The sequence below is a fragment of the Desmodus rotundus genome, chromosome 3 (assembly GCF_022682495.2).
Source record: "Desmodus rotundus isolate HL8 chromosome 3, HLdesRot8A.1, whole genome shotgun sequence".
NCBI lineage: Eukaryota > Metazoa > Chordata > Mammalia > Chiroptera > Phyllostomidae > Desmodus > Desmodus rotundus.
This window is the reverse complement of record NC_071389.1, coordinates 170,185,794-170,442,087: the sequence shown is the minus strand read 5'-3', so window position 1 is coordinate 170,442,087 and position 256,294 is coordinate 170,185,794. Positions and strand designations below refer to the sequence as shown.

General features: G+C 36.3%; 2 protein-coding genes, 1 non-coding gene and 2 pseudogenes across 16 annotated transcripts; 2 read left to right on the top strand and 3 right to left on the bottom strand.

Moving 5' to 3' along the window:
• Window positions 1–33,002: 33,002 nt before the first annotated feature.
• Window positions 33,003–120,862, bottom strand: C2CD5 (C2 calcium dependent domain containing 5). Of its 14 annotated transcripts, none has more exons than XM_045184165.3 (28): window positions 120,683–120,862; window positions 120,431–120,549; window positions 111,447–111,533; window positions 107,968–108,139; window positions 105,529–105,624; window positions 101,408–101,563; window positions 99,750–99,948; window positions 95,608–95,732; window positions 89,417–89,502; window positions 88,771–88,803; window positions 82,608–82,716; window positions 70,885–70,999; window positions 68,259–68,354; window positions 64,799–64,990; window positions 61,193–61,379; window positions 56,868–57,032; window positions 53,094–53,234; window positions 50,942–51,005; window positions 50,488–50,549; window positions 50,176–50,274; window positions 49,583–49,672; window positions 48,987–49,074; window positions 48,017–48,103; window positions 38,609–38,659; window positions 37,624–37,725; window positions 36,108–36,298; window positions 35,008–35,154; window positions 33,003–34,311 (listed from the first exon to the last, which is right to left on the bottom strand). In XM_045184165.3, exons 2-28 carry the CDS (start codon window positions 120,518–120,520, stop codon window positions 34,180–34,182), a joined length of 3,162 nt encoding a protein of 1,053 aa, XP_045040100.2. In that variant the 5' UTR covers window positions 120,521–120,549; window positions 120,683–120,862; the 3' UTR covers window positions 33,003–34,179. The 14 variants fall into 14 exon arrangements, with proteins under 14 accessions (XP_045040100.2, XP_045040107.2, XP_045040099.2 ...); XM_045184172.3 differs by lacking the exons at window positions 88,771–88,803; window positions 95,608–95,732 and adding exons at window positions 91,112–91,303; window positions 94,466–94,617; XM_045184164.3 differs by lacking the exon at window positions 95,608–95,732 and adding an exon at window positions 94,466–94,617.
• LOC139440822 (leucine-rich repeat-containing protein 34-like) lies at window positions 104,635–105,258 on the bottom strand (annotated as a pseudogene).
• Window positions 120,863–121,002: 140 nt separating the features above from the next.
• On the top strand, window positions 121,003–224,631 carry ETNK1 (ethanolamine kinase 1). Its single transcript, XM_024575895.3, has 12 exons — window positions 121,003–121,151; window positions 138,890–138,989; window positions 168,759–168,831; window positions 175,201–175,254; window positions 176,015–176,629; window positions 185,514–185,773; window positions 196,701–196,841; window positions 200,305–200,447; window positions 209,921–210,004; window positions 211,761–211,921; window positions 218,488–218,561; window positions 219,091–224,631. Exons 5-12 carry the CDS (start codon window positions 176,474–176,476, stop codon window positions 219,161–219,163), a joined length of 1,092 nt encoding a protein of 363 aa, XP_024431663.1. The 5' UTR covers window positions 121,003–121,151; window positions 138,890–138,989; window positions 168,759–168,831; window positions 175,201–175,254; window positions 176,015–176,473; the 3' UTR covers window positions 219,164–224,631.
• LOC112318720 (U6 spliceosomal RNA) lies at window positions 145,482–145,595 on the top strand (annotated as a pseudogene).
• LOC112318713 (U6 spliceosomal RNA) lies at window positions 181,469–181,570 on the bottom strand. Its single transcript, XR_002976241.2, has one exon. It is a non-coding gene; the product is annotated as a U6 spliceosomal RNA (small nuclear RNA).
• Window positions 224,632–256,294: the final 31,663 nt, after the last annotated feature.

Here is a 256,294-nt window from a genome sequence, read left to right as displayed (position 1 = left end):
GAGAGAGAAAGAGGCACCCCCCCACTGAAACGTTGAGAGAGAACAAAATGTGGAAAGACGACCGGAGGGAATGGGCCACACACAACTTATCAGCCAGCTGGAATGTTAATGGGTGTGAAGACAAACATTAATAGTTACATAGAAATGTCTTATTAAAAGATTAAATAAAATTGTTGATGATTTCAGATAAAAAAAATTAATATCACCCTTTCTTCAGTCTCCTCTCAAATTCCTGTCAGAACAGCTTGGAATGGAAAGAAAAAAAACATAAAAACATGTCTTTTTCACAACGAGTTACAACACCAAAGCAAATAGCATTGTAGAATGAATATAGTTTCTCTACATAAATGTATTTGCTTATCTCTATTTCCTCTGGTGACCCCACTAAAAGAACAGTAAAGGAATAACAGAGACATAAACTCAAAAGAACAAGAGAAAAAGAAGGAATATAAAGGCAGATGAACATGTCAAAATGTTCATAAGCAGGTAAGCAATTGAACAATAATAACTAATTTATCGAAGTGGAGAAAGCTCTGGACCTTCAAGTGATAATGTGTGTGTTGGGGGTGGGGGCGAGTAGACTAGACAGGAGCCAATCACAAGAGAAAAATTCTGAGTTGTTCTGAATTAAATTACAGCTGTGGAGAGTGAAAGAAAGAGATGGGAATAATCAACCAGTTAATGTCTCTGGACCAGTAAACAAAAGACTGCTCACATTTCTCAGTGAATGTGGGAGCTTTCAGTCAACCACCAGGAGTCTATTAGCTGACCACTGCATCCTGAATATGCATGAACTTTCAGGACTGTTGCCTGTAACCAATCAAAAGTAGTAAATATTTCTTCTTTACAGACTGTGCTTCTATCACAGAACTGCCCCTGCTTCGCTTTTTCCTATCCCTCCCCATATCTACAGCCAATATAAATTCTTTCAAAAACAACGTATATCTTTCTTCCCCAAAACATGATGCAGAAACTCCAGGATGGTGGACACATTTCCTTCTCCACCTAGTGCTGCTGGTGGTGGTTTACACTTCATGGTCCAGGACTGAGTCTTTTTCTGGCAAGCACATGGCTCAATAAACGCTTTCTTTTAAAAAGGCTTTCAGCTGTGGAAGTTGTGTTTTTATATTTAACACCAAAAAGAATAAGGCTAATTTGCACTACAGAGCTCTGGAAAGGCTTCACAAGTTAGAGGCACCTGGTACTTCTGGAGGTAGAGTGATGGATAAAACAAAATAAGAGTTTGTTTGAAAGTCTCTAAAAGGAACAATGAAGACTTTAGATCTCATCCTCCAGCCTGGCTTAAAACAGGAGATTGCTTCTCTAAAGAAATTGACCAGCACAAAGGAGAAGACCTATAGGTTCTGATATGTGCAGGAGGTCTCCAATCAAACAGTCGTATCCCTCCCTGCCTAATACCCTATAGTGAAGCCCACCAGTAGGTAAGCTCTACTTACACAGACCCGCTAGCCTCTTTGTTAGGCCTCATTCTTAAATAAGAGTAGAGAGTCAAGAACCACAGGTATTTGAAGAGTGTCCAGCATAAGCCATCAAAATTCTTAGGGGAAATTTTTTCCAGCTTGAAATTCTTTGCCCAACCAAAATATAATTCAAACGTGAAGGAGAATAGACCCTTTCAAATGCAAAATCTTAAAAACTTTATACTCATGCATTTTTTCCTGAGAATATATTGGTGATACTCTACTAAAATAAGAGGTTTACCAAGAAAGAAGGAGCTAAGGATCCAAAAATTCAGGCCTTTCATTCAGGAGAAAGGGACAAAGGACATTGCTAGGGAAACAGGTGTGCCTCAGATCAAAAGAACAATCAATAACTTCTGGTTTCAGCTCAGAAATAGCTTGGAAGTGGTAACTCCCAATCTTATAAGAGAACTGAACAAGCCAAAAATCAACAACTGAGGTTAAAAAGCAAATAACCACCCCCAATCTGGAGAAATAAGCATATCCAGAGCCAGAGTTGATATGTTTCCCTGGAGCAGACAGTTTGGAACGGATAAAAATGGAATTGGTGGAATCTGAGAGTGCACTAGCACAAGAGTCAAACACTTCTGGAAATCACACTCAGGTGGGCCACCAACTTTTGTGAGTTTTACCTCCAGGAATCTTACCAGATTATCAGGGTGAAAAACTGAGAAATATCCTCTCGGGGCCCTGGAAGGGTAGAGAAAGAGTAACCATTATTAAATACAATGACTGGAGTCTCCATAACATAGTCGACTATCTGTGGGAAAACACCATATAATAGCCTTGTCCCTTCTGGATGAAGGGCATTTATCCCACTTCAATCCCCAGTAGTCTTCCTGTCTCACCTAATCTGGGGAAATAAAAGCATGAAACACTTCTCAAGTTTACAGCCCAAGGACTAAGGCCCACTAAAAGACTAAAATTTAATCTTAATATCATTGAACACTTCCCTCTCCCACAACTTACCACCACACTAATAGAGATCCAATATTAATTGTATCGGTGCATTACAGCTAAAAAAACAAGCAACAAGATGCAAATTCTCTGAGGAAAAATACTTAGGAAAGCCTAAAGTCAATAGATGAGTCAACACCAATGACACTAGAGAAATTTGAAGCCTCTGGCATTTTTAACTAGTGCAAACATTAAACACAGACAAACTACCAACCAAATTAACATAAAACTTCACACTATTTACCTCTGTTCCTATTACCTAGTACATCATGGCTGGCTTTCAACAAAAAGTTGTAAGGCATACTATGAGGAAAAAACAGCCTGAAGAGACAAAGAAAACATCAGAACCAGGCACAGTGTAAAACGTATGACCCAGGTGTTGAAATTATCCAACAGAGAATTTAAAGTCACTATGATTAAGATGCTAAAGGCTCTAGTGAAAAAAACAGTCAACATGCAATAACAGATAGCCAATGTAAGCAGAGAGATAGAAACTCTAAGAAAGAATAAAACGGAAATGCTAGAAAACAAACGCACTAAAATGGAAATGAAGAATGCTTTTGATGAGCTCATCACATGGCTGAGGAGAGAATTAGCAAGCTAGAAGGCAGGTTAGTGGGAACTTTCCAAACTAAAATATGGGTGAATTAACCATTAATTTGAAATTAGTTAAATATATAATCAAAATATCAGAAAGAAAATTGAGAAATAGAGGAAATATTAGAAGTAACTAGTAATAGTTGAGAAATTTCCAGAAGCTATGAGGGATTTCAAACCACAGATCCAGGGATCTCAGAGAATACCCAGTAGGATGAATACAAAAAAAAGCCTTACACGTGGTCTTATATTCAAACTACAGAAGCCAAAGAGAAAGAGAAAACCTTAAAATAAGCCAGTAGGGGTGAAATAAATCACCTTATTTTAGAAGGAAAATAAATTACAAACAACTTATCATCACAAACCATACATGCAAGAAGCCAATAGAGTGAAATATTTAAAGTGTTAAGAGAAAAAATACCACCAGTCTAGGATTGTATAGCCAGTGAAAGTGTCCTTCAAAGTGCAAGATAAATAAAAAGACTTTCCCAAACCAAAAAAAAAAGGAGGGAATTCATCATCAGCACATCTACCCTGTAAAAAAATGTTTTAAAAAGTTCTTCAAGAGAAGGAAATAGTATAGGACAGAAACTCAGACCTACGTAAAGAAAGGAAGAACATCAGAGAATGAATAAATAAAGGCATGAGGAAAATTTTTTTCTTATTTTTAACTTACATAAAAGATAATTGCTTAAAGTATTAGTAGTAATAATATATAGAGTGATTATAGCTTAAGGCTAAGTGAAATAAAGGACAGCAATGTCAGAAACACAGGGCAAGAGGGAGGCACTGGAACTACTCTGCTATAAAGTACTTGCACTACACAGGAAGCAATAGAGCATTATTGAAGGTGGACTTGGACCTACTGAAAATGTATATTGCCCCCTATTTTCTATTGTGATGGCAAGGCTCCAAAAGAGCTATCTCCACCTGTCTTCAGATATCAAGTCCAACTCCCAAGACCCACTAGTCAATCTTAGTATATTGTAGCCAATATTGGCTAAGGCACAAGTGTGGCCACTGTGTATTTGTGGTTTGAATGAAATGCAAGATATGTACGAGTTGAGCCTATGCAACTCCTAGGCTCAGTTCATTTTGAGCCAGCCTTAAAACTTCCAATAAGTGTTCTTTTTTGAAGTTCCAGGGATGAATTATCAGTAATATATGATAATCATATCAAGCAAGTATTCACCCTCTGAGGCACCATCCCGATTCCATGAAGATGAGCTGTATAGCACTCTATCCACATTGGCATCTGGTAGTGTCAAAACCATAAAGTAGACATACATACAAGGCAGGCAGCAATGCAGCAGATCATCTCCCATTATACACAGTTGCTTTACCAGGGCTATCCTCTTGATTCACAGCAAGGCACAATATCAGCTACAGATGCCAAACCTGCAATCCATCCTCTAATTCCAAGATAGGTTTCCTCTTGATACTGCAAAATAATCAATAGGATAAACACAACCAACATTACCAATTACTCAAATGGCAATTTCTACCTGCTTTTATCATGTTAAGCAAGTCATCATGGAATACTGATTAATATCCTTTCTCTATGTTTCCAAGTACAGTCTTCAGATGAATCTGGTAGTATGACATCAATCCAGTTCTTCTCAGGGGAAACCAAACCTGGGGGCTTTGCCTAGCATTGACCATGACTTACCACCCCATCTGAACAGCTGAAAGTAGGATTCTCTTGCTCTGAGATGTTCTCTCAAGAAAAAAACTGATGTTAGCATCATCACCCAGTTGCTGCCATCTGATTTCCCACAGTTTCCACTTGTCTCCATTTATTACTTTGTTTCAACCTTCCTGGGTGGGAATCTCTGCCCGACAAGGGACAGGCAGCAGCAGAGCTTTGCCAGAGTTTCCTGTTCTGTCCCTTCCCAGGAAAAGGGCTAGAGTTAGAAGGGTTACGGATGATGAAACTATCTACTGCTGGGCAATGAGACAGCACTCACAGTCAGGCCTAGTTTACCCATGTGGCATGCTCTCCAGTTTACTGTTCCCTTAAAAATACACTAGGTCAAATTCAGAGGAATTAAAAGAGTGTCCTGTTCAATCATCCGTGGGATATAAAACAAAAAATAACAAGTGAATTAATGAAACAGACAAAAACAAACTCATAGACACAGACTATAGAATGGTGATTACCAGAGGGAAAGGAATGTGGGGAGCCAAGTGTATAGTGATGGAGGGAAACTAGACTTTGGGTGGTGAGCATGCAACAGAGTACACAGACATCAAATGTAATCTTGTATATCTGAAAAGTATATAATGTTATTAGCCAATGTTACCCCGATACATTTAATTTAAATAATAATAAAATACAAATGTCCTAAATCCTATCTCCCTCTTCCAGACACAAAAGGGTAGTCCCAGATCGAGGACATCTGGATACAGAAAAACAAAGAAAAATTGTGTGAGATAGAAAGAATACAGAATTGCTGTAAAACCCTACTTCTTTCTTCTCAACTCCACATTCCAGAAATCTGTTCAAAAGTGTCTTCCTTTTACTACCCACCGAATCAGATGAAACAAACAGTAACTCCACTGAGTCAGCCATCTTTTCCTGCATTATCTCCCAGATTAACAGATGTTTTAGTTTCTCATGCTAGTGCTCAACCAAACTTTATTCTGAGTGTGGTGAAGGATATCTGTCTATACGTTATTTCTCTTTTCAAACCACTTTTGTACATTGCCAACAGTTAAGTGTATACATTGGTCCAATGAAATCTGGTCTTGGGGGCCAATTAATGTACAACCTGATGCTCATACCTTAAGTGGTATCCTCAGCTATCGCCTAGGTCATGGCTGAACACAGACCAAAGTAAATTACATGTCCACTGCAGGCAGGACCCATTTGAAGCCAGCTGGGGCCACCAGTGAGAGCTCTATGTGTCTACTCATCAACTAAATGCTGTCTCACTCAGAAACTATTATCCAAAGCCATCTTCAGGAGATTCTTCTCTTTTTGATATTTTGTACCGCCTCTTACCTCATCAGCAACTTTAGGAGGCAAAGGAATCTGTCATTTTCTCACCCAACATCTTATAACGTGAGCATTTCCTGCTACTCAGTTTATGTACCTAAGTAGCTGTTTCCACGGGCTAGACTAGGACAGCCTCTACATTCCAGTTCCTTTCTGAGCCAACCAACTGGGCTTTTCTGCTTGGCATCTACATAACCCACTTCAATTTATCCTTGGAATACCTCCAGGGATTTCCATTATTGGATTCACTACAAAGCACTGGCTTGACTGCACATCAAAATCTTGGCAAGGTAAGGTTCTTGCTGTACTATGATACACTGCCCTCAATTTCTACTATTGTTCAGACCTTCAGAAGGAACAGAACAAAACCTTGCTTCTTCAGCCAAGGTTTTACAAACAAACCACTAATCAAATGGGGCAAACTACTGGACTGCATTGCATTCTCCAGTTGGAAACTTCTATCAGTAAACCAGGAAATTCACTCTGTTTTAACAAGGAGAGAAACCTATGATTCAAACTATTCATCTCTAAGTGCTGCCAGTTTATGGGACACTTGTTGTTGGTCTTAATGGCAGGTTGGCAGTAGAGTTATGGATACTATATGCATCCTCAGAGCCACAGCCAGTAGGGTGCACCTATACATACTATTTCAACTTTAACAAACCTCTTCTGAGCTACTCCTACTTATGGAATTAATCCAATATTACCCAAGACATAAAGGTATTTTGGATATCAGAATTATTTTGGAAAGTTTTAAGTGTGGTTTCTTTAGATATTTTTCGTTAGTAATTGCATCTCCTCTTCTTTTATGATGTCAATGATATGAATATTTGACCATTTAATATTGTCTCACATTTCCAGTCAAGACAAAGGCATAGGTAGACACACTTTGCCTCATTGCACAACCATAAGAAGGAACACAAATAACCTCAAAACAAAAGCCACCCAGAACTGCCAGAATATCAAACTCTGTGGAAGTCTGACAACTAAGGATTTAAAGAAGCCATATTCATCCGGACAGGTAGGAGGGGCAGAACTGGGGAGCCAGGGCAGAGGGGACTTGGTGTGGCAGTGGCAAGGAGGCAGCAGTGAGGTGGCCAACAGAACAGTTGGTCCCACATTCATGTATAGTAGATAAAATCGGAAGGAACACCTTGGAGGCTAGCAATCCTAGCCCCTGGCCAGATTGCATAGCCCAGGGTTCTAATGCCAGGAAAATAAAGCTTCATAACTTCTGGCTGTAAAAACCAGTGGGGTTAGTGCAGCAGAAGAAACTGCCAGTCTCTTAGGAGAGGCCATTTAAAGGGCCCACAAAGTCCTAGAACAATTGCAAACCCACCCACTCTGGGAACCACCACCAGGGCAGCAGCTACAGGGGTGCCAGTCACATATGGGAAGGCAGTGAAGTGACTGAAAATGAGGTGAGTGCTGAGCAAGACTCAGTAGCATTGTCCCTCTCCTGCCCCTTCCCCACATACAGAGCCACAAATCAGTGAAGCAGGTTGCCCCACCCTGGCAAATACCTAAGGCTCCACCCCATACACTTAACAGATGCACTAAGACAGGAAGTCAAAGCAGCTCTACCTAATACACAGAAACAAATACACAGGGAGGCTGCCAAATCAAGGAGACAAAGAAATACGGGTCAAATGAAGGAATAGAACAAAACCGAAGAGAAAGAACTATGCAAAATGGATTTAGTCAACATATCAGATGCAGAGTTCAAAACACCAGTGATAAGGATGCTCAAAAAACTCACTAAATATAGATAAAGCAGAAAGGAAGAAACGAAGTCTACACTAAGTTAAATAAAGAAAAATACACAGGGAACCAACAGTGAAGGGAAGGAAGCCAGGGTCCAAGTCAGTGATTTGGAACATAAGGAAGAAATAAACACTCAAACAGAAAAGAATGAAGAAACAAGAATTCAAAAAACTGAGGAGAGATAAGAAAACTAGGACATTTCCAAAAGTGCCAACATCTGAATCATAGGGATGCCATAAGGAGAAGAGAATGATCAAGAAATTAAAAATTATTTGAAAAAATAATGAAAGAAAACTTCCCCAATTTGGTAAAGGAAATAGACATGCAAGTCCAGGAAGCACAGAGAGTCCCAAACAAGATGGATGCACAGAGGCCCACACAAACACACATCATAATTAAAATGCCAAAGGTTAAAAATAAGGAGAGAATCTTAAAAGCAAGAGAAAAGGAGACAGTTACTTACAAAGGAGCTCCCATAAGACTACCGGCTGATTTCTCAAAAGAAACCTTGCAGGCAAGAAGGGGCTGGAAAGAAGTCATAAAGGGCAAGGACCTACATCCAAGATTACTCTATCCAGCACAGCTATCATTTAGAATGGAAGGGCAGATAAAGTACTTCCCAAACAAGGTAAAGCTAAAAGAGTTCATCATCACCAAGCCATTATTATATGAAATCTTAAAGGGGCCTGTTTAAGAAAAAGAAGAAGAACGAAACTATGAACATTAAAATGACAACAAACAACTGTCAACAACTGAATCTAAAAAACAAAAACAGAAACAATAACAAACTAAGCAAACAACTAGAACAGGAACAGAATCATATATATGGAGATCATTTGGAGAGTTATCAGTGGAGAGAGAGGAGGGAGAGAATGGGAGAAAAGGTACAGGGATTAAGAAGCATAATTGGTAGGTACAAAGTAGACACAGGGATGTTAAGAAAAATATAGGAAGTGGAGAAGCCAAAGAACTTATATGCACAACCCATGGACATGAACCAAGGGGGGGATTGCTGGAGGGAATGTGTGGGGGTGTGGATGGAGGGGAGTAAAGGGGGAATAATTGAGGCAATTGCAATAACATAATCAATAAAATACACTTCAAAAAATAAAAAATTTTAGCAAAATTTATAAAAAATAATATTGTACCACAAGTCCTTATGTCTCTGTTAATTTAAATTCTATCTATTTTTCTTCTGTTTTTCATATTGGATAATTTTGCTTAATCTATCTTCTAATTCATTCTTCCCACTTTTTTCCATTGTACTATTGAGCCCATTCACTGATATTTTTTATTTTGAATATTTTATATTTTGGTTCTAAAAATTTGATTTAGTTTATTATTATAGTTTCTATTTCTCTGCTAAAATAGAGTGAATTTTGCAAGACCCTTTAGGCAGGTTGGTCACCTATACTGAAGTAATTTCTCTTCCTCCCAGCTGACAATAATGTGGCAACATGCAAAGCTGACATTCCAAAATTTGAAGAAAGGCTAAGTCTCTATACTTAAGTAGTTAAACAAATGACACTTAGGTAAACTCAAAGAAAACTAAGTCCAAACACATCATAAGAAAATTTCTGAAAACCAAAAAGTAAGAAAAGCTTTGAAAGGAACCATTTTTAAAAAATGACACATTGCATATAAAGAACAACAATTTGAATGGCTGGATTTCTCAAAAAACTAGGGGGCCAGAAGACAGTGAATCAACATCTTTAAAATACTGAAAGTAAAGAACTGTCAACCCACAATTCTATGTCCCTAAAAATACCTTTAGGAATGATGGCAAAATAAATATATTCTCAAAGGAAGGAAAACTAAAAGAACTATTGCCAGCAGATTTGCTCTAAAATAAATGGTAGAAGATGATATTATGGTGAAGGAAAATGCTACCATAGAAATACCTGAAACTTCAGGAATAAAGAAAAGCAACATAAATTTGTATATAGCTAGATAAATATTTTTAAAAATTATTTTCTCCTCCTGAGTTCTTTAGGTATATGTAACCATTCAACACAAAAATTATAACATTTTTCTGGTGTGAGTTTTCAGTTATTTATATTAAACAAGTGACAACTATAACAAAAGGAAGAGGCTAAAGAGAGGATTTCTACACTTTGAAGTGGCAAAACACTAACTCTTAGTAGACTGTGAAAGGTTAGGTAAGTATATTGTAATCCTTCGAGTATGCACTCACACAAAATACATGATATATATCCAATAGTAATATAAAATGAATGAAATATTAAAAAGTCAAGCAATCCAAAAGAGTGCAGAAAATGAAAAATAGGAAAACATAATAAAATGATAGGTTGAACCCCAAGCATGTTAATATTTATATCAAATGTAGATAATCTAAGCCCTCAGTAAAGGCAAAGAATTTGGATTGATAAAACAATGAGGCTTAACTATATGCTATCTACAAGAAATGCACTTTAACTATACTGATATAGATATGTTAAAAGTAAAGGATAGAAAAAGATATATCATGCAATTACTTTTTTATCCTCAACCTGAGGACATTTAAGGGGGAGAGAGGATGAGAGAGTCAGAAAGAAACATTGATGTGAGAGAAAAACATCAATTGGTTGTCTCCTGTACGCTCCTCCATGCAGGATAGAACCCACAACCTAGGTAAGTGCCTTGACCTGGAATCGAACCACAACTTTTCAGTGTGCAGAATGACACTCCAGCCAACCGAGCTACACTGGCCAGTACTATCCTACAATTATTAACCAGCAGAAAACTTGAGTTACATTAATATGGGACAGAGTATATCTTATGATAAAGATAAAGAGGATCCTTACATAATGATGAAAAGTTAGTTCTCCAAAAGTATATAGCGATCCTAAATTTGTACCTAACAAAAGAGCTTCAAAATATATTAGTCAAACATATGGACTAAAAGAAGAAATAAACAAATTCACAATTATACTTGGAGATTTTAAAAGTCCTCTTTTAGTAACTCCTAGATTGTTCCAAAAAGAGAGTCAAACTGCAAGGATGAAAAAGACTTGAACATTACTAACCAACTTGACCTAGCTGACATATATAGACCCTTACAGACTACAGAAGAATCTACCTAATGAAAGTAGAGTATACTTTTGTTTCAACTTAACATGAACGTTCACCAAGACAAACCATATATTTGGCAGTGAGACAAACCTTAACACACTTGGAAGAAGTTATATTATACAAAGCATGTTCTCTGACTAAAACAGAATTACATTATGTCAATAATACAAATAAAATAAATGAATTCAATAAATAAATAAATAAATAATCTCCAGATAATGGAAATTAAACAGCTAGCCTCTAAATGCCACATGGATTAAACAGGAAGTTGTGGGAAAATTACAAAGTTATTTAAACTGAGTAAAAATGAAGATACGTCAAAATTTGTCCTAGGCAACTAAATTAGTGATTATGAGGAATATATATATTGACATATATATATATGTATATATAATTAACAGATTGAATTAGGAAAGAAGAAAGGTATCAGATCAATTATTTAACATCTCGTTTTAAGAAATGAGAAAAAGGAGAGTTAATTGAAACCAAAGCAAGTGGAAGAAAGGTAATAACAAAAATAACAGAAGAAATCAATCACATAGAAATTTTTTTAAATAGATAAAATAAATAAAACCAAAAGGCAATTATTTGAATAGATTAATTTAGCTCTCACTAGTTTAATCAGGAAAGAAAGAGGGAAGAGAAATTACTAATATCAGGGAGGAAGAAGATATAGCACTATAGACCATATAGACATCGAAAAGAAGACAATGCCACCATAAAATTTCTCAACAAAATATTAGCAAATAGAATGCTGTAGTATGTTCAAAGAATAATATTGTTGTAGGAATTCAAGGCTGTTTTAATGTTAGAATGTCAACATCACCTGGGAACTGGTTAGGAATGCAAACCGGGGATAGGGTCCAGCAATTTGTGTTTTACTAATCCCTTCCAGGGGACTCTAAGGCACACTAATGTTGGAGGAACGCTACCCTAACTCACCTCAAGCAAATAAAATCAGAATTTGGAGGAGGAACCTGGACATCAGATTAAGAATTACTGTATTAAAGAAGCCCTAAATCTACACTGAAGTGAGATTCATCTGGCTGAGATTAAGCAGAGAAGAGACTGAGAAATTAGAATGGGGGTGGGGGGTTAATTTAAGTATTTTGGATTATAATTTCTTTGGACTTTCAAAAGATCAAGAAAATTTAATTAGGATTTAATTTTTTTTGTGGAATTATAACTCACAAAAGCAAAATAATTTGGTTTCAGATTTTAAATCCTTTGGGATTTTAGCTAATTTTCAATAAATGTTTTAAAAACTTGTTAAAATAAAAGTTGTCAAGCATTCACAAAAGGACAGAGAATAGTATAACCAACCTGCATATTTCTCAGGTTAAACGATCATCAATAGTTTTCCATTTTTGTTTCAGTTACTTTTTTTCTTGTTTTGTCTTGTTAGGGGAGGGGCTATGCTATTTTTGAGAAAATCCCTGGTATTGTTTTATTTAAAATAATAAGTCTTCTATAAGTTTCACTGAAAAATAGGGGAATTTTCACACATAGCCACAATCTTATTTTCTTTTTTAAAAAAATCATAAATACTTCTTTACTACCACTTAAAATCTACCACTTTGTTTGTAATATCTCCAGAATTGTCTTAAAAAATCTACTGCAGACTCCTTTGAAATAGGAAACAAACAAGGTCACATGTGGCATTTGATGGTCATGTTACATTTCTTAAGTTTCTGTTCATTTAGAACAGCCACCTCTCCCTTTCATATTCCACATGTCATTGACGTGTGGATGAAGCAAAATCGTTCCGCTGCAGAATGTCCCCAATGGATGTGCCTGATTGCTTCTCCCTGACGCTGTTTATCTTTTTTCCTTCTCCATCATTCCATTAAACTGGAAGTTAGATCTATAACCTTGCTGAGGTTCAGTCTATTTTGCAAGAATATTTCACATGTTGTGCTGTGTACTTCATTAGGTCTCATTGTTCAGCTGTGTTAATGTTAAGGCTGACAAGTTCAAACCGTGTGGTCTGATCTTTCTGTTATAATCGTCAATTTTCCTCTTGATGATTTCAGCATCCATTAATGATCTCTGTTTAAGTCAATTATTACTTTAGAAGTTGCAAAACGGTGCATGTATAATGCTACTGTCCTCCCTATATTTTCATCTTAAGTCTTCTGTAAAACCAACTCACTCTCGTTATCTAAGGCTCTTTAGTTAGCCTGAAACAGTGTACAGGACAAGATGAATACATACTTAGCTCTTTGTCTCCCTAATAGCATTTATCAAAAAATTGAAGGAACACATCCTACTACTGAGCAATTATGTTTCTAGAAATCTTCCTACACACATACTTACAAAAATGTGGAACATATACTTACAAAAATGTGGAAAGAAATATACACAAAGATGTTTAGCATTTTTGTAATAGAAAAAAATAAAATTCTGAAAATAACTAAAGATATTTCTCAATAGAAGGTCAATAGAAGATTGCTTAAATAACTATGATGTATTTGTACAAGAGAATATTATGCAGTCATTCAAAAAATGTGCTTCTCTTAGATAACTAAGGAACTTTCTTAATTTAATAGAAGCTACCTATTGCAATCATCTGATTTCCTGAAGAAACTTTAGACACATTCTGTTTAAAATTGTGACAAAGCCCTGTCCACTGTGGCTTAGTTGGTTGGGCATCATTCCACTCGGCAAAATGTTGCAGGTTCGATTCCCAGTCAGGGCACAGGCCTGGGTTTGGTCCTTGGTCAGGGTGTGTGCAAGAGGCAACCAATCGATGTTTCTTTCTCACATCAATGTTTCTCTCCCTCTCTTTCCCCTTTCCTTCCCTATCTCTAAAAATAAGTAAATAAATAAAATCTTTTTAAAAATTGTGGCGAGGACACCATCTATTATCCCATTTATTCTTTGAAATATTATTAGAAATCCTGGCCAACAAAATAAGAAAGAAAAAGAAACAATAAACATAACAATTTAAAGGAAAGAAACAAAACAACCAATATCAGTACAGAGAATCTTATTAGAATAAAGCAGTTAGGTAAGTTCGTTCAATATAAGAACAACATAAAAAATCAACAGCATTCCTCTACAGCTAGAAAATGTATGAGGAAATACACCATGAAAATCACAATAAACTTATAAAATGTCTAGGAACTAACCTAATGAAGATTATACAGAATTTTATGAAAAACAATTTTAAATTCTATTAAGGATTTAAAAAAGGAACTTAATCAATGGAGAGATAACAGTGTTTGTCGCTGAAAAAAAATAAGATCTTTATACAAAGATATTTTTTCACACACACACAAATAAATAATTTAGAAATTTTTTGTGGTCCCAATCAAAATCCAGATAGACTAAAAGAGAATGTGGCCGATTCTCAAATATAGATGAAGGAATAAATTTCTAAGGATATTTGACACAGTTTTGAGAAAAGAAGAGTAAAGAGAATATAACTGACATGATTGCCTACACAACAGCCATTTCCCTGTTCTTCCTTATTAGTAGAGCTCCAATTATATTTACCTCCTTCTCTGTGACTGCAAGAAGACCCCATTCCCATACGTATCATCCTTAAGGCACATTCTAACTGACCTTAGGCAGACATTGTGGCCCTATTCTTTTTGCCAGTCATTGGGTTAGATATGGGCATAAGAAGATCTTATTTATTTATTTTTAGAGAGAGGGCAAAAGAGAGAGAAAGAGAGGGTGAGAAACATCGATGTGAGAGAGAAATATCAATTGGTTGCCTCTCATATGTGCCCAGACTAGGAACCAAACCTGCAACCAAGGCATGTGCCCTGACCAGGAATCGAATCGGCAACCTTTCACCTTGAGGGATGATGCCCAACCAACTGAGCCACACTGGGCAGGGATAGATATGGGCATTTGGAATGATCTGGCCAATGATGTGTGAGGGGAAAACCTTCCAGAGGCCATGTGGGGAAGATTCCTTCACTCATAAGGGGACAAGAAGGGACAGCCCTGCCAATACTGTGCTTTGGCATGTCGGAATATGATCCCTCCTACTACCACACCCATTTTGTAACCAGGAGGACAAAGCCAATAACAGCTGAGCAGAGACTGGGAGCTTTCTTATCCCAGGACTGTCTGTTCAATACGTAATTAATGTCCCTCACTGTATAACAAATGGGATGAGATTATACATGCTCATTTGAGAAGATGTTGAAACATATTTCCAACAGGAAAAAATTCAAAATAGTAGTATAGTTGGATTGCCTTTGTGTAAAACAAATATGTATATGTATTATTTATACTGTAATATGCACAGAAAATTTATCCAAAGAAACAAAAGAACTTATTAACAATGTTTTCTTTTTTGCATATCAGACTTTTGGTTTTAATACTTTTCTATTTTTGGAATGCTTGTATCATGAGCACATATTACTTCTGAAAAAAAAAGGGGGGGATGGAAAGAAGAAAATGGTGATTTTTCAGGTCAAGAAAGAGATGCAAGGGAGCACAGAGTACTGAGTAGAGGAAACAGCTGTGAAGGAAGAACAAGAAAACAAAGGTACCGGCAAATAATGAAGTCTGACGTCCGCATCTGGATGACGACATAGGTTTGGGCGAGGCTCACACTAGTGCTGACTGCAGCTTTGGTGTCAGTCACAGCCAAAGCCTAGATGCTGTCCTATGCTCTGGGACAATGAGTGAGGAAGAAGACACATTCCAGGTGCCAGGGGCTTGTCATAGGTTTGCACAGGTTTTCAGAGGAAGCCTATGTGCTCAGAATCTTGGCTCCTCTCACTGAATGCCCATCTGCATGGGCTGCCATGCAATGGGTTTTGTGCTGCAAGAGGCTAGTATGACAGGTCATTAATTATAGCAGATGGTGGTGGAAGACAATAGGCAACATAAATCTTCTGTGAAAACAAACATCAACAAATCACTTCAGGAGACAGCATCCATCCATACATCAAGCAGTCACTACTTTCGCCACTGAAGAAATCAGTCACTGAGGTTGGTAGGATGTCCATAAATTAAGCCATCCAGAAATCCCGGTAGGCAGTTTCTAGTTTTATAAAAATGTAAAATCCCAGAGTGGCCAATTCTAGGAAAAAAGAACAGATTACTCCTCTATAACTCAATGTGATGCAGTCGGAGTGCAGCTTGCATGGAACCCTGTGAAAGCAGGAACCTCATTAAGAACATACTTGCTACAGTGGCAAAGAACAGGTTCGCTTCTGCTTACTCTGGAAGTGTGAGGTGGAGAGCAGGGTGACCTCTAGTGGAGGGAGCTTAGGGGGAGGGGGTGAGCAAAAAGGAAAAAGGACTCATGGACATGGACACCAGTGTGTGGATTGCTGGGGGGAGGGGGACATAAGGGGACTAAATGGTAATGAAAAAAAATGTAATAAAGATTAGAGAAAAAAAGCGTGAATTTTCCAACCTCAGCAATTGTTTCCTGTAATGTAACCGCTGCATCTGTTATGTGTCCTGTGGTGCCCGAATATATCTTGGACAGCAAAGAGAAAATAGATACAAACCCATATGAAGCTCTGGCTATCACTTTTGCCATGAATAATAAAGTCCTTTGTCTCTGGGTCAGAGATTCGTGTCTTCTGCCAGGATCCAGGAAACAGTAACAGGTTAACTTGTTATCTTGTGAGTAGAGTAAAATCCTAGACCCTTCACAATTCTTGACAGGTGAAGGTTGGGGCTCTCTTTCACACAAGAACATTCCCTCTGGGACTCTCGCAACAAAGAGTCCTTGCCAAGATCTTCAGCTCCTAGTTGACAGGTGAGGGAAGGACCAACAGGAACTGTATAGGGGGTTTTAGAGGCCGAGCCTGGGAGTAGCATCTATTTGTCCACCCATAGTCCATTAACAAGAATATAGTCATATGATCCTACCTTACTACCGTGGAGATGGAGATGTAACTTAACAGTAATTTAACTGAGTGCCCAGGAAAAAGAGAAAATAGGGGTTGGGAGCATGCAGTGATGTCCATCATGATATGTGAAATACAAAATAATTTCTGGAACTAGAATTTACTCAATGGGAGCTAGTACCCAGACCAAATAAGATTAACAGATACTTCTAGAGATTTATGCTTTTGTGGAGGAGTCAGCTTTTCAATAATATTGTCAGACAAGGAAAATAATAAGAAAGAAAGTGGAGCATTCTCCATTTTTCTTGAAAGTAAAGACGGCTTTCTCATCTTGATTGGAGGTCCCTCTCCGGTAAAGGCTTGAATGAAGCAAAAGGGAAATTAAACTCTCCAATTAAAGGTAACTTAGGCTCCCTTGTCTTTTAAAGGTCTGTTTAGGTTTACCTTTGTTTATTTCCGATAATTGTTCAGTCATTCAGAGTGTGTCTCCTGTCAGAGGGTGTCGGGCTGTGGAGGAAAGCAGAAAAGGAGGCTGGGGTTGGGGCTCTGGGTATGAGTTCTGCACTGTGCCCCTGGCCCTCCCAGCCCTCTGTGAGGCTCTTTCTAATCCTGCCTGGACACTGGGCACTTTCCTGGCATCTGCCACTGAAGTCCACAGGAAGGGAAACTGGTAGTCTTTTCTCTCTGCTGATCAGAGCCCTCTGGTGGTCCCTCCATGATGACTGAACATGGTCTTGGTTGGAGAGAAGACCAGCTGACTCTTCCTCTCCTCTCTCGAGAATTGCCCCTGCCCTCAACCATTCTACCCTTTTGCCTGGCATACACCTGACTGGTTGCTCTCCTTCTCTCAGGGGGCTTGAAATACCAGCATGTGCCCAGGAAATGAGGAGAAAGCCCCTTTTGTCTCAGAATGTTTTGTTTTTAAGACCTCTCCCCCCAGGGCTTTCCTCTTCTGCACTTGCCCAAACTCTCTCATTCTTTCTTACACAAACAGCAGCCTTCCTATATCACAGCCTCTATTCCTCCTCTTCCTGTGATCCCTAGTATAATATACATTTCAGAGCTTCCTCCTTAAGGAGTTGGAAAATGTAGAAATCCTTTTCTCTCTCACCAAACCTTGCCTCTCAAGAGACTGTTTTTATAAGAGCCCTAAATGTGTCTGTGCAATAAATAGCCTATTCTGTCGCTCCTTTGAAGAACTGAAACCCCCTGATTCATAAGGTGGAAAGTCCCCAGGGCATCATTATTTAAATAAAAGGGACATGCATCACTTCACTCTTTCTAGTACATATCTGTTTCACTCTTGATGGAAACTGCTAAAAATACTGATAATGTTTCCACCTCACCCATATTCTTCCGGTACCACTTGTAACAAATATTACCTGTGGTATTTGGGGACATCGTAACTTTCCTCTCTAGGACAACGCTAACATCTTGGATGACTTTCAAATCCAATATTACAAAATCAACTTCCAGTAATGACTTACTTCTCTGGCCCGTTTTCCAGGACGAGTGTTGAGTAGTGTCTATTGTCTTGGAGCCACACTCAGAACATCACTGTGTCTATTTTCTATTTTAAACAAAGAGACCCCTTGTATTATTAGAATTTTAGCTTGTTTATGTTAATATTACAATTAAAAGGTCAAGTTTTCTTGTTTACCAGTATGATTTCATAATGGGATTTCTGAAACAAGCCTGTGTTTTGTGCTAGAAGTCTGAAAAACTAAAAATCACCCCCCATATATTTGACCCCCATTACCCATTTGCCCTCTTCCCACACCACTTCCCCTCTGGTAACCTCCGATCTGTTGTCTGTATCTATGAATTCGTTTTTGTGCACCAGAAACTTATGTAATGTTATTAACCAATGCTACCTTAATTAGAACATTAGGAAGTATAATTGTAGCAGTTTGCTATTCTGAACATTCTACACGAAGAACTGGTCTATGCCTCAACCAGGCAGGGTGGTGTCACTGGGGACATGACTGCATCAAAGCGTGTCCTTAGATGCCAGTCCCTGCCTTCGGTGAGCAGGAGTGTTTGGGCAACCAGGGGACCAGTTGCTGGGTGTAAGGAGGGAGGCAGAAAATGAGAGTCCTTTAAGCTGGTAGTGAGAGATGCTGAACAGCATCCTGACTATACCTCTATCAGATAAACATTTGCTTAGGCACGAACCGTGATGAATGTTTTGTACTTATATATCATGAAAATATTTTCTGACGCTTACCTAATATCAATGTTCTGATACTTTGAGTTGTATTTTTAAAAATAGAATAAGCTGCCTCTGAATAGTAAGTTTCTTTTCACAGGAAGTATTCAAACAGAGGCTGTGCAGGCTTATTATTGAAATATGAAAATAGATTTCTTGTTAATTTACATTTTATAAGATCTATAGTCCTGTGGGATCTCAGTCCAAAAGAACAAAAAGACAAAATAAGACATTTGGATGTAAAAAAAAGAAAATTAGGGCATTCAAAAAAAGGTTTTGCTCTTAAGAGTGAAAATACATTCAATAATTAGGAAGTGTTCTTGTTGATTCACTTATGACACTTTCCACTGCTTAATTTTTATAACCCAACAACACAAATACCAAAGCATTGTGGCCTCCACAAAGAGTATCGACAAGACATTATTTTCTATGCAGCTAGTAAAAGGCCATCAGAAGATTTTTTCCACATCTGCTGAACATTAGCAGTAATTTGTCTTCACAGCTTCCAATAACCTAAAGTGCAATACAAGCCAATGTGCATCTTTCTTTTGAAAGAATTAGAGATATCTGAAATGCCAATGATTCAGGAGAACTGCAGATGCCTGTCCACTCTCCCACGCTGCTCCCCCAGGCCGGCCACCCACTTCTTCCCTTACCTCCTTCATATCCCTGGAGTGACATCAGTAACTTCTTGTTCAATTGCCTTCTGGGAATAGAGTCGGTATCCCAGATACCCCGTGTTCTACAGTATCACTTGCCCATTTTGTCCTTTCCTTGTGGCCAAAGAAAAAGCAATAAAAGAATATTAAAATAAAAACAGAGGTGGCTGTGGTCACTCACATTGGTGAAATGGAGCCATAGAGCTTTGTCCAGCTTTTACTGCAATGACCGACTCGGAGAGTTTAAATGGAAATGATATGTTTGCCATTATTAGCTGTGTGACTTCAGGAAAAATAATTCACTTCCCTGCGTTTCATGGAGTATATGAAATAAAAAGTGAGAAGAGTAAAATTCCTCCCTCGTAGAATTGTTGGGAGGATTAAAAAGTTAGTGAATGTGGAGAATTCAGAGTAGTGTCTGTATGTATAATAAAACGCATGATGTAAGTGTCAGCTATTTTTGCTGTGGACAACAAACATGAAGCTGGCGTCCTACTTTCTATAATGATTTAAGTGTATTTCTACTTATCTGATCTTCCAGAAAACTACTGACTCACTCTGTCACCTCCAGGCATTCACATCCCCCTTTTCATTGATTGTGCTTTCTTTATAGCTACCCATCAGCCAGTCGAGGTGATTATTGTACAGCCCCGTAGCTCTCCCTGCTCTACACTTGATAATTTCACGTCCCTAAAACACATCACATAGATTTTCACAGCAGACGGTAGATTATACAATTTATACCCTAAGGTTACAGCCCACAAATTTAACACTAATAATACTGCATAAGCCAGGAACTGCCCAAATGACAGAGTCAGTACATAATAAACAAGGGAATTGATACTAATAGAATTAGCTTGACCACACCCCCAAAATATAAAAAAATATACATTTATATGTCTACACTACATGAAGTGGCTATATATTGACAAATATTTATATTTTTGTGTAATTAAAAAGTAAGTTCTATGTAACACGTAATAATGCTCAGTTAGGCAGGATTTTTTTTAATTGGCCATTTAAAATTCTTAACTTCTCTTCTCTCCAGGTGAATCCAGTTTTTCAGCTTGGTCGGCATTTTTATTGTTGCTCAAGGCTCCACATCTCCCAGGTTTTCCACCGTAATGCTGAGTGGAGCAACAGACGTAACAGCAACTGAAAAACGAGTCTCCCAATGAATTTTTCCGAGTTGCCAGTTTTTTCTTCACCTGGCACTTGGACACAGGACGGGCCTTTTTGGACTAAATAAGCCTTAGTTCTCACACATGTAATTGGTGGATAAGAGAGAAATGTGTGAAGTCCTGCTGATTTGAACAAACGGGTGACTGAGAAATTACTCTGATCATCAAAGGAGATACGTGTTATGAGAAGGCAGTGCCACGAAGATAAGAGAAGAGAGAGGTTAAAGCAGAGCATAGTGGTCAACCGTGTCCAGAGCTAGTGAGACTTGGACGAGGTCGCTCAAGATGCTTTTCAGCCACCTCTTGGGTCTATGGCTTAAGTTATCAACCTTGTAAGCACAGTTTCAGTTGGAAGGTTGAGGTAGAAGTCATATTGCAATGAATATAAGAGTTAATGGAAAGAGGAAGTAAAGAAAGCAAAATATACTATTTTTTCAAGATGTTTGTTTGACAGAAGAGCACCCTGTAGCTGAAGACTGACAAAGGGAAGAGCAGGAGCACATTTATATGCTGAGATTAAGAATAAGTAGACAGGAAAGTTCGAAACTAAAAGAAATAGGCTAGAATTTGGAGGAATATTAGGAGAAAACTGCATGGATGACTTTAATCAGCGTTGAAAAAACAGATACTAGCTTGAGAAAAGAGGACAATTCCCCTTCCTGACAGAGCAGAGAGGAATAGGTAAGGCTTGAAATCACTACCAGGAGGAAGAGGGGAGGGAGGAGACCAGAGACAAGATGAGGTCTCCTATGAACTGCTCACCATCCAGCTGAAATTGCTCCAGCACCAGTTTGCAAGAAAAGTGTGGACAGCTAGAATGGCCCCGGGTTGGGATCTTGGCAGCTGGTATGGCAAGAAAACAGATTTTAGACGTGTGTTGCCAAACCATACACTTAGGTAATTCCTTGAAATAATCGTGAGTGTGTGTGTGTGTGTGTAGATAGATAGATATAGAGACAGACAAAGGCATGGACATATAGACACAGATACATATCCTAGTGGTTTTATTTCTCTGGTAGGACTCTGACCGATACAGACTTTAAGGAGCTTACTCAAGGGTACACTGCTGGCAAGTGGAAGAGCCACTATCCTGACCTGGGTGGTCTGGGCCATAAACCAGTGCTCTTAACCCGCCATCCCTCACTGCCCCTCCTATAGGCAAATTTCAGTCAAACTGAGTATTCAGGACTTGGTCTTGTGTGGGAAAAAGCAAAGAGAAAGAAAAACAAATTATGCATGAATGAGAATACAGTATAAAGGAATTCATTGTCCACAGGGATATGCAGAATAAAGAGAATAGCATCAGTCCTTATAGGAGAGATTTTGAACTATGTTTGGGAATAAAAATAAAGAACGTGTATTTGCAGAGAAGAAGAGGAGAAGAGTGTTCCAGGTGGAGGGCGTGACATGGAGCAAGCGATGCAGAACTTACTACGGCAAGCTTCCAAAGTGAAAGTTAGGAGCAAAGAGCATGCAACCTGTTCTAGTTACCATTGCTGCATAACAAACTGAGAGCTGAATCAAATCTCACGTCTGGGAGTTCTGCTGGCTCTCTGGGTTGAGGGCCTCTTTTTGTGGCATCTTTGCACGGGCCATGTGAGCATCTTCAAACCATGGCGGCTTGATTCCAAGGCTGAGTGTTAACAGAAAGAGTTGGGTGGAGGGCAGGAACTCACTATACCACATTTTTATGATCTATTTTTAGAAGTTGGGCAGTATCTCCTCTACTTTCTTTATTCCTTTGATTCTAATTTCAAGTGGAAAAAAATACTCCACTCCTCGGTGGGGAAAAGTGAGGTTCTGAAAAACACGTGGAACTGGGAGCATCATAGCATCAGTTCTGGAAAGTACAATCTGCCGCACAATAATTCATGGCTGATTAGTCCTGTTATGAGCCAGGCAAATACCTTTTTTAAAAACTTGCTGGGAGAGTGAGAAGGGTATATCACCTCCTCCCCTGTTTGCTTATAGTCCCTTCACTGAACATTCTTCACACAGTGATCCGGCTTTTAAACCAAACCATTTAATTTCACACCTCAACTTCAGAGATATGTAAAATACACTTAAGTACTGTCTCGTGATGTTTTGTCCTATCACCAGTGAGGAAGGGAAAAGCTCGGGGCTGAGCAAGTGAGTACCAGGCTCACAGAGCAGGCTGGAGCTAGGATGAAGCAGGTAAGGTTATTTTCATTCGACCTAGAAAATGCCATCCATTCATGGCAGAAGCAGAAACAAAACCTGGACACACAGGTTAATTATTCTTCCTGCTGAAAGCACACCAGCCTGAGTTTTCTAATCTCATTAAGTGGTGAGTGATAGGATGTGCTTTCGGCACCTTTCTACAAGTGAGGCTTCGAGACACCACAGGTTTTCCAAACCAAGGCTATGTGAGGTTGTGCTCTGGTTTGAGGATGTTACTTACCTCTGGTCCAGGAGGTTTCCCCTAGCTGTAGCTTCTTTACCTGGCACTAGCTGATTCTTGGCCAGCTGAGTCCCTCCGTCCTGCTTCTGTGCAATGTGTTTCCTTGATTTCAGAAGGACTGTGCTAAAACTCTCACCTCCAGTCTAACTGGAGCCACTGGCTTTTTTATCTTTTCTGACAGCAATAAACACACTTTCCCCATCTATTTCTGTACTAATGTATTTCTTCAATGCCCCCAACAGGCCACATTGATTGACTTGTCTATTTTATCAATGACTTCCACCAACTACTTATGTCCCAATAATTTAATACCAAGAATATGAGAGTGTTTAGAAAACTGATAGAAACCTATGGGAAATTTCTGGAAACAATATAAAAATCAAAGAAAAAAATAAAGGCACTTTTAAAACTATAAAGCATCCCTATTTAAATAATAACATAAACATATGTGCATGCAAGCATATTTTTATATATACACATATAAAACTTTTCCATTTTTGTAGAGTTGTATAAATATTTATTAAATAGCTATTATGTGAGGGACCTTTGGTAGCTGAAGCAGAGGAAGCTGGGAATAATGGGGGGAAGTGGTAGGAGCTGATATCAGAGTGTCAGGCGAAAATTCTTGTAGACTTTAATTGCATTCTAAATACAATGAGACATCAATGCAGAGACATCAATGCAAGCTCTAATGGAGGGAGCTTGACCAGGGCAGCTCTGTGTTCTAGATGTTGCTATTACAATTGTATCCATTTTTTTGTTGTGGTTTAACTTTTTTCTATATTTGTTCTGTATATGATCATATTTTAGGACTTACCACGGTTTTGAACACTTATATTCAAGACTAGTTTTGACCATCTTTCCTTAAAACCTGTAGCAAAGGATAAATGTAACAGAAGACTAGTCTGGGTGACCCAGGAGCTGCCTCCAGGCATATAATTCCTGCATATTTGGGCAACATCCACATACGGGGAGCAGGGTACCTGGCAGAATCATCCCATTGAATCCTCTCTACGATGTCACCTGCTCTGCAATTGACAAGTGCTGTGTTTTATGTCTCATTCAGGAGATACAGCTCCTATCACCTCCATTGCAAGCCTAACATCCCTACAGAATTATATGCAATAAAGACTGACGTTTTAATAGTGTATCCAGCACCTGAATCTTGTACCCATCTTCCAATTTAATTATTTATCATGCATCTAAGAATGAATTGTGTCCATTTCTTAGTCAAATTTCCGTAATTTGATTTTTTTTGTTTAAAGCTTTGCCAAAAAATACTCAGTGCCTTTACTATTAAAAAAAAACAAAGTTGACCATGAATGAAAGATTGTTCCAAATGCTCCTCATATAAAATAGCATACATGTGGTTTAAACTGTGACAGGCAATTAGTTGCCCATAATGTTGGATTTTAGTTTACGACGACTAATAAGACCATGACTGCCAGTCTGAAGCTCTGCACTGTGCTATTTCAAAGGAGAAAATATATTCTGGCCTTTTCAGTGGCTGCAAAAATACCAATAACTAAGTACATTTGATTATCATATTAACAAAAAAATCATCAGGGCACTGAGCAATTTTTAGTAAATGTAAGGCATTCATAATTGTCAGGATATGGTGGTCTTCACATCTTGAAATGGACTTCTTTCTGATTCTTCCATGATTCTGACCCAGACGTAGAAACTGAAGTTATGCCAAGGAGAGAAGATTCCCACACCAGGGCAAAACATTAGCATCATGCCAAGTTCAGGCAGGAGTCTGTGACGGAAGTTTAAGACAGCTTCCCTCTGTGTTGTGTAACCAAACAGGATGTTTCCTGGGGTATCAAACTGTGATGACTTATCTGAGCCAGGATGGTTTTTAAAAAAGGAATGTGATGGTTTGGGTTAGGAATGTACTCCATTGTTCTTCCTCAATTTTCTGGGGAAATATAACTGAAGCGAAGAAACTGGCAGGAAGCAACTCATTACAATAAAGTCAGATACTTTCATTAATAGAAGAAACAAAGTAGAAATCAACCCCAATTTTTCTTATTCTAGTTCAGACCTTTCACTGATGTCCAGGAGGTCACTGTATCCAAGGCAAGACCTCTGTAAACACAGTGAGATGTATAACAAGTTTCAGGCCATAGAGATGAACTGGTACAAGTAGCCGTCTTGGGCAAGGCCTACAGCCATTTTTAGCTGGATGATGTGCATATATATATGAGTTATCTGGTGGATCTGGTGGCTCCCCAAATTTGTAGGTACTGACATATTTACAAAGTAGCAGTTCAGTCACATCTGGAGATACAGGATCCTGAGGGCTATGCATAGATAAATCTTACTTGACAACCAAGAATTTTTCACTTTTGTGCATAGGGTCACCTGCAGCCAGGCCAGATGTTCTCATGTTGGCTAGAGAGGCCCCCGTGGCTGCTGGCAGGGATATGGTCCCTGCTTGGTGCCTCCAATACTTTCTAACTTTGGCAAAGGGTCCAGAGGTCATTCCTTCCCTACCTCCCAGGAACTGAACCATATAAAGGCTAAGCATACATTCCTGTTTGTAAGTCCTCTTGTTGATTAGGTTTTCTCTCTCTTCTCCATGTGATGTATACTAATCAGCTACGACCAGAGAGAGAGAAAAGGGCCAGCTAAGTGGGGCTAAAACCCCCACATTTCACATAAATTCTATCTTCTGAGCTGAGCTCTTGCACCTCTCATCAATCATGTGAAAGAACAGCTGGGTGGGATTCTTACTGTTTGACTTGCAGCTTTGAATCCTTGAAAGGTCGACTGGACAGAGTATTTTTTTAATAGTTCACTAAAATTACAGTGCCTTACATTTCTACCACTTCAACCACTTATAAAGGACCTATGGTTTTTTCCTTTTAGCCAAACAAGATTTTAGAGGGCTTCTAGTCTAACATCTTAATTTTCCAAATGAGAAAAATAAGGCTCAAGGAGTAAACTGGCTTGCCCAAGGATGCAGAGAATTGACAATGGTAATTTATTCAAGCATTCAAAAATTATTTATTGACTGAGTACCTACAACCCTACTTTTGATTTTAAGATGTATACTTTTTCACATTTTGATATCTCTGAAATCAGGGTGAGTCTTAGCTTAGAGTTGCTGCCTCCCAGATATTGACCTCTCATGCACATCAAAACCTGCAGATAGAAATGATACCATTTGGGAGAAAGAAAAACCCTCCAAGACAATAACGGAGCACTATCTTTTAGGGAATATCGCTCCGCCAACACTCCTGATGGAACAGACAATGATAATGTGTGGAAAACAGTGTTTGCTGTCAACTTGTCATTGAAAATCGATGGTGAAGAGTTGGACTCTAGGTGAAAAGTTGTTTAGGGAATTGTTTACCCAACTTATTTTGCTTATATTCTCATTTTTAGAGTGCACAGTAATATATATGATAAATCTATGTTCTTTCTGAAGGAATCTCAAAGAGTTTTTTCCATAAATTAAAATAACAGTCTAAAGTAACAAGAAGTCATTGTCCCATAGTTTAAATGGTGACAAGCTTTTCCGCAATGAAAAAGGATGGATAAAATCTCTGAAGCTTAAATTCTAGGAGGGTAATCAAAAGAAACAAACAAAGAGAATATCAAGTAGTAAGTAATAAGTACTGTGTAGAGAATGAGAATTAGGTAATGTGAAAGTGAGTGACTGAGTGGCTTCTTTACTCGGTCAGGTTTCTCACCTCATGCAGGTGGCTTTAAGCTGAAAGAGTAACAATACTAGATGGCGTAAGAGCCAGGCCTGGAGAAGCCTCCTGAATACCAGCTCTGGCCAGCACACCTCAGCAGGCTGGTGATATCATTATTGTGCCAAAGTCTATTTACAGTTCTTTATTGCATGCTAGTGGCATAATTTTTATTTCAAAGTGAATGTGGCCTTTAGAGCAAACTAACTGGTCATTTTACGTGGAAATATAACTATCTTCAATAAGTGGTATTTTATGCAACAAAACACATTCAACTTTTGATGCAGTAAGTGATATTGGGAGAATGAATCTTAAAAATCCCTGTGAAGTGCAAAGAAGGAGGAGGAGGAGGAAGAGGATGACAATGGGGAAAAGAAGAAGAAGGAGAAGGAGAAGAAGGAGAAAGAGGAGGGGGAGGAGGAAGGGAGAGGAAGGGAAGAAGGGAGGAAGGGAAGAAGGGAGGAAGGGAAGAAGAGAGGAAGGCAGACTTACCGACTTTCTTACTCACCAAAATTATTGCCCAAGCTTTAAATAATTAGAATCAACATCAGAACTGAAGGTATCAATTTTGAGTTTGAGTAAAGGGATAATTGACCTAATTGGCTTTTTATTCTTTTTCTGATTGATTGCTGTTTGGATAGCAGGGTTTAAAGCCAGGATGTTTATAAAAGAATTAACTGAAAGGTTCTTGGCCAATGACCTCAGTTTTAAAATATCAGCTTGAGATTCCAAAAACAAGCCCACAAAAGAAGTAGTAAAGTTTAAAAACCATCCTAAAATGTTGGAATCGAAGAATAGTAAAATGTTAATAAAAAAGACAGGCGCCGTAACTCCTGGATAGCTTAAAACTTATGACACTAACATGGTAACAAGCTACTAAAGACACATAGGCACGAAGAGAATTAACTGTGTTTTAGCTTAAACAGCTTTATGCCTAAAAGCTTATTTTGGACACTAGACAATAGCATTTTTATTTTTTTAAAGAAGAAGTAAAAGCTTTTATTCATTTTACATGTAATAAGTACTGGGCCCTTACTCTGTACCAGCCACTTTGCTGCCGGTGGTGGGACCCGCTCCGATCAGCTGGAGCAACGCAAAAGCAATGGGAACGGGACAGTCCTAGCTTAAGACCTAAAATGTGATGGGTAGGGCAGCGCCTGTGTTCATCCCATTGAGCATCAGAGAAAAATTGGTCTCTAATTGAGACCATTAAGTGGCAATCCCGTCGGTGCATATGTCTGGGACATGGGAGGGAGAAACAGGAAGGCCTCCCTGGAAGATGCCCAAGAGGACGAACAGCAATCAGTCTGCTGAACCGAGCTGCTTCCCACCTCCTTCCACCCACTATGAATCGTGCTTCAGCTCTTGTTTCCACCATTATCACCACTTTGGTAAATGAGGTGTCTGTGCTAATGTGTGGAGGAAAACCTTACAGACCAATAAGTATTATATTTCATATATATACTGGGAACCAATAATAGCTGAGTACTTTGTTTCAAAATAGAGAACTAGGAGACTGATCAATTTAAATTCTGAGGTGGCCTGTCAAATATAATTGAGTATGGCCAAGCAAAAATAAAATAATTTTTCCTCAATTGCAGAGAGTGAGAAAGTTATAGGAAGGACACCTGTAAATAGACCAGCTTCTCTAGATAAGCCTAGCAAATACCACCCAAGGCAGACAAGAATAATTTAACTCGATACCTCTGCTATTAACACATATATGTGTGTGTGTGTGTATCTTGTAGAATATGGAAAAATAATCTATCTGGTTCCCTCAACCTGATCGCTAGTAGTTTCTCTGAATATCTTATACATGAGAATAAAATGTTTCCTGTGACTGACTGCAATGCAAAGGAGAAAAACTTTTGTAAGCATTTTAGATTCAGGGTCATTATTCATTTTAGCTCCATCTTTCATCTTCTCTACAGATCTAATCAATTCCCTTAAACAATCTCAAATAAGTAATCTCCTGTCAAGATAATATTACTGCTAGGAATATCAAGTTTTCCAATTAACCATTTATAGTTAAAGGTACTCCATACTCCAAAAAACATCAGGAGAAAGCACCATATTAATATATTGCAGTCTTCAAATGTGTAATAGCTATTTTTGCCACAGCAGGATACATTTTACTAATTGATATAATGAAATTCTATAGGCAAGAGTTACATCTGTGAAACATAATAAAAAAATTCTATTGTTTAGCAATGAGAAACAAACCTTTATCAAGTATTCTGAATTGGAAAGACACACGATCAAACTCAGTAAGTGAATGTGGATTTAAATCACTGCTTTGAAAATGTATATCAATTAATATTAATTCTTTTATAACAATTAATTGATCATTCAGAAATTATATAATTTTATATTAAAGAATTTTCAAATTCATCGTTTCTTTTCATTTTTATTGTGAATCTCACAAAGATGTTGTAAATTAGGATACAGAGTGAAGGAGATGCTGTCTTAAGAGTACACATGTGCAGACAGTAGGTAAGTTTGAAGGAGCTAATGCGCAGCATAGTGAGTACAGTCGGCAATATTGTGTTATAAACTGCAAAGCTGCTGAGAAACTAGAACATAATTGTTCTCACCACAAAAAATGTATTTGGAAAACCCCTAAATATTTGAAAATTAAAAAACATTCTTTTAAGTAATCCATTAATCAAAGAGGAAGATAACAAGAAAATTATACAATATTTTGAATTTAATGAAAAGGAAAACAACATACCATAATGTGGGTATCTCATTAAAGGACCCTCTCAATGTACGGAGGGAACTGCACCGCATTAAATGCTTGTATTAGAAAAGAAGGATGGCCGCAAGTCAATGATCGCAGCTTCAACCTTAAGAAACTAGAAAAATGAGAGTAAATTAAACCAGAAGGCCATATAAAGAAGGCAATAAAGAGAGAAGAGCAGGATCAAATGATATTGAAAACGAAAGAAAAAACTAAAAAAAAAAATCAATGAAATCAAAAGCTGGTTATTTGAAAAGATCAATAAATGAGATGAACTTCTATCTAAATTGATCAAAACAGGATGAGAAGCCACAAATCACCAATATCAGGAGTGAAGGCAGATACATCACTAGAGAGCCCACAGATGTTATTAATATTATTAATATTAATATTAATTAATATTAATATTAATAACTTTATAGTGATACATTTGACAATTTTGAAAAAATAAATAAACTCTTTAGACACAAACTACCAAAGCTTACACAAGAATAAAAACTCAACCTGAAGAACTCTGTATCTATTAATGAAACCAATGTATAGTTAGAGACATGCCAACAAAGAAAACTCAAGGCTTAGACACATTTACTGGCAGATCCTACCGCACATGTTTGGAATAAAGAGAATCAGTTACAGATAAACTCTTCTGGAAGATAGAAGAGGGGGCATGTTTGGTTTAATTCACCATATCAACAAACTGAAGATGAAAATTTATATTATGACCTCAACAGGTGGAGAATAAGCATTTGACAAAATTCAAAGAGCTTCTTTGACAAACCCACAAATAACATCATACTTAACAGTGACAGACTGAATGCCTTCCCCTTGAAATCCTGAACAAAGCTAGGCCGTACATTCCTACTACTCTGTATTATACTTAATAATTTAATAAGGCAAATTTGGTAAGAAAAAAAGCCATTCCCATTGCAAAGTAAGAAATAAAACCATTGTTTTATGCACAATCATGACAATAATTGTCTGCATAAGCCCCACCCAAATCAAAGAAAACCCCCTGGAACAGTGTGTGGCTGCAGGACACAGATTGTTGTAAAAATTCAATTATACGTGTAGGCACTGAAATTAGTAACTACTGGAAATGAAAGTTAAAACAGTTCCCATTCATAATAGAACCAAAAAAGAGAGAAGTACTTAGACATAAAGCAACCCCCCCAAAATATTCAAGATTCATGTATGGGAAACCACAAGACACTGATGAGGTAAACAAGACATAGAGAAGCATATTCATGGATTGGAAGACTCAATATTAAGCTGTGAATGCTCCCTAAAGTGATCTACAGATTCAATATAACCTCAATTTAAAAAATATCAGCAGGTTTTCAAATAAAAATTAACGAGGTATTCTAAAATCTCTATTAAAAAAAAGACTTATTTTTGGGGGGTCGCAACTCAATTTTAACAGCTGGGTTGAGCACCAGTACCTGAAACTTGTCAGGCTTCCTTAGATGGAATAGGCACAAAGTAAATAAGACTAGCTGCTAAAGAATCCCAGAAACCTGGGTAGGAGTCTCCTCCCAGGTTTTGCTTCAACTCCACTGAAGACCTGCACCTGGGGCTCTGCAGTGCTGAACCCATTCCAACAGTGACACCATGTGGCAGTGGGAAGCAAATGCAACAGTGTACCAAAGAGGTTCCTGTATTGTCACACAGCATAGTTGTGGAAGCTGAACTTAACCTTCTGGGGACTGCATTGATCTCCTAGAGTTCTTGGGCACTTCTAAGTGGAGATAACCTCAAAGGCGGGAGATTCTGGATTTCTGCTAATTAGTCGGGTGGATATTGAAAAAATAAAAATAAAAAGTACTCCGAGTTTGGGAAGCATTTCATATTAGCTGTTATCATAAATAGCATTAACTATATGGTAACCTTATATATCCCTATGTTTATAAGAATATTTAGTTTTCTATTACTACCATAATAAATTACCACAAACTTAGTTGCTTAAACAAGTTTATTATCTTACAATAATAGGCCGGAGTCAGATATGGTCCTCACAAGACTAAAATCCAGCCATTGGCAGGGACCTGTTCCTTTCTGGAGGCGGTAGGGAAGAACCCACTTTTTTGCCCATTTGAGTTGTTAGCAAAATTCAGTGCCTTGTGTCTGTAGAACTGAGAACCCCGTTTCCTTGCTGGCTGTCAGCTGGGGGCCATACCTCGCACGTAGATAGAGGCCACTCACTTCCCTCGGTTTGGAGCTCCATCTTCCTCCTTTAAAGCCAGCAATGGCAGCTGGAATCCACCTCTCATTGAATTTCTCTAACCTTCTTTTCTGTCCCACTCTTTCACTTTTTGTGAATGTGAAAGATTCGTGTGATTAGTTTCTAGACCCCAAACAGGTAACCACAGATAACCTTCATCTCACAGTCTTCCACTTTGACCACATCTGCAAAGCCACTTTTGCCATGAAAGGTAATATACCCACAGGTTCTGGGGGTTAGGCTGTGGACTTCCAGGGTCGGGGGCATTATTCTGCCTACCCCAGCTATAATGAATTTTTTAACATTTAAAAATCTAATCTGCAAAAATATGCCTTGACTTTTCTATTAGGGAAAGGCTCAATTTTTTAGGGCAGCATTTACCCACATTCCTTTTTTAAAAACTTTATTGAATTTACTGGGTTAATAAAATTAGATTTCAAGTGTACAATTCTATAATATATCATCTGTATATTGTACTGTTTACCACCCAAAGCCAATTTCAGTAAACTCCCTCTTTCTCCAGACTGAGCTTAACTATTCTTATTTCCTTTGGGACGCTACCAAGCTACCTTCATCCCAAGCTACAAATATTGTCCCACTGCACAGTGTAGGCATCAGAGCCAGACTGCCAGTGCCTGAATCTTGGTGCCACTACTTCCTGTGTCTTTGGGTGAATCCAATAAACTCTCAGCTGCCTCGGCTATAAAATGGGGCTTAACAATGCCTACCTCAGAGGAATTCTGTAAAGGGTTAATATAAAACTATATTTATTAGGCTGTCTGGCATATAGTAAGCATTCAGTAAACATTAGCAATTGTTACAGTGCTACATGCCACATTTTACAAATTATTTTCTTGTGCAGCTCATGGAAATAAGCTCCACAAGTGCCAGAACTGAGGTGTGCTCCTTTAACTACCTGAAACTATGCCCTGGGATCTAGTAGACATTCACTAAATAGTTTTTGAATGAGTACCTACTTACTAAAGACAGAAAGTGCCACAATTACAATTATTCTTTCCCTCCAAATTAAAAACAGGGCCTTGCACATAGCAGATGCACAATAAGTGTTTGTCGACCGAAGGAATGAATGGAGATGATCAAATGTGAAGCGATTCCAGACTACTGACAGTACGGTATCGAAGAGGCCAAAAAGAGATTAAGGAATATTCCAGTTTGTCTTTAAAAACTTTTTATTTAAAAAATAAAATTATAAACAAAATACAGAAAAATATTGACACCTGTGATAACAAGAAAATGACTCCTAATCTCTAGGGCAGTTTGTTATCCTGGAAGAGCAAAATCATGAGTTTTATAAAGAAATTTCATTGTGCAAAGGAGGAATGTACTTTTTTAAGGTTCATTTATAATAGGTATTTGGCATTGACAGAAAAAGTATTCCTATTATACATTCAATGTTTTGCAGCGTATTTACATTCAAGTTACAATTCCAAATTCTATGCCAAATACAGCCTAACTCAACATCAAAAGTCCCTAAAATAGTACTAAAATTCTATTTGGTAGAAGTGCATTATAGTTTCATTAGAAAATAATTTTATTTTCCTATTAGATCAATTATTTTAACCATTTCAGAAAAATTCACTGACCTCTTCTTCCCTGTTGAAGCCAAGCCTCTTCCACACAAATTAAGCACCAACTGAAATTTGGCCACGTAAGTTATAACGTTTTTCCTCCCTCCTTAGAGATATCATTAAAATTTTCAATGAAAGAACACTGGCACTGATACATTTGTCTTCGTTTACAATAGCTAAGACATACTATGGATGTAGGCTGCAGAATTGTAACTTCTTTTTAAAAAATGAAGCACAGTTCCCTTTCATTGTGACCAAATTCCTTATCAAAATAAAACACACTAAGAAACCCACATAGTTTTCTGGAAACTTTTCTCCATTTTCCCGCACATCCCTCAAATCAAAAATTTCTTCATTAACCATTTGCGAATTTGTCGCTTAGCTTTTCTAAGTCATACTAGGGCGGCTATCCTAGTTTCCTGATGATTTTCCCATTTCATTTTGTAAATTATGATTTTATTAAAATCAACATAAATTCCAAGTATCTTCCACCTTTGCTACAGTTGTCTGAGAACTTAATTTACTGAAGAGTCAAGATTCCTTGGGACCTACCTGGGCCTGGCAAACAAAATGTCAAGATTAGAAAATTCTCATGCCTCCAAGAGATTCTAGACTAATCAACTCCATTCATAATGTATCAATTCTTTTTTAATTACCTCAAATTAAGTTTAGTTTTTCAGAAGTCTAGGAAGAAAATTAATGACAAAACAATGGAGACAGGTACATTCCATTTAGCTGAGCTCTTTCTCTCTGATCAACTTCAGGCTGTAACTTCTCCTGCAGGACATGATGACTGGGAGTTGGCAGTAGGTTGCTGAGTTGATACCACTTCTAGTTCAGATTCCCGAACAAAAACCACCGCATCGCCACTTACATTTATAAGACACTGCGCCTGTAAGAACGACAGGGCAAATTTGGTCACAGGTTCACCAACACAGTCATACTCTTCTATCACAGTAGGGGCACTGCTGTCATCAGAGAAAAGATAGCCCAATAGAAAAGCAAGCAAAGGATAAGAAGGCAATTCACAGGAAAGAAAACTCAAAAAAGACACTATTGTAGTCATTTATTTTTTAAAGGAAACTTTAAAAATTTTAAGTGGGTTATCTTAACAAAACTGATAAATTTATTCTAAAATTTAACCTAAGCAATACTCCTTGGCCGCCATAGACAGGATTATGTTACTTACTAAAACTAAAAACCCAGTATGGCCTCGTTACGACGTACTCTTCACCAGCGTGGCAATGAGAACCTGACAGCATCATAGTCCAAACTAGAGGCATTTTCCACTGTCCCCAGTCAGCCACCATTGCATTTCAAAGACCCACCAGGAAGATGACAGGAAGAGTAGTAAATTAGGAGCAAAACTTCCAGAAGTATTTGGGAATACTAACTAGTCACCTGGGATGTGAAAACAGCATCTGACCTACGCATGACCATGGTTAATAATAGATGCTTTTGAACATGTTCTAAGAATCGAGAATCAAAGGGCTCTATAAAGAATAAATCTCTTTTGCAGGGGAGGGTGGCAGGTGGGAAGGCTATGAGGGAAATCACAGGTTCCCGTTCAGAGATAACTAGGTCTCACCTGGTTCTTATTTGGGTTCTCCATGAAGACACACTGCTTCATTATGTAGGAGACGACAGCATTCCCTCCTAATGCAGCAACATGAGCTCTCACCATTGCGAACACTTCAGCGATAAAAGCGTGGAGAAAACCACTGACTCCTCCTTCCTACAAGATAATTCATAGGAAAATCAAACTATATACACATACACATGAATGTATATAAAATGTCAAAGAATAGACATTAAATCATCTTAAATTATCTTAATATAATGGATAATTTTAAACTCCTTCATGAGGATTTGTTGCATGAAAGAACAACCTTTATTCCTTTATTCAACACATGTCCATGATAGGGATTATTATCCTTACTTTTACAAATGATGAAACTGAAGCCCAAAGAATTTGTAATATGCCCATGACTAGCTATGATCACATGACCAGTAAGTAAATGGCAGAGCAAGAATTCAAATTGTTCCTCCATCTTCAACATCTCCCTCCATCAAATGGTTCCCATCCTCATTCAAATGAGTCGATGATAAACATAAACAATAAAACCTCCCTGCTGAACCACGTTCCAGTCATGCTTGCCTTCTGTCAATTTCTCAAAGGTGTCAAGTACTTTTCCTGCCTCAGGGTCTTTGCATACGCTGTTCCTGAAGGCTCCAGGATTGTCACCCAATTTCCTACCAGCATACCAATTCTTCGGGTCCTGGCTTAGGAACGTCTTCAGAGACATCTACCCTGACTGTCAAATCTAAACGCAAGTTCCCCGTTATATTTTCTGATGGCCTCTGTTTTATTTCTTTCATTACTTACTATTACTAATAGTGACCTAATTATTTATTTAATGTCCCTCATGCCCAGTTCCACTGGATCGTATATTCCATCAGGTCAGGGACTCCATCGGTTTTGTTCAGAAGCTTATGATAATACTAGCTACTACATGAAATTCGGTAAGTCTAACCTAGAATTAATCCAGACAGGTAACAGGGGAAAAACAGTTGTGGCAAAAAACAACACAAAACAAAACAAAAAAACACACTTGTTTGGGCTTTGTCATTAATATCTTCCATCAGAGAAAATTCACAAAAATAACGAAATAACATCTATAAAATTACCTCACGGAGAGAAGTGGTTTCCCGAATAAAAAACATGTTAATTATCCCAAGATACTTAGTTATTTTTGCTCCAGGAATGAAAGAAAGAGGTGTCATCTTAACAACCCCAACTGTAGAATTTGTACAAGGTGGAGCAGAACGATTCCGGAAGTTTCCTTCACTCACTGGACTTGCTTTTTCAACTGTCACAGCTAAAATCGGAGAGAGAAGAGAAAGCCCCAAGGTCAGATGCCAGTAATTCAATCATTCCCCAGGGTTTCCGAGAAAGCGGTGACAACATTCAGCTGTCTGTGAGGCTAAGCCATGTCACGAAAGGAAAGAAACTGTCATGCACCGCATGCAATTAACACAGAGAGACAAAGAAAAACGTAAGAGAAAATGCTGGAATGGAATTCTTTTGGAAGAAAAATGGCATTCCTGCAAAAGAAAATGTTGATGCGGTGTAGTTACACATACAATGATCGTTATAAAGTGAAGAAAAGAAAAAGCGGCAGAGCAATTAAAAATTATCTGCTGGAGGAACAAATTATTACAAAGAGAGTGTGAAAGTTGTTACATTTCCCAGTTTTCCATATTTTTCAGACCACTTCATCATTGTCAACTTGTAGATAAACCTTATGTTAACTAGTTATAATAGATTTCTTTTCCAAACCATTTTGATCAAACTCATAATTTTAAAAACCTAAAGTGACCTTGGCTGTCTAAAAGTTGATTGGTTATAAAATAATATAAATAATAGCTACTGATTATCAAATAATTAGTATAAGCCAGACACACACATACATATCTCTCTCTCTCTCTCTAATCCTTACAACAATCCAGAACCATAGATATTATCACCCCCATTTCCACACGAGGAAACTGAGGCCCAGAGAAGCTAAATAACTTGCCCAAGGCCACACAGCTGTTAAAATGGCACTTCTAGTATTCAAAACCAGATCTGACTGGTTCCATATCCTGTGACCTTTCCTCTAAAATATAGTTCCTTTCCTTTTAATGTACTGTAAACTCTGACACTCAAATACATTTACCTCAAAATCTACCAAAACGCATGGAGTATAGGAAACGAACATATGATGATCCTGATTCTATCAGTGAGGTTAAGAGTTAAGTACTCTCTCTCCGGAAATACCTCATTCTTTCAGCCCTCTGGATATCACACTTAGAAAACTGACACATGCCATGTGCTAGATAGTAACTTGGGTCCTGGAAGAGTATCTTTTCAAAAAGAGAGTTGAAAATTTCCTTCTACTAGAAGAGTATAATATCTATTTATATACTTTTTAAGAATACCTTCACAAAAAGTAAAATTTTAAAAACACAACTCTACAGTTAAAACTAACAAATCTAAAGGCCCTTCAATAACTTTTGCTAAATGACCATTAGTCTGCAGCTTTCACACTCCAAAACATGATTGATTGGCAATGTTATTACTGGGCAGAAAGGTCTAGCCTTCACCACTGGGAAATCAGAGATACGCTTCTCAGATCATAATGTGGTAGAAACATCCGCCTACTTGTCTTAATTGATCCGCGCCTTATGGTCTGAGCTTTCAGTTTAATGAGCTCTATCCAGCTGCTGCATCTGTCTGCAAAGGAACTGTAATCAACTGACGTTGCTGGAAACACAGACAGAAAACAAAAGAAAAAAATATGTATGACGTCTTACTCGTCATAACACTCCTTCTAATGATGTACTTTAACTGTTATATAGAAAAAGAATGGTCCTTTTCAAGTCAGACAAGAAAGACAGTAAAGAGTCAAGCTTTAGACACTGATTTGTCCAAAACCAATTTCTCAGTGAGCGGGCTGAGCGTTTCTGGTGATGTCATAGTTGTGTGGTCTTTTGGGGAAAACAAAAACGGGTTTAACAGAAGTGTCGGTGAAAGGACCATGCGCTGTGTTTTAACTAACTTTCCCCCCCATTCTTTTTACTTTACAATGTCTCAGCTGTTTATATTTTAGGACTTTGATTTGTAATCCCACCTTTTTGAATAATTTCTTCCCTATTTCTACCGTTAAATCAAAACTAAAAATGATGAGAGTCAAATGTGGAAGAATACACAAGAACATCTCCAGTTGACTCGTCTTTTATTAAAATCCCTTCTTTCTACCACGATCAACAGGAAAGCCGAAGGGCCGTTTCTGTCCGTTTTCTCTCCATGTAGGGTTTCGGCAGCGAAGCTCATGGTAACAGGGCAGGGTGGCAGGCGTGAGCCTAACAAGTTGTCCTTTTAAAGAGAATAACTTTTACTACTGCTGAGCTTTAAAAAATTATGAAAAAGCTAAAGTTTTATTTTTAGAAACTGGGAAACTATGAAAATGCTAAAAAATTAAGTATTAGTTTTATTAATATTTTTGAGACACATTCTAACTACAATAAAGCCACATTTTGGTGTCTATTCCACTGTCCAGTGCATTTCTCCAATGTCTGCATGTTTATGCACCACACACTAGAATTTCACACCTTCGGTGACTACTTGCTTAATTAGATGAACTCACCTCTCTGTGCAGCTGGTATACCTGAGTTAGAACTTGCAATCTCCAGGTGTTCTAATAAGACAATATGAACAACATTAGCTTGGATGCTAAGTACAAGCCAGTATCTCTTCTTTGCTGTTTGCAAATACTCTCTATAGGCCAGATGAATCAGAGGAACTCTTATGGCTTCATTGTAAAAGCAAACCAATAAAATTATTAAGGTTTAAAATGCAATTTCTATGGCTATATACAAGTAAAAACTAGCTCAGTTAATAAATACCATGCCAAAGAAGACAAAAAGAGTTTGAGAAACTTTGTAGACATGAGAAAATATAAACACAGTAACAACATGTTAGTGGGATGAAATGGAATGTGAGAAAACTGAGCAGAGAAAAGGTCAGTGTATTGGGAAGAGAATCTGAAATGAAACATGCAAGGGAAAAATCTGTTGGTGAAAGAACTAGTAAGGTTAAAAACTACAGACACGGCAGTGACCGATGTCTCACAGATAAATGCAAGCTCCTTACTAGCCAAAACCCCACCCACCCACCTTACTACCAACTCCTTCATTCAAGGACTTTGCTATCAACAGCTTCCTCTGGTGGGATCAAAACTTTGCGGAATGAAAAAGTGACTGCTCTCCATAGAAATAACCAGGAATCCCAATCACTTCCTTTCCAGTACCTCATAAAAGTAGCATCCAGAATTTTCTCTGATATTTAATATTTTTATTATAGGTATTTAAGCCATTGTGTAAATTTAAACAGTACTATTTGAAAAACATCTATTTCTAATGTTCAGGCTCTAGCCACACTAGCATATTTGAATTTTTATTTCAAAGCATTTTATAACTGAAGGAATAGTGTTGTCAAGTTACAAATAACTCATAAGGAACACTGAGAATTATTTGGGTCAGCCAGTTTTTAAAAAAATTATAAACTAAGTAAATATTTTTGTCTCTGCCTAATGTGTTGATATTTTGGTAACATTCTTAAATTAATAAAAGTTATACTTTTCTAAAGTAAGATTTGTACAAAACGTTTCTGATAAGTAGATGCAATGAAGTATCTCCCATGTCCCACCCCTCCCCCATTTCACACTAGCTAACACTGAGTGCACAGCAGTTGACCTTGCTCTTAATACAGGATGGAGCTAATGAATAAACGGGACCACTAGGTGGGGCCCACACAATGCCTGTGAGGGTGCTATGCTGTGGACAGGCCCTGATAAACACACCCTCAGACTGTCCATCTAGACAGGGAGGTGTCCTCTGGACTTAGGATGCTGAGGGGCACTGGAAGCCCAGAAGGAGGTAGAACCTACAGGAAGAAGGCCAGAACAGAACAGACATTCAGAGGCTTACCATCTCTAGGGATATCTCAGCAGGAAAACTGACCCAGCACTGGGACAGCAAGAGTCCTGCCCCAGGTTACATATCCCAGGAGGGTCCCAGGGCTCTCTTATGCCCTTGGTGAGTGTAGAATTACAGAAAATACAGTCAGCATCAGGAATTCTGTGAAAGTTTTTTAAATGTGTGTGTGGGAGGAGGGGGGAGGGGACACACAAAAATGTGAAAATTACTAAAATGAAATTATCTTTCATACCTCAGTAATATCTGGGTAATATGGGAGTCCCCAGTAGCAACTATATATAAATTAATGGCAAATGCCTGCAAAAAGAACTTAAATGTGGAAAGTATCTGTTCCCATCTCTAAATACACATATAGCAAGTGAACAATACAAAGGTATATAGTGATATGTAAAGTCTTTGTATTTTAAAGAAAGGAAAACAGTATTTTTACAAAGACAGGTGATAAGCTGTGAAGAGTTGTTGCCTCTTGCCCTGGCTGGTGTGGCGCAGGTGTTTGGAGCATCGTCCTGCACAGCAAAAAGTTGGGGATCCGATTCTCCGTCAGGGCCCTAGGTTACAGGTTCCATCCCAGGTCGGGGCATGGATGGGAGGCAAGCAATCGATGTTTTTCTCACATGTTGATGTTTCTCTTCCCCCTCCCCTCTCTCTAAAATGAATAAATGTTTTTTTAAAAAGAGTATGCCTCTTGGGAAGGGGAATGAAGGGAGAAGGATGCTTTATTGGACTATATCATTTTTTGGTAGGATTTGAATTTTTACCATGTGCATTTACTACTTTTCTCATAAAATTTTACAAAGGATGGGGAAGATGGAAATTTTTTAAAAAAAATGTTGACTCCCAGCCCTCAAATATGAGTGTTTGAATTAAAATCTGAAAAAAAACCCCCAAAACCCTGAAGTAGTAAAATTGAAAACATTCTTAAGAGAAAGGGTGAGTTGAGAAGATTTATCTCACTTAAGAAGAGCAGGTTCATCTTTAATATGTTTGCCATGATCTTCATTTTTCTCTCAGAGAAAAGGCCCAAGATGAGCTAGTCCTGGCAGCAGGTGAAGAGCAGCGCCTAGACTGGTCGAGCACCTCCAACATCTCATGACCTTGGGCTGTGAACCACACCAACTCCGTCTGATTACAACCTGCCTTCCCAGCTAATAAGCTTTTCAGAAGAGAAGGGACTACAGATATAAGCTCATTGAAAAACTAGTAATTCTGGTTAAAAAGAAACACATATATAATCTCTACGCCAATACTAAAAAAAAGAAAAAAGACAGCACTTCCTATGTAGGAAAAGAAATCTTATTAAAAGTCTTTCGGGCTTGGTTGAGGCCTAATGCTTATTTGGACCATTTGTACATCTATGCAGAAGAGTTTGAGACAAACATTTCTTATGTGAGGTCCCCATTCTAGCTGCCGAGAGAGTCCCAATCAAGTCACATGGCAGCCTGCTTCTTTTATAATTTCCTTCCCACTAAATACAAGAAAAAGATTCTTTTGATTTTGAAAAAGTACAAATAAGTGATAACCCTGTTACCCCCAAATGACCCTGGAAGGTTAGCATGGCAAACAGAATGTGTGGTTGTACTACTCTCTTAGTACACTCTAACACTACATAACAAGCCCTGGTGGTATTGGGACAGGGACTGACCTAAGTTAAAAGCAGTTTGGTGAAAATGAGTAAACTGATGAAAAAAAATGTGGCAAAGACTCTTCCTCCTTCAATGACACATGCTCCTCCAATGCTTCTGCAGTTTGAGACATCCCTACTCTCCCAAATGTTTTGTCACACCAATGACAAAGGTGTCGATCAGCTATGACACAGTTCTACACTGACCACTCACTCTTCTGACCACTTACTCACTTTATATTGTTAGAATTTCCAGATCACCTTTGCCCTGAATAATTAAAAAATATCTGAGACAATCTTATCTGATCATCTTAACAAAATTACTAAAACTGAAAAAATTCCTGCAAATTATGAAAAGATTCGTGGGCAGGTTAAAATATATGCTATCAGGAGTCTTTACAATTCATGCTGTATTTTTCTACTTAAACATTCTTAGTTTAAGTTATTATGATCAAAATTTGGGTTTACGTTCCTTTAGGTTTTTTCACCAACCTATAATGCATTGATTAGCTAAGTATTATAACTATAAAATCTGGCTTAATGACCAAGTTAAAGGATGTAAGCTTTGTCTATAGTGATATTCAAATACTAGCAAACTGAAAATGAAATTGCCATATTATGGTTAAAAATTATTAAGGCATAGAGAAAGCTATAAATAGCTTCAATTTGGATATTCCACAAGGGAAAAAAATTCAACTGCAAAGGTAATACATACCTTAGAGGACAAAGACAATTAGCTTTTCTATCTGGGTTGTGAAAGCTTCCAACTAAAGGTTCACAACATCCTAAACCACCTGCCTTTTTTCTTTAACCCCTTTGTACTGTTTTCCCGCCTTCATTACCAGGTATCCATTCCTCCTTTCACTACTATCTCTTACAGTGTCTCTTCCAAATAATCCCTGTTTTCTACCAGTAACTTGTTCTGATTTTTCCTTGCTTTTTACTACTTCTTCCTCTGATTCTGGATTTCACTATCCTCAAGCTGCCTTAAAGAAGCTAAGATTCTTTAACCCTACTTCTCCATCAATTCTCTTTGCTTCTTGCTACTTTGGGGGTAAGTTTTTCACACCTTTTCCACTCTTGAGTTCCTATTTTCCACTCCTTCTCCTTCCCCTCAGCCTCTCTCCCTTTCAGAATCTCCCAGGGATTACTGTGGCCTCCACAGTAATGGAAATGATGGAAATGATCTCCATCATTTCATGGAGGACTGTTTATCGTTGACGCCATCTGGTCATCGTGACAAATATATTTTACAAAGAGGGAGAGAGAGGGAGAGAGAGGAAAATACATGCAATGAATTGTTAATATATAAAGATATTTCAGTTAGTATAAAGAATTATATATACTTGTAAGAATTCAAAACCATTAGTTGACATGGAAAAAATGAAAGCTAACTATGAAGTTTTTATAGATTTATAACTCTAATTGCTAGTTTAAAACAATGTGAGGCAAGTTATTACATTTAAAAAGTTACACTATCTTTTAAAATCAAATTTGATTTAACAAAAAGAAAGAAATAACTCTACAAGCCTACATAAAAAACTTCTGAAGTGGATACCTAATTTTGGAGTACGACGTTTGAGAAAAAGCCCATTTGTTCCCTTTTATATTGAAATCCAGATTTTGGCCTGCGCTTGTCACATCAGTCAGCAGCTGCTTAATGAAAAGAGGGACCCTGCCAGCCTCTAGCTTATGCCACTGAGCATGAGGAAAGGGTAGAGCAAAATGAAAGCAGGAACTAGGTGGGTATAAAAACTTTTCTTCCATCCAGTTTTATCCAACAATATATAAAAACTAATACTAACTTAATCAAACCTTTTTAAAGTCTTAAAACTCTCATTTTAATGAAAATGATTATCCTAGTATAGATAAATTTATAAAGTACTTGAGATATATTTATAGCAGTATATAATTCATACACTTTTGTCATTAATGTAAGTTCTTAAGCCCTACAATATGGTACGTAATATCTCAAGATTTTCATCTTTAGAAGTATATCTAAAGTAATATGCTAACATCTATGAAAATTACATGTATAAAATTTTTTAGATCAACTACAGTCTATGAGAAAAACATTACTGATTTTTTTTTTTTAGTTTTCACCCAGATTAGATTCACTCAGATTACCCATTTTTACTACATTGATCTCTTCTTTTCTATACATATCATTTTTAAAGTCTCCTGAAACTATTTCAGAGAAAACTTAAGTGTAGACACTAATAGTTATTAGGAAAAACATTATGCAAGTAGTATAAAAATTTGCTACAGCCATTTTTTTTCTCATAACACAGCCTCATGTGAAAAAAAGTAATTTATGTCAATGCCACATCATCTATGATCCTCACAATATCCATCAAAAATTTTTGATGACCTTCACATGATAATGTCCTTTAAGAAATTACTTCAGCTCAGCATCTTTTAATATTTCAAATCAGAAAAATCAAGACAAGGTAATACCAAGTCAACCATGAATTTGAGACATAACTCAAACTATTTTGTCACCTTGAGAAACAAAACCAAATATAACAAAAGTTGGAAGGAAAAATTGAACATGGATGGACAATTCAGGCCCAGGCTTACTCTACACACAGAATTAGGATACATATAATTGTAGCATCTTTTATTTACATGACATTCACTCATTTTCAATAATAGAAAGAGAAAAGGTTTATCTACAAGTGAAAAGATGGAAGTATTAATAAACATAACTGTGCTTAGCTCTTGAAACTTCTGTCAGTATAAAAGGAAACGAAAATTTTAACAAATCATCCTATTTGTGATAAGAACATGCAAAATAAATGAGAATCCAAAGTTTTCAGGATTTAAAATAAAAAAGCTCTATCAGCTTAGCTAACTGAACTAACGAAACTGTAAACCCGATATATTTATTTACTTCTTAGTACTGGTGGTTGCATATAAGAAAGTAAGAGCATTTTTGAGCATTTATTCCTAGTACTCTCACCTCCCTCTTTTGCCTGTTTCCTCTAAATTGGTAAAGTTTAACTTTTTCCAGATATTTCTATTCTCTGTTCAAAGCCTTTCTTTAGTTACAATGCTCAGTTACTATAATCATGTTATAACACTCTATTGTAACATTCTTCAGACCTTTCAAAACTCAGCCTACTCTCAAATCTTCAAAAATATTTTCTTTAAGATAACTTTTTCAAATGTGTTTGGTGTAGCCCATGTCCTCCTGAAAAGACTTTGAGGGAGCAAAGACAATAAATAAGCATGCAACACAAACCACAATTCATAAAACTATTTACAACAGGTACAGATAAACTTTGTAATGTTTACTGATGATTATGAAATGTAATATTTAAGGAAAAGCACATAGGTTTTTCAGTTAAGCACTTAGTATAAAAAGTTTTATATACATTAGTAGTAATTGTGATGATACTGATCATTATGAAGATGGTGATGATGATGGTAAGTAATAAAGGTGAAATGATCTGATTCGGTTGTTTTCCAACTTTGAAACCCTTCTTTCGAAACAAAACCACATAGAGAAAACAGATAGGTAAAAGCACACCGAATTGAAGCTGCTCTAGTTCAGATGCAGGGCTGGGGGCCCAGAGACCTATCTGCTCACTCTCACGTGTCCTCAGTTCCCTCCATTCCCACCCTGCCTCCTGGGGAATCATGAAGCACCTCTGAAGAATTTCCATGGTTTAAAAATTATTGGTTTAACTGATAAGAAACTATTGGGAAAATTTTAAGCTTAGTGTGACCTTAGGCATAATTTAGGTTTTAATTTGTTTTTAATAAGAAGAAGAATACAGAAACTGAAGGAATTGAAGAATTTTAAAAGCTAGAGGGAACTTTAATCCTTTCACATTTTAATCCTTTTAAAGAGGGAAGTTTAGATTGGCCTAAGGTCTCACACCTATCAGTAGCAGAACTGAGAAAAGATCCTACCTAGGTCTGTTGCTTTATTACTCCACCCCCATGGTCCCTCTCAATGAGCCCTAAGATGAATAGAATAGCAAATATTTTAAGTATTGTTCAGATACTACTTAATCCACTCAAATTCTTCTTTGCTTTTCAGTTCACACAGTATCTTTTGTACAAAACATACTAATGACAAGAAATACTAGTTATAATTACCTTTGAAAACATTTTGAAAGCTACCACAGAGACTTCAAGTTATCAGTACAGATAAGGCAAACTTACACAGTTTACCAACATGGCAAAACAGAGCTAATAGGACCCAATTACACATTTATATCCTATTGATTAGCAATTGATCAAATCTTTTTTGTTGATTGGTTTTTTTATTATGTTTTTCTTCCCCCCCGCATTTCAGGGTAAAGATAAATAAAATGATACCTAAATGTGGTTTGGAACTAGCCTTGTATTAAATTCAAGTCTTTGTATAAAGTAGGTGTTAAAAAAATGTGTAGTCAGTTCATTGGGGACTCCTAAGAGTTCTACTTTTTATTCTTGGAGCTATATTTAATTTATAAATATGAACTTAGATTATCTTTGAATTTGATTTTTATTTTCTGTTCTTTCAAGGAAATTGAGTTATGCAAAAATTTTCCATGGATGTTGGGAACCGCCCTGCCTGGTTTCAGAAGCTGTAACCCCCAGTGGCTAAGGCTGAGTAAAGAGACCATGGGACCATAAGCCACTAAGGAGACAAAGCTTATCTTCCTGGCAGGGGCACGCCTCCTCTGACCCCTTTACTTCACCCTGCTTGGCCCCAGGTGGATGACTCGTTAGCCAATGATGGGTAAGATTCCTCAAGGGAGAGAGGATCTAAGACAGGCATGGTCATGAAGAGGCCCTCAGGGTAGGACTTGGGGGACTATAGAGAGATGGGGTGACGGACCCTCGCCCCTTGGCTTTGACATAGCCTGAGTCCTCATTCTGTCTGCAAGAAGCCTCCTAAGCTCTTGGCTGCCTTACTTCCCCTGCCTGACTTAAGCCTGAAACAATGCCAGAGGTGGGTGCCGCCCTGTACTAGAAAGGGCAGGTTCCCTGGGGTGATCAGGCCTAAGAAAGAATACATAAAACCTATGAAACCTACTTTGCTAAGAATGTCCTCAATTTTCTGATAAGGGTCCAAGCATGAAATGAGTTTGTTTCCCAAAGTTTTATAGCCCTTTAGCTAACTGACCCTGACTCAGAATAAGCCCTGGTAGTTCTTTGTATGTTATCTATTGTTTGATCATTACTGCCTGACAATGACTGATGAGCTTTACCTGTATTCCTGTGCAAATGGAACCCAATAAAAGCCCTTTGAGGAACAGGCTCCTGGCCCTTCTCCTTTGAGAGATCGGCCACCTTTCCTCCCCAAGCAGATCATGTCTTGGTAGACTTATTCTCATCCGTGGCAGACAGGGGGGCTCTGTGGGCGGAGTCCCCCCACACATGGAGTTCTAAATTATAATTTTAATTTAAACAAAAGAGATAAGAGTCCACAGTTACTATGTTAAAAGTTCAGAATTTGAAAGTAGCTCATCTTTTCATCTTCAAAATATGAGACAGGATCTATTTATCTCCATGGATAGGATTTGCACTGATTTAGTAAAGAGTAATGACATACATGCAATATGAATATAAAACAATTCTGTATTACACCTAATTTGGTATCAGATAGTATAACTGACAAGTAGAAATCATGAAATAACTTCACTTGTATTATAAAATGTAAAAATTAGAAAAGCCAATACAGTTTTGAATAATAAATGCATCATTTCTCAGAATAAAACATTTAGGAAAAAACACAAACTACATTTACTGTACACATAATGCTATAAAATAAGGTACAATAACTGTTAATTTTATAATACAAATTGCACTGAAATCAGAAGAGAAATGGAAAAAACTACCTTTCTTTCCAAAGAGTGTACAGATCTAAGTAAATTTTCTGTTATTAAGTTCAGGGACAATCACTTTGTATTTGAAAAAAATGAAAGCACCTTTTAAGCGTATAAAAATGTTTCTCAATTGCACCCCAGGCACCCGAAGACAAAAAAGCACATCCCTTTCTCATATTACTACTGCCACCCCAAACCTCTCCAAACACCTACTGAAGAAAATAGGTACTTTTTTTTCATTTTCAAAATGAAAATTTTTATAAAGATACAGTTGTTACTGGAAAAATATTTACCAAATATAATATAAATTTCAAATATATCATGTGTAAATAACTACTTAGGAAAATCCAAATCTCTGAAAATAAAACTAATACATTTGACACATAAAAATGGAGTACCATGTGAAAGATTACCTTAATAATACACGCTGAGACTACGTGAGCAACTAAAATAAGAACATTACTTTTTCCTCTTTATGAACATGAACACACAATGAGGGAATGAAGACTAAATCTCCATCTCAGGATTAAATAAGATTACCTACAATAACAAAGCAAGTGAAAGACACTGACAGCCAGGATCTGTGTTTGCATTTTCCTGATTTAACCAACCTTTAGCTGGTGGGAAAGGATGAGAAGGAAGTGAATCTGAACAGAGTTCCAGTGGAAATTGCAGAAGTTCTTCATTATCTGTAGAGCCTTAAGAAGCAAGAAAAAAACTAGTTATTTATTAATAATCTATTATTAATTTTTAAAAACTAAGAATCTGGAATAACATATATATTCCCCCTCACCCCAATTTATTTTGGTTATTTTCTCCTTGGTTGCTCCCATAGGGACCCATCACCTGCAAAGTCTCTTAGTAGAATGCCTTACAAATAATAATTGTTAAATAATCATTATTATTCTCCTACTCTTTGTAAGTTCTGTGATACTTAAACTAGTTATTTATCTTCTTTGATAAATATCTAAACACATAATTGTTGATAATTAATTCAATGCTATACATGTAGAATGAAATCAACTTAAAAATTTTAGACAAATCATGAATATTTTATTCAGCCAATGAGTCATTAAACTTTAGAATGTATACTAGCCTGTCTTTTTTTTTTTCAGAACACATAAATGGTTTCTAGTAATTTGGGTTTCTTTGGAATTTATTAAGAACGGTACTTCCTCAGTTTTACTGGAAAAACAACTCGGAGAATCTGTTGAATACTAAGGGCTCTTTCCTGAGAGAAACCCAATGCTCACTTACTAGAGCAGTAGTTTCTCAAATGCCTTGGGGACCTACTCAGAGATACTAGGGTAGAAACCTCTAAATTACAGCAGAATATGCTACAATTTAAGTCTATAAAACAGCAGTATCTCTATGTAAATAGCAGTCAACCACTTATTCATGTGTAAAAAGCACCAAGTCAGTCATATGCTTATCCACAGTAATTATAATAAAGATAAACAAAAAGTGGCAGATTCTCTTCGATAAAGAATTCATTTATATACTCTACCTATCCTCTATATTTTATCGCTGAACTATAATGTAGACAAACATGAACTATGATCCCTTTCATCATAGACTTACCTCTTTGCAATGACTTTTCAACATGTGTTTTTGTGGTCTGTAAAGCCTGATTTTTGTCAAAAGTTATTGCAACTGCTGTGACTGTGACCTAGAATCACAGAAACAATAGGACTAGCAAAATAATCATTGTCAAAAAATAAGTTTCTTACACATATTATTCAATACCATAGAACAAGTTACAGTAATTGGCTAATTTGCATTTCCTGGTTAAGATTCTCAATCAGAATTATGCATCAGTTCAGATATTCAGACTACAACTAAGCTCAACATGTACATCTAAATATAGACCCAGAAAGAGTTCAAGAAACTTGTCTAAAGGATGGGGACTGGAAAAATACCATGTAAGTACAAATCCTACTGTATGTGTGCTGGAGCACAAATGTGACTCCACCTTCAGATAACTAGAGTTCAAAAAATATACATGTGTGTGTATAAATATATATACATATACACAGTCTGAGTCATACTAATATGTTTTAAAATATTTTGAAGTAAAACCGTTTATACTTATTTAATTATGGCAAATTTACACAGCATTAAAACAGATCAGGAAGAAGCTAGAAATCTTCTTTAATAATAGACTAACCCTTAATTACCTGAATTAATTCATCTTCAGGCAGAGACACTGTAAAATTTACATGGCACAGGCAGCAGGGGATCATGGACCGCAGTTTAAAATACAGGCTCTATTCAATAGGAAATATTGGCAACATCACTTCTTCTAATTTAAAAATTGACAAAAACTGACATTTTAATACACATTATATTATGGCAGATGGAAAGTTTAAAGGATTGAAACAAAACTGATCCACTTCTGTTTTCTCTATTCTTACATTAAGAATACATTTTTAACATTTAAGCAGACAATAAAGTTTAATCATATTTATCAATGTCATAAAAAATTACATACGAAAAAGATATTTTAAATTGATATATCCACAATACATTTTTATGAATTTTAAAACAATGGAATAACTTAAAATATAATTATTTTATCATATAGTATATTAAAATAGAAAGGACAACTTGAGCATTTTACCTGATGGCACAGTGAAGATGGATATGTAAAAAAATAATTCAGCCCATAACTGTGTAAGGTATTCCAGATAATATATATACTTTTTTTCATTTTAATTTCATGGCTCTTAGAAGCCTTAATTAAAATATAGTTAAGTCAAAATGTCCCTACCTTGAGCAAATTTTCACAGAGATCATTAAAGTTCTTATTGAGGGCTTGATTAGTCAGGTTGAGGCTGCTTAATCGGATTACTCTCACTGATGTGAACATCTAAATAGGAAGTGATACGAAAGCATGTCATTTCATTAGTTTAACTAATAACTGTGATAGTTAGTAAAACTGCCAAATAACAATAATAACTAATGTGGTATAAAAAAGGATAACATTTTAATTGCAATAAAGAGGTAAAAAGAAAACATTAAGAAGGAATTTTCTAAAATCACTTACATTGTATTTGCTTAAAATTAAAAGTGAAAGATTTACCTGTATTTCAGATGTCCAATTATTTATACCAGGCATAATTTCTGTATTGCAACTATAAAATCCTGTCAAATAAATTATAGTCAAAATATATGATATTTCATTTGTTTTTGTGTTAAAAAATAACATTTTTCAATTAGTATGTGAAATTCTAACTGTAAGAACCATTCATTCTTTTTCTAAACTTTATACCTTCAGAAAACTTTAGGACATCTTAATAAATTATCAGTTTTTTAAAAATGTCTAATCATACACGGATTAAAACTCAGTTCACCTAAGTTCTAACATAAATATCTTAAAACTATGTTTTCAGCCTTGGGGCAGCAAAGCACATGGCAAGATGTGACACTGATAAAGCCTTTAAAATAAAGTTAGTACCATAATAATTATGAACTAAAATACTTATGTGTAAAAAAAAAAAGATAACCTCATCTCAAAGGTAAGTTTTTCTGTTTACCTGAAGGAGGAGGAACATCAGTAAGTAGAGAATGTACATCTTCCATAGCATCTGTGTCATCAATCTGAAAACAGAAAGGTTACAACTATTACATAAGTAGTAAATATACGATCATTTCAAATTTTTTACAAAATTTATTATTTACTAAAGAGAAAATATATGAGTCAAAAAACTAGAGCCATTTCCCCCTAAAATATAAAACTTAAAAATATTTTTCAAATTACTGTAAATTTCTCCACAGTAATAATTTTAAGTACTTTTTAAAAAGATTTTACTTATTGACTTTTAGAGAGAGGGTATGGGAGGGAGAAAGAGAGGGAGAAAGGCATCAATGTGTGGTTGCCTTTGGGGACCTGGCCTGCAACCCAGGCATGTGCCCTAGACTGGGAATTGAACCAGCGACCCTTTGGTCCACAGGCCAGTGCTCAATCCACTGAGCCATATACTTCTAAGTGAAATATTTTATAAGTAGATTTAATATTTTTAAAAATGAGCCTTTTCTCAATCTTTTACGAGGGCATGTTTCAAAAGAAGATACCATGAACAATCATTGTCTCTATTTGTTCAGATAAATATAGTGCTATTAAAACTAAAAAATACTTCTAAGTGCACAACTGCTTTAAAATAAAATTATGTAGGGATAAATTTAAAGGTATGACTAAAAAAATAAGTCCCAATCTTATTTTTCTTGTATCACAATATTCCATTGTGAATAATAAAGACTGAAAATATTCAGCTGGACATATATTGACATTCACCTGTACATCAGGGGTCGAAGTCCTACACACACTCTAAACTCCCACTCACCTCACCCCCATGACTTCCAGAACCACTTTCACTTCTACTTTACCTTAGCTCCACGTCACGGCCACACCTCTACACTACTCCGCAAACCATTCCACACCCAACTCTCAAGCATTTTCCAACTACAATCTCCTGTCCTTTTGTCCTTTCTCTTACTAAATCAGCACTTTGCCCTGCCTCCACCCATCTTCTGCCCACATTTGAAGCACTTCTGTTCTCTACTTAGCCAGGATCCCAGGATCAGAAATATCAATGATGCTCTAATCAAACTTCAGGCAGTCCTAAGATCACCTGTTAAACAGATTCCTGGGACTCACCTTGAAATTTTCATTTACTAGGTCTGAAGAAAGGACCCCAGAATCTGTGTTTCTTCCAGGCCCCCAGACAGTGCTGACGCTACGGGTGGTCGCAGCCACTTTGAGAAGCACTGCTCTCAATGGTACCCTGGATCCTCTTGTATCCTTACCCTGACATATACTTTACCAACTCCCATTATTTTTCCATTCTCAGACTAAAAAAATATGAGAAAAGGCACACATCCATACAGTTTGAGTTTTCTACAAATTAACACTCTCACCTCAGTGAGCGTGTGCGTCCCCCTCGGCCGGCACCCTGACCACATTCATAGGCACTGCTCTAGAGTCTTCGGAACTCCAGTCCCGTTCCAACACAATTCTACCAGCTTCCTGAGATCAAGGCATCCGACTTTCTCCCTCAACTGGTGCCTTACCAGAACAGTTCTGAGCATCCTCATTTACTTTCCCTTCCTTCAATAGCAAAGGACTCTGTCTCTTTCAAAGCTAACCATTCTAGACAGCAGGGCAGGGGGAACAGCTTTGTGAGGGAACAGGCTCCATGAACCTTTTGTGCCACATTTAGTCTCCAGAAAATCTAGTTCTGAGTGTATTTTTACAATGAAAGTTCAACAGTATCCTCTGAATTCAGTAAGGAGACAAACACTGCATTCAGAACTCACAGTGCCTATACTATTACATGTAAAAGTATTATAATGATAGTAAAATGTTGTAACACTTAAAGCAGGTAATTCTGCACTTTAACTTGTAATTCAAATTCATTCAAGTTTACAAAAAATAGCTCCAAGGGTTTAATATTATTTTAAGTTTATTTCAACCCATACACTAATTTTTCCAGAATCACCTGCATTATTATATCAGTCTTCTGGTGTTGAACAAAAATATATATTACTAAGTTCTAATATTCTCAAGTTTATTTTAATTTCTATAATAAAATATAACAGTTATAATACAAAAGAATCACATCAATTTAGAATTTGATTGTAAAAATGCACATCTAAAAACTTTAAGAAATTAGTCCAATGAAATAATACCTCCAAAACAAAAGCATCTTTTTTCCCATGTGAAAGATCCAATTCTGTAACTTCGTCAGAGCTTTCTGACTGAGATCTTAAAAGTCTGGAGCGTTGTCGAGGTTCTGGGATGGGAGATCCTATAATCTCTTCAGACATCTCCTAAAAGAAATAAAATTGCTTTATATTATGTAAGACCGTGCTTTTCAGTCTTTTTTCTTTTTCTTTTAATTGAAGTAGAATTGACAGAATGTTACATTAGTTTCAGGTGCACAACATAATGATTTGATATTTGCAACTTCAGTTTGGTTTTAAATTTTTATAATAATAGAAAACGACCTGAAGGGAGATGTCTGTAAAATATATTTAAAGTCTGTATTTATTTATAAATTTTATGACTAATTAACCTTTTATAGACATGTATAGGGATATTTCCTTTAATTGACAATAGCAGCCTTGACACACTAACTCGAGAACATGTGTACGTAACTGCCACGCCAGAGCAAGGCGTTACTGACACCTACTGTATGGGGTGGGCGGGGAGGGGGGGCGTGGAACTGTAATGAGGAGGGAACTGGCAGTCCTTGCAGCTCAGAAGATAGTTCCTGCTCAGCATTTAAAAGTCCTAACGGTCCACAGAAAATTAAAAATTTATGCCCTCACACATGATTCTACTCTTCTGTATCTCTTCCTACCTAGTGGTGATTTTTCAAAGCTCCACATAGTAAATGAGGAACCCAACAGAGCAGGGGTGTCACACTCATTTTCACTGGGGGCTACATCAGCCTTGTGGTTGCCTTCAAAGGGCCCAATGCAATTTCAGCCCCTTAACAGTTCCGGAGTAGTTACATTTATACAGTCCTAAAATTATTTCGGCCCTTTGAAGGCAACTTCGAGGCTGATGTGGCCCCAGGTGAAAATGAGTTTGACACCCCTGCAATAGATGTATATATGTATTTATATATAATACATACATTACACATGTATTTGCTCCGTAACTTATAAAGCTAAGTAAACTTTGATAGTTACTGTAATGATCTTTTTGAGATCAGTATATAGTGCAATCTTATATGGGTTCATCAGCTTTCTCCTATTACATAACCAAAGATCAGAGCTGACTAGAGGTTCTAAATGTCTGTTGGCAAGAAATAGTACAGGGAAAATGTGGATATGTGGGCACAAATGCAAAAGGCGTAACTTATTGTTAGTGTAACAGACCTATCTTTTTTTAAAAAAACAAGAAAGTTAAAAGGAAAAGCTTTTCAAAAATGTAGTTTTAAATGCTCGTTGCTAGCGCATCCCTTACATAAGACTGCCACCGCACAGTTTCATAACTATCTATCTCTGGAGCGCTTTCACACCCATTTATATTGTGCGCACTCCAAGTTCACCTGCCCTATATAAATTTGACAGGATACTTACTATAATAAACACACAATCAGAAAGAGCTGCAGTTTAGAGGTAAAGTAGTTTGCCTGGGTTTGAAAACCAGCAAGTGAAGAACTTGTCTAGATCAGGTCTCTTGACTCTCAGTAACGTTCTTCCCAATAGAAACCACCATTCTTTTTATAATTTTATAGTAGTTTAAAATTCAGTTATGCCTCTGTCCATTGTATCGTGGACCTAATAAATATAACTATCTGAAATTTAATACAGTGGGACTTCATCTGTCGAACTTAATTCGTTCCAGAATGCTGTTCGAGAACCGAACTGTTTGAGACGGGAGACGGAAAACCGAGGTTTGCCTGTGTATCTTGGATTTCTAACGTGGTTTCACCACTGGTGCTGTTAATCCAAATTAAAGTTTTGCACTGCATTTTGATACTTTGGTTGACTGAATTAGCTCCAGTTAAATGGTACTACACCCCTGCATTAGAAACGTTTTTCAATGTATTGGGAAAAAAAAATCAAACAACAACATTCACTTCAGCTGGGGCTACCTCCCTAAGATAAGAAACACCCTGGTCCACAATTTCAGGGTGGGCGTACATTGTTTTAGAGAATCAAGAACACAAACCTGTAATGTGAGTAGTGGCTTAGTACACTGACTTTACAGAACAAATTCTGAGATGTTATTCTGAAAGAGTATAATGTAGTAAGTATCTGAAATAAGGAATGCCATAGAATATTCATAAATTGGTTAGTCCTTTTGTAGAAATAGTCATATTCAACATATGATATACATATAAGCTGAAAATTTTAAAATTCATAAAAGATTTATTCCCTTCTCTAAAATGTACTACTAAAACAGTAGCTCAATAAACATTTATTGGATATATGAAGTTACTTAATGCACTCCCCTAGTATTCTCCATCTTCAAGAGGCTTATATTTTGGAAAGGAAGAGAACTGCGATAACACGTAACAGGCACTGTGACAAAACAAATACAGGAACAATAGAAACAGTGAGGAGTCAGGTCCTGTGTGAGGTCGGGATGGAAGCACAGAGTTGAAAAACACTGTTACGCACGAGTTCAGCTGATATCATTAGAACTGACATAGGGAATTAGAACTGATGTATTTGCAAATCATTCTCCCCAACAGGAGTAAAGACTACTAACAGATGTTAAATATACTTAAATTATAAAAGGAAAATTATAAAAGGAAAATGATTATAGCAAACAAGCAGTCAATAAAGTATTGTGGGGAAAGCTTTTACAAAGGTTATGTAAGTACATATATTAACACATTAACATTTCAATGAATTTAAAGAAGCTCTATATCAATACTGTTTGATATAAATACAAAGTGAGTTTTATAGGTAATATAAAAAAGATACAAATGAAATCTGAAATCCATATGAAAGATATCCGTTAGATATTTTATGTTCTTTTTCCTTTACTAATCTTCAAAATCCAGTGCACTGTATATTTTTCACCTACAGCAAGCACATCTCAGCAAGCACATCTCAACTCAGACCAGCCACTCATCCAGTGCCCAGCAGCCACATGTGACCAGTATCTGCCACACTGAACTGTGTGGTGCTGGTCGTGCTCTTAAAATTCCCCCCAGCTTAACAACTCTGCTAGAAAGCTTTAGTTTTAAGCTGGAATACAGATGTACTATTCCAGAAGACCAACCAAAATTCAAAAGTATATATAAAATAAAATAACTTTAAAAAACAACAATCATGTTATCCACACACTTTCCTCTTACAGAAATATTTCATTATCAGGGACTCATGAAAACAAATCGTTTCATTCTAACTTAATCTTCCCACCCCATCTTTCTCTCGGTTCAGATCACGGCTGTAAGGCCTCTGTAGAGTAAGAGGCACCGTGATACCGATTGCAAAGGTGGTGGGAAGTCTGACTGGAAAACACTGGTAGGAAAGTTGTAAGAAAAATGCCAAAATTAAAAAACAAAACTGTTCTTTCACATTTTTACCATAGGTACGAACTGTTTGTTTTTATTAGCAACAACACTTTAAGCCATTTTTTGGGTCATTCAATAAGTATTTATCGAAAATACCAGAAGGAACTGCTCTAGGCATTAGGGACACAGCCCTGGCGGAGCTTCATTCTACTGGGAGTAACAAGCAATAGACAAAAAGGGGGATAGGAATACCAAAAACTGATGGGAGAGTTACAATTCTTAAATGGGGTGGCCGGAGTCAGCCCCCTAAAAAGGAGACATGGGAGCACAGCTGTAAAGGGAAATAAAAGAGTGAGTAATGAGGAAAGCAAATCTAAGCAGTGCGGAAAAAATCTTTAATGTCCAAAACAAAATAACCTAGAAATATACTGATATCTAAACAATGACTTGTGTATTCACAATGTAGATTTAGTTTACTTACTGGAGGATTGATTTCATACAACTCTTTATTCTTAGCAATTGTGTCATTTATCTTCTTTTGCATGTGAGATATATGCTGTTCATAGGAGCCATCATTAGGAGTCTTCCCAGCAATCTGAATTCCACCAGGCATTGGCAGCGCTGCTAAATACACACCTGTGGCCGACTTGTAAAAATAAAGGGGAAATAATAAAAAACATCTAAAGAATAACAGTCCTTAAGTTTTCACATTCAGGAATGCACTCTTTGCCCTGTCAGAGAAAGATAACTAGTGGATGCACAGACATATGTGGACGGGCACAGCAAAACATAACTGGCAACGAGCTGCTTGCTTCTGATGAGAAGCTGGGGGGTGTGGGGACGCAGTAGGGGAGGTTTTACTTTTCACTGCATACCCAACTGTACTATAGAACTTTTACCTCATGATTATGAAAAATAAATTGCATTGAAGAAGTTTAGGGAAAAAGATGAAAAATTTTTTAAAGTTTTGCATCAAAGAGTAATTTACCTTTTCTGCAGCAAAAGTAAATGGGAAACTTGCAAAGCAAGTGAAGAAACTGAAGTGCAAGAAGAATAGGAAACTTACTCAAGATGACACTGTCAATAAATGTGGAGAAGAGATCTGAATCTGTTTTTCACTCTGAAATCCAAGACCTTTTTACTATACCATGCTACTTCTATAATTACCAAGAAGGAAAACTTCACCTGATACATATTCATTTTAAGTGTTTAATTAAGTGGTTATTAATTTCTGACTGTGTAACAGTACTATACGCCATTAGTACTGAACTATTAGGGGAAATACAACACAATATACATACACATGCACTCCACATACCTATGTGTGTTTATGTTCAAATTGCTTATATAAACAGGGCAAAAAATACATAGAAGCATAAACATCAAATTGTTAACATCAAAGAAGTGGGGAAAAGGAAGGTAATTTTTAAAACTATCGATATTTGTGTATTTTGAATTATTATTTTAAAACTAATCAATTGCCAATTTTACACAAGTCCATTCTCAAAAGGGTATAATACTCTGTGATGAAGTCTGTGCAGTAGATGAAATTGATCCTCAGAAGCTCTCCCTCCTGGTTCGTTCATTAGCGTCCATGACTGCACTTGTGACCCAGTTTCTGATGCTCAACCTGAGAACACCCTGTGTGCCATGTGAAGCCTTAGTGTACCATCTCTAACACTTTTTTTTAACAGCATTTGCTAATGAGGCAACAGCCCAGAGGAGTTGAGAACACAGATTCTAGAACTAGATAGTCCTGGCTTTGAAATGTAGTTCCAGTACATGCAACCATATCACTTTGGACAAGTGTCACCCTATCAACAGCATTCATGTTCTCTTCTTGTAAAGACAATATTGCTGTTCTTCTGGAGTGGCACAGTGCCAGACACCCAGTAGCACTCATCAGCGATTAACTATCATGGAAGCTACTCTTGGGACTTTGAGATTTAAGTGCACAAGCTAAAACACACACAAAGATCAAAATTCCAAACAGCTACAATTAGTGTCACTAGTGATCAAGAAAGAAAAGATTAGTAAGAATCGGAAACGGCAGCATTTGAAGATTTATACGGGGATCACACAATAGTCTCCTGGGGCTCCACCACCACAGAGTGTTTGGTGCAGTTGGCACCATGTTTCTCAAACCTCTGAACATGAATGAAGCTCTTGGCTCCCACAGATGCCCACTGACTACTGTTTTGCATTTAGCCCTATTTGCACATTTATGTTAAGTCCTCGTTCAGCGTGTGAGTTTTTATATGAATGCATCATAATGAATAGTTTTTCCCCAAGTTAATCTAAATAGCAAATATTTGAATATAAATCAGATTACTTTCATTAATCATCACAAATTCCTTCTTAAAAAATTGTGATTACATGATTAGTTTATTGTCATCATCATACAATTATCCCCTACAAACAGAATTTCCATATTTGCTCTTATAGAAAACAACGGATGAAGAAGCAATTTAACATTTTATGTACAAATGGCTACTAAGAAAAAGAATCCAAGTGCCATAAACTTCTAGAGTTAAATTTCTGTGCATGTCGCAGAAAGATGGCAGAGAACTCCAATTTAAAAAGCACCAGCAACATAGACAAAAATTCTGGCTAACAAAGTATCTAGACTATAAGAAGATTTCCTTATATATTATTGTTCAGATTCTACCTAATCAACATATATTTTACAGGCATCTAGTTCTCTGGATTTCAGGCTATTTATAAAGGCAGCACTTGCTTACCCTACTGACAACTTCCTAGTCAGAATTTGTTTTCTAACAAGAGAAGGTAAACATGAAGGAGCTTCCCACTGACTCACAATTTATCAGCACTTAAGAAACACATATTTTATTGCATATTCTACTGTCTTCTGGCCACAGATGTACATTTACAATGAAATTGAATTCACTGTCCAACAGCAGGCAGTGTTTCACAGGTATTGCTTTACTTTCTCCATTACAACTAAAGATTATTGACCACTGTAGGGCACCACCACCCTGCCCCTGCACAGCTGATCCTCCATGGAGGGTGGAGGTTGGTGACCAGGGGTCACAGCCAGTCCTTCAAGTTGACTGGCCTGGCTAAATCCCACCCACTGATCTGCCAACAGCAACCAAGGCTCAACCATAAGTGGAGGGTGTACTCAGCCCACACGAAGGACACACCTCGAGTACCCAGCTGGGTGATAGGGGAGGTTGTGCCACAGGAACCTACAGGACACCAATGACATTAGGCCACACTACCAAGACACAGAGTCAAAGCAGCTCTACCTAATACATAAAAACAAACACAGAGAGGCTGTCAAAACGAGGAGACAAAGAACCATGGCCCAAATGAAAGAACAGATAAAAATTCCAGAAAAAGAGCTAAATGAAATGGAAATAAGCAATCTATCAGATGTAGAGTGTAAAACACTGGTTATAAGGATGCTCAAGAAACTTAGTGAGGACCTCAGCAGCATAAAAAGCCAGTCAGAAATAAAGGACGCACCAATTGAAATAAAGAACAATTTACAGGGAAACAACAGTACAGTGGATGAAGCCAAGAATCAAATCAATGATTTGCAACCTAAGGAAGCAAAAAACAACCATGCAGAACAAGAAGAAAAAAGAATCCAAAAAAATGAGGATAGTGTAAACAGCCTCTAGGACAACTTTAAGAGATCCAACATTTGCCTCATAGGGGTGCCAGAGGGAAAAGAGAAAGAGCAAGAAATTGGAAATCTATCTGAAAAAATAGTGAAAGAAGACTTCCCTAATTTGGTGAAGGAAATAGACATGCAAGTATAGAAAGCACTGAGAGTCTCAAAGAAGATGGATACAAAGAGGCCCACTCCAAGACACGTCAGAATTATAATGCCAAAGGTTAAAGATAAAGAGAGAATCTTAAAAGCAAGAGAAAAGAAGTTAGCAGAAGGTTGCCAGATGGGAGGGGGGGAGGGGGAGAATGGGTAAAGAGGTGAGGGGATTAAGGAGCACAAATAGGTAGTTACAGAACAGCCATGGGGATGTACAGGACAGTGTAGGAAATGGAGTAGGCAAAGAACTTACATGCACGACCCATGGACATGAACAATGGTGGGGGGATTGCTGAGGGAGTGGGGGTGCTGGGTGGAGGGGGCATAGGGAGAAAAATCAGAACAATTATAATAGCATAATCAGTAAAATATAATAAAAAAATAAAATAACATAACCTAAAGATTATTTTAGTCCTCCCCACCTCAGGAGTGACTTTGCCCCCAAAAGGACATTTGGGAATGTCTGGAGATGTTTTTTTGTTATTGTAACGGAGGTAAGAGGGCAGAGATGCTGCTAACTAGTGGGCAGAGGCCAGGGATGCTGCTAACCATGCTTTAATGAATGAGACAACCCACTACAACAAAGAGTTATCCACCCTCCAACCTCCACAGTTCCAAAAAGGGAAAGTCCTGTCCCAGCAATGTATAAACAACAACAAAATCCAGTTCAATGGTGGCCAACTTTAACAAACAAGCTGCACATGGTAATTTTTAGAAATCTGACTGAGGTTATGGTCAGAATATAAAAATATAATGATAACATATATAATTAATTAAATAGGTAAATATTTTATATGATAATTTATTAATTTAATTTTAACACAGTATCTAATAATTGTATAATATAAAAGTCAAATATTTGAAAGCCTATCATCAGATATGTTACTTCTTACGTCTCCAACCCTCAAAAGTCTTGACGCCAGTTTCTTTAGATAAGACTTTTTAAAAGAATCTTTCATCACAAAAAACAATAGGCATCACAAAAACAGAAACAAAACATGTAAACTTACCGCTAGGCCCATCAGCATATTTTCACCCACTGTAATCTGAATTCTCAGTCCAAATAAAGCGTTCATTCCTTTGAGTTTTAGCTTATTCATTAGCTGAGTGTGCACTTCATATTCCATAAATGGCAACAGATTACTGATAGCTGTGGCATTTGCTTCCGCCTGTGCTTTCTTTTTTAAGCGACATAACCTGTTAAAAAAATAATTTAGTCAGTGGACAGTATTCTTAGTACCATCTTAGCAAATATCCAGTTTTTAAAACTTTCTAAGAGAGTGCTTAAGAAAACATGGGCTTGTTGTATTAATAATCTTTCTGTCATTTTTTCACTGTATATGTTTTTGCTGAAAATATATTTACACAAACAAAAAGAAAAACTCTCAAAATCTCTAGAAAAGAACTATTAAATACTGATCAAAATTACTAGAGAATATAATTTTAAATCTTAGGTTTCGTAACTCCACATTCTCATATAATAAATGGATAGCAGAGGAAGAATTTAATCATTAAAAGAATATAAACTTATAAAAATATAAAACTGGGATATCTATCAAGTGCCAGGCACTGTTCTAGGTGTCGAGCACTAATCAATGAAAAAAATACAAAGTCCCATTTCTCATGGTTATATTGACAAAGTCTCCGTTCTCATGGTCATAACCCAGTAGGGGATGCAGGAATAAACAAAAACAAGGCGGCCTCAGATTTTTAAGAATCAGATATCTGAAGAATATAAACCAGGTGAAATAAGTGGGAACAACTAGAGAGGGCCTCACGGGAGAGATAACACCTGATTGAGATCTTAAAGACAAGATGGCACTGGGAGCGTTGGAGAAAGACAGGGATGGAACGGAGCTGGCATATGAGAAGCACCAAAAGGAGACGACTGTAGCTGAAGTGAAGTGAGCAAGGGCGAGCGTAGTACGAGAGAGGGTACAGGTAAGCAGGGCGCGATCGTGTTCGGGGCTTGTGGGTCATGGCAAGGACCTTTGTTGAATTCTGCCAGCAGAAAACCTCAAATAGGTTTTAAGTAGTAACATGAGCCAACCTGTATCTTAGGACATCGTTTATATTGCTACACAGAGAATGGAGTTAAGATGACAGAACTGATGTAGGGATAGTAGACAAGAGGCTATTTTAGGTGAGCAACAATGAGAGCTTGAAGTACAAAGGTAGTAGTGAAGATAAAGGAAAGATTCCCAAAACTAGCAAGTCAGGCTATTTAACCTAGTAGTTCCCTAACTTTAGCTTATATCAGAACCACCTGGAGAGCTAGTTAAGAAACAATAACTGGGCCCCATCCGCAGAGTTTCCGATTCAATAAGTCTGGGGTGGGGCCTGAGAATTTGCATTTCTTTAAGTTCTCCCCAGGTCTGGAACCACACTGGGAGAATTGCTGATACAGACTGACCCTCACCTACCTAAAACAAACCAAAAATTATATATTATTTTTATATACTATTTGCTATATATACTATTAGCTATTATATACTATTTTTAAATCTTCTGAAAAGCATCACAGGACCAAGGCAAGGGGCTGTATGGGGCGTAAGCATAAGGAGGTAGAGGTAGCACAAGGAAGTTATTTTGTAGGCTGAGACAGTTCTGTGTCTTCACTTGGTGGCAGTTGTAAAAACTGAGTCTGTAATAGTAATACAGTTACTGTAAGTCTGTAATACAGTTAAGTGTACTATACCAATGTCAATTTCCTAGTTGATACTCTACGATAGCGGTGTAAGATGTCATCAATGAGGAAAGGTGGCGGAAGGGGTACATGGGATTCTTTGTCCCATTTTGTAACTTCCTGTGAACCTATCACAGTCAAAGGAAACAAAACATGATGAACAAGAACCAGCAGAAACAACAGAAAACAAAAAGGTTTCAGATATCAAAGTTATTAATTACAGAATCAGTCAGACTATAATGTGATATTAGGTTTGAAAAGAATGAAGTAAAACTTCTAGATATAAAAAATAGATTACCAAAAATTTAAACTCAAATTATTTGGCTTATTAGCATATTAGAGACAGCTGAAGAGAGAAATAATTAAAAGACAGATAAGAAAGCATCTGCAGTACAGCACAGAGGAACAAAAAAGAGAAAAGACAGAGAGAAAGACATAGAGGAGGCAGTGGAAAGTCTAACATATTTTAACTGGAGTATCAAGTACAGAGAAAAGATGAAAACACAGGAGAATTACCATCTAAAAATTTTCTAAAACACATGAAAAACAGCAACCTACAGATTTAAGAAGCCTAATGTATAACAATTAAGACAAAGATAACTCCATACCTGACACTTCATAGGGAAACAGCAGATAATTAGAGACAAATAGAATAGCTCACATACAGCCTGAGGAAAAAACATGATACCTTCAAAGAAACAATTAGTCTAACGGATTATTTCTCAATAGTAGAAATGAAAGTCAGAAGGCAATAGAAGGGTATCTCTAGTGAGCTGAAATAATATAACTGGCACCCCAAAACATCTTTTAAAGATACAATAAACACATTCAGACATGCGAGAAGACAGTTCTCTACCAGCAGACCACCCAAAGAAGTACTAAAGGATATATATCTCAGGCAAAAGAAAAACAATCCAAAATGAAAGGCCTGAGATGCAAGAGGGAATGAAACAAAAGTAAATAAATTAGAAATATATTTAGAAAAAACCACATTACTTTGTAATAATGTGGGGAGGCTGGAAAAAGGACAATGTCAAGGAATACCACATTTTGGCATGAAGAACTGAATACCGGAAGGCGTAATTTATGAAAATAGAGAAGGCCACTATGAAAGAAGTGGAGAAAATCGGCAGTTCGATTTGGAACACACATGAGACATCTGTGACAATCAAAATGGGATGTGAAGCAGCAGGTAAGTATACGGGTCTGAAGCGCAGAAGAAACTTCTGGGCTGACGTTATAAATTTGGGAGTAACAGACACAGATGGCCTACGAATTCAACTACGGAGAGAGTTTGAGAAGAGGGTCTCAAAAATGAAGAAGTGAAGAGAAATCAACAGGGAGACGACACCAGTCACAAAGGTAGGAAAAAGCAGTGAGAGTATTTTCACAAGGAGAAACGATCAACTGTGTGGCCCTTGCTGAAAAGTCAAGTTAAGATGAGGACAGAAATGCCCAATGGATGTGGTAACCTGGTAACTGTCAGTGACCTAGACCGTAGAGCTGTTTCCTATATGCCTACCACAGTTTAGCATTTCCTACCCCAGTCTATCAATAGCTACGTGAAGTAGAGAGACACTACATAGCACTGTTCTTTAAAAGAAAAATGTCACTTTCCGAAGTGTACTACATATTTAATGTCATTAAAGCATATTGAGTCACATCCCTACCTTTCAACAGGTTAATTAATAATCCTCATAGTAAATATTTATACAGAATTGAGATGTTTAAAACTAATAAAACTTACTTGAGTTTTATAATGAGGGTATTTTTCCTCCTAATTTTCCATACGCTAAAATACAAGGTTCAGATAGAACTGCCCAGCCTATCCAGGATCCCAGATAGGAAGCACGAGGTATTTGAAAATAGGGCTGTTTGCTCCACACCCCATACTCTTTCAAGGACCCCAAATATTGTTTTCAGAACACACCTTGCTTGAATAAGACAACCCTTTCCGATAACCGCCGCATCTGTCGGGAGGTCTATAGTTGTAAAGAGAACGTCGGGAACTTTTTGCTTCCTGCAGTTGTAGCAGTATGTGAGATGAGCTGGGAATGGCATATTCAGTTCATCATAGGGGATGTGGCAAAACCCACAGCCTGCTGGCAAGCTTTCCTCTAGCCTACGGGAATACATTAGGAAAAACAGGCATTCTTGAAGATGCTGTGCTTCTTGTGGAAGACATGTATTACATACTTCGTAGTCGTGTATAAACTCTACCACAGTGCCTACCACAGCAGGTTGTAAGAGCACTACTCTGACTGATAGGAATCCCAACTGCCCGTGAAACGAGAACCATGTGGGAGAAAAGGCTCACACAACTAGAAAATGATTTCTCATCAATTTGTGTATGTGATGACTTACCACCTGACAAAAACCACTATTATTTCAAAGTTTTTTCTTTGGGATACAACAAAAAACAAATGGTTAGACAATGAGGGTGACATTTTCTTACTGTATGACAGATGTAACACAGACATAATTTTTAAATTTCTAATAAAAACATTTTTAGTCAGAAAACTTAAACACTATTAAAAATTATGGTTAAAAACAAATTTAAAGAAGAAAGTAAGTCAAAAGTAGGCACACTTCAAAATTTCTAATGTCCAATGACTGTTTTTAACAAGTCAGAATACCTGTTTCATAAACATATATATCATACATAAATCATAAATGAACGACCCACAACCTTCCCACTCATGGTAAAATATTTGTTGTAATATGTTGTTTAAGAATTCATTTTAGAATGATTAAGTGTCTTTTCACTCATTAAATCTGAGGAAATCAGGAGAATGGATATGGAAACAGAGAGCTCCATGGAGAATCCTAGACTGTCACCGAGCCCTATCCTCCAGGGCTCTGGAAAGATGTGGGTTCTCAGTTCTCCGTAACCTGAAGCAACCTTTAGAAGTTGAAATTTGGCAAGTAGACAAATTTTAAAAGGGAAGGAAACTCATACTATATCTACTAGGAGTCAAGCTTTCTGCAGATTTTTTGTATACTTTATGTCACTGAATTTTCACAATAACCCTCTAAATCAAATTAATCATTCCCAGATATTATTCTTTTATTACTGGCACAGCATTCTGGTACCTTAGAAGTAACGGGGAAATCAGACATATCTGAGTGAAACCGTGGCCCTGAACAAGTTAGTTAACCTCTCTGAGACTCCTCTATAAAATGGGAATAAGAATACCTACAAAGGCTCTTTTAATTTTTTTGAAGAGTAAGTGAGAAAGCTATAGGTAAACACACAGGCCACCCCACACCAATGGAATGCCCACCAGCCAACCACACACACTAGTTCCACTCGGCCTGAAACCAACCTGAGATACTAAGTAACTTGCTCAGTCACACTAAGTACTATGCAGACCTCTAATTATTGTGCCAAAAGCTTGAATTCAAGCCCTTGTGTTGCAAGAGGTGACCATAAAGATATAAACTAAGGCAATCTTTAATTAAACACCTCACAGAAATTCGAACATAAATGATGCAACATCATAAGGCAAAAAAATAAAAGTATTAACATTTATGAAAGCATGTACAAAAGCAGATCCCAATACTTCTCTGTCTCTGAATATTGAGATCACAGGGAATTCTTTCTTCTTTCTACTCTTCTATGTCTTTCAAATTTTCCCTAAGCACTAATCATTTTATAGCAGATAAAAGGACATGGGCTACCATACAAGAGAATTCACTGCATCCATCCAAGCCACAATATTGAAATAAACTACCTGCATAGGAAAGGTCATTTGTTAAATCAGGTTTCTATCTACTCAAGAATGAAATCTACTGACATGTGGGAGAACTATAATGTGGCACTGGGAGAACTCACTGGCAAAATCTGTTTCTCTATAGAACATTCCAAGTGTTTAATATACTTCAAATATCCCACTTTCATTTTCCTGTTTATGGTAACTTTCAATGCTCTGGAATATATTAGGGTCAAAATCCATTTTTGACAAAAAAAAAAAGACATTGCCCAAGGTATTCCGTTTGCCTACCAGTGCTAGAATATCCTTCTTTGTTATATAGAGACTTGAAAATTTGTACTAAACTTGATCCCGTAGAGGATTTTTTTTTTTTGCTTTCTTCCTTAATACATACTAATACAGGATGCAGCAAAAATAGGTTTAGAGTTGTTCATATAGAAAATACAATAATTAATAAATAATAATATAAGAATAAACTCTGATTTGCATTTCCCTAATAGCTATGTGAAGCTGAACATCTTTTCACATACTGATGGCCATATAAATCACGTATCATAGCGTGATGTATCCATGTACACTTGAAACCTGTATGACCCTATTAACCAATACCACCTCAATAAATTTAGTATTAAGAAAAAAACTGTATGTTGCCCTGGCTGTTGTAACTCAGTGGATTGAGCATGGGTCTGCAAACCAAAGGGTCGGTGGTTCGATTCCCAGTCAGGGCACGTGCCTGGATTGTGGGGCCAGGTCCCCAGTGTGGGGCACGTGAGAGGCAACCACACATTGATGTTTCAATGCCTCTCTCCTTCCCTTCCCCTCTCTAAAAATAAATAAATAAAATCTTTTAAAAAATACAGAAAACTTAAAAAAAAAAAAACAAACCTCTGTGTTTCATGTACTCACAACTGGAAACCTACTTTTGCCACCCAGTATATTAATACTGGAAAAAAAATTTGAAAAGCAAATACATGTACTGTAGAGTAAAAGCTAATTAAAATTTATATTATCCAAGTAGACTCTGTTGCCAAACTGTTTTCTTACATATATATTTGGTAATTCATCTGCTTACAGAAAGCATTTCTGACATTTATGGAACTCACAGATAAAAGGAACCGACAATCAAATAAACCAGAAAGTAATCTCATTTTACCTAATGCCTTCACTTTCTCTTTTACATATATTAAAGATATACGTCACTTTCCATGAAGCTTTATACATAATTTTGGTATAATATGGTATTTTGATTGTTTTATAATGAAGATTTTCTTTATGAAAACCGTTTCATGACCTTTTTCTGCTTTGGAGGTAAGACATAAATGGTAATGGAAAAATACAATAAAAATATTTTTAATTTAAAAAATAAAAGAAAAAATCAAATAAAGAAAATATTTCTATAAAGTAACTAACAAAACAATATCTCCTTGAAATTCTTCAACTGGTAGTCATACATGTCACTTATCAAGATACTAGAAATTATAATGTGTCAGAGTGCAGATCCCAATACTTCTCTCTGCTGTGAGTTAGGTAAAAATCAGCAAAGTGCCTGGTCCTGAATTCTACACTGTACCACTGTAACACACCCTCAGAGAAAAGACCTATCCCAGCTCTGAGAGAAAAAAGTCAACTTCTCTCTTCTCTGCCCTTATGTAAAATAGGCCAGGCTGCCGTGACAACCTCTGTTCCAAACAGGTCTCCAAGGTGCCGTCCTGCAGAAATCTAGGGTTCAGTACAGCTGCCGTGCCGGATGCAGATAAAATGCAGACCTCTTCACTATAAGAGAAAACAAACAAACAAACAAACAAACAAGTTAACATTTTCAGGCCAAGTCTGGAAAATGATTACAAGGGTGACCATTTAAATTCAGGTTTGACTCTACTAAATATTAGTAATATCACAGGATTACCTCCTAACCTAGGAGAGAAAATAGAAGGTAATGTTATTACAATGAAGAGGGCAAGAATTCTTTATTACTTAAAAATCATAAAAGATAAAGAACAATATTAATGACAATAGATTCCTTTAAGTTATGGTAGAACTGATAAAGACTGGAAATTAAAGTAATAACAAACTACATTGCCGAATCAGGTTAATAACTCATTAAAACATACTAAAATCCTCTTTAAATGCATATTGAATTTTATTTAAGTTATCCTAAAAGTAAACTATGCAAATATCTATAATGCTAAGGCTTAACAAAAATAACAAAAAGGTATCTGAAACAAATAATATCTAAAATATATGTCATTTTATATATATGCAAAAATTGATATTCAAAAGAATAATTTGGAAGTCTTTATTACATATTACCCAATTTGAAAGCCATAAAAGTAAATAAGCAACCCAATTATTGAATGAAATAACAAAGTAAATGAGAAAAGTAGCAGCCTAGGGATGAAAGGCTGGAAACAAAGCGTAAATGGACTGGAAGCCTAAGAGGACATGAAAGAAATGGTCACGTGAGTAGAGAGGCCAGATTTTAAAATGTTTACATGGGTACTGAGAATGTCAGAAGAAATAACCTGGAGTCCCTAGCAGGCACTGAGTCAAGGAGCTACAAGAGCAGAAGTGCATTTCAAAGAGTTTAACCCAGTAATAGTAGGTTGGAAGGTTTAGAACAGAATTAGTAAAGATGGGATTTAATACAAAATTTTTTTGAGGTCTAGAGGAAAACAGGAATCTGTGTGAGATAAATTCAAACTTCTAGGTAAATTAACTGGACTCCTGTCTATAGATCTTGCATCTGTAATCTCTCTCCAGCCACACTGAATCTACACTTCTAGCATTTTCCACGTGCTATTCTTCTAGCATTGAGCCCTCTCCCTATGCCTCTTCTCTTTATTTATATAATTCATACGCATCCCATTAGATTCAGTTCAAGCTTCAGTTACTTCATTAACACTTTCTTTCAATTCCACCTTTAATCTCCAACCTTCTGGGATCCCAACACATCTTGGGAAATCTCTATCATAAAATGTATACTCATCTTAATTCTCCAGTAGAACGTGAGTGAATCTGATGGCAAGAACTATGTCTTTTAAAACCATATCCCTAAGGCTTGACAGTGTGTGACACTAAATACATGAATGAAGCAAGACTACATATTGGGCAGTAAGGCAGGAGAAGCATAATAAAGTTAGCAGTTTAACAAGAGGAGAACAACTACATTGAAAATAGAACAGTTCAAGAGGATAACACATGGATGAAACAGGCAGGGCTCTGTAATGTCCACATTTACTACAGCCTAATCATTTTTCTCTAACAATAATGACCACCACAAGTGCAAGAGAATTATCCAGGTAATAGCTGGCAGCAAGAATTATCTAAGAACAGAAGGTGGAAAATAAAAGAGCAGAAGGTCAAACAGTCTCTGGATGATATCTCTGATAAACCTTTGAAGGAGCTGACAATAGGGTACAAGAATGGCAGGCAGTAGGTAAAGTCAGAACCTGAGTAAGGAACTAGGAAAACCCTTGGTTAAGATAAAGGCCCAAACAAACCAGGTGTACGTAAGCAAATGCTATGATGGAAAAACACTAAGTAGTGATCTAAGAATGAAATCTTATAATTTCAAAATTTTAAGAGCCAACAGTTTTGAGTGATAATGAGGTACAAAGTGTGGTTGAAAGTCAGTGGGGATAGAGGACTTAAGAATGGCAAAGTACAGTGCCATGGTGATAGAAGGGAGATGCTCACATTTAACTGGAGGAGATGGCAGAGAAGGCATTAGGAAAGGAAGAAGAACATTTTGGAGGTATAACAGTCTGAACTGTGGAATGGCATGGACTTTAAAGGAGAAGAGGTTGTTCAAATGAAAGGTAGCAAAAAAAGGTTTTGAGAACTAAGAGCATGGAATTCCGTTCATTACTTGGCAGAGTTAGGAGGGATGAGTCATCAGCAGGAGAAAGTTAAGTAACAGCAGATGAAGACAGAAAGAGTTTAGAGAAGAGCTTGAAAGACACAAGGCAGTTCATTTACAATAGGTCAAGAGTTTCAAAGATCCCAGAGAAAGAAGTTAGCGGAGTCACAAACTGGAATAAAATCCGCCTAGAGTAAATACTTGCTATGTGCCAATGTCATATTCTCCTTCAATGTATAAGCTGAGGCTAGGAGTCGAGTAAATTCTCAAAGTTCACAGCAATTCAGTGGCACAAATGGCATATGAGCCTCAGTCTGGTGTACTCTAAAGCCCATGATCCTCGATCACTCCACGAATTCTCTCTATATTTGCATAAAGCATTTCCTCTTTCAGATGACAATCTAAATTGCAGCATCTAGAAAAGCAAGTTGTCATTATCATTACCAGATGCTAGTTGATTCGCTGTAGCCCACTACAGCATGACAGCCTAATGCTTTAGCATGTGATTTTATTTCTTGTCTGATTTCTGCCCACCACGCATCTCGAGTTTCTGGTTCATCTGAAAAATAAATTTTAAATCGGTTTACTACTCAATAGCACATTGTCTATATGAACAAGAAATGTTTAAAACATATTCTGGAATGCAGAAAGGTACTGTTCTATAACACATTTTAAAACTTCACATATTTATAATCCTACTTCTGAAAAGTTTAACATTTTAATTTAATGCTACTTTTCTAAAAGTTTAACATTTTAAACTTGATTGCTAGAAAATAAACCACCTACTTCTATCTGCTTTATTACTCTAAGGGACATCTATAGAGATGTATTTTATTAGACACAACTTAAAATGTAGACCCAGACTTTCCAGATTCTAATCTTAAACTAAGAGGATATCCTACATCTCACCTCAGTAAGAGAACATGTTATGCATCATACCCATAAATTTAATTTAAATTCAGATCTCATTTCCTGGTACCTATTTTTTATAACCCACTATATTCTCGGTTCTTTCCAAGGCAAAGATTTGTCAATGTTAAAAAAAGAGAAAGCCATCTGTAGCCATCCTTCCAGAGATGTGGGTCCTAAAACAAAGTGACAAGGTATAAAGGAAGTAGCCAATTCAAAATAAAGAAAACAAATACTTTTAAAAGATTAATACAAACAATTTGGTTAATGTATATAGGGACAAATTTGAGATAGAATACTGTAATTCCATGTATGGCTCTGTAATTAAGAAAATGCCTTAGACTTACAAAATTACATTTTATTACAATAGAGGAATCCAATATTGCCTTGTAATGGCGCATTATAAATGGAGCATCTGTCACACGTACTTCCTAATCACTTGCACTTAGCTGCAAACTACTGTGAACAGCAGCTGCAAATTATAGTAACTTTTTATGTACATAGATGCTAAAAACAGAAACAGCCTATAATCAGCATATCCTGGTTTGTTTCTTTTTGTGGACAATTCCGTTTGGGAACAATTTGAAATTGAAAAAACTTAACCAACTTGAAATAGGATGCTAAACTCTTACTGTAAATTTTCCACATATTAAAGCATTCTTTAAACTGAAAATAAAACAATCCCCAAAGTTTCTTTTTTGAATTTCACTATATATCCATTTCCAAATATGTTCACAAAATAAGAATAAGTAGAATTATACTCACTAGTGAAATACTGAAGACAGCAAAGTAAAGAAAGCTTAAAGGGCTTAGTATGGCTCACATTCCTATGATGTAATTTTGTTTCCTCCACAGGGAGGAAGGAGATCAGCAAAAGGGAGAAGTGAGGAGGTAAAGGCCAGAACTATGAATGATGCCAGCCAGATCTTGAATTAAAATTTTGGATCCAAGACAGACCTACCCTGAAACTTTCTTTCAGAAGAAAAGAAAAAATGCAGACTTCAGGAAACTGAGAAAAAGATCAAAGTTTGAGATAAAATAAAGAAGGACGAGAAATAGAAAAGACTACCATATGGTGTTAGCGATCGATATTGATAAATTTAAAAATGTGTGAGAAAATTGGGTCCTACTTTGCACATACACTATTATGTTAAAGAATTTCTTCATATTTCTAACTGAAATGCTGACATTAACAACACAAATATGCCTTCAAATCCATTCTTTTTCTTTTAAGACATACATGTTTCCAGACCAATTTGGACATCTATTTAACATCATCCTTTCCTAACATGGAATTTTTACATTCTAAGATAAATTTAAAAACTCAAGAAGTTGTTCAATCAATCAAATTATTTACTCTTTGAAAACAGATATAATAAAAACATTTCTGTTCAGAAAATAATTATTTTTCTATATAAAATAATTTTTCTAATATAAAAACTATATAAAATAAATAGTATAACTTTTCTTAAGTGCACTAGCAGGTCCTGCTATTTACTTTTTAAAATCTTTCTGCAAGTTTAAACTATTATTTGATAAGACAAATAATTACACACTATGTTTTTATAAAAATAGATTTTTTTCACATTAGGTGTGTCTACATCTGTGCCACAAGTAATACAGTAGCTTTTCTGTTTTAAGAATGAATTTTACAAGAAGTAATCCATAACATTTTTTAAATTAATAAAAAGTAGAGGAAGTCAGTTATTTTAAGTTCAAGATATACTTATTTAGAAATGGCCAGCATGTCTAAAGGGAAAAGTATGTAATAATAATTACTACGAGATACATATAATCACATAGAATACAAAGCGCATTTACATCAAACTTACCTTGGTATAACACACAGAAATAATCAGATAATTAAACCAAACACTATGAAAGAATAAGTGGCTGATTTAAAAAAAAAAAAAAGCTGAATGCAGCACAAGTGGAGCATTCATATTCTTCTGACAAGTTCACAAGCAGCCTCTATTTTGACACACGAGCCACACAGTTGCACATGAGGATGCCATTGTTGTAATTATTTACAAGTTTAATAAAAGCTAACGAGTTACATAACATGGGAGCTAGGAAAGCAAATGGCATATGTCCACACTCCAAAGAATGTCTTAAATTTGATTTTTGGCTAAAGCAAAAGCTCAAAGAACGAAGGGTTTTGCAAAGCAGATTCAGCAGACAGGAGCCAGAAACAGTGGATATTTTGGCGCATGCTTGGATCAGGTGACAGTACAGACTGAAAACTATGGCAGCTCACTGAAATGGTTACAGAAAGTAATGGCCCTGGATTCTAGGTGAAAGCAAGGCAAGCATACAGTAAGGAGCACTTAATCACAAACTGGTAATTGGATTAACAATAATTATCTACAACTGTGAGCAGAAAGCCAGAGGATAAATTTTTTGGCTATTAAATTTAGGGTTTGTTTAATTAAAATAAAATTAAGATTAATCAATTTATTTTGTATTAAAGAAAAAGTCAATTTATCTTTAACACCTATATCATATTTATGCCAGAGATGGGCCAGAGAATACTGAAGTAGTAATTATGATTCAGCCTAACTTATTACAACTAAAAATTAAAAAATATCATAGTATTTAACCCCTACATTAAAATTTTGAAAGCTTTATAAACTGCCAACTATATTCTTGTAGGAAAAACACTAGTGAATTTGAATTGTTTCATTCATCCTACATAAGTCAAAATTGAAGATCTACCATACTTACATAAAAGGCAAAACAAAGACTCTGGCTTAAAACATATGGCAACTCTACATGCCATACATAAAACTGAATACAATTTAGCCACGTGGAGGATATACAGCTGAGATGTGAGGGTCACAACTGGTAACATTTCAAAGATGTTAAGAAAAACATACCTTCTTTTAAATACCATGCTCCTCCCAATAATCTACAAAATTATTTATAATTATAAAGATATTAAATTAGGAAATAATGAAGTTTATTTATTACACAAATTATATTTCATACTATTTTATGTTTTTCTTATGAGTCAAAACTTCATAGATAATATCACAAATCTTTTAATATATCCTTTTAACTGTAGGCATGCGCCAGCTCTGCATTAATACCTCACTGATACTTCTTTTAAAAGTAATGGCTGCACACTTGGGTTGACATCATAATTAGTTCATTTTGCTGCTGTTACTTTTCTAGAGCATAGCCATAGCTTGATATCTTGCCATCTTTTTAGCATTTTATCTTGTTTCTGAAGTGCAGGTGAAACTGGTAAAGATTCCTAAAGTAACAGTAATAGTTTATATCTCAGAAAGTAAAAAAGTGAATTCAACACAATATGCCTTTATAAAACTCAATCCCTTTGGGATTTTAGGCGACCACACACTTGCAGCTAAGAATTACTGACTACCGGAAGTGTTAAACTTAATTCTATTTTTACATAGCTCTGGAAGAGAATACCTCTTTCCTTAAGAATCTTTTCATCTGGTTGAAAGAATAAAGGAAATGGACAGTTATTCAGCCTAATTTTTAAATGAACAAGAGGAGATAAACTGTTAGGTAGGATCAAATCAAGGTTTCTCATACAATTATATTCTACCTCATTAATGGACAGCATAAAATGCTGCATTTTCAAATGCCTGAAAGTAACATTCTAACCCAAAACAATCTTTGAAGATAAATTTCCCCTAATGAAACAGGAAGTAAAAGAGTTCAGGTTCAAGGGAGTATACAACCTCAAACTGGGTGGGGATTTACTACCAGACCAGGAAGAAGAGTCTCATTATAGTAGGAGTGATGTACAAATTCAGAACAAACATCAAGATGTAGTAATTTGGGCTGTCAGGAGGTAGCTGGGATATAATCCATGTTGGACAAAACTGGAGTTCTTTACTATTTGTAAAACAAGTCAGATATGTGATCTTCTCCTTAATTGAAATTAAATCCTTCATATATAAAGGCCAGTTACATTACATATAGAAAGAGAAAATTATACATTACATTTACATTCACATTATAATAATGCAATGAATATCCAGTTGCATTTATACATATAAAGAGTAAAATTTCACAATTAAGGAGATGATATATCTGATTTTTTATAGACAGTAAAAAATGGATATATATAAATATCAACTTACATTATATAGAGATTATGTATACATTTGTATGTTACTTTATATATGAATAAAAGTTCACATAGCATACATGCTTTATTTACGCCTTCTTGACTTCTAGAAGGTAGAGCAAAAGTAGGTTTATAGTTGTAAGTACACAAAACACCAAGTTTATTCTTGTATTATTATATATTAATTATTATATTATTTTCCATATGAACAACTGTAAGCCTACTTTTGTCCCACCTTGTATGTACCTACTCCCTAAAAACCTTATTAAAATGCTAAAAACTAAAAGCTGCTTAACTACTTTAGGCTTACTTTGCACATCTGCTTATGTGTACCTCTCAGGTACAGTAGAAAGAATGATTGCTGAGATTATCAGTAGAACTGAAGTTCCAAGAAAGCCCATCTCCATTTAACTAACACACACACACACACACACACACACACAAAGAAAAACAGCATAAAAAGTAGCCTAGAGTAAGTGTGTAAACAGGATGTCTGCCTGGCTGAAGAATGGTGTTCCCAGTCTCCGCCACTGTGCTTAAGACATGGCAGGCACTCTGTGAATATCCACTGAATAAAAGGCTTTTATTTAAAATTGTAAAGAAAAAAAAAAGGCTTAGGATGATCAGACTGATATGTATATTCTATAAATATTTCCTTAACCATCACCTGACTCACAATACTTTTCAAACAACATTACATATTAGCTTATATTTCCTGTCACTTCCTAAAAGTGGTAGCTAAACTGACTTTCATTCCACACAAAGAAAGAATAACAAATTTTCCTCAACTACACAAACACTATTATTAATTAAAGTTATTTGTGTGAGCAACTCAGAAATACTTTTAGTGGTAAACTCAGAAGAAAGAAAGAAAAAGAGATCATAACCATTTGAGAAACAACGAACTAAGACTATTAAAATTTACTCAAAGTACTTTTTACAACGCGACTTTCAAAAAGACGTGAGAGCAGGATAATCATGATCTATCTTTCTCTCACTCTCAGCTAAAGCTTGCCAACGTCCTGTTTCACTCGCCACGTTCTATTGATTATCGAGTCTTGCTGATTTTACATCCTAAATATTTTGGAAATTTACAGTTAAGAGCATAAGCACCAAAGCCAGAGGAGTCAGGTTCATGCGTGGTTCAGCCACTTTGCATCCTACCTTGGAGAAATTGCTATGTTTTGTTTTGCACATCTACAAAATGGGAAAACTGCCTACTTCAGGATTGTGCTTTGAGGATTGAATGAGGAAGAGTACCTGGCACACAGGAAGTGGGCTATAAACTTTAGCTCTCCTACCACTACCAAATCCTAGGTCACTTAGCTGGCCAGAGCTCCTGCAGTCTGCTAACTGGTTTCCGTGTCTCTAGTCTTGCTGCCTTTAAATCCTGTCTCCATCCTACAGCCAATCATCTAACACAAATGTGACATTGGCTCCTGTCTTACTCCTATGGAACCCCCTTTCTGGAATGTCACACACAAGATCTGCAAGTGCTCTATCTTTCTTCCTAGCAGCAAGATTCATCTGGTCTTTCCCCAAATCTGTTACCAGGCCAGAAGAATAAAAAGAAAGATAAGAAAAGGTAATACTTTTAAAATAAATTCTCAGATATTTAGTTCCCTTCCTCTTGCTCTAAAAACATATTTTCTATCACTTTCGTTAACACAAACTAAGATAACAAAGCAGGAGAAAAGAGAACAGAAAAAAAAAAATCCTCAACTAACAAAGACATTTTGTACTCAATGGCAAAAAAATTAAGAATGAAGTAAGTCACATCATCAAATGAGTACTGGCTAAGATACTATTTTGCAAATGCTGGAAGTTTCAGAACTACATTAAAAAATATACATTAACAATATCTCCAAATACACGGTCTAACACACAAATATACATGAGTCTCCTATACATCCTTCAAAATCTGAGCTCAAGAATTACCACCTCTATAAGCTTCCTTGGCACAGAATTAATCACGCCGTCCTCTTTAACACTGTATCTTGGATCGCTCCAGACCACACAGTAAACCACTTACGCATCTTTTGGGCCCTGGCATCTCTGCATACCTATGGTCTAACGAGCTGCATGGCAGCTGGCATGACAGGTTGAATTTCAGGAAATACTGCTGTATACTATAAAATGTCTTCCTGTATCTTCCCATGCTTTAACATTTGTGAAGTAAGAATGTCTAAGGCCTCACCCACTAATAATACAAACCTTAGCGTACTGTTCGTGCTAGCCATATCAAGCCTAGCAGTCTACGCCATTCTTTCATCCGGCTGAGCTTCAAATTCAGAATATACTCTGATCGGAGATCTATGAGGGGTAGCTCAAATAATTTCATATGAAGTTAATATGAAATTAATAAACATATTTAAGATGATAGTGTTTCTCTTTTCTCTTGGAAGCCTATTATTAAATTGATGATACATCATATATTACATGGTATCAGAGAATCCAGAAAATACAGTATGGGTGAACCATTTTAAGCATTAAAACTATATCAACAATTAGTTTTCTCACTGACATGGTCAATTCTTGATTCTCTGTGGTAGTACAGGACAGCAATATTACCTAATTACAGAGAATACAAAGAATTTAATACATTTACCAAATGTATATGTCACTTTTTTTCAGAAGTAACAAGTCATTTTTCCTAAACTAATATTAAAATCAGCCTGATGTTTGAATATCTACCAACTGTCACTATAAAGACTCCAAAACCTCAATCAAAAACATACAACTAAGAGAAAATTAAACTGGCAGTCATTTTAAATGTTCTTTTAATACTCTCTTTTTCTATCTTTTAATATCCATCTTTTTCCTTTCATAGACTTACAACCTGACTTGACTTTAAATGATGGCAAGATATACTGCTTCCTCAACCGTGTTTCTCCTTGCCAAATTCTGTAATTCTGCTTACATGGGACAAAGTCTCTATTTTGTCTATGAGATTTATCTTTTGCCTTTTCCACTTTCCACACTGTTCCATCAGCTAACACACACATCTCACGCTAAACATCTTTACCCTGATGAGGTTTCAGCTCTTTAAATTATTAATGGTTAATCTGCTCTCAATGTTCTTTTCTTATATAAGCCTTTTCTCTTCCTCCTGTACATAATCTGCCTAAGGTTTAAACAATATATTCTTGTATATTAAGTGAATCCAGCAGGGTATAGCTCTGCAGCAGGGTATTTTTAATTCCTTACTAAAAATAAGTATATAACACTACATTACAAGTGGTTATTTTAACTCTAATCAATGTGAGAACACACTGGCAAAAACTTGGATAGCCAACAGAAGGTAATTTCCTTAAGGATTTACCAATTAATGTCAGTGTAAGTCTGCGAAGCTGGACCTGGCAGGTTGTGGACTAGTCTGCCTTTGGGTAAATCTGCAAGGTGAACATGAGCTACTTCATAGTCAAACATGCATTACTTACATCGGAGCTTACATCCTGGACTCCTAAGGACAAAAACAGTTTATAATATTGAAAAGATTATGGGATATTATCTAAAATGCTGAGCCTGTGCTCATTTGTTTTTGTTTTTCTGTAAAAAGATACATTTTCTGACACAAAGAACCAAAAAGATTCTTTAGGCCAAATAACATCTTCTGATACTGAATCAAGATGATTCTGTTATTTAATTGAATCTTACATATAAATGACATAAAAATTATTAACAGAACATGCTTTTATCAAAAAGGAAAATTGACTGGCTTTGACTCTAAAGCACATCATCAGCTGTAAAGTTATCTTAGTTTAGTTTCTTTAAAAACTACAAACAATATTCATACGTAAAAATACTTAACAAGAAAACGTATACTTTCATGTGGAAGGAGAATGAGAATAAGCTTATGAAAGCTGCTAATCTCTCCAAAATTCATTCTTACCAAATTTTGGAACATTTTTAGAATTATAAATACAAATCCTAATAGTTACATATTTATAGTATTTACAGAACACTAAACACATTATATTCAAAACTAAATTGAAGTTTAAGTATACTTTAAGATATCAAGCTAGTCATTTAATACTTATATTTAACAATATTTCCTTAATCATAAAGGTAATGCTTATCCCATTTTTCTAATATGAAAAACTGTCCAAAACATAATATAATTTAAAATTATCATTCTGAAAGTTGATCACCTAACAAAAGTCATTCATAATTTATGGTATTTCTATAGTTTTGATTAATTCATTTCAGTTAACACATTTTTATTTGCATTTCCATGGAAGTTATGAGAGTTAGAATAGATGTATTAAAGAATATATCTATATAACTGAATTGACATTAAACCTATTTATTCTAGAACATTTCTAAAAACTTCACTGAGCTGCCATAATTTTTGTCAGCGTATGTAGTACTGAATGACCATTAAAATACCTGAATTGAAACTATTCCAGTCTAGCAGTTTGTAAGATCTTGTGTTACCCATAATTCCGACAAAGGCTGAGTTCAAAACAGCAAATTAGTAGATCAGTTTTAGGTGCAGAATAGTAGGAAAAAACAAAACACACTACAAACAAGAACAAAATTGACACCACTCGACAGGAACTGGAAAGACACAGACAGCAGAGTTAATAAGAAGTAGAAATAGAAAGAGAAGAAGGAGCATGCTATCATAATCTAACATTGACTAAAGTTTACTCATTTAAGAAAATTACCTTGACTTTTAAAACCACCTCATTCTTTCCTTTGTTGGATGATCCTGTTTGCTAACTATTTAACAAAGGATAAAATTCTAAAAGAAGTAACTCCAAAATAATCCATAGAATTAGCAGGTGGCAATGGTTTTAAGATGGGATTTTTTTCCCTTCTACACTGAGTGTAAAATGCAAATTTCCCATACTCATTAGTCCAAAAAAAAAAAATAGCTACAAGATTCATTTGAGAGTGCAAATACAGCACTTTTACCATTAGCACATGGATCTCAATCTTCCCTAAGCTTCTCTCAGCAGAAACTCAGCAGAGTAACTCAGTGTCATAAAATTAATACATCATCATTATGGTAGGTGCCAATCTAGAGTTCTGTTTTAACATTCAACTTTTTTCAACAAATTGAAATGTTTTCATAAATAATTATTTAAGGAGCCTGAAGAATAGTAAGTGTTTTTAAGAAAATGTTCCTTTTTAAAGCATAATAAATAAACAATCTGAAGAATGTGATATTTATGTCAAACTACTACTGGAACCATTAGAATATACAATTGATATGTATTTAACTGAAAATAAAACAAAATTAAAATATAACTTATATACCATTAAAAGCATTTATATGTATATGCCCATAATTGTTTGGGAAATAGTCCATTATTAACTAAGAATTTCTATATGTGAGTTCAAAAAATAATCTGAAAGGGAATGAAAGGAAGAGAATAGATAAGCTGGTAATTACAATACACAAAACGTATTCTTAATAAGGGTTCCTATTTTCTTCCTGCACCTGGACTCTTACATTTCTTACACAGCTACAATAAACTGGCAAGTAAGATAAACCCCACAAAAGAGTTTTTTGTATAAAGTAATATGATTTAAAAAATATAGCTCTCTATTTAAACTTATTTTAGTAAACTTCAGTTGTTCTCCAGACTCTACAGCTTACTCAGAGTGCATGGAAGCAACAATAAAAATGTTTTCAGTCAATAAAAGACATTACTAATAATTGAGTATATTCCTCAAATCATTTTTTGAAGTTATTATATCAGAGGGTGCCTTCTATCAAATTATTTCAGTCAGTGTCCCATAGAAACACCAGAAACTAGCCTTGAGTCACCTAAGTAATGTTAGGTATGTTAACCCAGAATTTCCGTGCACTTTCCAAATATTCAAGTTCCTAAACACAAAGATATAAACCTTGCATAGTCTTCAAGGGCTCAATACATTAAACTGGCATCAGTCTAAATTTGCCTTCAATTACTACAGAACTTACAAATGCCACATGAAAGATCTGAAATTGACAAGAAAAATAAGAAACGGGAAAAAATAATAAATCACAGAAGAAAAAGCAGACTGATGCTGAAAAGATGTCTTCACTTAGCTTAAGAGCTTTTGTAAATAATCCTAGCTAGTATTGCTTTTCTGAAATCTTCTTCAGAGTCTAAAAAATCCCATTGTTTCTCTGTAATTAACTCAGATGACGTCAAACCATATGGCACAGATCATTTTTTAAAATTTAAAACAATAGTGATGTTACATATCCTCAAAATCATTACCTGCAATGTCTGGCATATATAATTTCAAAGCATTTCACTCTTTTTACAGCTTGTTGGTAAAGCCCCAGGAAGAGGTTACTGAAAGTAACAATTTAAGTTTTTCAAAAATATGTATGTATATATGCCAAATAAGAATATTACTGTAACTTCAGATTTAAGGTATGCCATTAAAATATTAAATGACTTGGGCAAACGACTGGGCATCTCCTCAGAGAGAGGCAAGAACACATTCTGCGTGAAGAGTTCCTACCATTCTATCACGCTTATTTTAGATTTAGAAAAGTCACCAAACCATTTCTAATCCAAGGGCCTGAAATTAACTAGAACTTCAATGCTTGCCTTCTTTTATAATCATGGTCCCATGTTTAAAGAAGTGAGCTACTGTTCTTATTTTTTCAGTTATAAAGAACAAATAGCTACACACAAGAACCCAAGGAACCAGACAGTTGTATTTTTTAGTTGTTTGGTTTGCTTTTTACTTCTTAGGCACGCTACATAATGTTTACAATTACACTTTAAAAGAATACTTCTTTTAGGAATAAAGAAATAACTCTAATAATCTATACAGAGTTACTGCTAGTGAAAAGAATTAACATCTTAGGCTAATGGTCACAATGGTTAAATTGTATCTGCCTGGGTCAAAGAAAACAGCTGATTCAAACGTTACTTAATGATTCCCTCAAAGAGATACCTTGGCCAGAAGTGAATCAAGATTTGTATTTTCATTCTGCATTAAAAAGTAACCAAATTACATTTCTAGTTAGTTTGATTATTTTTCATTAATATTATTCAAATATTTTAAAGTTACGTGTGTCAGTTTATACTCTCTTTTTCATTTCTTTTTCAGATAGGTTTGGCTTAAAAAAACATTATGAAATTAATTTTAAATCATAATTTAAATAAAAGAAACATTGAAAATGAAGTTTTAAAGAACATACCAGGATTGTGGATACGATCCAAAAGCTTCACAGAGCGCGCACTAACAACGCCCCCAACATGCACAAGAAATCCAAGAGGAAATGCCGTCAAGGTAAAAAATGGAAATTCCTAGTAGAAAGAATGATGGAAGAGTATAACTGACCATGTGTGAAGTACAAAACATTTACTTATTAAAAACTTTGTCATAAAGAAACAAATTCCACCCCTTACCAATTATACATTACACATGCTTTGTAATTAAGTTTCTTTGGATGTTTGCAGACTTCTGAATCCATTTTCCCATATATATCATGTTATATGCAATCCAAGCACTCTTTTTATCAATTCTCAGTGAGAAAAATGTTTTCAGAGTTCCAATTTGAGGAAGAGTTACACTTTTCCTTCCTCAGAAATGAGACGAGGGGATCCCCCTGCCCTTCTACCCCATATCTACTTCTTAGTGGGACAGACTTCACAGACACATCCAACTCCAGGCTACTGGTAAAGGCTCTGAAGGCCTGGGGATAGACATCTAATAGAATGTGAGACTAAGGGAAAGGGAGTGAGAGGGTGAGTGCGTGGGTTAAGTAATACATAGGAAGGTGAAGATAGGACAGATTATCAAGTTGAGGTGCACAGGGAATCACTATGTGAGATTATTTACTCTATCAATACCAGGGCAGCAGGAGAAAATATAAGTTCAAAAAGTGTATTGAGGAAAAGGAGAAGGTAAGTACAGTAGATGCCTGCAAGGCAGACAATACAATTCCACTTGTTCTTCAAAGCCTTATTCTTCCCTTCTCTCTCAAGGACATCAATCTCATCAATTTAGAGACAAAAACATGGAAGAGAAAAGTGGTAGAGAAAGGAAATTCATTGAAATAGTACCCAGGAAGAAAGGGGAGCTCCTGTAGCTACCCAAATATAGAAGTGTCTCACATTATACAAATTGCATGTGGGTCAGGGAAACTAAATATCTGACTTGTCTGCCACCAAGATTAATGTACGTCACTTAACCAGAAATCAGTCACCAGCCCAGTAGCCTCAGCTATTCAGAAACTAATTGAGAATTGGAAAATAAGCAAAACAGGGCTCTCAACAATAAAAGGAACTGTTATAATTCCAAGTACTAAAGTTTAAGAACTTTATTCATAAGAGGTCCCCACAGGTCATATTCATAATATGGCATATAGCAATTATAAATATGTAATTTTAGGGACACACTCTAAAATCTATCAGTATTTTTTTCTAGACCACAGAACATTAAATGCAGCAAATAAAAACTGGACGATAAAAGAGTTATGAAATACAACTAGAAACAAGTACATAAAAGCAGCAAGATTACTGAATGGAGAATATGAACTTAAAGCACAGAGAATACAAATTCACCAAAGCACAATCCACAAAGCATAGCAACTTGGAGTCATTCAGCACAAAGGCAAAAAGTCTGGCACACCTCGGTACCCAGTGAAGATACAGTATAAAATGTGTGTGTGTGTATAGAATTATAAATTAATTCAGATAGAATTTAAAATTAGTCTTTAAATCAATAAGGGCAAGAAAACCAAGGCTATGTAAAAGAATAGTAAAAAACCAGTCTATGGAAGTGGGTAGGTTTAGCCCAGATGATAGAGAAAAAGGAAGACCAGGGAGAAGACAGAGGGGAATTATACATAAGTGTACTATATTTGGTCAAAGTGCCTCTTTATTGCCAACTGAAATTTTTTTAAGAAAGATTTCTTTTTTAAAAAAATTAAATTTATTGGATTGACATTGGTTAATAAGACACCTGAACTTTTTAAAGATATGTTTTAAGTGAGAAATGTCAAGGTAAGCTTATGTTACCAGAAACTTGAGTATTTCACCTAATAAATTAAATCTTTAATTTTTTTTCAATTTTAAGATAAAGTTTTTAATTTCCTCATAATAATAAGGCATAGTATAAAAAACTCATTATGTTTACTCTTTATATTTAAATATTTTAAATATTCTGGATAAGAGATACTGAAAATAAAAGTTTTGTGAGTTAAGGGGGAAGCAGTTTTTCCTTCTAAAACTGAGAAATAAGTGGGTAAATTCACATATTAAGAAACATCTTTATATAAGAGTTTAGGTATGAAAAAAAATGAATCAAGCCCTGGCTGGTGTGGCTCAATGGATTGAGCACCCACCTGCGAACCAAAAGAGAGCTGGTTCAATTCCCAGTCAAGGCACATGCCTGGGTTTTGGGCCAGGTCCCCAGTTGGGGGCGTGCTAGAGGCAACCAATTGATGTATCTCTTGCACATCGATGTTTCTCTCCCTCTCTTTCTCCTTCCCTTCCCCTCTCTCTAAAAGTAAATAAACAAAATCTAAAAAAGGAAAAAAGAAAAAATCAATCAAAATGATTTCCTGATTGGAATTCACTGACTCTTATTCCCAAATTTCAGAAGATGGGGTAAACAGACAAGCGGAGAAGCATCTAGAGGTGGTCACAGCAGAAAAAGGAGAGGAAGAGTTGCCCAAAGAGACAGAGGCCCATTCTGCAACTTCACCTCTGTCCTACATGTAGTCCCATCTCACCCAATCAGCACACCGACCCTCACTTAATACACATAATTTAACCTAGAGTAAATAAAATGTCACCATTATTCAACCAAAATTACATCTTCAAACCACCTTCTCCAGAAGAGCTACTCCTCATATCTATCTGCAGATATGAGGCTTAATACCTGTCATCTGCACCACAGTCACCAGCAACTACTATGGAGTACTTACAATGTGCCAGCCCTAAGCAAAGTGTCTTTTTTTAAATAAAGATTTTATTTACTTATTTTCAGAGAGTGCGGAAGGCGAGGGAGAGAAACATCGATTTGTGAGAGACATATTGATTGGTTACCTCTTGCACACCCTCAACTGGGGACCTGGCCTGCAACCCAGGCATGTGCCTTGACTGGGAATCGAACCGGCAACCTTTTGGTTCACAGGCCAGCACTCAATCCACTGAGCCCCACCAGTGAGGGCCCTAGGCAAAGTATCTTAAAACTATGCTTTATAATCTTTCTCATACCCTAAGAGGGAGATACAATTTATCTCCATGTTTTGGTGAAAAACTGAGCTCAAGAGGGCCTATTCTCTTTGTGAGCAATAAACCTTATCACCTTGCTTATTATTATTTCTGGTTAAAACATTAAGTTAAAGAGTTGATTTGAATCTCTAGTCTATTATTATACCTGATGAATTTATAGGTTCTCTTCTATTGAAAAGGACAGCTTCCTTAAGATTGGCCCAAGCACACCCTGTTTTCAATGCTCAGATGAGACTTTCAGGGACTGTGGAAGACATTTTCTCTGGAAATCCTTATATTTAAAGTATCTTGCCCTGTGGTACCTAGATAAGACTTCATATTTGAATGCTTTAACATAAGCCAAGTGCATGCAGCATAAATCTATAAATAGCATGCACGCAAGACAGGCTAGTTGAAAAATCTGAGAACACAAGGGAGTATCTTTTTAAAGATTTATATAGGATTTTTCTTAGAAGATGTTTAAATAGTTTAATTAAATATTTTTCTTCTTATCCCAAGAGACCAGAGTAAACTTTCTAAATATAAAACTCCATGTCAGATTTCTATGATTTACTATATAATTCTACCCCCACTTCTAAAAAGATAGTAATTTATCAAGCAAGTTTGCTTTTTATCAATGTTTTCCCCCAAGTGTGTTCCTCACTAAGATGTATTCAAATGAAAGAATCCATGGTAAAATACATTTTAAAAACACTAGGTTAAACTAAGTCAGCGAGGTTTCTTTATTAAAGAAAAATATACATCCCAGAATCAACAAAGTGATTTCATTTTTCTTACAGATGAAAGAAGAGTCATATTGAAAAATATATCTATTTCTTAATACATAAAACACATCTATTTGCCTTACATCAAATAGTTAAGTAGCGAAATCTAAATCTAAATAGAACTTTTAAACCCATTTCTCATCTCCCAGTAATCTGACATCTGTTATCAAGATCTTGTTAACTTGCTTTTTAATTGCTTTTGCGAGAGAAAAAAAATAACACTCATATTTTTCAGAACTGCTACTTGAATAGCCCATTAAATAAGGGATATTTGACAAAGTTTCTTTTCCTCAAGAAAAACAATCCATACAATTTATTAAGGATGACAAGGGGTACAAATAAATATGTTTTAAATAAATATAAAAAATGTTACAAGTAGTCTAGGTTCAACTTGATCCAGAGTTCAACTTCAGAGTTAGGCATATGTGAACACACATGGGGAGAGTTCTTCATAGTTTGGTACAAATATTTCCCAAAACGAAGCCACACTGTTGGCAGCCACAGATGAATGGTAAAGTCAAAGATGATGATGTTTTTGCTAGTTATTTTGTACAAGGGTAGAGCAGTGGTTTCATAAACTCAAGCAACTAATGCTACAAGGTTAGGTTATGTAAATATATTGCTAACTAGGTTGTACAAGGTTGTAAATGAAAACTATAACTCTCTACACATTTCTGTTAATTTTATGAAGATTATCTAGTAATGTATGCCCAATGTGTTTATGTGTCCAAAATTTTAAGCATGCTTAGAAGCATATTTGAAAACATAAATTTTATTGAAACCAAATCCAAAGCAATTTTCATTGATTCAATTTTTTTAAAGCTAGATGCTTTTAAAAGTTTTCAGTACAAAGTATTAAGTCACAGGCACAACATCTGAGAAAAATCTCATTACATCAAACATCAAGATAACCCAAGTTTTTCTGTTCATGTGAATTTTAGAATGATAATCAGATTCCAGGAAATATTCCTAGTTAAGGGACTCTGTAGAGCAGGGGTGTCAAACTCATTCTCACTGGGGGTCACATCAGCCTCCCAGTTGCCTTCAAAGGGCCGAAATAATTTTAGGACTGTATAAATGTAACTACTCCTTAACAGTTAAGGAGCTGAAATTACATTTGATCCTTTGAAGGCAACTGCAAGGCTGATGTGGCCCCTGGTGAAAATGAGTTTGACACCCCTGCTGCAGAGAATGCAAAACTGGGATACAGAGGAGGTAACAGTATCCTGGACTAAAAAATAGTAAGTGGACACACACGCCCTCACTCTGGCCCTCTTCTCCATCTTTTTAGTCATTCTCTAGATTTGGTTTGAATGTTTGGGTGGGCTTTTTATGACTGCAAACTGTGAGGGTAGCTGCAAGGCAATTGCTGCTTGATAGGGTATAAAGCCAAGAACTGGGTACAGCTAAAGTCTCATCGCTCTGCTCAGTTTAGTTCTGCTCTCTCCAGCCTTGTCTAAAAGGCACACAGATACTCTCAGAACAAGGAAAGAAAGTCTAAAAAAGTAAATTGTTGTTTTGAGTGCAATAATAGGATATGAAAAACACTAGTATTCTCAAAAGCCAATGTCAAAAAAAAAACACCTTTGTTTCACAAAGTGCATTCTTTTATAGGTATTTGCTGTGTTGCATCTTTACAATTATAAACATTAAAATGGCAATAAATACATAACTATCAACAATTGAATCTAAAAAATCAGACTAAGCAAACAAGCAGAAAAGAAACAGAATCGTAGATATGGAGAACACTGGGATGGTGGCCAGTGGGAGGGGTTCTGGGGGAATGGGGGAAAAGGTGAAGGGGTTAAGAAGTACAAACTGGCAATTACAGAATAGGCAGGGGGGTCTTGAGAACAAGCGTAAGAAATAGAGTTGCCAAGGAACTTCTATGCGTGACCCATGGACATGAACAAAAGAGGTCACTGGAGGGAGTGGGGGGTGCTTGGTGATGGGGACAAAGGAGGAAAAATTGGGAAAACTGTAATAGCATGATCAATAAAAATAAATCAATAAAATCAATAAAAATAAAAAAGAAAATGCTAGTGTAAAATAGAACTTGTAAAAGAAAACTCTGTAAATCCTTATAACTTCCAAATCAGACACAATGAGAGCTATGAAACTGTGCCTTAAAATAACTGACATGACATAAAATCATGCACTGTATTAGTTAAGTAGAAAAAAACAATAGCCTCATAATGCTATTAAATTAAAAAGAAAACAAACTTTGCATTACAAAAAGAAAAAAAGCTGGCGACATTTGTTAAAAGCTTAAATAAGACATAAATGATTCAGATCAAAACTAGGAAAGCTACCAAAACAAGAAATAGGCTCTCACACATGTTTAGGAACATACCCGCCTTCTACAGAACCTATGAGGCGATCCTCCCTTAGCATTGAAGTTTATAAAAAAATAAAAATAAAAAGAGAAAAATCATCCAAAAACTTTAACTGTTCATTTTCCATTTAGCATGTTCAATGAAACGTTAAACTAATAAAAACTTAAAAGAGATGTACTCAAATACTCAACAACCACATTATTTATATCTCTAGAAATACAGAATCTGAGCATTTCTTACCCCTAGGAGATTATTCAGTGATAAAAATAACCTCAGCAAATAAAAATATTAACATACTAAATAATTATTTTAATATTACATGACTAAAATATTTTTTGGAAAAGTATCAATTATTTCCTTTTATATATTATAATTTTAATGTAAAATTAGAACAAATTTCACCATTCAATGGATATCTGCAAATAGACTACTTCTAATAAAAGACTGGAAGACAAAACAAAAATAATTATAGAATTATTCTAAATTAAAATTATTCATAAACAAATAACTTTGATACCTTAAATACAGTTGTTTTGACTTTGAAATTACAATATTACAGGTAACAAGACCAAAATCAGCACGGAGATAAGTCATAAGTATATGGAAGGTTGATAATACAATCTTATTAACAGTGTAAGAATAAAGAATGTGAGTGACTCTTACCCTCTGTTCCAATGCTGACTGAGTCTGTTGTCTTAAAAGAGCTTTAAATGGCCCCCCTTCTTTTCCAGCACTACCACTTCCCATTCCTACAGAACATCAGTACATAAATAACCAACAAAACAACTATAGAAGCAGAAAGATTAATTGCATTCATCTTCATAAATATCATGAGTCAAAATCTGTTAAAATGATCCAAACATTTAAAGTAGGGATGGTAGCTAAGCACATATTTTACATTATTTTATTCACAAAGTTCATTTTAGAAGCAATATATCAAAGTGCTACTGATCATAGCTAGTTTTAAACTTAATTTGTTCTAAAAATTATTTTTTAATTAAGGTGTTGAATTTTTGTATAACATTCAATTTTTAAAATGGAGTCTTCTAATAAAAAATAATCATGCTAATACCAATTACTTATACTAACAATTGAAGAGTACTAAAAGAAATAAGAGCAACATTAACTGTTTGTTTAAAAATAAGTACAGAAAAGAAAAGCACTAATTGTGCTTACTTCAGATATTCCAAAATTCTCTAAAGAGCATGAATTTTAGGTAATTTTGAAATACAGTCAAATTTATTTTCTGATAACTTCCCATTCCTAAACATAAAAGTCATGTCAAAACAGTATTAATATATATAGTTTTCCACACTCATTTGCAAAAATCAACATAAAGTTTTTTAAAAAACTAAAAATCACAAACATATAATAGACACACCACAAATGTACAGTTATGAATGAAATAATTATATTTCTCAAGTTCTTAGGTGTATTTTTAAAGGCTTAAATTTAAATATCTTACCCTACCTAATTTTAGTCTTTTGATAATACCAAGAGACCAACTATGGTCAAAGAATTACGGAAAGCAGAGGACTAGTGAGAAACCAGTTCTCTGCAAGCTAGAGTTACTACTTCAATTCTATCCTTGCAAACTGAAAAAGCGTATATATAGTCCTGTTCACTATGACTCTAAAAAGGAACTAGTTTACTTTCACATTTTTAGCTGTTCTTGGATAAGGAAACAAAAGTTAGCATGTGTATAGTCCCATTCTGTTCTTTTCTTTTATTTTTTTTAAGGAAATTTATTTTTCTTGTAGTACCTAAACATGATTTTTAGAGACTATACAATACTAAACATAGAAATGAAACTAAGATCTTTATATGAAGCATATTGAAAGCTATAAAATAAAATTTTGTAGAGATAAATGAAATATCAGAAAATACAGCAGAATAATTTGAAAATTAAAGCAACAGACAGAAAAAACTGGATAATGAAAGAATATTACCAAATGAGACTTAAACTGATTCAAACAGAATAATTTACTAATGTAAACATATGGTTTAGCAACATGATGATACAGGTCCAATGTGAATAGAGTTTGTATGAAGGGAAAGAAAGTAAAGCATCTAATATAGAAACTCTAATAATGAGAACCTAATAATAATTGTAAATATGCATATCTATTATCCTTAGACATACTACTTTTTAATATATAAGATAATTTTAGCAGAATATTTACAATTATCTATCAAGTAATCCTCAATCACATCCTCATGATAATGCTAATCACGTAAATCTGTCTGCCAATAAGAAAAATGACAAGTACATCCTACATAAAATACCCACTACTTCTTTGTAGTATCAAAAATGATTCAAAATAAAGGGATTATAAAGCTGACATAATGTGGTCCTACCAGAAGCAGCCAGGAACAACTCTTCACTGAAAGAAACACTTTTCCTCAGAACTGGGCTGACAAGGCTAGAATGATGAGGGGGAAGGCTAGATTCCGAGAGGAGGAGACAGGACTTTCTAAGATGAAGGGAACCACAAGAGAGAGAGGGGGAGCTGGGATACAGGTAAATCCTAGGACTCTGTGGGTAAGGTGCTGCGGAGGAAAGTAGCAGAGAAAAGATGTAGATTCAGAAGATGATCAGAAAATGCAGGATAAGGAAAGCAATGATGAACCAAACATAACAGTAAAAATGATTTTTAAAATGCATACACAAATTATACTAAGCATATGAAGACATTAGCAAGACATCTACCCAACATAATATAAATAGGATACAGTCTAAAACTGAACAAAGTCATTATAAACTTTGCATTCATTAAAATTTTTAAATCACTTACATAAGATTTTATGCCATTCTAATAACTTTTAGTTGACTTCTTTAAAACACTTAAAGAACAGTTGCCTTCTTTTGCTTAAGAATGTATAAGATTAAAATGTGCTGCATTTTACAAATTTTTAAAGCCAGAAGCTTGTTACCTCAAATATAAACACTTATTTAAAGTGGTAAAGTACAGCTCTTCAAATGTTACTAAACAAACAAACAAACAAAAACATATTCCTTATGAGTATTTAAATTGAATACCAAAAAAACAAATAGTACCATGTTAAGCATTTGCCATTATTAATTTTAAATAAATAAAATATTAAGTTCTTTCTGTCTAGCTTCAAGATGTTAATACTTTTCTTTTCCTGTAAAATTTTAAGTAATCAAATTTGACCATAGTACTGCTTGCATTTACAAAGAGTTGAGTACCTAAGGGCCAAATACCCTCCGGATCACAAAAACTATACATGGGTAAAAACCTGACTAAAAAAGGTAAAAACTAGTTTTAGGCAGGTATAAAATCAATATCTTAACAGTAGCATTCTAAAATTCCACTGTGATTAGTTGAGTACTTGGAAAAAATATGAAAATAAAATCTTATATCAAAAATTAGAGTCGACAGAAATAAATCAATGTGATTTTTTTTTAAAGAAAACAAGAGCTATTTGAAAACCAGCTGGCAGCTTTGACTACAAATGGAAAAAACAACTTTCTCAGTCTAAGGTTTATTCACTTGATTCTATTTTTTGGCTTCCCAGATTACATATAATAAATCAATAATAATCAGCTCATCTATACCCACTATTTCTCAAAAGACTGATTTTGGATGTAGGTAAATTAGAAAGCAGAGAATTATGAAATACACACTAACATATAGTTTTAAAAATTTTAGAACAATATTTGCCATTTCATTTTTTAATATATTTTTTAAAGATTTTATTTATTCATTTTTAGAGAGAGGGGAAGGGAAGGAGAAAGAGAGGGAGACAAACACCAATGCGTGGTTGCCTCTCACACACCTCCTACTGGGGACCTGGCCTGCAACCCAGGCATGTGCCCTGACTGGCAATTGAACTGGCGATCCTTTGGTTCGCAGATCCACGCTCAATCCACCAAGCTACACCAGCTAGGGCAATATTTGTCATTTTAAATCTCCATGAGAAATGAGAATGCACCTCAGAGTATTCAAAAATGCACAGGGGCTCATGATAAAGCCAAAGGACTAAAATGGCTAACATCCTATAAATTTGCTAATGGGGTCGTGAATAATTATAGGCAAAACAAAGCAATTTATTTAGAGGTAGCTTAAAAATATAGAAATATATGAAAATATTATAAATAAATTTTTAAATACTAAAAAGGTGGAGCTAGAAAACAAAATGCAAAACAGTTCTCATTTGATAATACAAACTGAATGCAAAGTACAAAGCTGAAAGGAGAGTAGACTGGTCCAGTTAGTTTATCACTTGACTAGTCTTGGTGTTTACGGTGAATTAAAGAAAAAGAAACAGAAAGATTAAGAAATACTTTGAAAACTTTATCTGAGGTATGGCAAAGGGAAATAAAGATAAGAATATTGAAAAGTGGCCTGGAATACACAAATAAATAGCCAGTGGACAAAGTTTTAAAACTACTTTTAAGAGAAGTTATTCTTCAAATACTATCCTAAGTCTTTTATCTTTCTTATTTTGATTGTCATGAATATAAGGCCAGAATCTCATTCTTTACTAAAAAACAAACAAAACAAAACAAAACAAAAAAAGAAAGAAAACCCCTACTATTTGAATATGGTTAAGATGCTACATGCCAATACATCCATTACTATCAAATATCAATCATATTTAGATGTTACTCATAATAATGTATATGTAAAAATAACGCTATTCTTTTTAAAGAAGTAGTCATTTAAATGACTACATTTATAAAAATAGACATTGAATCTACAGGCTTATTCTTTTAATCCCCTTTCTCTATTTTGGAAGTAGCACTGGTTCTAGAATTAGATTTCTTTTACATCGCCTTCATAAAATCTAAGGTCCTTATAAGAAACTTCTAAGTTTCTTGTCTAACACAAAAATAAGGTTATTAAAGATAAGTTTAATATAACACAAGAACAATGAAAAATGTTTTTATCAATCTGGCAAGGAAACTGCCAGATAAAAATAATACTTACAAAAATTGTAAACTATTAACTTTTAAATGTTTTATTTATTTTTTATTTTTCTTAAGAATAATAATTTAATGATTAAATAAGTTAATTCTATTTTATGGAATAAAAAACTAATTTTTAATCAATTTTTATGACAAATATATTCATAAAAACTCAGATGATCAAAACATACATAGGAGGGGGAAATTATAAATTTCATACACTGAGATATATACAATAATAAGTAAAGTAAAGCTGCTATTTTCTAATCTATAGAATAAGACAAGAGAAACCAAATGTTTTAAATAACAAAAAGCTAATAGATGTATGTATTCCAAAATAACCATTTTAGATGTTAAGATCTTTTCATAATAAAATCTTACAAATAAATTCAGAAATAGAAACAATGAATTCAAAATGAGTATACTGTATGAGGAATTGGATTGCAAGTTATTGTTACTTTCTATTCACATGCTTTAAGGTGTTATTCCTCTTAATTTAAGCCTGAAATGAAATATATCTACATGCAAAAATAAACCCTGATTTTCGTATCTACACTAAGATTAAATCAGTAAAATGCAGCTCTCTGAACATGGTAGTTGTGAACTATACAAAAGTTTTATATTTTAATTGTAGTAACTGAAAATGATCACTATTCACATCATCTTTTAACTGAAATGCCAAAAACTGGAGAAAAGGCTTGGATGGAAAGCTAACAAGGAACAGAAACAAATTAGAAAAAAAAATAGAAAAAAATAAAAGGTGGGTGGAAGTGCCTTACCAGTTTTGGGTGTCAAACTCAAATCTGTGTCAGAAGAAGAGGACTGTCGACTGTAGGACTTGGAAGGTGAAAAGGAATAAGTTTGGTTTTTCAGAGGGGTTGAGGGTCCTGATGAGTGAGTATTGGGGTTGGGATCTTCATTGAAGGGAATCCTGCCAGAAGAAGGTGGAAAAATATTAAGTAATCATGTGCCAAAGGACTTGTTGGAAGGCAGCATGATCCACACACGAGGAAAGTATTGGGGCAGGGCCAGCAGTCATTTCTTAAGTGTGGAGCTGGGTCTGAGGCCAAAGTCAACCAACTGCTGTTTAACCATTCATCATTCTTCAGATAAATAATTATCTGCATTGAAACAGTTAATAAGCCAAGTAAAAAAGCAAAAAAAGCATGAAATGACAGACTAAGGGTGGGTGTAAAAATATTAAAAAGAGAAATAAACAAAAAATAAATACACGACTGAAAATACTTTCAAATAAACAATGCTTTTTTTAAGTTACAAAAGAAAAAATGATGAGACTGCAAATGGTGTGTGTAAATATTCACAATTGTTTTTATATTTGCACACACACAGATATTGTCAAAAGAAAAATGTTTCCTTATCCTATAGCATCAAGAATGCCACAGCTAAAAACACAGCAGAGAGGAAAATCAATATAGCTACACAGAAACATTGCATTTTATGCATAATAGTTGCTTACCTGTTTTCTAATAGCCCTCTTCCACAGAATGAAACAGACCCTACCTTAACAAGTTTTGTATAAAGAAAATAAGTAAATCAGAAGCTTTGGTAGCTTTGTTTAGAATCCAATCATCAATTTTTATTCTAACCAAATGTAGTTGAAATGTCCAAAATATATACTGGAGGATTCTTCCAAAAATGCACAGTACACATACACAAGGCAGGGTTCTTAGATGATCTGTGGAAGAGACTTTGGAAACTGGAAGAACACTTTCACTCCCATGTAGTTACAGCCTCTGTGGTGGCTAAATACAGGACTTCTTCAGTGCAGCTGGACTTCAAGTGAGAAAAGGAGGAAGCCAAGACTTGTGGTACCTGCCTGCACTACCTGCCTGCCTGCCCTCTGCAGCCACTCTGCCCGTGGCCTGCCTTCCCCAGCGCTAGAGTCTGAGCAGTCTCGTACCAGTATAGATGAGGGTGGGAACAGACACAGAGAAGTTCTGAGTAAGCCGTGAGCCAGTAGCAGTATGAATTGGGCTGTTGTGAGTCGAGCGGCATCCATGGCTTGGAGGATGAACCAGCGGAGACCTGAGGGAATTTTTGATCAAAGTGGAAGAAAAGAAAACAATACATACAACAGATAGCAAAGTTATGTTAAAATAATTTCAAAGGAGCTTTAGTTAGGGGAGAGGAATTATTTTTTTAGTCCCTAGCATGCAAAAATCAAGTTGAAAAAAATTTTTTAAAAAGCTAAATATTCATTCATTAGGATATGGTTATAGTTTTAAAGGATCAGATTAATAAATTAGGACTGTGAATATGAAAAATAGCAAGCAAAATTTTCAGTAGAATTAAATTTTTTAAAAAGACTAAGATTTGGATAGAAGTTGCTTTAAAATGTTTGTTGTTTGATCACCATAGAGGTCACTACATAGTATTTTACAGAGAAAATACCCATAAAAGTGAAAAGTCAAATATAAAGTTCTTATATTACCTTTGAAACTGAGATATGAATAATTGCTGATATAATTAATTATATTTTCCATAAAGAAAGTTTTACTAACAGAACTGTTTCTGTCTCAACATCAAAATAGGTGTACTTAAGAATAAGAAAGGTGACAGCATAAAAAGAAATAACTGAACTGAATGGATATAAGCAGATATAAAAATTGTGTATTTTACACCAAGTATATAGCTTAAATCCAAGTTATACTGGGAAAAAAACAAAGTGAGGAAACACTGCTTTTACAAACACATTAATATACTCTGGTTTCTCTTCAGATCGTATAAATCTTTCGCCTTTTTAAAAACACATTAATAATGCAATGTAAATGATTTTTGTCTAGCTCTCTCAAACAGAATATATTATTTAAACTTAAACAGATAAAACTATATTATGAATTAAAATTTTGTAAGATATCAACTTATGTCCTGCAAAAGACCACATCATGTGCATGTATGGATATATTTATATCAGTTACACAGGTATATATTCATATTTAACATTTCAAATTTTCACAAAGAAATTTGGCTAAAAGGACACAATTACATTGGATGGGGAAAAAAGGTATATTACATAAATAAGAATCCTGGACTTCATATTAGCAATTATTTCACTATGCATTGCCTTTGCTTATGCACAACAAGGTGAAAAGAATCATATGTGAATACACTGAAAAACTATCATATCCCCATTTTTTTAGAATTCATATTAAAAGCAGGACAAGAGCCCAACTTTTCCTGGCACTTTTCCTTTTGCATTGTCAAGCAGACATTCCCAACAATCACAGTTTGTCAAGGTTCAAACATGAGTGATCATTAATTGTCAATAATGGTCCACAGACTACTTTCTGAAAATATCACTGATTTTACAACAGGACAAATGTTTCTGATACTGTTGCTAGTTTAAATTTAAAATGTGTTTAATACAACTGATAAAAATCAAACACTTCATTGGTGACTTATTTGTATACAAACTGAATAAGGTTTTATTTTTGTTTTTTTCTTTCTCTGTTCAAGTGACTATCAGTCCATACAAAGGAGAAATTATGGCTAAAGTCTCTTAGAAAGTACTTTTCTTTCTAAAGCAGAGAAAGAAATAAATCATATGTAAATGCACTTTCTACCATCAAGATAATTCAGCTTGGAAACACCAAAAATATTTATATTGTACATTACATTAAGCACCTAAAAAGGAAAAAAAAAACCCCAAAACTGATGGAGTAAAACACACCATTAATAAAGGTAAAATAAAATGAGTAAAATCAAATGAACATTGTAAAATGTTCAAATTATGATATCACATTAAAATCCAAATATACTGGAGCATCATCATAATGTATCCTTGGGGTTTTAATTCCTATCAGTCTCCTTGCATGAAATACCCCAGAGGCACTTGTACTATCAATCCATTCAGACAGGAACATAACCCAAACTACCTTTTATCAAATTCCTGTCTAGAAACAAAAATGTTATAATTAAATACCAGAATAATTACAATCAACTGAATCCTAAAACAATTTTAAGCTAGCACTCAAATTGGTTCATTATCAAAAACACAAAGAAGCTGGTTGAAATAAAGCAGCCTGAGTATTGAGGTTGTTGTTTTTTTTTTTTTAAATAACATGACTCAGGTAGTAAGATGTCTTTCAGAAAATCTTAATAAAGCAACTTAAATTCTTCATAGTGTGAATATTTTAAGGCAAATGGCTATAACTTAGAAAGGAGAAAACTTATACAAACCCGAAGATTTACATTACTGAAACAGATCTCAGAGTGGATGGGGGAGGGCGGAGTGGAAGAGATTAGCCAAAGAACATATATGCATATAGGCAAAGCCCATGGACACAGACAACAATGTGGTGGGGGTGGTTTGGTGCAGGGAGGCAAAGGGGGGGAGATGAGGGGCATCTGCAATAGTGTCAACAATAAATATTCTCCTACTACCCATACATCATTCTAAGACACCAACAGGTAATATAACTTTTTCTTTCCATAAGTAATTTAGTAAAAGAGTGAAACTTCAGTGGTCACAGCTACGAAAGCCAGACCCCTTCAGGCAGTTGTAAAGATGAAGGTGGCAGGAAGAGGAGGGATCCAGGTCCTTACTGAAATTTGCTATGGGAACATGAAAAAGAAATCTGAATTCCCCCCAAAATCTACCCCTGCAATCTGACTTTACCTGTAGCAGCAGGCAGCTGATATATTTTTAAGGCACATTTTAAATGGAATATAAAGCAAATTCACTCTTCCAATTTATTTAAAATTCATTTCACTTGCAACATATTTCCAAATAAAAACAGGAAATTTATTGTACTCTCTCTTGTGACTAAAATTTAATCCAAATAAATAAAGGCCAGCAGAAAGGAAATAACTAAACAAAAAGAATAAACTTAAAGAAGAAAATCTTATTTTTAAAAAGATTGTTTAAAAAAAACAGGTTGTGATTATTTCCTAGCCAACCTTTCTTGACTACTGGTGAACTAGGGAACATTTGTTTTCTGACAACAGAATTCTGACTCCCTGATGATACAGGAAAGGGGTCAGCAGGCCAAATCCAACCTGCCACCTGTTTTGTTAGGAAGTAAGTTTTGCTGTAACACAACCACACTCGTTAACTTGCATACTGTTGATGGCTGCTTTCACACAACAGCAGCAGAGTTGCTGTACCTTCTGGTCATTCACCAAAAAAGCTTGTTGACCTTTGATCTAGAAGAATCTCTGATCAGTGATTCTCAATGGAAGTACTACTGGCACTTAGGATGGACCAAGTTTTCCTTGTACAGAGTCATCCCTTGCTATGTAGGACAGTCAGCTTGTCCCCAACAGGGCCACGTCCCTCACCCCGTCATCATGACACAAAGTCTGTTTGAAACACTCCCTGTTGACAGCGCCAGCACTGTCACATTGAATGACGACACACAGGCTGAGTCCAGTCAACAGAAGTTTTGTTGGATGACACAGTTTTAAAAAAAATGTGTGAGCCCAAATTCCTTTAGATAAGGATCGGCAAACTTTTTTTGCTTTGTTCTATTTTTTGGTAAACAAAGATAGAAACTATGTAGCTAGTGCCTGAAATACTTACTATCTGTCATTTTACAGGGAAAGTTTGCCACTGTCTGCTTTATACAGTCCCCATTATTACCTATATAATTACACCAAATTATTTATATGAACTGCTTGGCCTCTGTAAACATTCAAGTGGGACCCCTGCACAAGTCAATCTTTCCGGCTTTCTATGGTAATTAGCTAATAATAAGCATAATTGAATTATCAGGTGTAGGGTTTTAAGGGTTCCCCAGAGAATAACTATAATTCCACACAATGCATAAATATTCATTTTATACTTTAGATCCTCAGTTTAAAGATCTGAATAAGTTTAATTTTATATTACTTTATTTGAATTTTATATTAAGGCTATAAATAAAATATTAGGAATATTTAAACAGTTTTAAGCTTGAAATGTTGACAGTCATCACTGATAAAAGAAATCACCGTAGGAAAAAATGTATGTTGAACAACACTACCAAATGTTTCAAATCAAATGAAAATGTATAAGTAAAAGAAAAAAATCTCCTTAAGATCAATTCATTGATTCATACTTACTCCTTCATTTCTTTGGATGGGGAATTACATGCAGGAAGGAATGCTGCTGGGCTACTTAATTTATCCAGTGTACACGCTGTTCCTATGGCTCGTACCACCAAACCAGACTCGCCTTCCAGATCAAAACACTGTAGGTATCCAACAACCGCATTTCCTCTCATTTCAAGCACTTTTAAGCCAATCTTCCTTTGCAGTTCACCTACCAAAAAGGAAGAAAACTCATTCTGCTTTATTTCTCCACATTACAGAATTTAAAAGAATCTAAAAAATCATGGATTTTTAGAACTTGGAGGAAACCTAAAAGGTTATCTGGTTCAGCATCCTACGTTCAGGGAGATAAGATATTATTAGCTACATTTTACAGATGTGGCAGATAAGGTTCATTCATTAATGCATTCATTTACCAAATAATGTTTGGTTGTGTACTATGTGCCTGGCACTCCTTTATTCTAAGTGCCAGATATACAGAGATGAACTAGAAAGATAAAGCTCCCAAATCTAGTGGAGTTTACATAATGGTGGGAGAAACAGATAAAAAACAAGTAAACAAATATATATACTACATATAATATATAGAATATATAGCATGTAATATAGTCTAACATAATTATAATTACAATTTATGCATTATGTAGTATATATCATATACTACAAATATAAAGAATATAACTAGAACATAAGTAAATATATTACTTAATAAATTATATACAATACATATTAAGTATAAATATAACATCCCATACTTATTTATAAATGTTAATTATATATAACTAACTTAACAGTGATATAAGTATAAATTATAGCTTATACATAAGATAAATTAAACTGTATATAAGTAATGTAAGTATAAATATAATAGAAGTATAAATATATATTTAAATATATAACTATTAAATATAAATATTTATACTTATGTATTGTCTAGTTTACATGTATGAATATGTAAGTATATATACACTCACACATACAGGGTCCGACAGAAGTAAGGCCTGCTTAAGTGTGGTTGGTAGGGTAATGATATGGGTATAATAATTTATAGTTTTAATTTGAACATTTCACTTAAAATGTCATATGGTGTGCTTGAGTATGAAATTGTTATGTTACAGAATTACATGCTTATGATTTTTGCAATAAAAGACTTTGTGATAAATAAAGGGTGTTATTTGTGCCAGACCCTGTATATACATATAAACATACATTTTAGATGGTAAATAAGTTCTTCAAAGAAAAATAAGAAAAGTAATCAGGTAAGAGTAGCGGGGAGGGGTAGAAGGAGCTATAAGTTGTCAAAGAAGGACTACAAAAAGGCAACATTTGAACAGAAAGCATTAGATTACCTAAATCTGACTACAAATAAATGTTAGAAAAAACTAGAACCCAGTTTCCTACCTCCTTGCTCAGGGCACTTTCCACTATACCACTTCAAGAGCACAATTTCCTTTCACTGCCTAGTTAAGAAGGAATGATAAGCTTCTGATTAGATTTCTTCTTGTTACAAGATGGGAATTCATGTGTTCAGGAGGAGGGGGCCAAGGGTAGGGAATCAGTCACTTTCCATTCATAGTCATCATTGTAAAATCTGAGGTAGCATGTCAAAAGGAAGTAAAAAATTGGGGAGTATTAAGTTAATCGGTAATGAAGCTTTTTTAAAAAAATACCTGACATTAAAGAAATGAGTCTCTGTCTGGCCTCATTTGATGCCCTCGGTGTACGAATTCGATCAATCCATTGATATTCTGGGTCTTCATTGACCACAAGTTCTTCTACAAATCCGTGAATTATTACAGCTCTGTAGCATTTTGGAATAGATGTTGCTGTTAAAAGAATCACAGGGTTAAATTCAATTTTTTAAAAATGAACAACTAAGTTCTTACCTTTTGGATATATAGTACAAAAACATCTTTTACTGTGATAATCAAAAATGCAAATATAATAATATTTCCAGTTAACCGATCTTCTAAGTTTCTTTTTATTCTTAAAATAATCAGTTTCTTTTGTGAGACCTCTCATTTTTCCCATGTAAGCATAATGGATATAAATTGTACTTTTATAATTTAGAAAATAGCTAAGACTTCTTAAACAGCATTTAATACAAAGCACAGAAAAATCAAAATTAAAGACAGCTAGCTGATTATCATCTAAACAGGTAAAAAGCAGATAATGAACACAAAAAACTTTACTTATTCAAAGCCCTATGTAAAAGTTCTGTACACCAGCCTCACAACTGAAACCTTTCTGACATAATCTGAAGAGTAATGCAGCCCTTCAGTTTTTTTAATAATATATTTTATTGATTATGCTTTCCCCCCTCTATTCCCCTCTGTCCTGCACACCCCATCCCACCCACATTCCCCCTACTCCTTAGTTCACGTCCATGGGTCATACATACAAGTTCTTTGGCTTCTACATTTCCTATACTATTCTTACCCTCCCCCTGTCTATCTTCTACCTACCATTTATGCTACTTATTCTCTGTACCTTTCCCCCCTCTCCCCCTCCCACTCCCCTGCTGATAACACTCCATGTGATCTCCATTTCTGTGATTCTTTCTTGTTCTAGTTGTTTGCTTAGTTTTAGTTTTTGTTTTTAGGTGTGGTTGTTAATAACTGTGAGTTTGTTGTCTTTTTATGGTTCATATTTTTTATCTTCTTTTTCTTAGATAAATCCCTTTTAACATTTCACATAATAAGGGCTTGGTGATGATGAATTCCTTTAACTTGACCTTATCTGAGAAGCACTTTATCTGCCCTTCCATTCTAAATGAAAGCTTTGCTGGACAGAGCAATCTTGGATGCAGGTCCTTGCATTTCATGACTTCAAATACTTTTTTCCAGCCCCTTCTTGCCTGCAAGGTCTCTTGAGAAATCAGCTGACAGTCCTATGGGAACTCCTTTGTCTGTAACTGTCTCCTTTTCTTTTGCTGCCTTTAAGATTCTCTCCTGTTTAATCTTGGGTAATGTAATTATGATGTGCCTTGGTGTGTTCCTCCTTGGGTCCAATTTCTTTGGGAGTCTCTCAGCTTCCTGGACTTCCTGGAAGTCTATTTCCTTTGCCAGATTGGGGAAGTTCTCCTTCATTATTTGTTCAAATAAGTTTTCAATTTGTTGGTCTTCTTCTTCTCCTTCTGGTACCCCTATGATTCGGATGTTAGAACGTTTAAAGATGTCCTGGAGGTTCCTAAGCTTCTTCTCATTTTCTTGAATTCTTGTTTCTTCATTCTTTTTTGGTTGAATGTTTCTTTCTTCCTTCTGGTCCACACCGTTCATTTGAGTCCCAGTTTCCTTCCTGTCACTGTTGGTTCCCTGTACATTTTCCTTTATTTCACTCAGCATAGCCTTCATTTTTTTAATCTAATTTGTGACCAAATTCAACCAATTCTGTCAACATCCTGATTACCAGTGTTTTGAACTGTGCATCTGATAGGTTGGCTATCTCTTCATCGCTTAGTTGTATTTTTTCTGGAGCTTTGATCTGTTCTTTCATTTGGGCCATTTTTTTTTTGTCTTGGTGTGTCTCAGCCACGAAAGGTTAAGTGCCTAAGGCAGGTTCTGCTGAAAGGACTGATGCACCCACCAGACTGTCTCTGAACGTTCAGGTAAAAATGCTGGAATAACTTGTCCCCGTGTAAAAAGTCTACCCGCATCTACACAACTGCGGTTCCTTGGAAAAAAGTATGTTCTCAGTGGAAGGGATCACTGCTCTTTTCGTTCCAAGCTTTCCCCCTGCTGCATTCCTTCCCTCCAGCTCCAGCCCTTCAGTTTCTAATAATCATGGTTCAATAGTCACTGTACTACTTAACAGACTCATTTAATATGTAAAGCACCAAATGTCATTGGATTTAATTAAGATTTGGTCAGACTCAAAAAGGCGAAAATCTGAATACATCTACACCAAACTAGTTTCTTAACATAGACCTTTGTGCCTTGAAGTTAACTACTCCGGATTTTTCAACACTATTAATCCAAACTAGCTATGAATTGCCCAAACTATTCCATTCCAACCCATATTGCATGTATTCATGGGGCTCCATACCTGTAGAATCCTATGTAGTTTTCGTTAGCATCATAGCGATTAGCTGTAGTGCTCTACCCCTATCTTTTAGTGTCCTGTACTGGAGTAAAATGCCACTGGATGTTTTTTTTTCTTTTTAACAGTTATACAAAGTTTAATATAGTCATATCCACATCTGACCAAAGTAACTTGTTCTAGCTTATGAAAGAAAAATTTAGCCCTGGCTGGTGTGGCTCAGTGGACTGAGTGCCAGCCTGGGAACCAAAGGGTCACTGGTTCAATTCCTGGTCTGTGGCACATGCCTGATTGCAAGGCAGGCTCCCAGAGGGGGGCATGGAAGAGGCAACCACACACTGATGTTTCTCTCCCTCTCTTTCTTCCCTTCCCCTCTATCTAAAAATAAATTTAAAAAATATTTTTTAAAAAAGGAAAAATGTAATAGGCAACAAAACATTACTCTCTGTGAAGTAATAGAACAAATATGTGACAGTTATTTTTAATCTTGTTTTTCATAGCTGTTGACCTGCTGCTACAAAAGTAAAACCTTCATTTGATGAGTGGGTACAAGCTTCTCCATAGGTTGGTATCCAATAATTAAGGCTTTTAAGGCCACTGGAGACTTCTGCAAGATATACGTATGTCCATCCACCACAAAAGGCTCCACATCTATATTGTTTTAGACAGCCCATTTGAATGAGGTCTGAATATTCCGCACATGTAGCCTCATCAAATTTGTTTCCCCAGATGCAGATATTAGAGGGTGTGGGATTTGTTTTCGTTGAGAAAGTGCAACACGTCTTTCTCCCTCCATGCTGCTGCTGACTAATGACGACCAACGGATATCAAGGTACTCTTTAGATAGTGCACCACATCACTATTTTATACCAAATTTTTTATATCATGCTTAGACATATGCAGTTCAATAAGCCAGTGATTTTCTTTTAACAGGCGGCCTACATGAGCTGTTGAGTCTTCCTGTTCACCACAAAGTATAGGTCAGTGTAGGTGTATTCCCTTCATCGTATGGTTTTGAGTTAGGTCTGTAGCAAATGTTATCACACTTTACCTTCTCAAATGAAAGGCACCCAGATCTAATTTCTCAAAGGATAAATTACTTTGTGGCATTGCAGCATAAAAAACATTCTACTTTTGTTTTCAATCTTGTTTCCAGTCCTTCTTAGGTATCTCTGGGTTTTATTCTTAGGTGGTGCTTTAAGAACAGTCCTCCACCTTCAGGCCCAATACCATGAAACATAAGGTTTAAAAAGTGAATGAGGTTAAGTTGTTCCATTAATATGTAGATTAGTTAAAATTCCAGGGAAAATCCAAAAAATCTTCACCTGGTAATCTTTCGGCTGGCATTGAGTGGCTGATACTAGCAATGTTTAATGTTATTCCCTTTAATCATGCTGACAGGCTGGGAGAGCTGGAGTAGAAGCCGGAGAAGGGGCTGGAGTTGGGCTAGGCCGGACACAGTCTGCCCGTGAGGCACGGGCATTGTCTTGACAACCAGGTGCACACATGTGCCCCACTGAATTTTTCTAATAACCATTTGTATGAACTTTTAAAAAATTAGATATTTACTTTAAAATCAGATAAGTAGTCCTCAGAACTACAATTGTTTCTGAAAAATTAACAATTTTCTCTTTGGCATTGAAACCGAAGTATAATAGACTTTCCATTAGCCTTCTAAAATATTAATTTCATTTCCCATATTTATCAATTATTACATTTCCTGTTTAATGAGTAATAAAATATATTTACTTACTGCAGAAGAATTTGACTCCACATGATGATTGCCTAAATCGATTTAAATCATTGAAGAGGTCTACTTTGACAACTACATTGATTTCCCCACGAATACCTATAATTTCAAAAGGAAAATCAAGTTCTACCTTAAAGAAATAAAGTATAATTAAATAATCAAGCCAATAAATGCCAATTAATGATTTTAAAATAATTATCAATCATAACAGCAATACTAACTTTGTTCCCTAATTATTTTCATTCCAGTTAATTATATTTTCTGAAAAACATATACACATTAAAAAATGGATAATGTTCATTTTTACTACAGGTCTCCACTTATTTGAACCAATCAAACTGGAAAAGAGTACCATTTGAATCAATGATAATAACTTTTGCTGAGTACTTATAATATTCTAAATGCTTTACAAGTACTATCTCATAGTACTCACGTGAACCCAGTAAGGTAATTTCTGTAGTATTCGTATCCCATTTTACAGAGGTAAAAAACTAAAGTTTAATAAAAGTTAAATAATTTGTATGTCATTAGCTAGTAAGTGGTAAAACCGGGATTAAAGGTCAGATCTTTATTATCCCAGAGTAAATATTCTTATCAACTAATGAAAGAATCTGATTTAACACAAAAGGACTTTTATTCTTTTCAATGAATATACAGGAAAAGTTAAAATAAGCTAAGTTTTTTTAGAAGATGAGCTAACAAATAAAAATGACCCAGCCTCTACCTCTAAACATTCATTAAATATTTTTATTTGACTGTCCTGACTTCTTGTTAAATTCATACTTATAGAAGAACCCTTCTAAGAAGAGTGACTTGCTCATTTACCCACTAAAATAACAGATTATGTTCCTAACAAAGGACCCACGTTGAATCAACTATAAGAAATATTTAATATAATATGTTTAGAAAATTCATTCATTCATATAGCTATTGCCTTTAATCCAAGCCCAGATTAATTCTCCCATAGCTTTTTTAAATTGGTAATATAACATTTGACTAGATTTTATTTCCTGATTACAAAGATGATACATACAGGGTGGAACAAAATTAAGTTTATAGTCGTGAGCACACAGAGTTTATTCTTGTATTACTATTTATTAATTATTATATTATTTTCCATATGAACATCTGTAGACCTACTTTTACCTCACTCTCTATACATTGTAAAAGTATGGAAAAAAGAAAAAGAGGACAGAGGAAAAAATGGGATTACAGTTTAGAAATAAAAACACTCAAGGATATACATTTTATCATGTATTCTGCCAATAACATTACATATATACAATTCTTTTGTTTCTAAATAAATTTGGGACCATTCTATAATGTTTTATAGTCTGGATATTGCAATTCATAATACATCATGCACATTTACTTATGCAATTGTATTATGAAGACATGCTTTAGTTCTGCCTGTGTAAGTTATGGTCTATATATGCTCTAAATTATTGAAGTAAATCCTATTTTTCAATTTATTTTTACAAATTTAAACATTAGTAAGTAATAATAGAATATAAGTAACATCACAGTAAAAATACATATTTCAGCAAACATCTTATTTTCTTATAATAAATGACTAACAGTGGAATTGCCAGGTCAAAAATGTAAAGTAGGCAGAAAGATTTAAGACTGTAGATTCAAGACTGAAAGATTCAAGACACATCTGCCACTTTCTTTCAGATCAATTTGCCATTCTAAAAAGACAGCATCTCTTTAGTAGCAGTTCTCAAACTTTTTAATCACAGGACCCTTTTCAATCTTAAAAATTATTGAGAATCTCAAAGAGGTGTTGTACATGTGACTTATAGCTACCAATATTTACCACATTATAAATTAAAATTGGGAATTAAAAAATATTTGCTTATAACTCCATTTAAAATAATGATAAATCTATGTTAACATAAGCAATGGTTTTAATAAAAATAACTATATTCGGAAAAACAAGAAAATGACTAGAGTAACACTGAGTTACATTTTGCAAACCTCTATAATGTCTAGTTAATGAAATACAGTTTGAAAATATGCTTTTAGAAACATAGATTACAACTATGAGATGATTTTTAAAAATGCATTTACTTTCCAGAATGTACAAATTTAGCTCAGAAAATTGTTTCAAATTATGTTCAGAAAAGAAACAATTCTACCAACAATACTTGATTACTATGACTAAAAAGATGACATCTTTTAAAGATAAAATTTCTCCTGTTTTCTTTCTTTTCTTTGTATTGAATTTATTGGGGTGACACTAGTTAACAAAATTACACAGGTTTCAGGTGGAGAATTGTTTCTACAACACATCATCTGTTCACTGTATCGTGTGCTCGCCACCCCAAGTCAGGTCTCCGTCCATCACCATGCATCCCCCTAAAACCACCATGTGTCGACAGAAATCTTTAGGATAAATTTAAAAGATTGTGATGTATTTTCTTAAAATATACTCCTTACCATGTATGGTATCGTAAATTGGAAACCATCCTGAGATGACCGTTGCAGCTTCACTGTAGAGTAAAGGGTCAATATCAATGTACACTTTACCAATGGCATCATTTGCACTGTAAGTATCGTGGTCAAGAACTGTGATCTGCAGAGGTTCATCTTGTAAATCTTCATCATCCACCTAAAAGTGCACCTTAAAATTAAATCTTATAACTTAAAAATCTTCATTACTATAACTGTACACAAATAGCAAATGTAAATGATTACTTATTTCTGGGGGAGAAATCCAATTCATATACATATTATCCTGTGTTTTACTACTCTACCAATGGTACCCAGCCAAAATGCTTTAGGAATGTCATAATAAAGTTTACATATTATCTACAGACTAAGGATGCTAATGAGCACAGTGACACCATAATTTCTAAGGGCAATTTCAGAGAATAAAACTGTAAGCAAAATTAACATTATTTGTAAGAAAAAATAACATATGCTCATAAACTAAATTCATTATGTAAATGTTTACCGTCTCTCCTTCTTTTACTCACTTCCTAATTGTCACCTACTTATCGTGTGCCAAACACTATGGAAAAGACAGGGACTATAATGCAACTGATTGAATGTTTGTGTCCCCCCAAAATACAATGTTGATGCCCCGATCCCTAATGTGATGGCACTCAGAAATGGGGGCCTTTGGGAGGCAATTAGGTCATAAGGGTGAAGCCCTTATTAATGAGATTAGTATCCTTATTAGTAAAGACAAGGAGAGATTATCTCTTGCCCCCTCACCATATAAGGACACAAGAAGAAAATGGCCATCTGTAAATGAGAAAGAGGGCCCTCACCAGAACCCAGCCATGATAGTACCCTGATCTCAGACTTCCCAGTACCCATAACTGTGAGAAATATATGCTATTGTTTAAGTTACCCAGTCTATGGTATTCTGTTACAGCAGCCCAAACTGACTACGACAGAAAACAAGGCCAAAAGAAAAAAAACCCTCATGGAAGACACATTCACTATTTTGGCCATCCTCTAATTTGCCAGTAATCCTCATCAAATACAGTGGCTAAACTACACAACATTATAGATAGTAATAAAAGTAGGACAGAATACCAGAGGGTTATTTCCTGTAACTAAAATACCATACTTATTAAGTACAGTCTATGAGGGTTTATTGTTACAGCAGATATCCCATAGTGTTAATGAAGACTGAGTTTGTGGTTAACTGAAATCGCTAGATCTTCCTGATATATGCTATAGTCAAGTGATATCTCTGAAATCCTAAAATTTTGGTTAAATATTTTAAACTTAATTATGAAACATTATGCCTTTTCCCATCCCCTGTTTAATTTCTTGCTGATTTTAGGCTAACAATCCAGACTCTAGAGATTATTACAGGAATTAAAGTACATGACTTGATGACTCATTTTTAAAAAGGGGGTCTTTTTCTATAAGACAAACATATTTAGTTTTATGGATAAAATTTCCATAAAATATTTCTGCAATGCCTTCCCCCCCAAAAATGGGGTTTTGATAACAGATAAAACAAGAACAGAAGAATGAAGACAACTTTGGTAAGTAAAGGTAAAGGTAGGTGGCAGGTAAGTAGCTCGACATAGTAATCTGTCTAATTCTGTGCATATTTGAAAATTTCCATAATACAATGTTAAAATAAAATGATCATTTTGTATTTTAATCCATTCAGAATCATCTGTCATCAAAGGCATTCTTCCTACCACTACTGCATTGTCTATACATTTAATGAAAGGAAAAGAATCATAAACTAAGCTGTTAACCATTTCTCCAAATATGTCCCTCCAAACTCTAATGTTTTTTTGAGCATACTCATTCACCTATTGTAAGAGGTGAAACCAAAATATAAGAGCTAAAACCAAAAATCTCTTAGAAGAAAACATAGGGGTAAATCTTCTTGACCTCAGATTTGGCAATGGACCCCCTGACTTGGCATTAAAAGCATGAGCAACAAAAGAAAAATAAATAAATTAAAATTAAATACTTTTGTACATCCAAGGAAATTATCAAGCAGGTGAAAAGACAACCTATTGAATGTGAGAATATATTTGCCATTGAAATATATGATCAGAGCTTAACAGAATAGTTTAAAATCACTTCTACAACAACAAAAAGATAAACTCCCCAACTTAAAAATGAGCAAAGGACTTGAATAGCCAGTTTTCCAAAGAAGATATACAAACAGCCAATAAGCACATGAAAAGATTTTCAACAATATTAGTAATTAAGGAAATGCAAATCAAAACTAATGAAATACCACTTTTATCTACATTCTTCATAGTAAGTTGGTTACCCAATCCTGTGAACTCTATCTCTATGATCTAAATGTTTTCTTTAGGGGGTTAAAATATGAGGGGATAATTGAAAGTAGAAGAAATGCAAAGGTCCTTGACCATAAGAAATCTTAAGTTAGTCATTCATAATAAAAATGTACATTAAAATTATACTGCAAATATTTTAGACCTACTAGAATGGCTTACACTTTTAAAAAAATGACAGGTGTTTACAAGGATATTGAGAAATTGGAACTCTCATACATGCTGGTTGGAAAGTAAAATGGCATGGCTGCTGTGGAAAACAGTTTGGCGGCTCTTCAAAAAGCTAAACATGGAATTGACCATACGACCCAGCTATTCCATGTTTAGGTATATACCCCAAAGAACTTAAAACAGGGACTTAAACAGGCACTTGTACACCAATGCTCACTGCAGCATCATTCACAAAGCCTACAAGGCAGAAACAACTTGAATGTCCATCAATAGGTAAATGGGATTAACAAAATGTGGTATATACATACAATGAAATGTTATTTGGACACATAAAATTCTAATAAAATTCTAACAGATGCTACAACATGGATGAATCTTGAAAACATATGCTAAGTGAAAGAAGCCACATGCAAAAGGAAAAATACTTATGACTCTACCTAATGAAATACCTAACTTAGGTAAATTGAAAGGGACAGAAAGTAGATTAGAAGTACCAGGGGCTGGGAAGAGCAGAAGCAGGTGAGTTATTGTTAACTGAGTAGTTTTCCTGTGGAGTGATGAAAAAGTTTTGGAAACAGTGGCGATTGTACAACACTGTGAATGTATTTAATGCTACTGAATTGTACATGTAAAAATGGTTAAGATGGCAATGTTTATGATATATATTTTTACCACAATTTAACAAATTTTGAAAAATCTGTACATTATTATCAAGTGATTTCTGATATATGCTAAAATTCAGAGAAAATTATGATAATATAATGCCTTTTTAACCTAGGTTCTCTAGTTCATACATTTATATTTTATTAACTGTAACATAATTTTTTAAAAATCCAATATTTCTAAGAAATATTTTTATAGCATAGGAAAACTGCTATACCTGAAATTATAAAATATTCTTTTCATTCCTGGGGAAAAGGGTTACCTAAACCACATTAAAAATGCTGACATTTAAGAACTTACCTCAAATTTAAACCATTCCGAGTTCCACTGAGGGTTCAGAGACTTGAGATACACATCTGTTTTAAAGGTAGTATTACCAAATTTTACCTAAAAACAAACAAGAAATAATAAAATACAGATATCAAATATGTGAATACAAATACAATTTAATGTCAGCCAAGTAATGGGAGGATTAAACTTGGAGGGGAAAAAAGGTAACTATCCCCTAAGCCCTTTAAAAAGACGAATGAATGTTCCAGGTAATTTTATTTTTTAAAGATTTTATTTATTTTTAGATACAAGGGAAGGGAGGGAGAAGTAGAGGGAGAGAAACAGCAACATGTAGCTGCCTCTCACGTGCCCACTACTGGGGACCTAGCCCACAACCCAGGCATGTGCCCTGACTGGGAATTGAACCAGCAACCCTTTGCTTTACAGGCCGGTGCTCAATCCACTGAGCCACACCAGCCAGGGCTGTTCCAGATAATTTTATAGACTACACCTGGTACTAGGGACTACACACTGTTCTGCTTCACTAGTGCTAAAAGAAAACTAAAACATCAGTATGGACAAAGGAATCAGTATGTCCTTCACTAAATAGAAACCCAGATAAAAGAGAAAGTTTAAGGGTGGAGGACAAAAAAAAATAAAATCAGTAGGTGAAAGGCTAGCTTTCTCTTAGTATCTATCTCAGCAAGGGAATACAGAAAGACAGGCCATTATTACAAGAACTCAGTAATAAATATGTCCTTGTTGTATTTTCTAACTTCCCCATATTATTTTTAAATTTCTTCTCTATGTGCACACAGTGGTCAGCAATAAACTACGCTCATTAAGAGTTGTATGTTCTTATTTTTAGGGACAATGAAAGGGTTGGATGAAGAGACTATCTAATTTCATAGCAGTCTTCGTAAACATGAAGACAGAAAGACCCAAAATTAACAAGAAGGAAATAAAGGTGGTGGTGGAAAGCAGGCTAAATCCCTGGGACTTGCTTCCAGCCAAGAATGAGATTGTAAAACTCTAGGTGACTTGAGAAGTGGTCAGGAAGCCTAGGAGCAAAATAGCTAGGCAACTACTTCCTAGATTGCCTTACCTTCCCTAAATTTAGTCTTTCAACTCTTCCCTAATTCTGCCAATTGTCACCATGGTACCTTTCCTAACCTCAAAATTCACTAAAGGTTATGTCCACTTTATCACAGTACCTAGCACTGAGTTTTGCACACTGCAGACACTTAGGAAATGCTGGTTCGATCAGATAATCTATAAAATCTTCTTTTCTTTTTGACCTACAATCCTACTTTTGGTATTATAATACATATAGATATTAATGTTTAATCAGTCTAGGAAATTTTCTAAGAGCAAAATATCCAAAACTAATTTTTAACTTCTGCATATTTTTCTAGTTATTATATCATTCAATTGGAATTATCAGGAATGATTCCAACCATATGGTACCTAGACAGTGTAGCTAGAGGATAAAAAAAGTTTAAAAATTATATACAAATAGTAATTTCTCACATGATAAGCAATTTGATCAAATCAAAGAAAAATAAGAAACTGGGGAAAAGTATAAAATACATCACAAAAAGCTAATTTATCCAATTTTTAATGAGTTCCTACAAACCAATGAGATCAACAAACCAACAGAAAAATGGGCAAGAGACATGAACAGACAAATCAAAGAAATAGAAAAACAGATGTCTTAAATATGTCAAGAGATGATCAACCTCATTCACACTAAGAGAAATACAAACTAAACCAACATTTTTACTTACTAGGCTGGCAAAGATCAAAAAGTTTGAAAACAATGTTAGTGACGCTCACTCATACTCTGCTGGTGTGAGTGTAAATTAGAACAATCTCTACACTACAGTTTGACAATGTAACATCAAAATTTTAAATGCCTATATCCTTTAAATTCAGGTTTACAATGTATATAAGCAGCATTATAACAGCAAAAGATTGGAAACAACCTAGATGTCCATCAGTTTGGAACTGGTTAAATTAAATACGGTAACGCTGCACAATGCAATCCTACATAGAAAAATGAAGGAGTTCTCCAACCACTGGTGTGGAACAATGTCTAAGATATATCCTTTCTACTGCAGAACAGGGTATATTGCATAGTTTGCAAAGTTAAATATGACAAAATATTATAAGACATATAAAATATGCCTTTATATGCACAGATTGTTTCTGGAAGGATATACAAGAAATGCTATCAGTGACCACTACAAAAAACAGAACAGACAGCTTTGTTAAAGGAAAGACATTGAGAGGCTGATGCATTTTGTACCTTTTGGATTTTGAATCATGAACATATACTACCTATTTTTTAAAGTATTATTTTGTAGGGTACTATATTGCAGGGTTTTCTTTCTTTTTCTTTTCTTGGTCAACTGTCCATTCTAGGCACAGTAAAGGTACTGTGCCTAGATAGTCCCCACACTGCTTTAAACAAACAAAAACCAAGACTTCAAAAAAAGAAAAAGGCTAGAGTGTGTATTTTGCCAACATTGTGGTGATTCCCCTTCTTCTAAAGAAGAATCACAGTCCATTTGGTCTTATTTAATTCAAAAGAGATTTTATTACTCAGCAATTAAGTGAATGCCTAACAACTTTATTAAAGAACAGCAGAGACTTTAATGAGATTCCCCAGTAAAGTACAAGCATTCTCTTTCCCCGCTCATTAGCTAAATTACCTTGAGAAAGTTATTTAACCTGTTACTTAAAGCTGCTTCCTCCTCTGAAAAGGGTGGTTGCTGTGAGCATTACATGAGATCATGCATGAAGAGACCTAGCAAAATGTCTGATACATACATTTAATATGAAATTTAATATGAAATTACCCATTTAATATTAATTTATTTTCCTCTCCCTGTTCCCTCAAAGGCTCCTGGATAAACACAAAATGATAATGAAGTTTAGCAGAACAATTTGTAACATGCACCTTAATACTAATATATTTCCACTAATACTTCCCTTGTACAGAACCCCATGCCATTCATCCTTGAATTCCTACAAGAATAATCATCTTTAAATACTACTTGGTCTTCACCAGCCTCTTAGATGCCTCACGTCATATATTGCTGAAATTCCCCCAACCGACACAGCACCGGTTGATTAATCAAATAACTTGGTTAAATCAAATAATTGTTAAAAATAATGTAAACAGTAAACATTAAAATAAAATATAAATATTCATTCCTCTCTTTTTTAAAAAGTATTTGACTTATTTTTAGAGAGAGGGGAAGGGAGGGAGAAAAAGAGGGAGAGACACATCAATGTGAGAGAAACATCAATCAGTCACCTCTCGCATGCCCCTCCAACTGGGGACCTGGCCCCCAATCCAGGCACGTGCCCTGATGGGCACCAAATCTGTGACCTTCCAGTTCGCAGGCAGGTGCTCAATCCACTGAGCCACACCAGCCAGGGCTCATTCCTCTCTCTTTTAATGTAAGACTGAGTAAGGACCCATTTTTTAGAGTTATACATTTTTTTTGTTGTTGTATAAACGACATCCATAATGTATTGTCTGTAATTGCCAGTTTGAGTTCCTCTAAAATGTGGTGGTAGAACTTAAAATTGCTTGTAAAAAACCATAAACATAGAATCCTAGAGTTTTTACAGTCTTCATCTAGTTCAATTGTAATTTTTAGTGACTATATCCTTAAGTCTTTATGTAGCACTATAAGCTTATTGCACCAATTTGTATAAGGTTTAAATAAATTACAATAACAGAGTTGGCATAAACAACTGCCTCTTGCTAAAGTACATCAGCCAAATGATAGGGGCAGCAGGCACACAAGTACACTGGAGAATAATCTAACTGCGTAGGGTATTGAAGAATGTGCTTATAGGAGGAATGCAGATCTGACTGACGTGGCTCAGTGTGTTGGGCGTCATACAGCAAACCAAAAGGTCACTGGGTTTGATTCCCAGTCAGAGCACATGGCTGGGTTACGGGCCAGGTCCCCAGTTGGGGGGCGTGACGTGTAAGAGGTGACCAAATGTGTGAATCTCTCACACATCCATGTTTCTCTCCCTCCCTTCCCCTCTTTCCAAAAATAAAATCTTAAAAAAAAAAAAACAAAAAAAAAAAAACAAGGAACGCAGAGCATTGGGACTGTAAGGAGAGTCAGTCTACGGAAGCTGGTTCAGACAACTTCCACTGCACACCTTTTCCCGTTGCTTTCAGCCCTCTCAGTAGTCTGTATCCCTGCCTGCCTAGCTAAATTTTATTTCCCACTTCTATTTAACAAGAACCCTGCCTTCAATTACATATGCTCCATCTTGCCTTTGCTTTTACTAAGTTTGTCCTATTCATCTAAAAAATGCCCCTTTTTCCTTTCTGCCTGTGAAAGTTTTACCATTATTCAAACCCAGCAAAAGATTTCTCATCACCAGCCCAGGCTTCATTATGTCCCTCTCTGATGAGGTTAAAAGTACTTACAGTCTACCTCATACAATTTATCCCTTTATTAAATTATAATCCTTCATTATCCCCTTTTTCCTGCAGTAATCTTTCCTTTCTGCTGGATTATTCCTATTAGCACACAAATATGTTCCATTATCATCCAGCTGTTTTTTTTGAGTACTAAAAGCTTTGTACTCCGCCAAATACCACACTTTCTCCTCTCCCCCTCATAGCCATACTTCCTGAAACAGCTGCCCAGTCATATCACTCCTACCTCCTCCCCTTCCACGCACTTTAACCCTCTTTAACTCACTACAGTATGAGCTTCTGCATCACTCCTCTAGTCAGGACCACTAACAACGTCCGCCTCAGCCAATCCAGCGATGTCTTTGTCCTCTTGACCTCTCAGTGCCACTGAACAATTAAGAAAGTCCTACTTCTAGAAACTTCCTCTCTTGTCTTCTGAGACATTACTTTCCTGATTTATCGCCTGCCCACTGGCTGGCAATCTCAGTTTCCTTTCCCTAGTCTTCCCCTCTAATAAAATACTGAATGTCAAGTTTTTCAAGGGTCTGTCCCTTTTCTCTCTTCCCCCACCCCAAGTCAGAGACTTGCAAAGGGGACAGAACTTCTGAGGGAGCTTTAGACATTTCTAGGGTTGTTTAGGGGACAAATAGCAGTACTATTTAGTGAGGAAGGCCAGAGATGGTAGTACCCTGCAATGCAAGAAGTAGTCCCCAACAATGATGGCTTGCCTCATGCCATAACTTTCAAATGTCCCACCAGATAGTCACATGGGTGAAAAATCTATCTAGAACATAACTACCTCAGTTTTACAGATGAAAGCAGTGTGATGGGTTTTAACATACATAATTATCAAGAAATACAACCATCGTGTACATTAAGGGACAAAATCATATAGCCAGTGGCAATGAAGGCCTGAGATGCCCAAAATCCCGAATGCCTCACTGTCCACGGAGCAGTCATATATTCATGCAGTTTTACACACAGGTCAGGCACTCCCTTCTCCCGCATCCCTATTCTGTTTTTTCTCCACATGGGGCACTTCTCACCATCTAACATACTTTATCTTTCACTTAATTATCTTCTTTATGAACTCCCACTCCCACTGAAATGTAAGTTCTATGACTAAAAAAAAATTGCTGTATACCTGGTACGCTATATGATATCCAGTACACTGTGATTTATATAAAGGCTTAATAAATATTCATGGACTCATCTGATTACTTCATGTCTCCTACTGTGCTCATGAACGAGTACTTCCATATTGAAATACTTATTAAAAATAATTTTATTTCTTTGTCGTATTACAGTTAGAGCATTCTATTGGCTTTTTTTTAAATTGGAACATATATAGGTTATATTAGTTATTTAATATCATGCCAAGATAGTAAAGGATAGATTTCAAAATACCTGCTATATAAAGGGGACCCTAGATCTCTCACAAAGCTGAGAAGCCCTGGTTTATGTGAGCTCATTTCTTAGCTCATACCCCTCTTCTGAACACTATACTCACAAACCCAACTTTCTCCTTGATCATTCCAACAGAAGGTCCAAAGATATCTACAACCTAAATGCCCAAAGGGAAGGTGACTCTCCACCCACTCAATCGCTATCAACCCCATGGAGTCTCAGAAAATGACCCCAGGACTCCAGAAAGTGAGGTGTCATGTTTTAGCCTCCCTTTCCCTGGTCCCTACTCCAATCTGTCAACAAATCCTCTAGAGTCTATCTTCAAAGCATGTCTGGAATCCATCCACTTATCTTCCTTACCACCTCCCTTTGAACTGGGATAGAATCTCCTAACTAGTTGCCTACTTCAGCTCTTCCCCCTCTTCAGTCTGTTCTCCAGACAGCAACAAAAGTGCTCATCTGAATAGCTGATTCCCACTGAATTTACAACAGAATCCAATCTCCCGACCGGGGCCTCAGAGATCCTGCAAGATTGGCTCCTGGACTAAACAGCTTTATCTTACAGATAGAGACTCTCCTCTTCACTTACAAACATGCCAACCACACACATCTTTCACTTCCTAAAACAAAGCAGATCTCCTCAGGATCTTCCCTCTGCTGAGACTCTCCTCCCCGAGCCCTCTTGCTGCAAACTCCCCTCTACAAACACAGACAACCCCTGAGCAGTTCTCGTCTCCTTCCCATCCAGCCTAGCGGGTCTTTGCCTAATTCACACTTCCTCAGAGGCCTCCCCTGGTAACTCAACCTGAAGTAGATGTTCCCTCTTATTCTCTTCCCATTGTTTTCTTTAATGGCACTCACCACAACCTGTAATTATATATTTATTCACTTCTTTATCTTTTTAATGTCTGTCCCACCACAATATGAGGTTCATAAAAACAGGAACCAAGCCTATTTTGTTCACCAATGTATCTGCATCAGCTAGACCAGTGAGTAGTGTGGGGCCTGCAAAATAGGGGACACCCAATAACTATTTGAGGAAAGAAGGGATTAATGAGTCACCCTTGAATCCAACCCTTCCCTCACCAGCAAAAACCCTTTGTTACTAAAGCCTGACAAGAAATGTCCCTCAAATCTTCCTCTTTTAAACTATCCCCATTGACATACTATACATGCATCAACCACCTTAACTGCTGTCCTTGCCTCATCTCTCATCCGTCCCTCAGTCAAGTCACCCTACAAATAAACCACCTAATACAAACATGATCTTATTTCATCTTTGATTTAAAAGCTCCCTTGGCTAACCCCCTGCTTATAGAATAAAGGAAAATTTCTTCAGTATAAAAAATGAAGCTTGACTCCAACCTACCTTTCCAGCCTTATCACCCATGACTTCCACTACCCACATATACTCTTTTACTCCAGACACATCCCAAACTTTCTAAACGTACCATATATCCCACTCGGTGCCTTTGATGTTCCCTCTGCCTGGTAAAAATCCTGAGTGTCCCTCAAGACCCAGCTCAAATGTCACTGTTTTAGGAAGTCTCCCTAAACCTTCAGAAACAGAATTAGGTCTCCATATTCTACAACACTCATCGTCTTGCCTGGAGAAGCAGCATTAAGACAACAAACAATGAGGCTACTGAAGATTTACAAGGTTAAGTAATTTTAGGCAAATTATTTACTGTTCTTAGGCCTCAGTTACCGCAATTGTAATATGGGATACTAACAATACAATAATAGGACTGTTTTGTGTCTCTTTCTCTCTCTCTCTCTCCTTCCCTCTCTCTCCAAAATCAATAAATAAAAATTTAAAAAGTACTTAGCACAGACCTGGCAATAAAAGGACTCAATAGCCCTGGCCATGTGACTCAGTTGGTTGGAGGTCATCCAGTACACTGAAAGGTCACGGCTTCAATTTCCCATCAGGGAACATACCTGGGTTGCAGTTAGTCATCAACAAGTGTCCAAGAGGCAACTGATGGACTTCTCTCTTGCATCAATGTTTCTCTCCCTCTCTTTCTCCCTCCCTTCCCCTCTCTCTAAAAATCAACAAGCTTGTTCTCAGGTAAGGATAAGAAAAAAGACTCAATAAATGTTCTTGGCTACTAACCTACACTGTGGGCCAGTCTCTGAGCTACCTGCAAGCAAAGAGTATGCCTTGGAAATCTGTGTATCCCCATTACCTAACATCTGGCCCGAGAACATACTCAGTAACTGTTTCTCAAATGAAGGTGATGTTTTAAATTACCATGGTAGGTTTTGGGGGCAAAACTGTAGTTATTAGGTTAGAGAACCTTTACGGAACATCAAGAATATTTATATTAAGATAAAATCAAGGGCATATTATCATGCATCTATCAATTTTATGTATTAATAGGCCAGATGATTATTGGTATAATCCTCTGGCTCATCATGTCAATTTTTATTACAATTTTTATTTGGCTTCTTTCATAGACTTGGTTATGACTTTCAGAGGCCTAGGCGTACAATAATTTGCATGAGTTATAAACTAATTATTAACTTTAAAAGGCAATTTTGCAATTTAAATATACGCACTCTGTTGACTTCCTACCCTAAGGCACTACATTACCCTGAAACAGCTCATCAGACCTACCAGCCCAGACAAGAGCAGAAAGTGTTAACATTGTGTTTTAGAACTTAACTGAGATCAGAAAATACTATGGTAAAGAATGGACCTCCAACCCTTGTAGGTCTCCAAGTGTCCAAACGGATTATATCTACATTCTTTAACATCATCTCCATCACTCTGGCGTGAAAAGCCACCCTCCCCAAAAGAAGGGCGTGTGCATGGGTGCGTGTGTGTATTTCGGTGCCCCGCGGCCACGCCTTGGGAGCTCCTCACTGGCAGGTGGCCTGTAATGAGCCCTGACATCAGGGTCACCCCAGCATGCAGAGCAGTACCAGCCTCCCCGCGCGGCGCAGTGTGCCGCAGACGCCTGCGAGCAGCGCACCCGTCACATGGGCTGCAGTCTCGGCATTCAGCCCTCCAGGGAGGGCTGGACAAGCCAGGCACTCAGGACTGTCTGGAGGGGAATGGGCTGAAAGGGGCTGGGGCCAAGATGGGCAGGATCCTTCACAAGGCTTGGCATTCCCTGTGTTTTGAGCAGCAGGACCTTGCACCAACCTCCACGAAGGCATCAGTCAAGTCACTAGCTCGGTCCATCACTGGCAAATGGCGCCCGGCCACGATTTTCACCTTCAGCTTCCCAGGCATCGTCTCGGCTTGGGCCTCTCGTTAAGCTCCTGCAGAAACAAACGAGCGCGTCTGCGCCGAGCGCCCAGCCCGGCGGGGAGGGGCGCGCGGCGGTGGGAGCGCGCCGGGTAACTGACAGCGGAGGGAGCCCGGGGGCGTGCCGCGCCGCCGGCCGTCACTCACTCTCGGAGGAAGGGGGTTGTCCCGCGCGAGAGCTGCCGCCTCATTCCGGAGAGGCAGTGGGAGGAGGGGCCGTAGCGGATTCTTCAGTCCCGGCCCCACATAGTTAGCAATAGAAGCAAAAGCCTGTCAACCTCCCGTTGAGCCTCCGCTGCACATCCCAGTGTTTCTCCTCCCCCCAAAATGGCGGCTTTCGGGTGAGAGGGATCGATCATTCGGTGCTCGGCCCACTTCGCAGGGGAGAAATTAAATTCGCGCTGTAAGGATAAAGGGGGCGGGACGGGCTCGGAGGAAGCTAGAGGGCAGGGGAATGGGGTGAGCCCTGCATCATCCACCGAGCTGGGCTGTAGGTTAGAGCGGTGCTGCTTCCCAGGCGGAAAACCGGGTCTGTCCTGAGGCCCAGCGTTGGTGCCGCTCGGGGACTGGTCCGTGGGCCTCTGCCTTTTCAGCTGCAAGCGTCTCGTTTCGTAAGGTCTGTAACGGAAGACAGCTGGAGGAGCGATTCCAGTCTGCCTTTAACGACCCGTTAGTGGTTCCTAACGTCAACTTAGCTGGTTTCTACCCGGGAGGGCTGACGTTTTTATATGAAATAGAGTAGGAAATTTCGGGGAATGTCGGAGAGTTGACTAACATTTTTTAATTGAATCACATATATCTCTTCTGTGTACTGGGATACAGATGTTGCAATAGGTCTTGGGCCAAAATCAAAACAAAAAACCCCAAATAACTACAAAATACGCAGTAACTCTGAAATTGAAAGCCGCTGCTTGAAGGAGTTTACCCTGTCCTCGGAGATCGTCTCAGTGTGTTTATTGTCTACAAGCCTAAAGACAAGATCTAGTCCACATAGCTGGCGGGAGTTCAGGACCTTTAAATATGCTATAAGGCACAACCTATAGGCTCAGACCGTCAGAAAAAGTAGGGAAATTGTGGAACACGCACAGGACGTAAAACAAATCACACAAAAACAGCCTGAACAGTACATGCCATATTTCATATACAAAATCATTATTAACAATTCCAGTAGAAAGATTACACCACTGGTTTCACCAGGAATGGAAAATTCCTAAGTGAAGGTATCAGGATAATGATCTTAACTTCAAAAACAATCAGCAGGTTAAATCAAGTACTCCAGGCAGTGGTGACCCAGAGTTATCTTTTCAAGGAAAAACTTCTTTTGCAGAGGGAATACTGTTCACATATCTGAGAAGTTGAACTCTTCCCCCCCCCCGCCAAAAAAAAAGAAAACGAAAGAACTGAATAAGGCTTCCTCAAAATAAAACTCTAGAAGATAAATTGCCTAACCTCATGTAAATTTCCTTAGACCTGCAGTTTTTTGTGGACTTTAACTCTACCCTTAAAATGAATGCCCTTACCAAACTCTCAAGGCCAGCTACACTAAGTAATAGGTTAACTCTGGTGTATTTTGGTGGTAGAGTTGAAATAGCCTTTTTACTAAAATCAAAGAATTACTATTTTACCAGCTTATTTTTTAATACCAATATGTCTAAAGAAAAAAAATAAGAAAACTGAATTTAGTAACAATCTTAATGGCAAATAATGCATTATATTACAACATGTTTTAATGTAAAAAGTATCTGCAATTGAACAATTAGAGGTTAGCAATCTCAGCCTCCTAATTAGTAGGCTGTAAGTTACTTATACATACCTGTTGCCTTAGGTGTCATCAACAGGAGATTATAATTAAGATGCTTCCTGAAGACTTTTTTTTTTAGTTGAATTAAGCCTGACTTCAGTTTGTTTTCTAACTAGTTTATTTTAATTAATGCTGGGAACAGTGCTGATTGTTGTGACAAATCTTATAATCTGGTTCCTGATTTTTCTTTAGCTTTATACGTCGCCACTCTTTTTGCATTTTAGATCCTACATAATAACAAAAGTTAACATGTATTGATTATTTGCCATATACCAGCTACTGAGTTAAGTGCTTCACAGCTTTTAAGCCTCCCTAAGATCCTAAGAGACAGGACTTACCAGCCTTCCTTTTATAGACAAGGAATTTGAGGCTTTACAAAGGTATGATGATAACCCAAAGTTATGGAGCTGGTAATGTTGGAGGCAGGATTTATATCTAAACATTGTGATGCTAAGAACCCATGATCTGTAAAGGCTGCATGTAGTTTTCCTATAAGCCAGGCTTTTCTCCCCATCCGAGATGTCTTTCTCATAGTCATCCTAGCAAACAAGAATTTGTAACTCAGTTTAAAAGTTACTTTAATGTCTTCCTGATATCCTTTCTAATAAGCATACTCTCCACCGTTACGCTATCACTAAATCTAACACATCTGTTATTGCACTGCCCTTGTACATGATTATTGATCTGTTTCTCTCTGCCTTATTAAACTTTGAGCACCTTCAGGGGAGGGACTGTTGTCTACTCATCTCTCAATTCTTAGTTCCCTGCCCTGTACTCTTCATGTGATCAAAAAAAAAAAATGCTTGTGGAATTAAATATGAGTAACAATGAACACGTATATGTTTACTACTTTGCTTTCTCTTTTCTGACATCCTAAAATGTTCCTTTTAATATATCTCTTCACCTCTTCCAGGTTAAATTTCTCAAGATTGTCTATATTTGGTGCCCTCTCCTCCCCTCACCGGCACTCCCTGAATTTGTTTAGCTTCAGATACCGCCACTCTACCAAAACTACTTTCATTAAGGCCATCAATAACCTTTGATTGTTAAATCCAAGGATTCCACTGGTTTTTGTTTTCCATGACTCTCAGTAGCACGTGACACTGTTGATTGTGCTCTCCTTGAAACATGCTTCCTCTTGGTACTCAGACACTGTGCTTCTCTTGCCTGGTCTGCTATGTACATCTTTCTTCTAACCTTGTTCACTGTCCTCAACAAATACGTGTTATTCTCAGGGTTCCATTCTTGGCCCTTTTCTCTTCTAACTGTCCTCTCTCCCTTGGTTATCTCATTCATACCCATAAATGCAATTTCTGTCTGCTTAGCCAAAGATTCTGACATTTTTATCTTGAGCTCACAACTTTCTTCTGGGATCTGGACCCCAAATATATGCAACTGTCTAGTTCCTATTTCTACTTGGAGTATTGAAAGTGACCTTAAAATCAACATATCCAAAATTGAACTTTACCTCTCCCGTAACTGCAATAATAGCAATTACAACAAGAACATGCTCCCCATCTCAAACAGTAGCAACAGCAGCCACATGGTCAAGTGCTCAAGCCAGAAACTTAGTAGTTTGAGTTTGAGGCTGTATACAAATGACAACTTAAACTTAGTTAAGTTACTTTTGCTTCAGTTTACTTCTAAAGCAGCAAATCATATGGTAAAAATAAGGTAAATAGGCAACTGGGGAGGTTCATTTTCTTATTGGTTCCTTTGTACCTCATAAAAGTGTGTCTGATGTACAGTGGGCATAATGGCCAGATTGAGTAAAACGTTCTCCAATTATCTTCAGTTAAAAGATAATTGAAGTGGCACACACCGCTTTGTACCAGTGCCCATTATTGCATTCACTGAGCCATGCCACCCAGGTGTAATGGGCAGGTTCCAGGCCGTGGCTTTCTTATTGTGCCAGCACCGAGCCAGGCTTCCCTTTGGAGCCTGTACTGCAAATGCAAAGCCTGGAGGTTTTCCACTTAAGTCTACTTAAGGCCTTTGTGGAAAATTCTAGCCACACTTGACAATTATCTTTGACTCTTCCTGTTGCTTATCCTTGACACCCAATTAATTACTAAGACTTGTTTATAGCGCAAAAAGATTTCTCACATTCATCTACTTTCCACCATTCTTTATCACCTGGAAGACTGGTATCCCCACTTCCACTCTTGCTTTCCTCAAATCCATTCACTATAAAGCAGCCCGAGTGATCTTTTGAAATAACAAATATGTTTGTATCACTGTTTGGGGGGAATTTTTTTGCCAAAGATCAGGAGACCCTCCCTTACTATCAGACACTTTTCTTTATAAGAAAATAAAAAATATTCAGAAATTCAAGAGAGAGACATAGTAAGAAGTGGGTTTGCAATTTTATTTTATTTTTGCCTTGTTGGATTTAAAGTCAAACTGTGATGTCTCCACCTTGTGTTACACTATCACCTAGCGTTAGATTGTTTCATTTCAATTGAATTGTTCAAATGAATTGTTGCATTTCAGCATCTACAAACTGAAGTAGGTCCCAATTCACCTCAGTTTATGGGACCCAAGTTATATGCCTGACCCTTAAAAATTTTACCCCAGCATTGTATTTCTTTTATGCATACCATTTTTCCTCTGCCAATTAAGTGGCACTAATCGAGTTTTTATGATCCTATAATCTTCACAGAGACACTAATTGTAACATTAATTGGATTGATTACATTAATATATAATTTCCCAAACCCTTTGTTGATTTTAAATCTTTTCCTGTTGTCAGAGGGGTAGTCCAATAAGTATATAGGATACCTTGGAAAGCAAAGCTAGATGTAAGCTAACCTCACTACAGATGTGCACTATTTAAAGGAGGAACACTGACAAGTAGGACAGTTACTAATAGTTGGAATTGATGCAAGAACAAAAGTGAGCTGAGTCTATGGCTAGGGCCCCTGTACAACTTACAGTGATACAATACCTGCAGTCTGCTCCAGGTCGCTGCAGAAAGGGTTTCCAAACTGCTTTTGGTTGTGGTGCTAATCACAGGAGGGAGTAGTTTATTTAGCACATTACAGGCACCATACACTCAGGCAGCTACCGCAAATCAGATCAAGTTGTAAGAGTTCAGAACAAGTCACCCCTATATGTGCTTCTGTGGTATGTGGATTATTTTGAGCTAAAGGCAACTGAGGCCCTGCAAGCTCAAGAGAAACTTTTGCCCAGCTTAATTACCTAGAACAATTTAAATAGGGGTGTTGCCCTTTTTGACCTATCCATACCATATGGCAGGCAAGCTACTAATTACTGAACATCTGCTCTTCTTACTGTCCTGCAGTGACCTTCCTCCCCTCTAAATTCCCAAAGCACCTTTACCTTATCCTTAGCTTAGAATGCCATATATACCTCATTTTAACTGAAATCCATCCCTGAACCTCTCATGTATGTGGGTTCTCTGTCTCTCTCATTTATGTGTGGTTCCCATACATATGTGTGTAATTAAATTTGGTTATTTTCTCTTGTTAATCTGCCTCATGTAGATTTAATTATTAGACCAGACAGAAGAACCTTAAAGGGTAAAGGAAAGTTTCTTCCTCACCCAACAGTAGCATTTCTTACCAGCTGATTACTACTCACCCCAAAGCTGCCGCAGTAAAAAGACCCTAGGACCCTAGCATGAGCTGGCAGGTTAAGAATCCTTGCCAAATCAGACTCCTGGATCTGTGCCTGCAGAGGTTGGTGGAAGCAGAGTGGTGAGAGGTTTTTGTTTTTGTTTTTTTCCTAAATTTAGATTAGCAGGAGAAAATATTTGTGAAACCAGTTTCTTTAGCTTAGTGATCCTTGGTTATTTTATATGAGTACTCATGGGTTTTATTAATTCTCAGTTTCTCTGTCTGGTTTCTCTTATTTCATCTTGTCATGTGTCCTGAGAGCATGACCTTTATCACCAGTGAAAATACTTTTTCTCTGGCCTCCACCATCCAGAGGGTATCCTTGCCAGGGTGCACCGTGCTCTCTGTCCAGCCATGCCAAGCTCTCAGGAGTTTTTGGTGACTCCCCATTTCCTCCCAGAGAAGGCAAAAACAGGGCCCCTCGTTCTTGTTTTTCACCAGTCAGAGGATGTGTATGCATCTGGCAGGCAGCCAAGTAGACTGTGGATCCGAATGTGGTGAATCTTAACAGCCCGTGCAAAAATGAGGAGGGGACATGTGATCCCCTGTTTAGGAATGGTTGTTGCTCACTCTGGAAGTGAACTTTATCCTGTGACGGTTGTATCTTTTAGCACTCTGTTGGGGATCCAGCTTGTATCCATAGTTCTTATTGCTTTGAGTTACTATTAAGATCCTTCTTGTCAAGGCCAGATGATGGGTCCTTTGAATTGGAAAAACTTCTAAATTGAAAAGAAAGAAAAAATTTTAGAGAGCTCTCATATTGTTACAATGGCTAGTCATCAAGGTTTCTTAACAAGATGGAAGGACAGAAATTGGAAAAAAAAATCAATGTCTACTCAGACCCCTTCCTGTTTGCCTTCAAACATTGCACGTACAATTATTCTGCGCTTAAGAAGAAGGGAAGGAAAACAATAGCAAAATCTTACTGAAAGGCAGCCTAAAACTTTTATGTCCTAAGAACTCAAGTTGCTAACTGTCAGGTTGGAAGCTCCAAAATGTGGCCAGACAGAAATGTGGGCTAAGTTCCACATACAGCTAGGGTCCTACCGAACTGCTGCCAGCTTTCAAGGAAATTATAACCTAAGATTAGACTCTATTATGAGGAATTTTCCAATTAGATTAGATCATTCAAAAGTGTATTTAAAAAGCAGGGGCTTCCAAATCAAATAATCAAAATGAGATACCTTTTTAAAATATATACGTCTAGGGTAAAACAAAAACAGACAGGACAATCACAGGACTTATTCCAGGACGGTGGAAACTCATTTACTGTATTTTACCATGTATGATGCGCACTCTGTTGCCCAAATTTTTGAGGGAAAAATAAGGATGCACATTATACTTGGATATAATAAATCTGTGTGTAACACATGCAAAAACATGTTTGCACATTATACATGACAAAATTTGGACGTTTATATGTACATATATTTACTGATTTGAGAGAGGAAGGGAGGAAGAGAAAAATTGAAAGATTTGTTGTTCCACTTTTTTTAAGTATATTTTATTGATTATGCTATTACATTTGTCCCATTTTTTTCTCCCTTTTATTCCCCTCTGCCCTGCACCCCCCCCTCCCACCAGCATTCCCCCCAACCTAAGTTCATGTCTGAGGGTTGTACATGTAAGTTCTTTGGCAGGCAAGTTCTTCTCTATTTCCCATAGTATTCTTAACCTTTCCCTGTTTATTTTGTACCTACCATTTATGCTTCTTATTCCCTGTATCTTTTCCCCTATTCTCTCCACTCCTCCTCCCAACTGATAACCCTCCATGTGATCTCCATTTCTGTGATTCTGTTCTTTTTCTAGTTGTTTGCTTACTTAGTTTGTGGGTTTTTTTTTTTTTTTTTAGGTTTGGTTGTTGATAGTTGTGAGTTTGTTGTCATTTTACTGTTCATAGTTTTGATCATCTTCTTTTTCTTAGGAAGTCCCTTTAACATTTCATATAAGGGCTTAGTGATGATAAACTCCTTTAACTTGACCTTATCTGGGAAGCACTTTATCTGCCCTTCCATTCTAAATGATAGCTTTGCTGGATAGAGTCATCTTGGATGTAGGTCCTTGCCTTTCATGACTTTGAATACTTCTTTCCAGACCCTTCTTGCCTGAAAGGTTTCTTTTGAGAAATCAGCTGACAGTCTTATGGGAACTCCTTTGTAGTTAACTGTCTCCTTTTCTCTTGCTGCTTTTAAGATTCTCTCCTTATCTTTAATCCTGGCTAATATAATTATGATGTGCTTTGGTGTGTTCCTCCTTGGGTCCAACTTCTTTGGGACTCTCTGAGCTTCCTGGACTTCCTGGAAGTCTTCCTTCATCAGATTAGGAAAGTTCTCCTTCATTATGTTTTCAAATAAGTTTTCAATTTCTTTCTCTTCCTTTTCTCCTTCTGGAACCCCTGTGACTTGGATGTTGGAATGTTTCAAGTTGTCCCAGAGGTTCCTAAGCCTTTCCTCATTTTTTTGAATTCTTGTTTCTTCACTCTGTTCTGGATGAACATTTATTTCTTCCCTCTGGTCCAAATCGTTGAATTGAGTCCCGGTTTCTTTCCTGTCACTGTTGGATCCCTGTACATTTTCCTTTATTTCACTTTGCATACCTTCACTTCTTTCTCTATTTTGTGACCATACTCAGTAATCTCTGTGAGTATTCTGATTACCAGTGTTTTGAACTCTGCATCTGATAGGTTGCCTGTCTCTTCATTGCTTAGTTCTATTTTTGGAGCTTTGATCTGTTGTTTCATTTGAGCCATATTTTTTGTCTCCATGTACCTGTTATGGTAGTAAGGGGCAGAGCCTTAGGTATTTGCCAGGGCGGGGCAGCCCACATCACTGTATGGTGGCACTGTATGTGGGGAAGGGGTCCGAGAGGGAACGATGCTGCTTGCTCTGCTCTCTGCTGGCTTTTAGTCACTTCCCCCACTACCCATAAGCAAATTGGGCCCTTCTGGTGCTGATTCTCAGGTGGGTGGGCTTGTGTACATTCTAGGACCCTGTGGGTCTCTCCACTGAACTCTCCTGTGAGGCTGGGAGTTTCTCCCACTGCTGCAACCCACACAGGTTTTTACAGTCAGAGGTTTTGAGGCTTTATTTCCCCATGCTGAACCCTGGGCTGTGCAGTCTGTCTTTCTCCCCAGTTGCTCCTCCTGGTTTATCTAGGCGAATGTGGCACTGCCCACTCCATCAGCCGCCACCTTGCCTGCCCTGGTCCTCCAACCACCGCCTTACCGTGAGTCCTCTCCGCCCACCCGGCTGCCTGTCTCCATCCCTCCTACCGGTCTGGATGAAAGTTTCTTCTTTAACTGCTTGGTTGTTGGACTATCATATAGTTTGATTTACTGGCAGTTATGGTTATTTTTTGTTTTTAAATTTGTTGTTGTCCTGCTTTTGGTTGTATGAGGAGGCAAAGTCCATCTTGGCCGGAAGTCTCTGTTGTTCCACTTTTATAATTCAGTCATTGGTTGATTCTTGTGTGTGCCATGACAGGGGATCAAACCTGCAACGCTGGCATATTGGGACAGCCCTCTAACCAATGGAGCTATCCAGCCAGGGCAAGGTAGATACCTTTAGAAGGTTATGTTCTTAAATTTGGATAAATGAAATGGATATTAATGGAATTAAAACAAGTGTTTTAATACAGTATTGACTATGGTTGGGTGAGCCAGAAAGTCCTTTTCTTAGTCCCTCAACGTTAAAGGGCCCTGAACAAGTCTGCTCTATTTATTTCAGTTTGGAGAAATTTAAAAAGCTAGAAGACAGAGATTACAATGAGAAAACCTGACCAGCAATCGCCTGGGGCAACAGTTAGGCAAGTTAATCAGGTTAAAGATTGACAACTCTTGTTGGCATCCCTCCCTGAGGACCCAAAGCCTTTTCACATATGAATGAGTAAAATGCTTATACCCTTTGGGACAGCATGGTTGGAACTAGAGAACATTATGCTAAGTGAAATAAGCCAGGTGGTGAAGGACAAATACCATATGATCTCACCTTTAACTGGAACATAATCAACAGAAGAAAAAAGCAAACAAAATATAACCAGAGACATTGAAATTAAGAACAATCTAACAATAGCCAGAGTGGAGGGGGGAAGGGATAGTGGGGAGAAGGGTTTTCAGGAACTATATAAAGGACATGTGGACAAAACCAATGGGGAGGGTAGAAGCAGGGGAGGGAGGTGGGTTTGGCTGGGGTGGGGTAGAGGGGTAGGGAGAAAATGCAGACAAGTGTAATTGAACAACAATAAAATAATTTTTTTTAAGTGAGTAAAATGGTCAGGGGATAGAAAAGAGATATTTCCAGAACTCTTTGATATGGGACTTCCATGAACTGTGGTGCCCAAACCCATTGGGGAAGCCCTGACTCAGGCTAGAATTAGATTAAAAGAATATAGACATATAAAGATTTATAAAATTATGAAAATTGGAATTTTTAACAAGTCTTATGTAAAGAAGTTATGTCAACTTTACCTGAATATTTTATGGGAATGATTATTATGTCTGGCTAGAAACACATCTCTTACCCAGTATTGCAAAACCAAAACTTATTGATCGAGTCCTAATGGAGGCTATGGTTAAAAATGTACGAGTTGATGAAATTAAGGCAAAAGTTTATAGGTGAATTGGTAAATTTTGAACAGGCTTTATATGAAGTGTCTCTTTCATCTTTTTGTATTGTGGAAATAGACATTGTCTCTCACTGTGGGGAACATTCCCCTGCCTAATATTATAAAACAGAAGGCATATAAATCTACCCTTCAAGCAATATTAGATAGGTTAAGGAGAAAAAAAATAGAGCTTCATTGAAAGATTTGTTCCAAAAGGCTTGAAATGTTAAAGAGATAAAAGGTACCTAAAACCAAAGACTATAAAACTGATGTTATTTCTTACAGGTGATTGTCCTCGGATATTCTTCACTACTTGGTTTAAGGCCAATCTAAGGGCCATGATTAATGGATTTCTAAAACCCAAGAAAGATTCTCAAAAGTCTTTGTAGATAGATTATCTTCTGAGCCTAGTGAGAGGGGGAGATAAAATTTCATGTATGCCCTTTTTCCCAAATCTAGACCAACTGGTTATTGATCCTTTTTCTCCTAGCGAGAGCTCTCACCTGTGTCCTAGGGGTGAGTATGGCTTTCTGCCTGCCGGGGACTTGCAGGCTGTCAGAGGAAATGACTCTGGATGTTGATAAATGACACCCTCTTGAGTCTATGGAATAATGTGATGCTTACAGAAATATTTACTCTTTGTCTAAGCTGAAACCTGGTGAGACAATTGAAAGGATTTAATTACATTTTTATCAGAAATTTGGTAAAATTGGAAGCTGATGATTCAGAGCCTGATTGGAATTTTTTTAAGTCCTTCTCCCCTAAGCTAAAATAAAACTACCTAGAGGGAAAGAATCAAACTAGGAATATGTAGTTGACAGGTAAATCAACCTATAATGTCACTTAAATTACAACTCAATTCTTTGAGGAACTGAGAACAATTGTTCTTATCTTACAGATCTTTGTGAAACCATAAATGCAGCTCTAGAAATAGTTCCAAGCCTACCTATCTTTACCATCCTCAGTTTCTCATAGTGAAGGAAAAAAGGGGGCGAGGGTTAAGTTTTTTTTTATAAGTACAAATGGCTATAGAAGCACCCTTGCCCAAAATATAACTGTAGCTTCCAAAGATTTCTTTTCTCCATAAATATAAATAAGAAAAAGCTTTAGCTATATAAGCAGGTAACCTTAATTTATTCCATTTGTCAGAAAGAGTTTGAATCCAACTGTTGTTTTACATTATCATACCCATCTCATAAGAATCATTTAAAAAGTTTTTTTGTATTTATTGATTTCAGGGAGAGAGAGAAAGTTGGGGCGAGAGAGAGAAGAAACACATCGACTTGTTGTTCCACTTATTTATGCATTCATTGGTTGATTCTTGTATGCGCCCTGCCTGGGGGTTGAACCCATAACCTTGGCATATTGGGACAGCACTCTGAGCTAACTGGCCAGGGCCTCATGAGAATTATTTAAAAAAAAAGACATAGGTCTCAGGAAAACACTTATGTTTACCAGGCATTTAAAGGATATAATAAAGGATACAGATGAACAGTCAGGTGAGGAGATACATAGGGAGAGGTCTAGGAGGGTCCCAAGTACAGGAGCTTCTGTCCCCGTGAAGCTGGGGCATGTCATCCTCCCGGTATGGGGATGCGTTCACAGTCCTGGAACGTTCTCTGAACCACATACTATTGGGATTTTTATGGAGGCTTTACATTGTAGGCATGATGATCTTTAATTCTATTTTTAGCCCTTTTCCCTCTCAAGAGAATGGGGAGCAGGGCTGAAAATTTCAATCTTCTCATCATGGCTCAGTTGTTCCACTAACCAGCTCTCACCCAGGAACCATCCAGAAGTCCCAGCAGAGTTGCCTCATTAGAACAAAAGACACTCCTGTCACCCAGGAAATGACAAGAGTTTCAGGAGCCTGGTTTCAAGAAGCAGGGTCAAAGCCCCAACATTAGAACAAAAGGTACTTTTACTGCTCTTGTCACTTAGGACATTCTAAGAGTTTTAGGGGCTCTGTGCCAGTAACAGGGATGAAGACCAAATATATATTTCTTATTATAATTCACATCCTTACTGGGACGTATCCTAAGGACAAAAATAATTACAAAGAAATATTAATCTGCCCTGGTCGAGTAGCTTAGTTAGTAAGAGCGTCATCCCGATACCCCAAAGTTGTAGGTCACGGTACATAAAAGAATCAATTGACTTTTCTCTCTCTCTAAAAATCAATTAAAAATATTAATGTTTTCTATAATCATATTGTTAGTAATAATATTGGTATTGTCTATCCAGAATTATATATTTTTAACTTTAATATTATATAATAGTATATATTATTGGAACACATCAAATACAATTATATGCATATATTTTTTACTGGAACATATCAAATTTGTAAAAATCCAGAGTCTATATAATAACAAAAATGACAGGGGAAAAAAACCCACTGATTCCTGTGGAGAATGCTAGGGTGCCAACACATCATTCTGAAAACAGAAAGTAAATGAAGAGAATGGATGAGGCATTTACCTTGCTTTCCCTGTAAGAACCGCACCTCAGGGAAACCCGAGGGAATAGATGAGAGAAAGTTTCTCCATGGAGAAATATTCCAGTAAATAAATTAAGAAGGAATGGTAAAATTACAATATTACCAGTCTGCAGTCCCTAAAGAAATCCTGAAGATCAGTGGCTGCTGACAGCACAAAAGGAGAAACAATTAGGCTTGTATGTCTCCTGATTAGATTCAGTGAGACATATACAACACCTGTGAAGTCTTCCTGCTCTCCCTAAATTGAACCTGAATCTGATCAAAGCTCTTACCTAATTACCAGTTTTACAAAAAATGTAGGAGACAGAGGAACATGTTAAATAACACCATGGGGGGGGAGGGGGTAACCAGGAAAATCCAAAATAAGGGCAATGATACAGAATGACACAGTTTTTTCAAGAAATACACTCAAGAAAAAAAAAAAGATGGCGAACTGTTATATAGTTTAAAAGACTTAAGATACAATTCAACCAAATGTAGTGTGTGAATCTTGAATAGATCCTTATGTTGACAAATCAACTTTATGAATATTTTTTGAAACAATTAGAAAAATTTTAATTTTAACTGGCTATTTAAAAATACTTATTATTGGTTTCTTAGGCATAATAACAGTATTATAGATAGTTTAACTCTTTCTGCTTCAGAGTTATATACAATAATAAAAATTTTCTTTTAATACTTCTTCTACCATGATGCATTTTACCCTGTGCCTGGGGTACTCACGACATTCTGTTTGAAATCTGAAAAGATGAGTAGGAATCAATTTCAACCCAAATGTCACTTACTCCACTTAACTGTCCCTGAATCCCCAGCTTCTTCTGTTATGCAGTGTCATAAGTACCTTAAGTTATCCCTTCTGATACCAAAATAATTGTAAATAAATAATTAATTATGCAAGAATTATCTAATTTCTGCCCTAATAATATCTAACACCCCATGAAATCAGGCACTGTCCACTCTGCCTCACCATTGCATCTCTAACACATTACTCCCACTAGGCATTTCAGTATGTTTTTACTGAATGAATGAAATGTCATATCCCTGGGTAAGAAGAGTGTATGGGGACTCCCCAGTCCAGTGGAATGCCACGGATTTACAAGGAGGCAATATCCCTGGATTCAAATCTTGATTGTCATCTACTGTGTGAGACTGAGTTAATGATTTACCACTCCCTCTAAAATAAGGATTGTTGGGAGAATTAAGATAATGCACTTAAAGTTTCTTATTTACAGTTTTGCTTTCTGTGCATTTAGTTACCTGCAGTTAACCGTAGTCCAAAAATAGTAAATGGAAAATTCCAGAAACAAACTACTGATATATTTTATTACAAATATAGTAAAATCTCACAGTGTTCCACTTCTTTCTGCCAGGGATGTGAATCATCCTTTTGTTCAGTGTATCCATGCTCTATACTCTCTCTGACTGTTAGTCATTTAATAGCTGTATTATTTATCAGACAGACTGTTATATATTGCAGTGCTTGTGTTCAAGTAACCCTCACAGTCACCAATGCCATGTCATAATGCCTATGGCATTCATCTTCGTTTTATCACACAGGCATTATGTTGTCCCACATCATCACAAGAAGGACGAGTACAGTACAGTAAGATATTTTGAGAGAAGGAGAAACCACATTCACATAACTTTTATTACAATATAGTATAACTGTTTTATTATTATTAATTTCTTACTATGTCTAATTCATAAGTATATGTATGGTATATATGTATGGGAAAAAACTATATATAGGGTTGTTACTGTCCATGGTTTTAGGCATTTACTGGGGGTCTCGGAACATATCACCCACAAATAAGAGGCATGTACTGTGAAGAGAAGTATCTAGCAATTGTTCACTATTATTTAGTTATTCATTTGTTCAGAAACTGCTTAGGGAACCAGAGATTTTATGGTGAATGAGAAAGGTGATATCTCTATCCTCATGGAATACTCTTAGTAGGGGACAAATTAATAAATAAGTAAATGAATAGTATAGTGTTGGGCAAATCATATATATACTATAAAGAATGAGAAGACTCTATTTTAAATGAAATAACTTGAAAATAATTCTCTGAGGCGATATCTAAAAAAATGAAGGGAATGAGCCCTGGCCAGTTGGTTCAGTTGGGTGGAGCATTATCCTGATACAGCAAGGTTATAGGTTCACCCTCTGGTAAGGGCACATACAAGAAAACAACCAGTGGGTTCATGATTAACTGAAACAACAGAGTGATGTTCCTCTCTCTCTCTCTCTCTCTCCCCCCCCTCTCCCCCCTCCCCTACCCTTACCTCTCTCTTTAAAATCAATTTAAAAAAACAAACTTTAAACAAATTCCAAAAGGAAGGGAATGAGCAATGCAAAGATGTAGGGAGAAAAGGGATGGTAAAAAAAATCAGCTTTTCTGTAATAGTCTACTATGATTGTGGATTTATTTTTCATCATAGTTCTGTCATTTTTTTTTGCTTCATATATATTTTGAGGCTGTTATTCAGAGCATACAGAAATAAAATTAAGACATCTTCCTGATGAGTTGAACATTTCAACATTATGAAATGAACTGCTAGTAACATTTTTACTTTAAGTATATTTCATTTATATTAATATATCTAGACCAGCTTTCTTTTGGTCAGCAAGTCTCTTGGTATATATTTTTCCTACTTCTTTTCAACCTTTGTGTATATGATTTCTGTTTATTGTTTATTGTAAGGCATGTTTCCCCTAGAAAAATGCCCATCTCAGAGTGGGCACTCAGAATATTTGCTGAATAAATGAATTTGTTGAATGAAGACAGCACTATGTCAGTTGTTGGGGAAAGTTAAGGTTTCCCATAAATAGTAGTTCTTCAGTGTTTCAATTGACTGACTCTGAGCTTTTCAAATATATGTAAACAGCATCCCTTTCAAAGAGCTCTTAGAAACTTTTGACTACAAGGCTTTCTTTTCCCCCACCCTGCTCAGTGTTATGATGTATTTCCTTCGTTGCTAACCACAAGGCAACTGGGGAGGAGGGTAGAACTTAGTTATACAATAGATCCTATAATTTTATATGTTAAGGGACTGGGGTATGGTGGTAATTTCCCATGGTTAGTGAACATTCGCCCTCTTTCCTCCCTTAAACTCAGTTCTTGCAAACAACAAAGTAATACTAAAATTCTATTTCAGTGATCATACTTCCCACAAGTATAAAAGTACTCAGGCAAAAACGAGTACCACTGGGCTTTGGAGAAAAGTAAGCAAGGAAAAGAATGATGGCTGAGTGCTGCTGCTATTGTTGTTGTTAGATAATAATTTGACTTTTTATTTGATATTATCTTTCCCATCTCTGGAACAAACCATACATTTTCTCAGTTGTTGCCCTTGTTCCTCTAGAATGCCTCTTCTCTTTCCACCTACCCAAATCTTACTGCCTCCCTCAACATCAAGTGATGTTTACCGATGACAATTTATGTTTACATAAGACATAAGATATTGTTGGTGAACAAGGGGACAAGTTAGTGTCTTTCCACAATGTCAGGTTTTTTAGGGGAGGCTTCCTTAATAAACCAGTAGGGTCACATGCAGATTACACACAGAGAGGGGAGCTTTTGTGACTGAAGCCAGTAAAGAGAGCATTGGGTGCGAAGTCCTAGTCACTGCCAGTGCCTGCAGGTGAAGAATAAGGCATCAGTCTCAAGCCAGGCCTCTGGAGTGGGGGCATGTGTCCAGTGGAGCAGAAGTCCGCCAGGGCTCTGAGCATGATCCGTGGTACGGCCAGGCTCGAACATTGGGTGGTCAGAGCTCTGAGTTCTTATAGCCCACCGCGGTGAAGGTCCCACTCATATCAGCGTCCTGATGGAGTCCTGATCCAAGTGTGCAGACTTGTGGTTTGCAGCATTCTGGGCCCCTCCTAAGAGTATTCTTGTTACACCCCATTAGCTCGGTCTTGATGCAGCACTTGACATAACTGTCATGGCTCACAGTGACTCCATATTGGATTGTCAAAGGTGTCCAAAAAGTCCACTCTGTTCTTGCTCTACACAGGTATGGGCCTAGCATGTTGCAATTCAGGTGTGTGGATAAAACATGTATACATGAAAAACAACTACAATAAATGTCTAAATAGTGGGTGTTAACTGAATGATTTGGGCAATAAAATAATAAAAGAGTTCAAAAAATCTAGGAACAATTATGGAAGAAGCCTCATGTAGAAGGTAGAATTTGTGTTGGACATTTTTAAATGAGAAAGATCTAGATTGTAGGAATTCATTTGAGTCCAAATTTTTAAAAAATGAAGAGCAAAAGTATTAAAGAAGGCATGCTTATGGCATAGTCTAGAGACAATGACTAGGGTAATTTGGCAGAAGTTGGGGTTTTTGGAGAAAAGTGATAACTTAAAAAAAGGATAGGTTATGCCTGGAAATACACATTGCAACCAGAATTGGAAAGAAGGTGATTCATTAAATAAGACTAACGAACAAGAACATTATTATGTAGGCAAAGGAAGCCATTTAAGGATTTTTTTTTTTTTTTTTTGGTGGAAAGGAGTATAATTAGAGTCATGTTTTACAACAATGACAATTACATGAGGATTCAGAGATACTATCAGGGAGAGGGAAATTAAAAAAAAAAAAAAAAGCCTCTGTTTCAACACAGTAAAAGAGAAATGGAGGTACCAGTACTACAAAAAGTAAAGTCTGAAAGTCAAGAAAAATGAGTTGGGTTTTGTACATGTAGAGTTCCATGGAGTCTCTTTCTCAATTATTCCAATCTGTTTTACCATCTCAAAACATGGTGACTTAACAAGAATTTATTATCCTCACAGTTCTGTGAGCTGGTTGGATGGCTCTTCTGCCAGTTTCGTGGGGCCCTCTCATTTAGTTGCACATGTAGTCAGCTAGGTTGGAATGCTGGCTGTCAACGAGGGGACTCAGACAGGTCCTCTGCATGGCCTGCCATCCTGTGATAGGATGAACTGGCTCTAATGTGGTGGTCTCAGGCAGCATGCCAATAGGGCGAAAGCTATTTGCTGGTCAAATTTCTTGCCTTAATTGCTTTCAAAGTTAACAAATATATCTATGATCAGGACCCATTGTCATGACCTAATCACTTATTTCCTTGCAAAATGACCTTGATGCCTAAAATGACATCAAATTAAAAATTTATTTATATATTTATTTAATATCCAGGGCTTTGAAAGGTAGGCTTCCTTTAGTTAAAGTTTTATATGCATACAAATGTTCTCCTGACATACAAACAAACAAAAGATATGCTTCCTACTTTTTATGTATTGAGAATCAAATAATTCAAGTTTGGGGGCATCTTGAACTTCTCATGACAGTGTATCAAATCCATCTCTTTCCAGATAAAAGAGATTGTTACATTGCCCATGTTGAAGTCTAATATTCCTCAGAGTTCATGCCATCCACAATTTTCTTCACTCTTTGACTTTCTGACTCAGAAATAGAAATGATCATTTGAGATATTCCTCAAAGACTAGTTATTTGTGAAAAATAAGCAGGGATTAGCAAAGTACACCTTAGTCAATGACCTCAATTATTACAGGCTTAGAGTAACAACATATGAGGATTTAATAACTAAGATGGAAGTTAAAAATAGCTGACTGATGGCATCTGAAACTTTCTTGGAAAATTTTGTTTGGGGTCAAATAGAATAAATACATTAGAGGTTTAAGTCATTTATAGAATATAGTACTTTTACTTAGATGTTTTATTATGTGACAAGGTAACATTTAGTAGTTACTTTTAAGTACTTTTTGTAGTAGAAATCATAATTGACTGAATCAAAGGCTCATTTCAGCTCTCTTCTTACCTTGACAGAGTATAGCGTATCCACAGGGAAGAACACGTTGATGATGGCCTTCCTTGTCACGTGGTGATGGTGACTGGAATTGCAGAAACAGTATCTAGCAGAAAACAGGTACCTTGCTTCCTGGGGGCTTTAAATGATATTTTTAAACATTCTCTATTAAGTGGTTGTAAAGGTCACAGTGTTTTTGCTTAAAATATCTGGTTCTCTGAATAATATAATGGAAACTTAGAAAAAGCTTTGCATTTCTAAACTTCTCAACAATGCACAAATTCCAAAATATGAACAACCAATTTACCCACTCCATAAAATCTAGAAACTGCCAAGTCAGCAGAGAAAGAGCCTGTCCAGAGCCTTTTCTTTTCTTTTCTTTTCTTTTTTCCTTCCTTCCTTCCTTCCTCTTTCTTCCTTCCTCTTTCTTTCTTTCCTTCTTTCCCTCTCTCTCCCTCCCTCCTCTCCCTCTTTCTTTCTCTCTCTCTTCCCTCTTTCTTTCTCTTTCTCTCTTCCTCTCTCTTTCCTTCCTCTCTCCCTCCCTCCCTCCCTCCCTTCCTTCCCTCCATCCTTCCTTCCTTTTCTCCAGTCAATGAAAGGGAAACTATTGAGGCCCCAGGGGCACAGGGATTAGGCAGAAGACTGCCCTATAGGCCAGAGGATGTGATGGAGGGTCCTTATTTAATCTTCTTCTTGGGGTGAAGACTGTTGGTGTGGCCACACATTTTGCAGCAGTTGACAGCGTGGGGGTGCAGGTGGGCGTAACACTTGCGGCAGATCATCTTGTCACAGTTGTACTCCTGGGCGAGCTGGCAAGGGAGGGCTGGATGATGCCACCATGCAGACGAAGCACCAGGTGCAGGGTGGACTCTTTCTGAATGTTGTAGTCTGAGAGAGTGCTGCCATCCTCCAGCTGTTTGCCTGCAAAAGTCAGATGCTGCCGGTCAGGCGGGATGCCCTCCTTGTCTTGGATTTTAGCTTTGAAAATCTCAGTCATGTCACTGGGCTCAACCTCAAAGGTGATGGCCTTTCCAGTCAGGGTCTTCATGAAGATCTGTGTCTCTGTGTCTGCTGGGGAGGCCACTTGGACACCACAACCAATGCATTCCACGGCCTCCTGGAGAAGAAGGAGCCTCTTTCATTGAGCTCTCATCAGATTCTTCACTTAGGGTATTCCAAACCCTCTTCCCACTCCTCAAGCATCCAATTCTATCCTATCTTCATCCATTCTTCATTTTCCTGGAAAGGGCAAAACCAACACCTATGTTCAAGATATATGACATGTGGCACTGGAATCTAACATGCCGCCAAAAAATGGATATTTTTAAAATTAAACATTTAATTTTGACATGATATTTATAGATTCACATGCAGTTGTAAAAAGTAATATACAGAGAAATCCCATAAAACCTTTACTCCGTTTCCTCCAGTGCTACCATCTTGCAAAACTCTGATATAATAACACAACGACCACCTGATATTTATTGTTAGCTCACCAGAAAAATACTTTGTTGTTGTTTATGGATTAACTAAGTCATTTAAGCTTATCGGCCAGCAGGGGTAGCCTGCACAGGCTAATTGTATAATCAATAAAAGTAAAGAGTTATGCTGGAGCCCTGACTGGTGTGGCTCATTTGGCTGGGCATCATCCTGCAAATCAATAGGCTGCTGGTTCCATTCCCTGTCAGGGCACATGCCTAGGTTGCAAGTACAGTCTCCAGTTGGGGTACGTGCAAGAGGCAGCAAATCAATGTTTCTCTCCCTCTCTTTCTCCCTCCCTTCCCCTCTCTCTAAAAATCAATCAACCAACCAACAAATAAATAAATTCATACTGGAAAAATTGGATCATATTAATCACACTGAATGAAAGTAATTAATAAGTTTAATTTCATTATAAGAGTACTTATCTATGAGGATATGGGGAAAAGTACTAAAAAAATAAACTTGCATGGTTTTTGTTTGTGTCGGTTTCAAAATATACTCCCTTTCCCCCATTATGATAAACTTTCACGTGTGGTGATGTGGTTTGCAGAGTTCTGAAATGGCCCCCAAATTTCCCAGCCATATGTCGTACACCCCCTGAAAATCCCTGGGGCCGAACTGTGATTACATCCTAAAGGGCAGAAGTGACCTTAAAATAAGAGATTATGTGGCTGGGCCTGACCTAATCCTATGAGCTCTTTAAAAATAGTTTCCTCAGGCTAGATGAAGAAGGGAAAGTTTGAGAACTGTGCTCTGACCTGCCTTAAAGAAAACAAACATCCACATTGCGAAGTGACAGTGGTGGCCATGAGGAAAGGACAGCAACTGGATGCTGACAACCAGAATGTAAACATGACTCAGTCCTTCAGCTGCAAGGGCCTGATCGGACAACTACACATGTGAGCTCGGAAGTGCATTTTTTCCCAGAGCTTCCTGACAAACCCCTAGGCCTGCTGACATTTCGATTTTGGCCTTGTGATGCGGTTAGCAGAGAGCCCAGCTACTCCTTGCCAGACTTCTGAACAATTTGTGAAGCAGAGGATGGGAAGAAACTCCGGTGACTCTGTGAGACCCCTCACAGTTCTTCAATGACTACTTCCTTTGAGAATCCACGTACTAGAATTACACAATGAAACTAGAGTAACAAAGATTCACAACAAAAGGAAAATGGGAATAAATAAAGAATCATGTTGCCCTGACTCACCTTGGAGTCTTATTTAATAGTAGCAAGCCCAGCACAGCCACATTCAACTCACCATTATCACGAATAAAAAATTCTGGTAGCCAGCACATCTATCATGTCTAAGCATGTGTCTTATATGTAAAAAACTTAGAAGCCCCTGTTAAATCTCAAATTTTCTTAATGTTGCCCTCTCTTGCTTTATTGCTTCATTTGTTCCTCTAAGGAAAGCAAGTATCTCATTGTTGTCAAGATAACCATTCCCTCTATCTGTGTTCATAGGGCATTTAGGAAAAAGCCCATTCTATGCCTTTTTAATTTGTACTTTTTTCCAGAAAGACAAATTCATTTGCATAGCTCCTGAGTGTGGTATTAGTATAAACACATAATCTCAGCCCTGTTTGATTGAGAAGTCACGTTCATTCATTCACTCAATAAAATCATTTGAGCCACAACTTCGTATCTTTACGTTAGGTTCTGGGGATACAAAGGAACAGCACAATCCCTGTCAGGGGAACTTACCATCTAGAGGTAGAGATGGGCTTCTAATGAGGAAAAGCAATGCAGCGAGGCAAGTGCTGTGAGAGAGTCAAGGAGTAGAACACTGGGAGGGTTGGCTAGCTCAGGGAAGCCTTTTTGGGGAGACGACCCAAAAAAAGGCTGAGGAAGAATTTCCTATTGCTGCTACAACAAATTGTCACAAAATTGGTGAGTTAAAACAACACACAATTACACAGCACGGTGACTATTGTTAATAATACTGTATTGTATATTTGAAAGTTAAGAGAGTAGATCCTAAACACTTTCATTACCAGAAAAAGAATAACTATGTATAGGGATGGATATTAACTATACTTATCATGATGATCATTTCACAATATATACAAATATCAAATCATTATGTTGTACACCTGAAAGTAAGGTAATGTTATATGTCAGATTTATCTCAGTTACACACAATAACAACACAAAATTATTATCTTGTAGTTCCAGACACTGGAGGTCCAAATTCAAGGTGTTGGCAGGACTATAATAACTCTTCTGTATGCTCTAGGGCAATGGTGTCAAGCTCATTTTCACCGGGGGCCACATCAGCCTCGCAGTTGTCTTCAAAGGGCTGAAATAATTTTAGGACTGTATAAATGTAACTATTGCTTAATCGTAAAGGAGTTGAAATTACATTCAGCCCTTTGAAGGCAACCATGAGGCTGATGTGGCCCCCGATGAAAATGAGTTTGACACCCCTGCTCTAGGGGAGAATCTGTTCCCTGCCCGTTTCTGCTTCTGTAGGCCATCTACACTCATGGATCACGGTCCCTTTCCAGCAGTGGAATCACTTTGACCTCTACTTCTGTGTCACACCTTCTCTCTCATGCTGATCGTCCTGCCTCCCCCTTGTGATTACTTTGGACCCACCCAGATAATTCAGGGTAAATTCGTCCATTTCATTCATCCAGGACAGATTCATCCAGGATAAATTATCTCAAAATTCTAAACGTAATCACATCCGCAAAATCTTTTTTACCTTGTAAGGTAGCATATTCCATGGATTATAATGTGGATGTCTTTGGAAGCCATTATTCAGCCCATAGGAAGTAACCTCAGAAAGAGATTGCAGAATTCCAGGCAGTGCAAACATGTGGAAAAGCCTGAAAGAGACCTAGAGGAGGGGAGTTGTGCAACCTCATAGCTCAGTGTCATGGCTATAAAATAATATATAAAGACATAATAGTATATCCTCCACCTCTGTGCTTATGTATAATGTTAGCCATGGTGATGATGAGCAAAGGAGGAGGAAGTTCAAAAGAGAGGCCAAAATAGTAAACAAGAAGCAGAAAAGACGGATCTTACCGTTGAAATAACGGTAAGTTCTTGTTGAAATAACCTGAGCAGAGGAATCCATGGAAGAATTAATGGAAATGTGGCATGATTACATGTATATTTTGGTTGGCTGTCCTTGCTGATTGAAACCAAATTGTGGGAGATGAGACTAGAGGTAGTAAACAGGGCTGGGACCAGGGTAAAGTCAGTGAAGCACTTGGTTTGTATGCACAATTGAAGGAGGCACCAAAAGACTCAGTAAGTAGGATAAATGAAATTTTAATGCAATATTTAAAAAAATCAAAATTAATGCAAAAAATTCATGATGAATTATTTATGAAAATTTTAAATAAAGTCAGGGCTATTAGGGAGGTCCTTAAAAAGGTGTTATAATGATCTAAGTGAGAGACGATGAGAGCCCAAAGCAGAGGAGTAGCACTAGATATAAAGACAGTTGGATGGATTAAGGAAAACTGTGAATGAAGTTGTGTGGAAGGGTTGGTGATATCTTTGTCTGAGAGATTATATCCAAAGGGAGGCAAAAGTTTAGATAGAGAGACGGTAGGTAGGGTGCATAAGGAGGAAATTAAGTTCTGTTTTGGACATATTGCAATTAAGAAGTTTCTGATACTGGAGACTTCTCCAATGTTCAGCTGGAGATTTTAGTAGGCAATTGAAATACGTGAATATAATGAAGCAAAAATTGTTACCGCAGTGTTTCTGCTCCTTGACCTGTTAGCCTCGGAGTTTTTTCACTGTTGTTTCCCTGCCAGACCAGTCTGTAGGAGGCAACAAAAGGATATCGAAGGACTTAATTTATTGGGATATAGGAGTAAAAAGTTGGGAGCTCATTTTTGCAAGAGAGATGACAAGGGAGCATCAGGCATGTGTCAGAGCAACTAATGGATCTTCCCTTTGTCCTGGACCATTTTCAGATTATTACATTTTCTCTCACTGTCTCTTTCTGGTTCATGTTATCAGCTGTATTAATCTCTAACCCTTGCTGGTACTGTCACTTATTGACAACTTGGTAATTTTCTCTTTCTCATCAGAGATTTTAACCCCTGTATTAGTCACACACTTCTTGGTGTGATCTGGAACTCTTTTACTCTGAATCCTAAATGCAAGCATACCACTCTAGGACTTTAACCTTCCTCCCAACTCTTCTTCCCTCTGTCACTCCTATTATCAGTTCCTTGAGCTCATCAAGACTTGATGGCCCCTGACTTCCTGGGCTGGGTATCTCTTATCCCCTTTCCCCCCTTTCATTTCTATTCCCGTCCAGGTTACACTGCAGTAGTGCATTGCTTCAGCCATGTTTGACCCAATATCCTAAATTTCCCTGCTTTCTTCTGATATCATCTGTTAGACTCAAACTCTCTGTGCCTTTTGCCTATGTCTGGTGGTTTCCTGGCAATCGTTGGAATTCCATGGCTTGTAGAAGGATCACCTTCACATGGTGTTCTCCCAGTGTGCATACGGGCACCCAAATTTACCTTTTATTTACCCCTTCTATAAGGACACCAACTCTATTGTATTAGAGGCTCACTTTCTTAACATTTTTCAAATCTATCATGATTTGCTGATAGGAATGACAGTTTCTCATTTAATTATTTTAATTATCTTTTTAAGCTTATTAAATTCCATTTACACATAATCATTACTGCAAGGCTATATCTTACACTTCCATTGTATTTGACCAGCATAAAATTTCAAATTAATTTCCTCCATAACTGCATGTGAAAGGTATGTAAAGTAATAGCACTGAACCAGCACACAAATAGAATTTAAAATGAAGAGGGAAAAAGTGAATTCCACAGTGTCACATGATATGGGTAAGGAATAAGATATATTTGGGAAATAAAAGTGAAGGGTCAGCAAAAGGAGATAGATAAACTTCAGGCCCACAAAAACTAGATCCATTTCTTCCTAGAGATCTTGGGACCCATGAGAAATGTAACCCTCCAGGTAGGTAGAATACACAGCTAGTGGGTAGCTGAGTTCAATTGCAGTCCTGTTCACTAGGAGATGGAGCTGCCTATTGTCTGGGAAACCGACACTGAGTTCTCTGGGCCACTTTTGGACAGTTTTGCTCCTTACAGAACAGTATTCAAAAAAGAAGAAAAAAAGTGCTTGCTTCAGCAACACGTATACTATAATTGGAACGATACAGAGAAGATTAGCATGCGTGGTGCCTGCACAAGGAAAAGAAAATCTCTCTTTTAGCAGTTTATTAAAATATTTAAGCATTCAACCCTGGCTGTTGTGGCTCAGTGGATTGAGTGCTGGCCTGCAAATTGAAAGGTTGCCGGCTCAATTCCTATTAGGGTGCCTGTGTTGTGGGCCAGGTCCCCAGCTGGGGGCCTGCGAGGGTGTATCTCTCCCACATCAATGTTTCTCTCCCTCTCTTCCTTCCTCCCTTTCTCTCTCTAAAAAGGAATAAATAAAATCTTAAAAAGTAAAAGAAAATTTCTTTTTAATTTAAAAATATTTAAACATTCAAGTTTTATAAATGTAAATTTTAGCCATTAAGTTAAACTACTAGAAAAACAAAGCGAAAGAACATACACACATACAGGATAGCATTTTCTTCTTTTTCAACAAAAGTTATACTTGACATTGATGAACTCTTGGTCCATATTATGTCAGTGAAAATATTTTGGTGTCCTTGACAGTGACTCAAGAAGAGATTAGTTGAGGTTATCAAAATTAATAATTGACTTATTAAAAGTTAGAAATTTTAAAATATTTCTTTTTAAGCTTTTAGATTCACTTGTAAATCAAATTATTAATTTGTAAATATTTTTGAGAAATCTTAAAAAGTACTTTTAAGAGGACTTGGATTAATATTCAATGTCACTTATACTTTTGGTTCAATATTTCAGTTGTCTGCTTGACAATACTTCCTAATTATTTAAATAACTCAGATATCTAAAAAAGCTAAGTATGATATATATTTACATTGAATCTCAAGTTGTTTTAAAAGTTATAATACTATTTATAAACCTAAAAACATCATCATATGCTTTTAAATATCTTATGCTTTAAAATTGCAAAACTAAATCAATAAAACTTTTTATATTGGAATCATAAGGATAATCTGTAAAATATTAAATATACCAAACTCATTAAAGCAGTAAAAAAGAAAACATTCAAATCATTGAATGAGATAAGCAGCTCATTCCCCAACCTTCCATAAAAATAACATAGTACTGTGATTTTGGTTTGCTTTATTATCTTGTTGGAGCCTGATGCCATACTGATTATTCTGAAATAAAACCACCTGAGAAATAGGAAGAGCAGGAACAGCAGTTCTCTGTCTCTCCTCTGACCCCATAAAAGCAGGAAGTAAATCTCCATGAGAGGTGCCCTCTCCCCTCCTGAAGGTCTGAGAGCAACCTTATCACAAGAGGTATAAAATCCAAAGTCAAAAAGTGTGTATAAATAAAGTACCACCTTTACTAATATCCACCTTTACTTGTATCACCTTTACTAATTTACTGCCCAAGCCTAAACTTTGTTTGGGTTCCTTACTAATGAATACAGAAACCTGCTTAGATTCCTTTCTGATGAGCACTAACTTCCTTTGTCCTATCATTTCTAAAAAATTTATTGTTTTGTTTTCTAAAAAGTATAAAAAGATACCTAGCTTAACATTTCTTTGAGCCACAACTTACTTGATTTTGTTGACAGTACTATTCAAGAAGTCACATAGGCCTGTGTACAGAAAATCTTGGATTTATCCCTCTCTTTTAAACCTGATCCAGTTATTTATTATCCTCTGTTAATAACTTCTATAAAATAGCATTTAAATATTCTTTTATTTCTTTTCTCTTAGCTTCCACCTCTGTGATGTTTTATTTCTTAGGAAAAATGGCTGAATGTTAACATTTGTTAAATCAGCCTTAAATGTACGTGGTTGGTTGTAATAGTATACCTCTATATGCCTCATTATTTCATTTTTTAAAAGTTAGGGCTATTTGCTTGATGTGACTGAAATAAAATGTTTGATTAGAGAGAGTATAATCTAATGATGCACTCTCTCTAATCAAACTCTCTATGTCTTAGCTCCTCCTAAGTCATAAAGCCACAGTTAGTTATACAGTAGTTCAAATATTGACATGATTTTAGTTTACATGGAAATGCACTGTTTTAGAACTACCTCCTTAGTTTCATTCATTAACATATCAAAAGGATTTGTCTTCAGAGTGTATGTCCTTGGGAACCCTCCTGGTTGCTAGGCAGTCCAATAACAGCCCTAAGATTCACAATCAGTTGTCCCTGACGGTTACTAAGCTAAAAGGAACCAAAGAGCATCAGGGGAAGAACTGATGGTGTTCTGATCAAATGAGAGTTTTAGTCTAATGTTCACTGACATAGAAAAAGCCCCATTAAACCACTGAAGAGTCCAGAGAGAGCTAGAAGGCAGTCACAGCTCCTAAGTTCCATTTTAGTTTATATACTTAAAATGTGACAAGAGAAGAGTATGAAAAGGAATGGTAAATATGATAGTAATTCAGAAGCAGAAAGACATGTCTGTGAAGTGAAATGCTTGGTAAGAATTCAAGGTGAAAATGGGACCTGAGGTGGAAAATCAAGGGTGAGAACTATTCAGGTAAAGAAGCAAGGTGGGAACTAAGGGTTAGGATGAGGAGGTCTATAGCCATGGAGCTGATAAGATGAATTTGAACACCTCTTACTTTGTCCACTACAACTGCCTCTAAATTATTTTCCTTTAATTTTAAAATACAAGCAACAATATTTTATACATAGGCAATTTTCCTCAGTAGAGGTATGGTGTAAAAAATTAATTTAGAGCTAAATTTCCAGATAATTTCTATGGAGTGGAAGGTAGAGGGAAAGATAGAACATGAAGTAAAAGTTTTGCCTGTTCAGAGGAAGGATATAAGCCCTAGTTAATACTTTGTTGAAAGGTATAAATATGTTTATTACTCTGCTTTTGCATTATTTGTTCATCCTGAGTTAGAGCTACCAGGCAAGATAACCTCTTTCTCTACATTAATGTTATTTTAGGAGACTTGCTACCTGTTTCTACCGCTGGCCCTTGGGTGAAGGAAGCCTGCCTTCTTCATCCCAACAGCATTTTCTAATTTCATATCTCAGAGAGTGTTACTGGAATCCCAGTATTTTTCTTTGAGCGTACCTGCGTGTGCACACTGCCCCAAAGAAATGCACAGGCAGGAGTTTGCAGTACATTTAAAAAAATAGCTCAGTATAGAACTGGCTAATATGGAGGTAGGAAGCTTATGCTCTAAAACAACCTGACTCCCTGATGGCATGCGTGTTCCAGATTCCTTAGGGCAAAATCACAAGACATCATGGGTTTAGGAGACATTTGTGGTGTTGCTGGGAGCTGATTGGTTGGAGGTGAGGTAAGGGTAATAAATCATATTTATAGGCCTTGAGGACAGTTCTAAGGTCTTTTTTTCTTCTCTCTGTCTGGGCTCATGGAGAAGTAACCATGGTGTTTGTTCTACCTTAAGGCTCAGTAGCTGAAACGTAACTTAGGTCCAGAGGTTATCTTTAGCCTCTGTTCAGTCCAGACCTTGTGGCGGTCATTCAGGTCTAGGCTACTGTCTTCCGTTGCCTTGGGGGTTGCTGGTTATTCTGGGGAAAGGTTGGGTCTCTGAGAGGTAGATATAGAGAAAGGGATATTATTTCTAGGATTTAAAACTAAATTTAATCAAAGTTATAAATGTCTCCTTGGCTTTGAGAGGAGGAAGAGGTTATCTCCAGAGAGGATATTTAGGATATAGTTTCTCCGAAAGGCCCTGGGCTCCTTATGCAAATTGATCTACCTCTGCCCTAGTGACCAGATTTATATTCTAGGAATTACAGTGAGTAACAGACTGGATGGAATGATGAAAGATGTTTGCAACATTTTAATTACAGAACATTACACCTACATTAAAGACCTCTGCCTGTATAACATTTGTATAAGAATAGGGCCACTCTAGTGACTCTTCAAGAAATAAATAAGCTTCTTACAAATGATATCAAAAAACTTCTTACTCTGCTACATGTAAAATACTGCCACAGTACTGCCTTTGTAATAGTAGAGGTTTCAAAACATGTTCAGTCCTTTGTCTTCTCTCTTTAGGTACCACCACTTCTGCTATTTGTCCCAATTGTTGATCCAAAAACCCTTTTTTTTTTCTCTTGAATCTTACATAGCTTATTTTCCACTCAAGTAAATCAATAAGAGAGCAATATAGTTAAGGAAAGTGTGTTTAAGGCTAAATCCAAGAGTGAGGTACAAGAGTAAGAAAAGAAGTGAGGTGGGAGGTGGGAAAGAGCCAGTGAAGAATGTGTTGAAATCAAGGAAGAGTTGGATTTTTCACTTGTGACAAGAGGTGTAAGTTGGTGTTACTTTTAAGTATGTCAAATATCAAAATGTCTTGTATCTGGTATTTATCATATGCATGCTTTTTTCATCCTTGAATCTTTTAGAAACAAAATTCAGCTGAGTAAACTCAAAGATCAAATGGGCTCTGTTGAGTGATTCCTGAATTGGGAAACACCCTGTCTAGCAAATGGAGAGGAGCTCCAAGGAGCTGTACAGAATGGAAGGCTCTCATACGCAGAGGGTCGCAGGGACAAAGATTACCTCATTATTCTTTGGGGGATGGAAAAGGTCTATCAGGTGTAATACCTCACTACTGCTGACCAGAAAATTTTAGATCTGGAGAGGCTAAAACTGCAATTAAGTTGGTTTGCTGGGACCTAGCACAAGACACTCTGTTCTAGGCCTGTTGTTTCTTAAAAAAAGAATGTAAGAGAGAGAAATTTTCAAATATCAGAAATTTAAATACAATTTTGGATAAATCAAGATGTAACATTAAAAAATCTTCATCAGTAGAATACATGGAGACTTAAAAAGTTAATATTTTTCCTCCTACCTTCTAAGTTCTTCTAGCTGGGCTAATAATCAAATTAATGGAGACAGATTAACAGGAAAAAAATCTAATGTTCAATACATGAGCATGGGGAATTCATATAAACATGAAAATTCCAAAGACTCTGAGGCAACATTGGGTATATATGACATTTTGGACAAAGGAGAAAATTGCGGGAAGTGTATTGGATTTCAGAAGTGAGAGTGGGAAATGTAGAGGTAGTTGAAGAACAACAGCATAAATGGCAGGCAATTCTTGCTAGGGAACTCAGAAGCAAGGGGAGGGGTAGTATCTCTAGCTAACGGGCCCTTCCCTGAAATTCTGCTATTTATCATTTTTAATTCAAATTAGGCTGAAACAAATATCTTAAGATTCCCTTCCTGGAGTATGCTTTTCCATCTGAATCTCTTGGGGAGTCAAAGATTCTTTCTGAGTCTCTTGTTTCTTAATAAACAGCTTAAAATTAACTTTGGTTCCTTTCAAACATGAAATTATCATGGAGAAAGTTATAAGATTTCCTTAATTAAATAGCAGCAGGCCATAGGATGGAAGGAAAAGACAAGAAGGGGTTAATGAGGTACCAAATACAGGGCCAGCTGATAGGACTGCTCACATCCCTGTATGTCCTATAGCATTTTGGATTAACTTCCAGGTTGCCATTTCTTCCAGATGAAGATTATTTAAAGAGCGAATAACCAGGAGCCATTGAACCCCAGCAGCTTTCACTTCTTATTTTCTAATCTGTTGCCCACAAACAATTCACAGGAAGGGACACTTCTTCCTTGAGTGTTATCAGCGTTAGGGTTCTTGGGTTCCCCAAGACAGAAATCCAGAGGAAACCCCAGAGAAATTTCCAGACAGATTTTATTAAGGTTATGCTCGAACACAAGGGAGGCAGCACAGAGGAAAAGAAGGTCCTCTGAACTGGCTTGGGGGCTGGCTCTACTTGGATGTTTTTATAAGCAGGGGACAAAGTGGGCTTGCAGGAAAGGTCAGCATTTTTAAATTGATTTTAGAGAGAGAGAGGAAGTGGGGGGAGAGGAGAGAGAGAGAGACATGTTGTTCCCCTTATTTATGCATTTATTGGTTGATTCTTGTATGTGCCTTGACCCAGGATTGAACCTGCAACCTTGGTGTATGGGGAGGATGCTCTAATCAACTGACCTACCTGGCCAATGTGAAAGATAGGCTTTTTGAAAAGGCGGGCTTATGAAATGTTCCAGGAGTGGGATTTTTCACATTAGGGTGAAATTACTTCCTCCCTCTGTCAGGTGACTTGGTAGCTGTCTTGTGCCAGTGCTATGGGGACAAGATGGCAGACTGCTCATTACCACCACCCTACAGAGGTCAGACCTTGATCAACTGTGCATGCCTGTCAGTAGTTTCAACATCGTTAGTTAGGAGGAAGGGAAAATCAGCTACCTCTGCATTTTCAAGTATGGAGTGGAGGGGAGGTGATATCCTTGAGGTCAGCCTATCTGGCATTCCTACTGACCATGTGGTCTTAACATGGCTTCCTAGTTGCTGGCTATTTTTATTCCTCAGCCAACTCCCTATGCTGCCCAATGAGGACTCAGCACCCATCCCAGAGCTGGCACAGACTTTACCTTCTCCCATGTTCTTTATCTATAGACAACGTAAACTCTTTCAGAACAACTCACATCTTTCTACCCCCTGCTTGATGTATAAACAACAGTTGTTAACTCAGACCAGTGTGGCTTGGTTGGTTGGGAGTCGTACTACAAAGCATAATATCACCGGTTCAATTCTCAGTCGGGGCACATGCCTGGGTTGCAGGTTCGGTCCCTGGTCAGAGCATGTATGTGAGTCAACTGATCAATGTTTCTCTCTCACTTTGATGTTCCTCTTCCTCTCTTTTTTCCTCCCTTCCACCTCTCTAAAAATAAATAGACAAAAAAAATCTTTGAAAATAGTCACTAATGCCAGGACAGGGCATGTGTTGCCTTTTCCACCTGGCACTTGCAGTTGGTGGGTTAGACTTTGTGCCCCAGAACCTGGTGTGGGGGCTAAAAAAAGTATTAAGACTTTCTCTCCCGCTTTCCGATTTGTTCTGGCTTCTCTAATAACCAAATTTGAAGAGACAGATTAACAGAAGAATATCAAAGCTTAATACATAAACTTGGGGAATTTATATAGGCATAATTACTCCATGAAAATTCCAAAGACAGTGAGGTAACATTGGGTATACAAGACATGTTTAGCAAAGAAGGGTGAGGATGAGGTGTTGGACTTCAGAAGTGAGAGTGGGCAATTTACAGGTAGTTGAGGAAGAGCAGAGCACACTCGGAAGGCAAGTCCTTGCTAGGCGCCTCAGAAACCGTGAAACACAGAGGGTATCTAACAGGCCTTTGTCTCACGTCCTCATATGTACCATACTTAATTCAAATTAGGGTAAGGCAGTATCCTAAGGTCTTCCTGAAGTGGGTTTCTCTATCTGAATCTCTTGGGCAGGAATGGGAGGAGGGTCAAAGATTCTTTCTGAGTCTTTTGTTTCTTAATAAATAGCTTAAAATCAGTATCCCCAAAAGCAGCTTTAGAGCCGCAGAATTTTGATCTGTTCAGTCACGCTTTGAAGCTAAGTTGGTAGATTGCTTCATGTTTCATTGATTCAGTCATTCAGTCCTGAGAATAAGTCAGTTCAGTTAAATTGTTTGAGTTTCATTTCAGGAGGCAGTCATGCTGATGGGCTCCCAAAGTGAGGCCTGTATTTGTAAGTAAGCAATCAGGCATTTAATATGGCATATGTCTATGAAAACAGAAATAAAAAATGGTTAATGACAACAGCAAATTAGAAACCAGTCTCTGAGTCTTTAAGGCAGTCAGTCGAGATTTCCGGATTTAAGGCTCAAAGTTATTTTGCTGAAATGAAGGCAGGCAGTGACTGTCTGATAGAGTCTCCTGGTCTGCAGTTTGAATGTCTCTGGTGATGTCATCAGGTGCTCAGGTCAAATTCTTCATGGTTTACAAACCTTCAGTCACTGAAATTATTTAAGCTATTGTAGCAATTTCTCAAGTTTATGTCATACCCTTTAGCCGCAATTCGCAATTGTAAGGCTCAGAAAAATAAGTTTTTGTTCTCAATAATTCCAGTAATTCCAAGTCAAAGGATGGGAGAAAAATGAAATATTAGTTTGAAGGCTTATAGCCAAATATTTAGTCAAACTGGAAAAATTCAGGATCCAGTCCAGTTTACAGGTGAAAAATAACTTTAAAGGCAGTCAACTGAGCGAGAATCTAATATCCACAACTGTGTATCATAGATTCTATGGAAACCCAATTTCTGTCCCTGAAATCACCTCCATTTTTTCAAAGATAATCAGATTAAGACTATGTACTGTGTAAGTCTAGTTTCAATAAATTTGGCTAAATTATTTGCATAACTACAACAAGAATAGTAATTAACAATATAGGCTCTTTTAAATCTGCTTGGCTGGAATTTCATAAGGATCCCCAGACTGAACTTTCATTAGGCTCTCAAGGCTAAGAAGGCATAAGACTTTGACTGCAATACCCATAAATTTGGGTGAACTCTTCAGGTTTGAGGTCCCTTAAAATGTCTTGAGGCTGTTTCTTTGCCATCTCCCTGGAAAGCAAACTTTGTTCCTTACCTGGAAAAACTACTGTGAATTATGTAAGTAAGATGAAGCCAAGGCATTCAAGGAGGCCAAGGGAGGACTCAACCTAATAGGGGAGTCCAGATTCTTGTCACTGCACAAGAAAGAATTCAAGGTGGAGACAGATAGATTCAGTGAAACACAGTGAATTTAGTAAGCAAAAGTGCACACTCAAGAAGGGAGTGCTGGTGAACTTTGAGAACACCCCCCAGTGGGGTCTTGATAGAATGTTTTTATTAAATGTAGGCAAGGGTTGAGTAGGGTGGTCCTTGGCTTCTGGTGCTGATAGGGCTACTGCTGATGCAGCTCACCCTCTTCCCTCCTATATGTGTGGTGATTTTTTTGGGTCCTCCTGGAACTGTCATGGTGATTTTGGAGGTGGAGTGGTTCTAAAACTGCAATGTAAATTAATTATAATGATGTTATAATGGCCCGGTTGGTCACTTGCAGGTCTATGTGACTGCCAAATCTGGCTGAGACCTGTCGTTGTTTGCCTTAACTACATGAAATTGGGAGGGAAAGTGTGGGAACAGGTGGTCAACAAAAGTTGCTTCCACAATGTTTCAACCATGACGGAAAAGGGGAGGGGTGGAGCTTGAGGCCTTTGTTCCCTATTCTAACTTTCCTGCCTCAAAGGTGCCAGGCTGTTTTTCCAAGGGGCTTTTTTCAGCCTCCAAAGTCAATCATAATTCCTTAAAGCTTTCTGGTGACATCTATGTCTATGCATGTCTCTTTCAAATATGACATTTCAGTCAAGTTCTTGGGTAATAAAACCAGTTTCCAATCATGCCCAGTTATTAAAAGAACATATTTTTATTGAATTTATGTAAACAAACATAGTGCCATACTCATTAAGAGTTTTCAAATTCTAAAGGGATCAAGTATGGATAAAAAATAAATGTTTCAATATTGCTTTATGAAGGTATGATTCATAAAGTATCACGAAAAGTATGACACTTTATGATTTACTAAACTGCTCTAAGAACATTCAAGTTTTCTTTTTCCTGGAAAACAACATTTTTAAGAATCAGCAATATTTTGAACAAAGTCTTAATAATAATATTATTATCCTTAATTCATTTAGTCACTTACTAACTTCTTGTTTATCCTGATTATGTGCCAGGATTTCCATGAATCCAGTTATTTCTTAGAGTTCTATAAATTGTCATCTAATTCAGAGGTATGATCTATAAATTTATTCTCAGAAATCTGTAATTTAGAATAACTCAGAGTCCTTTCCATGAAACTTTATGATAAACATATTTGCAAAAGCATCAGAGTAAAACAGTGACTATCCATAAATGACAAAACTTAGAATGACACAGTTGTAGATCTGATTATAATTCAATTGACAAAGAAATTTGCTTTTCTGTATCAACATTTTAAGATAAGTATATTAAAAGTGAAATCATATCAGAACTTTGTAGACTCTTGGATATTTTTATATGATCTCTAGAATATCCACTTTAATTATAAAAATATATATATACAAATAGAACAGGTTTGGGGTTTATTTTACAAAGTTTCCTATGTAATTTAATGATATCAAATAGGCCTAATTAGTTTTAAATTTCTCTTTTATAAAGAGAGAGGGAACAAATTGAGGTATTTCAGGGGTCTGTTGGAATAACCCAAAGCCATTTTTAACTTAAGAAAAAGGCTTTTTAAAAATTTAAATCCTGGGAAGGTTATCAAACATGCTTGACCAAAAGATCATGTATCATTATGAAACAATATTAAATTATGCACTCACCCAAAGTGACAATAAAAGGTAGCAAACATAAATACAGGCTAGTAAAACTTTAGTTCTTAGGATTGAGAAGATAGTTTCTCTGTTTTTAAAAAAAATATTTATTTATTTTTAGAGAGAGGGGAAGTGAGGGGGGAAGAGAAGGAGAGAAACATTGATGTTAGAGAGCAACATCGATCAGTTGCCTCTCATACATGACTCCACTGGGAACCAAACTCTCAACCCAGGCATGTGCCTGACCAGAAATCGAACAAGCAGCCTTTCTCTTTGTGGACAGATGCCCAACCAACTGAGCCTCACTGGTCAGGGCAAGAAGATGGTTTTCTTAAGTAATCAAGTCCCTAACACAATATATCTATTTTAATAAAACAGAATCTTTGCTTCCTATGCAGTGAATTTTTCCTCATATCTCAAATAGAACAATAAGAACAATAAATACAAAAAAACCTTCTCTTTTTAACAAGTGAAAAAGAAACAAACTTTAATTCTGTAGTAGCTTACTTCTGATATTTAAATTTATTTACTTAATTAAATTTACTCCAATATTATCCAGCTTAACCATATAAACTTTTCTTAAGATTTCTCTTCACAAGCATTTTATAGCTTTCCTGGTCACTTTGAGTTTATCTCTTCTTACTCAGAAATAACCAACTTAAGACAAAATTACTCTAATTTCTTTCAAATGTAAATATCTCCATATCTTATACCTTCTATTACCAAAAACATAGAGTTTCTTTCAAACTTAATTAGAATTATTAATCCTTAGAAATCTTAATTTTTAGTGACACCTAAAAAGTAAGCAATTAGTGTTGTTCAGGTTGGCAAATTTATGAAAACATTTCATAACGTATAAACAGGCTCTTTTATTGGCAAATATATTTACTATTGTTAAGTAAAAGTACAAGACATTTTCATTAATAGATCCCAATTTATGTTTAAGTTTCTCTATAGTAAGAAGCCAAAGTACGTAAACTTGAGACTTATCTAGGAATCAATGTTTCAGTATTTCATGTCATTTCAAAATATCTAAGTATTCAATAATTTTTATTATTTAACATAGTAAAACTCTAAAATTTCAAGTTACTAACAGACTTAGAAAACTATGTTTAGGCATATATATGACATATACTATATAATTGTTACTGAAAAGTTTTATCAAAACCCTCAGTTTTAGGTATAACTGTTAGTTCTTAGTAACTATGAGATTTCATGTCAATTATTCAAGCCATTTTCTTGACAAATTATGTAACAGAGATAACATGAACTTATTTTTTAAAGCCAGATTAAACAAAATACCATGTTCAATATTAATAACTCTAAAAGACATGTCTATTTAATCAAATCAGTAACTCTAAGAGACATGTGTATTTAATCAAACCTAAACCAGGTTTAATATCAAGTACTTTCCCAGATCATATGATTCTGAAAAACATTTCAAACAGTTTCTATTTCTTAATTTATACTAGTATTTAATTCCTTTAAGCCAACAAAATACTACAACCTAGTTATACCATCTGGAAGCAGAAAACACACCATGTATAAACACAGAGATATCACAAACAGATTAAACACATAAACTGAATTACTAATAATTGTAGAAAAGACATATTTGACCTCTACAATTTTTAAGGAAGTTGGAGAAGGGGAAGGGGAGGTATCAAGCATGGGCAACTTTTAACTACTTGTGTTTTTTAAAGTACTAGTTGTTTTCCTTTAATTACCTTAGCATTATTTACATTTTTGATTACCCAGCAGGAAGAAGCATGGAAACTTCCAAAATATTTCTTTCAGACTTTGAGAAATCAGCTTCCAATTTTGTTAAATTTCTGTTCAGTTATTAAATCCTTTACAACCTGTTCAAATGTACCATATCTCATAATATTTTATCTCAATAATCCCTTTTTTTTAATCAAGAGAGCGGAAAGGAGAGAGAGGAACATCGATGTGAGAGAAAAACAAAGATCGGCCGCCTCCTGTATGTGCTTCAACCAAGGATCTAACCTGCAGCCTTTTCTGGCACACGAGGCAGTGCTCCGACCAACTGAGCCACTCTGCCAGCACTCAATAACCTTTTAAAAATTTCCACCTTGTCGGAAAATCTCTTGATTTTCCCTGCTGTCTTTAAAAATAAATTCTTGCGTTAATTAACCCAATTAGCATCTGGAAAACCGGGAAAACTAAATAGCAAATTCAAACATCTTAAGCCTAGCTATATTCTATATATCTATTTTTTCCTTTTTCTTCTTAAGTGTTAGGCAATTGTTCTTCCAATGTTCTACTTTTTTGCAATTTCTGCAAATATCTGAAGGTAAATAGAAAAGGGTTTGAGTGAACTTTTTTTTTGTTTTAATTTCTGTCCTTCCATCTTATTATGGGTGTCTTAATGGCTAGTTATACCAATATGAGTTCTCTAAAATTTTTCAATTTAGAAGTTTTTCCAGTTCCAAACATCCACCATCTGACCCGTGACAGTAGATTTGTAGCAACTCAACTAATAAGCCTTATATAGCTTAACCAAGGAAGCAAAAAGACTTCCAAAAAGAGTGAAAAGGATCAGATGTTAGCCCTAGCCAGGTAGAGCATTGTCCTGATAGGCCAAGGTTGCAGGTTTGATCTTGGTTCAGAGCACAAACAGGAGGCAGCCAATGAATGCATGAATCAGTGGAACAAGAGATAGATGTCCCTCTCTTTTTCTCTCTCTAAAAATCAATTAAAATTTTTTTAAAAAGATCAGTTGTTAATCTTTTAACCACGCTCATAGATCCGAAATTTACACTGAAAGACAGTCAAAGAAAGCCCAGACCTTCATTGCACAGACGGTCAGAACGGTAGCGTGCATGTGGTGTCTATAATCTCCCACAAAATGTGAGACTTCTCCAGCCATAAACCTGCTAGTTTGTGGTACCAGGTAGGCACTGCTAGAATGGGAATTTTCCAGGACTAACAAGTAACAAAGGTTTAGGTGACAAAGACCCCTTATGGTCTTGGGACCTTTATGACAGACTCCTCTAAGAGCTGTCACAGTAACAAAGAGACATTTGGAACCCCAGTATATTAGATTGGCCACTAGATATACCCTGGTAAATGCACCTTCCAGGTGGTGGAGACCAGAAAAAATACTTTCACTGGTCACAAGACAGGTATTTAGGACATTAAAAAAAAGAAAAAAAAACAGAAGGAAAAACTTTATTTGGTTTATGTATAAAGACTCAGCATGTTTGTCTGGACAGATGTTGGTCTGGAGAGAATTGCTTAACTCCCCAGCCTGTGAGGGCAGTTAGAAAAGCAGGCTTTTTAGGGAATCTATGCCTGTGTTTTCTGCCTATGGTATTTCCTTCTTATGACAAAACCATATAAAAGACAGACATAGAAGAACCAAATGATCATCTCTGGGAGGAAAGGATCAATACAAGTAAGATAAAATAATAAAATAAAACAGAACAAAAAACCAAGAGTCACTAGGCCAAAGAAGCTTCACAAATATTTTTTCCTGCCGATCTAAATTTAGAAGAGAGAAAAAGATGCACCACTTCCAATTTCCACTGAAGCCCCCAGACAAGAGGTCAGAGAGGCTGACCGGGTAAAATGCTTACCACCTCTCTGTCTGTGGTCCAGACATCCATGATCCCTTGGCTGCAGGGGCTAGCAATGGCCCAGACAGTAATTCTGGCTGGCTCACCAAGTTGGGGCAGCTAAAAAAGTATTCATATTTTCCTCCTACTTTCCAAGTTCTTCTGGCTGGGTAATAACCAAATTAATAGAGACAGATTATTGGAAAAAAATCAAAGTTTCATATATGTGCATGGGGAATTTACATAGACATGGTGATTCCATGAAATTCCAAGGACAGTTAGGCAGTATTAGGTATATAAGACACTTTTGGACAAAGGAGAAAGGGGTGACTGGGGTATCAGATTTCAGAAGTGAGAATAGGTGATTTACAGGTAGTTGAGGAAGAACCACAGGAAAATCCTTGCTAGGTGACTCGGAAACAATGGGACCCAGGAAGTATCTAGCTAACATCCCCCTGCCTGAAGCCCCGTGTTTACCATACTTAATTCAAATTAGACTAAGGCAGCACCCTAAGAAATCCTTCTTGACTTGGTTTTCTGTGTCTGAACCTCTTAGGTAGGAATGGGTCGGGAGAGGTCAAAGGTTCTTTCTGAGTCTTGTTCCTTAATAAACATCTTAAAATCAATCAAAAAGCACCTTCAGGATGGCAGAATTTTGGTCCCTTTACCAGCAATGGCTTAATAAGCACTTTCTTTTAAAAAAGACTTTTAGCCATGGAAGTTATATATTTTTTGTCTAATAAAATTTTACTTAGTTTTAAAGATAAAGTTAAGAGCATGAAATGTAACTACTGATTTTAATCTTACTATGGAAACTTTCAAACATTTACAAAGTGGAGAGACTGGTATAATGAACCCTAATACATACAATACAGAGATTCAATAATTATCTGTATTTTGCCATGCTGTCTTTTTCTATCCTCCTCTTTCTTTTTATTGCTAAAGTATTTTAAAGTAAATCCAAGTCCTCAGGAGACCTCATCCACCTAGTTATAATTCTACTGACTTTTAATTGAGTTAATAAGTAGTTAACAGAAAACAGGATATTAAAGGAAGTATCTAGTGAGGTGCAAAGTGAAGCAATTAATCTTTTCTCATTTAATCAAAGAGAGCAGCAGGGCTCTAGTCATATCAATTATGTTTAGAAATGGAAATTTTTTTAAATATCAAAAACAAGCAATTTAAAGTATTTTAAGGCCCTTACTTCTGTTTTCCTTCCTCTAGACATATTTCCTATTAACAACTAGCTACTTCAGCACTCTGGCCCTTCAAAGTAACTAGGATATATATAAATCATACTTGTGAAACTCCCCAAGGGGTTAGCAGGACCCTAGGACATATTTCCAGGAAGAAAAATAATTTTCCCTTTATCCTCGTAAGTTCTTTTGGCTGCTTTAATAGTCAAATTGACATGACAGTTTATCCAGAGAAAATGACCAAATTTATTACATATATATGAAGTTCCATAAAAATATGAGACCTGAGACCAATTTGGGCAAATGAGGCTAATATTCACCTTTGAGCTAAGGAGAAGTGGGGTTTGTAGTTTGGAACGTCAAAAGACAGGAGTGCAATTCAAGGAGATACGGCAAAGCAAATGTTTGGTAAACAAATGTTTGCTGGACCATTTTTAAACATGAGACACAGAGAGAACATTGATCAAACTGGCCTTGCTAGGTTCTTCCCTATCACTTACTAGTTCATATTAAACTACGGTTAGCTATGATGGTAGCTTCCTTCCTGGAGCAGTTTCTCTATCTAAATTCTTTTAGGCAGTTTGAGAAAACATCAAAGACTTTTTCTGATTTTTTCTTTCTTGAAAACAACCAGCTTAAAATAATCAATATCTCAAAAGGGCTATTTTGGGGTGGTAAACTCTGCTTCCACCCACAGTTTCAATAGAAGTTTTCATTTTTAAAGTGTGGGAGCAGAAAAAAATAACTTTTCTCCTACCCTTATAAATTCTTCTGGCTGGAGATTAGCAGGAGAAAATGACTAAATTTATTGCATGTATACATGTAGGGATTTATAAGAATGTGAGCCTGAGGATGCAGTGGGCATTTAAGGCTTATACCTTATTCTGCACTAAGGAGGAGCAGGGTTTAAGATTTTGATATGGGAACTCAAGAATTACAGATTTTAGCTTTCATTGATAGACTTATGTGATTAATGCATGTGGAAAGCTGTTATTCCAGGAACTGGAATGCATGACCTTCATGACCTCAGGAGGTCAACAAGCAATTCAGTTTTTGTGCTCCATGGGGTCTGCGAGTGATGAGGATGGTATTTGAGCCATTGTGTTCTAGGGAGGGAACAACTATGATGCAGATAAAGAATTGTTGATCAGCAGATGGAGAAGTACTAGGAAAATTGCCCCCAGGCTGCAACTGTTATTTAACTAACCTTTTTTTCAAACCTGTTACCATTTAATATCCTTATAAAAAGGTTGACTTGAGACTAGATGTTAAGAAGATTGTTGAGGGTACATAACCCTCCATCTTCTCAGGTCCCTGGCATCTGAATAAAGTGCCTATAAAGATTCAACCCTTGTCTCTACTTACTGGTTCTGGTAGTGACAGGAAGCACGACTGCCTACTGCCCTGGTTTCAATTTCAAAGGAAAAATAGACAATTCACAAGTAGATGAGAAAGAGCAAACAAGTGGTAAACAAACTCTTGCTAGGTCACACATTAACAATGGGACACAGAAGGAAGGCCAACAAACAGGCTTGTTTGGATCCTCCTTTCTGCAGCTTAACTAACATATGCTACGATGAATAGTTAAAGTGAATAGCTTCCTTACTTTCAGCCAGTTTTTCTATTTCTTTAGGCAGGCAAAGAGTGATGAGCAAAGGTTATTTCTGAGTCTTTTATTTCTTAAAAGATAGTAACTTAAAAAATTCAATTTCCCGTAAAACTTATTTTGAGGCAGCAAACTGTGGTTTTCCTCAGCAGAAAAATCCTTACCCTTCTGTTTAGGAGACCTTTCTAGTAGCCCTTTTTAACACTTCCATTTATGTTACAGTTATTACAACTTTGTGTTTATTAGTATTTTAAAATAACTTTTCTTAGTTTCACATGAAAAAAGAGACAAGGAAAATTCTCAATGGTGATGAAGGTATATGTGATGGATTTCTGGTGGGAGTAGTGACAAATTGATACATTCATACAAAAAACTAGTTTGATCATACTTGAACACCAGGTTTCAATATTTGGTGTATTTAATTCTGTTAGCCTGTTCACAATTGAACAGAACAAAAAAATTCTTCATGTCAAATGACCCTCCCTCTGTCAAAAGAGGGAAAGCTGACTTTTTCTATTCTAGCCTCCCACCTTTCTCCTCCAGAGAAAAGGTCACTCCACCAGACTGGATTGATGGACTTTTGAGATGCAAAATTCAAGATTGGGTGGGAAGAAGAGCAAAGCTAATTGATCTAGGAGGAGTTTTAAAAATAACCGACAAAAAGGTGGTAGATAGAAAGGTAAAGCAGTTAAGAAAAGGGGAAGAAGAATTGGAGTGTGACGTATAAATAAGAGACTCCTAAATAGTGTGGCCTTATAGAAAATTGAAAAGGAGAGAAAAAGAGATGTGGGAAGTATTACAGGGCATATGAATGGGGATTTATTAACAATTTCAGAGGAAAGCCAAGGAAGTTATTAGAATTTTAAAAATGTTTCAGTTATTTGAACTATACTTCTTTGAAGGTCTCTATATATCAACAAACATTTGTCTATATTGGTACAATTATTTAAAAACATCTTTTTGATGACACATAGTGTTCTATCAGGTGAATATATTGTAGTTAATGTATCAGTCTTCTGTAGTTGGATTTCTAATATTTCTGTTTTCTACTATTTAAAAAACTACTCTGATGAATATATTTGTACTCACAGCTTCTTATTTAAGAATATTTCTCTCTGGCTGGTATGGCTCAGGGGATTGAGCATGGAACTGAACTAGAGGATCACTGGTTCGGTTCCCAGTCAAGGCACCTGCCTGGGTTGCAGGCCAAGTCCCCAGTGAGGGGCATGTGAGAGGCAACTGTACACTGACGTTTCTCTCCCTCTTTCTCCTTCCCTTCTCTTTAAAAATAAATAAATAAATTTTTTTTAAAAAGAGCATTTCACTAAGAGAGATGCACGGAAGTAAAACTATAAGATGAAAATATGTTTTATACTGTGAATTGGTTTTTGTTTTAATATATCAATTTATACATACTCCCACCAGAATTACATAAGAATACCCATCATACATTCCTCCATCAACCTTGGATTTTTATTTTTTAGTGTCTTTTTTTATGTGATAGTTTTTCTGATTTTTTATAAGCTTGCCAGATCATAGATTGGACAGACTTTCTTATTTGCATAAGAAAATAGTAACTGTCATCTTAAAGTACTTTGCATTAACCTTTGTAATCTTTGATAATTACCCTTTATGATTTTTCCATTCATTCCTTCCTTCCCCTTCCTTCCTTTCTTCTCTATCATTTTTTGATAAAGCTGTTTTGTATTTACTTTAGAACATATTTTAAAAGAATGAAAACAAACTCTTTACCCTGATAACATTAATATGGAGCACTTATAGCAATTGCAAGGGAACTAATTCACTCGTAAAGTCTCCCTGTCCCATTTCATTTCTCTTATTTGTATCTTCAAGCAATTAAAGAAAAGATCTAATCTGTTGTATACAAAGGCCTTACCAATGTCTGAAGACAGATGTCTAAGTATTCTCTTTCCTTGCTAAAGAGCCACAGTGACTTTAATCTTTATACAAGCAATAATGTTTGGAAATGCCTCTGCATTTTCTGGATATGCTCTTCACTCTTTATAAGAACTGACAGTAGAATTTCAGAATTGGCATTATATATCATTTGTAAAACTACAACTGAATAATTGACCGTTATATTGGAAATATCCTTTAGGAATGGACTTAATTGCCTAAAATTGCTAAGTTTTTTCTCTCCTTGAAGAGAGCTATGTACAATACCTCATTATGATTCTCTTTCATAGAGTGTGTTTGAAAATTAATGATATTTGCAAAGTGCGAAGAACACTGTCAGGCATAGAGTAATGTTCAGTAAGTGTCAGCTGCATATTAGTAACTAACATATTCTGTTAGCTTCCAAGAGGCACAGGTGTAATCGGCCTAGATTTTCTGGTTATCTTTATCTATACACTCATTGAAAGAGATTTAGCCTTCTGTTTTTATTTTGGTGATATTACAAATTAATAGCTATCCCATAAATATCTTACTTGAACTCAGTTCAGTGGAACTGTCTACTTTCCTTGATTAAGATACTACTCAACTATGTGTGGAAAACATAGTTATGTATCAAAAGGAAAGAAAATCCTTCAATTGCAGTTCAGTTTAAATACTTTTAAATTGTAGAGGACTTCCAGTTAAGATGGAGGCATAGGTAGACATTCTTCACCTCCTCACGCAACCGTAGAAAGAATTGAAACTAGACCTCAAAACAAATAACACCCAAAACCATCAGAAAATGGTTTTGAGTATTATGGAAGTCCAATAACCAAAGATTTAAGGAAGACACATTCATTCAGATGGGTAGGAGGGCAGAATTGCAGAGATGGGCGAAGAGGCAGTATGGTGTGGAAGGTGGTGGCAGCAGCAGTCGAACAGATGGAAGGGATACCTTGGGAGCAAGTGATCCCAGCCTCAGGCCAGACCACACAGCTCAGGGTTCCAGCACTGGGAAGATAGATCCCCATTACCACTGGCTGTAAAAACCAGTGGGGGTTGAGATGGTGGAAGAAGCTGACAGGTTTTCACCACTTAAAGGGCCAGCACAGTCTTAGAACATTCACAAACCTACCCACTCCAGGATTCACCATTGGGGCGGCAGATACAAGGGCCAGTTGCACATGGGAAGGGGGTTAAATGACTAGAAATGGGGCAAGCACCATGTGGATTGCTATAAGCAATGGGGAAGCGTTATCTACTCTCAGAGCCCTCTCCAAAGCAGTGAAGCAGATTGCCTCCCCACTTCACCGCGGCAATTACATAAGACTCTGCCCCACACAATTTACAGGTGCCTTTTCTTAGTAGGCCATGCTACTAGGAGGGAGTAAAAGCAGCCCTACCTAATATACAGAAACAAACACAGGGAGGCTGCTAAATTGAGGAGACAAAGAAAAATGGCCCAAATGAAAGAACAGAACAAAACCCCAGAAAAAAAACTAAGTGAAACTGAGATAGCCACTCTATCAGATGCAGAGTTCAAAACACTGCTTATCAGGATGCTCAGAGAACTCCTTGAGTATGGCAAAAAAATAAAAGAAAAACATGAAGATCACACTAAGTGAAATAAAGAATAATCCACAGGATACCAACAGAGAAGGGAAGGAAGCTGGGATTCAAACCAATGATTTAGAACATGAGGAAGAGATAAACATTCAACCAGAACAAAGAGAAGAAACAAGTCAAAACAACAAGGATAGGCTGAGGAAATTCTGGAAAATCTCTAAACATGCCAACATCCAAATCATAGGGATGCCAAAAGGAGAAGATGAAGAGCTAGAAATTGAAAACTTATTTGAAAAAATAATGAAAGGAAACTTCCCCAGTCTGGCAAAGGAAATAGACATATAAGTCCAGGAAGCACAGGGAGTCCCAGGCAAGTTGGACCCAAAGAGGACCACACCAAGATACATCATAATTAAAATGCCACAGGTTAAGATAAAGAAAGAATCTTAAAAGAAGCAAGAAAAAAGCAGAGAGTTACTTACAAAGGAGTTCTCATAAGACCTCTAGCAGATTTCTCAAAAGAAACTTTGTGAGCAAGAAGTGGCTTGAAAGAAGTATTCAAAGTGATGAAAAGCAAGGACCTACAACCAAGATTACTCTATCTATCCAGCAAAGCTAGCATTTAGAATGGAAGGGCAGATAAAGTGCTTCCCAGACAAGATGAAGGTAAAGGAGTGCATCACCACCAAACCGTTATTTCAAGAAATGTTAAAAGGACTTATTTAAGAAAAAGATCAAAACCACGAACATTAAAAAGGCAACAAATTCATAACAATCAACAACTCAATTTTTAAAACAAATAAACAAAAAACTAGGCAAACAACCAGAACAGGAACAGAATTATAGATATGGAGATCATGTAGAGGGTTATCAGCTGTGAGGGGGCAGGAGGAGAATGGAGGAAATGGTGCAGAGATTAAGAAGCATAATTGGTATATACAAAATAGACAGGGGGAAGTTAATAATAGTATGGGAAATGGAGAAGCCAAAGAGCTTATATGCATGACCCATGGACATAAACTAAGAAGGAGGGAATTGCTGAAGGGAAGGGGACACCACCTGGAGGGGAGCAAAGGGGGAAAATATTGGGACAACTATAACAGCATAATCAATAAAATATACTTAAAAATAAATATTCTTAGATTTTGAAATATTTAGTCCAGGTTATTTTTTTAAATGAGTAAGCAAAAGATAAATAAGTCATACATAAATATCTATATTATTGCTAAACTGGGGTTTTACTTAATGATAATTCTGAAAATATTTCATCTTTATTTGAGGAAATTTTATGTTTACATTATATATTTTACCCAAGTCAACAGATCAGAAGATACCTGTAACCAGACTTTTAAAAATGAGAAATAACTGTATTAATACCAATGTCTTTAGTTAGAATCTAAAAGGTATATTTTCTTAATATAAGAATCTAAACAAAACAATTTTAACTTTGCTTTTTTAATAGAATGTTTTTAATTCACTGCATCACTATGTTTATTTCTTTGGAGAATATTTTCATGCACATATTTGAGTGCGTATCAAGTTGAAAGTTCCATTGTTATAAGAGATACATCATAAAAAGTTCAAGGTTTTACAAACCTAACTGCACTGCATTTGAAGCTGGAGTAGTTACACACAAAAGAAAAAATTGAGAGAATATCTCAGTGAACAAGACAACTCACGAGCAGTATAAAAAAAGACGCTAGCAGCATAAAAGTGTGAAGGATTTCCCATTTCCAAAAAATTATTATTGGTCAATTGAGTTATTTCAGAATCATCATGCACTTTATATTTGCAATACAGGTGGTTAATGAGTTACTTGAAGAAGTTAAATAGTCGTGTAGAATTGCCTTAGGTCATATTCCACCAGGTAGCTCACTATCACGTTACTGTGAAACTGAGATCACTTAGAACTGTTCATTGGCTTCACCGTAATAAATTCATCATAGCCTGAAGTACAGTGATCTTTAAAAAGCCAAAACAATTGATATGTTTTTCAAAATTTTAACACCTATATTACTGTCAGCAATTTTGTGAGCAATAAATTCAATTATCAGCTCTGTTAGATAAATCTCCTGTAACCTTATGAAAAAAGGTCTCAGTAACCTAGCTCATTCAGTACTTCATGCTCAGGAACACAATGACTTCTCCAAAAAGTGCTACTTATCCAAAACTTAAAGTTTTCAGTGATGAGAAGTATATGTGACTTAGTTAATTCATTAATTAACTCAATCTTTTTTTTAATGACCACCATGTATCAGGCATTGTGCTATGTAGAGGATACAAAAACAAATAGAGTTTTTTAAAAAAATTATTTTTAGAGAGAGAAAGGAAGGAGAGGAGAAGGGCAGAGAGAGAGAGAGAGAGAGAGAGAGATCAATTTGTTGTTCCACTTATTTATGCATTCATTGGTTATTTCTTGTTTGTGCCTTGGAAGAATGATGCTCTAACCACCTAAGCTACCTGGCCAGGGCTCTTTGTTCATTTTTAAAACAGACTATTTGACTTCTGTTTGTTCATTTTTTTACTGTTGAATTGTGTAAGTTCCTTACATATTTTGGATAGTAATCCCTTATCAGATATATGGTTTGCAGATATTTTTTCCAGTCTGTAACTTGCCTTTATTTTGTTGATCTGTACTGGTCTGGAAATATGAGTAGGAGTTTTATTCAGGCACAAACTGAAGGAGGGACATACTTCAGGTGTTCTATGGTTTTGACTATGTCATTAATTACAATTTATAAGTCATATTACTAGCATGACAAAATTAAGTGCAATAAATAATATATTGGTTTGGCCAAAAAGTTCATTTGTTTTGTTTCCCTAAGATAGCTCCAGTAACACTTAGTTGTCTTTAACTTCATTGAAAACAATTTTGTTAGATTGTATTGTGACAGCTGTCATATCCTCATGTATTAAAAAAACATCAAAATTGGTGAATTTTTGTGTAGCCATTTTAATACTGAAGATGGAAGAAAATACTCAACATTTTCAGCATATTATGCTTTATTATTTCAACAAAAGTAAAAACACAACTGAAATACAAAAAAAAAAGATTTGTGCAGTGTATGGAGAAGGTGTTGTGACTGATCAAATGTGTCAAAGTAGTTTGCAAAGTTTTTTTGGGTAGATGCGTTGAAGTTGATAGTGATCCAATCAAGACATTGAGAACAATCAACATTATACCATGCAGGAGATAGCCAATGTACTCAAAATATCCAAATCAATAAAGTTATTGGTGAAAATGAAAAATATGTCTTTTATTTTACAGAAAAACCTAAATGGACTTTTGGTCAACCCAATATCAGTTTTGACCTACTATTTGTTACTAATATTAATATCAGGTGAGTCAAATATATTACAAATTATTTTCTTCAGAAGTATCTTATGGGTTCTTAAAATCTTTAAGAAATTTAAAAGTTTTCCAAAGTCCTTTTGCCAGAAAAATATACATAAATAGCTTAATAATCAGTCACCCTACAATACACTATAAACATAAAGCATAATTTTTCTAAATTACCTCAACTCTTCTATCAAATCCCCCGACTCATCTCTTAATAACATTTCAGTCAGATCCCAGAGCTTTCCAGTAATAATCAGTGTTTAAAATTCAGCCTAATTTCACTCACTTCAGCTCACTCAAGTACCCCTCTTCCCCATGCCAGCCAGTGTTGGGACTGGAAGTGGGAAGGAAAGGTCTTGTTTTCTCTCTTTGTTGGACACCTTGACAGGTAAGTATGATGAGATCTTTTTCAGTACAACTCTAATGAAACGTAGACTATGGACTCTACTATTTGCTTACAGGAAGTCAGTGAACCCATTAACATTTTTATTATCTGGCATTATCAACTAAGGCTTTCAGTGATGTACATTTCACTTGGACTCAGAATCAACATTTCACAATTTGAAGCATATGGTTGACTGTATTATTTTACAACTCTGTTTATTCAAGAAATATTTATTGACTACCAACTCTTTGTCAGATGCTGTGTTACATAGGTCAAACCATAGCACAAGGGAAAAATAGATTACATTTGGATATGTTTTTAAAAGGTATAAACATGGTCCTAGGTAGTTCAAATATGCATTTTCATTTTATTGATGCAAAATCTAGGTTACTTCTACGTATTTCAAGGTCTCCACTGTGATTACTAGTTTAGGTTGACTTAAACTGACCAACACTATTAATAAAAAATATATATTGAGTAGGTATATGTGCCACTGTGTTATGATTTACCTGTTTTATTTAATCTATGTAATAATCTAATGAGCTAGCTTGTAATATTTTTCACATTTTTCAATAAGAAAACTGAGTGTGAGTGGTCATTAAACTAGCCTGATTTTACCTACCTGCTAGGTAAGTAAGCCTTGAGCTCTAATTCAAACCAGTTCAGCAAGTCCAACTGTCTGATTGGAGCCATGTATGTTCTAGGCACCACCCATTATTGGCTTTGCAAGTTATTTCTTCTTTCTTTGTGTCAGTTTCCTCATCTGTAAAATGGAAATAACTACTGTACCTTTCTCATAAGTTTTGTGAGATGAATTGAGTTAAAATAAATAAAGCACTTACAGTAGTCTGGCACAGAGTGCACATTATTAAAAATCCTAAGTATTACAACTCTATAACTCCCTATCAGAAACTGATAAAGTTTTATGTGTTTTGGAATTCAAAATTTTTCAAATTTTAAAAAGGCAAGTAAGAACATATATCAAATTTTCTGTTACATTTTCATCAGAGTCTGGAGACCTCTCCATAATCAAACAAATGAATATGTCTAATTTAAACATAAAATCACACCAAGTGGGACAAATGAGTATAAGTAGTTTGATTTCAGATCAGGTCTGAATCTGTTACCCAGTTAGTTTGTGGCAAAAGTCAAAAAGAGCTTTTGGTTTTTAGAGACTTTGGGACTTGCGAATTTTGGTTAAGGACCTATAATAAACAACTAAGTTATAGTACCTATCCCATAATGGTCAGAATCATCTTTACTTATGCTTTAGAATTTCAAATGGGATTCAAAGGAACATTTCCCATGTATATTACCCTTATCAGTTACTTGGCAGAATTTAACACTCTGTGATATTATTTGACATTACCAATTTCATTTTATCTGCTTCACAAACAGTCTCTTAATTGAGTTCCCATTTCAGAGTTTCCAAAAGACATTTTAAATCATTACAAAATTTCTGCTACTTCCCCAATGCAAAGCTTTTGATTTACATTTAGATTTTATCTTATGCCATGAAGTTTTAAAAGCCATAAAAAATCTTCCCAAACTGTAATGATTTTGGTGCTATAATCTGAAACAATTTAAGTCATAACTATCATTCAGGATAGACTCTATTTTACTGCAGCTAAAATATAGTCCTCCAAATCTCCATGGCTTAAACATCAAAGGTTTCTTCTCATTCACTGTGGTGAAAATTCATGTGCTGAGCACACACATTAGCTTATGGAATTATTGTTTGAATCAGACTTTTGGGAAAACAATATAGAATTATGAATTAAATCTTATATGGCTATATCCTTTGACACAAATTCTATTTTTGGAAACTATTACAAGGAAGTAATCAGAAATGAAAGATACACGAACAAAGATGTTACTAGTAGTGACAAAAATGTTAACTATAATAGTGACAATTGGGACAACCTAAAAATCTACTGAAAATGAAATGATCCAATAAATTATGGCAATTGCTGAAAGAAATTAGACACAAATAAAAGATATCTGCATTCATGAACTGGAAGAATGAATATTGCTAAACTATCCATACTACCCAAAATGACCTACATATTTAATGTAGTACCTATCAGGATATCAATGGCTATATCATATCATCATGTACACTTTAAATATAACTTTATCCATCAAATATACTTTAATAAAAATAATTTTAAAAAATCTTTGCCACATGTTCATTGAAGTAAAAAATTGTTACACAAAACAGCATAGGCTTTACTTATATTTTATTTGTGTTATTTAGGGAGATATAAATAGTCCTTCCTTGGAGATTTGAAAAAGTCAAGTTATTTAGTAAATAAGCAAACAACAAAAAACAAAAACAATGGCAATTTTTTGCAGAAATAGAAAAAAATAATCTTAAATTCAATCTCAAGAAAGAAGAATAAAGCATTTCCTGACTTCAAACACATTACAAAACTACAGTAATCAAAACAGTAAGGGACAGGCATAAAGGTAGACATAAATACCAATTGAACAGAATGAGTGGGATTTCAAGGAGCAGAAATAGGAGATAGGTCAATCCAGGTATTGAATGGTCCAATATCATGTTAAATACAGGAAAAGGGCTAACATGTATTGGACACTTTATATTATGTTATATCTTCATAACTATCTTATATCCTCTACATATGTTCAAGGTCCTGAGCAGTTTTAATGATGTTTAGTTACGGATTTGTTTCAAGGCTAAAGATAATTAAAGATCTGGCCTGTGGCCTAGAAAGTGGTCAGGCAAGAGAGTTCAGCATAATCCGAGTACAGTAGGTTCTCGAACATCAATTCGCTCAACATCGTTTTGTTAAAATGTTGAAAAGAAAAAAAAATCATAGATGCAGAGAACAAACTGATGGTTCCCAGATGGGATAGGGGTTAGGGGACTGGGAGCTAAGTAAAAGAAAAGTGAAGGAATTAAGTAGTACAAATGGAAAGTTACAAAATAACTTTGGGAGCGTAAAGGACAGCTTAGGGAATATAGTCAATAACATTTAATAATTACATATGGTGTCAGATGGGCACAAGACTTATTGGAAGATCACTTTGTAACATATAAATGTCTAACCAGTATGGTATACACCTGAAACAAACAGTATCGAATGTCAACTGTAATTGAAAAATAAAAAGAAATTGTTTAAAATTCCCTGTGGCCCATCTATTTATCTTCCCTTCCCTCTGCTTGAACCACTGATCTGTCTTTATTGTTTTGCCTTTTCCAGAATGTTATACGGTTGGAATCATACAGTGTGTAGCCTTTTCAGACCGCTTTCACTTTACACTATGCATTTGTTTCCTCCATGTTTTTCATAGATGATCCCTCTTTTCTTTCTATGGCTGAATAATATTACATTATACTGATGTACCAGATTTTTTTTTAAATCTACTCACTACTAAAGGCTATCTTGGTTTCTCTGAGTTTTAGCAATTATGAATAAAGATGCTATAAACATTTGTGTGTAGGTGTTTGTGTAGATGTAAGTTTTCAGTCTATTTGTCAATCAAGGAGGATGATTACTGAATTTTATGGTAAGACTATGTTCAACTTTGTAAGAATATGCCAGACTTTCTTCCAAAGTGGCTATACTATTTTTCATCCCACCAGTGATGAATGGAAGTTCCTATTCCTTTATATCTTTATCAGCATTTGGTGGTGTATTTTGGATTTTTGCCATTCTAATAGGTGTGTAGTGGTATCTCATTTTAAGTAGTAATTCCCTAATGATATATGATGTCGAGCAGGTTTTCATATGCTTGTTTGCTATTTGTATATCTTCTTTGTGAGGTTCTGATCCTTTACCCACTTTTAAAATGGGTGGTTTTCCTATTGTGAACTTTTAAGGGTTCTTTGTACATTTTGGATACAAGTTTTTTATTTTATTTTATCAGATAGGTATTTTGCAAGTATTTTCTCCCAGTCTATGGCTTGGCTTTTCATTCTCTTAACAGATCAGAAATTTTTAATTTTAATGAAGTCCAACTCACCAACTTTTCTCTTACAAATTGTGCTTTTGGTGGTGTATCTAAAAGCTCATTGCCAAACCCAAGGTCACCTAGACTTTCTCCTGTTTTCTCAAGAATTTCATAAGTGTGTTTTAAATTTAGCTCTGTGATTCATTTTGAGTTAATTTTGTGAAATTAACTTTTACAAAATTAATTTTTAAATTAAGGTGTCTAGATTCTCTTTTTTTTTGTATATGTATGTCCAGTTGTTTTAGCACCATTTATTGAAAAGATTATCCTTTCCCTATAGAATTACCTTTGGTCCTTTTTCAAACATCAGTTACCTATATTTGTGTGAATCTATTTCTGGACTCTATTTTGTTCCATTAATTACATTTCTATTCTTTGCCAATATTGAACTGTCTTGAATAGTGTAGTTTTATAGTAAGTCTTCAAGGTGGGTAGTGTCTCTCTTCTGGCTTTGTTGTTTTTCAGTATTGTATTGGTTAATCTGGGTCTTTTGCCTGTCCATATAAACTTTAGAATCAGTTTGTTGATATCTATAAAATAACTTGTTGGGATTGCATTGCACATATAGATCAAGTTAATAAAAACTGACATTTCTAACCACTATATTGTATACCTGAAAATGTACAAAATAATATTGAATGAAAATTGTAATTGGAAAGTAAAATTAAAAAAACTGACATTTCTTACATATTTTTAATGTTTTGCATATAACATTTAGGTTTTTAATTTTTTAGAATTAACTTTTACACAGAATGATGGAGGATCAAAATTTTCTCCTCTATGAAGAGCTGTTGTTCCAGCACCGTTTATTGACTAGCCTATCCTTTCCTGACTTTTGTCAATTTAAGAAACTTGCAACCTTGTAGATAATTTTTTAGTCTCTTGGAGCCAAAACTGACGACAATTGCCAGGAAGCCAGATCTCAAATGCTCCTGATAATGACAGTTTTCAGTTTCTTTTATGCTTTTTGAAGTTAAGCAGGGAATGTAAAGATTACATGAAGGTGGGAAAAAGAAAGTGGGGACTGGGTTACAGGATAGTTAATAAGATTATGTTATTTGGGGTGGTTATACTTTCAAGGGTTATTTCTTCTGGCATTTCTAAGATTTGTTAACTTAGATGCACAAAAGCAATGGACAGGACTGGCTTAAAAGCCTTTCACTAAAGAAGTTACAAGCCTGGGCGTGACTATCTACCATGATCTGCCCAGTTAGGAATTTATAATTTATTACAGTACCCTTTATCATCTATATTTTTAATACCACTTTTGTCATATTCAGAGTTCTCATGCACATGCTGGTCTTTTTCTGCAGTTTTTATTCTGTTCTGCTGGTCTATTTGGCCATTCCTAAATTGTTACATAATAAATCCTGGTAGGATGGGTTCTCCCAACCTATTCTCCAAGACTCCCTCACCCACAAAAAGTTATAGCAGCTTTTCTAGGGCCTTAAGATTTTTTATGAATTTTAATGTCATTTTAACAAGTTCTGTGAAAAACCCTGTTTAAATTTTAATTGTAATTGCATATACTTATTGATTAGTTCAGTGAAAACTGAGATCTTTATTATAAGTAGTCTTATTTATGAATGTGGTTTATTTTTCCATTAATAGACGTTCATCTACAGAGGTCTTACATATCTTTTTTTTTTCCTTAGGTACCTAATAGTTGTTTTATTTATAATTGTTAAAGGATGTTTCTTCAAATTACAAATTTGTACAGTTCCTGAAATGTGTTTTTAATAATTTGCTATTAAACCATTTTACAATTCAAAAAATTTAAAATTCTTAAAATGTCAAATTTACAAACTATACAAAATACAAGAGATGCTATGTGAAATATGAAAGTATTAGTATTTTGATTATTTCTCCCCAAATGGGAAGCAACACATAATCCAGTATTTCTTGTAGTGCATGATTTAAAAATATATATATGCCTAAGTCTGGAAAATGTTGAATCTACTTACTTGCTATATTATAAAACTATATTTTTCCTTTCCCTCTTTTTAGTTTATGCCGTGTACCATTGTGGATAGTGAGCTATTTATTTTGTGATTTACAAAGGTAAGTTTTTCTGAACAATCAGAATGTAAACTCATGCTAATGAGGTAATTAAACATTTTGAATGTTAATTAAACTGAATCCGGTTAGTGATTTAATTTACCACTAATAAAACTGTTCACCATGTCCTAAATGCTACAGGGGAGACACAGATTAAGAGTTCAAATATCAGTTCATTTTCATCAATCATAAGGAAACTTAGGAGGTCCCAATAACTTATTTGTGAATTGTCCAGTCTCCATTACTTCCCTAACAGGGGAAATAACTGATACAAAACTTGGAGACTGGAAGTTTTAAGTCATTTTAAGGTCCACTCAAGCATACCCTGAAACAGGTATCCAGCCAGTCTAGCACTGAGCCTTGAGACTACTTTCCTTCCCTTTTATCTTCATTCCATACTATAAGATGTGTTTTCTGGCTCTGAATAATTCTCAGTATGGTCGAACATCTGACCTGAACAAATACTGAAGAGCTGTCGTTGTCCTACCCGAATATCTTATATGTTTGTTCTATATATCATGATCTCAGTGTACATTCCATGGGAATTTCCCAACTATGGGGTCCCCGTACACAGCAGCTCCGAGATCCACGCGACCTCGTTAATCCAGTTTGCCCAGACTCACGCCAAATTCAGAGGTCGATCCAGGGATTATCTCAGGACCTGTCCCTGCTTCCCAGAAAAACTCATCCCTACCTCAAACCCAGACTCCAGGCCCCTCCTGATCAGGTGAGCTAAAAAAGCAAGACCTTTTGGTCTTGGCAGGGCTCAAGCTCATTCCCGAGGAGCCCGCATTTTTCTGATTGGAAGCACGCAGAGCAGCGGGTCTGCCAACAGCAGAACAACGGGGCTCGCGTCAGCGGGACTATTGTGCCCCCGGCTAGAAAATCGGCCTCCGCGCCTGACACAGGCAGAGGCCCCACCCCGCGAGTGACGCCAGCGTCAGGCCAGTCCCGGCATGCTGCGCGGCCGCCGGCGGTCGAACGCAGACGAAAGGAATTTTTGCGAGAACAACCTCGGCTCAGTTCAGTTGCTGTCCAGACTCGGGTCGGCGGGAGCTCCCCCTCCAACCGTTCTTCTACTGCCCGCCCGTCAGTCTGAGCGCCCCCAGCCCTCCCGCGAGGGCGCCCCGGGACGGAAGGATCCACCAGCCTGTCGGCGCCCGCCGTTCTCGTGGTCGCCGTCGCGGTCGTCGTTGTGATAGTATCCGCCGTCGCCTGGGCCATGGCCAATTACATCCACGTCCCGTCTGGCTCCCCGGAGGTCCCCAAGCTGGACGTCACGGTTCAGGATCAGGAGGAGCAGCGCTGCCGGGAAGGGGCCCTGAGCCTCCTGCAACACCTGCGGCCGCACTGGGACCCTCAGGAGGTGACCCTGCAGGTAACGCCCACACCTCAGCCCTCGGTCGTTCACAATCCCAATGCGGCCCTGAGGTTTTCACGATGCCTTGTATTCCCAGATCACCGAGGAGGACCCACGGGAACGTCTTCTCCCTCAGCCCTTTGAGAAGTGACCCTGTATTTCCTCGTCACGGCGAGGAAGGTCACTCCCCCTTCTTCACAATTGCTTGTTGAAGTAGTCTTGGGGGCATATTTCCTCTCTCTAGGAGCGGCCACGTAAGTGACGAACCCCCTCCGCACCCGGGGGATTCCTGCTGATAGTTGCCCCTCCTCCCACTGCCTTGTCCGTGCTACGTGCAGAAGGGGCCCTTTCCACTCCCGTGTAAAGGGTCCTCGCCTTTTGGCCCAAGCAGCCTTCTCTTTGGCAAATAATGCAGTCATTAATCCTCTCTGATCTTTTCCTTTTCCTCCCCTCCCGCAGTGGTTTACCCTCATTGATGCCTCACCCTGCGTTTTACCTTCTCAAATCCTCGGATTGGCAAGAGTACTCGATCCCACAGAAATAACCACGGTCATGCAGTACTAGATTGAGTTCGTAGGCAGCACTGCACTCCTTGTTTTGTACGGATCGATATTAATGAATTCTTTTAGTCGCCTTAGTGAAGTTAACGCTATCTGATGTTAGAATGATCAGTAGCTTGTGATTATTTCTTTTTCTTGAGCCACTGTATTCAGAGATAGACAAAAACTGGGAGACAAATTTAAGTGTTTTCTAATAACTTCTATTAAGTTATTATTTAGTATACATGAAATTTATTTTGAGTACTAATTTGTGTTTAACTTTTGGTGTTTCAGGAACTATATACCAAAATGAACCTCCTTTTCCTTCGCAAACAAAGTAATTTTAAAGACTGAGATATTTGGGGTTTGTTTCAAATCGGAGCAATAACGTTTAGACCATCACTTGAAGTAGCCAAATGTCTGCCTTGTTTTGTTGACTAACTTATTCAGCAATAGAATGGACTTACAGTATCTCAGATTCTTTGCTAAAGTAGCCACCTATATACAAAGATGAATAAAACATCAACAGTGCCCTAGGGCCCAGAACATTTCCTAACAGTCAAGCTTTCTTGAGTGTTAGTTTCTGTTTTTATTTCCTAGAAGAGTTTTGAGCAAATTGAAGGGGCCCTTATATTTTGGAAAAATACTGGTAGACAAAAATTTTGAAATTTTAATGGGGTGTTTATTAGCCAACTATTTAAGATAGCGTGAATCCAAATGATTAATGATACATTTTCTTTAATCAAGGAAAATTACAATAATTGAAACCCCAGACTTCTTCAGTTCATTGTTCATTAACTTATTTGTAGTTAATTATAGATTTTTATATTTATTAAAATGACTTGTATTCTGTGTGTCAGTTATAAATTAAACAGATTAATTAAAGACATGCCACTTCCTGGTAAACTATGGTGCTGGCAAACCAGTTACTTTTTAAGCAGAGATTTTATTAAAGTTTGAGTCTTGAAGACTAGAGTTTCTGTTTGAAGAACAGTAGTAGTAGCCACCCTGAGGTACTATGTGCCAGGTTTGTGTTAGGTGGCCTGCATATATTTTTTAAAGATTGTATTTATTTATTTTTTAGAGAGAGGGGAAGGGAAGGAGAAAGAGGGAAAGTAACATCAGTGTGTGGTTGCCCCTCAACGTGCCCCCAACTGGGAACCTGGCCCACAACCCAGGCATGTGCCCTGACTGGGAATCGAACCAGCAACCCTTTGGTTCTCAGGCCCATGCTCAATCCACTGAGCCACACCAGCCATGGCCATCTATATTTAATCTCCCAAACAACCATTTAGGTAGGTCCTTTCTCTCTCTCTCTCTCTCTTTCTTTTTCTCTTTCTCTCTGTTTTTTCTTTCTCTCTGTTTTCTTTCTTTCTCTCATTCCTTCCTTCTCAGTATAGGTAAAAAAGGGACAAAAATGTGGTAACATCAAACTGTTTTTGGTTGTTGGCAATTACTTGGGATTGCATCTTGTCCTCTATCTCTGTAGCAACTTCTGACTTAAGACCTTTGACCTCATAATTCAAACTTTTTAGTACACTTATTTAAGTGAAGGTAAATACCACCACTCATTTTGCCAGGGATGATTATTAGAAATACAATTCTTCCATGCTCAAGCAAAGCTTTTAATCCAGAAGCTGGGACAACTAAGCTGCATCAATGGTTATTCATCTCAATTTAAATTTGACTTCCACATTTTAGTTCATTATAAACTCTTGCTTTTATGATGCCTCAGGATTTCCTTAGTAAATCTCATTTGGGAACTTAAAAATTTTTTATTTTTATTGAAGTAAAAAATAAAAATCATACCTCACGTTTCAGAAGTGGAAGTACGTGTCATATACTCAACAGATTAAAACAGTATCAGTAATATATATAATTGATTTCTTGTCAAAGATTTTTTTCTAACATTTTTACATGCTTTAAAACATGCTTTAAATGTACCTAGTGATCCTTTTTTTTTTTAACCTGGCAATTACTCCTGCCAGCAGAACATTCAGAACACACTGGAAAATCCAGAAGCAAGCAAAAAACACACTTCAGTGCAGTTAAAGTGATAGAGGGCCCAGTCTTTGCTCAAAACTTACAGACACATGGAATAATATGTCTCATTTTAGATAGGGTTTTAAAAGATTTAATTATTTGGTTTTCCTATTTGCACAAGATTAAATAATGTGTAAAAGGGGTGGTGAGCTCTTTGGAGTGTAATATCCTATAATGGACAGAGTAGGTATAAACAGTACTAGTTACAGTGCTTTCTACTTAATAATATTTTACTGTTTATAAAGCACTTTCACATACATTCTCCCAACAACAATCCTGTGAGGTAGATGTAGACTTCTAACATATAATTTGTACTTAATGAAATTGAACTTGCAGTTTGTAAGTAGCAGAACTGGGATGGGAACCCATCTTATGAATTAATTGCTCTTTGATAAAAGTTTATGTTCATATATTATGATTAAGGTAGGGAAGCCATTTTGTGTAAAATTAATTCCTTAAAAATAAAAGCTTTGCCCCATAAGAAAGATTTTGCTTTAAGTTTTCTTGAACGTGAATTTGCATTACCTTTTACACGTGTGACATTGTTTTAGAAAAGGGATTCACTTCAGCGTTCCTGTTGTTACTACGCAGCAACTCCCTATCTTATATGAAGATGTGGAGTTTTGATTTATCTTCTTTTCTTTGGATAGTCCTTGACAAAAAGAATAAAGAATCAAGTGAGATCTTTTGAGCACAATGGAATAATTCTAAGGAGACTCTTAAAATTGTTTTTCTTCTAAAACAGTGATGGATCAGTATTTGGAATATTCTAGTATATTGTCTCTGGATATTTCTCTGCAATATTGGACGATGTTTTTTTCATTAACTTGAGGGTTTTTTTTTTTTTTATATAACTTGGGACCTATGGTAGATGATGGGAAAGGCTTAATAGGATAGAAAGACCTTAAGTATTATGTGACATTATAAAGCTAACACATTCATTCTTGTTATAGGATCTAATGAGATCAGTTGCTACATGGTATTTTATATTCACTTAGTTTTTCAATAAACACTATATTATATCACTCAAGAACATGGAGTTTGAACATAGTGTTGGTTTTGAGTTCATGCTTTTTACTTGACTAGATGTGTTATCTTGGTCATGTTACTTAACTTCCCTAAGCCTCAGTATCCTTAGCTGTAAAATGGATCCGAGTGTTTCTACCTCAAAGGGTGGTTGTGAGAATGAAATAAATACTCTCTGTCATGATACTTATTAACCACCACCAAGCACCTACTATATATTGGATGCCTGAATCAAAAAAACAAACGGTATATCTGTTCTTAGATATTTCCAGTATGATGTGCAATACAAACGGAAGAAAATAATTACAGTATAGTGTTTTTGGAATGAACATTCTAATGTTCACATGTAAAGGTTACACAGAAACACTTAAAAAGTATACTATTCTTACGTACGTTTTTTTTTTGGTTTTTTTTTGTTTTTGTTTTCTTTTAATTGATTGATTTTTAGAGACAAGAGGAGGGAGATACATTGATTTGTTGTTCCAGTTCTTGATGCTTTCATTAGTTTTTGTATGTTCCCTGACTGGGGATTTTAAACCCCAGCCGTGGCTGTGGTGATGACACTAACCAACTGAGCTACCCAACCAGAGCTGTAGTACAAGTTTTTGAATGCATAGTCCTGAAACCTCTTTATTTATTTATTTTTTTAAGTATACATGCACTGTCTTGGAAACCAATATTTGTCTTAGGTTATGTAGCTACATAGTCTTTATATTCCCTTCTTCCTATTTAAGTATGTTTGAGATAGTTATTGAAATATTCTATTAAGAACCTGTTAACTCCTTTTATTTTAATATTGATATTTGATATTTTTTATTTTAATGAGGAATCAAATTTTGATTATATAGTTGCTCTATTAAATTATGTTTCCTTTGGTGTTCTAATCTAATACTTAATATTCCTTCCCATTTTTATAAAGATGAGTTTCTTCCTTTATGTGATAGAAGTTTCTGAACACAGGCTTAGGTAAATTTAAGTAACATACTAAGGGTGCCAGAAAGATACAATATTTCTAGGAAACTTGAGTTCTATAGATACATATAGAAGTCATAGTTTTTATTTAACATAACTTTTAATATCAGTTTTCTGTTCCATATTTCTTCCCTCTTTGTTTTCAGTATCTTATAACAAGGTATTCGAGTGGATGGTAGGACCTAAGACTATTGTCTGCAGCTAAGAGAGATGTATAAAGTTTGATAGGCTCCTATGAAAGATTTGTAATGTTTGATAGGTTCCCGTGTATTTTTTTTTAAATATGGAACACTTCACAAATTTGCATGTCATCCTTGTGCAGAGCCCATGTTAATCTTCTCTCTATCGTTCCAATTTTAGCTGCTGAAGTGATCACTCCCGTGTATTTTATTAAGATGTGACTGAAAAGACAGGAGCATAACATGATAGTTCATTTTCAGATATTAAAGCTGTGTGATTTGGAGTAAGCAAACCAGTTCATCTCTTTGGGTCTCAGCATAACATGGTGCAAGAGAATGGTCTTTGAATCCTGATTCCAGTCATTTGTAACCTTTGGCTCGTTTTAAGATCTCTATAAAATGGCATTACTCTCTACCTTGGAAAATAGAATTACAGAATTTTGCTACTACACCACTACTTTACTACTATACTACTAATACTAATTTCACCTCTAATAGAATATACTGAGAATTAAATCAAATATATAAAATTATGCAGAGCATGTTTCAGTGTTATTGAAATGTCCCATGTCTGACTCCTCTTCCAGTCCCTCCCCACATTTATAAGTGGAAATTTTGATCTGACAGAACTGTAAGCTCCTAAAATTTAGTAAATCTGATGTGTAATTTTTTTGTACTAGGCATAGTACTAATTTTCAGTAACTTCCGTTTGTACACTAACTGTAGCAGAAGGTAGGCATGGGGAAATATAGGAGGGGAGGCTTCATAGAGGAGAGTACCTGAGCTGAGCTTTGAGGGAAAGTTACCAAATGGAATGAGGAAGCATTTCTGGGGAAAGGAAAGTACTATCACAGACTTAGACTATGAGTATTTTGGGCGAACAAGAAAGGAAGTGAAGTTGATTTTTGAGAAGGGGAGTGGTTAGATATTAAGGTTTGTGCCTCATTAAGGAGGTGGTATTATGTAGGATATAATGGGAAGCCATTGAATGTTTTTAAGTAGGTGAGTTATATTGTGTACTTTTTAGAGTAGGGCAGGAGTAAGCAATATAGGTTGAAGGAAATGTTTTGAATTAGAGGATAAGTAATCACTTAGGACATTGGTTTTGAAACTGGTGGTTACCATGCACTATAGGATGCTAAATCAATATAGGGGGTAGAAACCACTACAGTTTAAATAGATGAATTAAAATGGGATGTGAGCTCTGATTGGTGTGGCTCAGTGGATTGGGCATCATTCTGCAAACTGAAAGGTGTGATTCCCAGTCAGGGCACATGCCTGCCTTGTTGGCCAGGTACCCAGTTGGAGGCATGCCAATCCATGTTTCTCTTGCACATTGATGTCTCTCTCCCTCTATTTCTCCCTCTCTTCCCCTCTCTCTAAAAATAAATAAAATCTTAAAAAAAATTAAAATGGAATGTGATAGGATAGATCATAAGGCCTTGCAACTAATAAGGTAAGTAGTTTCATGATGCTTGTTTTACTTTTAATAATTTAAAATTTTGTTATTTTATTTTATGTTGTTACTTTTAAAGATTTTATTATTTTTAGAGAGAGGGGAAGGGAGGAAGAAAGGGAGAGAAACATCAATGTGTGGTTTTCTCTTGTGTGCACCCTACTGGGGGGACCTGGCTTGCAACCCAGGCATGTGCCCTGACTGGGAATTGAACTGGTGACCCTTTGGTTTGTGACTGAGCATTCACTCCACTGAGCCTCACTAGCCAGGGCTGTTCGTTGATTTTAGAGAGATAGGAAAGGAGAGAGAGAGAGAGAAACATGGACCTGTTGTTCCACCCATGTATGCACTCATTGGTTGACTCTTATATGTGCCTTGATCTGGGATCCATTCTGTAACCCCAGTATATCTAGAACTGAGCACCCGGTCAGGGTTATTTTACCTTTATATAAAATATCTGTGTACTGAATCAGATGATAAATAGATATCTTTATATGTATTCTATTAACAAATATTTGAGAAAGAATCTAGGAGAGACTGTTAGTCTAGACAAGAGGTGCTGAGACCCTAATTAGGACAGTGGCCTTGGAGACGGAAATAAGGGACAGATTTGACATTTCAGAAAATAAATGTGCAGGACTTGTTAATTGTTTGTGGGTGAGAGAAGAGAAAAGCTTAAGATTTTTTCTTTTGAGTGACAAAGATAGGGCAGTAATAGAAGATCTATACTTAAAGAATCAGAGGTTATGTATCTCATGATTTGTCTTATAAGGAGTTATTTTACTCTTTGATAAAACAAATGGGTTATAAATAGATAAATACCACTCTAAAAATTCATGAGATACAACAAACATTCAGAAAAATGCATGAAACATAAACTGTAGTAGAACCCAGAAACTGTAGTGTAACCCAGGCCCAGGGAAAGAAATAATAAATATTACCAGTAACCCAGAATAGTATCTCCATTTTTTTCCTGGTCCTAACCTCTCCATCCCTCTTGTGGTAATCACAATAGCAGTTTTTTAATTTATTTTAAAATTAACAAAATAGAATATTTTGAATTAGTCATTTTTTTTGCCAGTCAGTACACTGAGAAAAATAATATACCAAGTACATGAATTTCCTTTTGCAAGGAACATGAAATTTCCTTTTACATGAAATAATTTAGTTTTACTAAAAAAGATGTTTACAATATTAAAACTTTAAATAGAAATTCCTATCTATATTTTATTTTTAAATTCCTGATTTTTTTATTAACTTCTCCCATTATTTTTTTATTTCATTAGTTTTTAAAAGATTTTATTTATTTATTTTTAGAGAGAGGGGAAGGGAAGTGGAAAGAGAGGGAGAGAAACGTCATTGTGTGGTTACCTCTCGCACGCCCCTTAACTGGGGACCTGGCCTGCAACCCAGGCATGTGCCCTGACTGAGAATGGAACTGGCGACCCTTTGGTTTGCAGGCTGGCACTCAATCCACTGAGCCACACCAGCCAGGGCTCCATATCTATTTTACATAGTTGTAATCATACCATGGGTAGTTTTGTATTCCTTTTTTTTAATGTAGCCTTTTATAACCATTTTTCTATCTTTGTATGATATTGACTATAATTTTGATAGCTGTTAGCATAGTATTTGTCATGTTAACATTATGTGATTTAAGTATTTTTAAATGAGGTTTTAAAAAAATTGTGAAGTAAAAGAAAATTTAAAAGGCCATAGTCTATCTAAACCTGTTGATTTTATTTAAAAAATGTAAATGATATACGCCCTTAATAAAATACTTATAACACATACAGGGATATGAATGAAAACTGAAAAGTCTAACTTTCTCAACTCCAAGTTGTTCTCCCTATAGGTAATTTTGTGAATGGTCCTGTGAACTTCTAAAATAATAGCAAATTAGGAATTTATCAGGGCACATATCAAAGTATGTTTATACATATCTATAAGTATGTTCCTTTTATATACATATCTTAAGTTACTCTGTATCTTGCTTTTTAAAATAATGCAAGTATCTCATGTTAGTATATGTAATCTGCCCTATATTTTTAAGGCAACCTTGAATTGTTTCTATTGTTTGGATATTAAAAACAGTATTGCAGTGAACTGGTTTTATACATCTATTCTGGGAAAGTTTTTAAACTATAGAGTAAATTCTTATTAATGGAATTAAAAGTTTAAAAACTGTATCAGGGTTGTACAGAAAAATAGAATTCCTCTTATATTTTATTTATTTCAAGGAATTGGCTTATGCAGCTGTGGAGGCTGGTAAGGTTGAAATTTGTAGGGTAGGCTGATAATCTAGAAACTCCGATACAGGAGTTGATATTAGAATTTTAATGGAAGTTGTAGACTTGAGGCACAGACATTCATTTGCAGTGATTGCAGTACAAGGCAGACTGAGATATAATAGCTATCAAAAAGTTGCATAGAAATACTGGTTGTTGAATAATTAAGGAAGGTAATGTTGTAGAAATAGCAAGACTAAACAGTGTAATTACTATTTGTGTAACTAGAATTAAAATTAAACGTGTTAGGTAAAATTGTAATCAAAAGTTTTTTATGTTAAAAAGTAGATTATTTATTTTAATTGCTATTTAATTATTTTCACGTTATCTTTTACTCAGTTCCCTGAAAATATGTAATTGCTTTCCGCCCCCCCTCCCCTTTTTTTCTTTTTTGGGCAGCTCTTCACGGATGGAATCACAAACAAACTTATTGGCTGTTATGTGGGCAATACAATGGAGGATGTTGTCCTGGTGCGAATTTATGGCAATAAGACTGAGTTGTTAGTCGATCGAGATGAGGAAGTGAAGAGTTTCCGAGTGTTACAGGCTCATGGCTGTGCACCACAACTCTACTGTACTTTCAATAATGGACTGTGCTATGAATTTATACAGGGAGAAGCATTGGATCCAAAGCATGTCCGCAACCCTGCCATTTTCAGGTACACTTCTTTTTCTAAATATTTCCTTTTGCAAAACAAATATTAAGGGCACTAAGAAAATATATTTTAACATTGCCTTTTCTTTCTTTGAGCAACTATTTGTTTAACTTAGAAACTTTCTTTAGTTAGGATTTTCTTATAGCTAAAGAAACATTTTCTTTCTGCCATTCTCATTGCTGACCCTTTGCAAAAGAAAGGACTACAAGAGGTTTTGGATTAGTCTGCTCCAGAAAAACAAGGTTTTCCTTTAATTTTTTAAAGCAGTGCTTGACTCAAAGTATTTAACATTTCTTATTATCAATTTGGGTTTAATTAGATGTCACATTTTAAGCCATTGTTTTAGGTCAGCTTATTGATAAAATGCAGTGAACAATCTGGACTGATTAATTACAGTTTCAGTAAATGTTGATTGCACCTTAGATCAGAGTCCACAGTTCTTTGTTGCTTTGGCTCATTTAGACATATCTACTTGCTTGAATTATAACAAAGAGTATCTACTTTAAATATAAAAGGCATTGGAATATATGTTTATGTTTGATCTAGTTTAGGGGAAGAAAAAGAATTCAGACAGTCCTTGATCTCCTAGTAATTTACAGTTCGTGACAGACAATAATCTTGGAGAGGGAGAGTGAAATGGGATACACGGGAGAAAAGCTTTCAAAAACAGTGCAGATAGTTTACTGTAGTATACTGGGGAAATCAGGCAGTGTTTCATGAGATCACATTTAAACTGGGCTTTGAAGGATAAGGCAGAGCATGGAGGAAGATGAGGGAATGGGATGATAGGTAAAGACCAGTTGTACCAACTTAATGCTTATCTAGTAATTCAACTTGTAGAAAGTTATCATGATCTGTTTTATTTAAACTCTTTTGTAGTAATCAAGTATTGCAGAAACCTTCAGAAAATTTTTTAAAATTCAAAGGTTTAGGAATTTTCTCATCAGGTATCTCTAAAACTTGCCTCTTTCTGGGAATACTGACTAATGTTAAATTAAAAACCACCCAGCAGCAGACATAATGGGAGAAGGGCAGTTTCAAACAAATTGTTGCACATTTTCTTTTCTGTTTTTTAAATCCTCACCTGAGGATATGTTCATTGATTTGAGAGAGACAGAGAAGAGGGAAACATTGATGTGAGAGAAAAACATTGATCGGTTACCGCCCATATGCTCCCTGATTCACTCAGGGATTGAACCTGCAACCTTTTGATTTATGGGAACACACTTGAACTAACTAAGCCATCCAGCCAGGGCTGTTGCACCTTTTCCTCCCAATTAATTAATTAATTAATTATTAAAGATTTTATGTATCCCCAATCTATATCTATCTATTTATTTATTTTTAAGATTTCACCTGTCCCCTTCTAGACTGAGGGGAAGGGAGAGAGGAAGAGAGGGAGAGAAACATCAATGTGTGGTTGCCTCTCACACGCCCCTGCCGGGGACCTGGCCCGCAACTCAGGCTGGGAATCAAACCAGGGACCTTTTGGTTTGCAGGCCAGTGCTCAGTCCACTGATCCATACCATCCAGGGCTAGTTGCACATTTTTAAGAAGTATAACTAAAAAAAGCTCTGACTTCCAGTGCTAAAGGTATTGTAGTGAAATTGGTTCATTGTGGGTTTCAAGTAAAACTGGTAATGTTCTCTTTTGGAAATCATTAAGGCAATATATAGTAATTTTTAAAGGTTATATGTTACATTTCTGTCATGATGACTCATACTTAGGTGCAGCTAAGGCATACCAGCCCTAATAAGTGTTATGCTACTATTTAAATGATAATTTTGAATATTGTCTAAAACATGCAAAATGGCTTATACAGTGCTAAAAAGGAAAAATCAGCTTGATAGGTGAACTGTAGCCTACAGTCAGGCAATAATTTGCTTGTGTGAAAACTGAGAGGGAGTATGTAAAAATGAAATAAACTATTGGGATGGTAGGATTAAGGGTTATTTTTCAATTAAAAAAAATCCTTGTATTGTTTTAATGCTCTTAAATATTAAAGAGTTTCCAAGGGGAGCAATTAAGTGTTAGCAGGTATTCGAGGAATTCACTGAAGCTTTAAGATTTTTAAACATTTAGCTTTATTGAGTATGGGATTTTAAAGTAGCATTTGCCTTGATGTTAGTTCACTAAAACCTTATTTATTGAGACTGGGTAGAAGACTAACATATGATAGTCAGAAATCTTTTAAGTAATTTTTCATTTTCTTCTTGTATATATAAAACAAAAATCAGTGGTTTATTAAATAATGCCATTACCTTAAGGAAGACATTTTTTTAATAGTTTTTCCTGTTGTGTATAAAATTTACTAGTAGAAAATGATTGTTTTGGGGAGAACCAAGATGGCGGCATAGGTAGACACACTGCGCCTCCTCGCACAACCAGAACTGACGGAGAATCCAACGGCAAGGAAGTCCGACACGAAGGAAATAAAAAATAAACATTCATCCAGACCGGTAGGAGGGGCGGAGATGGGCACCGGGGTGGAGAGGACTCGAGTGGCCGTGGCGGGACCGAGACTGGCGGAGTGTGGGACGAATGGGGCAGGAGCAGACCCTGCAGCCCCACATTCGCGCAGATAAACTGAGAGGGCTGGACTCAGAGTGGCGGAGAACGGGGCAGGCAGAGCGGTGGGTAGCACTCCGCGGCCCCACATTCGTGTACAGATAAACCGGACTAACGGCGGAGAGCGAAGCAGACCACGCAACCCAGGACTCCAGCTCGGGGAAATAAAGCCTCAAACTTCTGATTGAAAACGCCTGTGGGGGTTGGGGCGGCAGCAGGAGAGACTCGCAGCCTCACGGGAGAGGTCGTTGGAGAGACCCACAGGGGCCTAGAGTGTGCACAGGCCCACTTACTCGGGAACCAGCACCAGAGTGGCCCAGTTTGATTGTGGGTAGCAGAGTGAAAGAGTGAAATCCGGAGGAGAGTGAAGCGGGCGCCGTTGCTCCCCACGTACAGCGTCACAGTGCAGCCACCAGCGTTACCCCGCCCCAGTGAATACCTAAGGCTCCGCCCCTTAAAGTAACAGAAGCGCCAAGACGGAAAAAAAAATGGCCCAAATGATAGAACACTTCAGAGCTCCAGAAAAAGTACAACTAAGCGAGGAAGAGATAGCCAACCTATCGGATGCACAGTTCAAAACACTGGTTATCAAGATGCTCACAGAATTGGTTGAATCTGTTCGAAAACCAGATGAAAAAATGAAGCCTATGCTAAGAGAAACAAAGGAAAATGTACAGGGAACCAATAGTGATGCGAAGGAAACTGGGACTCAAATCAACGGTGTGGACCAGAAGGAAGAAAGAAACATCCAACCAGAAAAGAATGAAGAAACAAGAACTCGGAAAAATGAGGAGAGGCTTAGGAACCTCCAGGACATCTTGAAACGTTCCAACATCCGAATTGTAGGGGTGCCAGAAGGGGAAGAGGAAGAACAAAAAATTGAAAACTTATTTGAACAAATAATGAAGGAGAACTTCCTTCATCTGGCAAAGGAAATAGACTTCCAGGAAGTCCAGGAAGCTCAGAGAGTCCCAAAGAAGCTGGACCCAAGGAGGAACACACCAAGGCACGTCATCATTACATTACCCAAGATTAAACGCAAGGACCTACATCCAAGATTACTGTATCCAGCAAAGCTATCATTTAGAATGGAAGGGAAGATAAAGTGCTTCTCAGATAAGGTCAAGTTAAAGAAGTTCATCATCACCAAGCCCTTATTATATGAAATGTTAAAGGGAGTTACCTAAGAAAAAGAAGATCAAAAATAGGAACAGTAAAAATGACAGCAAACTCACAGTTATTAACGACCACACCTAAAACAAAAACAAGAGCAATCTAGGCAAACAACTAGAACAGGAACAGAACCATAGAGATGGAGATCACATGGAGGGTTGTCAATAGGGGAGTGGGAGGGGGAGGGGGGGGAAGGTACAGAGAATAAGTAGCATAGATGATAGGTGGAAAATAGACAGGGGGAGGGTAAGAATAGTGTAGGAAATGTAGAAGCCAAAGAACTTATAAGTATGACCCAAGGACACGAACTATAGGGGGGAATGTGGGAGGGAGGGGGTGGACAGGATGGAGTGGAGGGGGGGGAAATGGGACAACTGTTATAGCATAATCAATAAATATATTTAAAAAAAAGAAAATGATTGTTTTAATCAAAGCTTTTTAAGGACTGTATTCTTTTTTATGAGTTTATTTAATTACAATTTTAATTGGGTTAAAATACATGCAACAATTTTCTATGTTAATTATTTTTTATGTATACAGTTTATACAGTGTTACATAGTATATATATGTACACAGGTGTTAGGAAAAGTAGGTTTACAGTTGTAATACAAATAAACAATATAATAATAAATAATATAAGAATAAAATCTGTTTTACGTGCTCACAACTGTAAACCTCCTTTTGCCAATCCCTGTAGTATAGTACATAATGTTAAGTCCATTCACATTGTGCAACCAGTCCTCATAGTTCATTTCATCTTGCAAAACTAAAGTTTTATACTCATTAAACAAGTTCCCATTCTCTTGGCAGCCATCGTTCTACTTTCTGTATGTATAAATTTGACTGCTCTAGGCACCTCGTATAATTGGATAAATTTGACTGCTTTAGGTACCTCATGTGAGTGGATTCATACTTTTTGTTGTTTTTGTGACTGATTTATTTCACTTAGTATGATGCCTTCAAGGTTCATCCTTGTTTCTGCATATGTCAGAATTTCCTTTGTTTTTAAGCTGACTAATACTCAGTTTTATGTGTGTATCACATTTGGTTTGTTCATTCATTCCTGGATGGAGATTTGGGTTGCTTCCACCCTTTGACTGTTGTGAATAATACTGTTATGAACACAGGTATGCAAATTCTTTTGGAGATATAACCAGAAGTGGAATTACTATATCCTATGGTAACTTTGTTTTTAATTTTTTGAGTAACTGCCATATGGTTTTCCATAGCAGTTGCAACATTTTACATTTCCACCAATAGTGCACAAGGGTTCCAATTTCTCCATATCCTTGACAATACTTAATATTTTTGGTTTTTATTTTATTTTTGATATTAGCCATCCTAATGGCATGAGTTAGTATCCCATTGTTGGTAATTGACTTTATGTTACCAGTTCTAATCAACAGTAGGGTATTAGTACAATAGTTACTTTTTTTCAGAGAGTCAAAATTTAAATGCAATTTTTTTTGCCCTGGCTGGTGTGGCTCAGTGGATTTGGGCGCTGGCCTGGGAACTGAGGGGTCACTGGTTAGATTTCCAGTCAGGGTAAATGCCTGGGTTTGTGGGCCAGATCTCCGGTTGGGGATGGGCAAGAAGCAACCCATCAATGTATCTCTTGCACATTGGTGTTTCCCTCTCTTTCACCCTTCCCCCCTCTCTAAAAGTAAATAAATAAAATCTTAAAAGTTAAATGCAGATTTTCAACTCTGTGGGAAGTCAGTACCACTAATCCCTGTGTTTGTTCAAGGGTCAACTACATCATGCAGTTAAGTTTTTTGGGAGTCAAAGTTATATGTGGATTTCCTGTGGCGCAGGGGAGTTGGCAGCACCCCTAATCCCTGTGTTGTTAAAGGGTCAACTGTAAACAGAGTAAAGTAAAGTTCTTAGGGCATATTTCTGGTCACAGAAACATCACCAATTTTCTAAATGATGACCCAGAACACTTCTAGTATTAACTGAAATAAATGTGAATTATACATACATTTAAGAAAAGTTGATAAAAACAAGTAGAATTATTTTCCAACCTGCTTATTCCAATTTAGGGTTGCAAGTGTCCACAGCCTATATTGGCAGGGCGGAAACCCACCCTGGACAGCACACCATTTCAACAGAGCCACACTCACACACCTGCCAACACTCAGACTGGGACAATTTAGATATGGCAATTCACCTAACATGCACATCTTAGGTGGGAGGAAACTGGAGTACCTGGAGAAAACCCATGCATGCATGGGAAGAACGTACAAGCTCCACACAGACCGTGGCCCTGACTGCAAATTGTTTTTTCTCATCAATATTGAATGAAACGACGTTACTTGAGAACCTCCTGTGCTGCGCTGGTTTGATAACTGTAGCTTTGTAATAAGTTTTGAAATCAGGAAGTGTGAGACCCCCAACTTTATTCTTGTTTTCAAGGTTGTTGTAGCTATCCAGGGTTCCTTAAGATTCTGTTTGAATATTAGGATGGATTTTCCTATCTATGCAAAAAACACTATTGGGGTTTTTATGGAAAGTGCATTGGATCTATAGAACACTTTGAGTAGTATTGATGTCTTCAGTCCATGAACATGTGATATCTTTTCATTTATTTGTATAATTTAATTTTTTTCAGTTACATTTTAGTTTTCATTGTACAGAGTCTTTCATGCCTTGGTTAAGTTCATTCCTAACTATTTTACTATTTTGATGCCATTTTAAATAGAACTGTTCTCTCTCCTTTTTGGATTGTTCACTGTTAATATAGAACTACAGCTGATTTTTATGTGTTGTTTTTGTGTTCTGCAACTTTATTGAATTCATTTATTAGTAAAAACTATTAATCATCTTAACAAAGTCATTCTTTACAAATTGTGTGTTTTAATCAAGCCCAATTTATCCAAAAATTTAGGTGAGTATGGAACTTGGAATTACGACTTTTTTAAATCTCTCATCAAAGCCTAGGTTTTTACTATGTAGGTACTATGATCACAATAAAATTGTGTTTGTTATTTCCATCAAGGTACTTGTATTATAGATTTTCTTCCTCATGAATTTTTCTACAGAAAAGATAGACCAGGTAGTTGTAAGACCTGTAGAAGTTGCTTGAATTCTGTAATTTGCGAAGAGGCTCGTACAAGATGTCTGTCCTGTAAAAGAACAGGCAGTTATTTCAAATGGTCACTTTGTTTTTGTATAGCATTAATTTTGTTAAAACTCTTACCATATGAGATTTTTAAAAATCCAAGATATATTTTAATCCACCTGACCTAAAACCTAACAAACCTAATAGTAGTGGGAAAATCCCTTGGTCTTATGGTAAATTTCTAAGTGTACTCTGAGTTTGTTGCTAAGATAATGACCAATTCATCAAATACCTGTTAAGTACTTCTTCTAAGTGCTGAGTGCTACAATAGATGGAAAAATAAGGCATGGTTTTTGTTATTTGTAGGGTAACTTAGTGGAAGTATTTATCAATAGTATTGACAAAGCAGTCTCAACTATTACTATTATTTGTTGTTAATCTATTTTTAATCTTACAGGAAAGTGCTATAAAACATTAAATAATGCTGAATATATTTTTGCCTATTAAATACAATACAGTCATTTAATATTAATTTTGCCCCTTATATAATCTAAATGTACTTTAACAGTACACTTGTGGATAGGGCAAATATATCCATAATTTACTTTAGAAGATTGTAATTAGCTCTTAAGTATTGATACAGATTTTTGGCAAATATTTTAGTTTGTTTTCCTTTTTAATAGGTATGTATTACTTTATGCAGAAAGGTTTGTAAAATTTCATATAATAGTAATTCTCATTTTCATCTGTAATATCAGATTTGTTAAGAGGCAAATTTATATTTAATAAACTTTTTATAAAAATGTCATTTGGAAAATTTTGCTTGTTAATCTATAGTTTATGTTCATTTAATATTTTTATTATAACTAGTTGGAAATTGGTGTGAAATGGGAAGTTAGTCTACAGGATATTTGTATAGAAATATGAATGTGAAGTTTATGTTGTCATCAATTAAATTTTTATGTAATTTTTTCCTGATACTCATTGGCATATACTTTTTTAGATTTGAAGAACTTAAAGATTATGAAATAAAACAGTAATTTCTTTTGTGAGAATACTGAAACTCAAATTAAATAATTTGCTTTAGTTCAGATTGAAATACAATGGCAAAGTCAGAATTAAAACTGAACTAATTCTGTGCAGAATTATGGGGGGTATTCTGTAGTGGAAAAGGCTTGGCATTTGCATCACATAATCAGTTCAAATTGTTCCAGTTACCTACCTTTGTGCCAGAAAAGTCAAAGTACCCAAAAATGTTATGTGTTTTCTCTTTCTAGCATCTATTCGTATTCAACAGATTCCATTAATCTTAAAGAGCCCCTTGGAATTGTGGCCATATGTATTATTCATTTTGAAATATTTACCATAGAATTGTCATTCCAGTTACTCCCAACTAAATAATTTACAATTAGACAACTTTTGAGACTACATTTTATGTTTTATATATCAGGGTTTCATACAAACTCTGGAGTAAAACTATAAAAATTGACATTATTATTTACTATATTTTGCCATGTATAATGTGTACTTTTTGGCCCAAACTTTTGAGGGAAAAATAAGGATGCTCATTATATATGGGTAGTATCTGAAATACCTTGTATCTGTTCTTGGGTTCTGTAATTATTTGTTACATACAATTTCTTATACCATAATATGTTCAAAAGTAAATGCTAAAATTCCTTATAATACAAAAAACAGATATCTAAATATAAATAAATAAATAATTGAATTAAGAAATTAAAACAAAATTTTTTTTCCCTGAAAGTTTGGGCCAAAAATGTGGGTTTTCATTATATATGGCAGCACAGTATACATGGCAGAAATATGGTGTTTATTTTGAAATTGCAGCAAATAGAATGTATTAGTGTTGAATACCTGTTTTACTATGTGACTCTTCTCCTGAATCACCAGATCACCAGTCTTACTTGGTCAGTAAACATTTCTAGGACACAATGTTCTATTGACATAGATTACCCATTGTGTGTTTTGTAACACGGATCATACCTTTCTTCAGGCCTCTTGTCCCAACTCCATCTTTAAAGTTTTAAACCTGTCCTTACTGGCTTAAAATACATATGTGTGTCTCACACACATACACATATGTCTATATACAAATGTGTGTGCGCATATATGTGTTTGCCCTCTCCTTTGTTTTGGCCTTATCATCACCTTGCCTTTTCCTGGAGTTTTTTCCTCCTTAAAGTATCATACATTAATTTGGGTCTATGCATATATGAAAGTTTGGCATAAAAATAGATTTCTTTTTTACTGTATTGTTAGACACGAGTATGTGGTCTTCGGGAAGGTCACTCAAGCAGCAGTTATTTAATTTATATAAAAAATTGGTTTTTTTACCAATTTGAGAGGTATGAATAAAACTACACATACCTAAAATGGTTGCAGATTTTAATATTTTGGTAATGCATTAGGACTCTTAATTGAGTACAGTAAGTTGAGAATTCAAACTGATTTAAAGGAGAATGAATTTATTGATACATATGACTGAGAGTGAGTTCAAGCATGGATGGATCCATGGGCTCCAGAACAGTGTCATTAGTAATATCACTCTGTTTTTTAAAAGTCTGTGTTCACTTTATTTTCTGGCAATTACAGTGATCAGCAGTTGCAGGCTTACCTAATCCACCCCAGGTTGTAGGGGTGGGGGATTGTTCTTTTTCTAATGGCTTCACCAAAGTCAAAGAAAGCTTCAACAAAAGTTCTGGGATCGAGTCCTTCTGGCCTAGCTTGGGTGATATGCCCTGAGCCAATTATTGCAGCCTGAAGGATGGAATGTTCTGGGCATGTGTCATATTTTGCTCCTACTAAAGTTACTGTTGCAGGTAGGATGAGGAGTCAGGATAAATGCTGTATGAATCACATTACCTAAAAATGAGGGGGCTGGAAGTTTCTCCAGAGGAAAATCAGGACTCTTGTTATTAAAAACTAGGTCAATAGGAATATTCACTGTAGTATAAAACTATAATAGTTATATTATGTAATAACAGGTTGTTAGATTCCCTATGTGCCTTAGTTGGAATGGTTCTCAAATGTTTTTGCATATTGAAGTCATCTGGGAAGCTTTTAAATATATTGATGCTCAGACCAATCAAATACAATTCCTCGGGGGTAGTACCCAGGGTTCTATTTTTTCTTTGAAGTTCCAAAATTTGGTTTCAGTACATAGCCAAACTAAAGAGCATTATATTAGTGCCCTTAAACTTTACAGTGGATTGGGATCACCTAGAGATCTTGTTTAAAATGAGGAGTGCTAGGGCCAGCCCCAGAGATGGGGATTGAGTAGATCTGAGGTGGGACCTCAGGCATTCATTCATATAGTACTATTTGTAAGTCCTAGAAATAATTTGAGAAGTATTATATTAGATTGTTAGCATCTTGAAAATTTGTCAGTTTTAAGTTGCTCAGTTTGTGGATTACTGTTAAGTCATTTTTCCACCTACTAATTTATAGGCTGTTTGGTAATTTATTTCTTATTTCTGTTTGGTATGCTTATTCCTCTTACCAGCATTGCTCTACTGGGTTCTACAGAGACATAGTATGGGCACAAGTATATGCAACTTCAAACTATTTTGAGGTTGCATCAGGAAGATTGATTCTCACATCATAAAATCCTAATGTTTGTTCAGAGTATTTGTCTTTAACACAGTTAAAGACATTAACTCATAGAACCCATTTATCTCCCTGGTTACCTTTTTACATTAGTCCCTTTTTGCCCTTTAACCTCAAAGGCTCAAAATTAAAGTAACTTAGTGTAATTACATGTTTCTGTGATTAATGTCTAATATGTGCCTTGCAATTATTTATTACTGTGTACTGTTTTGTCGATCCCAAACATTGTGTAATCAAAATAGGACACCTACTTTCAGACATTCAACCCTTTTTGGACACAGTATTTAATTGCTTAATCTTCCGTCTGATACTCTATAAGCAGTTGTTTTCCTCTCCTTGTGAGAGGTGACTTGCCAGATTATTTTGAATCTTACACATTTATGATAAAGATTAAATTATGTTATAAAAAATGTGTACTAGTCATTTTAGTTTACCTGTGGCTAGGCAGTGAACTGTATGATGCTTACCATTTTCTTTTCCTGCTGTTTTGTTTTTAAACAGGCTGATAGCACGCCAGCTTGCTAAAATTCATGCTATCCATGCACACAATGGTTGGATTCCCAAATCTAATCTGTGGCTCAAGATGGGGAAATATTTCTCTCTCATTCCCACCGGATTTGCAGATGAAGATATTAATAAAAGGTAAAATTACTTTTACATTTGAAATGATGTTTTACATTGCTTTATTCTAAATAGTTGGTCTCAGATAACTACAAGGTTTCTGTATATAAATTCTGGTTTGCTTTACCTCTTTGCATTTAAGTAAAATAATCATGATTCATTCAACTCTCAGATGTCACTATAGAAATAAAGTGTCTCTCTTCCCCAGGTGAGCCCTCATCCCCCCCTCCCCCCCCCCACAACAAACCCCTACAAAAAGCAGGGGGTATAGGAGTAGGTAGAGGTAAGGGGCCAAAAAATAAATATAGAACATTTATTGGCAAGTAAATGAAATATAAAGATCACTAAAAATGGGTATGTTTCTGCATAGTATGAGTTGGCCATTGAGACTTAAAAAAATCCTTTTTGTTCAAAGCTGTTTTAAAAAGACCTAGAGGTCTACATTGGGGCAGCATAGTGATATCAGAGTGTGAAAAACTTTGTGTTGTCCTAGTTACTAACTGCTGAAGTAGCATATCATGTAGTTGGACATTTGTTTACTAGAGTCTTACTCAGATTTTGTAAGACTGTTCAAACTTAGTATTTCATTATTTTCTATATAAAACAATTTGTAAATCAGCTTTTAGAATCTGTATTAATACAAAAATTGGAATTTTATTTTGTTCTTTGTATCTGAAATGTACATGAAAACTTCAGTTTTTGTACTTAGGGAGTCTTTAAGAACAACAGAAACATGTAGGACCTATAGATTTTTTTTTTCTTTTTTTAAAAAATAATTTATTAGGGAAAATTAGCTGTGTTGTTTTGAGTATGATTATTTCAATGATTAGTTTGAGTCACTCTGTAACTGTTTATATCTTCAGGTATTTTGTCAAACTTTTAATTTGGTAGGATATTATACCCCTTTAGTTGGGATATGTCTGGAAGTGTGTCCTGTGTACTGAGGAAGTAACAGCATAAAAACAGAAAATTCTGTTTGGAAATAGCTATTTTATTGAAAGGTTTTTGGGGAAGACCACTTAAAAATAATGAAGTGGATAGCAATGGTGAATGCAAGATTTTCTTGATAGTAGCAGAGTTAAGAGGCAGTATATATCGCATTATATAGTTTCAGAGCACAAGAGCCTGGAGCCATATAGCATGGGGATCAAATCTCAGTTCTGCCAGTTAACTTCTCTGCTTTTTATTTTATTTTTTATTATTTTTTAAATTGTTCAATTACAGTTGTCCTCTTTTTTCCTGCATTATTCTCCCCTGCCCTGCCCACTGCCCGTCTCCCCCATTGAATCCTACCCCTCATTGATGTTGTCTCTGGGTCCTTTATACATGTTCCTTGACCCTTCCCCTTTTTTCCCCTGTCACCACCCACACCCCCATCCCCACCCCCCGGTTACTTTCAGTTCATTCTCTATTTCCATGTCTCCGATTCTGTTTTGCTCACTTGTTTGTTTGTTGATTAGGTTCCACTTATAGGTGAGATCATGATATTTGTCTTTCACCGCCTGGCTTATTTCATTTAGCATAATGCTCTCCAGTTCCATCCATACTGTTGCAAGGGGTAGGAGCTCCTTCTTTCTTTCTACTGTGTAGTATTCCAATGTGTAAAATACCATAGTTTTTTTATTATTTTTTTATTATTCAATTACAGTTGTATGCATTTTCTCCCCATCCCTCTACCCCACCCCAGCCGAACCCCCCTCCCTCCCCCACCTTCCCCCTTGATTTTGTCCATGTGTCCTTTATAGTAGTTCCTAATACCATAGTTTTTTGATCCACTCATTTACTGATGGGCACTTAGGTTGCTTCCAGCACTTGGCTATTGTAAATTGTGCTGCTATGAACATTGGGGTTCATAGGTTCTTCTGAATTGGTGTTTCAGGATTCTTAGGGTATAATCCCAGCAGTGGAATTGCTGAGTCAAAAGGCAGTTCCATTTTTAGTTTTTTGAGGAAATTCCATACTGTTTTCCACAGTGGCTGCACCAGTCTGCATTCTCACCAACAGTGTACTTGGGTTCCCTTAAACATTTCTGTTTTTTAACCTTGGGCTAGTTACCTATTTCTTCATCTGTAAAATGGAAACAATCAGTAGTACATTTACCTTTGAGGGGTTTTGTGAGGATTAATTGAGTTAATATATAGAAAGTAGTTAGAACAGTGTCTGACTGACCGTTTATGTGCTAAGTAAATGTTAGCTATTTTAAAAATTACTATTATTCAAACAAGGTTATTTAGGATAGATTTTAGGTTATATTTCCTAGTCTCTTTTAGGTATGCTTTGAATTCTTGATGTCAGTGATACTTTGGAAATGCTGGAGATGCTCATTGATTAATAAAGAGTGAAAGCATCCTGCCCCAATAAAAAATATACAACTAGAACATTAAAAAACAATTACTTTTTTGTTTGTACATGATTGTAATGATCATATTCATAATCCTTCAAATTCTCTTTCCATTTAACTCTACTTTTAACATAGATTTTTGAAATGTTAAGCATTTTAAAAAGAATCTATAAGGATTACTTTTGAAAACTTGTATAGATGAGAAAGCAGTAGTGAGAAAAATATAGGCCACCTGAATAAGCAAATTTATTAAAGTAAATTCAGTGTACAGAATCATTATTATATTGTAAAATGGAAAAATAAGGAGTAATTTAAAAGAACTAGAGAAGGAATAAAGAGAACTTGGCTTACAGTATAAAGGAAAGCAGAGAAAGAGTAAACAGTAATTTTGTAAGCCTGATGGTATTATTGAGGAATTTGTGGTGGCACCCTATTTTTGCTTCATTTTTATCAAATTAATACAAATATAGCATAATAAAGAATATAAGGTAGAGAATATATGCCAGCTTGCCACACTACCTCTCACCCTTCCCAGTCTGACTATTCTGAGGCAATTTCTATGTCAGATAATAGAAGAATTCTGCAACATGATTGTCATATGATAATAAAATAATTACATGATTATCATGTAATAATATGGGTCAGTATAGTGATGATAATATCTAGTGGCTTTGAAATGTGAATGTAGCTGATTCATTCACCCTTCCAAACTTGAAATAGATGTTCTGGTTCTTTAATGGATTGTCTTTGTAACTTTAAGTAATATACTTTAACCTCTTTTTATTAAACTCTTTTGTGTCTTGGTTTTCCCTTCTGTAAAATGGAGATATATGTAGAACATTTAGAATACTGCTTAGTGTTAGCTATTAGCTCTATATATTACGTTCTCCTTCAATTTTATAGTGATATATTTTTTACCTTTCTGTTCTATATTTCAACTATTGCTCAGTTTCTTTTTATTCATATTTAAGTTTATTGTAAAAGTTTTCTTTATTCCAGCTTTTGGAATAATTGGCTTGTTTTAATTCAGAACTCTGCAATTGAGTGAAAAGAACTTCTTAACTTAGATATTAATCCTTAATCAAACTTGAAAAAAATATCATTGATCTAAACAAGATAAAACTCTTCTTTTAAAACTAAAAGGTTCCTAAGCGATATCCCAAGCTCTCAGATTCTTCAGGAAGAAATGACTTGGATGAAGGAGATTCTTTCCAACCTGGGCTCACCTGTTGTGCTTTGCCATAATGACCTACTGTGTAAGAATATAATCTACAATGAGAAACAAGGTAGGTATTTGACCTTAGCAGTAAGTAGATGATTTCTTTGATATTCTTAATGGTCTTTTGATCTTTGTATCAAATTTAAATCAAATGCAAAGTTTGAAAACATGCATAAAGTCTTTAAAAAATTTTTAGGTTATTAAGTCATGGTAGCTGTGCTAAAGTAGGTATATATATTCCCTGTATATTTGTATAAATGTTTCTTAGAATTGGATTAATAAAACAAATTGGTTCCTGTTAAGCAAGTTTTAAATGAAAAATGATAAAAATGACTTTGTTTATAAATATAACTGTGCAACCTACTTGACAATTCATGGTTTGAAAATACACCTGCTTATAATGGGGGCTATTGAAATACCAATTGACTTTTCACTGCTTTATAAATATAGAAACTTTCTCAGTGTTAGAAAGGATAACAGTATTAGAAACAAATATGTCTCCAGGTTTTCTGTTACCTGTTTACTACACTGATTTGTTTTAGGTAGTTTGATGCTAAGGAGAGAGCCACAGATGGAGGAAATGTTATTTATAGGTGCTGAAATTTATATCTACTAAGGTAATAATCAAGAAATCTGGTAAAAACAGTTTTAACATTTTGAGGTAGACAGTGAAACTTTTGGTGAAATGTTTTCTGTGATTGTTTATGTCTTTCTGTATTCAAATTCTCTAAATTTTCATATTTAAGAAACACTTCATTATTATTATTGGATAAATTGGTTTGAGGTTTGGTTGCTAAACAACAGATGTCCCTCAGTACTAAATTGAAATTTAAAAATACAATTTTGGTCAAAGGATTAGTTTTCAAAAGTCGGTCTGAGACTACGAAGCTAATGCATTTTATAGGAAATCAGTTTAGGAGATAATCATTATAGTTGGGAGATCGTTTTGAATCAAAAGTGTGCTGTCGTGAAGATACTAAAGCCAAGAATTCTGATTAAATGGCCATAATTATATTACATTACTATTCGTGACCATTCTTAATACATTGTGAGTCGAGACTATGCAACCCAAAGGTGATTACTTTTTGTAACTAGCGCTTTAACTTGAAGAAAACCAAGTAAAGAACACTGTCAAGGGTGGTAGCCTGAGGCAGCTATTTTCAAAAACAGATTTGAGTGCCTTCCATATTTGATATTTTAATGTGGATTAGAGATTCCCTTATTTAAAAATATACTGAGCTAACATCTTAACTTTGAATATCTGGATGTTTTTGTGTGAAATTAATTTTTTAAAACTTCAGGAATACCCTTAAACATTAAATACTTGACAGTGTCCTTTAATATTTTATTATCCATTTATTATATATAATCGTCCTAGTATATATGTACTACATTATATACTAGTAACCAAATCTCAATGCCATTTGTGAGACAAGAGTGTTAGTTATGCATTAAAGCAATGTATTAACAAGACCGAATATCACATTATTTTATATAATGAAATTTCAGGTGAGGGACTTCATCTTACATTTGAAGTGGACACTCAGCTTTATTTTTAACTGCAAGTTAATCAAAGAGAGTCTATTTCCTTTGGATATAATTTTAACTTTTCATACTTTTTTTCTTTTGCATGTTCATTTCATAGAACAAACTTGTTTATAAAAGTAAAACAGAAGGGACCAAAAAAATCAGATTACTTTCTCTTAGGTATTAAAAAGTATATTTTTATGTTTTAATTTTACCAGCTCCCTATCTAAACTGTTGATCAGTGATATGAAAACTTCTCCTGTTTTGAAATGAAATATTTATGCTTCAGTTTGGCTTTAGGAATTCAAGGTTGTCATTTGTTATATTACCAAGAGTTACCTAAATCATACTTTTATGTCTAATATTTTCCTTACACAGAAGAATAAATTTCCAAGTTTAACAAATGTAATTATTTTAGTATATATTTTAGAGTTTACTCTCCTTCATAGATGTCTGCTATATACCATTTGTTTATTGTCTTTGTGGTTATGTTTGTTATAGAGATGTTCTATTATTTTTACTTACCAGTGGTTTTATAGTGTTTGTTAGAAAGGCTAGTGTGGACTCTATGGCATCCATTAAAAAATAAATAAATTCTGTGATTAGTTGATAATCATTAAGAAAATGGGGTTGGAATCTTGTTTAAGTAAAATCTAAAACTCCTGAAAGTGTGGCTAATAGTTTTTTTCTGTTAATTATTTTATTCTATTTTAAATTAGGAACTAGTGGTTTTGAAGTATTATGACTGTATAACATGTTTGTCTTTAGAAGGATCTGGTACCATGCCTCAGGCTTTTTAAAAAAGTATAAATTCTATTAATTTAGTAAGTTTAATAGCAAAAAACAAAAGAGACTGTAGCTTAGCATTAGTGTTATACTTAGAGCTTCGATCTGAAGGAGAATCATTGAAATGAGAAATGTATCACAAAGTTCTTTTCCTTAATTAGTTACCTTGTATAGCATCTAAAAGCCAAGTATTAAGTCTTTTGGGATTAAAATAATTTGTATATATAATAAATAAAAACTGCATATTATACTCAAAACAAGCTTGATTTATTACTTTTTAAACTTTTAATGTATTGGGTTGGCTAAAAGTCCATTTTTTTTCTGTAAAATAAAAGACATTTTTCATTTTCACTAATAATTTTATTGATTTGGATATTTTGAGTTTGTTGTCTATCTCCTGTGTGGTTTAATGTTGATTGTTCTCAATTAATGTTTCAATTTGATCACTATCAACTTCAACTGGTCTCCCTGACCATGGAGCATCGTCCAGTGAGAAGTCTCCAGCACAAAACTTTGCAAATCACTTCTGACATGTTCGATCAGTCACAGCACCTTCTCCACCCACTGCACTAATCTTTTTTTGCATTTCAATTGCGTTTTCACATTTCTTGAAATAATAAAGCATAATATGCCAAAAATGTTGCATATTTTCTTCTGTTTTCAATATTAAAATGACTGCTCAAAAATGCACCAATTTTATTATTTTTTTTAAATGCATGCTGACATGACAGTTGTCATAATACAATCAAACAAAATTATTTCGAATGCAATTAAAGACAGCTAAGCACTACTAGAGCCATCTTACAGAAAAAAAAAAACAAATGAACTTTTTGGCCAACCCAGTAATTTGAGCTCAGGGCTTCACCATTTCATACCCACCTATGAGATATCAATATATAAAAATAATAAGTAAGCCTTGACATGAAGCTCAGTGTATCTCTGTAGTATGTTTTAGATCCTTTATATCTCAAAAGTGTAAATTTTAGTTAAACTTCATGAATTTATCCTGTATCATTTTGACATCCCTGCATGTATTTTTCAACCATAATAAATTAGATTTTGTTTGTTAACTAAGTTTAAAAAATCTTCATGTTAACTCTTAAAAGTGGATATATTTAAGCTTAGTTATAACTAAGAGAAGTCAAAAAGGAATATAGATTTTTGGAACTAAGCACACTTGGGTTCAAATTTCTGCTCAGTCACATATGGAAGTAGGTGGCATTAGAAATGTCATTTTATTTTTTAATTGTTTATATTTGATTCTGTGCCAGAATCACCTAGGTAACTGGACAAAAATCCAAGACCAATGAATAAGAATTTCTATGGATGGGCTTAAGTATCTGCATGTTTAACAGAGTTCCCTGAAGTACTTGTATTGTTGATAGTCTAGAACTTTAGTTTGCTTTATATTCTTTTTAGATAAAACCTACTTCTGATGGATGGTTCCTGGCAAGACTTTATCATGCTTATAAAGTGTATAACACTGAGGTACTTGGCAGCTTTCAGTTACAGCTGTTTATACTATAATTGGGGTTGGCAAACTTTTTCTGTAAGATGCTAGATAGTATATATTTTAGGCCTTGCTTTCCATACTATAGTCTCTGTTGCAACAACTGTGTAGCTTTGTGTTGTAGCCCAAGCAGCCCTAGATAATATATAAATGTGTGTGTGTGTTCCAAAAAACTTTATTTAAAGAGCAGGCAGTGGGCTGGCTTGATTTGGCCTCAGTGTACATAGTTTGCCAACCCCTGTATTTTGTTTCTGGGATGTGTTTTACAAAATGTATCTGATTCTGAAAAAGTGAAAATGGTTATTGTAAGCCATAGGACAATTCCTATGTCCTATACCTAGGAATTATGACTCGTAAGTGTGAAATGCCAGTTCAGTTTGTTTTTAAGCACAACTGTCTTAACTGTACCTTGAGTGATTAAAGTTTAAAAATGCATATATGTATGTGTGTGTATATATAAGTACATATTCTTTAAAAAAAAGATTTTATTTATTTATTTTTAGAAAGAGGGGAAGGGAAGGAGACAGACAGGGAGAGAAACATCGTTGTGTGAGAAACTGTTGCCTCTCACACACACCCAACCAGGAACCTCGCCTGCAACCCAGGCATGTGCCCTGACTGGGAATTGAACTGGCCACCTTATGGTTCACAGGCCACACTCGATCCACTGAACTACACAAGCCAGGGCTATGAGTACACATTCATATAGACATACACATGAAGACTCTGAGAACCCTGAAGTTTATAGGCATCTTCACCAGTGAATGTGAAAGGAAAGGTAGGCATCACAGGAAGAAATACTGCCACTGCCTCTTCTCACCATGTCAGTTGACAGGACTCAGGAGTATGGGAGAAGAGAGAGCTTCCTTTCTGCAGTTGATGGTAGCTGTCAAGAACTTTTGAAACGTTAGCCCCAAAATTTAGGTGGTTTTTAAACAGCAGCCCATTTTTCGCCTTCAGAGACAATGACATCTTAAAAAGGTAAGAAAAGAATATTCAATGATACGGTGATAGGATTTGTTACATAATAAGAAAATCAAAAGCAGCAGTTCTTACTCCTTAACTGTAAGACTTACCAGTTATCTTTTAAATTAATAATTAATTTAAAAAAGGATTTATATGAAGTAGAACAAATTGTAATGCTGCTTATTGCCTGATTTCAAATCTAATATTCTAATTTCTACTAATCCTTTAGCTGCTTACATGTTAGAAGTAATTGCTAAAGTTTTTTAGACCATTGCCTCATGTCTTGATGCTCTGCCATTGTTTATTGGAGGCTTTTTCATTTTTATTCCACTCCCCATTTCTTCATATAAAGATTAATATGTAACTTTAAGTTTCGGTAATGGCAACCATTGATTATTTTCTGTGTCTGCAAAATACAAGCAGCTGAGTTACAGCTATTTAAGGAAATATAAATGACTGAAAGAAAAAGACTTTTCTGGGAATTATAACATAAACCAGGTTTTTCTTTAGAGTTTTGCACAGTATAAATGGAAAATGGGCGAGTTGCCATTTGCCGTCACTTGATTGGATCTAAATCTTACCCACTCTGTTATTCATGAAAAGGCATTGTTGTTGTTTTACTGACATTTTAATAACTTACAAGAGGGGTTTTTGGTTGTTTTTTGTTTCTTTGTTGGTTGGTTTTATTTTAAAATTAAATACGAATTTATTTTTGTATTTGGTAATCTATATTTTCTAGGGTGGAATTTTTATGAAGGATAGTTAAACCTTGTTTTAACTTGTATTTCAGATCATAGTTGGCGTAAAATAAAATATCCCTAAATCAGGTAATAAAAGGACTGCTAAAAGAGTTACCTAAAATAGTTACTAGTTTAATGGGGTTTTCTCGTGCATATATTCAGTCCCACTGTGTGTTTGTATACTTGAATATGAATGTCAAAAATGCCACTTTGTTCTTTGTCATTTTTCACGGTTATTACCCCCACACCCCATTTAAACGTGTGTTACCATATGTCTCAGCATTCTCTGAAAAATCTTCATTTGTTCCACCAGCATTTTAATACTTCTTGTGTGTTAGGTATTGCTCTGTGGATTTCATAATGAAAGATGAAAGGGACCTACTTCCCTTCCAGAAAGCAATATGCCATGTAGTGGAGGAGTCAGATTATGAAACAGATATTTACATTCAGAACGATGAGTGCTATGGTGAAGGCTACTACTGGACAGCAGAGTGAGGAATGAAGGGATAATTTCCCAGAGGAGAATATTCCTTTTTCCTGTGTAAGAGAAAGCATTTTGCTAACATTAGTGTGATCATGGTAATACTTTATGTTCTCTTTCTGCTTTACCTAAAACTACAGACAAAGTAGAGTAAGTTGGAAAGACTCAGGGTATTGTATTGGTTATTGTACTTTTTATCTTTATTCCTTTCTCCTTAACAGCACAGTAAAGGAATCCATGTGAATATCATGTGAATCATAGTCTTAGTTAATATAATTTTTTTTTTAGTTTTAAAGTAGTTTAAAAATTGGCTGACTTATTTTCAGTTCTACTGAGATTTGAACAATTTACTTAACTTAGTGTGTGGCTTTTATTACTGTGAAGGTATGCAGGAAATACAGTAATAAAAAGAAAAATGTAGCTTTTGTAAATTCAGAGTATATTTATTCACTGATCTTATGCTTTACCTATTATGTGCTAGTCAGTGTGCTAATTATATAAAGATAAATAGTACATAGCCTTAGCCTTTAAAGCACTACTTTATTTTTTGGAGGTCAGGGGTCTCTTGAGAATTTGGAGAATTGAGAATTCCCTTAGAAAATGCATATACATATAAAATTTTGTATAAAATTTTAAGGAGTATTCTAATTTTTTCCACCCTTGAAATCCTAATTAAAAATTCATGTCTTAAAGAATTAACAAGATGATCATGCCATATAAACTATTAACTATTAATAGTGATGTGGATGTTCCTCTAAATAACTGGAAATTCTAGAAGTCATAAGTTAAATTTGCAGAAGAAAAAAAATTAGTACTTTCTGTTATTAGAAAGCAATTTTTAGTAATTTGATTTTTCTGGCACCCAAAATAAGGGAAGTAGGCATCTTTAATTTTACTTTGTTGCAGAAGATTAAATTTAAGGTTGAGTTCCACTTTGTTTGCAAAAGTTTGAAAAAGAATAGTTAATGCAGATTTTTTAAAAAGTTTTTCCTTTTAAGCTTTGTGTCTTGTAAAATGTGAGTTTGCCAAATTTTCTTCATCTGCTACAGATTAGGTATGCCATTGTTGCTGCCATGTGGCGGCGCACCCCGTGCTTCTTAAACGCACTGACTGGAGGTTTGTCGCATCACTTGTTCACATGCACGGAGCCTGGTAACAGCCTCATCTGTATCTTCTTAGCTTCATTTTCTTATTTTTAAAATTTCATTATTTATAAACTCGACATAGCATATAAAGCAAAAGGCTAGTTTTAATGAATTAATGCTACTACAAAAAGTCATTGCTAAAAAACATTCATACGAAATGGATTTTAACTTTTGTTAAAATGAATGATCTGTGATTTAGTTGAATTGTGTCTACAGGCAGGCATGTTTTACCTGCTATTTTATCTATAGTTGCCAAATTCTGAATGTAATCTTGAAAATTGAAATTTGGCAAAAGTATCTTCAGGACTGGGCTGTGTATTTTTATTGGCATGTTAACAGTTAATATGAGCTCTACAAGAATTTATGTTTAAGGGTTAAAACAATCAACAGCTGCAATTAAAACATTTTTACATTAAAACCGTTTGTTTAGTTCAGTTGTGCAACTTGGTAAGTCTTGAATCCTGATTTCTTGGTGACCAAGTAGGATAGGTATCTCCCAAATAATTGTATTTAAGTCTTTTGTCTATTTACAGTTTTGTTTAGAGAATTCATCTTAATCTTTTTAAACTGTCATTTTTTTCTCCTAAAAGTAATATTACTTGTAAAGAATTTAAAATATAAGGGAAAAAGAATGACTTGTCTGTCACTGGTAATGAAACCAAAAGCCATTCATCTTTTTTTCACTTATGTATTATTTGTTTTTCCCTCTCTTTAAGCATAATATTTTAATCATTTGGATTACTACATTTACTATTTGGTATCTTTCTTTCATATAACATTTGTAATTCTCCTGGTAATTAAATCATCTCTGAAAGTGAAATTTTTTTCATGGCTGCAAAGTGTTTTCTCATGATGGTGGTCTTCACTCTTTTATTCTCAGAGGTATCTAGAAAATAAAAAGAAAAACACATTCTGACTTAGTGATGTAATTTGGTTAACTTTAAGACTTTCCATGGGATTTTTTTTGTGTGAATTCAACACTATGATACTTATGGTGGTTGAATTGCAGTAATTTATTGTATTTACCAGCATTTTAAAATCTTATCTTTATTTTGTCAATATGCATATAGATTTTAATAACTGGGCTTTGATACTTTCATGATTCTCACTTATTTTACTCTAGACTTAACTATTTTACAAATTTAGAATTATGTGTTAATTGCAGTTACATTAAAATATTACTTTTATGTAAAATACTTCATTTGCCATGACATTTTTTGTCATAAATTGTTTTTCTGAGTTTAAATATGATTAACATACATTCCCAAATTAAACATATATATCTAACAGACATTATAGTTCAAAAGATGTTTTTTTTTGGAATTACCAGTGTGTATAAGACCAGTAGTTTGGTTTTTTGCCTTAGTATGATCTGTCTTCAAAAGACAGTGTAACTAGGCATATGCTATTCATTTTCACAGTTGTAGCTTAGAAACTATTTTTACAGCCATCTTGTCTATGTATCCATTTTAACTGTTGGCCCTTGTAAGCCCTCGAGTTTTTGATTCCTCAGATAGACAGTGACCAGTTTTGATGCTCAACTTTTTCTCTTGTCTCTCTTAAAAAAAAAATAGAACATACATGTTTGTTGAGCCAAACATCCTCTTTAGCACTCAGTGTACCTTTGCTTTAAAAAAGCAAGATAAAACAACCACTTTAGCTGTTCAGGCATGCCATTAGAAACCTATTCCAGGGAAATGTAAGAGTTTGATTGCAACTAAGTTCTTTAATTAGGGATATTGAGTTGATCAGCAAGTGTTAATAGCACATTACATGATTCACAGAATTCAGGTCTTTCAGAGCTTATATTTAATGCATATATGTAGATCAGCTTGTTAATTCACTGTTGAAGTATCATAGATTAATTTTTTGTTAAAATTGCTTAGTTATTCATAATTTCCAAACATAGTGTTCTTTTCTAATTAAACTTTAATTTTTAAGTAACTGATGCCCCCATGTGGTGAGAGACATTTTGCTTATGTTTGAAATTGGAGAATGACTGACTGTACGATATTTCGAACTTTTTTGTTTATAGTGGACATTAGTGTTCACAAAGAAGCTGTTGACTAAGATACATAATTTGAATTTTGTAAAGCTCATTGCCATAAAATTCACAGCCTTACCCTGTATTGTCTCAGAAGTGCATATAAGCAAGCAAGTACGATGAGACAAAATATTGGAAACTATTTAATTACAGCTAGATTAGGGATTTTCTGATCTTATATATGATTTTTTTATGTCTTTGTTTTTGTGTCTCACATAGGTGATGTACAGTTCATTGATTATGAATAACAAAATATTGGAAGCTATTTAATTACAAACAGCTTAGGGATTTTCTGGTCTTATATATGATTTCTTATGTCTTTGTTTTTGTGTCTCACATAGGTAATGTACAGTTCATAGATTATGAATATTCTGGATACAACTACCTGGCATATGATATTGGAAATCATTTCAATGAATTTGCAGGTAAAATGCAGGGCTTAAATAATGGCATGGCATCTATAACTTCGATAATACACTTTTAGAATTTTAGAATTGCTTTCTTTTTCTTTAAAATAAATAAACTGAAAATAGGAGCAACATTTTTATAACTTCTTCCTGACCTTTGTTCTCTGTTTTTTATTACTAGAGGACAGAGAGGACTTCTTCCTTAATTTAATTTCTTAAGGAAAATAAATAATTGTCGTGGCTTCTATTAAGACCTAATATAGTGCAAGGTGCTTTACAAATCTCATGTCACCTTATTTTTTTCCCACAACAATTTTGTAAGTTAGGTAATATTCCCAGTATACAGATGAGAGAAGTAACTTATCAAGGTCACAGTAAAATACAGAGAACTATGATTTGATCAGTTTTTTCTCATTTATAAGCCTTTGCTATTTCCATTGTATACTTGGACTTTTGGAATGTTGGTTAACTAAAAAGCTTGCGAAATTTTTCTTTTTTGCCTTTGGCTGTGAATAATTGATAAGCTGGCCATTTTTGCCCCTGAAAATTAATCTATTACTACCAAAAGGTATAAAATTTTAGGTCTTTTAATGTAAGTGGAATTAACTTAAAATATATTTTATAACTATATACAGAAACATGAAATGCTGTAAAACTAAAGAATAGGAAATTCCCCTGGATGATTTGCACCTAGCAGGAATTTTACATTGCTGAATTTGTATTTGTATTTGTATTTGTGTACATGCATGCATTCATGTATTTTCTTGTACTTTAGGTTACCAGGCTGGGGAAAAAAGTGGAAAAGTTTCAGTTTACATGTTTTCAGTAATTTCTGTACACTAAGCTTATATACATGCCATATCTCTACATATGTATTGTACATATTTCCGTATCTCTTCAGGAAGGGAAAGCAGCGGTTTATATAATTAAGTGTCACCATGTTAGTATTAAAGGTAGTCACTGCTGTATATATGAGAGGAAACTCCACTGATCTTAATATGATTTTATGTAGAAAAAAAATAAGCTAACAGTTGAGAGGTAGCATTTGCATGTGCAGATACAAGTGAAAGGAGGGTACTGCAGGAAGGAGGAAGAAAATTTGAAGGTGAGTGTACTTATTTTTGTAGGATATTAAATTCATGAAGAAGAATAAACGGTTGTAAGACCAGATAAGTAAAGTTTGACCAACTTAAGAAGAACCTTGAATGCTAGGCAAAATAGTATGAACTTTTATCTTCTGGGTTAGCTTTTGCGAACTGCAGATGACGAAATCAAATCTGTGGGGTAATTATTTTAAAGCAATGGCCAGAAAAGAACTAGAAAATATCAGAGTTGGAAGGTATAGTTAGGGTAAATAGTGGTTTGTGAAACTCAATATCAGATGTGTGTGTAAGGTTTCATTATAAAATGTATTTCTTACTCTGAGTCATCGTCAGGAACATTTTAAAGCCATAGTTCTAAGAAATGCTGTAAATGTTATTGTGCACAAGAATCTTCTGGGCTGTTTATTAAAATGAAGATTTGATGCTTCTGATGCAAGTAGTTTTAGCTTCACACTTTGAGAAAAAATTGAAGCAATGAGAATTGATTATGGTGATCAACCGTATTGTGCATTCAGATTTAAGTTGTGATACATGATTGTTTGGCTTATTTTAATAAGTGGCAATTAAATCTAGTATTTCAGCCAAATGTTTTAATTTTTTCTGAAAATTATGTAGATGATAGGAATTATCAAAGTATTCATAAGAGAATGCGTTTTTTTTTTTCACTTTAGGTGTGAGTGACGTAGACTATAGTCTCTATCCAGGTAGAGAACTACAGAGCCAGTGGCTGCGTTCTTACCTTGAAGCCTACAAAGAATATAAAGGCTTTGGGACTGAAGTTACTGAAAAGGAGGTAGAAATACTCTTCATTCAAGTCAATCAGTTTGCATTGGTAAGTTTAAGTGTAAACAACAGAAGAACCTTCATATGATTTCAAAACCTTTTAAATTTTCATCTTAGGAAACAGTTTCCCATTTTGAATTTTGTGAATTCTTGTTCAAAATAATGACAAAATACAGTAGTTTACAATTCTTCCATTATAATATTTTTGAGGACAAAGATTTTTTTTCACTCAAAACTATAATTTTTAACCCCTAGAACAACAGTGCCTGGCCACATGGTAGGTGCTCAGTAATTATTTGTTTAATGAATGGATTCCGGTTAGAGTTAGGATTAATTGTAAAGCAGGTTTTTAATATTATATGTATTCTCTTTCTTTATGTTATGAAAAGCATAATCAAGGACAGATTTATGGGAAATGAGGTTTTCCAGAATATATTACATCTTAATGTTAATATAAGAAAAGTATATTGGAAGAACCAGTAAAATTATGTTTTCAAAACCTACCCAGTATTTTGTGTTCTTGACCTTCTTCTGATAAGTAATTTTTTCTGGTTTCTTTGATGTGTTAATGCCTTATTCTTTTAAAGACCCACTTCTTAAACTAGTTGATTTAATTTTTTTTTAGTATTATGTAGTCCATAAGATTCCGCTTTCAGATAAGATGTTACACAATTAAATTGAGTACTAGGTTGAAGTTATTTTAGTTACTTCTTTTTAGTTTTAATATATTTCTGTAGACTTGATATGAGGAATTTTCTGTGTATTCTGTACAAATAGATGCTGTTGGCGTCTCACACATGCATTGCTTCCATTGTCTTAAGAGCAGCATTTCCCCAGAGCCATTCAGAATACATCTCAAGTAAGAGAGTGTGCTGAAATGGGACTTTACCTGCTGTTGTGGATCAGTTTTCAGTAGCACTGTTTGCTAAATTAATGGCATGCTCTTCAGCTGGTCCTAGGATGCCTGCTGCCTATTTAAGCATAGTCTCAAAGTCGAGAATACAGTGTTTCTCATGAGCTCATTTAATGAACTTCAGAATCAACCTAGTACTTTTATTTAGCCAATTTCTATATTAATAGGAATATTATTATTATTACTATAGTCTGTATTTTTTTACATACACCTATTTGAAGAAATTAAATTACTCCTAAATCATTGAGTTTATTAAGTTCCACATAAAGTTCATATAGCTTATAAATTCTTGGTCAGCAGTCCCACTGTTTATTATTAGAGTGCTAACTTGTATTCCCTTGCAAACTTTTGATGATATTTAACATCTTTGTTTGGATACTGTGGGGAGATGTGTGCGTGTGTGTGCATGCATGTGTGTGTGTGAGAGAGAGGGAGAGAAAAACAGTTACTTCTGGTTGGAGTATCAAGTGGTTTTTATAGGTTTTCATTAATCAGATTTCCACTACTTACTGTTATTCTAGGTCTGATAGATTGGAGGCTTAAAAAAAGACTAAAAAATAATGCATTCCTTCAAAGTGCTTATCATTTAGAAGGGCAGATAAAATGTAAAAATACCTGTTTTTAGATTAATACCTGTTCCTATTTAAAATTCTTAACAAATTAGTATTGGAAGAAAACCTGATTCTTTAAAAAAAATTATATTTATGAAATGTGCAGCAAACATTCTTGCCTACTGTCTGTAAATTCCACAGCTCCCTCCTTTGGTTTGATTAATTTGTTAAAGTGCCTAACAGAACTGAGAAACATTTATATATGCTTACCAGTTTATTATGAAGGATGATATAAAAGATATGTAAGAATAGCTAGATTAAGAGGTACATGCTGCAAGGTCCAGAAGGGTCCTGAATGCAGGAACTTCTGTTCCCCTGGAGTTTGAGGTGCACCAACCTCCCAGTGTGTCTGTGTTCATCAACCTGGAAGCTCCTCCAACCCCCTCCTTTGGGCTTTCTACAAAGGCTCCATTACATAAGCAACATTAAGTCCTTGGTCATTGATGATTGAACTCGTCTACAGTCCCTTTTTCCCCCCTCTGAAGGTTAAAGGTTTAGCCCCCCCTCCCCCTGCCCCGGTGGGGCTAAAAGTTTCAATCGTCTAATCACTTGGTAGGTTCCCCTGGCAACCAGCACTCATTCTTAGGGGCTTGCCAGAAGTCACCTCATTATCATAAACTTAGATGTGATTATAAAGGGCTTGTTATGAGTTACAAGATACTCCTTTCACTTCTGTGGCTTCAGAATTATTCAGCAACCTGTGACAAAAGACCAAATATTATAAGTGAAGATGCTCACATTTCACTTATGTTCAGGAAACCTTGAGGATTTTGGTATGCTATGAGATAGGAACAGTAGATGATATATTTCTTATAATAAGGTATATATATTTCTTGTAATATATATTTCTTATTGTAAAGTATAATATCACACTTGCATTTTATACATAAGGAAACAAAGGTACAGAGAAGTTAAATTGTTCAAAGCCACACAGCTAGTAATTTTTGCAGTTTGACTCCAGAGCCTAGCCCTTTTCTTCTAAACCAGTATGTTTTCCATGCATATGACTTTAGCTGTTTATTCCTTACTACATTGTGTATTCTTTTTTATACTTGTATTGATGGGAAGTTTTACATCCTGCGATATAGTATAATGAAGTGCAATCGTATATTTTAAATAAAGATTTTTATTAGCAACATACTTTTTATTAAAGTTATTGGGGTGACATTGGTTAATAAGATTATCTAGGTTTCAAATGTATAGTCCTGTGATACATGATCTGTGTATTGCATAGTGTGCACATCACCCAAAGTCACATGATCTTTTATCACCATATATGTGATCTTCTTTACCCTTTACAACCCCTACTTCTCCCTTCCCTCTGGTAACCACCATACTGTTGTCGGGGGGGGGGGTTGTTTTTCTTGTTTGTTAATTTGTTGCTTTCAGTTTTATATCCCACATATGAATGAATGAAATATGGTTCTTCTCTCCGACTTACTTCGCTTAGCATGATAATCTCAAAGTTTATCCGTGTTGTTGCAAATGGCAATATTTCATCTTTTCTTATGGCTGAGTAGTATTCCATTGTACAGATGTACCACATCTTCTTTATCCAGTCATCTATCGAAGGACACTTTGGTTGTTTCCGTGTCTTGGCCACCATGAATAATGCTACTGTGACATAGGGGTGCATATATCTTTGCAAATAAGTGTTTTCAAATTTTTCAGGTAAGTACCCGAAGAGGGATTGCTGGATCATATGCTAACTTTATTCTTAATTTTTTGAGGAACCTCTATCTAGTTTTCCATAGTGGCTGTACCAGTTCATATTCCCACCATCAGTGATAAGGGTTCCTTTTTCTCTACAACCTCTCCAATACTTGTTATTACTTGTCTTGTTGATAATAGCCATTCTGACAGGTGTGAGGTGAGGTGGTAGCTCATTGTAGTTTTGGTTTGCATTTCCCTAATAGCTAGTGAAGTTGAGCATCTTTTCATATATCAGTTGGTCATTGTATGAGGGAGGACCCAAAAAAACCTGCAATTTATTTGTAAAAAATTGTGTATTTATTCTTATATGTTAAGAATACATGTTATATGTTCAGTCACCTTCAAAGGACTCTCCATTTGAAACAGTATAACTACTGAGACATGTTTTCCACTGCCCCAAACAATTTTTGAACTCTCGGTTGTGATGCCTTTTAGTGCTTCTGTTGTTTCTTGTTTTACCTCTTGCATATCAGCAAAACATTTCCCTTTGAGGACATTTTCATCCAGGGAAACAAAAATTAGTTGGTTGGGGCCAGATTGGATGAATAGGGAGGGTAAATACAGGGTCATGCCATTTCTGTTCAAAAACTGCTGAGCACTCAGTGAGGTGTGGGTAGGTGTACTTATAAACCACCCATCATGAAATGGGCAAAGGCATTGAAAGAGTCCTCAAAAAAAAAATTCATTCAAGCCAAATGCAGCCTCTCACGCCAGCTGGTTCACTCATACAAATGGGTTCCCAGAACACTCAGCTAGTGGGGGAAACCTGTACTACAAGGGACCTGCCCTCCAGGAGATAATTCTGGTTTTTGGGGGTCCCCCCTCATACATCTTTGTGGAAGAAGTGTCTGTTCAAGTCCTCTGCCATTTTTAAATTGGATTGTTTGTTTGTTTGGTGTTGAGTTGTATGCGTTTTTTTGTATATTTTAGATACTAACCTTTTCTCAGGGCTGCTGTTTGCAAATATCTTGTTCTAGTCAGTTGGTTGCTTTTTTGTTGTTGGCTATTTGTTTTGCTGTGCAGAAACATACAGTCCCATTCATGTATTTTTGTCTTTACTTCCCTTGCCTTTGGGGTCAAATTCATAAAATCTTTTCCAAGACCAAGGTCTGTAAGTTTAGTACCAGTGTTTTCCATGTAATTTGTTTTAGGTCTTATATTTAGGTGTTTGATCCATTTTTAGATAATTTTTGTATATGGGGACAAACTTCATTCTAGTTTCATTCTTTTGCATGTGACTTTTTCCAGCACCATTTATTGAAGAGGCTTTTTTCCTCCATTTTATATTTTTGGATCCTTAAGCTAACAAAGCATTATTAAAAGAGATTGAAAAATATACAACGAAGTGGAAATTTTGTGTTCATGGATTGGAAGGATCGACATAATTAAAATGTCCTTATTACCCAAAACAATAAACAGATTTAATGCAGGCCCCATCTAAATCCCAATGACAGTTTTTAAAATAAATTAATTCTCACCTGAGGGATACATGTACTGATTTTAGAGAGATAAGAAGGGAGAAAGAGACAGAGTGGAAAACATTGACTTGTTGCCTCCTGTACATGCCCCAACCCAGGATGGAACCTGCTACCTAGGTATGAGCTCTGAACAGCTGTTGAACCCACAATCTTTTGGTGTTTGGTACAACATTCCAACCAACTGAGCCACCTGGTCATGGCCCAGTGACATTATTTAAAAGAAATAGAATAAAAAATTAGATTTGTATGGAACTACAAAAGACCCTGAATAACCAAAGCAGTCCTTAGAAAAAAAATAAAGCCATAGGCATCACACTCCTTGACTTCAAATTATGCTACAAAGTGACAATAATCAAAACATCATGGTATTGGCAGAAAAACAGACACAGACCAGTAGAACAGAATCGAGAGCCCAGAAATAATTCCACTCGTATTTGAGTAAATAATTTTCAGCAACGTTTTTAAATAGAGATCATTATAGGGTAAAAGTTTTAAAAGTAATATTTCTGGCTAAAGTATTTCTTTGGAAGTAAAGCCTTATTAATATTATCAGAATCTTAAAATATATTATTTAACTGAAATTGATTGTAAAGCACACACACAGCTATTTAAAGCTCCTAATTACAGTCATCTGTTTTCTCCATTAAGTCCTAAGACCCATTTTTCCCTGACATAAATAAAGTTGTGTTACTTTATGTTGTGGTCGGTTATACAGAATTGTTGGGTCAGTAAAAATTGTTTTCAGATGTTTGTTACCCCTAGAATGTTTTTCTTACTTAAGTATTCTTTTTGAAGGCATACCAGAAAGTACAACTTTGAGGTAAATGTATGTTAGACTTGAAAATAAAAATTTTCTAAGATTCAACAGAAGACTAAACTTTCCTAATCTGGAATTTCAAACTGACTTAAGGTTTCATAAATTAGAGCATAAGGAGTAGTAGGCCTTTGAAGCTTAAAGTTTAATCCTTTTTAGGTTATCAAGAACTTGAGCATGTGCATATCTGCTTCTCATAAATGCACATTATAAACACTCATCTGTTATCATCCCATGAAAGGTGGTACAGTTGATAGTTTTAGTGAGCAAGAAATCACTTTGGGGTAAAAGTCATTCTTTAAGACTAGTAGTGGGGTCTGCTAAAGGAGGTGCAATGAAGAACTTGGCACCGTAGGGCCTGTGAGTTATGCAAATACTGGGCTGCATTCTTTGACACCATCTATTAACTCACTTAATATTTGGAGTTCCTTTTTTCTTTAAAAAAAAAAGGTAGTTCCTACTACCACCCAGTAAAAAAAATACTCTGTAATCTTTTCTTGTTTTGCATTATGATTGGCAATATACCTTTTAACTGCTATAAGTAATAAAAATATATATGTGAAGTTGGCTATAAGAAATGCCAAAGTTTCACCTAATAAAATTTTGGTATGCCTCAAGAAATATATAAATATATATATTTTTTGTTTTTGAGATTGGATTTTCATTTGTTTATATTTTTATGTCAAGTAACCAGGTCCTTTGACAATGTATTTTTAAGAGAACCTGTTAGCAATATTCATTAAAAATACTTGGCAAAAAGAAAAAAAAAACTTGAAAAAATAAACACCATTTAACCAACACCTGTCAGTGTTGATGCTGACTGAAGTCTGCCTACACAAGCAGGTTACAGAAATTGGGTTCTAGTTTTTAAATGACAATAGTTTATTGTAATTTCTTTTGGTGTAGGCAAAAGTGATTTTTGGCCGCCTAGATAACTGTACACTTAAATATTTCCTTTAGATATTTTACATTAAAAAGCATCAAGAAAGTATTGTTTATGGAATTGATGAAAAAAGAAAAATTAACAATATATTTGTTTTTCAAAGAAATGTATTATTATAATTATTTTTCTGCCTTTCTCCTTAGGCTTCTCATTTCTTTTGGGGACTGTGGGCTTTGATTCAAGCCAAATATTCTACTATTGAGTTTGATTTCCTTGGGTAAGTTTAATTTTACTGTATGTATTATACAGGGTCCAGCAGAAGTAAGGCCTGCTTGAGTGTGGTTGGTAGGATAATAATATGGGTGTAATCATTTGTTTTTTATTTGAACATTTCACCTAACATGTCATATGGTGTGTTTGAGTGTGATATTTGTTATGTTACAGAATTACATACATGCTATGATTTTGTAATAAAAAGGGGGCATTATTTGTGCTGGACCCTGTATTTGTCTCTGCTTTCTTGGAAGTAACATTTAGAACTCATAGGGGACATTGTAGTTATTATTTTCAATCAAATGTTATAAAGGTTGCATACAGTTAATAATTGGTCAGAGAGGAAATTGGTATAATCTGTTAAATATGGTTAATATTAGAAAAGTGTCCAGTAGGTGGTGCAATAAACTAAAGATACGTTCTTTGAAATTTTTTTAAAACTTTAAAAAAATTAGTTTAGAAGAGCGGGTGGAAATAAAGGGTGGATTAAGTTTCCAGCTTCGACTAATTCTGTCATTCTCTTTCCTCACTAGGTATGCAATTGTTCGTTTCAACCAATACTTTAAAATGAAGCCTGAGGTTACTGCATTAAAAATGCCTGAGTAAAAATGTAATTACTCTCAAGTAGCTGAACAATGCTTGTGAATTTTTTCTTAAGAAATTCCATGAAGCCGATTATTTGTTAAAATTCTGTAATTTAATTTGGATATCTTGCTCTACAAATTATGCGCCTGTCAACCAATCTGTTTTTTTAAATAGACTGGTGTCAAAAAATAGACCTACTGCTATCAGTATGTGGTAGATTGGAAATTTATTAAATCTACAAAAAGGTATAAAGATGTCAGTTCAATCTTTTTTTGATAATCTGTTATATGTGAATTATTTATTATAAATGTAACATGATTCTTTGATTGCTTTCATGTATTTCATCTGTTAAATGTAAGCAATGAAAAATGTTCCAGAGTGAATTTTGGTTTTAGTTTTAGTTAAACATTCTAGATGTTCGTTGTAACTTTTTGATCTTGATGCACTGTAAGTAAAATGGATCATTTAGTCTTGAAATGCCAGGCACTGGTATAGATAACTTAGGGCGTTCATTGAAAAACATCTATTTGGGAGGCTAAAATGCATTCACTGTCTATGGTAGTGGTACACCTTTTTGAATTGAATATTGGAAGCTCTTTCTTTTGGGGGAATATACCTTAGAATTAGATTCTCATCTCCCTACATAGTCTGGCATATAAATATTAATATTTACTATGTAATCCTGGAGTAGATATGATAATTTTGTTACCAAAAATCTGGATTCATTAATGTTTTCATGTACTCAATGTGGTCATTTAGGTTACTAGTTTTGTTTTTAAGATTTTAGTGTATCAAATTGTTTCTAACCAAAAGTTTTATTTTACTTATTGAGATGTTCTATGTATGTTATTAAATAATAGCTAGTAGAACAGTTGCTAATTTTTGAAACAAAGGTTGAACGTTTATCATACTTGGGAACAAGAAAATGTCATTTAGGTTAATTCTTTTTTTACCCCTGTAGATTCATTTCTTATTATTTTGGTTTCATGTTTTAGTTTGGCTCCATGTCTTTATAATGATAGCAAATAGTTGCTTGATACCTGTAGGTTCAGAGAAATAAGTTGAGGTGGTTAATAGAATTAAATATGGAACATTTAAGGCATTGATATTATACACTTAAAATCTGATATAGCAAAATGTGAATTAAGCAGAAATACTTCTGTTAGTTTTGATTTCTCTTGATTTTGTTTGTATATTTTTTATTTTGTTATTGAGTGAGAGGATGGTAATTATTATATGGAAGGAAGTTAGATCTTTGGGATAAGTAGGGGTCAAGTTTTGAAGACTGCTGTGTGGAGTTGAATAGCCATGGTTGTTTTTTCTTAGAAAATTAGTCTGACAAGCTTTTCACTTTGGTCACATAAGTGCCCATGTACAAAGTTGGCTTAATGGATCTGCATATTCAGAATATGCAGCTACAAATTTATCCTCTGAGAAATCTTCTGGGGAGTCTGATGTATTATTCCAAATGACTTATTCTCAAATAAGTGCTTTAAAATACTTGGATTATCTCAAGATGTTTAAAGGTAATAAAGTAGAAACACTTAAAGGCCATTTTAAATGGTAAATTCTAGTTACATAAATGGAATCTTAAAATCTGTTTGTATATATAACAGTGTTAGACCAAGGTTTGTTTTCTACCTCCCCAATGTTAAAAATGTTCACTTCTGTTTTTATAAACCACATTATTGTAGAATTATAGAATTTTACCCAATTGACTGAATGAATGGAATCCAATGAAATAATAACTGTTTATATAATGTTAGAATATACTTGAAAAATTGTTTTTGGTGGGATTTTTATCTGTGGTTGGATTATTTTCTTAAAACGATGAAAAATATGTAATACTCCTGATTTGTTTTGCTTTCCAACTTCTTAAAGTGCAACAGTATATACTATGGGAGGAGAGATCATTTTTCTACCTTACTCGATAGTCTTCAAACTATTTTGAATAGAGATTCACTGAGCCGTCGCTGGTAGCCTATGCATAGCTGCTAGCTGTGACACTATTATAATAAGCATTTCAGAAAGATTCATGTAGAAGTGAATGTAGAGGGGGATAAAGGCTCTCACTTTATCCCTAGGAGAGTATCCACTGGATCTTGGGAACATAATCAGATATTTAAGATATTTCCCTGACTCTCTGGTTAGGTTTTTGGATGTTGTGATGCTCCCACTTCAGGTTTTTTGGGGGATCATGCTACAGGCATTTAATATGGTTCAAATTGCTTCCCTTTTTGTTAACCATTTAAGAGATTCTAAAGGAAAAACATCCCTCTAAAATTATCCTGTGGCTTCTTGAGATATCTGTTGCCTTTTTATGTTAAGCTAAGGAACTTGAATGCCTTACCTAATAACTCAACTTGTAAGCTCATTTTGTAAATAGGAAATGGTTGTTAGAGAAGTGGCATTCATGTGTACACTCATTGTTAGTCAATAGACCATAGTGGCCTGGATGCTTTAACAAGCAAAGTTCCACGATTTTTTCCTCTCTGTTCCTTACATACTTGTTAGATCTCACTGACCAGTAATGTTGTTTTCCCTCTTCTGACTGCACACTACTACCATTTTCTGGAGATCAAAGAGATGTGGTAGTAAATCATACTATTCACATGATCATTTGAGATCAGTATGAGCACAAAACTCATCAACTAGGTCTGCCTGGAATGTATATAAAACAGTGTAAATAAAAATTTGTAAATTAGTGTGAATTGTATCTTGCATATGAGATTGTGTATTGTTTTGCATTCTCTTCCCTTTTGTAGAAATTTTTCTGTGAGGAACTAATCTAGTTCTTTGGTTTTAGACTGGAAATAGCCAGCAGTTCTGGCTACACAGTAAGATAACAATAGGAACTTGAAATAGGGTTTATCAGTTTTTGTTAATGTTAGTACTTATTTATTTAGCCTCTCAGTGCCTAATAATATTTCTCTTCATTCTTTAGTTGTTCATTAGTTTTTGTGAAGTTAGATTCCTGCAAGTGGTCAATCATTATACACTGTTAGAGCTCCATTCCATAATTCTAAGCTAAAGCAAATTAAAAATGTAACTTAAAAAATGTACACTGAAGTATTATTCCTTTCCTATTTTCAAGGTGGTTAACCTAACCTTTTTCTACAGGAAACCCATGAAATTTTTGATATCTGAATGTGATTCTAAATCCTCTGTATACAAGAGATACGATACATGGCGTCTCTTAGTTCAACCTAAGCATATCTCAGTTGGCTTTTCTAAATCTAAAGTGGTTTATTATGGAATTGTAAAAAAACAAAAAGATATAAGCAATCTTATAATGACTGCCATTTTCATTTTTGCTGGACTAAAAATATTTATTTTAACTTCATAAATGTTACTTAAGCTTCCAAAGTTAAAGGAAAAGTCCCCCAGACACTTTGTTAACAAGTTAAAAACCTCCACTTTAATAATTATATAGGTATTTGTTTTTTACATTACACAAAACCTTCTGTACCATTTTTTAATTCCTTTGTAATATAAATGAGAATACTATCAGTTCGACTTTCTGCTGTAAATTGCCTTCAGTAAGCATTTTATACTGCATTCCAAAGTGATAGAGACAGACCGTTGATAGAGAGTTGCAATGCTTTATGCTAGGAGGGTTTTGTTATTGGCAGCAACTTGCACTGCTTTACAAAAACGGCAAATACTAGTAATTGTTATGCACAGAGGAAAATGGTAAAACAGCTTTATCCTTATTTCAAAATTGATTTGCTATGAGTTTTCTTTAGTTCATTAGATTTTAGAATGTCCTTGGACTGGAAACAGTTACATAGGGCAGTCTGTTTTTCTGCTCCCCCCCCCCCCCCTGCCCTCATACCACCTAGGTGATGAGTGTTATGTTTGGGGGTTGATGTCTTTGGACAGAAAAGCATGTCAATTATTTTAAATGAATTTCCCCCCCCCCCCGATCTGTGAAGCTTAGTCTGTAAAATGTGTTGCTATAGAAGAAAATAATTGGGTTTGCATTACTTGAAAATTTGAAAACAAATTAATAAGATATATCACATAATAAATACAATTTCACACTAAAAATTTTATTTCTGGAACATAATTTGGAGTGGACAGAAAACTTCAACTATTTCAATGGAAAAAATAACAATAGTGCTTATAGAGAATACCCATTTGTGTTGGGCATCCAAAATTAAAGTTTTTCATAGGTTTTTGTCCTGAAATCTGCATTCTCTTTTTCCCTATGCACTACTTATGCTACTGATGTTACCAATTATCAAACAACAGGTTAAAATAAAATGTGTTAATTATGAATCCTATAGCTTTTTTGTTATAAAAAACCATTGTGTAAAATACTCCTCATGTAGACATATTTTTGTTTACATCTTATCCATTAATGGTATAAATACCCATTAATCATTTTAACAAAACACAAGATATGTACACAAATTAAAAAGATTACATACTGTATTTAAACTAGTTAGTGATGAATAAGAAAAAGTGGCTGATTTAAATTGTTACATTAGATAAATTTTAAAACTCTAACGGTAACTTTCATAGCTCGGTGAAGATCTGATGATACCCCTGTCAACTAGCTCTTGTGACCTGGAACAGAGCCCCAGAGGCAGTGGCGCAGGCAGGAGGAATTGCCTGCCCTGGTTGTGGTGTGCTCCTACTTCAGTTTGGGTGGTGACACGCTGGAATTTTTACTGTCCAGTAATCTGAAGAAGTTACCTGTTATTTGTACTGAAGTAGCTATAAATTGGTGGAATTTGCAAAGAGGAAACCTTTTACCTGTATTGTATTTAGAGCCTTTGTACAGCTGGGTGAAATTTCCATTATAATGAAGTATTTGAATTTGAAAATATACTATTGTAAGACAGAAGACATGGCATTATTCCATGTTTTTAAATTCTAATTTTTCAGTTTCATAAGAAAAGAAAATAATTGTCATTGCATTAGTTGTGTGTTAAATTTGGGGATTGGCATAAAGCTTAAATTTGTGTTTATCAGGTGTGAACCATAGTAGTATAATGCTGCTTTGTATATACTGTAAGTGCTACAAATAGTCTCGGCACTGAAAATGTATTGATACCTCTCAAATGAATGCGGCTTTTGATGTAGGTGTTTTGACATGCCTCAGAAAGTGAGCGTCTGAGAACTTGTTCATCTGTTTGGAAATGAAGATACTTCCTGTTTTTTGTTGCTTATTTTCGTATTTAAAATTTAATTTTTACATTTTTACTACTGTTAATTTAAGTAAAATTTGTTCTGTGGTTAAAATGGGGTTGCCAGTGAAGAAAATTAAAAACAGCCTCATTCATATAACGCTTAAGTAAAAATATGTTTTTGCTCTATGTTCATAAACTTTTAGTGAAGCTGTTTGTATTTCTGTTTAAGTATAAGTGATGTTAAGGCTTTATTTCTGTTTAATAAGGCCTTTTACCATTGATTTAAATGAAGGAATGTATCTTTTGAAGAGATTTATATTCTGTAAATAAAAAATTGGTTGTAACATTAAAGTTGAGTCCTAGTTGTATCCATAAATCTTGTCACTTCAACTAATTTTTGTGGTTTTTCTTTTGTGGAAAAACAAGACTTTAAAGTTAGTGTATAACTATTTGTATATTTGAAATGATTGTTTAATTTCTAATTCTCTGGTTTTATAATATTGTATTTAATGGCTTTGGAAGTTAGAAATTCATTTTATTTTTTACCACATGCTTCTGCATAATTTGGTTTTTATTTAGTTGAGTCTCAATTTAGAGAGGTATGTAGGTACTTTGGTAACTGCCACTGATTTCCTAGAGATGACCAGAATTTAGTGTTCTTAGAATCTAGCATCCCAGCAGCTTTTCAGGCTCTACCCAGTGTATATTTTTAAACTGTATGTCCATAACATTGAAACAGCAGTAAAAGACTTTTCATCTCTAGGTGAGTTTCAGGCAAGCTGTAATTGGTTTTCTCATAATATTGCATAAATGTCAGTAAAACCCAAGCCATGCATCATTGACTTATACCAGAAATTAATATTTAAAGCAGCCATCATTAATATTATTCAGGAATCAATTTACATTTATCTAAAAATTTGTCAGTTCCATTGCATTAGCTGCTTTACCCCCTTAACCTAACCAGAATATTACAAAGGAAGGATCAGTCCGAAACTACTCTTTGACATATCAGGTTTTTTTACTATATTATTTTAATGCAACACAAGATCATGAATCAAACATACTAAGTTCCGCTGCACTGCAATTTCTCTAATTGGTCTCAACTATATCGTGAATCTTAATAGTTGAAACTGCCCTGGCCGGTGTGGCTCAGTGGGTCGAGTGCCAGCCTGCTGACTGAAAGGTCGCCAATTGGATTCCCAGTCAGGGGACAGGCCTGGGTTGCAGGCCAGGTCCCCAGTTGGGAGCATGCGAGAAGCAACCGAGCGATGTATCTCTTGCACATCGATGTTTCTCCCTCCTCTCTCTAAAAATTAAAAAGTTCAAATAGTTGAGACTTATTTAGTCTCTCTTATTAAAACACTGTATATTTACTAATTAGCTGATAAAGGATTGTCATTTTAGTCCTACAACATTTTAAAAATCTGGTAAAGGATTGTCATTTTAGTCCTACAACATTTTAAAAATCTAACTCAAACTTTCTTTTTACTCAGTTTTGTAACACTTGGAAAAAATTTAAAATTTTATTGTACTTGCAGTTTTTTTCTTTTTTCACATGTAAGCAGAAGGCTGTGTAGGTGCCTTGTAAAAGGCTGTCTTGGTGACATCCCTAACAAGAACCTAAAGCAATGCTGCTAAAAATGATTTCTGAGCTCCAACTTTGAAATATTCTAAAAAGAAAAAAACAAGAAAGAAACGTAACCACTTGACCACATTTGCCAGTGAGTTTTTTTCCTCGGTTAGAGGAGCAGAGTTTTTTGGTCTTAACTTTATTTGATGTTGTATTGACATTAGCTTGTTTACGTTTTGCAAAAAGATGAAAACTAAGAGGTGGGGAGGTTGGTGCCAATTGCGCTAGTCTTTGTAAAGGTTGAATGGAGTTCGGTTTCTGCTCTTCTTTTTCTTGTCAGCTCAGAATATCTCTTTGGAGACTCCAAAAACTAGAGGGAACGTTCCAGTGATGACCGTAGGTTTTGTGGGCTTTTTTTTTTTTTCTCATTTGTGAATTGATCAGAATAAATAAGATTACCTCTAGAGTTTCCTATAGTTTTATAAAATGCTAGATCACAGTAACCAAGTAAAAATTGGGACTCTCTTGTACTACTCTGTCACTTTGGCATATCACTTTGTCGTGCTCCTTAAAATTCCAACTCACTCAGAAGGTACATGAGCTGACAATCCTGTATCTGAACACTAACTACCTTGTCTTTGGAGGTCTCAGGATTTGAGTTCTACTTCTTCCTGTCTTTCTCTGAAATATGTGGCTTCTGCCTGAATGGGGGCCATTTTCACCTAGGTTTTGGGGGGTGGTGTGGACTGAGTATGTTCCAAATTCATTGTATTGTAACCCTAACCTCCAGTGTGGCTGTATTTGGAGGTGGACCTCCAAGGAAGTAATTACATTCATAAAGGTGGGGTCCTGATTCCGTAGAATTCGTGTCCTTATAAAAAGAGATGCTAAAGAGCTTGCTCTTTGAACACTGGGTAAAGGCCATGTGAGCACACAGCATTTACAATGCAGGAAGAGAGCTCTAATCAGAAACCAAATTAACTGACACCTTGATTGTGTACTTCTAAGCCTATAGAACTGTGAGAAAATACATTTCTATTTAAGCTACTGAGCCCGTGGTGTTCTGATATGGCAGGCTGAGCCCACTAATGCAGCTGGCAGGACTGGACTATTAGGGCTTTTATAAGTACGTCAGGAAGGTGTGTTGGGGGTGGGGTTTAAGGAAGGAGCGTGTATATAGCTATTAAGTTCTACTTTTTCTTTTCTTGCCTTAACTGAGGTGAGAATAGCCTTTCTTCTAAGGATACCATCTAGTCACAGTTCCCAAAGCAGAGGCTGCTCGTTCTTTCATTAATTCACGTGTCTAGGGCTTAGGGCACGGTGGATACATTCTCAGTCTCGCACTGCTGTTTCTCTCCAACAAACACTTGCCCTTTGTGAAGGTCATCAAACATGCTGTGCCACACCCAGCTTGTCCACACTGTCATTTCCTGTTTGGTTATGCCTCCTCGGCTCCTGAGGGCATCAGTATTTGTCAGTATTCTCTGTCACCTCCATTGCCACCGGTAATAGCTGTACCTAAGAATGTCCCTTGGAGCAATTCAGGCTGAAAGTCTTCGGTCTCTTCAAATTTTAGTGTTGTTGATTTCCTATCAACATCTTATCTGCAAGGTCAGGGCAAGTGCCTACTTCATCATTTGAAATGAACCACAGAAATGTAAAACTTCATCATATCATCTTTGATATCACTAGTTAATCCAAATTTTTTTAATTGCCTTCCACCATAACTTTTACTTCATTAAAACCCCCAGAACTTTCCCTGGCTGGTGTGGCTCAGTTGGTTGGGGCATCATCCCATGCACCAAAAAGTTGCGGGTTCGATCCCCAGTCAGGGCACATGCCTGGGTTGCAGTTCAATCCCTGGTCGGGATATGTGCAGGAAGTAACTGGTAGATGTTTCACTCTCAAAATAAAAAATATTAAAAAAAAAAAAAAACCTCCAGAACTTTGATCTCTTTCTGTCCAAACATCCTTCTTCTGGCCTATCGTTACCCAGCCTGGATTCCAGTGTGTTGCCTTATACCCTCCTGCCAGTATCCTCAATTACTGGTGTCCATTTTTCTCCCACCACTGTCCAGCCAATCCTCAGGCTTGGATATATCCAACCACGTGCCTCATTCACTCACGACCCCGGGACTGGCCCTGCTGAGTGACACAGTATGCTCCCACAGTTCCAAAGCCACCAGCGAAGCCTGGCCTTCAGGAGAAGTTGATTTCTACAGCAGAAGGCTAAGTTAACCATACTCATGCGTTAAAGCTCTGTCATCATTGTTGGTACTAGCAAAGCCCCGCTAGTGAGTCTGCTCATTAATTGGTCCACCCCCCTTTTATATCCTCCAGCCCTAGTCATAAGCAACCATTTTTATTGTATACTTTATTAGAATCTAATTTTACAACTTGTATGTTTTTGTGACTATTTGTTTTTAATTCGTACAGCTGATACTATGTTATTGATTTCATTCTTGTTCTCACTTTTTTCTCCAAGTACTATATTTTAAGATTGATTTGTGTAGTTATGTGAATATCTACCTCTAAGGTAGTGTTTCTATAGCTGCATGTTTGATAATGTGCATCCCACATTTTCATCTATCCTTTCTCCCAATGCTGGACACCCAGGCTGCCTCCAACTTTGCTACCACCACCAATATTTCAACAATGAACTTCCTCATTATATGTCTACTAATGGACATGAGACTAATTTCCCTGGGATATATTCAAGGAGAAAAATTGCTGGGTCATTTATTTATTTTGACTAAGTTGTGCCAGGTTGCTCCCTGGATTGTTCTAGTGTTCCTTTTATCAATGAATAATGTTTCTATTATATTTATATTCTATCAGTTATAAGGAATACATGTACAGTCAGATATTAAATCTGCTACCGTAGGTTTTCTAACTTTATTTTGGTTCAAATTGCCCTAGTATATCTTTTCCCCACTGCTTATGTTTGACCTTGTGTCTTTTTGCTCTGAGTGGCTATTGAAGACAACATTTTATATTTTTAAATTCAGTATGAGTGTCTCTGTCCTTTAATGGGTGAGTTAAAACACTTACTTTTAGTGCAATTATATTAAAACCAGTTTGATCTCAGTATTACATTTATTGTACTCTCTTCCCTTTTATTCTCTATTTTCTACTGTAGACATAAAATATACCATTGCTGGGTTAAAAGTTATACATATTTTTATTATCTTGATTGACCTTACTTTACAAGCCATTCTCATATTTATTGGTCTTAACCTATTGAACTTAGCAATATTGTATATCTATCAATGTCTATGGCAGATCTGGAAATGTGCTGCTCAAATCTCCAAGAAAGAACTTGCTTTGGGTGGAGTGTGATTAGCTGCACAGCTGTTAGCTGCTTCAGGCTCTGCCTCATCATTCAAACTGACATCACACTCTTTTCAGGGGTGCTCCCCATCCCGTCATGCAAAGACCTAGCCATTTCTGCCCCATTCGAGAGTCACCTGGTGGGGAGTCCTTGCCTTGGAGCTCCCCATTGATCTGGCAGAGACTTGTCAGGTCAGCCCGATGGTCTGGAATTTCCCCCTGAAACATACTGCTTCTTCACCTTTTCTTTTACAGCCTTTTACATTTCGAACTCTTATCTTGGCATCCGTTTCCTGGAAAACCCAATGTGCAACAATTGATGATAAAATTGGTCCAAGAAAGCAGCAGTGATATAGGAACATACCACTGCTGGTTCACTCACCACTCTAGTCGGTGATGCACTGGCAGATGCTGGCATTACAGGGCTGACTAATTGATAATACTTTCACTGCTGGTGAACTGGGATAGTGTGCTGACAGATGGAATGCATTGGTCTGTGTGATTATTCAGGATTTTAAAATAACAGGAGGAATGATACATATAACGGAATTGGATTTTTACTCGTAAATTGTATTGACACCCTACAGTTAAGTAATGAAAAACAGGTCAATTAACAGATGACTGAAAACTAAGTAACAGAGCCAGTCTCTTTGATGGCTTACTAGTTGACTGACCTGGAGGTGCTCTCTTGGGATATGCAGTTTAACATCCCAGTAAGGGCTCCAGGGGATGATGCATTCTTGCTACTAGGATGGCTCCCAGAAGCTGGCAAAAGCAGTGGCCCCATGGTTGAGGCTGAAATGCCTATATTGCCATGGCAGGCATTACAAAAAAGGTACTAAAGGATCAGGAAAACGGACATATGAAATTGGATATTTGAGACCAGAAGATTGACCAGCGGATTCGGTCTCAAAGGCGGGCACAGTAGACGCAGCATTTACCATGGCCATCAGGAATGAGCGAGTGAAGCGGTCTCCAGCATCGCCAAGAAGCTCAGCGATGACTGTCCTCTGGAAGCCACGGTTGATAGTAGAAGAAGTTATCGCAGAACTTGTCACAGGGATAGCAAGGGTGATGCTAGAACTCGGAAGGGTAGAGGCCAAGTGGTGGTGCTCAACAGCCCCAAAACAGGAGATCACAATGATTAAAGGAAGGAACCACCGTGGGGTAGCAGCCAAGGGAGCCTGACCGGTTCAGAGCTGTGGAGACCCTCATCAGCACTGGGTGTGCGCAGGCAGAGGCCTCGCTGTGGGCTCCAAGCTTTCTGAGTACCCTCGTGGTACTAGCTGGACGGGGACTGCCATCCCGGCAGGATATCCCAGGTCTGGACCAGGACCTTCTGGGCTCCAGTTCCCATGTCCCCCTTTGAGAGCTCTTTGGGTCCTTACCCTGCATGAGTCAACCAGATGCCTCAAGACATTTGCTTAGAGCCCCACATACCTAAGGGGTGGCCCTGGCAGGGATGGTTAACCAGCACCACCTTCAATAATTTCATCTATTGTGGTTTTAGTGTTTTTTTTTTGTAACAAAAGAGTTTTCGAAGTAAAAATTTGATATCCATTCTAATGAGAGCAGAGATCTTTTTAAATTGGTTTTCTTTGTAAATCAGGGTAATTTACCCTGATTAAATTTAGGTTTTTGGTGAAACCTAAACTTAAATAAACTTCCAAGCACTTGGAAAGGATCTGTCCACAGAGCTCTGGTTAGTGGAGGGAAGCCCAAGTGTAATGAGGCAAATCCAGGTAGACTGGGCAGGCATATGACCTAGGTATTCTTTGTGCACTTCTTCCACAGATACCCTTTTTGTTCGCCATTAATGGAGGAAGTTTCTAGTATTTTCCAAGCTCCTGTAGAAAGGATGGAGGCATAATGAAGGAGTAAGGGAGTGGGGGCAACCAAGGAAATGGTTATGTGAATACTCTGACCCACAATATTGACAGGTGTCACCCCTCCCTCCTAGCTCCCTCTCCAAGTCATTTTCATCCACTGATGCCAACCTCAAGTACATACTGAGTACTTGGCACTAAGGCATGTGTGGTCCATTGGCTTAACTGTCTGTAAAATTCCATAGGCCTTTCAGTTATTAATATTCAGATGTGCTTTTAAATTCAGGCCAGCTGCCTGTGTTCCTTTAATGACCCTAGGGACTCAGCCTCCTTTTCTTCTTTTTCTCTTAAAAAAAATAACCTTTATTTTTTTCCCTGTCATTATAAAGATGATATCTGGTTGTTGGAGAAAAATCAGAAAAGATAGAGACACCAATAATTAATTTATAAATCTATTTTCATTTTGTCACATATATTTTCTAAGCTTTCACCATCATGAGTATCTTGTGTTTGTGTTTAAGTGAGTGTGTTTACATAGCCTATTGCATTAGTTCATGGTGGAAATGAACACACACACACACACACTCACACACTATGACATTGACCACAGTTGTTTTGTGACCAGCATTTGTTTTTCCTTTTTGAAAGAATAATTTTCAATTTCATATTATGTCATTTTTAACGGCTGCCTAGAATTCCATTCAACAGTTATACAGTCTCCCCCCACCTCTTATCCACAGGGTTCGTATTCCACGACCCCCAGTGGATGCCTGAAGCTGTGAATAATATCGAACCCTATGTATACCATGTTCTTTCCTACCCCTACATACATACCTAGATAAATTTATAAACTAGGCAGAGTAAGAGATTAACAATAATAACAAAGTAGAAAAATTATAACTCTACTGCAGTATACGTTATGTGAACGTGGTCTGTCAGTAAACCAGCACAAATTTCCTCTTCCTTCACAATTTCAGGGACAGAGATTCATTCTTACTGTCAATTTTAGCAATCTCAGCATACGATTTTTTTCTTTTCTTATGAAGTCAAGAACTTTGGCCTTTTCACCCACAGGGAGCACTCTATGGCTTCTCTTTGGAATATCTGAATGGCCAGCATCACTGCTCTTGCGCTCTGGGGCCGTTATGTTTATTTTATAAGCAAAATAAACATAAGCACAGCAATCCCGAGACAGCCTAACAAATGAGGTGGCTGCAGTGAAATCTTTGTGCGTATTATCCATTTCAATTCCTACAAGTGAAATTCTGGGTCTAATAATATGCGTATTTATATATATATATATATATTGTTGTATTTACTACTAGAAGACTTGGACCAGTTTCTTCTCCTACTTGAAGTTTGAGAGAATCCTTGCTACCACTATGCAGTTACCGTGAAAGATATCCAGTCTGACTTTCTTTATTAAAGCTCTAGCCACCCGGTCTATCTTCTGGAGATCAGATTCTCACAGATAGTATAGAAGGCAGCCAACCTTTGTTGCATATCCATACCATGCTGGGCATCGTGCTAAGTTCTGGGGATGCTTAAATAAATACAGCACAGTGCCAGTTACCTCATCTTTGCTTTTAAGGGGACTGGAGGGAGGAGTTTAGAGAGACCAGTAAATACATTATTACACAGAGTACATTAAGGGTAGTAGTGTGAAAGTGCTAAGGGAACACTCAGTTGGGAAGTGAAGCCAGCAGACGTTAGTGTTACGTCTGAGGGTTAACTGAGTTACGACAAACCAAGCAGGATTAGGAGTTAACCGGGCATAAACAGGAGTTTTCAGACAGGGGTAACAATCTGTGCCCAGGCAAGAAAGTCTGAAGCATGCCATGGCCTTGCTGAAGCAGCGAGAAGCCTGGTGTTGTTAGGGCAGAGCTGGTATTGCTATGGCTTCTATATAATATTATGTAAGGTGGGGAACTGCAGTGAATAGGAGCAGAAAGCTGCCAGAATTCTGTCCTGAAGAGGTTGGCTGGCAGCATTCAGGGTCCTTTTCATGTGGGTGGTGAGAGTTCTAGATGGAACTGAGCAGAAAGCAACTGGATGCTGTGTGGAGGGTCAATCAGAGGGGGTACGGTGAGGGGGGGGCTCCGCCCGCAGGGCCCCCCAGCTGCAACGGATGAGAATAAGTCTACCAAGACATGATCTGCTTGGGGAGGAAGGGTGGCCGATCTCTCAAAGGAGAAGGGCCAAGAGCCTTTTCCTCAATGGGCTTTTATTGGGTTCAGTTTGCACAGAAATACAGGTAAAGCTCATTAATCATTGTCAGGCAGTAAGGATCAAACAATAGATAACATACAAAGAACTCTGAGGGCTTATGCTGAGTCCTGGTCAGTTAGCTAAAGGTCTATAAGACTTTGGGAAACAAACTGATTTCAGGCTTGGACCCTTATCGTTTAAATTGAGGGTATTAGCAAAGCAGGTTTCACAGGGTTTTATGTATTCTTTCTTAGGCCTGATCGCCCCAGGGGACCTGCCCTTTCCAGCACAGGACTGCACCACCCTCTGGCATTGTTTCAGGCTTAAGTCAGGCAGCGGAAGTAAGGCAGCCAAGAGATTAGGAGACTTCTTGCAGACAGAATGAGGACTCAGGCTATGTCAAAGCTGAGGGGCAAGGGTCCATCACCCCTTTCTATGTCAAAGCCGAGGGGCCAGGGTCCATCACCCCCTTTTTCTGTAGCCCCCCCAAGTCCTTCCCTGTGGGCCTCTTCGTGACCATGCCTGTCTTAGGTCATCCATCCCTTGAGGAATCTTACCTGTCTTTGGTTAACTGGTCAGGCTCAGGGCCAAGCAGGGTAAAGTAAAGTGGGCAGAGGTGGCGCTCCTGCCAGGGAGATAAGCTTTATCTCTTTAATGGCTTAATAGTCCCAAGGTCTCTGACTCAGCCTTATCCATGGGGGTTTACAGCTTCTGAAACCAGGCAGGGCAGTTCCCAGCAGTGTACCAGTGAGATGACAGGAAGGCTGGCGAGCAGTCTACTGCATTAGTCCACCAGAGAGCTCAGAAAGCAAGAGCTCACAGAGGAGGAATGGGGATGGAAAGGAGAGTGACTTTCAATGATAGTGCCAGTGATAGTCGTAGCATTTGGGCTATTGGGTTGTCCACTATGAGAGAGATGGAATGTTCCAGCTTGGGTCATCTGGCCGAACAGTGGGGCCATTTTAGCTATAGAATCTTTGGATCCGCATTCCCAAGCCTCTCCTTTGTCCCCCATGCTGTATGAATACATTATGCTGCTTTGGCACATACGGCAGGGAAAATAACGTCCATGGAGTTGGAGAAGGTGAGAGAAACGCGAGTAGACTGCTCAATGAGGTGGAGGAGTTGGAGATTGTGATTAGTCAGCTGGACATATAATGGTGAAAAAGATACAAATAATGGAGGTGATGAATATGTTCATTCCCTTGATTATGGTGATGGTTTCATGGGTGTATGTATATTTCCATACTTAGCAAATTATATACATTAAATATGTTCAGAGTTTACTGTATCAGTTATACCTCAGTAAAACTGTCTTACAAAATAAACCATTAAGGGTCTGGATAAGCTGAATAAGAATTTGTTCATAAAGTTCTGAAATACCAAATTAGGAGCTAATCATGAATATATAAAATGGGAAATTTAGGACAATAATGCTTAGTAAGCGTGCCTTGTGACAACGAGTGGAGGTACACTCTGACAATACCAGAAGACTTAACGTTTCAGTCACACATAAGAAACTTCCAGACCGAAGTTTAGGTGTGGTTTTTAACTCAGATACACCTGGTGCAAGTGTAGGCACGAGGCTCCCACAAATGCCTAGAGGTGTGAGAAAACATCAAGCTTTGAGTATTTAGGGGCAATATCCTAAAAGACCACAAGGTGGTAATGTCATTTCACAAGTCCGTCTTTCACTGCGGTTGCTTCCTCTTTTTCTGTTTGTATTTATGCCTTTATTTCTCTGCATTTCAGTCCTTCTAATTTTTCTTTCTTTTCTGACTTATGTAACTTCCCTTCAGTGTTTTTTTCTCTCTTTCATTTCTTATCTCCTTAACTGGCCATCATTAAAATTAATGCAATTTTTTCTATTATTCACTAAATATAATTTTGCTACTAAACAAAATGTATTATAGAAAAATTGAAATCTATGTGAAAGCATAAAAAATAGTATAATGGATCCTTATGTACCTATGAAGGGGCACCCAAAAACTGGGAATTTATTTATAAAAAATTGTGTATTTAATCTTACACAATTTTTTACACAATAATGTAACACAGGTTACATTATTATGTTTAACCTTCAGCCTCCTTCAGGGTACTCTCCATTTAATACAATACACAGATCGAGACGTTTTCCCACCACTCAAAACAGCCTTTGAACTTGTCGATTTTGATGCCTTTTAGTGCTTTTGCCATTTTTTTGTTTCACCTCTTCTACATCAGCAAAATGTTTCCCTTTAAGACTTTTTTTCATCTGGGGAAACAAAAAAAAAGTCTGTCAGAGCTAGATTGGGTGAATAGGGAGGGCGGAGTATAGGAGTCATGCCGTTTTTAGCCAAAAACTGCTGAATACTCGGTGCGGTATGGGCAGGTGCACTCGTAAATCACCCATCATGAAATGGGCAAAGGTGTTGAATCTTCAAAAAAAAATCACTGAAGCTGAACGCAGCCTCTCACAACAACAACAGCTGGTACACTCATACAGGTGGGTTCCTAGAACTTCACCTAGTGGGAGAAAACCTGTATGACAAGGAGCCCACCCTCCAGAAGATAATTCTGTTTTTTTCGGGTCTCCCCTCATGTCATCCACTGCAAAGTTATCAATTCACAGCCAAATTTTTTTGACTGTATATCCCTGCTTCCGTGCTTCCCATTTTATTTTGAAGCAAGTTGCAGATCTGTAACAAGTTTGTGTGTAAATACTTCTGTGTATATCTCTCATATGTGAGGACTCTTAAAAGTAAGCACGATCTAATATCACTCTTAAAATGTTAACCATTCCTTAATATTACAACATTCACCTGATGTTCAAATTTCCAATTGTCCCTTAATAACAACTGAAATTATTTTATAATTTGTCTGTTGGAATCAGAACTTAAATAAAACTCACACATTGTGATTACTTAAATTTTCAGAATCCTGCTTCGTGAATTTTCTCTATACAGATTCCTGCTTTCTTTCTCTCTTTTTCAACATGCAATTTATGTGTTGAGGGAACTAAGTTATTATCCCTGTAGTTTCCTACAGTCTAGATTTTTGTGATTGCTGTCAAGTTTTAAAATGGATAGTGAAGCATTTTGTAATTTTTCAAAAAAAAAAAAACCCTTAAGAATAAGGTAACTACTTACTTTGCTTTTGTTGCTGAGCACTACCAGAAAAAAATTCCACATCCGAGCTCAGGTGAACTATCAGTACAGGTTACATTATTACTTTTCTTGCCTGTAATAAGTTTTATTTTCCTCTGTTTCAAACCTTTACCCTGCTTTTAAACCTCTAAAGTGTATTCCTTCCATTTCCTGCGCCATATTCATTTGTTCTGTTTTTTCTTTATCTTAGACTAACTTCTCCATTGGTCTTTGTATTCTGTTCTCACTATCCTAAAATAATTCCTAGCAAGGGCTACCCAGTGGTGTTGGGCAGGTTTGGCCCTGCACGATGATACTCAGCTCAAGGCGGGGCCGGGGGTGGGGTTCCACCTGCCAGCCAAGTGCTCTGGTGCAAGGTTGCCTCTGGGCAAAGAAGTGCCTTCCTGTAATTTGCAGAATAGGCAGTTAGCTTTACTCCTCTAGGCTGTGAGTTAGGGGTAGCTTATTCCCACCTCCTTTGTCAATATCAGCAGTTTGCATTCAGCATTCACCTCCAAGCCCCAAGCTGTTCTAAAAATGCTAATGATTATCTAATTTCCTATCACAAATGGCCTGTCTTCTATCTTCTGCTTTACCAGGATGTAGCTGATGGCACAACTGATCATCCCCAGCTGTGCCAGGCTCTGCTCTTTAAGACTCTCCCTTCTGGTTTGTCCAGGAGCACCCTGCTCTCCCCATTCTCCTCTTAGCTTTCTCAGAGTATCTTCTTTGTTGTTTTTTGGCTTCTCCAACCTCTTAAATTTTGTGCTTGCTCATGGATTCTCTGCTCCTGTCTTCTTCCCCAGTCCTTGGCTCTGTCTGCTTTTCTCTACTTTATTTCCATGGCTTCAGCACCATTTCTAACTCTTCACCAATTCCAAATCTCCAAAACCAGTCTCGACTATTCTCTTGCATTCCATTCCCAAACTGGAGACACTCTCCAACATACACTATCATCAGCCTGGAATTCTGTAGACATGCAACATGTTGTGTCATGGGAATTCTTGATCTCTGTCACCATCCATCCAGTTTTCCAAGTTAGAAATTTTAGTCATCTGACACTCTCATCTGTTTAATCAATCCCTAAATTCCTTTGAGTTTTACTTCATTTATTCTAAGTATTCATATGGAGGTTCTGTGGGCAGTGTGCTAGGCATAAGGGATTCGGCAAGAAGTCCTGCTCTTCTGGAACGTACTGTCTAGTGGGAGAGAAACGATGAACGGATCATTAAGTGGTATAAAAGATGGTGCTAAGTCGTGCAGAGAGATTCTAAAATGTATCTTGTTCTGGCCTTTCCTTTCCACTTGAGCCATCCCTGGCCTGGCTCAGGCCCTCTCTACGTCTTGCTGCCACTGTTGCCCTGGCCTCCTTCTGGTCCTCTGTCCTGCACTCCATTATCCACACTTCCAGTTGGCTAATATTCCATAAACACCCAAGCAAGCAAACAAACAAATACCAAAGCAGAAACCAAATGTCAGCCTTATTACTGCAACCCTTTGCTTAAAAGCAATTGCCTTCCTTGCCTGAAAAATAACATTCAGGCTTTTTAGCATTGCAGTGAAGGCCCAGCTTAACCTTGCTAGTCTCCTGCCTCTCTCCACGCTCCTTGTCTGTACTGCCATCATATCAAGCTTCTTACCTGTCCTGGTACATTGCCTGTTCTTCTCTCTAGAATGTTCTTCACCTCATTTACTCTTGAGTGTCACTCCCATGGGGAGGCTTTCTTCAATCCTCTAGGCTGGGGGCTTCTTCAGCTGCCATTCTGCACCACCCATTCTGTTCTTAGCTCTGTAATAGCTTTAATGTGTTTTTCTTGGACTTTAAGCTCTAGGTGAAGGTGGAGCAGAAGTTTGTCTTTTGCATCTATGTGACTTATCCATCCACAGGACCCTAGGGCCTCCTGTAGAGCTGCACGCCTCCTGTAGAGGGGTGAAGGAGAGGGCAGTCATTAATGAGCAGGCCCTGGGCTCTGGGGCCAGGCAGACCAGGGTCTGACTCTTGTCAGGTGTATGACTTTGGACAAGTTACGTGTATTCTCTGTGCCTCATGTCTAAATGGATATTGGTAATTTAACGTATCTCACAGAATTGTTGTAAAGATTAGTGGAAATAATGCATATAAATGGCTTCACACAGTGCATTGTAGCCAAACATGCTGAACGATGCGAGCTTTACCAGAGCTTATAAAACAAATGGAATTAGCATAACCTGTATGATCCCTAGTTAAATGACTGTATTGGAAGCTAATAGCCCCTCTGGGAGAAAGATCACTCACCACTGCTTTGGAGGATTCAAAGGGAACAATTTGATAAAGTATTACTAAGGGAATCTGAGAATGCTTAGAATACTTTGATGGGGCACATGCTATTTTATACTCCGATCTGGTCTAACCTGTACCCTTAGTGGGAAGCAAGGTCTCAGTGGCATTTTATTTAGGACGTCATCAGACCTGATGTCAACTGAGGTGAAGAGTTTGTTCTGAGGAATAAAGGAGGTAGGGGATCTGAAGGAACCATTAAGGAAACAAGCTGCCATTTCACAAGCAAGAAGGAGCAGGGTCACAGCATGTTCCTGTCAGGGAGGGAGGAGAAAATGTCAAGGATTGTACTGGGAAGGTGTGGGAACATTTCATGTGAATATGGATATTTGGATGAAATGCCTCTAAGGCCCCAAGATAGCACCACGGGCTCTAAATAGACAAGGGAGAAAGAAGAGAGAAGAGGAGCATGCTTCTCAATGGTGAGGATATAGGCTGCACAACTTGAAAGATGCAGGGGTCAGTGACATAAAAATGTTAACTTAGACGTGGCTGAGCTAACACCAAAAAAAGCCGTAGGTTCCATCCCCTGTCAGTGCACACACCTAGGTTGTGGGTTCAATCCCTGGTCAGGGTGCATATGGGAGGCAACTGATCCATGCTTCTCTTAAACATCAATCTCTCCCTCTCTCTCTCTCATCACTAAACATATCTTTGGGTGAGGGTTTAAAAAAATATTAGCTCATGTCATTTTTTCAAAACAGCATCACAGAAAAGCTATGACTAATCATTCTGGATTTGATGTTCCTTTCTGCTGCTGTTACTGATGTTTCTAGAATTATTTTAAAAGCCTGTATTACTGAATTCTGTTTTACAACATTGAGGAGGTCTGATACACTTGCAAAAACCTCTGGCACTAGCGCAAAAAGAGAATTTGTATGCATCTTCTAAATATTAATTGGGAATGGGCCATTAGCATGGGGAGTATCAGGGTGTGTGTTTTCCGAGGCTGATTGGATGAATGGCGCTATCACATGGGGGAATGTCCATCAGCACCTCCTGCGGACCTCAGATAGTGCCTATTAATCACTTGCATTGATGTCACCCATTGGCGTTCAGCCTGGAAGCCTCTGCAAAAGGTTAATCTTTCATGGTTTCTTGGGATTTGAAGGGCAGCATTCTGAAAACCTAGTTTTAATTTTGACAAATGAATTTAGCAAGTGGTTAATCCAACTATTTTTTGAAAGGCCATGTGTGTATATTTGTGGTAGACTGGAGGAGGAGGGAATAGGACTCTTTTTCTGGTGATAAGCTTTGTTCCTGGGCAGAGAGGAAGATGCTCAGTAATGGTTTTTCTAACTGAAGAATTTCAAGAGTATGCCCTAGCATTTTGGGCTTAGTTTCTAGAATTGTTGCCATTTTCATCCCACAAATACTTTTCTCAAATGAATTGCCCTCTTTGTCTTTCCTACCGCCCCCCCTAGAGCCATCCTCTTAAAATGCAAATCTGATCATTTCATTCTAGCATTTTTGTTCTTGCAAACTTTCACTCCTTCAGTGTTTTCTGTTAGGACAATGGCTCCATTCCATATACGGCTTACAAAGTCCTATGTGACAGCCTTTATTTCTTTGGCTTTCTCCCACTCAGTGCCACCTATCACTATGCTTCAGACATCTTGCATAATTCATGGGTTCCAGATGCAAGTAAGGTCCCTGGTCAGCTGAATTTGCATTAAAGGGATTGAAAGAGGGATTATTTTAGGAGAACTTGACTTTTAATCAGGTGAACACTTAAAAGAAGTTAGAGAGATTTGAAGCATGAGAGTGAGTCAGTCTGCTGGTGGCTTTGAAGAAGTTTGCCGACTTGTTCGCTGATGTTGTAGGAGTGCCATGTACCTAGTACCTGAGGGCGGCCTGTAGGAGCTGAGAGTGACCCAAGCGAACACCCAGCAAGAATACTACAACCACAAGAAGCTGAATGTGGCCAGCAACCTGTACTGGCTTGGAAGAGGGCCCTGAGTCACAGGGAAGAACGCAGCTGTGGCCACACCTTGCTCTCAGCCTGCCGAGGCCCTGCGCAGAGGACCCAGCTGACCTGGGACCAGGATCCTGACCCATACACACTGTGAAGTAATAAATTTATTTTCTTTTAAGCTGCTAATTATTTTGTAATTTCTGTGCAGTAGTAGAAAACTGGTACAGAAGGAGAGAAAAGATGAAAGGATGAGGGGAGGGAAGAAAAAAGAGAAGGCAAAAGTAAAAGGAAAGAAAGGAGGAAGGAAAAAAGGAAGGAAGGAAAGAACAAATGAAGGAAGGAAGGAAGGAAGGAAAAAAAATATTTGTTCACAATTTCCACTCTCTTGCTCTCTTTCCTGGGACAGAAAGCTAGACTTAGCCACAATTCATAAATTTTGAGGAGAGTAATGAGTCTTCATGAAGTCTGGTTTTTATTCTCTAAATTAAATTATGGAAGTTTACCAAAGTACATTATAAGCCAGTGCCACCTTTGTTTTGGCTTATTGCTTTAATTTAATTTAATTTAATGTTTACCCTTACCCGAGGACATGCTCATTTATTTATTTTTGTATGTATGTATGCATGCATGCACGCATGTGTGTGTGTGCATGTGTATTTAGTGAGAGAGGGGCCTCTCTTATGCACCTCACCTGGGGACCAAACCCACAACCAGGCATGTGTTCTCAGCAGGGATTCAACCTGTGAACTTTCAGTTTACGGGATGATGCTCCAACCAACCGAGTCACACTGGCCAAGGCTTGGCTTGTTTTTAAACTTCAGGGACACTGAAATGCTAAGATATATAAGGGAGTTTGCTTATCTTTTTCTACCTTGAAGAGCTTTTAGATTTTACTTCCTTATTAAGGTTTTCAGCATCTTTTGGTAGTTGACTTGAATTTTTTAAGACATATATATGTTTAATATACATTTTCAAAAGACATATGTGGTCTGTCCAGAAGGTATCCAGCTATATAATATGAAAAGTAGAGACATTTATGGAAGAAGATACAAGATGCAAGAAACATTGTACACAGGACAATGACACCTCAGTCCCCTTCAAAGCAGGCACTTTGGGGCCTCACACAGTTCTCCCAATCACCATTTTCCTGAATTTCATCATTGGTCTGAAATCTCTTCTCTTTCAAAGGTGATTTTAGTTTTGGGAAAAGCCAGAAGTTGCAGGATGCCAACTCTGGGCTGAAGGGGGGCTAAATCACCTGGGTGATTTGATGTTTCACCAAAAAACTGCACGAGGCCTGATGCGTGAATGGGCATGTTGTCATAATGAAGCTGCCAATCACCAGTTGCCCATAGCTGTGGCCTTCTGCATCATCCACATAGTTTCTGCGGAGGAATGCAAGCTTTCCTAATTCAAGCTTAATACAAAATCTGATGCAGATTTGTTGCTCTACTTACTGAGCCATTTTGAATGTGATGGCCACACAGTACACATGCTCACTCAATAGCATCTACCACCCCCACTTACTAGAACTGTGAAATCATCATTGTTCATGTATGTGCATTCCAGTCCACCCTCCTTGGCTGTCAGGTTACATCCATGTTGTACAAACTGTTCTTGTTATATTAACAATGGCTGGACAGACCTTGTACAATAAATTACATCATATGTAAAATAGTATATATGTATCTAGTTAAAATATTAGTAAAATGAACATTTATATACATATTATCCAATTACAAAAACTGCATTGTGGTTTAATTTATATTTCCCCTGTAACTAAGGATTTGAACATGTTTTAATATATGTGTGGTCTATTTGTGTTTCATCTTCCATGCGATGTCTGTGTCTTTTTGTCCATTAAGTTGGTCTTTTTCTCAAAGATTTATAAAAGTTCTTCATAAAATACAAATATTAATCTTTTCTCAGTTACATGAGCTGAAAATAACCGCTTTTAGATTACAGAACGGTCTTTCACTTTTTTTTAATTGTCTTTTTTTTTTTTTTTAAGATTTTACTCATTTACTTTTAGAGAGGGGAAGAGAGGGAGAGAAACATCAATGTGTGGTTGTCTTTTAGGAGCCCCCTACTGGGGACCTGGCCTGCAACCCAGGCATGTGCCCTAGACTGGGAACAAACCGTGAACCCTTTGGCTGGCACTCAATCCACTGAGCCACAGCAGCCAGGGCTGGTCTTTTACTCTCTTCATGCCTTCTTTTGTTGACCAGCAGTTTTTAACTATAATGTAATGAGATTTATTAGTCTTTCCCTTTATTAGTTATTCATTTTTATCATTAAAACACATCCTCTTTGTAAAAATACTTAGAAAATATTTTTTCTAAAACTTTAAAAGTTTTGTCTTTAATATTTTTACTTTCCATATGCATAACCAATTTTCCTAGCACCATTTATTTAATTGCCCATCCTTCACCCAGGATCTATAATGTCAGGTATGACATAAATTAGGTTTTTTACAAATGCTTGCTTTCCATTATATTCCATTGACTCATTTTTCTGGTCTGACACCAATACCATACCCTCATAATTATTAATAATTTTATTCAAATTTTTCCTGTGTAGTAAAGTACCTGGTTCTTGATTTTTAGGAGTGTGTGGCCTATTTTTGGCTCTTGACTTTTCCATATGATTTTCCTTCAAAATTTTATTATGAAGATTTTCAAAATGGAAAGAAGTTGAAAGAATTTCATAGCAAACACCCATGAACCCACTTCCTAGATTCTACAATTAACATTTTGTTATATGGCTTTGTCACATAATTATCCATCTCTTTTACATCATCCATTAACATACATATGATTTTTAAAAATTAAATTTTAATGTCCCATAAACCTTACTGGATTGCTATTGGAACTAAATTGAATATATACAACACATTACTGATAACTGACATGGTTATAATACGTATGTGTTCATATAACCCATAAACATGTTATTGTGGTCATGTTTCATCTCTCAGCCTTCCAGTGAAGTATTTTATATATATATATATTTTTTTTCTTAGAGACCTGGCAAAGCTTTTGTTAAATCTATTCACACACTTTTATTATTGATTTTTATGTGGTATTTTTAAAAGTTATATATTCTAAATATCTCTTCCTGGTGTACAAAATTCACTAGACTCTTTAATATGGATTTAGAAACTAATAATCTTTTGAAACTAATATCTGGGTACCTTGTTAAAGTCTTTTGACAGTTCTAATAACTTGCATATGTAATCTTTTGAATTTTATATATAAACAATCATGTTCTGTAAATAATTACAGATGTTAATTTTTCCTCTCCAGTTTTCATACTTTGATTTCTTTTTATTTTCTTATTTCAGATATCCTGCATAATATGAATAGCAGTTGTGATATCAGCCATTTTTATCTAATTCTAATTTTAAAGTTATTGGTTTAAAGTTTTCACTATTATATTGGTGCTTGTTGTAAGTTTTATGTGGTGGAGGGTGGGTAGATGTTTTAGTTTGTTAGCAAATTTGAAATGAACTTTTAAAGCAAATTATGACATTCCATGTAGATCTGAATGTTTTAGAGTTTGAAGCAATGAATTTTAACCTCTAAGAGTTTCGTTTTAATTATGTTAAAATTTCTCAAGGGGAGATCTCTCTTTCTCATATGTTTATTTTTGGCCATTCCCCAAGTACCTATTCCAATTGCCTGTCTTGGATGTTGTCTCGGCCTAATCCTGCATGGGCACTTAACGTCAAGGATTCAGATGCTTCCCCAAATTAGTAGCTGTTGCCAAAATAATGCCATGTTCCAATCTGCCCTGAGCTCAGTGGCTTACTGCGGCATTGATTCTCCCAGCCCTTGGCCGGCAAGTTTGTTGGAGCATATTTGCTTCGGGATGTTCCTTGGTTGACCTTGGCTCTAGGCTTCAGGTTGAGTTTAGATCTCTTTATGTTTTTTTCTTTTTTCCATTTTCTTTGGACCAGCAACATTCTCAAGAATAAGAGATGACAAATCGAATGACACAAACACACTTAGTTCTTCCACTTGTGTTCTGTGTGCTAAAAACTCATTAGTCAAAGCAAGTCACATGGCCGAATCCAACATCAGTGGGGTGGAGAAACACACACTGCCCACTAGAGTGCACTGTAAGGTCACGCAGCAGAGAGAGGGCTTTCGTACATGGTGATTAAATGAAATAACATATATAAAGTGCTTAAACCATAGTGAATGGTGAGTAGGATTTCCTATTCCTATTGTTATTTTTATTATTAATAAAATTGCTTTTGAAACAGATTAAACTTGTTGATCTTTAGATCCTTGCTAGGTATATCTAAATTTTTATGATTTGACTTTCTAGTTTACCATTTAGATTGTCCTTTCCTCCCCCTTTGTCTCTCCGTTCCTTTTGTATTATAATACAAATAATCACTTCAGTTTACTTATCCAGATTTTGGCTTTAAGTAAAAAATTTCTTTGGTATCCTTATGATTATAAGGATAGGAGTCTTGCAGTGTTCAATAATTTCAGAATCTTTATTGGTTATGAAACTCAGTTTTGTGCCTCACTGAAGAAACATTGGTTGTTTATTTACTCCTGTGTATCTGCAGTGGCTGAATGTTGTCTTGTGCAGATAACTGCTTTTGATTCAGAGGCAACATGATTTCAGACCTAATTACTACAGAAGTAATTGCTCCTTGGCAAATGGGACCTGCCAATCTGCCCAGACTTCAAATGTCAAACAGCCAACTGAATGCAGGGCATGTTCAGATCCTCTAATGGAAATCCATTGCCCTTCTCAGTCTGGCAGTTTAAGGAACTAGGATTTTAGCCACCCAATTGCAAAAGGGGACTCGTTATATCCCTGTTGCATCTAAGGCCTAAAGTCAATAGAAGCATGACGAGGAGGGTGCATGATCACTTAAAACACATTTTGAAAAAATGGTAGGTATAAACTGATTTTGCAGACCACCCACCTCCAGTGTATGAAAGAAGTTGGAGAGATCTAGAGGGGTGGAGTGGAGGTCTGGGAGGATTTTTTTAAGAAAGAGTTTTTTAGTATATTGCTCATTCCTTTTCCTAATGGGGATGGAATAGAGTAGAGGCTTCTTCTTGACCTCAAATCAAGCAAAATGGGCTTCAAAGGGGCTTCAAAGGGAAACTCCCATATCGTTCTCTGTTTTTTTGGAGGACACAGCTGACTGGTGTCTGAGACAGGCTTGATGTACCTAAAAGCAAGATGCTGTCTGCCTAGAGCTTCCTGCTTTGACGGTGAGACAGGGAATGACACAAGTCTTTTCCATGGATCAAATGTGGGCCACATATGAGAAAGAAATCTGGCCTCGAACTGCCTTAGACTCTGCGTAAGTTACCTGGGGTAGGGAGGGCAAGGAGAGCTCATCAGAGAGAGGCTGCAGCTGTATGGTAGAAGCCAGCAGCTGACAGGAATTGTGAGCCATGAGCCAAAGCAAATGAGTTCTCTTAGTTCTGCAGGTGAGAAGTTTCAACGAGGGCAGGAGCTCTTCAAAGAACTCTTAATGCACCTCGTGAGTATGAGTCAGCTTTACACATCAGCCATCGGTGGAACCCAGTGTCAGATTGCACCAATTCTGGCTCTAGCAGGACCTTCCTCTCTGTATTACCTCTTCTCGTTCCCTCTCCTGACCCCAGTCCCACCTTCCATCTAGCAGGAAAGACAGGAAACTGGCTGAGTGAGGTGGAGTACAGGGACGGGCAAGAGAGGAAATTGAGAAAAGGTTGAATGTGTAGGCTCAAACTGGGAGTGCAGGTCCAAATGAGGGAGGAGAGAAATTTTAATTTTAAACTTTGTAGTTTTGACTTTTCTTATAATTGTAAAATGGACACTTTCAGAAAAAAATGACTGTATTATCTGAGAATGCATAGAAAACCATTTCTATCTTCCCCAAATTTCTTTTGGGAGCAGAGGAAGAACTAGCCCCATAGAATGAACAATTATTGGGGTCAGTGGTAAAGAAGACTGGTTTTATAATTGCACCCTACTAGTTCTACACATTCATACCTTCAGAGAGAAGGTTTTTTATTTTCTTGAAGCAGTTCCTTGATTTTTCATTCTAAAGAGTGTTGGTTCTCAAACTTGAGGATCATATTTACATAAGGGGTTCTCCATCCTCTACCCTCTAGGAGTCACAGAAGACATTTGGGGGTGGGGTCAAAGGATGAATATAAACTGAAAAGCTATCCAATGGATGACTTCCTTGTCTAGAGACCTTATTTAAAAATTCCTCCCACAGGTAGACCTCAGACTCCTCTAAAAGATTTTGCAATGTAAGTATTAGAATCATCTGGAAAGTAAATAAATAAATAAATAAATAAAATACAGATTCTTTTGCTCCACAGTGCCAATGACTCAGAATCTCTGGGAGGTTTAGGAAGAGTCTTACAAATCTGTAGCCCACCATGCTGTACGGTCTGGCATTTGTGAGGATGGGTGAGAGATTTTGAGGAATCCGCAGATTCATTGCTAGAATCTGCAATGAATTTATTGCTCTAAAAAGATTAGGTATGCTGGTGATAAGGGTGAGGCTTTGAGAGTATCTGTGATGTATTCTTTTTTTCTTCATCTTAAACATTTAGATTGTTATTTTAAGCCACCAGATAGAAGTTACAATGTTTACTGGATTGGTCTTTTTCCACTATACTGGAACATTACTTCTATTCTAGTGGCTTCTTGGCCATCTGGTAATTCTGTTGATGGGAGCAAAAATGGAAAACAGAGGGCACTATTAGCCCACAACTCCAAAACATAACAGTTGTCTGATTTTCCACCGATCCTGCCAAAACCAGGCCAATGACAATATTGTTTCTAACCCACGCGCCTTCCTCAGGCCAATTTGGAAACTCATCTCTTGTGGCAGAACAAGTCTGTCACTGATGGAAAAGTATCAGTAGGTTAAAAAATAAAGATTAGATCCAGGAGGTTTGCCAGCATCAAGAAATAGGCTTCATCAGTGTGGCTGGTATAGGATAATAATCATTCTAATTTTCTTTGTCTTTTGCTTTGGAATTCTTTGCTGATGTTGAATAAGAACCAAATGCAATGCAATGCATCGCTTTATTAGTGTTCTCTTAGCCAGTATACTAATTATTTTTCCTGACAAATGTCTGCGAGGAGGGGTGTTATAGTAGCCTGATTTATGGCTACTTCAGTTTGCAAGTCATATGCTCATGTTAGGGTTGCACAAATAGAAGACTATTTTAAGTGGCAGAAATATGAAATGCTAAAGTTTATTTCTGAGTGATTTTATTTTTGTTCTTGATTTAGAAGCATTAATATATTTTCTTGACAACTAAACTGAGGGAGATGTTTCAGCTGGTCTAAATACCTATAGACTGAAGAGAAACACATTTATCTACTTACTGAGATTTGAGTATATTGTCAAGATGAAAAATTTTAGGTAAGGCAATCTCTTTACCTAATTAAACATCAGAGGACAGTAGGACTGGGACTGGCATTTTATTATTTGTAAATTGAAGAGAGGAGGATTGTTTTCTTTGAATGGTGAGGGAAACAATATGATAATTACTCTCAGATGATTGAAAAGTTACTCTAGGGAAGAATTTTGTCATGCGCCAGGGGGTAGAATTAGAGTCCCCTCCCTCAATCCCTATATTGAATTGGTCATTAAATACTGATGATGATCTTATCTCCTTATCTCTCAGATTCACTGATTTGCGGGAATCCTCACTTCTACTACCTGAGTTTAGACATCTTTCGTGTTTCAGGAGGGAAAAACAGAGAGAGGTTAGGAGAAGAAAGGGGAAGGAACTTATAAACTATTTACAGGTCTCCTCTCTATTCCATTTTATGTTTTCTCCTTTTTCTGATTCATTCTTTATTCATTATAGTAATTGTTCAAATCAGAAAGCTATCGTGTTACTCCCTCACTTAACATTCTTTCCTGATTTCCTCTTGCCTGGAGATTCCCCCTTGCATAGAGTATATATTTTATGAGTCCATTTCATATTTTGATTCTATTGTAGGTGGAATAAAGTCTGAACTCCTTACTATGCTGTACAAGTCTCTTCCTAATTTGCCTCTTGCACATTTTTGCCAGTCTTTTTTTTCAAGCCCTATCTAAGATGGGGCAGCCACTGCTTGGCATCCTCAGACTTGTCATGAGGCCCAGTGTGTGGCGTGCACCCATGCTGTGCTGTCTTTCAAATTTTCAGGAGAAGCTAGAAATCTCTCAATATTAAAATGTTGACTCAGCATGTTTAAAACTGTGCAACCAGAGAGACCAAATGTCTGTGGGCCAGCTTTGGCTCCCCGTGGCCCCGTTTGTAATCTTGGCCACTACTGTACCTGCCAAGTGATCCCCTGTGTGACCTTCAGGTACTGTGTGACCTTCGGCAGCATACTTAGCCAAAGAGCCCTTAGGACCACTTCTGCAAAGTATTTTATCTTCTAGAGTTCTCAGAATGTTTTTTCTCTCTGAAGTATTAGTTTAGCAATTTAAAAAGGGAAAATATATTTTATAATTCTTATATTGTCACAGACTTATTTTTCTAAACTCATAAGCTATATATATATTTCTAAATTAAAGGGTAACCTAGCTATTCCACTCTTTCTTTTTATTTAATCTTTATGATTTTTTTCCATTACCACTTAGTCCCCTTATACCACCCCTCTCCCCCCTTCACCACACTGTTGTCACATCCATGAGGCTTTTTTCCTTTTGGCTCAATCCCTCCACCCTTTAACCTCCTCATCCTCACCAGCCCAGGGGAGGGGAAAAACAGAAAGTGAAAAAGATAGGATCCAAAGGTTACACATATTTCTTCTGCTTAGATTTCTTTAAGAGAGGACATAGTTAAGTGTCTACACCTACTACCAAGAAAAGCTAAAATATAGTGGCTTCTATTATTCAAATGAAGAGGAAATCATTCCAATGTTGAGTTTTCTGACATAAGGACAAGGTATATTGCTCCAGTTATTTAGGTCTTCTGTATTCTCTCAGCAATGTTTATAGTTGTCAGTGAACAGGTCTTTCACATCTTTTATCAGACTTATTTTTAATTATTTCATATTTTGATTCTATTGTAAGTGGCACTAGTTTTAAGTCTTGCTTGTTGTACATATGTAGAAATACAGTTATCAGTTCTTTCCAAATTAATTTATAGATTCAATACATATCTGGTTAAAATCCTATCAGGCGTGTGTGTGTGTGTGTGCGTGATATTTATCAGCTGATTCTACAATTCACATGAAAATGCTAAGGACCTAGAATAGTCCAAATGATTTTGAAAATTAAGAACAAAATTAGAAGATTAATAGTACCTGATTTCAAGACTTACTACAAAGATATGGTAATCAATAATCTATGGAAATGGCATAAGAATAGACTAATAGATCAATGAAACAATACAGAAAAAGACATACACATATATGGGCAGATTAGTTTTGACAAAGGTGCAGAGACAATTTAGTGGAGAAAGAATAGACTTTTAACAAACAATGTTGGACTAAATGGATGTCTCTATGTAAAACAAAGCAAAGCAAAACCAAACACACTTTATATTTACCACCATATACAAAAATTAACTCAAAATCCCAAAATAGATCCTAGTCCTAAGTGTGAACCCTCAGACTATAAAATGTGCAGGAGAAAACATCAATGCCCATCTTCGTGGCCTCAGGTTAAGACAAAGATTTCTTATATATGACACCAAAAGCATGATCTCTAAAATAAAAACTGGGAAATTGGACCTTGTCAAAATGTAAAAGTTTTCTTCTCCAAAAGATACTATTAAAAATATGAAAAGACAAGCCACAGACTGGCAGAAAATATTTGCAAGGCACATATATATCTGCTAAAAGATTGTATCCTCAATTTAAAAATATTCTCAAAACTCAGTAATATGAAAACAACCCAATTAAAAATGAGCAACGACTTCACCAAAGAAGCTATATGGATGACAAATAGACATGTGAACATATGCTTAATATCATTATTTATTAGGGAAATGCATACTAGAACCATAATGAGATACCACTACCCACGTATTAGAATGACTAAAATTAAAAGATTAACCAAATATTGACCAGGATATGGAAGAACTGAAATTCTCAAATTGTGCTGTTGGGAATATAAAATGATTCAGCCACTTTGGAAAAATTTGGCAATTACTTACATGGTTAAGCATATACTTATATATGACCCAGCTATTCACTCGAAGGTATTAACCTAAGAGAAAATAAATAATGTCTATTGCAAATACTTTTACATGAATGCTCATAGCACCTTTATTTGTAATAGCCCCAAACTGGAAAAGAGCCAGCTATTTTTCAATAGGTGAATGAATGAGCAAATTGTGGCATATGGAATACCACTACGTAAAAAGTGGAAAAAATATTGATATATACAACACCATGGATATGTCTCAAAATTATTATGGTAATTGAAAGAGGTCATATGTAGAGTATATATTGTATGAGTCCACTTTTATACAACTTTGAAAATGAAAGCTTATCTATATTGACAGAACAGGTCATGTATTGCCTAAGAGTAAGATGGGTGGATGACAGAGATTATAAAGTCACGTGGAAGTTCAGGGGGTGATGGAATATTGACTACCTTGAATGTGGTAATCGTTTCATGGGTTTATACATATATCAAAACATCACATTATACACTTTGTGTGTTTATCATATGCTTACTATACCTCAATACAACTGTTTTCAAAAAGGAAAGAGAAAAGATATAAGGAGCAAATAGCATATACAGTTATTTGTAGCTTATATTCATTTTTAAAACACGTTAGAATTCAATTGAATTGAGTGGATTTTTGACTGTTTTCAACTATTTTAAAGGAGGTTCATGTACATAAAAGCTTAAGCATAGATGTGCTTCAAAGTCTATTTTAGTTATCTTCATGTTTCCAAGTGGACAACATGTAACTAGAATCAGAATGATTGAGAAGAAGATATCAGAAGACCAGGATTCATGTCAGTTTTCTCCAGCTATACTGGAATTGGCTTGATTATCTGTCCATTCTTATTTTGCCCCTTGTCAAATGGCCAAAATAATACTTAACTCAGAGGACATAGTGAAAAAAAAACAGAATAGCTAGCTAGTAAATTGCTGTCAGAGTGTTTGAAGTACGAATCATTACTATTACTATATATTCTCTTGCTTGTTTCTTAGTTTTACCACTCCCTGGAAATCTCTTTTGCCATTCAACTTCAGTGGTATCTTTTCTTTTTCGAGCAAAATGCATTGAGTTGGCAGATTTGACTGACTTCTGAGGCCTCTAGTGACTCTGAAGCCAACAAAACTCAGTTCTTTTTGGCCCAGGAACTGAAGCTCAGGCATTTGTCAGCTTTAAGTGCTTTTGAGGCTGTTGTGACTCTTCTTCAAGCTTGGCCTTGGAGATGCAGCAGACTCAGTGAAGAATGAGGGATCTGTTTTTATACTCACACAACATTGAGCAAAACGTAGCCATTGTAAAAGAATTAGGGGAAGACTGGAATGTACCCCTTGACATAGAGGTGCTAGGATTTCTCAGGAGTGTCTGTCTAGGGGGAGCCATTTTAGCTGTCTATATCAGTGTTGAGCACAGAGGCTGCACACCTGTGAGACATATGTATCTATCCTTCAGAGAAAAGCATTGAGGTGTGCACAAGTAACATTAGCATTATCATCGAGCATATCTCTGTCTATATGAGAAGGCTCATGCGGAAGGGTGCAAGACACCATGATTGCTGGAGGAGCTTATTGAAAGGACATGAGTGCCGGTTGACTTGCAAGCTAGATGTGGACAGTCAGAGGGTCCTCACCCTCACCCCTCTCCTTGGAATGTACATTCTGCCTACCGTTCCCACACTAGGAGCTACAATCATGTGCCACTTAACGATGGCGTTAAGTTCTGAAAAATGCATCCTTAAGTAATTTCACCATTGTGTGAACATCACAGAGTGCACTTACACAAACCTAGAGGATATCGCCTGCTACACACTTGGGCTATGTGGTACAGCCTATTGCTCCTAGGCTTCAAGTCTGTACAGCATATCACTGTACAAAACAACACAAGATTAAATCAAACACAAGAGAAACTGGTGCAGCAAATAGATGCAGTAAACACCAGACGAATGAAACAGCATAACATGGGATAATGTCTTACAGCAAAATTTTTTAATAAGTAGAAGGAATACATTCTGAAATTATAAAAAGTATAACATAGTCTCTTTAAAAAAGATTTTATTTATTTATTTTTAAGAGAGAGGGGAAGGGAGGGAGAAAAAGGGAGAGAAACTTCAATGTTTGAAAGATACAGCCATTGGTTGCCTCCCACAAGCCCTCAACTGGGAACCTGGCCTGCAACCCAGGCATGTGCGCTGACTGGGAATCAAACCCGGGACCTTTTGGCTTGCAGTCTGGCACTCAATCCACTGGGACACAGCAGCCAGGGCCATAGTCATTTTTAAAAAATCTTCATCTGAGGGTATGTTTATTAATTTTAGAGAGAAAGGAAGGGGAGGTAGAGAGAGAAATATTAACATGAGAGAGAAACATTGATTGGTTGCCTCCTGCATGTGCCCCATCTGGACATCAAATCCACAACCTAGGTATATGCCCTGACCAGGGACCGAACCCACAACCTTTTCGTTTATGGGAAGATGCTCCAAGGAACTGAGCCACCCGACCAGGGCAACATAGTCATTTATTAGCATTATCAAGTATTACATACATAATTACATGTGCTATATTTTTCTATGACTGGAAGCACAGTAGATTTGTTTACATCAGCATCACCACAAACACATGAATACATTTCCCTTTGGCTTCGTAACAGCTGGGCGTCAGAACCGCTCCAAATCAGGACCGCTAGATGTCACGGCTGGACGCTATGAGGTCACGACGTAACGTCATGACGTATAGTCGACACAACGTAACTAGGCGATTGGAATTTTTCAGCTCTCTTAAAATCTTATGGGACCACAGTGGAATATGCAGACTGTTGTTGGCCGAAATTTCCTTATACAGCGTATTATTTACTGTGTTTCAACTCTTGAGAGAGTGAGGTGTTGCTAGACCGTCGGGACTGGTATATGGAATCGAACCAAGTTAGGGCCACTAGATAAACTTTGAAGATTCTGGTGGTCAGGTGCGGACATCTGTTTTTCTTGCAGCTCTAAGTCAAGCCTTCTATGCAAGTACCCTTGCTTCGTCAACCTGATGCCTGTCAGTCTGGAGTGGACTGTTCCTTTATTTGGGCTCTTCTTTCGCTGAGTATGGATGCCAATTTCAAATTTTACCCAGGTTACAAACCAAACTCCTGAGACTGCAAACCAACAATGATCCTTGGAGTTGCGGACTGTCTCCCCAGCCCTTGTCTCACCAGGATGCTAGAGCCAAAGGAGGAGGAATCCAAGAGGACTACTTGAAGGACGGGGAGACCTGCTTCTTCATTCCAGGCTGGATTCTTGCTGAACTGCAGAATCAGTAAGTCCTGCCCATTGTTGTTAAGAGTAAAGTGTGGTCAGAGATTTATTGCGGAAACAACAATGATTCGTACCATGTATATAGAGTGCTTACGTACCAGGCCCTGAATGTACACAAATTTATGACCCACCTAACAACCTTATGTGGTGGGTATTATGTTCTATTTTGTAGAGATAAGGACGCTGATACTGTGAGAAGCTAAGTTACTCTTAGTGACTAATTCTTAGATGGTAAAGTAGATATCTGTCCTAGGGTGTGAAGTCAATTCACTGGCAGCTATTGGCCAGTAGACAGTAGAAGGGTAGGAGGAAAACGATCAGGTTACTTCTCAAGATACATCAATTATAGTTGAAGTGATAAGAATAAAAGTGAGACTAAATGGCCAATCTAGAATTTTTAAATTTTAATGTAATTTTATAGCAGGTGCAGCAATATTTCTGTTTCTATTTTTACAAGAGATACCAACCTTTACAAAAATGTATTGCTAATGTCGATATTTTAGCTTGTTTTAAACATCTGATATCTTTCTGGTGTGTTCTAAGAATTTTTAATTTTTCCACCACTTCTAGAAAACAGAGAATATTTGTTCTTGAACTAAAAGTCATATTACTCTTCATTTTTGTAGACTCCAGAACATAATCACAAGTATTTGCCGATTTGCTCCTCACAATCAACTGTAATCAATGGAGAGAAGTGGCTATCAGTATCCTGTTCTGCACATGGTAAGATACAAGGTGCTAATCAGAGATACCCCGTGACGCCCTCAAAGTCACACAGCTGATCCAAAATAGGGCTGAAACTCAATCTTATATCTTCCTTCTCAAAACATTCCCTGTCAGGCCTTACCATCCACATGTCCTTTTTTTTAATTTACTGAAGAAAAGTTTTTCATGTAGCTGTTTGTTAGAACTTAAAAGCTGGAAACTGAGGGTGTATACAAGTTATTTCTGAAATTCCACGTATAAAAATGATTCTTAATATAAATATAAGATGCATTACATGGTTGCCATAGCTAAGAGCTATGAGGTTTTTTATGTTTAAATTTTTGAATAATTAAATGAACAGCAGCACATACATTGTAAGTTTCTTAAATTTAATTAAATGATACCCCTCTATAAGCACTATTGTGAAATGTATGTGTAATGATTAAAGGGTTTGGTACATATAATTTTCCTTACTGCTTAAAAGGTCACTAGAAAGAAAAAAAGTGACAAATATGCTGTTTTAAGCTTTTTTTTTTTTTGCCACTTTAAAAATGTCACAGTGAGTGAAAGGAAAAAGCTGCCTGATAGCAGATGAATGGGTATTGACAGCTGCACAGTGTTAAATGCTGCATGGTGGAAAGAGCTAGTGAAGGAAAACAAACTGCATTCGTGTTTCCATATTGCTTTTTATTAAATTTAAGTAAAGAGACTTTAACTTTGATTTATATCTGAATTTGCTAATGAAAGCAATTTGTTAGACAAACCCATGTACACACAGAAAAGAGAGGTATAGAATATAAGACATTTTAATTATGCACTAAATGTAAAATTATCCTGAAAACACATGTGATATTTTATGGTGTCCATATGGTATTGCATATGTAGCTTATAATATACAACTGGTATATGGATAACATATGATATAGATGTAAAGCACACCCTACAAACTTAGAATTCTCTGGTTACACACACACGCACACTCATACACAGAGGCAAAATATTCACTATTTCTCTGTGCTTAATACACATTTAACCCTTGTGCCTGTGTATTCATGTTATGAAGGGCTCAGGTTACTTTCTGGGGGTGCGTTAGATTTCTTTTGGCTTGAGCAACTCTTTCCCCAGAAGTCTCGAAAATTCATCATGTTGGAAGGCCAGGTGTTCTCCATTTGCAAATATTATTACCTTGTAGGATTAGGAGAAGATTTAATTATAGGAAAGGAAAAATAAACAATGCAGGAGGCAGAAAGTCCTACTACATCCTACTGTTGGGGAGTGTCCTGTAGGACACATTTTCTGTGGGCACTCGTAATGCAAGGAGGACCTTCTAAGCTAGAGACCACAGGGCCTCTGTTGGCAGATTCTAATACCCAGTCTCGAGGAACCCTGAGGCCAGTACCTTTTGCTTTTTGTTCTTTAACCTGTCTTCCTACAGAGCAGGCCAGATTGATTTTCTCCTGAATAACCCTCATTCCCAGGAGAAGCCCGTCTTCCACACTCAGTCTTAATCACCACAGACATATCTCTTGTGTAACTGTCTCCCGCACTAGCCTGGAGTAGAGG

Coding starts and splice junctions, on each gene's coding strand:
- C2CD5 (XM_045184172.3), bottom strand. CDS start 120,520: ATGCCTGGGAAGCTGAAGGTGAAAATCGTGGCCGGGCGCCATTTGCCA. Junction 61,380..64,798: donor GGTTGTCTTATTCAAGCAAG/GTGTGTTCTGAA, acceptor TTTTTTTAACAG/GTTATGTCGCTTAAAAAAGA. Junction 48,104..48,986: donor TGAAAAGTCATTGCAAAGAG/GTAAGTCTATGA, acceptor TTGCTTCTTAAG/GCTCTACAGATAATGAAGAA.
- ETNK1 (XM_024575895.3), top strand. CDS start 176,474: ATGGCCAATTACATCCACGTCCCGTCTGGCTCCCCGGAGGTCCCCAAG. Junction 196,842..200,304: donor GATGAAGATATTAATAAAAG/GTAAAATTACTT, acceptor TAAAACTAAAAG/GTTCCTAAGCGATATCCCAA. Junction 210,005..211,760: donor TCATTTCAATGAATTTGCAG/GTAAAATGCAGG, acceptor TTTTCACTTTAG/GTGTGAGTGACGTAGACTAT.